General features: G+C 50.5%; 13 protein-coding genes across 14 annotated transcripts; 6 read left to right on the forward strand and 7 right to left on the reverse strand.

Annotated features, from left to right (window-relative positions):
- Positions 1-6,014: 6,014 nt before the first annotated feature.
- On the forward strand, positions 6,015-22,927 carry ABCC10 (ATP binding cassette subfamily C member 10; the record flags this gene model as incomplete). Its single annotated transcript, XM_084261324.1, is given in 23 exon segments — positions 6,015-6,065; positions 6,584-6,780; positions 7,704-9,072; positions 10,284-10,511; positions 10,629-10,656; positions 10,659-10,868; positions 11,564-11,703; positions 12,051-12,130; positions 12,276-12,447; positions 13,378-13,476; positions 13,696-13,885; positions 14,264-14,341; positions 14,731-14,922; positions 15,293-15,428; positions 15,836-16,031; positions 17,442-17,785; positions 17,943-18,112; positions 18,417-18,577; positions 19,001-19,254; positions 19,568-19,713; positions 20,127-20,224; positions 20,395-20,507; positions 22,429-22,927. Coding segments are annotated over 23 exon segments (4,788 nt in total). The 3' UTR covers positions 22,565-22,927.
- Positions 22,928-25,043: 2,116 nt separating this feature from the next.
- DLK2 (delta like non-canonical Notch ligand 2) lies at positions 25,044-36,419 on the reverse strand (the record flags this gene model as incomplete). Its single annotated transcript, XM_084261484.1, has 6 exons — positions 25,044-25,821; positions 26,346-26,490; positions 27,166-27,296; positions 29,602-29,665; positions 31,231-31,332; positions 36,347-36,419. 6 exons carry the CDS (start codon positions 36,417-36,419, stop codon positions 25,044-25,046), a joined length of 1,293 nt encoding a protein of 430 aa, XP_084117610.1.
- A 35,029-nt stretch (positions 36,420-71,448) lies between these two features.
- TJAP1 (tight junction associated protein 1) lies at positions 71,449-85,831 on the forward strand. The gene is made up of 9 exons (XM_084262022.1): positions 71,449-71,479; positions 73,059-73,112; positions 75,000-75,158; positions 78,136-78,164; positions 79,238-79,399; positions 80,023-80,089; positions 81,813-81,920; positions 82,609-82,692; positions 84,397-85,831. Exons 3-9 carry the CDS (start codon positions 75,033-75,035, stop codon positions 85,711-85,713), a joined length of 1,893 nt encoding a protein of 630 aa, XP_084118148.1. The 5' UTR covers positions 71,449-71,479; positions 73,059-73,112; positions 75,000-75,032; the 3' UTR covers positions 85,714-85,831.
- A 4,202-nt stretch (positions 85,832-90,033) lies between these two features.
- Positions 90,034-96,130, reverse strand: LRRC73 (leucine rich repeat containing 73; the record flags this gene model as incomplete). The annotated part of the gene is made up of 6 exons (XM_084262218.1): positions 90,034-90,318; positions 91,893-92,076; positions 92,739-92,839; positions 94,033-94,155; positions 95,191-95,351; positions 95,859-96,130. 6 exons carry the CDS (start codon positions 96,128-96,130, stop codon positions 90,248-90,250), a joined length of 912 nt encoding a protein of 303 aa, XP_084118344.1. The 3' UTR covers positions 90,034-90,247.
- A 4,828-nt stretch (positions 96,131-100,958) lies between these two features.
- Positions 100,959-106,348, reverse strand: YIPF3 (Yip1 domain family member 3). The gene is made up of 9 exons (XM_084261360.1): positions 106,214-106,348; positions 105,925-106,140; positions 105,738-105,844; positions 105,050-105,095; positions 104,534-104,626; positions 103,929-104,060; positions 103,319-103,432; positions 102,765-102,888; positions 100,959-101,457 (listed from the first exon to the last, which is right to left on the reverse strand). Exons 1-9 carry the CDS (start codon positions 106,286-106,288, stop codon positions 101,336-101,338), a joined length of 1,029 nt encoding a protein of 342 aa, XP_084117486.1. The 5' UTR covers positions 106,289-106,348; the 3' UTR covers positions 100,959-101,335.
- Positions 106,349-106,665: 317 nt separating this feature from the next.
- Positions 106,666-109,922, forward strand: POLR1C (RNA polymerase I and III subunit C; the record flags this gene model as incomplete). Its single annotated transcript, XM_084262062.1, has 9 exons — positions 106,666-106,734; positions 106,839-106,910; positions 107,042-107,149; positions 107,589-107,721; positions 107,839-107,958; positions 108,159-108,311; positions 108,480-108,629; positions 109,164-109,280; positions 109,620-109,922. The coding sequence occupies 9 exons, from the start codon at positions 106,666-106,668 to the stop codon at positions 109,736-109,738; spliced, it is 1,041 nt and encodes a 346-aa protein (XP_084118188.1). The 3' UTR covers positions 109,739-109,922.
- A 2,889-nt stretch (positions 109,923-112,811) lies between these two features.
- XPO5 (exportin 5) lies at positions 112,812-141,638 on the reverse strand (the record flags this gene model as incomplete). 2 transcript variants are annotated; one of them, XM_084262060.1, is made up of 32 exons in its annotated part: positions 112,812-113,341; positions 113,878-114,042; positions 114,201-114,338; positions 114,518-114,625; positions 115,888-115,970; positions 116,396-116,458; positions 117,330-117,424; positions 117,632-117,678; positions 118,166-118,263; positions 118,827-118,963; positions 119,432-119,528; positions 120,567-120,667; positions 125,270-125,451; positions 126,342-126,441; positions 127,004-127,203; positions 128,068-128,157; positions 129,049-129,090; positions 129,494-129,649; positions 130,569-130,684; positions 131,448-131,576; positions 132,975-133,065; positions 133,307-133,432; positions 133,851-133,934; positions 135,368-135,467; positions 135,916-135,992; positions 136,511-136,696; positions 136,980-137,006; positions 139,116-139,298; positions 139,614-139,751; positions 140,361-140,433; positions 141,070-141,191; positions 141,534-141,638. In XM_084262060.1, the coding sequence occupies 32 exons, from the start codon at positions 141,636-141,638 to the stop codon at positions 113,201-113,203; spliced, it is 3,600 nt and encodes a 1,199-aa protein (XP_084118186.1). In that variant the 3' UTR covers positions 112,812-113,200. The 2 variants fall into 2 exon arrangements, with proteins under 2 accessions (XP_084118186.1, XP_084118185.1); XM_084262059.1 differs by having other exon boundaries at positions 128,068-128,175.
- Positions 141,639-141,948: 310 nt separating this feature from the next.
- POLH (DNA polymerase eta) lies at positions 141,949-151,168 on the forward strand (the record flags this gene model as incomplete). The annotated part of the gene is made up of 10 exons (XM_084262099.1): positions 141,949-142,085; positions 142,196-142,330; positions 142,420-142,643; positions 142,982-143,151; positions 146,317-146,420; positions 147,064-147,183; positions 147,793-147,916; positions 148,521-148,586; positions 149,250-149,413; positions 150,268-151,168. The coding sequence occupies 10 exons, from the start codon at positions 141,949-141,951 to the stop codon at positions 151,118-151,120; spliced, it is 2,097 nt and encodes a 698-aa protein (XP_084118225.1). The 3' UTR covers positions 151,121-151,168.
- Positions 151,169-153,360: 2,192 nt separating this feature from the next.
- Positions 153,361-164,040, reverse strand: GTPBP2 (GTP binding protein 2; the record flags this gene model as incomplete). Its single annotated transcript, XM_084261256.1, has 12 exons — positions 153,361-155,619; positions 156,033-156,197; positions 156,433-156,604; positions 157,324-157,382; positions 157,721-157,856; positions 158,307-158,526; positions 159,151-159,325; positions 159,580-159,777; positions 160,292-160,400; positions 160,714-160,898; positions 161,495-161,521; positions 163,861-164,040. The coding sequence occupies 12 exons, from the start codon at positions 164,038-164,040 to the stop codon at positions 155,422-155,424; spliced, it is 1,824 nt and encodes a 607-aa protein (XP_084117382.1). The 3' UTR covers positions 153,361-155,421.
- Positions 164,041-165,451: 1,411 nt separating this feature from the next.
- MAD2L1BP (MAD2L1 binding protein) lies at positions 165,452-166,938 on the forward strand (the record flags this gene model as incomplete). Its single annotated transcript, XM_084262223.1, has 2 exons — positions 165,452-165,799; positions 166,408-166,938. 2 exons carry the CDS (start codon positions 165,452-165,454, stop codon positions 166,936-166,938), a joined length of 879 nt encoding a protein of 292 aa, XP_084118349.1.
- A 1,401-nt stretch (positions 166,939-168,339) lies between these two features.
- Positions 168,340-177,828, reverse strand: LOC311190634 (epoxide hydrolase 1-like). Its single transcript, XM_084262620.1, has 10 exons — positions 177,723-177,828; positions 176,361-176,384; positions 175,494-175,707; positions 174,514-174,694; positions 173,529-173,759; positions 173,042-173,171; positions 172,455-172,669; positions 170,431-170,539; positions 169,992-170,117; positions 168,340-169,075 (listed from the first exon to the last, which is right to left on the reverse strand). Exons 1-10 carry the CDS (start codon positions 177,749-177,751, stop codon positions 168,874-168,876), a joined length of 1,461 nt encoding a protein of 486 aa, XP_084118746.1. The 5' UTR covers positions 177,752-177,828; the 3' UTR covers positions 168,340-168,873.
- A 28,618-nt stretch (positions 177,829-206,446) lies between these two features.
- RSPH9 (radial spoke head component 9) lies at positions 206,447-225,263 on the forward strand (the record flags this gene model as incomplete). The annotated part of the gene is made up of 5 exons (XM_084261942.1): positions 206,447-206,673; positions 206,933-207,095; positions 207,668-207,797; positions 208,349-208,495; positions 225,103-225,263. The coding sequence occupies 5 exons, from the start codon at positions 206,447-206,449 to the stop codon at positions 225,261-225,263; spliced, it is 828 nt and encodes a 275-aa protein (XP_084118068.1).
- Positions 225,264-226,563: 1,300 nt separating this feature from the next.
- MRPS18A (mitochondrial ribosomal protein S18A) lies at positions 226,564-248,369 on the reverse strand (the record flags this gene model as incomplete). Its single annotated transcript, XM_084261853.1, has 6 exons — positions 226,564-227,317; positions 236,687-236,753; positions 237,507-237,630; positions 244,624-244,728; positions 248,059-248,090; positions 248,270-248,369. The coding sequence occupies 6 exons, from the start codon at positions 248,367-248,369 to the stop codon at positions 227,173-227,175; spliced, it is 573 nt and encodes a 190-aa protein (XP_084117979.1). The 3' UTR covers positions 226,564-227,172.
- Positions 248,370-280,817: the final 32,448 nt, after the last annotated feature.

Below are 280,817 nucleotides of genomic sequence, written 5' to 3' on the forward strand. Positions count from 1 at the left end.
CTACAGGAGATGTCCTGGTGGTTTCCAGTGACTGGTTTCAGTGGCAGTTGGAAGGTAAAGGAATCCAGATACCAATAACTAATCAGAAAGCTCATTTAAAACTTCTGTCCGCACACCAGTAAGTAAACTGTTTGAGGGATGAATGGTAAAAAAAGCAAACAGCATATGTGTTGTGGTGTTAAAGAGCTCAGTAAAGTCCCATTTGTTGTCAAAAAATACTTGACTGACTAGTGCTTATTAGCATTTTGTCATAGCCTGTCATCTTACTGAGCACTGTTTTACAATGACAATCTATAAACTCATTCTGTGCTAGCTGTAGTGTCATCTTTCCATCACGTACCTTTCTGATTTAAGGGACTGAGCACCTATAGTTGGGTTTAGTTAAATTATTCCTAAAATTACTACTGAAACTTTGAACCAATAACGCAAAGTAAATTCAAAGTGTTCATGTCTTTGCAAGAGGAAGCACTGAGGTTTGTTTCAGGCATCAAATTCAGGCAAGGTTCTTGCCTGTGTTGTAGAAGATTTTGTAATATTCCTGCTACTGGTGCTCCTGACTCTTGGTGGACAAAGGAGGTTTCTGCTACAGTTTCAATTCCCAAAATTCTCTTTGGAATTCCAAAGCTCATCTTTGAACTTGCAATTAGCTGCTGCTTGGAGAGATTTTAGCTAATTAGATGCTGAAGGCAATGTTGGGGTAATAAGGATGTCTCTGAATTCTCATTAGGCCTCAAGAAAGTCACAGGAGCAAATAACACCTGAAAAGAGTAGCAATGAGAGAAGTTAGCACTAGCTCAGTACAAACAAGTAAGCGGAAGTCAGAACTGAAGTTGATTCAGGTTGGACCGTTAGGTAAAAAGCAGTAGAGTAATAGGGGAAAACATGAGACCTTAATTATATTTTACACTCTTACATCTAAGTCCAGGCTAGATCCAAGGGCATAGAATAGAATCATAGAATCACCTGGGTTGGAAGACACCCTTTAGATCAAGTCCAACCATAGGGCATGAGGCAACCATGCAGCACTCCTAATGTTAAATGGCTAGTCTACTAGCAGGAACAGAGTTTGTGTGGGGGTTTTATGACAAAATAAGTGTCCTCATGAGAAAGAGCAGTGGAAGGTACTCTCCTGTGCTCGGAACTTTGCATAATTTTTTCTCCTGGAAGACAGGGCAAAATGCTGTGTCTTCAGGCCCAGGCAAAGCAGCCCATTCATGAAAAATTTTTGACTGAGCTGAGTAATCAACACTTCCTTGGTCATGGCGTCATGGAATTTGAGGATGGTTCAGCTGATAGGAAAGCCCTGGCTGGGATCACAGAAAATGCATCCAGACAGACAATTGCTTCCAGAGACTTCACATTTATAATTGCAAAGTTGGTATTTCTGAATTTAAGGCTTGTCCAGGCCGGCTTCCGCTTCACTCAGTATTTACTTTCAGCTGGGAAGTGGAATGGGAATGCAGCCTACACTCCTTCCCTGACTCAAAGTTCTGGGGGGTATTAAGTAATCTATTACAAAATAACCTCGGAAGAGAAGGGAGTGGTGGCATTCCACATTTGCCTTCCTGGCTGTGGGTGTACCAATCTACAGCCTTAAAAAAACCCTCTGAATAATAGACAGTGACTGAAATCTGGCCTGTGGGAGCAGATTAAATTAAACTTCATGTTGCTTTTTTCCCCATTTTGAATGATGTGATTTTTTTTTTTTTTGATACTGAAGCAGGGAATGTGATAAATATTAGTTGGTCAGCAAGGAACTAAGTAAAGGATGTGAGAAGTTCCACCTAAAGTTAGACTACAATATTAGTATACTGTGTGCACTGTAATACCTCAGGAGAAGCTACTTATCTCTGAGAAGGGAGTGATAAGGAGGAGGAGGGAGAGAGAAGTACAGGAAGGCACCTCAAGTCTGCAGAACCAGCTCCTGGGCTTTGTTAGCAAGACAAATGCTAAAGTTCACCAAAAGGACCTATAAGGAAGAAGAGTAAATGAAGTAAATGACCACCCAGTATCTCTGAAGCCCACCAAACCCACCATAATGCGTGTGGGGGTGGGTGCTAATGGGGAAAAAACCTAAGCACTTCCTGGCAACCCTGTGAGTATGCCTAATGTGAATATGCATGTATGTCTTGTATACAAGCCATGTAACTGACCCTTTCCAGCACACACACTGGGAGGAGCAATCCCCTGTGCTGCCCAGCATGGCAATAAAGAATACCTGCTTCAGAGTCACCAAGGCTACTGAGGTTTGATTTCAGCTTTTTATGGTATCAGTTCATGATGGCTGCACGATTATTTATAGTGCATAAGGTGCTGTGTAAGCAATATAACCACAAGCCTGTACTCCACGTGGTGCACATCTTGAATCAGTCAACTACGTAGCAGTAAACGCCACAGGCAGCAATATTTTGGAAGAAGGGAAATGGCCAAAAGGAAGCTTGACAAGGAGGAGTGTCTGTTTAGAATCTTGCTGTGTTCCTATTTTAAATGTACTTATGCAGGATGGGTACCAGTGATCACTCAGGATGGGTTGATATTCTCCTTAGGGTTTGCTGCAGGTTTGTGAGGCTGTGCTGCTGAGATGGTTTCTTTAAGCAGCAGTTAGAGTTTTCTGCCAGCCTAAACTATAAACAACGAGCAAGTCAAGGCCAAAGTGGCGGCCTGAGAGATAGTCATGGCGCCTCTGAGAATCACATATAGGAGAAAACAACCCAGAAGCTGCTGCGTTTTGCCACTGGAGAAGGGATTGAGAAGATGTAACGAGCTGTGCAGACACCAAGGCTGGGAAAGGGCGGGGGAGGAGGTGCCCCAGGTGCCGGAGAGAAAGATGCCCCTGCAGCCCATGGAGAAACCCATGGAAAAGGCCGAGACCCCACCTGCAGCCCGTGGAGGGGCTCCACGCTGGATGGAGCAGGTGGAGACATAGAGAAGACACAGTGACCATATGTTGGAACAACCCCCTGCCAGCACTTGCAGCCATGAGGAGAAACAGAGACACAGAGATGAGAGAGAGAGAGAGAGAGAGCTTTGCATCGCAACAAGTTTGCTGGGGGAGGCTTATAACCCTGTGGAGGACTGGGACTGAGAGACAGTGTGATAGAGAGAAAGCCCTGTGGGAAAGGACTCATGTTGAAGTTTGTGACAGGACTGTCTCCCGTGGGTGAGACCACACGGTGCAGCAGGGGGAGGGTGTGGAATGAATGCTGCCCCCCCCCCCCCCCCCCAGCTGAGACGGAAGCCAACATGCAAGGGACTGACTGAAGCCACCATCTCTCAGTCCCTGCCCCCCTGTGCTGCGATTGGGGGGAAGAAGGGAGTGAAATCATGACTAGAGTGAAGTCTGCTAAGAAAGGAGGGATGGGGGGGGTTAGAGGTGTGTTAAGATCTGGAAGAGGAAAACAGCTCATGAAGAAGTAACAGAGAACCCCATTTTTACCTAGTCCCTGCCCCCCTGTACTGCAAGCAGGGGGAAGAAGGGAGCAAAATCATGGCTAAAGGGAAGTCTGCTTAGAATGGAGGGGTTGGGGGAAGGTGCTACCAAGAACCCTGTTTTCCCAGTCACTGCACCCCCTGTGCTGTCAACGGGGGGGGGGGGGGGAAGAAGGGAGCAAGAGTCTGCTAAGAAGGGAGTGGGGGGGGAAAGTGTTTTAAGATCTGATCACGTTTGTTTTAAGATCTGGTCGCGCTCCCAACTCCGGTTTTACTGTTCTTTGTAGTGTAGTGTAATAAATTAGGTAGCTTCTCTCTCCTTCACTCTGTGTTGAGTCTGTTTTGCCCATGTTGTTGATGACAGAGTGATCTCTCCCTGTCCTTATTTTGACTCCTGAGCCTCTTAATACATATTTTCTCTCCTGTCCAACTAAGAAGGGGAGTAATAGACTGACTTCGGTGGGCGTCTGGCCTCCAGCCTGGGCTAAACCACCACAGGGTTCCTGCTTGGTGTTTTTTTAATACCCTTCATCTGTTTTCCCATATGGGTGTAGGTAATGCTATTTGGAGCAAAAAGGGATCTGAGGCATCTGAAAGCTGTCTGGCTTTCTGTTGATGTGGAGAAGCCCAGGATTTTGAGCACAAGGAGGCTAGGAGAGATAAGCAAGTGAAATGCAGCACATGAAAAAGGAGAGTGCAAGAACACAAGGTGGCTGGAAAGGAAAAGCTCTGAGAGGAATTAATTCAAGAGAGGGAAGATGGTGTTTGTCCTGGTACCTGAGAACTTCTCTGGTACCTTATTAAATCAAGGGAAGTAGTAATTTGGTTGGGTTCTCATGTTTTGTTGGTTTGTGTTTGTTTTGGGTTTTTTTTTAATGTCATCAGAACCACAAAATCTGACAGCTTCACTCATGTAGAGCTCATGCTCCGGCCTCACACATCCCCTATTTGCTGTCTTGAGAGTTTTCTGCCTTCACAGTGTTTTGTTTTGTGGTTTTCTTTAAGGGAAGCTTCCCAGAACAGAGGGAACAGAGACAGAAAGCACATTATCAAGACCCCTACAGCAAAGTTCATTCTAGAAAACTGGCTGACCTGTGGGAGAGAGAGCAGAGTGGACTGGCCGAATACATGCAGCCTACAGTATCAGTAGCTTGGTCTAGCGAGCAGAGATGTGAGAAATTCAGTCCTCGGAGACAAAATTAAGCAAGGAGATAACATTGTAGGTTTAGAAAAACTGCCTTCTCCCACTCCTTTCAAGGAAACTATTAGAGGATACTGCAGCCTCCAAACTCTTGCACTTATCTCTACAGTATCACACTCCCACAGCCAGATCACTGTTTCCTCATACAGGAATGTTACTGGTATTTTCTTTCCTCAGCACCCTGCTGATAACGTGAAGCTCAGAGAATGCTTTATTGTGTCTCTGATGAGCTGTGTGCTCAAAGTAAAATTTACAACCTGTGATGAATTATTTACAGGGATATGCTAATTTCCCCTGGCAAGGGAAAGTGCTGAGGGAGGGCTTAGGAAAGGGAGGCATCTGGAGCAACTGCTATAAAAATCACCAGTAGCAGCTAAAATTGCTGGACTGTGTGGTGAGGTTTGCTGCCCACTCCTGTTGTTGTGTAACAGTCTGGAAGGGGTGAGGCTGGACGTCCTCTCAGGTTTGGGAAAGCTGTGTATTTGCTTGCCAGCCTCCCAGTGCAATGTGCTCTTGTAATTAAAAGGTGTTGTATTGGGGGATGCTGCTTGCCAGGTGTGTCTGTGCCCCAGACAGATGGTCACTGAGCAGCATACAGGTAAAACAGAGTGGATTAGTTTAGCTGGGCTGCTCAGATGGCTGTATTTGCTTAGCAGTGACGTCACTTGATACGTGTTTTTAACGTGGCTGTGCTAGGAGAGCTCTGCCGCTGTGGCTATACGGCTGTGGCACACGTGTGTACGTGGGGTGTTCTGACCTGCTGTTGGCACCGTGCTCTGCAGCGAGTGCTGTGCCCGTGAAAGCACGCGGGTACCCACAGAAGGGCTACAGCGGTGCCTATGTCGGGCTGTGCCTGTGGGTATGACAATGCTCACAGGGTGCCAGCTGCTGTGGGCCAAACGCGGCAGGAGAAGGAGGGAGGGGCGAGGTAGGAGTCGGGGGAGCAACCCGGCTGGAGGCCGCTGCCAGGGCTGCGGCGCGTCCTCCCGCCCTCCAGGGGGCGCACGCAGCGGCCTCCTTGCGCCCTCTCCCCCTGCGGTGAGCGCGGAGGCGGGGGGACGGGACGAGCCGCGGTACGGCGGGCGGTAGGGGTCAAGCTTTGTTGTGGGGAAGGGGGTGACGGCCGCCGCTGTGCGTCGTTCCGGTGGGAGGGGCCGAGGGGTTGGGGGTGTTCCCGGGGGTCCCGCCCGCTGCAGGACACGTGCCGGCCGCCCCGCCAGCCCCCTTGGCTCAGCGGGGCGGTCGGCGGGCTGGGTCGCAGGCAGCGCTTCCCCACACCGGGGGCTGTACCGGCCGGGAGGGCCGCCGTGAGAGGGCCCCGTCCCCCGGCTCCGGTGCTGCAGTGCCCCGTTCCTGCGTGCTCCGGGCCGGTCCCAGCCTGGAGATGAGCCCAGCTGGCGCGAGCAAGATGACCGTAAGGGCGAGGCCTTGTCAGGCGTGCTTCAGCGCGCGAGGACCCAGCCCCCCTCACGCCCCTGCCCCGTGCGGCACCGAGGGGCCGCCGGCGTCCTCCCCTGCCACCTGGAGTTTAACGTCCCGTGCTGCCCTAAGGCGTACGGTCACGAGGCCTGGTCTGAAGCTGGCTCTGTTAGCTGGTAGAGCCTTGTATAAGCAGCTCAGAATCCACTCCGGGGTGGTTACAGCAGGAAGGCTTCCCCATGTCTTGTTTCAAAGGATGAACCTGGCTGTGGGGGGAAAAATGCCCCCGGGAATAAGCACAAAACATGCCCAGAGCGCTGAGGTCACAGGGTGGCTTAAGGCAACAACCTGATTTAAACTGGAGCTTGATCATTTCTTTGAAATAGATGATAACAAGCACACAATAGCAGGGCCTGGACTGTGTGACCCAGGAAGTTGCTTCTAGCCCCAGGTTCACTTATCACAGTCCACCTTGGACTAGGGCTGTACTTTCTTCACTTTGCGCCTCTTAATGTGTTTTCTTTTCCACCCTAGGAGCTCCCGTCTCTCTCGCTGAACTCCCAGCAGAGGATGGAGAACATCCTGGCTGGTTTGTGTGGGACCAGCCCAGAAGATCCACTCCCTGTGTGGGTTCATGGCAGCATTGGCCACTGCTTTAATCAGCTGACATTAAATGTGATTCCTCACGCGATCCTTGCAGTGGTCAGTGCCTGCTTCCTTGGCACTCCAAGGTATGACAACTAACTGGTCTCGTTCTCGGTTGTTACGTAGGACTAGAGGTGGGGTGGAAAGGCTGGAAATTACAACTCCCTATAATATGCTGAATATATAATTAGAGAAGGTTGCAATATTATTATGCTATTAAATTTGTCAGCATCCGTTCTAATTCAGAGTACTGTGTGCAGCCCTGGTCCTTCCATTGCAGAAAGGAATCCAGAAAGAACAGAGCAGGTAGTCAGCATAAAATCATAGAAAATAGTTCAAAAGAATTTCAGTGAATGGGCATTGGGAAAACTGGGAGAGGATGTAAATCCAAGGTGGCATGGAAGATGTATAAACAAAAAAATGTTTTGCTGTTTACCTTCTTCTCAAGTTCATAAACATGGCAAAGTTGAGCAATATTGTAAGGCCAGAAATCACAATTAATTGAATGATAATGAAATATTTTGTTGGGCAGTAGACTTTACAATCACAGCATCACTGAATCAACAGTGATAAAAAGCGTGTTTCTACGCAGAATATCACAAAGGCAAGAGAAATCAAGGATCAGAGATATGATGCAGTTTGATCCTCCAGATTTTGTGTCACAAAGGTTAAGCACACTTTTTGGTTCTACTTTTTTTGTTTTTTAATCCTCAAGGATTTGATTCTGATTTGACCACAAAATATCACAGTTTGCAAACAAATTTCCATAGAGAAATGCTAAATTTTGGTAGCACCTGAATCTCTGGTATTGGATCAGATATTGGGCTGTAATGACCTGTCATGGTTTAGCAATGCCTACAGTCTGAAGAAGTCACAAGCCTAGGGAGGTGAATCCAGGGGGTTTAAATAAGAGTGAGTGGATGAAGAGGGGAAGAAGAAAGAAGAGAACTGACTGAAGGGGCGCTAGAACTTCAGCTGTAAATTTTGCCTCTGCTGTTTGCTCCTTTAGATCTGGCTCCAGGGTGCCTTGCAGGCCAGGCTGGGCATGCAGAATCTCCGCCTCCTTCATACTTGCTGGCCTGTTCCTTGCTGATACCATCCCAGCCACCGTTTCTCAGCAGGATCTGGGCCCTGTGTACCTGGAAGTGCTGGCAAATGGCACTGCCGCTGTGACGTGGCTCACGCATGGCCTCGTTCTTCTCATGCTCTTCCGGTCCATTCATGGCTCTACCAGAGGCCCCACAGTCCTGGTTCTCCTTGCTCTCTTACCGCTGTCTTCCTTCATCATCACTCTGTTGTGGTACTGCCAGAGTGGGACAGCTTGGTCCCCTGCCCACCCTGCTGCCTCCTCCAGGTTTGCCATTCTCTGTCTGCAGCTGGCCTCTCTGCTTGTGTACGTGATCGGCTACCTCTTACCCACCACTGGCAGGCAAGACCTCGTCTCCATCAATCGCTCCTGGCAACGAGACCAACTCATCTCAGAGCCGGAGACCCCAGTGCCTGATCAGCAGGGAGTGGCAGAAGATGGTGAGAGCTGGCTCTCACGCTTCTTCTATATTTGGATGAACCCCCTCATGAAGCGTGGCTATCAGTGGAAGCTGAGTCAGCCACAGGACGTCTACATGCTTCCTCGCAAGCTCCAGGCTGCCAGGGTCTGTGATCGGTTCAATGCTTGCTGGAGGAAGGAGGCAGCTCTGCACCAAGTAGCAGAGGAGACAGTGTCTCTTACCAGCCCAATCATTGCTGGAGGCGATGGGAACTGCGATGCCCCAGACAGCTCACGCCGTGCCCAGGAGGCCGTGCGACTCTTGTCAGTCCTTCATGCGGCCTTTGGGCTTCGTTTCTACTCCCTTGGACTTCTCAAGCTGGCCGGCAGCCTCCTGGGCTTCTCGGGTCCTCTGCTTCTGAACCTGCTGGTGAACTTCATGGAGTCACGGCAGGAGCCCTTGAGCCACGGGATGCTCTATGCCTTTGGGCTCTTTGCTGGCTCCTTCCTGGGCGCTCTCTTGCGGAACCAGTTCAGCTACGAGGTGAACAAGGTGACACTGATGGTTCGGGCAGCCGTCATCTCTGCCATTTACCGCAAGGCCCTGCGTGTTGGCAGCACCAGCCTTGCCCGCTTCACCGTGGGCGAAATTGTCAACTTCATGAGCACAGACACCAGTAGGTTGGTGAACTTCTGCTTCAGCTTCCATGAGGTGTGGAGCCTACCTTTCCAGTTTTCCATTACCCTCTATCTCCTCTACCAGCAAGTGGGGGTAGCTTTTCTGGGAGGCTTGGCCCTGGCGCTGCTGCTTGTGCCCATCAACAAGGTCATAGCTAACCGCATCATGATGAACAACAAGGAGATGCTGAAACACAAGGACACACGGGTCAAGGTGAGGGGCAGCTGGTGGCTCTCTGAGTTGGCTGCTGTATTTTCTTCCTGTTTGTCTCTAGAACATTGGCTTTTTGGCCACTTCTTGTGAACCAAAGCAGATTAAATCATAGCTGCTGGGAAAATGCTAGAGGGGGGGGCACATGCACACACACTTGGTTCAGAAGTGTTTCAGGGTGATGCCGCTTCACCACCCACAAGAAGCAAATCTTTAATGATTGTCTTGTCCCCTGGGCTAATTCAGGTTCCCTTGCAGAGACTCCTAACTGCTTCCTCTAGAGATGCTTCCATCCTATTGCTCCAGTAATGCATGTGATCAGTGGTGAGGTAGCTTGCAGTCTGGACGAAGGCAGTGATCACTGCCATAGTGATTTTACACCCCTCCAAGCCTGGCACCCACAGTCATTCTTTCCACTGCCGTTTGCATATTTGCAGTGCCCTCTCTCTCCTCACCACATGTCAAACATTTGATTCCCACCTTTTAGCCTTGAATCTCTAATGTGGGGGGACAGCACTTTCATTCACCATTTCCATCATGCTTTGGAAGCATGAAAGGTAAGTTAACTCCAGGTCACAACTGTTGGGAGCTTCAAAAATACTTCTTTTCCTAACAGAAGGTGGATCTAATTGTATGGGGTATGCTGGACTTCCTCCATCTATTGTAAGACTGGTTTGCTGAGTGAACTCTCATTACTTTTATGGGCGCAGACACACCTCAGCTTGCTCTGCATGTTCTGACCTGAGAGCAGGAATGAGAGGACAGCATGCTGCAGGGACATCTGAGCTGCTGGATGTGAACCAGCCAGGCACGCGATACAGACTAGCTGTGTCATGGCAGCACCTGAGGGTCGGGTGTTATTATCTCAAGGCCCTGTCACACCAAAGTAGGTCAGTGACATCCAGGCTGGAGCTAGTAATTGCACACATCCCTTCAGCTGCGATGCACATCCTTCAGTTGGGAATTACTTTAATATTTTGCCTTTTCCTGAGCCATTTGCAGCACAGGTGGCTGAGGAAGCTGGTGGAAGGAGTGAGCGCAAAGTTCCCAGTAGCTGTCACTTAACTTGAGTCCCCCTGTGTGTTAGCAATGAACAGTGCCTGGCCCTTAGCAGGAGGCACCTGCAAACCTGGCCCCAGCCCAGATGCCTAGCTGGCAGTCGGTGCATTAGGCAGTGCTGGCTGCTCTATGTGCTTTTTCCTCTTTGCCTGCAGCTAATGACAGAGTTCCTATGTGGCATTCGAGTGATCAAGTTTTACGCCTGGGAGAAGCACTTCAGCACCCGGGTGAACGCCTGCCGGGCTAGAGAGCTGCAGAAGTTACGAGCCATCAAGTACTTGGATGCTGTCTGTGTGTACCTATGGGCAGCGCTGCCTGTTGTTGTCTCCATTACCATCTTCATCACCTATGTCCTGTTGGGTCACCAGCTCACTGCCACAAAGGTGAGTAGGTAGTAGGGAGAGCTCCAACCTTGTCTCGTGCAGAGGACAATCTACAGTGGGGCTGCAGTTCTGAGGCGGCATCTCTGGGAAATAAACCCAGGCTGTGTCTCCCTGTAGCTCTTCGGGCTCTCATCGGTGAAGCTGTTTTGAGGATACAGGATGCAAGGGTGCTGTTCATAGCTGTTCCCTTACCCATGCAGGTATTCACAGCATTGGCCCTTGTCGGGATGCTTATTCTCCCCCTCAACAGTTTCCCATGGGTGTTGAATGGGACCTTGGAAGCCAAAGTTTCCCTGGATCGAATCCAGCGTTTCCTTGAACTTGCGGACCAGGACCTGGAAGCTTATTACGCCCTAGGTAATGGCAAAGAGTGCTGCTGGGCTTGGGACCTTGGGCAGGGGGCACTTGGAGCAGAGAACTGTGGTGTTAGGGCCAGGGGCAGTATTGGAGGGCAGCTGGCTGTCACCCCATGATTCAAGAGGTTCGCTTGTCAGAGGCAGAGTGAAGGCACTTAATTTCTGTGGAAAACAGGAGACAAGGCTGCAACGTGCCTCTTTACTGACCGTGGGTCATTGCTTGCCTCCACAGAGCCCTGACATCAGTGTCCCTTTAGGAGAAGCTGCTCCGTCCTCTGTCCAAAGCTCCTCTTGACACCAAAGTCATCAACAATCTTGGCTTTGAATGGCAGAAAGACTTGAGCAGGTGCCCCTCTTCTGAGCCATTTCAGCTCCCTTTCTCTCTTTCCTTGCCTTTTGCCAGCTCTCTGCTATTCTTTTACCTTCAAGAATAATAAAACCAGGTTATACTTACAGTGTCTCACTCACCGCCAGCAGGCCACCAAGTGTGTCTGGTGGAAGCTGGAGACAGGAGGGGCAGAGGAAGGGGGGTGTAAGTTTAAGGGCCAGTCAGTAGGCAAGTGTCTCCTGTGGTTGGGTAGAGGGTATCATGGCAGTGCCCTGACTGGTTTTACCCATTTGGGAACAAAGCTGATGCTAATTACCTTTCATTTTCTGGCTTTCTTATATCAATGCTTTGCTGCTTTTCTCTTGCAGATAGCCCTTCAGGTACTGCTAATGCCATGGAGATGCAATGTGCAGCCTTCTCATGGGCACCAGTTGAGGAAGAAAGCACCAGGCAACCTTCATCCACAGGCACTCTGCAACTGTACATTGAGAACCTGTCAGTGAGAAAGGTGAGTGAGGACGCAGGAGGTAACAGAAGAATGTCACTAGAGAAGCCAAATGGAGCAGGGGTGGCATGTTTTCATGTTTTCCTAGTCTTAGCAGCTGTGCATCAAAATGTTCTTTTTGGTCAAGGGGCACAGGACACATATCACACCTCTCAGAGCTGCAGGGTGCTGGAGGAAATCCAGGCAGGGCATACACGCAAAAGATGAACCAGCTCCCTCTGCTTTCTGTCAGTGCTGCAGGAGTTTAAGACAGCAGTCAGCATTCTTACAGGCTACATTTGGCTCAAGAAATCCAGACAGACTGCCCTGTGTTAGCGTATCTGGTTGCTCCTTTTCATTTCCCTTTGCAGGGGATGCTCCTGGGGGTTGTTGGGAAGGTTGGCTCTGGCAAAAGCTCTCTGCTTGCAGCCATCACCGGAGAGCTCATTAAGTAAGTAACCTAAAGACCTCTCCCCTCCTGGTCCCTTGATGCCACAGCAGGCAGGGACTATCCAATCCTATCCCTATTTGCAGGCCATTTTGATCTGCCAACAGTTCTTTGTTGCCCTTTCCACCCACTTCTGGTATGCTTGCAGGCAAGGTGGACGAGTGTATGTTTGTGACCTGGAGCAAGGATTTGGTCTGGCCACCCAGGAACCTTGGATACAGTTTACCACTGTCCGTGAGAACATCCTTTTTGGGCGAAAATACGATGCCAGGCTGTACGAGGAAGTGGTGGAGGCTTGTGCCCTCTCTGAGGACCTGAACGTGAGTTGCCTGAACTGGAAACCTGCCTGGGCCTTCTTGGCCACCTTTTGCATCCAGCCTGAGCCTCGCTGGGAGCCGCTCTAGTTCTCTCAGGCTGCTTTTCCAGTGTCCCAGTCACACAGCATTACGTTGATTGCCGATCCCAGACCTACCTGGCCCCACAGTTCTTTAAAGTGTGCAGTCACTCTGGTAGCTCTTTGGGTGGTTTCTTCTGCTGCTGAGCCAAAAGCTCTTGATCCTGTGGAAAGATGTTCTTGCACAACTGATGATTGACAGGTTTTTCAGGCAGAACCTATCAGCAGCTGATGCTTTTTTGGATGACCAGAATGAACTTTCCTGGGATCTGCAAGGGCTGAGTCTGTAGTCTTCCTGTCAGTAATGCACACATTCTAAGTTTGAGACTTATGACTGTATTAGCCAGTAAATATGGCTGTTACACATGGTAGGAAGCTAGCCTGCTCCCAGTTTATAACCTTACACCTGATTTTCTGAAGTGCTGGGCACTAGGAGCTGTTTGCTTTGGCAGGAGCTACAAATGCACTCTAAAGGCAAGATATTTATTTGAGAAGTAGTAGACTATGCCTACACTCCCAAATCAAGAGGAAAGTGATTCCAGCTACTGAAACTCTAGATTTTACTGCTAAACTGTTTGAATAGGCCCTGACATGGTTTTGGTGCAGGCACAGTTCCTGGTCTCCCAGGAAATTCTCAGGGCAATTTCAGAGTTATCTCAGACAAGAAGTTGGTCACAATGAGTGGGTCAGATATGGCCATTCTGCTTGTCACTTGTCTCCAGAACCAGCATATGGACTTGCATTGTTTAATTATTGGTAAGGTGTCATCCTAAGGAATTACTGCCAGAGGCAGGAGAGGTTTTGGGTCCCCAGTAGTTTCCTGTCCCTTCTAAATGAATTTTCTTGAATGTTTCAGATTTTACCAGCAGGTGACCAGACGGAGGTGGGTGAAAATGGTGTGACACTCAGCGGGGGGCAGAAGGCTCGACTAGCCCTTGCCAGAGCTGTTTACCAGGTAAAAGGAGTCATGCTGTGACAGATTGTGCCCAGCCCCAAATCAGATGTAAAGAAGCTGGAAGCACCCAGCTGCATGGTGTAGCACGTCTTAAACCCCACAGTGCTGGCCTAAAGGTGCTGGCAACGTGCCACACAGAGGCACTCACACTTGTCTCTGCAACACCACGGGCTCCAGCAAGGCCAGCAGCTATATCCCTGTCCTTTGTTTTTCTCTCAGGAGAAAGAGCTTTACCTCCTTGATGATCCTCTGGCTGCTGTTGATGCAGATGTAGCCAACCATCTTATGCGGAAATGCATTCTCGGAGTCCTCAGACACAAGACCAGGATCCTTTGCACCCACAGGACAGAGTTTTTGGAGAAGGCTGATGCCTTGTTGTTGATAGACAATGGCAGGATAGTTAAGACAGGTACACTATCTGTCTTCTCAGGTGTTCATTTGTGCCTGTGTGCTGAACCTGGAATGGGTTGAGCAAAGACAGACATGAGGGAGTAGGATTAACTAGTGGGGAACCCATTGGTAACGAGCTTGAGGACGCTGCAGTGATGGGGTGGAAAGGAACGTGCAGATGCGCAGGTAAACCTGGGCAGTGCTAGAGGGGGAGAGCTGATAAGGCAGAAGACCATAGCAGATTGAATGGATCAGGGTCTTACAGGGTGTGGGTGCTGTGAGAGAAAATGGGGAACGTAAGGAGAGAACAGAACCGGGCCTTTTCATAGCAAGAGGCAGTGAGTAGCTGGCTTTGTTCTTCACAGGCTCTGAAGCATTTACACATCTCTCTTTGCAGGCACACCAGCTGCTATCCTGCCACTTGTGGAAGCCTTCCCCAAGAGCAAAAATATGGACAAGAGGCAGAAGGATAAAGGTCTATACCTGGCAAGCTTGGGAGTGGCTGGGGCAGCACAGCTTAGTTGACCACCCAGGCAGAACCTGTACCTGGTGGCTGCTGGGCTCAGACCAGAGCTCCCACCACCTTGCTTTGCTGTGGCATTGCTGATCTGTGGGTCCTGTGTACTTAGTGGGAGAGGAGACCCACATAATGTTGGGTATTGGTCTGAAGCAGTATTTGGATCTGTTGTTGTACTTGTCCAGCTTTGGATGAAGGTCTGCCAGAATTGGTGCACCGGTCTTGAAAGAGGAGAGAGGAGGGGAGAAAAGTCTCCCTCAGAGTCTAGGTGTACTCTGCTCACAGCAGAGAGCAGCTGTAAGAGGAACTGAGTTGCACTGACTTTTGTTTTGCCTCTATTCCCACAGCCCCTGATGAACAGGGCCAAGAAGAGCCTGTAGAGACAGAAGCAGAAGAATCAACTCAAAACAGTAATCTCATCCACAAGGAGGAAGAGAAGAAAGAAGGGGCTGTGGCTTTTCAGGTGTACAAGGCATATTGGCTGGCAGTGGGCAGCTGCTTGGCATTATCTATCCTCTTCTCGCTGCTCCTGATGCAAGGTGAGGCAGTGGCCCAGCAGAACTTCTCTTTATAGACATTCATCTCCTCTCTGGTTGTGTGTAGCTCAGGGAAGAGGAGAGGACAGGAAGGTAATCGCCCGGGAGGAGGGGACACACGTGGGAACAGAATCCGGCGTCTCACGGCTGCAGTTGCAGGTCTGCGCCTCTGAGCAGTGCCCTGTCTCTGCTGCAGCTCAAGGCTGTTCCGTTGCCCCTGCTCTGCTGCTAGCAGTGGAGAAAGAAGGCAGGGGAAGACTGGGCAGTGGGACAATAACAAAATTGTCCACCAGCTTCCTCTCCAGCTTTTCTGCTTCGTATTTGATGATTGAAAGAGTGAATCCCTCTTAATGTTGTATGTCTTACTCTGCAGCATCCAGAAATGTCTCAGATTGGTGGCTGTCACACTGGATCTCCAGCATATCCCAGACAGAAAATACCTCTGTGATGGTCTGCTCAGCTTCCCCACCTTCCCCTGAGCTGCTTCTCTTCTCTGTTGCTGGGCTTGTGTAAGTGAATGCTGGTCAGGAGGTGCTATAGGAAGCTGGAAACACACATTTTTCCCTTAAGTGCATTTCTGGTGATGATCCATGTTGAGAGCAGGGGTAGACTGACCACCCCTCTGCAGGGGATCTGCTTTGCCAAAGAAAGAAAATCCGAATCTCTGACCTGATGAGATGCCCAAAGTGCTTCTGCCTGGGGCTCCTGGAAGACCCCTAGCTGCACAGTGATCAGAGTGTGTGTCCCAGCTTGCCATAGGGGTGGTCTCTCACAGGAGTAGCAGGTTGAAGTATCCTGGTTTCCCCTTTCTCCTGGGTTCTCATGCCCTGTCTGTGAACTTGCTGTTATGGGATGTCTGTGAGTTTGCTGTCAGTGGCAACCTTGGTGGATTCATAATCTTCCTCCTGTGTTCCAGCTCCCCTGTTCATGCTCTGGACACCACCACAGTCCCTTCCAATGGTTCACTGGATGTGAATTTCTACCTGGTAGTTTATGGGAGCATTGCAGGGGCTAACTCCCTCTTCACCATTTTTCGGGCCTTCCTCTTTGCTTACGGCACTATCCGTGCTGCCACTGTCATTCACCACCGACTGCTCCAGAGGGTTCTGAAGGTAATGGTCAGAAAGTCCAGGGCAGGCTGGGGCTCCTGCAAGTCCCTCTGCCTTGATGGTCTCATAATTGGGAGTAAGGATTTGGGAGGTGGATTAGGGTTTCTGCTGGTATTAGCTGATGAGATCCTTGTAGGACCATCAGAAGTGGGGTGGTTCCATCAGAAGAGGGGTGGCCAGCAGGAGCAGGGAGGTGATTGTCCCTCTCTGTTCAGCCCTTCTGAGGCCCCATCTGGAGTACTGTGTCCAGGTCTGGGGCCCCCAATACAAGAAAGACATGGAACTGTTGGAGAGAGTTCAGAGGAGGCCACAAAGATGATTAGAGGGCTGGAGCACCTCCCCTATGAAGAGAGGCTGAGGGAGCTGGGCTTGTTCAGCCTAGAGAAAAGAAGGCTGCAGGGGGACCTCATTGCAGCCTTCCAGTCCCTGAAGGGAGCTTATAAGCAGGAGGGGATTCAACTTTTTAAAAGGGTAGACAATGGCAGGACAAGGGGGATGGATTAAAACTAAAGGAAGGAAGGTTTAAATTGGATATTAGGGAGAAGTTTTTTACAGAGAGAGTGGTGAGGTGCTGGAACAGGCTGCCCAGAGAGGTGGTGGATGCCCCGTCCCTGGAGGTGTTCAAGGCCATGTTAGATGGGGCCCTGGGCAACCTGGTGTAGATCCAGGCCTGGAGGTTGGTGGTCCTGCCTGTGGCAGGGGCGCTGGAACTCTATGATCCTTGGGGTCCCTTCCAACCCAGACCATTCTATGATTCTATGACTGTGTCCAAAAAGGGCTACAGCACAGCCAGTCCAAGAGGCCAATGAGCTGGGGTTCAAAATGTGTACTCTAAGTCTTGTTCTGTTCCATAGAGAAGGGTTTTACAGCTGCCACCTGCATGTATTACTTTAGATTAGATGTATTGCCAAGATGAGGGCCAGTTGAATCAAAGTAGTTTTTGGAGGGTCAGGAGCTCAGATTCAGATGAGATTTGCAAGAGTCATTGTGCAAGATTTAGGGCTGATGCTGGCATATGCCAGTTACCTTTCTTTAGGATTTGGGCTTCCTTGGGCTAGAGTTAGGCTTAGAGGGTTGGAAGATAGGATTAGAGGCTAGTTTTAGAGGATTGTCTCACTGGCTACTAGGGGGCCAGTATGGAATCTGAGCCACTGCTGTCTCGGTAGCTGACTGTCATTTGCCACAGAAGGGCTCCTTCCTCTTACCACTCAGACAGCATGAGTTGTTCAGCTGCGAGTGGATGCTGGCTTTGGAGCCTGAGATTTCTCCTCCATCTGAGTAAAGGAAGGGGGTTATTGTGGCCACCCTTTTGTGGCCTTGTCTGCTGCTCTTGGTGCTGCTGTCCTGGGCACTGTTCTGTGGCTGGATCTCACTGCAGCTGACTGGCTCTTGCTTTGGTTCCCTTGTTGCCAGGCCACAGTCACCTTCTTTGACACCACACCGACAGGCCGTATCCTGAACCGCTTCTCCTCAGACCTGTACTGCGTGGATGACAGCCTGCCCTTTATCCTCAACATCTTCCTGGCCAACATGTATGGGCTCCTGGGCATGCTGGTGATAATCACCTATGGCCTCCCTTGGATCGGTCTGGTCTTGCTCCCTCTGGCTGCCCTCTACTTCTCCATCCAGCGCTATTACCGGCGCACGTCCCGGGAGCTCAAGCGCCTTTACAGCGTCACCCTGTCTCCAATTTACACTCACTTCTCGGAGACCCTCTCGGGACTGAGCAGCATCAGAGCCATGAGGGCAACACAGAGGTGAGGGGAAAGAGGAGACCTCAGAGAGCCAGAGCTTTGGCTTTATAGACCACGGCCTTCCTGATGTGGGCCTGGGTGTAGGGTGGCAGGAATGACCCTGCTCTGGGGCAGCAGGAACGGAGATTGAGCGGTGCAAACCTCTGTTGTGCACCCCCAGGTTTGAGTTTGAGAACCAGTTGCGCCTGGAGCAGAACCAGCGCTGCCTTTTTGCCAGCAACACAGCCATGCAGTGGCTGGACATCCGCTTGCAGATGATTGGGGTCGCCGTGGTTACTGCTATTGCAGCAATTGCCATCATCCAGCACCAGAAGCAGCTGGGCAATCCAGGTAGGTTGCCAGGGTTTATTCTGTGCCCACCCCTAGGCTGTGGCTCAGGGATTCTTCCTCTTCTCGCCTACAGCTGCACATCTTCTTACACTGGGGTAAGATCCAGAGGTTGCTCCCTGTCCCCTCTACGAGTCATCCATGGTGTAGTGCTTCAGGTCCTGTCCCTCCTCCTCTTTGTGCCCATCCTGGAGTGGGATCCCAGACTTGCAAGTGCTGACTTCTCCCTTGTTTCTTTGTCCTACCACCAAGATCCCAGGAACTTCCCTGCCAGTAACATTCTTGCTTATGCTTTTTGTCCTTGCAGGACTTGTGGGCTTGGCACTCTCGTATGCCCTGTCTGTCACAAACCTGCTCTCAGGCCTCATTTCCAGCTTCACTGTGACAGAGACCATGATGGTGAGTGTGGAGCGGACAGAGGAGTACACCACAGACATCCCAACGGAGCCCCAGGATAAACTGGTCCAGGTAAAAGCTCAGATAACTTTCTCAGGGACTGGCCCATCTTCTGGCTCTGTGCCCTGTCCTTGCCTTCTAGGGAGATCACAGGGTTCCAGTGAATGGGTGGAGGGCCCTCGCCCACAGAAACCACCTTGATCACTCATCCTCTACCAGTACATCCCCCAGGGGGATGGATATCTGGCAGGAGCTGGTGAAGGCTGGAAAAGTGGCAAGGGGTAGGAAAGCTGAACAGCTGCTAGGTCCAAGCTGTGAGAGAAAAACAAACCTAAGAGGGGGTGGAGATGGAGCTCAGCTGGAATGAGCATTGGGTCTGCTCAGAAGCTAGGAAATGCTCTGGAGGGTGGATGTGGCTTGTACTTGTGAGGAGATGAGGCTGAAGATGACAGTGGGTCACAGTCATACTCTGTCTTACCCTGGTATCTCTTTTAGGTTGCTGCTGACTGGCCAAGCCAGGGGCTTGTGGAGTTCCAGCATGTGGTGCTGGCCTATCGAGTGGGCCTGCCTAATGCCCTTGATGGTGTGAACTTCACCATTTACCCTGGAGAGAAGGTGGGGATTGTGGGTCGCACAGGATCTGGAAAATCCACTCTTTTCTTGGCCCTTTTCCGCATGCTGGAGCTGAAATCAGGCCGTATTCTCCTGGATGGTGTTGACAGCAAGCTGGTGGGCTTGGAGGAGCTGAGGTACGGAGGGCTGAGCAGAGTGGAGGGGAGCTGGAGTGGGCTGAGAGCTCTCAGTGGCTGGATGCCAACGGGAAGAGGGAGGAAGGGTAGACTTACTGTCGTGGCACCCTCTTGTCAGATTGTGGCACCTTCTTGTGAGTTCCTCTGTTGTTCTGGACAGCTGTCATAGGGAAACCAGGCTGAATATGTGTCCCATGCCTCCAAGATACATAGCAAGCTAAGACATCCCACCCAGAAAAAACAACTCAAACAACAGGTCTTTGCTTTTCTACAGAACCCACCCCATGAGCCCTAAACTCTTGTTTGCTTGCAGATCTAGGCTGGCTATCATCCCCCAAGATCCATTTTTGTTCAGTGGCTCAATCCGAGAGAACTTGGACCCCCAGGGAAAACGGACAGATGCTGAGCTCCGTGAGGTGCTAGAGCAGTGCCACCTCGGGGATGCCATTACTCAGATGGGTAAGTCCACCAAACCCAGCAAGGAGCAGCTGGGAAGCTCTCCTGGTACTGGTAGAGGGGAGAACATCTCAGCTCTGCCAGGGAGTTAAGGGGCCAGGTGGGTGCAGTAAGGAATTGGTTAGGTGAGGCCATGCTAGGAATAGGGTGGGAACTGGATGGTGGGACCTTATGGTGTTCCCTGAGGATTAGTGGCAAGGTCCCGATGGATGTTAGAGCAGAGCCTGAGAGACAAGTCAGCCCCTAGTTCTGGGGCAGCATGGCATCTCAGTGCCAGATGTTGCTCACATCTGCTTGTAAAGGCTTTGGTTTCCAAGGGCTGGGCCGGAGCAGGATTGGGATTGAGTGCTGCTGGGAAAATCCCAGAGCGGGGGAGCCGAGGCTGCTGGGGTAACCACTGGGCTTAACCCCCACAGGTGGACTGGACAGTGAGCTGGGAGAGAGAGGAAGGAGTCTGTCAGTGGGACAGAGGCAGCTGGTGTGTCTGGCGAGAGCCCTCCTGACGCAGGCCAAGGTGAGTGCCCTGCCTCCATTGGGGGGAGGGGCAGGGCATCGTCTGGGCTCCGGAGTCAGGAGTGCGATGGGGACAGACAACCTGTGCTACCTCCTTGGGCTGTCCCTAGGCAGCATTTGGGGTCTCCCCTGCGGTGCTTGGGTGCTCCCTTCACTCTCTGTCCCTGGCAGGTGCTCTGCATCGATGAGGCCACAGCCAGTGTGGATCAGAAGACAGACCAGCTGCTGCAGCAGACCATCCGCCAGCGCTTTGCTGACAAAACTGTTTTGACAATAGCTCACAGGTATGGGGGAAGCAGCGTTCTGTGCCTAAATTCATCCTGCCCCTCACAGGGAGGGGTGGCTGCGCCTGCTCTGGTGGCTCTTGAGCTTAGCAGGAAGGTTGCTGTGATGATGGACCTTGCCAATTTGCCTTCTCTGCTTTGTTAGCCTCAGGGTGCTGGGAAACTGGGGGACAGCAAAGGGCAAGACCCATCGTCTGGCAGATGGGTCTCCTGGGTACTGCTGCTGGGGCCGGGAGAGTGAATCGGACCTTGTGGTTCTGCCAAATCGGGGCAAGGAGCACTGGAGAATACAGAAAGGAGCAGCGCCGAGGCTGGGGAGGAGCAGGTGTCTGGCTCAGTAGAGGGCACTGCAGGACAGCCGGCGCTGAAGGGCTGCAGCCAGCTCCTGGCCAGGGGAGACAGAGCAGTGCTGTTCTTCCAAAACCCGGGGTTTTGGTCCCGGGGAGCAGTGCTTGCCCCGCAGCTCAGAGATTCCGTGTAAGAGATGGGCAGTAGATGGTTACAAGCAGAGGGAGGAGAGCAAAACCTGAATACCGTGGGTGCTGAGAAGGGGCAGGTTAGTATTAGGCAGTGCTCCCACTCCTGCCAAGGGGAGGAGTATTTGAAGGAGGGTTATGCAGTTGTATGGAGGGTGTTTTCAAAGCACAAAGGTTACCACAAACAAAAAAAACCCCAAACCAAATGAGCAGGTGGCAGGGGCTGCTGTCCTGCTGCACAGAAGTGGGAATGGTGGGTGCAGGCAGGGCTGGGCCTGGCAAGTGAATTGAGTGGGTCTTGTTAAATGCATCAGATAGGAGGGAGGTGGGAGGCGTGTGAAGGGAAGATGGTTCCTACACTGGGTATATTATGCATAAATAGAGTAGAAAGGTAAGAGCAGTGTGGGCTGAGGCATGTGTTTAAGTTGGGTGGGAGGAGGCTGCTTCTGATGGAGTCATTAGAGAGAAGAAGCATCAGGAAGGAGTGGCAGAAAGCAAAGCAGCAAGACTGGGTTGAAGATGGCCCCCAGCCCCTCTTCCACTTTGTTGAAGGGAGAGGGGGGAGACCATTAAGAAGGGAGAGGTGGTGGTGGGATTGTTCTGTACACATGGTTCTTCCATGCCATTCAGCTTCCCATTAACTGCTTGAGTGAAATCTAGGACAGGAAGCGACACGGTACTTGTCCCTTGCCCTTCAGGTCACTGCAGTGCTGCAGCGTGGTGCTCTTCTGAGGGTGAATGTGTAACCAGAGTCCTGAACTCGTTCACCTGCTCAAATCTGGGCAGTGCTTTCCCTGTGACCTGCAGCTTTCTAGGGGCTGTAGTTTCACACGGAGGGGTGCACAACTGTGCAAAGGCATTCCTGTTGTCCTGTCGTATCCCGCTGCCCCAGGGCCAGAGGTTGCTGCCCTGATAGCAGGCTGGGCAGAACTGGGCACAACAGTGTTGTGGGTGCTGTTGTTGCTGAACTGCCAATCACAAATCCACTGATGGTGGCAGCAAAGCAAAGATACCACACTGCTGGGGAATGGCAGCTGATGCACAAGTCCATTTCTCATGCCCTCAGCAGATGGCAGGTGAGAAAATGGAGGGGTAAACAGAAGTGACTCAATAAATCTCCTTGTGAGAACAGAAACATCTTGTGCAACCCCAGGAGCAGGTGTGCCATGAGCTCACTCTCCACAGAGTTTCCCCCTGTGCTGCTGGTGCCCTTCCATGCCCAGCAACTGGAGGGCATCGCTGTGCTCTCCTGAGTGGTGGTGCATTTCAGCAGTGTGCAGAGGCTCTGCGGGGAGCTGCGCTGCAGCGTGTCCCTCAGTGCACTGAAGATGCTCCCTGGATCCTGATGTGCATGTCTTGGCCAACCCCTTGACAGCCAGGGAAGCAGTACCCAGAGTTTCTCCTCAGATCCACTGATGATGTGTCCTTGTGTTTTCTGTCCGCAGGCTGAACACCATCTTGGACTCAGACCGTGTGCTGGTGATGCAAGCTGGAAGAGTGGCAGAGCTGGATTCACCCACCCGCCTAAGCCAGAAAGATGGTTCTTTGTTCCAGCACCTGCTGCACAGCGAGCAGCAGTGACCTCCTGCCTGGGCCCAGCCAGCCCCCTGGCTCTGTGGCTGGCTTTCCTCTCCCCTCAGCGGCCAGCACTGTCCCTGCAGGGCCAGGAGCTGCTGAGCTGAGGGAAGGGGCTGTTGCTGTCTGCAGGCATCAATTGTGTGTCCTCAGGGACTGGAGCATGGCACTGTGTCCTTTCCTTCAGTAGGGGAGATGGGATCTGGTATGTAGGGCCATGCAAGCCTGGCTGGTGGGATACTGCTCTCCTCCAAGGCTCCCCTTTGAGATTACAGAGGGCTTTTCTGTTCACTGAAGAATCAGTGGTTCCCAAGCTGAGACTTAGTCTCACACAGAGAATTTAAAATAAAGTGGCAAGGTTCTTGTGAAGCTCCGTTGTTCAGGTTTCTGTCTCTTTTTCTTCCCAGACACAGGCTTCCTTGTGAGATACAGGAGAGGTGCCCTCTCTGCTACTACAAAGACAACCCTATCTGCTCCCTACTACTTCCAAAGGGCGCTGACCTGTCCCAGCCTAGAAGGTCACACCCAGGGACCTTGCTACCCTTCCTCCAGTTTACAGTGGGATAGGCCCTCCTTCCCCTTAAGGGCCAGAATGTGATTAAATAAAGGTCTGTAAGGCGAGTTTATTTCAAGACTGCTTTTCCAAGGGAAGGTCCCTAACCCCCTGCCCTGCTCCCAACTGCTTTTAGTTCGAGGATCAGATTGATCTTCTAGTCAGCACCCTTGGACTGAGTCTTGGATTCTCTCCTTCTCCCCAGCACCAAGGCAACACCCAGCAGGTACACACCATTGCTACACTGTCCTAAGGCACGTCCCATCCCTTCCCCTGAGGCTACAGGAGCCTTCTCCACCCCTGTAGCCAGAGTGTGGGGCAGGACAAGTCCTGTGTCACAATATGGGGTTTGATTCTTGAGGGAGGTGATAAAGATACTAATCCAGAACAAGTAGCTGAGTGACCTGATCTAATTGGATCTGCTGAGAGCAGGAGGTTGGTGTCCAGAGGTCCCTTCCAACTTAAATTATTTAATGACTCTGTGATACACCATTTCTGGGCATGTATTTGGTTTATTTGATAAAGGTACATCATCCATCCAAGTATTAAAAAAATAGTCTTTCTGATGAAGCCCCAGTTCCCTCTCCCAGGTCTCCCTCCTGGCTGAGCGTTCACTCCTTCCTCTGCCCTCCTCACACCATCTCAAACCCAGCTCTGCAGCCCCACAGGCCAGTAGTAGGGTTTGGGTTGTGGGGTGTTTCACCCATGCCCACGAGGAGGCACAGAAAACCTGACTGGAGCAGGGACACACTGACTACAACACACCAGAGCAGCAGGGGCAGGCCCAGTACAAAGGCTAAGTGGCCTGCCTGCCTACTGCCTCATAGCTGTGCTTTAGCAGTGGCGGAAAAGGCAGCACCGTGTCTGCTTCCTGTGGTCACCCCAGGGTCAGCAGCCTGTCCTCACATCTGCTGTGGGGGCTTGGCCTTTGTTGTATCAAAAAATGATGTAACAGTTGATTTGAGGGTAGTGCCACCTGCCTGCCTTGGAGTGACTGGGAGGGGAAAGGAGGATCTGAACCAGCCTTGCCCAACTCCAGTTTCACCTGGGCGGGCATATGAACAGGCCCAGCTCAGGCCCAGAGGACACGAGAGGGGAGCAGGCCACCTTCCTCCTTGCCAGCAAACAGTGTGGCAGAAGCACATGCTGGAGAGGGGAAGGAGCTTGGTCATTTGTGGCCAGACTAGAAAAGATGGCTTGGTGAGTGGGAGAAGACCCCTGGATCATCAGGAGAAAAGTACAGAATGTATTTGTAACCCCAAGTCTGACAGTGAAAGGAGGGAGCATCAACCAGGGCAGAGGAAGGGCATAAGGAGACCCCAAATGATCGCCAGAGTATCTTTGAACTGGCTTACAGAACCACAAGGCCAGGGAGCAAGGGTGTTTGCTCATTTCCTAGGGGCATGGCATCTGAAATGACAGCCTCCAGCGACAACCAGGAGCCACCTCATCCACTAGGGCAGGGAGGCCTGTGCACCCATGACTGTCCCAAAAGCCCCAGAAGAAACATCCCAATGCCAATAGTCACAGAGAGGAGTTACAAAGGGCCTGGCAGAATTTGGGCTTGCATGAAGGCCATGCCCTCCTCCAGCACTACCCGTCCTGTTTCTGAGAGCTCGCGCCAGACAACCAGCACTGCACGGCATGGGCTCCCGCAAATGGCATGTTGCCACTCTCCTGCAAGGCTGACCCAACACAGCCCTGCTTCCAGGTGCCCGTGGGTGCCGGCTGTGCCAGACAGGCAGGAGACAGCTCAGACTCAGGTGGGGCCATCACACCAATGCTCGACGCCCAAGGGTTTTGCTGATGCGTTTGCTGCCCTGGGAGCCCTTCCCCACTGCCCGGCTTGTGCCAGCACAGCTCCCCAGAGTGCAGTTCGAGGGCTTTGCCAGCACGATGACCTGCCAGGGCCTGGCTCAGAGTCCTCGCAGCTCACAGCTCTGTCGTCTTCCTAGGCTCGATCAGGATGGTGTTGAGCATGCCCACCTGGCACTCCTGGTCTTGGAGTTTCCTCGCAGCCTGGGAAGGGCTTTGGCACCAGTTCGACCTCTGACGGCCCCTCTGCCAGTTCCTCAGCATTAGCAGAACGGTGATGAGGACTAGCACTGCTGTCAGCACCCCGAACACCAGCACTGTCACCAGCTGGGCTCCACTCAGCCCTGAGTCCCTTTGGGTCACCACCTCCTTCACAGAGATTTTCAACAACCCTCCCCCTGGCTCTTTCTCGCTGTGGTTGGCCACACGCCACCCTGTGACCGCAGTCCTGATGTGCTCTGGCTGCGTCACCCCTGGCGTCTCAGTGGTGGTGCTTTTCACCACCCCACCATTCTCATGGTTCACAGGGTAGTAGGGGGGAGCCCAGGTGGGCTCAGGGATGGAGGTCTCGCAGGTTTTGCCAGTAAAACGGTCAGGACACAAGCAGTCGTAATCATTGATGCGGTCATAACACTTCGCCCCATTTTTGCATGGCTGGCTGGCGCAGTCGTTGATGTTGATGGTGCAGAAACGCCCTTCAAAGCCCACCTGGCACTGGCAGGAGAAGCGGTTGATCCCATCGTGGCAGGTGGCACCATTGGCACAGGGACGCATCAGGCAGTCATCCACGTCGTTCTCACAGAAAGCCCCCACAAAGCCAGCGAGGCACCGGCAGGTGAAGTTGCTGGCAAAGCCGTTTTCATCTTGACACTGTCCCCCATTCTTGCACGGAGACCTGCATGGAGAGAGCAAGGATGGGTCACAGCCCTGGAGAGGAAACAGCTTGCCCTGCCCCAAGAGGGAAAACACACACTGTGGATTGAGCGGCCAGAGAGTCCAGCACTGGGTCTCTCCATGAGGGAAGCTCTCTCAAGAAGATCGGGCAGGAGTTTCCATCTCCTCAAGTCAGAGGCTGTGGGACCTCCTCAAAGGCTATGGCTGTGCACAGGCCCACCACTCATTGGAGCGGGGCGTTTAGCCAAATGGTTGGAAGAGGATACATGCCTTCCTGATGCTCGCCAAAGGCCTGACAGGTGTCAGCTCATCACACCCACAGTGGCAAGGAACAGAAATCTGTTCAGATCACAACAAAGAGCTTGCCTCGGTGGGATTGCGAGGTGCACACAGCTAAACCAAAGCCAAAGATGGTTTGGTTTAACTCCATTAGCACAGGGTAATCCACAGGTAATAAGCCAAGCTGGGACACCGCTAACAGCTAACGCTGTCTGTAATCTCGCTGGCCTTGCTGCTGTGTCTCACCCTGCCTTCTCACATGGCCCCGTCTTCATCTCACAGTCCTTCCCATGAAAGCCTTCTGGACACAGGCAGGAATATTCCCCATCTCGATCGTAGATACACTGAGCCCCGTTCTGGCATGGGGACTGGTGTTCGCAGATATGTATGTCTAAGGGGGAAGAAAAAGGTATGAATGACTGAGAAAAGAGAGGTGATGTGGCAAATTCAGTCTGAATACAGCCCATCAAACCCAGTGGGGAAGGAGAAATGGCAGGAGCTGCTCCTGCCTCTCCTCCAACAGGCACCTGCAGCAACAGAAATGCGGTGCCTGTGTGGTGCCTCCCAGCTTCAGACTGCAGAATGCCTGGGCTCAGGGGTGCAGAGAAAGCAAATTGTCCTGCAGGTCTGCGCAACGTGGAGACGCTCTGCATGGCATCTGGCTGGCCGGTGCAGACCCTTGGCACAGAGGAGCCTCTGAGGCCAGAGGAGGGGAGTCCACGAGCCGCCTGCCAAAGGTAGGAAGCCCTGGGGGAAGCAGGAGGTGCGGCCCAGAGCCCAGTCGTGGCGTGGGAAAGGCAATGAGTTCATCTGCTCCATTTCCTGAGGCTGGCCGATGTCGTGGCAGCTCTTGCTGCGCAGCCAGGCAATGGGTGCTGGCAGCCTGACCTCTTTGGCAGGAAGCGGACAGTCACAGCTATGGCATCCAGGCAACATCCCATCTCCCGGGCAGCCCAAGCGGCACCGCCTGGGTGGCTTCTGGCTATGCTGGCTCACCCCTCTGTGCAGGGTGTGCTGGGCTTCTGCCCTCAGCACCAGAAGCTGGGATGTCCAGCCCATGACTCACCTTTGTCACAGAACTTGCCGGCCCAGCCGGTGTGACAGATACACTGCCAAGGCTGGTGGCACGTCCCGTGGAGACACCCCGGCATACGCACACACTCCTCACAGTACTCGCCTTCCCAGCCTGGATCACACCTGCAGGAGAACAGGGCATGGCAGCGTGATAAAACCCAAGCAGGGGCTGCAGAAAAACTCACTGCTCTCCATGCTGGGTTTCTGAAGATACAGTGACACTGAGAAACCCTCCCAAAGCTCCCCATGAACCTGCTGGCTCCCTCCTCCAGAGGAAGATCGGTACTGGCATCTCATCTTTCCAAAGAAGCCAGAGGACAGAGCGGGAGCAGACTCACCCTTGGCTGTCACGGAGGGTGAGGGGCCAGTAACAGACTTCAGCAGCTTCGCTTTCAAGGCCCACATCCTACTGCTGTACTCCAGCTGACTGTTCTGGATACACCACTGCATTAGCTCAGCCATTCCTGTACTTCCCTCATCCTACAGCCAGGTTGTGAGGCAGAGAAGAGCCCTGTTCCTAACCCTGAAGTCCCTGAGGCAGAGAGGCCCTGAGGCCCACATGTTTTAATTGCGGCCCTTTGCGTTACAACGAAGCGCACTGTAATCCAGCTGTGAAACCTCATTTGCCATGCCTGACGTATGGGAGAAACTTAGCCAGCTCACAAGGGCAGTATGGGGGCGGGGGGGTGGGGGGGAGAAAGGGGGGAGAACCCACAGCAATCAAGGAGCCTCCTGGCCCCCAGAGAGCAGGGCACAGGCGGTGGCTAAGTAGGGCCAAGCTGCGTCACTCCCGTGGCTTCCCTCAGACCGGCCAGCTCCAAGGGGGAAAGTAAGTGATAGCAAAGACAAGAGATGAGCGCAGGGGATGGCCCCAGCTGCAATAAAAGCTATACTCAATCCAGCACGGAATTAAACCAAACTAAACCAAATTGGGCTCCAGAGGAAACAAGGAGGTTTGTTTTCATGGCTGGGGCTCATTTCAGAATGATGTGCGGTGACTGCAGCTTTGCCAGGCTGATCTAAGCCTCCCTTTTCACACCTGGACTGGCTATTGTCACTGCAGGTAGGTGTTCCAAAAGAGAAGAGGAAAATTATATTTATTTTAAGTTAATTCGAGACTGGGAATGGAGGTGATACCATGTATCTGATGGTCTGAGGAAACACATTCCTACGTGGACAGCCATGAGATTACAGAGGGCTGTGGCCAGCCCTACCACCCAGTATGCACATGGAGCAGGCACCATCAGCTTCTCCCCTTCTCTAAAAGGGAGGTGGCCAACCTAAAAATTGTTAGGGGGGTGGGAGGTCAGCTAAGCAGCCAAGTCTCCTTGAGTTTGGGCATTTCAATGGGATACTGCCAAGCTGCTGAAGGGTTACAGCTCTGGAGCAGCAATTTATGTGTGCCTCCACTGGACACACCTGAGAGCTCCCCCCACCCAGCCACAGCCACCAGGAAGGCTCAGGGAGGAACAAGCTCTTTGCAGCTTCTACTAGAGGCCCAGCAAAAACAGAGCTGGACACTCCCTGATGCAGCAGTCAGCGCGGTCATGGTCACCACTAGGCCACATCTGCTCCATTAGGCAAGAACAAAGGCCCAGGCGTGGTGTGACACTGGGTAGGGGCTGTGCTGTGAAAGTGGGCTGAGCATGCCCCAGCACGAACGGGGCAGCAGTGGGCAGTCCATTCCCTTGCAGAAGTGTCTGGGCCAGCCTGAAGCAGCCTTCTGCTGGGGCTGCCCTGCAGGACAGGGGCTCCAGGTGGCCCTGTGCTGGGATGAAGTGCAGGGTCAGGCTCTGAGCTTTGCCCCTGTGGGATCTGGGCATCAGCTGGAGTTGGGATGCTGGGGATCACAAATCACTGTGGTAGCCCCCAGCTTGCTGGTGATCCTTTTATGGAAACACCCAGAGATGCCCACCACAACCCAGGATTTTGAGAAGGGACCCGTGATACCCTCAGACATTTATGTGCATGCTGGCAGCTTTTCTCTTCCATGACCTCAGGGCCATGATCATACAGTGAGGAGGCCAAGCAAGCTGGCCAACCCCCAAGCCTGTCCTGCTGCCTGATGACTTCCCCCATTGTATCTGAGCCTGAAGGCTGCCTCCTGTCACCCAGGCATGGCTGGGCTGTCCTAAGCTCCCATCTAGACAAAAAGGGCTCAGCAGAACAATGTTAGTCAGTGCATGGCTGGGGGGGATGACCCTGAAAGCACTGGAGCAAAAGCCTGCCAGAGGTTGAGGGATCAAAATCTCCCACTCCAGGAATGTCAGATAAAAGGAGAGCAGAGCGGTTGAGTCCAGGTATGGGCGAGCAGAGGAAGCACTTCAACTCAGAGCAGGGGTGTAGGCACTAGGGACACAGCATCAGGGGTGGGAGAGCAGTTAACAGTCAGGGGGAGCAGGAGCAGGGACCCAAGGACAAGCCATACCTGCACTTCCCATCCTGGTCACAGCAGCCGTGGGCGAGATTACATCGCTCGCTGCAGTCATCACCTGCAAGGCAGGAGATGGGTGGAATTGAGTTAAGCAGAGACCATAGGTGACTCCAGATCTGTCCATGGCTCTCAGCTGGATTTTCCTTCTGAAGTGCCCAGAACCATAAAGTGGGGAACCTTCCTTTCAGTAGCTGGATGCCAACAAGGGGTGAGGATTTCAGAGTCACCCAAGCAGCAATACTACTGCCTTTACTGAGAAATGGGACCCTGCTACAAAACTACCTGGTTTATAATCATCTTCCCCACCTTCTCTCTGCTGCCTCCCTTAACGTTCAGACCCATCTGGGCAGGAGCTGGGGCTGCCTGTGCGTTAAAGCAACCTGTGTTCATAGGGACTGACCCACCTGGGACTGCAGCAGGTATGGTGGCAAAGCTCAGGGCCAGGTACTGCAAGGGGCACAAAGGAACAGAGGATGGAAATAGAAAGAATGGCTCTTTTCTATCTCCTAGCATGTCCCCATCCCCCAGGACAGCTATTGTCATGGAGCAGTCTGGTCGGGGCTCCTGTCCTCTGCCAGGAACCAGCTGCCAGCACTCCCCCCTCCGTCATGGGGAGACAGGACAGGGCATCGCATGGGGCCAGGTATCCAGTTCTGTTTATTTATTTAAAGGCCACAGAAGCTGTAACTGAGCCATGGCATTGCCATGCCACTTCTCACTGGCCTCCTTTCTCCAGCCAGGTGTCCCCTTTCATCTCCCCCTTCTCTTCTCGCCCATCACCTGCTTGTATCTCAACCCCAGGGGGAAGTGGCTCTTTTTGGCTCCACAGGCAGTAGAGCTAGAGGAAATGTCAGGAGGCTTGGGGTTACTCCAGGAGCCTAGTGTGATCCCAGGCCAGACCCAGGAGTTGAACACCCTTACCTGACTGAACCCCTCCATGGCAGCCTAGGCAGGTTAAAGCCCCCATACTAAGAGGCGCGCTCAGGCCACGTGATGTGCTGCCTAGGGAGCAAACAGGGGCAGCAATCCCCACTTGCATGTATGCACTTTCGCTGCAGAGAGGCAGCAAGTCCCACTGCTCAGGTTAAGGGACTCCCCAGACAAGTCACTGTGGAGCTGAAGCAGCATCCTGGGACTGCTTAGCCCAAGCCTGGATATTGCTGCCTTCCCTGTCTGTAACTCTCTCTCCTGCAAAGTGCTTTGGGAATTCATTGCTTATCCAGAAAGTGGGGAGAGCAAACTAATCTTTGGGAAGGGATTTTGTTTCACGGGATCCAGGATTAGCCATTCACTTCTGGGATCTTCTTTCCCCCCTTGCCCAGCCCCTCCAAACAGACTCATCAGTTCAGGGACCCACTCACCCTAACTGTAAGAGACAGAGCAGCAGGACCTCTCACTGCTGGTCTGCTCAGGCACCGCCAGCCCTGCGGACACCAGAGTGGGGGTCTCTACAGTCGCCACCAGCCACTTCCCAGATGCCAGATGGCTGAGCAGTATTTTCTGGTCTCTCAGGTCAAGCCAACTCCACTTTGCATGGAGAACTGAGGAGGCTTCAGCAATGCCACGGACAGGTTTGGAAAAGACAGGTGTAAGAAAGAAGGCCACATGAGTACAAAGCCTCACCTTGGGCAAGCTGCTGATGGGCCAAGAGGATCCAAACCAAGGACATGAGCTGGAGACAGAAGCCCCTGAGCATGGTCAGTGTGGCCCCACCGAGATGAACACCTACAGAGAGAAAAAGAGCAAGCTCAGAAAAATCCCCTGGCTGACACCACGGCTTCACTTCACGCATCCCTTCCTCTCCGCTACCTGGCAGTTTTGAGTTGAAACATCCAGTTTTGCACGGACTTGTCACCACACTCCTCTCTGTCCTTCCAGGCTCCTTCCTCTAAGGCAACGTTGGAGCACTAAGAATCAAAAAGCCTTTTAAAATGTGTGTACAGGAAATGTGAGTGTGCACACTCGCTCCTGAGCGTGTGACTGCTCAGGCTGTTACTTTGCACCTTGGAGCACCTGCCCCTGCTGTCAAGAGAGCAGAAGCCTCCAGGAATACCAACCCAGCTGTAGGGACCTTCACCTTCCGTCCCTAGGACTGGGGGGGGATCCAGCTTTGTGCTAAGCAAGGTGCCTCCTGTGCATGTTTGAGTGAATAGGTGGGATGAGTCTTTCTACAGCATCCAGGCTGCTTTTCAAGCCCTTCAAGGAGGATGAGGACTTGAGTAGATCTAGCAGAGGAGCAGGGAGGAAATGACAGCCCTAGTTCATTCTCCAAGCAAGGGAGTGAAGCCATAGGCACTAGATCTGGGCTGGAGTCCCTGGGAGGAAAGGCACACATGCACCTCTTGCTAGGTGCTGTCCTTTTCCTCAGCTGTCCTGCAGAGAGCCCTGTCAGCCCAGCGTTCCTGCACCCATCTATTTCCCGACCGCTTTCTGCCCTCTTGAAGTAACATTAAATACTATTCAAAAATGCTTCATTCCCTCCCAGCCTTCTGGGGTTGTCAAGGGCAGGAAATTCGAGGGTGATATCATAAATATATTACTATAATGAGATGGGAGGGGTTAAACTGTTCAGTTAGGAGAGTGGTGAAGGTATGAAGAAGGCTCCATCCAACTGCGTGGGTGTGATGGACAGGGGCCGTTCCACTTTCTCAGCTCTACTCTAGCTCAGGATGGCTGCGTTGGGTTGAGAGTTGCATGAAAGGCTTCCCAGATGGGGAGAGAAGTCCTCCCTCCCACCCTTCACACACGCTTTGCAGGAAGAGGTTTTGAGGTCCCTGTTAAGGGCTTCACCCGTCCAGAACAAAAGAAAAAAATAGTCCCCCAAAAGCAATGATGTTGCTCAAAGCATTTCTCTAGCAAACCAACCATCACCGAGGAAGGAGCCAACATTTTCAAAGGGGCTACAGCCACTGCCCCAGCCAAATCCACACGGACTGCTGCATCCCCCCTCCCCACAGTCCCCTTGTCACCATGCTCACAGGACCCTCCTTTGCCTCCTGCCCAAAAACACTGGGCAGTGGCAAACAGCTGCTGCATTTCAGGGAAGGGCGAAGCAATTCCAATGAAACCCACAAAATAATTTAGGGCTGAAGGGTTGGTATTGTGTTCCTTCAGGGCGGTGAGGACCTCAGCCTCTGTCCACATGTCACTGCAAAGGTCATATCCCCCATGACTCCACACAGCCTCCTCACTCAAGGTGCAGCCTCTTGAGACCTCCTGACCACAGGCACTGCGCCCAGCTCCTACCCAGAGGCCACCCGAGACCCCAGCAAGGCGCCGCGGGCATCCTGGGGACCAACTGGTACTCAAGGGAGGTGCAAGCAGCACCTGGGCAGGCCTGGCTTTGGGTCACAGAGACACGGCAGAGGCAGCACCCTTCGGCCCTCTCCTCTGCTACTCCCTGTCCGGGTTAGGGGCTACCAGCCCTCCAGGGGCTGTGGGTTATTAGGGACGCCCCAGGGGTCTATTAACCTCCCCCTCATGGGTATTAGTGACCTCCATACGGTTGGGGGCTACCAGGGACAGTCCCAGGAGATGGGCTATCAGGCAGTGCTCCTAGGGGGCTAACAGAGACCCCTCCGGGCCGGGGTTCCGGGGGCGAGGATGAGAACCCGTAGGATGCCACGCCGCTGCAGCTCGCCGCTCCTGCCCTGCCCCCGCCGCCCCACGCTCCCAGTGCGCCCCGGAGGGGCACGGCCACCGGGGTGCCCTTTCTACCCCCAACCCCCGGCCGGCTGGAGGGGACGCTCCCCGAAGCTCCGCACCGCCCCGGGCCCAGCGGTCCCCCTGCGGCCGGGGCGGCGACGGCGATGGGGAGTGGGGGGGGGGGGGGGGGCTGGAGGAGTGGAGGTGGGGTCCCCCCCCGCGCGTTGTCCCCCTTCCCCCGCCCCCCTGCTCACCTCGGCGACGCAGCGGGTCGTGGGGCTACCGCGGGGCGCGGCAGCGGGGGGCGGCCATGCCCGGCGCGGCGGCGGCGGGGCTGAGGAGGCGCGGGGCTGCGGAGGGAGCTGCCGCCGCGTGTGCCGCGCCGCTCCGCCCGCCGCCGCCGCCGCCGCCGTGCAGCCCCGGCCGCCTGCCAGCGGCTGCGTGTGCCTGCACATCCCCGCTCCCTCCCCGGGACATCCCGCCTCCCGCCGCCCCAAACCGCAGGCAGCCCCCGGCCCGGCCCGCCCTGCCCGCTCACCCCTGCCCTGCTCCCGCCGCCGGGGGCGGAGGGGGGGGGTGGGGGGCGGCACACGGCCCCACGCGGGCCCGCCCGCTCTCCGGGGGGGCTGCGTCTGCGAGGGGGTACCGGTCCCGTCCCCCAGCAGCGGGCCTTAGAGGATGGAGGGGTGTCCCGGGCTAGGGATGCCCCCACCGCCGGGCGCGGTCGTGCAGGGGAAACCCCCGCCCGGGGCTTGGGGGGGGGGGGGGGGGGGCTGCAGCGCTCGCCCCCCTCTCTCAGTTGCACGCACAGGCTTGGGTGGGGGCTCCTGCCCGCTGCTGCCGGCCTCCCGCGGGGCACCGCCGTCTCGCAGCCCGGTTCCTCTCTCCGAAATAGGCTTGGGATGATCCCAGCCCTCATTTCACTCACATTATCTGATACAAGTGAAAACGCCTCCTGCACCCCCTCCCTGCCAGCCTCAAGCGCCGCTAACACACCTCCACTGGTTAAGAAGCCCCATCCTTAAAGCAGAGGTTCAACAGGGAGTGGTCACCCCACAAGAAGTCACCCCACAAGAAAGAAGCCATCCAGCGAAGCTGTGGTCCCTGACACCTCTCTTGATGCTGCTCACAAGCCGTGGACGCCTGCACCTCAGCAAACCGTAAGACAACCCTGTGAGAGGGGCTGGGCCCTCACATCTTGGGGAGGAACAGCTGCCGGCTGTCCTCCTCACCTTGCATGGCCTTTCTGCTATTTGACAAGATCGTATCTGTCACCTTCAAAGGTCCTAGCAATCCTTAATTAGATTACAAGATCACCTCAGCCAGTCCTCTTCTACTCCTGCGCCCCACGAGTTTCACTATTTTCCACCAGGAAGGAAGAAGAGCCACATCCTACTAATGCCTACATGGATACTTCCACATCCCACCCCATATCACCAAAGTTCACCCCATCCCTGCTGTCACCTTCTCCACTGCTGCTGGCCCTCTGCAGTTCCTTAAAACCCCATCAGCACCACGCACCCTGCGGCAGCCATGGGTGTCACTGTGGTCCCCAGCACCCTGGGACAGGCCAGCAGCCAGCAGCCCCATCAAAGCCCAGCTCTCTGAGAGCTCTGACTGCTCCGTCAGCTCCTTGGATATTTATGGGACAGGTGTGCATCAGCTCTCCTTCCTGTGGTTCTCCATCCATCCATTCTCATTCCTTGATCCTTCACATCCAGCTCAGCCTGCTGAGTCCTGGTTCACACCGTATCTGGGTCTTACAGCAAAAAGGAGAGGGGGAGGCTGAGGGCAAAGCACAGCTCCTGCTACATTCAGTTAAAAACCAGCCTCTCCTTCAGGCAGTGCTGTTCTTAGGACCTGGGAGGATCCACTTTTCTCCTCTGACCCCCGCAACACCCTGCCTTGCACTCTTTGCTCTGCCAGTCGTGGTTGGAGGCCAAGTTTTCACTGGCGGCACCTCCAGCATTGAGTGTAGGCTGCTCAGCCTCACCCTCACCTCCTCCTTGAAATCCTACTGCCTACACTGACTATCTCAGACACGACACCACCTCCTGCACCATCCTCATCTGCTCTTGCACTCCTCTGCTGGGATCTACCTTGGTTCTGACCGTGCTGCATTGCAACGCCATTGCACAATCGTGCCTGGGTGCTCCTAAATGTCACTTGGTTAAACATGCCTAACAAGCCCTGTGGATGCCACATGTGCATTGGAACAGGCAGGTAGGAGGGCGCTTGCGGGGGGGTCCCCGTGCACCTTGGCATTTGTAAGTATCTGTGTCCGCAGCACGAGTGCTGTGGGAGAGGGAGATGAGGTGAGGTTGCAGCCAGTGGAGCAGCACACGTGGCTTTCTCTGCGCTGGTTCTCCTAGAGTTGGGGCAAGGACCATACAGGCTGAGGGGGTAAAGTTGGTTCCTGGAGATCTGAACAGCGAGGCAGGAGAATGGAGAACAGAAACCAGAGTGGGATTTCAGAGGGGAGGAAATGAGCACATTGGAGGAAGCGGGGTTTGAGTTTTGAGGTTTGGTTTTGCGTGTGAGTATCACAGAGGCAGACAGGGATGAATGGGAGTAAAAAATGTGAGTACAGAGGAGGGAGAAGGGACCAGAAGGAAACCCCAAGTAACATGGACCTTGGCTGCAGTCCTTCCTCAGCACTGAAGGGCTCCTGTCCCATCCCTGGACTCAGTCCTGAATCACAGGCTTGTTCTGGCAGCCGCTGGGCTGCCCAGGGTGATTCAAGCAGAGCAGCTCTACATGCAGACCCAGGAAATGGGTGTTGAGGAGGGGATTCCTGTGCTTGGCTTAGACCCTGCTCTACTGGGCTCCGATCCCTGCCATGCCATCCCTAGAGGCGTCACGGAACAGCTGCTAGGTCAGAATTAGGAAGGATTTTTTTTTCCTAGCCATAAGAGTCCCTCCACCGCTTTTCCCTCCAGTGAAGGAAATCCCACAAAGCAGGGACCTGGAGTGGGAACGGAATGAGCCATTGCCATGGTCTTCCCCCTCCACATGTCCCCTGCCTGCTGCATGCTCCCTCCCCTGCTGTCCTTCCAACACAACATCACCGCTCCCAGCCAGAGGGAGGAATTACCTGTCAAAACCAGCTGGAGCTGCTTCCCTTTCTTCCGGCGTCTGGAACCTGTACCTTGGAGGCAGACGGACATCAGGGGTGAGGAGCGGATGCTGGGCTGAGGGAACAGGTGATGTTGCCTCTTCTCCTCCGCTGAGGAGTCTTCCCCAGAGCAAGGAGAGAAAGAAACTCTTCCCTGAGTTGAAGCCCGGAGAAACTCACCCCTTCCTGATGATTCTAATCCTTCAAAGGAGGCAGAGGAGCCGCACAAACCAGCTGGAGAAAGACCGCAAACACCTTCGAGCTGCCAACTCAAATGATCATCCTCTCTCACAGCTCTCACTCCGGGTCACCCTCTCCGCCTTCCACACGGCACCAGCCCCGGGTCTCTGGGTTAAAACAAATGTTCTCCCCCATCCCACCCCCCTTGCTTTTCCCATTCCACCCCAGCCCACAACAAACATCAGCAGCTCGCTGGCCCTGCAGCCATGTAACCCAACCCTGGCCATTGTTCCCCCTTCCCTCAGGTCTATATTTGACTCTGCAGCAGCACTGTGGCTGTGTATGCGTGCGTGCGTGTGTGTGTGTGTGTGTGTGTGTGCTCACTGCACACGCACGCTCCGATATTTGTTCAGAGCCTCATTCCCCAGATGCCCGGGATTGCTTAGAAATAGCTTCCATGGGCAGTAGGTGTTTGTGCCGGCAGTGGGGTGGTGGAGGGGGTGGGCAAAAAAGAAGCAGGGAGAGGGTGAAGGTCGAAGGTGGAAAAACTCCTGGCTCTTCCCTCCCAGTTTGCACCATCTGGACGATCTGCCACCCCGCAGAGCACGGCCGGGTGTACAGTCGGCAATGCACACAGCAGTGGGACTGGCAGCAGATCTGGGGAAGGATGGAGAAAAGGCCAAGCTGCCGTACCTGTGAATCCATCCTGTTGTCACCCTGCCCTAAGTATCGCTTTCCGGTGGCAAAAGTGCAGTTCAGCTTCCTAAAGCCCTTCAAACCTTCCTAGGTTTGTGGTACTGGTGTGTGTGGGGGAAGTACTGAATTCCCTCAGCCTGGTGGCTCAGTACCTCAGTGTACAGGAGCTGCCCCAGGATTCACCCTTCTCTGTTTCAGTACTACATTAAGGGTAGCCACCTTGGGCTACCCCGGGATATATTTTGTGTTTTCCAAAAGCCTCCAGGAATGCTCTGCAAGCCCAGTGTCACATTCCCTGTGACATTGGAGTCCCTGGGAACACTGCCTAGGATCAGCTTGAGCCTCTTTTATTTGCATCCTTTGCAGTCTGCCAGGACACCCAGCAAAATCAGAAGTAAGCGTGGTCAAAACGAACAACAGGAAGGACTGCCTCTACCCTACACAATGATCATCTGGGAAACTTGTTGCCACTGGGTAACACAAAAAGGCATTACTTTCAAAAATAACTAGGCATTTATATAGGTAGCAAGAACAAATAGAAATTAACTCTGGAGAGCTATAAACCCTCCTGCTTCAGGGGACTGAAGTTGAGCTATGGAGCATGGGATAAGGAGCAGCTTTTCACAAATGCAGGTTCTTCAGTAATTTTCCTCAGATAAACTCTTGGACCTTCCCTTGAGCTGTGCAGACCCAACCTTGGGAGAGGAAGAATGCTGAGCATGAGGAGGAACCATCCACACATGCCCACTGGGCAGAGAGCTGGCCCAGCATTCATTTCCCATGATCAAGGCCAAGGGATGGACTCTGGATGCTCTGGAGGTGCCAGTGAGATGTCCTGGGGAGGGGATTCACAGATGTTCAGAGCCAAGTGTCAGTCCAAGCCTCTCACCACCAGTCTGCCACTCCTCTGCTCTGAGCCAGCTGCAGGGAGATCCTCACCATCAGGACTGCTGTTTTGTGACTGGGGGGCTGAGCCTTGCACTGGCCTCCAGGCAGCTGCTCTCTTGGGACTAGCTAATATCCAGCTGTCTGCTGGGCTGCTCCACTAAAACAGTAGGAGAGCACACATGTCATTGTAATGGACTCAGTACCCAGCAGCCTCCAAATCTACTGTGAGGAGCTGGAAAATTCACATGTTATTTTGAGATACAGATTCCCTGAGTCCACCCTCACTACTTTTATCCAAGATAGGACAGAGCCACCTGGAAAAAAACAAACAAACAAACAAACGAAGATTAAATCCTGGAGGCAAACAGAGTTGGACTTGAAGAGGGAGGGAAAGAGATGGATGTATAGGAGGGTGAATAGAGAAAAGATGTCTTATCTTGAGCCCGAGAGCTCAAAAGACTGAGTCACCCCCTTCAAAAAAAACCCCCATGAATTCATTGAGAAGGTGTAGGATCTTGTTTTGCCCTGTGGGTTCTGAATTCCCTCCACATCTGTGTGACAGCTAATGTTGGGGCTGTCCCAAGGGCACAGACTTGAGGGGATATACCTGTTCCCCCTGCTTGCCTCCCATGGCCTGGAGGAGGTGTGGAAGGACCAGAGTGGGAAGGAGATGTCTGCCAGGCTTTCCCTTTTCTGGCACTCACCCGAGGGTGCCTCGAAGTCCATCCATGCCCTTCCCCTTCCCCTCTCCCTTTCCAGCTGGCACCTTTAGCAATGAAACCTCTTAATCTCACCGGCAGCGTGCAAGCATTTAATGGGAGTCTCTTGAAGCAAATGTTTTGACCTTCCTTGGTGCTTGCCTCTGAACTTGCTCCTGGGTATTTAGGGAGGTTGGCATATCTTGGTGTTTGCAGGGAAACCTGGCAGGAGAGCATGTTGCAGTGAATTTCAAGGTCATTTCACAAAACTACAGCCCGTGCGTAGAAAGGCCTGAACCCTGGGTGCAGAGGAGGGGAGTCCATAATTAGTAGCCCCAGGGTATGTGGATGAGTGTTGAGGGGGAGGCTAATTGCAGACTGACTGTCTCCTTGGCCCTCAGCAGCTCCCATGAAGCAGGGAAGCAGTGCGCTCAGCCAAGCACCAAGTGTGTCCTAGGGAAAGGTAATTCCTCCCTGGCCTGCCTGGACCCGTCCCTATAAACAAGGAGAGCTGCACAGGGAGAGCAGTACTGCAGAGCTCACACACACACACACTCACACACACACACACACACACACACGCACACACACAAAGGCCTCTGCGAGCTGGAGGCGCGTGCCAGGCACGCAGCGGCTCCTCAGGAGACAACGCGCAGCCACGTGCCTCCGCCTGAAAAGGCCTGCGAGTTCCCGCGCTGCCCTTGGAGGGGCTTGGGGCATCAGGTCTTTCCCCCCCTCAGCTTGTGCACCCCAGTGAAGAGCCATCCCAAACACTCCAGTGTGCAGCATGGGTGAGTGCTCTGCCCCACACCCGGACAAAGCCCCACCTGCCTGCGCACACTGGGGAGAGCCAGCGTCGCGCCTAACCTCTCCATTGCCTCCCTGTGTGCTCCAGTGAGAGAGACATCCTCCCCCTCCCTCTCCACATACTTTTATCTTGGTTCCTTTCGAACACATTATTAGCATGACAAGCTAAACAAGTTTTGACAAAGGGGAAGGGAGGCAGAGGCCCTGGGTTCTGGGTCTGAGGCTGACACCGGGACTCCGGCCTTACCCTCCCATGGGGTTTTGCCTTGCACTGGGAGCCACGGTCTTGCCCCTTGGACACACATGCTGTTTCCCTCCACTTCTTTGCCAGGCTAAAACGCCGGCGTGTGGAGATGACTGCCCTTCAGCCTCTGCTGCGTGGCAGCACCTGTGGCGATTTAGCACCCACTGGGGCAAAGAAGGCTTTATGGGGACCGCTGGCGGGGCTTGGGCGAGGCTGCGGGAGGAGAAACTGCACTGCTGGGGCAACTCCTGCCGTGGGAAGCTCACCCCAGGCAGCGGTGGTAACCATGGCGTGGGTTCCAGCTGGGAACAGGTTTTTCCCTGGTGGAACACCTTGTATAATGTCACAACCTGGTACCTGATCCCTTGCAGAGCCCTGGTTGAAGGCACCTGTACAGTGCTCAGTGCAAGGGCTGGGACTGGTTCACCAGGCGAACATGGCAGAGGGATGAGGGGGATGCCACAACCAACTACTTGAGGCCAGAAGCCCCCGATTTCTGCTGCCTTCCCCTGGGAGCGATGCAACTGGCACAAAGCGAGTGCAGGGAGTACAAAACCACCAGTGCCAGGCTCTGCACTCCCTGCCTTGCAATGAGGGACTGTGTTAGGGACAGGGCAAGAGGCGAGCACTGGCTGCAGCTGCTCTGTGTGTGTGTATGGCTCATTAGCCATGGCCAGTAGGGGTCACTGATATGTTTTATTTATTTTATTTTTATACACATGCATTTATAAATACATGGAACATGAATAGGCAGCAATTGTAACGGGAAAGTGTTGGTATGCAGTGTGTTCATTGGGTATACGGGTCAGGGGGAAGCGCCCCTGCCTATGTCTGAAATACCAGTGTCTCCACTCAAACTCCATGGTGGCAGGAAACCACTGAGCTGTGCCAAGTGCCAGGGTACTGCACTCTGTCATTCTCCAGTTCTGCCTTTGTCTTCCATCCCATATTTGTAGAGATGCTTTGAGAGAGATTCAAGTCCTGGGGGCAGGATATTGTGTCTGCTTGCCCTTCCGTGCAGTGCCCAGCACAATTACATCCCAACTGCCATGGGTGCCTTCAGGCAGTCCTGCAAGACAAACAGCACTCTGGGTTGGCATGGGTCAACACAGTCCTGTTCTTCAGCTGCTGTTCCCGGGGATACCGATGGCAAAGTGTTTGCTCCTGAAAAATCTCCAGGAGTTTTTTGAGGGTCGTGACTTCATGTTAAAATTGAGCCCCAACCCTCACTCTTATGTAGCAGGATGGACTGAATTACACAAGTGTTGTCAGCAGCTATTTGGGTTGTATTTTTCTGGTAGGTGCTCCAGGCATACTGACGGGATGTGTTTGGCTGGCCAATTCTGCATCCACAGACTTGTTTGGCTGTGCTTCACTGATCTTATTGTTCCCAAGATGCTGATGGGTTTGGGTGCTAAGCTCCTCTTGTACTGGCACATCCCTGAGTGCAAGGTCTGCTCAAAATATGTCTCGGGTTTTTTGGGTTTGGTGGGCTCAGGCCATCTATGAAACCTCTTCGGCCTCTGTGGGTCTCCCAGCTGAGGTCTACCAAGGAATCGAACCCCTGTGCAGCTGAAGCCAGAGAAGTAACAAGGCCAAGTGTTTCCTAAGAGTCCCTTCAGGACCACAATATCCAAGCAGGATGACATGGGAATTCACACAACTTTCAGGAGGGTGACAGCCCCTGAGCCAGCCACCAAAGAGTGGCCTGGCACCCACCATCTTCCCTGCTTGATGCAAGTTGGTGGGGAACTTGAGAGGACCAAGCCTCCACTGCCTTCTTCTGGTGGGGAGACATTATTTCTGGCATCTCCTTCTTCACCAGCCAAGACCGTAGGCACTTCAGAGGGATTTGTCCCTCCACCACGGGGTGGCACCTGCCCCTCCAGGGGTTCCTTTCATACAGTTACAGGGGTCTATATAAAGTGCTGCCAACTGGAAAGTATTTTGAAGAGATTCCTCCCTGCTCTTCACTAAGGGTCATAAATTCAGCTGGTATTTGAGAGAATCTCAAATGTACTTCCAGGACCATTCGCCGAGGGCTTTACATCCGCCAGAGGCCCCTTAAAATAAAAGGGTTATTGGGAGTCAAGTGTTAGATTACCTGGTGCTTGTTAATTGAACTTCAGAGGCTTTAGCAAGCAACTGGCTCTAGCAGGGAGCAGCACTTTGGTATTAATGGTGTTATATAAATGAATATAATGTAACCTCACGTCATGCTTCCGCATCATGTCACATCTCTGGGCTCAGGGCAGCAGTGAGAACAATGCACATGCATACCGGATACAGGAAAAGGCAGGATGGATGTGTGTGGAGAGAGAAGGAGAGGGATTGGGAATCAAGGCCTTTGGGATTTGAGGAAAGTGCTTTTCGGTGCTCAGAGCAGGTCACTGGTGTTCAGGAATCCCGAGTTCAGCTTCTGTCTCCCTTTGGCTGGCTGACCTTGGGATCTGATTTTTAGAAGAGTTAAGTTTAATGGGAGCAGTAAATGCCAAGACCATCTGAAAATCAAGCTCTTCCCTTCCTGCAGGGCTTATTTCACCTAGACTTGCAAAAAGCTTGGAGATCCTACTCTGAAAGGTCACCAAACGAAAGCAAAGGACTCTCATCATTGCTGCCATCAGCGTGCACCCATGGAAACATGAACAGACCACAACTGCGAAGGCTCCGAGGCAGCAAGGCCTGGTGGAAATGAGAAACCTCATCAGCTATGAAAATTTCATCAGCTGGCGCTGTGGAAGCAAGAATCTGGAAGTGCCGAGCAGATGGGCAGCCTGGATTCTTGGAGCCATTGTCCTCTGCTTGTTATCTGACTCCGGCACAGGGAGGATTTGGAGAATTTATGGGGGCACAAGTACTTGTGGGGCTCTCTTGAAATATCCCTGGCTGACGCGTGGCATGGTACAGACAGTGCTTGCTGGGTGCACAGCAGACCTTTTTGCACAATACTCCCAAGGTCATAGAAGTGGGGTCCTGCTGAGCACCTGTCTTTTATTGTGTAAGAGAAAGGACCACTGGGACAGAGTTTGCAGAGCTGCCAGCCCAATACTACCTCAATGCTGATCTGGAAGCTTTGTAAATGTACTGCACTGGGGCACTGGGGAACATCTTCCAGATTTTATCGAGACTTTCCAAGACAAATTTCCTCTGGACTAAGCTCCCTTATTTACCACGTGAATATTGACTCAGGAGATGTTTATAAAAGAAAAGAGGGGAGGGTGGAGTGTGAGTAAGGCACCAGGCACGAGAAGCAATGGACAAAGTACCCGTGTGAGCTCAGAGCAGGATAAATGGGGTGATTTGGTTCAAAATCAAAACATATTGATGTCTTGAGGTCCCAAGGCTAGAACAATAGAACAGATGATTTTGTAAATAAAGACCAAAGCGTGTTATGCAACTTGTGTCCGGGTTTGGCTGTCTCTTGTCCACCTTTGGCACACACTTGTCCTCGGCCACTCTCCTTTAAGAAGCAGGCAGTTGGCCTTGGAGGGTTTAGATGGATTTTTTCGTTCGCTGCTCTTCCCCTCTCCATCCTTCTCCACCTGGCCCCGAGGATGGGGTTACACTTTCCTACTGACGAGATGCCTCAGAGCGTCAGGGTGTTTCTCAGCGCCTGAGGGAGGTAACAGGGGGAAGGAGCTCATCCTGCCTCCCGGTCCTGGCTGGCAAAGACCTGAAGAGGGCAGATCACCTGCAGTGACTGTGAGCCCACTTTGGTTGGGGTCCCGAGCACCCCCGCAGGCTCTAATCGCTGTAACCAACGTGTGCTATCGTTTCCCTGTCACTACCCCGCTCAGCTCAGCGGCTGGGCTGCCTCTTTCCAAGGCCTGCTGTGACAGGGGACGGGGAAGAGCAGCCGTAGGCCGTGGGGAGACCAAGCTGGCGCCTCCAGAAGGAAACGCAGGGGCCGGGTCAGCACCCCGGCCCAGCCGGGGCCGCGGTTCGGCTAAGCAGCCTGCCAGCCCGCCCCGCGTCCCTGCGGACACCTCCCAGCCCTGCCGGGTTCCTGCCCGAGGGCACGTCGGTCCCGGGCTGCCGGAGCAGCATCCCTGTGCCGTGCCCTCGCCGATGCGTTCTGAGCTGGTTCTCCTGACCGGGGGGATTCATTCGTTCACTGCGGAGCCCGGCAAAGATTCCGCAGACGAACGCGGACCCGCCCGAAGCTGCCACCCGCCTCTTGCTCTACCGCGGCCCCGGGCCCCACCAGCCCGAGGGGGCAGGCCGGGGGGGGAAGCAGAGAGGCCCGCCTCGCGTTCCCCGAAGGGCGGGCAGCGGCACAGACCCCCCCCCCCCGCCTTCGCTGGCGCTTGGGTCCGCCCGTCCCGTCGGCCCTGTCCCCCGCCCCCCTCCCCCGGCCCGCCCCTCGCGTTGCCGCGGTGACGGGGGAGACGCGCCGCCCGCCCGCCCGCCCGCCGCCGCGCCCGGCCCCGCCCCCTCCCCTGGCTGCCCGATGACGCAGCTGCGCTGCGGCGTGGGGATTCCGCCGGATTACCCGGCGTGCCCCGCGGCAAAATGGCGGCCTGAGGCGAGAGTGTGGGGCCGAGCCGAGCGGGGGCAAAGTTTGGGGCGGGCCCGAGGCGGGGCCGAACCGGGGCAGAACCGGCCGCAAAGTCACTGGGACCCCGGGCGGAGCCGAGCCCGACCGGGTCAGAGCCGGGTTGGGGCCCCGGGGGCGGGGAGCGGGGAACGCGATGGGCTGGGGGGACAGAGCCCGGGCCCGGGCGGGGCCCCCGCGCCCCCCGGGCCTCGCGGGCCTTCCCGGGCGGGCTTCGGGTCGGCGCCCCGCGAGCGGGGGGCTCTCCCTGTCCCCCTGTGTGGCCCGGGGCCGGGAGGAGATGCCGGGGTTCCTCGAGGACAGCGGGTCCGGGCGGGTGGCACCGTGGGCAGAGGGAGTCATCCGGGCGGGGTGGGCAGCAGGTGGGGGCCGGGTGCGGCGGGATGATTGTCGGGCCTCGGCCCCACGGAAGGGTCCGTCCCCGTGGGGGAAGGTGGAAATGCCTCCGGCCTTGGCCGTCAGGACATTCAGGAGCTCTCCCTCCAGGGGGGAGAGCTGTGGTGGGAAGCAGAGTGGGAGCAGAAGCAGCAGGCTGAACCAGGCCCAGGCAGGGTGTAGCCTCATCTGGGTGATGGAGAGGTTGGTGGTGTGGGGGATGAGAAAGCAGTATCTCTGCAGGGAGCGTTGCTGGAGTAGGAGCTGTGAGGTGGAACAAGCCTGGGCCAGCACCTGTGTGTTAAGGAACCAGGGTATAACTGATAGAGGCAGAGTTGGGAGGGAGCAGCACTACCCTGGTGCCAAACCTGGCAGGGGGGGAATGGAAAATTCTTTACCAGCCTGCAGACCCTCTCTACTACAAGTGATGCTTCCTGCTGTTGAATTAGTGTGCAGCCCCTGGGAACACAGGAAGACTTAAAGAAAAACAGGTGAACGATACAGAACTGCATCTGGCTCTGGGCTGGAGCACGCTGCATGGAGCAGAGTAAAAGACAGAGCGCTAATATTAAATGGATTTGTAGATGGCCAGAGATTGTATTGGTAGGCATCAGTGTATGCCAATGATATGCAAGTCTGGCAAAGCTGAGAATGACCTAGATCTGAGAGATGCCAGGTCGAGGTTGTCCACTGGAATGAATCATCCGTCAAATGCAGGTAGTTCTGTGCCAGAGAAAGTGTTTCAGAAGTGTGCATCTCTGTTTTACAGATTCAGAGAAGGAGCTGGGATAAAGGGTCTGGGTAAGAGGAAGCAATGAATCCTTGTTGAAGTATCAGACAGCAGGTAAGAAAGCCAGAATGAGCTGATGCCGAGTCAAACTGTGTTCTTTTGGTCACACTACTTGAATTTTTCTGAGAGTATTTGAACAAGATACCTGAAAAACTGTGGTGTTCTTTGCATTGTAGCAGCCTCACGTTACCTGAATTGAAAGGCTAGGGGTGCCAATAAAATGGGACAACACACAGAACTGCAACACCTGTCATAATCCAAATCAAATCCTTTCCAATGGTCCTGCTCTTGCAATAATTGCAATGCCAAAGTTAGGTAATTCTAGTGATCCTCTTGTTCTTTTAAGTTATTTCTTCTACCGCAGTGTTGTTGTTTTATTTTCCACCTGTATTTTAAGTGATTCCCTGGTGAGTAGTGCAGTTGCACTGCTGGCTTTTCTGTCTTCCCTTGGCCTCGCTGTTGAGAACCAGTTTAAAAATCCAGCTACTTGGTGCCCAGCATCTTGGGTCCTTTGAGATGTTCATACCTTTTGGTTACTTCTTGGACTGGTTTTGGCTGGGATAAGAGTTATTTTTCTTCTCAGGCTACGTTTTGGATTTATGCTGAGAACGTTTGTTTCTGCTGCACAGTGCTTGTGTGGAGCCAAGGCCTTTTCTGCTGCTCTGCCCTGCCAGAAGGATGGGGGTGCACAGGGAGTTGAGAGGGGATACAGCAGGAACAGCAGACCCCAGCTGACCAAAGGGATATCCCATACCATATGACATCATACTCAGCATATAAGGGGCTTGGGGAAGAGAGGATGGGTTGTTCAGAGTGATGGTGTTTGTCTTCCCAAGTCACCATTACACGTGATGGATCCCTGCTTTCCTGGGGATGGCTGAACACCCGCAGGCCCGTGGGCAGTGGGGAATGAGTTCCTGGGTTTGCTTTGCTTGTGTGTGGCTCTTGCTTTACCTGTTAAACTGTATCTCAACCCACGAGTGTTCTCACTTTCACTCTTCTGATTCTCTCCCCTCATCCTGCTGTGGGGGGAAGCGAGTGAGGGGCTGTGTGGGGCTTGGTTGCCCCTGGGGTTAAACCACAGTGCCTGTCAAGTCACTTTTAGTACAACTCCATTCTCCTTTCTTCTCTTCTTAGTGAGTGACTGTAGGAAGCGTGTGTAGCCCAGTGGTGCTTTGTGTACTGTGTGCTTCAGCTTCTGGGTGTTAAATCAGCATTTAAGCTAGCAGGTCTTAGCTGTGTGTCCTGGTCTCAGCTGAGATGGTTAGCTTTCTTCCTAGCAGCTGGTACAGTGCTGTGTCTTGGACATAGGATGAGAATAATGTTGATAGCACACTGATGGTTTTGGTTGTTGCTAGGTTGTTGCTAGTCCTTGACACTAAGTCAAGGACTTCTCAGCTTTTCATGCCCTGTCAGATGCACAAGAAGCTGGGAGAGCACAACCAGGAGAGATAACCCATACTGCCAAAGGGATATTCCATACCATACAGTGCCATGCTCCATATTTAACTGGGGAAGCTAGCCGGGAAGCAGATTTCCTGACCAGAAGCAGACTGGGAATTGGGTGTTTGGGGTTTTTTGTTGTGGTTTTGGTTTGTTTTTTCCTCCCTGCTGTTGTTGCATTTGTGTATCACTTGTATTATCATCACCATCATCATCTTCCTTCTTGACCCTATTAAACTGTCTTTATCTCAAACCATAAGGTTTGGGTTTTTTTTTAATATTGTCTTCCCCATTTCCTTGGGGGACAGGGGTGAGTAAGCAGCTGCATGGTGCTCAGCTGCTGGCTGGGGCAAATCCATGACACTGGGGTATGAAAAGCTTTTGGCTTTTTACTTCTTCCCAGGGACCCAGTGCTCTTGAAATCATGGGAGTGCATTTCAGCAAGGCCAGCAGAGTCTAAAGTACAGCCCATGGCTATCTTCATCTTTAATATTAACAAGGCATTGGGTCAGGAGGGGATGAGTTACGTGCCAAGACCTGTTGCCTCCTCAAACCAGCTTACTAAACCAAAGATGACCTTGCATTCTTTTCCAATGTGTTTCAAGTGGTTTGCTAGCTGCTGCAAAGTTACTCACTTTGCAGCTTTCAAACCCCAAATTCTTATCTCTGCCATCTGCTCAAAGTACAAGCATGTGGCGTGGTACATAAGGGAAATAGACAGTTTCTTTGAAAGCAGGATAGTCCATTACAGGTCTGTCCCCTTCTTGTCCCAGAGGAAAATAAAGTCAGATGGGACAATGAGTGATTTTTGGTCAATGTGCTTGTGTGAACGGTACCAGAGCTGGCTTGGAGAAAAGATTCGTGGCAGTGGGTGTGGGGTATAAAGTGATTTTTAAAAGGTGAAGAAAGCTGAGCTGTTTGAGCAATAGCAAAATAAGTCTCAGTAAAATGTGACTGTATCTTTCAGTAGCTGTTTGAAGTAGACTTGATGCTTTTAAGTCCTGAAGGCTCATGATTTTTCTGAAGGTGAGCTTCCTAACCTGTTAAAACGTCTGCTGGAAAATCCACTGGAAGCTGAACTCTGAGATTTCCATGTGTCACCATATGCACAGTGTAGTCCTGAGAAATAATTCTGGAGGTTAAATCATAATGAATTAACTGTGTTGTGTCCTTATTAGCAAGTACCTAGATTTTTCCAGCACGGTGTGACAAGAATAATGTAGTGGTGGCTTGTAAGTCTCTGTCTTTTGCGTTGCTGAGAGAAGTGTAACACACAGGGGCCTCAAATGGGTCTGCATGTGATACAGATCGAGGGCAGTATTCCACCAGTAAGAAATGAGGATCTGGCTTGACACCTTTTAGACTCCTTTCTGCTCTTTTGACTGGGGTTGTCGGGAACTGAAATTGTCACAATAGAGCAAGCTTTCCTGTCTGTCTGATTTGGTTGATGCTTTGTGAATAAATTTAAAGTTCTGAAGCTGGATAGGTTCATCTCCTTGCTTGAAGGCTTTGTTTGGGAAGAGAACCCCTTTTTGTGTGACACCTTGAGCTATGGAGAAAATGTTTGTGGCATTTGTTATCTGTGTGCGTTTCAAGTCATTAGTAACTGGGTAAATCTGATCCTCTCTGAAATTCACTTTACAGAAACCTGCAAAGGAACTGTGTGCATAATCTATGCAAACAGGGCCTTAGGCCATGAAATCGTCCATCCTGTTTCTCTGCCAGTTCCCCTACCTGAGGGCTTTTCCTTAAACCTAGATTGGCTGGATCTGTAACTGTAGTAGGAAGAATGTTACTTTTTTAAAAATTAAAGCACTTTTACAGCTGGTTGGAGGAGAAGGGTGACCCTGTGGTTGGAATTCTGAACTGCAATGCAGGATACCAAACTTCTGCCACAGATTTGCCGTGTGAACCTGCTCAGATCATCACTGTCTCTTGTTCTTCATTCTTTGGTTGCAGGATATGATCAATACTCATTGGGAGTTTGGAGAAGGCTCCATGGGTGTTGTCTATAAGATGCTTGGGTAATGTGTAGAATGCTAAAGTAAAGCTTGGAGGAGACAGAAAAAAGGATATTCCAAGCTGTGGCTTCAGAATGAAGCAGACCCCTATGTGATCCACAGGGGTTGTTCTGTAGGATGGTGACATTGCTATAGGGTGAAGTTAGGGCCTGCCTTGTTTAAAGCAACTGGGCACTCTGAGAACCCCTCACCCACTTTCTTCCCCTCCCAGGAGCAGTTTGCTTGTTTCCACAGCTTGTAATGCCTTACCTGGCTGAATCTTTTTGACTTAAACTAATCTTTTCTCCCTTTTGCCCCCTTGTTTGTTCCAGACTTGGAAATTGTTCCCCTCATTGTCAGGATGTTCATGTATGGTCATATTGCTAATAGGCTCAGACAGAGAGGTCCAAGAGTGGCAGCTTGCAGGCTGTCTCATATTTGGAATGACATGAGCCACCCTCTCTGGAGTGTCCTCCTGGGAGCTGTGCTTAGGAAGGAAATGGCGTGGAAGGCCGTGTAGGAGTGTGAGAATAGCACTGCAATGGTTGGAATGCAGGATAAGCATCACTTGGGTGGGCTCGGTTTTCCTCTGCTTTTCACCAATGCTGGGTGCCAAGCCTGAGGAAGACTGCTGTGCAGAGGTGAAGGAGCTGGAATGTATTCTTCAGTTGAGGTGAATGCAATTCAGTGAAACTGATAGGCATCAAACTGAATAATGATTTTAAAGTATTTTCACATGATGTCTAATCTGTGGCAATTCACTACCACGTAATAGCACCCAGGCTAAGAGCTGAGCGGGATTCAGGAAAGATCAAGCACTTAGGAGTGGAAATGTTCAGACTTGCTTCAGCTAAAGAACTTGTTTTAGAAGGTGTATTTTTCAGACATAACCCCATCTCTTTAACAGGTAAAGGTTTGACGAAAGGGCACTTTGTTCCATAATTGTCCACTGGGGCTTCTTGCTATGTCTTCTAAACCACCTTGTACTGGTCTGTGTCAGAGGCAGGGTGTTGAATCACACTTACTTGCTATGTTAGTTTGGCCACTAACCTTTCTTTTTTTGTGATAACCACATTAGGGAGAAAGAAACACTCACCAAGCAAAAAGCACAAATCCACAAAGCACTTCAGCTGCTCTGATTAGTCCTGGTAGTTAAGAATTTAAAGCTGGAGGAGAGTAGGGTCTGTGGAAAGACAGTGCAGTCTGTAGGTGAGGACTGCCTTTCTCATGAATGTGAAGACATGTGAGTATTGCCTCTTCATGCTGAGCGGTCAGGCAAAGTGCTACGTGCTTCTTGGCGTTGCTTCTAAGAGGGAACAGAACGTGTGGAGTTTGGCCTCTCCACGTTGCAGTCTTGTAGTAGACTTTAATCTGGAAGGTGGCTGAAAGGAAGGGCTTTGAGGCTGCTCAAGTGAGGTCTGGTGTGTTGTACGTGAGTCTCAACGTGCTAATGCCTGGGGAGATGCGGTGTGTCCCTGTGCTCATGTCCAATCTGTGTTGAGTGCTGCTCGGTCAAGTAGGCGTGCAGATGGTTTGATGGGTAGGCCAGCAAAGGTAAGTGGCAGTGATATGGAGGGGTGCATAAAAAGGTCTATGTTTGCAGTGTCTGCCCAAGTGCAAGGGGGACTCCTGAAGGAAAGAGTGTCTGTATGAATTTCCTGAGCTAGGAGCAGGTCATGCAAAGCTCAGGGTCTCTGCGTGGACCTCTCCCTATGGGCTGTTCTGAGAACCACGTGTGCTTTAGGGCACAGCATCACACTTTTGGAGCAGATGTTAAGGACTGTGAGTAAAGGGTTACTGACTTTCACAGAAGTTTTGTGATCCTGAGAAAGTGCAAGGTTTCCTGCAAGGGTTTCCTGCAAGGCTTAGCCTGTTTTTTAGGCACAAAGGATCTGACCTGCTGCTGGTGGCAAGAGGGAAGTGGATTAAATTTCTCATTTCCAGGAATCAGCAAATTTAGGACCGAGAGCCCCACAGTGACTGCTGTGGCTTTGGTTCAGTGCTGTATGTGTGTTTTGGCCCTGTGATAAAGCTGGCTTTGACCATGTTGTACAAGTCATAACTGGATTTTCTTCCTCTTGTGTTTCAAGTCGCAGTTGTCCAGCTGCATTAATGTAACACTGGGGTGTGAATCGCTTGGAAACTGAAAGGGACAGATGAGGTAGCTGCTCTTAACTATTGGGGAATTCTACTTTGGCTCATAAAAAAGCCTTAGGCGAGTTTTACTTTACAGCCTTTGTTTCAAAAGGATATAAGTGATTTTCCCGAGATGATAATTAGGTAATTGTTGTGGCAGTAAGGTTTTTGACCATTGTTTTAGCATATGCTACTCCAAGTAACTGCATTTAGACCTGTTTATCTCTGGCTGCACAAGCTCTGTACAATTCCTAAGGATGCCTTGCTCCATTGTCTCCTAAATCAGATTTCACCTTGCAGCTTTGCCACTCATTAGCGAGGACTCTGCTGCTGCCCAACAGGAAGGTTAAAAATAATCTAGGGAGATGATTTGAAATCTGGTTGATCTGACAGAACTGAAAAGCGGTTGCAGTTAATTCTGTTGCTCTGGTTATTCTTGTGTGGTTTTATTTATAGTTTTTCTGCTTATTGAGAACTCTTCCCCTTTCCCTTTTACCTGCGGGAGATCCGTACCCAGTGTTTTGTGTCCACAGCCTTTTCGGATAGGGGGCAGACAATGACAATTATCCTGCTGTTTTCCATTCAAAATTACAGTTGGTTTAAATAACCTTTCTTGAGAATGAACATCAAGTTCACATCCTTCCTTTAAGTGGTTTTGTTTTTCTGACCAGAAAGCGTCTCATGCACTAAAGTATGCAAAATATATGCCTTGAACTTTTAGAATTCGATTTCTGAACATTGCTTGTACTATGGTTATATAAATACCCAAAAATGAAAAGTTTGCTCAGCAGGATTTTTCTAAGGTAACTGCATTTTGCTAGCTGTACAATCTGTTAGTAGATGTCTGTGTGGGCACTTGATCCAATTCCTTCTACGGCTAGTACAAAGTGTTATTTTTGGGAAGCTTCTTGCACAGGTTGGATTGATTCCTGAAAGCAAATCAGCCTTGCTGGGTAGCAGAATTTCTGTAGTCTGCTTAGAAGCGTGTCCATTTTTCCTTGCTCAGATGATGCCTTTGTAAATAGGTCCCAGGTGTATCTGAAGTGGCTATGACAGGATTTGGTGTCGTTGAGGCTCCAGCTGGATGGGGAGAGCCGTATTACTATGCAGCTCCAGGGATGATTTACTACCCAACTGACAACTTGCAATATAAACATTAGTCCAAGCATGATCTTGTCCCAAAACCCCGCCTACGCAGGGAGCCAGGAGTCTTCCTGCCACGCGCCATAAATCGTTTAGGGTCTGCTCATGCCTGTACACTTGAAAAACAGCTGTGTACTGGGGATTAGCAGTTTGCAGAAGGCCCATGTGGGGCTAAATTAGGGTCCCCTGCTCTGGTGGCGAATGCCGGTATCGGAATAGCGGGAGTGCTCTGCGGTGGGAGGCAATTGACTTGGGGAATGGGGGGTGGTACAGCAGCCAGGGGAGAGCGTTGGATTGCAGGGCTCCAGTTTGAGCTCACATGCCTGATTGATAGCTGCCCAGCAGGGTGGGGGATTGGGTGATTCCTTGATAGCTGTGTGGATATGAAGTTTTGTATATTTAGTGTTTTTATCTATTTTATGTGTATGTGTATATAGAGAGACACAAGTGCAGGCAGACTACTTCTGTCTCCTAGGAGCTCAAACATGGTGGAGTTTTTGGGTTGGGTTTTTTGGTTTGTTTTTTTTTTTACAGTGTGAAGAGTAGTTTCTCTTTTGGTAGCCTGTGGTAGCAGAATCAAATTATATACAAGGCCATCTGGGGCTTCACAACCAATTTTCAGCTTTTATAAAAAGTTTCACTGTCACTTGAATTTATTACAGCTTTGCAAATTCATCTCCCAAAGTAAAACTATTTTTGTGCTGGCTGTGATAATTTAAATTACCTCCAGGAGCTTCTAATAACTTAACTTATGTTTATGGTGAAACCTCCCATTTGTCCAAGCCCTGGAAGCATGATCTGTTTGATAACTCTACATATATTGATACTTTTATATCAATACCAAATACATCAGAGCCTAAAGTCAGTTGGTGCCTCGGGTCTTTCTATAATAAAGAGAATATGCAGATTTTGCTGTGTGAATGGAACTGGATAGTGCAGTTCAGATACCTCCTGTGTGCTGGCTGAAGGACCAGCTGCAGGACAAAGCAGATACAAGTAGATCACTTTTAGCTGGGTTGGTGTCTCCATCAACAAATTCTTTCTTGGTGGGTTGGGTAAGACTCTGGTGGGAAATGTGTCAGCAAAGCTGCTCCCTTTCTGGATGCGTCAGCTGAACACAAGTGCTTCCAGATACACTGTGAGCATCCATGGGGCCACAGGCAAAGCCAGCGGACTCTGGGTAAAGCAGGTGACTTGTTCACAAAATGACACTGTTAAAATCACTGAATGGTTTGGTTTGGAAGGGACATTAAAGATCATCTAGTTCCAACTCCCTTGTCATGGGACAGGGACACCCTCCACTAGACTAAGTTGCCTAAAGCCCCACCCAACCAGTACTCGAACAGTTCCAGGAATGGGGCCTCCACAACCTCACTGGGCAACCTGTTTCAGTGTCACAACCCTCATAGTGAAGAATTTCTTTCTAATAGCTCATCTAGATCTTTCAGTTCAAAACCACTACTCCTTGTCCTATCACTCTTTGTCCTATCACTCCATGCCCTTGTAAACAGCAGCCTATAGGTACTGGGAGGCTGTTAGAAGGTCTCCTTGGAGCCTTCTCTTCTCCAGGCTGAACAAGCCTAAGTCTCTCAGCCTGTCTTCATAGGAGAGGTGCTCCATCATCTCTGTGGCCTTCCTCTGGACTTACTCTAATAGGTCCATGTGTTTCTTGTACTGGAGACCCCAGAGCTGGATGCTGTAATCCAGGTAGGGTCTCAGCAGAGTAGAGGGGGAGAATCACCTCCGTTAACCTTCTGGTCATGCTTCTTTTGATGCAGCACAGGACATGGTTGGCTTTCTGGGCTGTGAGCACACATTGCTGGGTCATGGTGAGCTTCGCATCCACCTGCAGCCACAAGTCCTTCTCCTCAGGGCTTCTCTCAATCCTTTTTCCACTCAGTCTGTAATTGTGCTTGGGATTTCCCTGACCCATGTGCAGGACCTTGTACTTAGCTTTGTTGAACTTCAAGAGGTTCACATGGGCCCGTCTCTCCAGCCTGTCAATGTCCCTCTGGATGGCATTCCTTCCTTCCAGCATGTCACCTGCACCACGCAGCTTGGTGGTGTGGGCAAACTTTCTGAGGGCGCGTAGTCTCCATGAGGATCTGTTCCCTGCTCTTGCTGTGTACAGAGGTGAGACTCACTGGCCCGTAGCTCCTCAGGTCTTCCTTCTTTCCCTTTTTAAAAATGGGGGTTGTGTTTCCCCTTTTCCAGTTAGTAGGAACTTCACTGGATTGTCATGATTTCTGGAATATGATGGGTAGTTGCTAGCAACTTCATCTGCCAGTTTCCTCAGGACCTGTGGATATATCTCATCAAGTCTCATGGACTTGTGTACCTTCAGGTTCCTTAGATGGTCTCAAACACATTATTCTCTTTCAGTGGGCAAGGTCCAGTATGGCACCTCTCCTTATTGACTCTTCTGTCACTTGGTGAAGTTGTCATCAATACATTCCAGGAACCTCCTGCCTTGCTGTGTTGTCCCTCCATCGTGTATTGGGGTGGTTGAAATCCCCTGTAAGGATCAGTGCTGTGATCATGAGGCTGCTCCTATCTGTCTGTAGAAGGCCTCATCTGTTTGGTCCTCCTGGTCAGGTGGCCCATAGCAGACCCCCACTGTAATGTCACCTGTCCCTGCCCTGCCTTTAATCCTGACCCATAAGCTCTTGGCTCCCCAGGTGGAGCCCCATGCACTCCAGCTGGTTGTTGACATAGAGAGTGATACCTCTGCCTCATTGTCCCTGCGTGACCTTCCTAAAGGGCCTGTATCCTTCCATCCCAACCATTCAGTCTCAGGAGCCATCCCACTGTGTCTCTCTGTTGCCAGTAAGATCATAGCCTCTCTAACTCTTGTTTGTTCCCCATGCTGTGTTTGCAGAAAGGTGTTTAAATTGAAGCTAGCTAACTGGCTGGAATTCCTTGGTGCTGCACTTCAGGCACAAAAAGGTTCTTGCTGTTTTGTGGAAGCTGCTGCACAGGTGTCCCTCAGAAATAAAACCATTTTTCTGGAGCTTCCCACTCTGTTCTCCTCTCTCATAGGTTTGGGGAGAGTAGAGGGAAGGGCTCATTCCAAGCTTGTTTGAGCCTAGGAGTTGCCTCCATTTTTCTTACTCCTTTTGGTGAAAGGCTGTATGGTCTGATTCTTTGTGCTTTGCTCAGATGGAGGCCAGATACCACCAAATAACATTTGTGGCTGTTTGTGTGGGCATTTGAGATTTTGAAGGCACCTGCTAATGAGTTGTAGGTCATTTCATGTCAGATTGGCTAAGTTTCCATCAGGCTGGTTCTTTGTTGCGGCGATGCACGTGAACTGTGTATGTTTGGGGATCCCTGTTATCTATCTCAGGTGGAGAGGGCTTTCCTCCTGCTTGCTGCCTCCTCTCTCCCCACAAGAAAAAAACCCCACCTGATTCTGGAGAGCTTTTAACCTCCACACTGAATTAGATGCTTTGCTTATAGGCTTATACACAGGCTCACCAGATACCCACACCCCTCTCTAACCTCTGTGTGTATGTGATTGTACTTTGAGCTTTCCTTCCTTCTCCTTGTTTTTGATGCTGCTGTTGCAACTCACCCTTCCCTTTTCCTAGGAACTAGTGTGAAGGAATTGCTGTCACCCAGAGCAAAGCTTAATCTGCTTACCTCAGGGGCTCACCTCTCCCAATTTCTACAGGCAACAGTTTATGAACTTGCTTACGTTACCTGAAGGGAACAGTTCAGGGCAGTGGAAGGCTCAACTCCGAGATGCAGGGATAGGGGAGGGAAGGAAAGAACAGAGCTAGCAGTACAGTTAACTCTTCCCCCCCACACCCCCTCGTTTTTTCCCTGTTTCCTCACCTGCCCAGCTGTGTAGTAGGTTAGCAGTACGTGTCTGTTCTTATTCTTATGAAAGTAGACTTTGTTCTCTGAAGACTGCTAATCATGCCCCATGGGGGTGTAATCAGTTATAAGGTATTTAATACAGTGCAGGCGGGAACAGGCCGCCTGGCCGGGCTGGCAGATTGCAACACTACAATTATAAAGGGCCCCTTTCCCCCACTCACCCGCCCACCCGTGGCAGGATTAGGGCTGTATCTTGAAACAGTGTTAAGTCTATGAAAAATAAAGATGTGGTGGGGGAAGGGAGGGGAGAGGCGAGGCTGAAGAGGCAGCTCCTGCTGTGGGAGGCAGCTCTACCTTTTGTGAGAGCCATGGCCATTGCAGGTTGCACTGTTGAGACTTGTGGGAGAGTAGATGCCATCACATCGAAGTGGATTGCACAGGGATGGCCCTTGGCAGCCTGTAGAGCAGCAGGGGCTTCCATCCTCTCTGAAATTGGTTTTCTTGTGGTGGCTGGGGTTGGAGAGGTATGGAGTGGTTAGAAGCGGAGAAGCCCTTTCTCCTGCATGTGGTGATTTAGACACCTAATCTGTCTGGGTGCTTTTGTAGATCCTGTCAGGCTTCTATTTATAACTTTGGTATAAATCTATTGGTAAATCTGGCCTTTCATGCCTCTTTCAGGAGCTACTGCAGCACCTTACCGTACTGGCTTAGAATAGTTAGCTTCAGGCCTTGAATTTTAACAGGCATGGGAAAGTCTGCTGACTTCATCTGGTCTGTTCTTGTTACCTAATACCAGACCATTGCCCTTGGTGAGGGCCTTGAAATGCACATGTGGGGTGTGGAGCTGCCGGGCCACAGCCTTACAAACCATCCCTGCTCTGGCAGCTTGCTAGATGCATCAACATGTTTCTGGAACTTGTGGCTACCCTGACCTTTCCCCTTCCAGGATCCACAGAGATTAGTGTTTTAACCCTTCATTGGCGTTCTTTGAATTTGCTGGCAGTGGTTTGTGCAATGGCAGCTCGGGGCTCCCTCTGTGTGTGCACCGTTTGCTTATTGGAAATTAGAAAGGAATATATATTCTGGCATATCTGCTTGTCTTAAATAGTTTCTGTCATTTTTGTATAATGAAATCCTGCTCCTTTCTGACATCTCTATGCTTTGTTGAAGTTCAGAACCTACTCTGAGAAGCACAGCAGATAGAAGCTCTTTTTGGCAGCCTTTAGGAAATTGGTGTAGGTTTAAGGGGAACCTGTTCTTGGTACAGCACTCTGGAGAGCCTCAGCTTTCCTGCTCGGCACTGAGAGGGCACTGGCTGTTAAATTCACTGGCCCTGAGCACTGGGCCAGTGTGTCTTTGGGACTGGGTTGTTGTCTAATTGTGTTGCACAAAGTAAGTGTGAATTCAGAACATGGGGGTCAGAATAAAGCCTTCTTATTGTGGGCTTGAGAACACTGCTGACAGTTTCACTGCCTGATGCATCCTTACCTTTTTCCTTTTGGAGTAGCTTGGGTTTTGGGAGCTGTGAAGTCTTTGGAAAGCTTTGGGGTGTGCAGGGATCCAGTGTGAAGGAGTAGTGGGTTTTTTCTGACTAGAGCATAGGGTCTGCTTGTTACTCTAAAATAGTGAGGTCCTGAGACAAGAGGTTGAGTCTCTTTTCTCTTGATCGTGTGAGTGACCAGATGTCTCTGCTTAGGGGGGAATAATGTACAGTGAAGATCAGTTTCTGTGAGCAGTGGGGACAGTGTCTATTAAAGGATTTTTGGGTCATGAGGAAGTACCTGCATCTCAGAGAAGCTGCTTGCCTTAAGGTAGAAAGGTTCCCTGGGGGTAGAAAAAGGTATGGATCCTTTCAAACACCCTTGATCCCAAAGTTAGCTTCCTATTCAGCTCTGCTCCCTTGGCTCAACAAAGCCTAAGCTTTCTTGATATCTTCACCCTGTGTCTTATAGGAAAAATCAGGGAAATTCCCTTCCCAGGCTACAGCACAGTGCCCTCTGAACCTGCCCTGGAACGTGGTTACTTCCCAGCGCCAGTGGTGACTCTTCTCCATGTGGCTTGTGTGCCCAGTTGCTAACTCTTTTGCTGTGCTCTGTTTCTCTTGCCCTGTGGCTCAAGAAGTTGCCTGGAGAGCTTGAGGACTCTCCCACAGAAGAGTTTGAGGCTGAAGCTGTTGTTGGGGTCCTGTCAGTGGCAGGGCTGGCATGCGTGGGGAGCGTGGTGGGTGTCAGTGTGGTGGGTGTGTGGGCTTGCTGCTTGTTTTCCTTCCCTGCCTGGTGAGGAATGCGATGTGTTTGCCTTCCTTGGCCTGTGGTTGCAGCCACATTCCTGCAGTGGGAGTCAGCACGGCAGCGTGCGGCGTGCTGTTCATGCCCCCTGGCTACATGCTTTCAGCTCCACATCAAAGGTGTGTTTAGTGTGTAGCTTGTGCCATTCCTGGCCACACCTGGTGGCCTGCAGGCACGCAGGAGGTGGAGTCTGGCTGTATTTGCAGATGGCATTCAGGGTTCAGACTTCTTGCTTGAGGAAAGGCTGGAGCTGAGTCCATGCTAAACAACCCCAGGAATGCAGCGGGAGAGCTGAGCGGCACAGTCACTCCAGGGGCATGTCCTAGCAGCAATGTTTCCTTTATAGCTGCAGCAAAATAACTCATGCCTGCTCCTCCAAAGGAACTGACTGTTTGCTTGGGTGTGTTGTAGGGTTTAATTTACACCGATAAGGCCAATTAAGGTTGGCTCGTCCCCCCTGCAGCCTCTGTGCTCTTGGCAATCAGTAGATGATTGAGTGGCTTGTGCCATCAGGCTCTGCTCAGTACAAACTGTGCATGAGATGTCTGCCTAGAGATGGAATGGCTCTCAGATTTAACCCAGGCAGGAATGCTTCCCCCAGTTAGTGGATAAATGTTCTTACACACATGTACTGCAGCCAAACTGCTCCAATTTCTTCTGGAAAATATTCCTTTTGTCTGGTTGGTACCTCAAGAGGTGAGGACTGGAAGCTTGGTGAGGGATGGCAGATCAGGATGCAGAAACGTTATTTTGGGATCCTTGACATGATGTCTGCAAAGAACAGTCACTAGTTTTCTATGCCCCTATCATGCAAGCTATGTATGCCCTCTTTGTCTTGTCTTTCATTTGGCACAGGGAAACATTGTCTCTCTTGGCAGTGTAGGTATGGGCAGCCCATGAACAAGGCTTGAGGGGGAGGGGGGGAGGAAGGCAGAGCATCTTCCATGTCCTGGGTAAGCCCTGGGCTATTCACTTCATTACCCAGTTTGTTTTGGTCTTTGGGAGATGCAGCTTCCCTCCTGGCAATTTCAGTAGCCTGAAATTCTGTGACCTGCCAGTCACTTCCATATTAAAGTTAATCTTCTGCAGAAGACCTCCCTACTGCCATCCTTACACAGTAGTAGGCATAAAAGAATTAGCTCTTAGAAATGCTTCAGCTTTATAGCATAGGTTTTGCTTTTTAGCTGTTATCACAATCTTTGGGTCAGTTGCTGCAGAGAGCTATTACCAGACTGGTCCACGCCACCCTCTCTTGAGAAGGATGTATCATTTTTCAAAGCAGGATGTCAATGATAGGCGATTATAGAGAGGCTACTTGTTGCACAAGACTCTTACCACTGTGAAACAGTTGGAAATTGTTCACACTGGGTGCTCTTCTCCCTTGATTTCATGTAAACTCTGCATTTTATTTCAAACTAGTTGCCACTGATTCTGTACCTGACTTTCAGAGCTTGTGTGTTGACAAGAAAGAGCATTGCTTGAATCTTCATTTTTTCTTTCTCTGTTCTGCAGTGCCAAACTGAACAATATGCCTTGTGGCAACGTGAAGTGTAGCAAAAGAGAAGGAAGTCTAAAAATGGGTTATATACAGAATGATAACAGCTTCGGCGTCCAGTCCAAAACACCTTTGCTAGGGAGATGTGCTCCTCTGGCTAGAGCAGTAACCCTCACCAAGTAGCTAGATCTCCCCCTGGTGGGGTAGGGAGCAGAAGGCAGGGCTGTGGCTGGGCAGTAAAATTGGTCTGATCCCGGGGCACCTTGAGCTGAGCTGGCAGCAGATGTGGTATTTCTGCAGTTGAGACATTCCTTAGTCCAGAGTCACACGTTGTAAGGCTGAGCTCGTGTGGCTGCATGAAGCTGAAGGCATGAGCAAACAGCTTGCTGTCGGCACTGGACAAACACCTTATCATAACATCTGCCTGGCAATATGCTGGCATTTGACTGTGGTCTTTGCCCTTAGACAAGTGGTGAGCTAGGAGCTCTTCGAGTGGCTTAGTCTGATTCTTGACCCCCCTCCAAAAAAAAAAGGTACCTGGAAAATGATGGCTTGTGTTCTTCAGGGCATCTAGGGCTGATCTTCCTCTGCTGTCAGTTGAGCCCCTTTGAGGATAGGTGACTTCACTTACAGTTTATCTCTTATTCCCAGACCTCTCCGAAGACCTGCAAGGAGCTTGCTTACAGAGGGTCCATGGGAGGAGCCCTGTGGAGGTGAAGAGATTATCTTCACTGCTAAAAAGATGTTTTTCCTTAACCTCAGAATAATGGGCTTATGCTATCCCAAAGGATAACTGGTAAAGTCCAGGGATTTCAGTTTTAAAAGACCAGTGCTGGGCAGGGGATGTAGTCCTGGACAAACTGACCTTGTGGTAAAACTGAAGTGCTGGGCCTTTGCTGTGTTTGCCTCGTGGGACAATTTATGCTCATTATTAGCTCCAGTCAAAGAACAACACTGATGCTAGCAATGATGACAAATGTGGAAAGAAATGGTTGATGAGGGCTCTGACCCTGCCCTGAGGGAAGAGCTGAAGTAACCCGGCTTGGTCTCTGGTGGGCCATCTGTGGTTGGTTATCCCTTATCTGCAGCAAAGAGAGGAAGGTGAGCCTAGGAGGTACAACACAGCGTATACAGAAGGGCAAGCAGGGCAGCCTGTGACTGCTGGTGACAGGCAGCCTCCTCTCCTACAGCCTGCCAGGCAGGGCATGGGAGGTGTGTGTCCCCTCTGCTGTAGTTAGGATCTTGCTGATAGGAGGACTAACTGGAGCCCAGGTGAATGGGGAGAGAAGAGTCATTGCCAGTTGCGTGCTTTATACAGGTCACCACTGAAAGATGGGTGGGTGGATCTGTTTGTTTTTCCTAAGCTGGATTAAACTGTGCTGTATTTCTTTGAACGCTCAGAATAAAATCTCTCAGCAGCTCAGTGATGCTGAAGACTAAGAGAATTAAAAAAAAAAACCCAAGCAAAACAAAAAACCCACCAAATGAGGCAAACTGAGGCAGATTAACTACAGGGCCACACCACAAAAAAGAGGGATGATGCTTCAGGGTTACATTCTGCTTCAGGAGCCGTGCTGCTCCATTGTTTACAGAGTTGAGACAGGTTTTGTGCCTGTTCCTGCCCTTGGCTCAGGCTCTGAGTCTGCTAGGCCCAAAGCATGTTTTTGAAAGCAGTCTCCTTTCCTTGTTCTGCCATTGTGGCCCGTTGAAACCATTACTGCCAGTGTGTAGGTGTGGGTGCTCTGACACTCCATGTTGTGCCTGGGTGCAGAGGCTGAGCTGAAGTAGAAGGAGAATACTTGATGCGGTCTCCAGAATAAGCAGTGGCTGTGACTTGGGTTAAACAGGAGCTGTCTGTGCCTGGTAGGAATCCTGCTTTGCAAAGAAGTCCATAGCAACATCACTTGTAACCTCTGGGAAGGGGAAGTGGCTGGATGTGATCATCTTTGGGAAAAGGCTGTGAACTCCTTTCTCTTTTCTCCCTTTATCTGGATAGGTTTATTCTTCTAACGCTACTTCTGTTTCTCTCAGTGCTGCACTATTTTTCCTTGCCAGTTCACAGTGAGCTATTCCTTGTAGGTGAAGCAAAGATCAGGCAGCTGGGTTGAGGAATGACCTGCTACTATCCTCACACAATGTCAGAGTCTGTAATTTTACTTCATTATGCTGACTGCTGTCTGTATTCAGTGATGTAGAGATCATAAAATATTTCTGTGCTAGATCTTCTCTGATGAATAGCACAGAGGATGGCTCAAGTTTCCATGGCAATGCTTCTGAATGTGCCTCTGTCGCCAAAGAAAGGGGGACTTTCTGCTGATTAAGGTTTGAGGGTTTTGTCTGAGAAAGGGGATGGTGGCGAGACTGCACGTTAGTAGTTTGCCTGCCCTTGGGTAGCGCCTCTGACTGATGTATGATCTGAAGAAAGAGGAAGCTGACATTTGGCTAATGACAGAGATGGACTGTGTCATGCAAACTACAGCTGGACTCCTGGACATGCTTAACTGTTCAGCAAGAGATGCAGCTGCACAATCACCCAACAGTTAAGCCTCTACCATTCTCTGCCTCTCTCATCTGACCATCTGCTAGGGAAAAGCTAATTAAACCAAAACGATTCTTGCTGGGATTAAGCCCCAGCAGCAGAGAGAATTGAATATAGTACAAATATTGTTCTCCTACTACTCGATCAGGGTTGCTGCTTTATTTGTACTTACAAAGAATTGCAGGCTGCTCAACCCAGTTGCTGTCAGATAGGTGTTTAGCTCATGCACACTTTCCTTCTCTTTTCTATCCCAGATCACTCCTATTTTTAGGTGCAAGAAATAAGGCTGTGTCTCGTTCAGTTTTCCTACAGTTCATTTCTTACGATGGCTGAGGTGATTTTTCTTTCATTTGGAATTTCATGCAAAAATGTTGTAGAGAGCTTTTTTTTTGTCTCATAGTGCCTCAGTTTCTTTACTTTTGGAATGGAAATTGTACCTACCTTTCTCATTGCATGTATGTATAGTGAGTATGAATTCTACAGCTGGTGTGGAGTCACATAACCTTCCCATTGCTAGAAGCTATCAGTGTCAATCTGAGATTCAAGATCAAACAGTTCATTTTGAAAAATGTCTCTGCAGCCCTTTGAGAGTTGAAATTTATATCTCATAAAATAGAAAATGTGGAAATGTAGTTCCCTTAGCAACTGAACTCCTGTGTGTCCCTACAGCCCATGCTGACATGTGATCAGGGCTTCAATATAGTGCTTTCAAAAAATAATAAATTGAAGGGACTTACAACTCGGGTTGATTTCATGGCTGCTGGTGGTGTTCAGCAGAAGTGGCAGCTCACCATGTTGTTCAGAGTTGTGGCATAATTTAGTTTCTGAAGGCCAGTGATGGATTTAGTTCTTTGCAGGGGGCTCAGAGAGGACTCTTGCTATTGTCTTTCCACTGCGACAAGATTTCCATGTTCAGCATGGAAGGTTCTGTATACAGTAGCTCAGAGGCGGCAGTAGAAGGCAGTTGTGATAAGGTGATGGTTGCGTTGCTGGAGTGGTTGTGAGGAAGGTTGGAATGAGCTCAAAGAGACCTGATTAAAGAATCAGGTAGTGACTAAAGTGAGAGTACTGAAAGAATGAATTAATTGAAGTCTTATTCAGAAGGAACTCAAATAGCTTTGAATGAGGAATGGAAAAAATCCCAGTGTTCTTGGAATTGCTGGAATTTAATTTTGATCAATATGTTTCAAGGGGAAATGCTGTGGGAACTGAGGAGATGAGAGGTGATTTTTAGAGTGTGGATTTGTAGCACATCATGTCTGTAATCTCAGACTTGTTCTGTGTATGTGCTTACCCCACAGTCAGCAAGACAACTTTATATTTTGGTGGAGGAAGGGCAGTAGTAAGACCGTGCCTGAGGGGCAGTGACATAACTAACTCCACACTTCAGTTTGCTCAGATAAGCTGTTGGTGAGCCATACCCTTAGGAATGAGAGCAGGGAACATTGCCTTCCCAGTGTCTGAACTGCTACAGGTATGTTGGACATCAGCAAGCAAAAGCTGCATGGGTGTATGGAAAGCAAGGTACAGTACAAGTATCCATGATCACCCTTCCTCTCTTGCTTGGGGAGAGTAGAGAAAATGTGATGCCATGCTGCTCTGAGCATTATGATGATGTTTAGTTGGCATAGGAGTAGTAAAACTTTAAAGGCATAAGTGTCAGTGCATTAATATAACTTTTGTAGTGTGGTGAGTGTATATTGATCCTAAGAGAATTGCTATCCTGGTGTTTTGTTTTGGTTGTGTTTTTTTTTTTTAGAAGAAGAAAAAAAAACCCAACCCAACAAACACAAAACCCAGCAAAACCTCCTTTGGAAGCAGAAAAGGACAAGGAAGGGTTAACTTCAGTATTGGTAAGGATTGTGCCATGCAGGGAAGTTGCACTGATTTAATGTAATCAGATTAGAAGCAGCTGTGATTATATTAGTGCAGCATTCTTGTATAGGCATCCTTAATTTAGTTTGTGTCTTGTATCTATCTATTTAACTTAAGTTGATTCAACATAAAGTGCTTTTAAACTGAATTAAGAACATTTACCCAAGAGGGTTTTACTACTTTACATTATTTTCTAAGTCAATTTAATTTAGTGCAGCATATACATAGACAAGACCTTAGGGGAAAAGCTGATCCTTTTTATTACTGGCTGAACAGTATGTCATGTTTGACTGCAGCCATGTGATGGTGGAATGAAAGAGCCTGTTGTGGTGTATGTTGATGGAGGATGGGCAAAAACTGATCATTGCAAGCCTTTGTACAACTTGGTCATACTTGGCCACAGTGTTCTGCTTAAGTAGACTGCTCCTCCTTATAAATCAGCCTTTTTCTTGTCTAGTACAGGTGTGAGACCCCTGAACTGTTCAGGTTCCTTCTCAGCCTGCAGACCTGGTTAGCGTGCTGTGTGTGCAGCAAAAGCAGCATCTCAAAACCTTTGCAAATGTTTGATGTTTGACAAGATTCAGCTGACTGAGCTGGTTTGAGATGATCGGTTTCTATGCTGTTTTCTGGTCACTGTCTTCCCCCCTAGTACGTGCCCCATACATAGAAAATTCACATCCAAGGAAGAAGTTACTACATAAGTACTGCAGATGTCAGTTCTCTTTATGGTTGAACAGGGTAAATCTAGCCAATACATACTGTGTTTTCTGCTTGTGGGTGAAGGCTCTATGGGAACAAAACTGGCATGTGAATTACTCCGTAAACATAGTTGTAGTGATAGCATTTCAGAATGAAGCTGGCTGCTGTAAACAGCTGTTTCCTTTCTTGAAATTTGCGTTTTTGCCAGCACCTGCAAGGATCAGGGCTGGACTTAATGCCTCCTCAACATTGCAGATGCTCTATAGGCTGGGTCACTGCCATAACTTGCCCATCTGTCCTCTGTAAATAATGCAAATAATATGCTCTGCTCCATTGTCTGACTCTGTAGATACTGCATAGTGTGTTAGCCATCTGTGTGTCACTGCAACTCATAGAGGGGGGGTTTTGGACAGTGTATTGAGGCAAGTATATAGGTTGCAGTGGTGGAGCGTGCTCTAGCATTGCTATGTTCCCTGCTAGAGGCATGGCTCGGTGACATTCAGTCCCTGGCACTGAGGAGCTGGAGACCAGTTTTCCCAGAACTTCTGAAAACAGGCTGAAACAAGAGGACTGCTGAGACTAATTACTTGGGGTTATATGAGACTTAAGGAATATTTACAGGGGCTGAGGGTCTACTCCTCAATGGTTGAATTTAAGATGTTTCTAGCTTGCCCTATTTAAATGTCCTTTGATTTTCTTCTCCTAAAAGGTTGATGTATGATTTTTTTACAAATTTTTCCCCCTTTTTCTGCAGTCTTACGCAGCACAGGAGCTGACAGAGGTTTGGAAAGGAAAGTCCTGCATGTTGATTTTTCGACAGAGATGTTATGCACTCCCTCCTCTGCTCTTCCAGTGTTTACTTGCTACAGCCATTCTATACCGTGTGTTTGGGAAGGTTTAAGGCCATACCTCCCAACTTTCACTGACTTGATCTTCTAACTTTTTGCCAGATACATGTCATTAGTGTATCAAAGATTTGCTTTTTCCAGCAGGGCCCAGACAGTTATTTTCAGGAATTTCTGAGACTTCTCCTAATCTCCTTGAGTTGTTTTCTGATAGCCTGGTATACATCTCTCTAAATATCTGAGAAACATGCTCAAAAAGTCTTCCCATGGAAGATCTTAAAGAGCACACATAAGAAGATAGACTGGGGAAGGACATGAAACCCAAGATGGAAAGACAAAGAGGCTCTGCAAGTTTGTAGCCTAAACCAATGTGTGAGAGTAGAAAGGATCACTGAACAAACTAAAGAGATCAAGCTAATGGGATCAGTGAACGAACTAAACAGGGCTTTATGGTGTGTCAGTGTTTTGGATGAGAAGCTGCTGTGAGCCCCCAGTGCAGCTGTCAGTGGTAAAGGTGACTTGGCAAATGACCTTTTGCCAAGCTGGTTCTCGTGTAGTTTCAGATGTAGACATTAAAGGTGTTTCTTTGCTTCTGTATTCATTAGAAAGCCAGCACTCATTTCCTCATCAAAATCTCCCCTGGGTATTTTTATTCCCCATTAACATTCCTTCTGGGACTTGGATTTGGGTCCTTTGCTTCCTGTCCAGTTCCTGTTCAGATGTCAATCAGCTGTTGGCATTCTGTTCCAGTTGGGTGTTAGCAGTGTTAGTGTTTCTCGGGCAACGACAATCTGATCCATCCTGGCTTTTCTGAATGGGTTATGGAAGCTAAGCTGCTCTTACCACAGCAAAGAAAGTAGATAATAAAATGCATTCTTAAGAGCACGGAGTAGAGCTGAAGTAGGGGGACTGGGACCTTGGTGTAGTGGAAGGAGAGTGCAGGACTGGAAGGAAAGTGCAATTCTGATGGCTTTTAAGAGGCTTCCGCAGGTTGCAGTGGGTATGAGAGACACGTTATGTCCGGTGGCATCTACATTCAACATGAGCTATTTAAGACCATAGAGTTTAGGGATTTAATTTTCTTTGGAAATAAGTTAGGTGCTAAGTAGGGCTTGTTACATAGCCTGTTGTTCAACAGCTAGCCTGATCTCTTTTTCTTGATAGCTCTTGGAATCGTTCCCATGCAGGGAACAGAGGTTGCTGTCTAACAGTCAAGGTTAATTGGTATGGAAAAGCAGGAATGAGCAATAATCCTCCCAAAACTCAATTTTAATCCAAGAGTCACTATAATGCTGTTACTCAGATCTGAATTGTGAGCATTAACCTACACGCAAAATTGAGAGGCAAGCTTCTGCACTGGGAGCTGTTATCCTTGTATTTTAAAATGAGCCTCAAAGTAGCCAGCAGCTGAATGGATCTCAATGTAGTTTTAATTGAGATGCCTAATCTAAATTAAAATACGTCTCTCATTAAATGTTAAAGTGTCCTTTAATAACATTGCTGTCATTTCTTATTGTGCTTGGCACCAGCAGCTTACAGGTGCTGCTTTTAACTTCACACAGCTTGTTCTTCTGTCCTGGACAAGAGCTCTTGATGCAGTTATCGCATCATCCATCTCACTGATTGGTTGTCTTGACCAAGCTTACTGCAGCAGATTCTCACGCAGACTGGCTCGAGACATGTGGAGGCTCAGGTTGTTTCTATCCATAAGCACACAAGGCAACTGGACAAATCTGTCTTGCTTTTGCTTCTTGTGGTGCTAGTGAACCACAGAATGATAGGGGTTGAAAGTCACCTCTGGCGATCATCTAAAGCAGGATCACCTAGAGCAGGTTGCACAGGATTGTATCCAGCTGGGTTTGAGTATCTCCAGAGAAGGAGATTCCACAACCAGTCTGGACAGTCTGTTCCAGTGCTCTGTCACCCTCACAGTGAAGCACTTTTTCCTCATGTTGAGATAGAACTTAGTGTGTTCCAGATTGTGCCCATTGCCTCTTGTCCTGTCACTGGGCACCACTGTAAAGAGTGTGGCCCCATCCCCTTGACATCCACCCTTTAGATATTTATAAGTATTGATGGGATCCCATCTCAGTCTTCTTCAGCCACAAACAAACCCAGCTTTCTGAGCCTTTCCTTAAAGAGATGCTCCATTCCCCTAATCATCTTTGTAAGACTCTACTGGACTCTCTCCACTAGTTCTTTTGTCTTTCTTGAACTGGGGAGCCAAGAGCTGGATGCAGTGCTCCAGATGTGGCCTCAGCAGGGTGGAGTAGAGTTTAACCTCCCTCAGCCTGTTTGCCACATTCCTCTTAATGCACTCCAGGATACCGTTGGAGTTCTTGGCCACAAGGGCGCATTGCTGGCCATGGAGAGCTGCTTGTCCAACTGGACTCCCAGGTCCTTCTCCACAGAGCTGTTTTCCAGCAGGTCAACCCCTAATTTGCACTGGGACTTGGGTTTATTCACCTCTAGATGGAGGACCCTACACTTGCCTTGTTGACCCTCATTAGGTTCCTCTTCTCCCAACTCTCCAGCCTGTCCAGGACTCCTTGAATGGCAGCTCAGCCTTCTGATGTATCAGGGGCCACTCCCAGCTCTGCATCATCAGCAAACTTGCTGAGGGTACGCTCTGTCCCTTCATCCAGGTCATTGATGAGTATGTTGGACAAGAATGGACACAGTACTGACCTCTGGGGCATACCACTAGTTACAGACCTTCAACTAGACTGCACTGCTTACCACAATACTCCTTAGCCCTGCCACACTCAGCCAGTTCTCAATCCCACTTGCTGTCCACTCATCTAATTTGCGCTTCCCAGGCTTACCTATGAGGACGTGATGGGAGACAGCATCAAAAGCCTGTATCAAAGGTACCCACTGCTCTCCCCTAATCCACCATGACAGCCATGCCATCGTAGAAGGCAGTCAGATTGGTTAAGCATGATTTCCCCTTGGGGAGTTCATGTTGACCACTCCCAGTAACCTCCTTTTCCTCCAGCATGCCTAGAGATGACATGCAAAATGTTAGTCATATATGCCAGCTTTCTCAGCGCTTGTGGGTGTATCCCATTGGGGCCCATGGATTTGTGGGCGTCAGGTTTGCCTGAATGATCTCTAACCTGATCCTTCTCAACCAAGGGAGAGTCTCCCTTTCACCAGCCTTTCTCTCATCTCCAGGGTCTGGGTTTCCTGGGGGCTGACCTTAGCAGTAAAGACTGAAGCAAAGAAAGCATTCAGTAAGTTTTTGTATCTCCTCTGTCACCAGGGCACCCACCTCATTCAGCAGCAGGCCCATGTTTGCTCTAGTCTTACTTTTGCTACTGAGGTACTTGAAGAAGCCCTTCTTGTTGTCCTTGACATCCCTTGCCAGATTTAATTCCAAAGGGGCCTTAGCCTTCCTTGTTGCATCCCAAAACAGACCCTGTTGGACCTTACAGCAGGAGTTGCTGATGTCCTCTATTGGGTACCTATTCAGACCATAGCTTGCCCTAAACAGAATGGAAGTTCTCTATTAGCTGTGGTGCCACGTCAGGGATGTGCTGCAGCACCAGCAATTTATTTTGGGTTTGCAGGTGGGTATTGTGTTTGGAGTTTTTTGAGTACTCTGAGTCAGTGATAGCCAGTTAATGTGTCTGCAGTGTTACATTAGGAACAAATGTGGCTGTAATTGTGTTAGGAAATGTATTGTCTTTTGGAATAAAGAACAAGCTTAAAGAAATGCTGTTTTTAAAAGGAAAACCTGGGAAGATGACCAAATAAGAAATAAGAAACTTTCTCTGCAACATAATCACTGTATTTCTTTGAGGAAAGGAGGGGTGGTAAGCTGGCTGTTTTATAGGGTCAAAAAAGGCAAGACAAGAGAAGGTGGTGGTGAGGAAAGCCCTGCAAGTCCTCTGTCCTGTTGCAGGGAGTGTTCAGCAGCAGCAAGCTGGCAGAAACTGTGTGCATCCTAGAACCAAAGCAAAGTACTGGCTGTCTCGGTTACCAAGTGCCAGGAAGATGTAACTTCTTTTCCTTCAGTGCTTTCCCTTTTTAGTCCAAAGGGTTCCTTTTTGGACCTTTTTTTTTGATACGTTATGGACCTGTCTCTTGTTCCTGGAGATAGAGGGATGCTAACAGAAGAGGTGGTGTGGTGGTTTTGCACTCATACCAAGTGGCTGTTAGTAACAGTCTGAGCAATTCTGTGCTAGATCACGTCTGTTCTTGGTGTGTGGTAAATGCTTTGCCTCTCTCAGCTCACCCAGAGAACGCAGCCACTCTGTGAGCAGTGGGGCTGGGTTTTAGACTCAGGGATGCTCTCTGGTAAGAACAGCTAGGCTCATGCTGGTGTTGTAGTGGCTGTGCACCTGCACTAAGTCACTGTCACTGTACTCCCTCGCTGCGAAGAGGAGAGAGGTGGTGTGTTTTGGTTTTGTGGGGTGTGGAGGAATCCTGAGCTTTTTGCATTAACAGAGCAAGTTGTCAGGTTTCGACTGCAGTCTTCTGACCCTTTGTGTGTCTATGTCTGCTGCCTGGAAAAAGTGACTGTTGCTGATGCTGATCATTGTGAGCCCCAGCCTTGTAGCACTCTGAGCCATTCCAGTGAAGCCTGGAGTGTCAGTGAGCGTAGAAATAAGACTGGAATTCCATAGGGCAGTAGCTAGAAAACAGCACTGGAGCTACTGCAGACGAATGCCTGCTAGGAAGAGGACTGTAAATGTTAAGGAACGTTACTGATGAGAGATGGAAACGGCAGATAAAAGAGACCAGGAGGTTAAGTTTCCTCTTGTATTACAGTGCTAATTAGAATAGCTAAAGAGTTGCCTCCTGCTGTAGCTCCAGGCTAAAGCTAAGCTTCTCCAGGGTAGTCAGAACATGGACTTGATAGTAAGCTAAGTTCTTTCAGAGAGGCTTTTGAATAGTGTGGTGAGCAAAACTACTATCTTTTTTATTTCTGTATATTATCTGTATCTGTTTCTGCTTTGGAGTTCAAGGTCTGCCTATTCGGCAGAGAGGATCTGCCCCTCTCTGAACAGAGGTGTGATGAATTTAGCCACCTTGGGATTCTCTGTGGAAGCAAAGGATGCCCGGGTATTGTAGGCAAGGGAGGCTTAACTGTGCTGTTCAATGTAGGGAAGCCTGCAGAACAAATTTAGGTTGGTGTGGCAGGAGCAGAGTGACAAAGACTGGATTCCTGGTGTTGGACAGGGAGGCAGGTGGGGAGCAGTGACCCCTGGAGCTATTTAGAAATAAACCGCTGCCTCTCAGAGGTCAGCTGCTGGTCTGCACAGGCATCTGGCTCAGTGGAGATATGGTTAAAAGATCTTCTTTTTCTGGGGGACAGTGAAGACAAGAAGCTTATTTCAGGGGCTTGGCATTAGATAGTAGCCTGATGGTGCAGCAGTTTGCTGCTGACTCCTGCCCTGGCACCTGGCTGTGGGTTGCTCTGCGCGTGCTTGACTGTTTCCATGTGTTGTGCTGATAGGTGACTGACACCAAGTTTCCTTTCTCATGTTTCAGGAGCTGTTGGCCAGATGCTGCTGGATGCTGACAGGGGAAAGCTGATTCAGAGAGAAGCGGCCAGAAATGTTTGGACACGTCGTCACTTTGGATCTGTAAGTCCTTGTTTAAGGGAAAGTTGCCTGGAGGCACTGTGGGTATCTTCAGTGTCTCTGGAAATTCTCGGATCATGAGGGTAGGTTTCAAATCCTGGTATCTTTTCCAGGTAGGTGGGGATGAGATCACAGGTAGTGTAGTTGCTGGCTGTGGGGTAGGAAGCAGGACAGTGCTGTTTGAGCCTGAGGAACCATGTGCTGAGAGACAGGGAGGCCTCTTGCATGTTCGTTCTGAGCACCTCTGCAATGGAAACGTGCGCAGAGCCATGGGTGCAGCTGTTCCTGGAAGCCTCTGCTTGTCTGCCAGCCTGTGTGGCTGGTGGTTTTGCCTTGATGCGGAACAAGCTCCTTCTGGGAGTCAGTGGAAAAGCAGATTCAAACTATGCTGGTCTGGCCCTTCCTGGAGGGTGCATGTTTTCCCTCTCTCTGTCTCTTTCTTTCCCCATACTTCACAGCTTTGCCCTGCAGAGCAGTTTTGCTGTTGTGAAGCTGTGTTTTCCTGTGCTAGTCGAGACCCGACCGTAGCATTTTAGTAAGGAAAGGGGCCAGACAGCTTGTTGGGGCAGGGCCAGCACTAGGGCACCTCTTCAGTTTGTTTTGGCAGAGCTTGAGTTTGCATAGTCCTGGTTGCCTGCCTGTGCCATTCACCTTCAATCTGGCTCTCCCTGTGTGTGTACGGCTGCTCCACACCCTGCACTCCTGTCCCGCCTCCCAGGGCTTGGTGCCACTGGCAGGGAAAAAGCAGCACAGCAGCAGCAGTGCATCAGGGAAGAGAAGAGAAGGCTCCACTGCATTCTCTCTCCTGCCAGTGTCAGTGATGGCCACATGGGTACACTCTTACAGCTGGCTTCCAGATCAACCCAGTTCTCTTGTCGTGCTGAGTACCCTGGGCTTTGAACAGAGAGTGGGGCTGTTTCTGAAGAGGTTGTATCCCTGGTCGGCCAGACACCATTTTACAGGAGTCTGTAGGAACAACGCAGAGCATGGCATGCTGCTTGCTGGAAGTCAGAGAATAGCTTGCCTGCCTCTCTTCATGGAGGTTGGGGTTATCACAGCTGTAGGCACAAGGACGTAGTATTTTGGCTCAAACAAGAGTCTGATAATTGCCAGCTCATTTGTAGGTAAGGAGCACTGACTTAAAAGGACGACTGAGGTAACTGTTAGCATTACCAAGCTTCTGTATGAAGGCTTCACAATTAGCATCCCTCTGCAGTGGTGAGAAAAATTAGCTGGGAGGGTCCCATTTCACAGGAGGTTAGTTCCTTCCTGGAACCAAGGTTCCCTTGAGGCTATTGCTTCATGGATTTTTGAATTTGTATGGTCCCAGTTGCCTGAATGCCTTGGACGTGTCATTGCCAGGTGCCTTTCCAGCTCTTGCTGTGCTACATGGCCCAAATATCCCAAGCTAATTTAATTTACTTTCAGAAGATGTAATGTGGTTTTGGGGCAGGTACCTGGAGTGAGATGACCAACTGATTGTTCTCGGTATAGGTAAACCCTATTCCTTATGTCTTTTATGAGGTAAGACTTCAAACTGGCTGTTTTGATGGATCATAAGCTATTTGTTTCTCTTCTTCAGGGCATCTGAGTGAGTCTCCCTGCTTCCTGAGGCTTTGCATTTGAGCCCAGGCTGGTAAGTGCTCAGGTCCTTGTGGACTAGAAAAATTACTGTGACTTCACCTTGGGATATCTCCACAGTATCTCCTGTCCTTAGCCTGGCAGGAATTGACAGAAGAGTTCCCTAGATCACTAGTTTGATGGTGGATGTTGACAAACCTGCTTTTCGTTGGGATTTCAGCATTCCTCTTTGAAGAAGAGAAATAGCACGTCAGGCCCATCTGTTTTTCTTGGGGATGCAGTGGAATGTGCTTTTGGTATGCTGAATGTGATTTTTCTAAAGTATTGGAGATCTCTTCCCCTACTTGAACCTTTTTAGGAGAGGGGACCTTGAGAGAGAGGTACTGCAGCAAGGGGAAGTCTCCAGCATTCTGGTGGTGGAGATTTACAGGTTAGTCTTAAAAAGTTGTCAACATCTGTAGAAAGGTGTGAGAAACTTTTGTGAGTTTGTTTTTAGCAGAGTGGAGGACAGCTTGCAAGTGTTCCTGTGAAGTGTAAAGCATGTTGCAGCTTGAAGCTACTCTGTGTTTGGTGTAGAAACCTCATGCTTACTAGTCACTCCCAGGGGACTTGGTCTTAGTATCAGGAAGATCCAGCTAGGTAGGAGTGAGTAAGAATTGGAGAGAGTTCTTGAGGCCCCATTTAGACATGAGCACGTAAAACTCCACTGGCCAAAAGATAAAGCAAGTGAAGTCGTCTAGGTCACTGGCCCAGTCGTATCCATTGCCTACCTGAAGGTATGTGAATGGTCCTGACTGTAGAAGAGGTGAGAGGGTGGTCTGAGTTGAGGCTTGGATGTGCTGCAGGTCAGGCGCTGAGGATTGCAGAGGTGCTTGGCCTGATCAGTGTTAGGACCCAGCAAGGGAAGGGGGAATGAGAAGTGGACACTTACCCCAAATATGGAGGGGTCTATGAATGATGCATATGTTGTCATCAGGGAAAGTCTGGTATTGTGCTCTGCAGGGACTGCTTGACATCTCTGAGACTACTTGTCTTGTACAACAGGCTGGTTGAAATCCTGTCTGCTTAGGGGGAAATCTCCCTGCCTTCCACTGCAGTCCCAAAGTTTTGGAAAGGAAGGAGCTTCTTCCATGTGTACAAGACAGCTCCTTTCCTTCTACCTCAGTTTTTTGCACTTCTGCTACTGCTCCTGCAGCAGGAAGAATCCTAACCAGCACATCTGGGGTAAGGGGATTAATCTGGTCTTTCTGCTAGTACTACTACTGTTGCAAAATCCAGTCATAGGTACCAACATAAGTAGCATTGCTCCCTAATTTGATTTCATCTATGACTTGGGGGTGGTCTTTGTTTTTTTCTTTGTTTTCTTCTGACAGAGTGAGAAGTCATAATGGTGTGGTACCTTCTTGTGACAGACCTCCTGTGGTCTGGCGTGTTGGGGTTCCAGCATAAGCAAAAGCCTTCTGGGTTTGGGCTCTTTAATGACTGGAATCTCCTCCCACATAGTTCCTGCTGACAGTGACAGCACATGATCAATAACTCCTGCTCCAGCTGTCACTGCTGCCTGTAAGGCTTGCAGTTTCCATATTGGAAAAGGCCTTTCCTAAAGAGCCTAATCAATATGCTGCTGTGAGGTCTGTTCTCGTTTGCTATATATAATCTGGACACACACAAACTACGTGAGTGAGCGTGTGTAGAGGGGGGAGAGGATGTGCCAGCCCTCTGCTCTCACTGGCTGGGAGAAGGACACAGCTACCTCTTACTTTGCTCCCTCTCCCACAGCTGCTGCTCAAGGCTTGTGGCCACATCCTTTCCCTGCTCTGTTAGCACTCTGGATGGGGACCTGCTCTGAGACTCCAGGGGAGTTGAATTCCTGCTGGGTCACTTCTAGGGTTCGATGGAGCGCCTGTGACTCTCTCTTCTGTGCACTTTCTGCTGTTGGTAGGTAACCCGCTTTCGGAGCCGCGCAGGTGGGAGGATGTCGAGCACAGCTCCCGCGAAGAAGCCGTACCGCAAGGCGCCCCCGCAGCACCGCGAGATCCGCCACGAGGTGCCCATCATTCGTGACGACCAGGATGGAGTCATCTTGGCTGAGCAGAGTCAGGTAACGGCTTGCCGGGTGGCAAAGGGCTTAACACCACTGCACCAGCAAACAGGGTTTAGTTACGCCGAGGCGGGCCAACTCCAGCAGGCAGAGGGGTTTGAGGTCTGCAACGTGAACTTCTCTTCGTCCTGGTCCCTGGAGTCCAGCAGTGAGAAGGAGGTGGCAGGGTGCAGAGCAGAGTTGAATGTCAAGAGCCAGACGGTCTCACCAGTACTTCCACGTGGTGGGAAGATGGGGCAGCGAAGCGGGAAGAGGTGCCCAAACCGCAGTCGTGGGCACCTCAGCAAATTTGTGAGCCGTAGCATGGAGACAGTTGTGGTGTCTGGAGATGAAAGGCACCATCCCGCTTGTTCTTTCAAGAGCAGAAGCCTGGAACGCTCACTTATGTTTAAGGAACCTCCCGAAGTTCTGACACCGAGGAAGTTCCGGGCCTCCGCTACACACCTGCCTCTCAAAGGGATCCTGAAGCAAACCAGCACCACGGGCCCGTGCCCTGAGAGCTTACGCAAGTCCCGCTCAGTCGAGACACTCTCCCGTGGCCGTGGCTCACACAAGCACAGTGACCCTCAGCTCTGCCTTGGCCCCAGGGAGAAGCGCTCGCTGGAGCACAGCGGCAGCAGCGCCCCTGACTCTGCCAAGCGCAGGGAGAAGATCACAGAGGAAAAGCTGCAGTTCTCCAAATTCCTGGATGAGATTACCCAGCGGGTGCTGAGTCCTATCCGCTTGCGCTCACTGGGAGAGACGAGGGGAGCAGAACAAGACCAGAACTCTCCGCTTTTCCCGAGAAGATCTGTGCCGGAGGGCCAAGGGGAAGGTCACCTACAAGGGGTCAAAGCCAAGCATGCAGCTGAAAGATCCCCCTGCCCAAGCAGAAGAAAAGCAGAAAAGAAATGTGAAGGGTTGGGAATGGCTTCATGCCAGAGAAAGTGTGCTGACGAGGCTGAGAGAGCTTCCAGACTAAGAAAGAAACCCGTCCTCGAGAGGAAGAACAGTAAGGAAAAACTCCTTTCCTTGGAGAGAAGGGTAGTTGATCTGTGTCAGTATGAGCTGCAGCAGCTGGCAGACCTGGGGCTGGCAGGGACGTCCTCTGGGCAGCAGCACCCACTGTCTTCATGGAAAAGCAGTGCAGAGGGCAGAAGGGATGAAAGCAGTCCCTGTTCACAGCTGTTACAGCCACACCATCTGTGTGCTAAACCTGGGCAGAAGCGTGCAGTGGAGCCGAACTACCCAGAGAAAGGATCCTTCTCCACTCCAACACGCTGGAGTCGGGAAGAGGGGCCTACCCCCTCTAGATCCTCCCCTTCCTTCAGCCTGGCACTAAACAAGGTAGGTGCCAGGGCCTCTGGCTCGCAGACAAGGGTCTTGCAAAGGCCAAAGCCCCCATCTGGATGTCATCTAGACTGTGATGCCAGTGGGGAGAGTGAGAGCAGGCTCCCACACCTCATGTTGGGGGGTGCTTAGTCACCAGAAGTTGATCTCTTGTGGGTGCCACTCGTGGCTATGCTCCAGGTTGGATATATCTTCCTAGGAGGAACCAGCTTCTTGTTGGTCCAAGGAGTTAAGGCAGCAGGAGCTGGTGCTGTTCCCCCCCCCCACCACAGACTTCCCAGGTGTTTGCAGGAGGCAGGCAGCACTCTTGTCAGAAAGGTGTCAGGATGCTCCCGGTGCTTCATGTGTGGCCTGTGCCTGGTTGTCTTGGGGTTCTGGAGCTTTGTATGATGGATGTTTCAGGTCTTTGTAAGCCTTCTTCTCTGTTCTCCAGCCTGCTTTGGGGCCGTTGCTCTGCTTGAGTGGGAATTGTGTTATCTCCTTTGCCCAGTCAGTTGTATCTGCTGTGTGTTTGTGGGGTGGGGAAGGCAGTTAGATAATTCTGCATGAGGTAACTGCTTGCTGTGTGGGGTCAGGATGTAAGAAAAGAATGGGTGGATGCTTTGCCTTTAGGGAGAAGAGGATATATGCAGGGGGTAAGGACGTGCTTTTAGAGTATGGATGTCTTAGAGCCAGGACCGCCGTGGTTTGCCTTCTGTAATATTGATAACAGCTCAGTGACCTCATCCACAACTGCCTGTGACACAGCCTCTCAGCCCAGAGCTGGCTGTGACACTTAACAGGCAATCAAAGCATGGCAGAACTTTGGGTTTGTGCTGTGCTGTTGGTGTCCCAAGCACCAAAAATAATAACCTGTGGGCAGCTTGGGCTTTGGGAATGATCACACTCTTGGGCTTTCAGAGAAGGAAGTTGTTTCTAGTGTTAATTAAATCTCTCAGCTGAGGTGGCAGGGAGCAGCCATCTCACAGGTTAATGCAGCGTGCAAAAGGAAGTGAGAATTGCTGAGCTGTGTGCTCTTGCTGCTGTGCTGTGTCACCTCTTTTTGCAGGTCCCTGCTGCAGTCATCTCTGGGGATCTTGCCTGGATCATTAGTTTCTTTCACAGGCTCTTTTGGACCTTTGGTGTTTCTTCTGCTGTCCCAGAATAGTTACAGTGACAGGTTTCAGTCCTGCAGAAAGGAACTCTCTTCACAGCATAAACGGTAGAGATATTTCTCAGCTCCCAGATGATTCCCTGTTACACCTTTTGTGGAGGTTCAAGGGTGTTGTGATTACTGTGGTGACAATTTAATCCTCAGTGTATGCTGGCCCATGAGATTTCTGCTACCCTCTAACTGTGGATGTGTAGGAAGCTGAAACACCAGCTGAAGTGACAATGTTACAATGGACTCTGAGATTGTGCTGTGGGAGAGCAAAGTTACCTAACTCCTGTGGTGGTTCCTAGTGTAGCTTTTCTACCTGGAACCAGACCACATGGTCTGCCTTGGTATCAGACAGCTGAGCAGCATCTTGCCTAGCATGGCCGGTCAGAGCAGGTGAGGAAGAGTCACAGGGTAGGGTCTAGCAACCAAGACTCTGCCCTTTAAGACAATGTGAGAGAACAACTCCTCTTCTGAAAGAATCTGACAGCTGTTTTCTTCCCTGTGCAGGAACCCCTGACGGATGCAGAAAGGATGAAGTGAGTATCCTCCTCCCCCTTTAAGCCTGTCACGTTGCCGCTGTGTGGGTGCTGATTCCTCACGTCCTGCTGTGCCACCTGCACAGTGAAGCTGTCTGGCCCTGCAGGCTCTCCTCAGATCTTCAGCCTTCTGGCCATGTGGGCAGAGCTTCAGTCTGTGCTTTGTCAACCTCTGCCTTGCATATCTCTCCCCTGGTGCAGGTGCAGGCAGAGGAGTTGGTGGGTGTGAAAGAAAAAGGTGAAGCTTTTAATGCAGGTGGAGGGAGGGGTGCCTTTTTAAGCCCTTCTTGATGATGCTGTTTTGGTTTAAGCCATCACAGGCCACATGCAGAGGCCTGCTGCTGACTGAGGGTGAGAGCTGAGCCCTTTGCTGGTGGTGGTGTGGGGCACAGAGAGTTGGTGGCACTGAGCTCCAAGCCACAGTGAGGAGAAAGCTTGCACTGCCAGAGAGGAGCCATGCTTCTGGGTTTCTCCGAGCGAGAAGGAATGACAAACAGGAAATCCTCCTGACCACTGGGCATGTCCTGGCTGGGAGGAATGGAATGGGGTTGACTGGCAGCCATGATCATACCTGTAAACACACCCCACCACCTCTGCTTCTGGAGAAAAGGCTGGATAGAGTCCTTTTTCCCCATGTATTAAAGATGTGAGGGCTTTTGAACTGTCTCAGGGGAGGAGAAGATGATTTTACTCTTTCTGCCTTCACCTCTTCTAACCTGGACTGGGATAAATTATTGAGAGGGTTTCATTCACCAGCAAGGGACACTGGAGCTGTGCAGCTCATCTGGCTATTGGGCTCTATCCAAGCACTGTAACTTGAGAGGGAGCTGGGAGCCATGGCTGGCCAGCTGGCATGTGCTTCTTTGCCCCTTCTCCAAGAGAGTTTGAGTCTCCCCCTCCTAACAGACACACACCTCTTGCTGCGTGTGCTGGAGTCTCCTGCCAGTTCAGTTCTTGACTTCCTGGTTGCCCTGTGTGGAGTCTTGGGCCCTAGAGCAGGGCAGTGGGGTGAGGGTTCTGGCATGAAGTTACCCCCTGTGCACTCAGAGGCACCTTGTTCCTGTGTGCCCCAGGCTCCTGCAGCATGAGAACGAGGAGCTGCGCCGACGGCTGACGTATGTCACCAACAAAATGGAGGCGATGGAGAGGGAGCTGGAGTCAGGTCAGGACTACCTGGAGATGGAGCTGGGCCAGAACCGTGAGGAGCTGGAGAAATTCAAGGACAAATTCCGTAGGTATGAAAAAGAAGACAAGAGGGCAGTTGTGTTAGAGAGACCCCTCCCACCAAGGGCTCCTTCAGCTGGTGTGAGCAGGCTGCATGAGTCAGAGGCCTGCTGCATGCTCAGAAAGGTGCACCCCCAGACTGCAGGGGAGTTAAAAGCTCTGCAGCCATTACTTCCTGCAGGGTACAGCTAGGAATGCTGCCAGTGCGAGGGGCTGACAACAGGGAATTCTTCGTCTATGGGATGTAAGGAAGGATCCAGCCTGGGTAGTTCCCCTACATGTACAAAAGGAGCCCCTGATGGCTGCAAGAAACTACATCGCTGCTGTACCTGAAAAGTACCTCGGTTAAAAATCAAAGCCAGTCACTGGTCACATGACACAGCTCAGTTGTCCTCCAAAGTCTCTGCAACCCTCCCCTGCAACATCCTTTCACTCAGCCAACCACATCTTGCCTCCACCCATAGCTCGGGCTCTGAAGCCTGTTATGTGGCAGAGGTGAGGCAGGGTTAATATGCCTGGTTGCCTTAGTACTGTGAATACCAGTCTTTCTGGAGTTGGTGGTTTGCTTGGCAGCTATGAAGGAGAGATGAGTAGATGCCTGAGATCCATTCCTGTGTATATCTTGTTTCTGTAGGTTGCAGAACAGCTACACTGCTTCCCAGAGAACCAACCAAGACCTGGAGGAGAAGCTGCACGCCCTGGTAAGTGCCCTGTTAAGACACTACAGGGAGGAGGTGGAATGTGTTAGGAGCAGATGGGGGATGGGGCCCTGGCTTGACCCAGCAGATGTGGCAGTGGGTGAGGGGTGAGACTCTGGCCATGACCATCTACTCCCCATTCCAGCTGGTGTCATGAACTGGTCTCTTGATTTATCGAGCACCTATTTGGTCATGCACGTGAGCTTTGGTTCCCTACTACATAACTGCATGGTGTTCCGTCCTGTTGCTTCAGTCCCTCCCAAAATGCCAGGGCTGTGTCAGCAAGCCGTGGGGTGGTCATCCTGGGAGGACGGGGGCAGTCAGAGCAGAGCCAATGTGCGTGTATGTCTCTTGTGTGCATTCATAACACTCATGGCTGTTTCTTTTCTCTCCCTCCCTCTCTCTCTCTCTCTCTCTCCCCTCCCCACGCTGCCGCTGGCACACGCTGGGTGCACTCACCTCTCAGGCCTCTCTCAGCCAAAGCTGGATTTTTGCAGTTGCGTCTTTTCGTTTGTGTGTCTTTTTCCTTTTCCCTCTTGACGTGTCTCAGCCCGTTGGTTTCACTGTCAGCCCCACACACCCCGTCTCCCACAGAGGGGCCCCAGCCCTCGTCCAGCCAAGGGCTCACCTGGTATCCAGCAGCTGCCCGCAGAGGCAGCAGGTCCTGGCTTGCAGCGCTCTGTCTTAAGAGCGTTTGACTCTGAGCCAGCTGGAGTGTGGCGTGCTGGGAAGTGATGCCCATAAGCTGTGGCACTGCACAAGATATGGATGGCTGTGAGCCTTGTTTGCTCCCTTTCCGTCCCCTTCTGGGCTGTGAGCAGGCAAGTCCAACAGCTGAGATGCTGATGGCCTACGTGTAGCCCAGGATGAGATGATCTTGGTTCTAGCACTTGAATTTCTTGGGTTACTACTCGTTGTGCTGGTGCCTGAAGAGACTGCATATGTGGGATGCATCGCCCTCCCCTACATCCTTCTGTGTCACTGTGCTGTACCCCTGACACCCAGCTGGGCCCTGGTGGTCACAGCCTGGGAAAGTATTGGAGGAACTTCTTGAGAAGAGGATGGCTTGGTAGTTCTGAGCTGTTGCCCCTCTCTGCTGTTGCATCTGTGTCTCAATCAGTCCTGTATCTGAACTGTTAGAGAGTGTGAAGAGGCAATGGCTGCCTATTTTAGGGAAGGTAGTAACTGAACTCTAGGTGAAGCTGTGCAGGTCCTTTTTCTTATTGGAGTAATGCTTGAGCTCTTCTAAGATGGTGCCCTCTCCTTGTCAAACAAATCACTTGTCCATTCAGCATTGCCTGCTGGATCTTTATGGGCAGGATTCCCATTCTGTCCTGCCAGAGAAGAGGGCTCATTGTCACAAGCTCAGAGGGCTTTGCTGCCAGTGGCAGCATGGGATTGACTGCTCAAAAGCACTAGCTTTCCACCAGGCACCATGCAAACCAGGGCAGAGAGAACACATTGTTGTGCTACAAGAAGAGACACTGCATTAAGGAAGCTTAAACTCAACCTGTTGTCTCTGGAACTAGCAGAGTGGCTGGCTCCATTTGGCCTTTGGAGTCCCTCCCTTGGTGAAGAGCCAGACTGTGTCCCCCTTGTCTGTCTGTCTGTAAGTTTTTTGTATGCTAGCTGAACATGTCATTGTGCTATGCTTGGGGTGAGGTGGGTGGTGGAGCCAGGTTCTTCTGTGCTGGGGAGATTTACACCTGGTGTTCTTGCATCCCAGATTAAAAAGGCAGAGATGGACCGCAAGACGCTGGACTGGGAGATTGTAGAGCTCACTAATAAATTGCTTGATGCCAAAACCACCATCAACAAGCTGGAGGAACTCAACGTAAGTGTCAGTCTGCAGATGGTTGTGGAAGTGTGTGAGATGTGGACTTCTGTTAGAAGTCATTAGTGTAAATGACTTCAGTGTGTATGAAAGTGTGGGAGCTGCACACGACAGTAGGGATGGGCAAATAGAAAAGGGTCTGAGGGGTCGCACAAGGAAGAGCTGATAATTCAGGTTCAATGGATTTGCTCTTTTCAGTTAGGGTTTGACCTGAGTCCGGGCTGTACCAATGGAGGGGTCATTTACTGTAGCACGGAAAAGGGCACTGATGTCTTTTCTACACTGTTAATATAGAAGTTCCTGGATCCAGTGATTGGTCTTTTTTAACTGGTCTCAACTCCCTCCAGTATGCCAGTCTGCAAGGTGCCTGACATTAGGCAGTGTCTTCAGGCATGGCTGAGAGCGTGGGGATGGGATAACAAATCTGGTGGGACTTTTGGAGATGATTAAAATCCCCAGAGGGAGAGGTGGGGGTTGATACGCTGACAGACTGTATGCCTGGAGGGAGGGCTGGAGTTGAAAGGGAGATGTTGGCTGAGTTGTTGGGGGTGTGGAGGGGAGGGACTGGCAGGTGCCCTCATCAGGTGCCTCCTGCTTCTGTTGAAGCAGCGCCTGGTTAGGTGGCACCTGTTGAAGCAGGAGGTCAGGTGGGTCTGGCGCTGCGTCACACGTGTGCCCTTTCTTGCAGGAACGCTACCGGCAGGACTGCAACCTTGCGGTGCAGCTGCTCAAGTGTAACAAGTCCCACTTCAGGAACCACAAGTTTGCTGATGTGAGTAGCAGTCCTGCTGAGGTGGGGAAGGAGGGGTCGTGGTCTCAACCTGCATCTCTCTTTCTCCAGCTTTCTCTGTAGGGCTGTGGGCCTCTCATCCCTCAGCCTCAAACAGAGGTGTGGGGGGGTTCCTGTTCCCGCTCCCTCTGAGAAGGCAGCACAGAGCCTCTGCCAGCTCCTCTTTCACACCAGCTCCATTTCACAGCTCAGCCATGAGCCGTTATAAAAAGCACAATAACCTTGAATTTGATAGCCTGCTGGGTGCCTGCTGGGAGCTGGCAGGAGGACAGACCTCTTTCTTACCCTGCTCTGTCCTCTTCCTTTCCTCATCTGCCCACATGGAAGGGCCGTGCTACCTGTTAAGGAGTCAAGGAGCAGTAGTCTGGTCCTGCCTCACTACTTTTGAGGAGAAATGTGGGAAGCAGCATTGAGGGTGGTTTTTAGGCCTCCTGAATGAGATAGATTGGTACTGATGCTCCTCTTCCTTGTGGGGTCTGTGCAGCTCATCCTGCCCTCAGGTTGGGCAATGACAGAGTTTAGGGCTTTCATATTAGTAGCCCCACTTCTTTGGTTGGAAGTATCATTCAGGCCCTTACCCCAGCACTCTTTTGTCGTACCCCTAGTCTCTGGCCCTTCTTATGTTCCTCTCAGCAAAGCCACGTGCTTGTCTTTTTTAACTTAGCAGGTGACCAGTATGTCACCCTCCCCCATTGTGTCTCAAATTAGCACTCTTGAGGTCAGTGTATCAGTTACTGCTGGGGTAACCTTGACCTCTCTCCCAGCTGTCTCCCCTCCCTGGAGCTCCGAATTCTGCCCCCCAGAGCACCGTGACACACGTGGCTGCCACTGGAGCGGGGGTTGGCACTGAGCAGCTGGGCAGACAGTCTGCCTCACAGCCAGCTGTAGTCATGCAGTGTGCCCAGCATCCCCAGCTTTGGGCACAGCTTCCTCCTGGCTGTGGTGGGACAGACCTCACTGTGCCACTGAGCGGCTTGTGGAGCTCTGCTCTCCACTTCGTGCTCCACATGGGTAGGGTCACTGAGGTGGGGGCAGCTCAGCAGGGTGATGGGGAGAGCAGTAGCACCCATTTGCTCGAGAAGGAGCAGTGCCCAACCCCTGCTGAGACCTCAGTCCTGCAGCTTTGGTAATAAACCTCGCGTTTGCCTCTGTGAAATGGAGAGGAAGGTGGGATGAGGTGGTGGAGTTGGTGGGAACAAGGGGAGGCATCGATCCTGGTCTGTGGGCAGGCTGCCAAGGTGGCATGGCTGCAATTACCGCATTCGGGGAGCGCTGTGGATCCCAGCACTGGGGGCTGTTGAGTCACTTCAGTGCAACCACTGGCTGATTTTCCACAGATCAATAGACCCCTTCTAGCATGCGCTGGCTGGACCTTGTCTCTGTGCCCACAGGCACGGGGGATGGAGCTCGTGTGCCATATTTTCTTCTTCTCTTTGCAAAATGGGGCCTGTGAACCATGGCCTGGAGACACAACTGGTGTGACAGCTAGAGAGCCTTGTCAGTCCCTCAGATGAGGCAGGTTTGCTTTGAAAGAGATGCCTCCTTCAAGGCAGTGTAACATGAATGTTAGGGTCAAGATAAGATTATACAAAGTACACGCAAAGGTTGGTTGGAAAGGGCAGACTGTTTGGAACTTAATGGCTTGCATGGCAGACCCCCTTCTAATGTCCTTTTCCTTCTCCCTAGCTTCCCTATGAGCTGCAGGACATGGTCAATAAGCATTTGCACAGCACTCAGGAGTCCTCAGGCCCTGCTCAAGAGGCAACCCACACCTTGGCTCCATCTGATGTTGTGCCCACCTCAGTCATTGCCAGAGTCTTGGAGAAACCAGAATCTCTGGTTCTGAATTCAGCCAAGTCTAGCAGTGGCAGCTGTCCAATGGCTGAGGATGTCTTTGTGCATGTGGACATGAGTGGAGCCCCTCCTGATGCTGGCAGTAGCACAGGGCAGATGGGGAAGGAAGGAGGAGATGTGGGGAAACAGCAGAATGGTGGCTGCAAGCCACAGAGCAGTGTGGAGAGCATGCCAGAGGAGGTGCCTGCCTTTGAGAAGCTAAGCCCATACCCTACACCCTCACCCCCTCATCCTATGTACCCTGGACGCAAAGTGATTGAGTTCTCTGAGGACAAGGTACGGATCCCGAAGAACAGTCCCCTGCCCAACTGTACGTACGCTACGCGCCAGGCCATCTCCCTCAGCCTGGTGCAGAGTGAAGATGAGAGCTGCGACAGGCACCGGACGCTCCCCAACAGCCCTGCTTCAGAGGGGTGCCGTTCAGCCTCCAGCTGTTCCTGTCAGCAGTCCCCCAAAGCAGCAAGGGCTCACGGCTCTTCCCAGAGCAGCCCCTTCAGCAGCCCTCCCCAAATCCCGAGCGCCTTCGCCAGCTCTGCCAGCTCCGAGGAAGACCTGCTGGCCAACTGGCAGCGTATGTTTGTGGACAAGGCACCCCCCACCTCAGAGCAGGTGCTGATGAACCGCACGGCCTTCAGCCGTGACATGGCCCCTGAGCTCCAGAAGAGGTTCAGCCGCTCCATGCAGGAGCTGGGTAGGGCGGCCTCGGCTTACTCAGATGGTGAGGAGTCTGCCCAGAGCTGCAGCTGGACCGTGAGCCGGGACTCCAGCGTGGACACAGACAGTACCGAGTCCAGAGCCCGCAGGAGCCATTTCTCTTCAGACTATGGTACAGATTTCTCCCAGGACGAAACCCAGAAGCTGTTGCAGGGAAGCAGTGGAGGCATTGCTGAACCTGGAAGCCCCTCACCAGAGAAGCACAAGGACTATGTGGACCTTGGCTTGCCTGAGAGCCCAGCTGAGGAGAGAGAAATGTTGCTCCAGGGAAGCAAGGAGAGTAACCAAGGAGGTGCCCAAGAGGAAAGTGGAGAAGGCAGGGTCAAGCCTTCCTTCAGTAGGCCTCACCGCAGCCCCAAGAGGATGGGGGTTCACCACTTGCATCGCAAGGACAGCCTGACACAAGCCCAAGAGCAGGGCAACCTCCTCAGCTGAGGCAGGGCGAGAAGCAGCCAGACGCTGCAGAGCTGCGGGCTGCCTCCATCTGTCCACCTTCTGAGGGGGAAACTTCCCTCAGTACCCTCATCCCGAGGGGGCTCTGCTCTGAAATTTTATATTTATTCTCTTCTTTTGCTACCTGGAAGAGCTGAGGTCCCCTGTGCCCAGCACCTCAGACAGTACTAGCACACACAGTGTGCAGAGGCACACCCACTGCCCTGGCACACTTACAGCTCTCTTCACAGCCTCACACTGGTGCCTGTATCGGAGCTTGTTCTTGGTACCCCTCGTCCTGGTGCCTGTGCCTCTTTATGCTCGCATCTTCCTTTCCCCTTCCCACTCAGGTACCTGAGGCCCTGGGTGCTCTCATGCTGGTTGCCCACAGCTGCCCTGCTCTCTTTTAACTTGTGCCAACAGGGCAGAGTGCCTGTGTGGTGGTGTCTGATTCCCCGGGAGCCCGCAGGGGCCCTGAGTGAGCACAAGGACTCTCCCAGCGGATGGCTGTGGGCCTCTGGGGATGTGTTGGGATTGCTGGTGTCTCATTTTCCTGCTGGGTTTTGTCTGTCTCTGCTGCCCTCTGGGTGGTTCTCTGCAGGTCCCCATCGCTTGGCTCCTGCGGCAGGCTCGGCACCCGGCCCCGCTGAGGCAATGCAGAGATGCTGGTGCTGCGGCGTGGGGCACGGGTGCTGTCTGCTGAGGTAGTTTGGGGAGGCACTGCCTGATAGGCACTGGGGTTCGTGTTTGTGTGTCTCCTCCCTCACACCTCTTCCCCCGCTCTCTGTGCTGTTTTGTTTGAACGGTGCTGATGCTTTGCTCTTGGGTGGGCTTCTTTCTTCTTTCCAAGCCTTTGGTTTTGGGGTGTATTGTTTTTTCTTTCTCCCCGCCCTGCATAAACAGACACAGCCGTTGGCAGCCAGTCCGATGCCTGCGTTGAGGGTGTGTTGAGGAGGCTCAGCTCTGAGCTGCGCTTCCCTCTGATCCTGGCCTCCAGCCTGCAGAAACCCCATCAGACTCAAGAACAAGGTCTCGCCCCAGGCAAGCAAGCTGTGAAGGAGGCTACTGGGCTTTTCTGGGCAGAGCTTGGTGCAGGGCCGGCAGGGATGCGAGGGCAGCGTGCTGAGGAGCTGCTCCCTGCAGACACACTACCTCACAGCTCGGCAGCAGCCCTTTGCCAGGGTCTCTCGCACACCCCCTTATCCGGGGGGCTCCGGGCTGGCTCTGGCACCTCTCCAGGGCCTTCCCTTCTGGGTAGGGCCTCTCTGTGTGTTTTTCTTAGTGTAGTCTGATACTGTGTGACTTTTCTTCGCAGTCTTGTGTGCTCGGTGTCTTCTTGAGGGGAAGAGGAGAGGTCTGTAGATGTAGATATTTTTTCGAGGGCTTACAAAGCCCGGGCATCCTGTTTTAATTTTGTCCTGTGCCCTTGTCTGTCTGGTGTTTCTTGGTTCTCCTGGGAGGGCATGAGGCAGAGAATAGCCTTGTTTGTTGGGCTGTGCCTCCCTCACAACCCACTGGCTGCCCTTTAGCCTGCTGTCTAGTTTTTTTCAGTTGGGTTTGTCTTGTCCTCCCACCCTACTCTGTGAGGGCTCTTTGGGCTGTAGGAGAGCAGCCCTCTGTCCAGGAGGGAGGTCTCATTCACGTGCTTACAGCAAGATGTGTGGCCAGGAACTGCCTTGGGGCCTGGCCCTGTCTGTAAAGGGCCTGCAGGTTGCAGCTGGGGACAGCCAGGGCTTCAGCTCGAGCCTGGAGGCTCCAAGGCCTGTGAAAGGGAGCTGCAGGTCTCCCTGGTGGCTTTATAGGCTGGTTTCTGTACCCTGGCTAGGGCTGTTGCCTCCATGCTCGCCTTGTTTCCCACTTCTAAGGGTTGTGGAGCTGGATGCCACCCTCAGGCGGGGAGGTGGGACTCAGTATTTCACTACAGTGTTTCACTTGGTATCTGTGCAAACAGGCTGGTGCTGAGAGTGGGAGCCTTCATCTAGGCCTGCTGGGTGTTAACCTCCCCTGTCCTGAAGGCCACGGTGGGGTCCTTGCATTTTGCTCTCATCAGCTGCTCCACTGCCGCATTTCTTCTGTTCTGCAGGTTGCTGAGGGCTTGCACCTACAGCAGCTGTCAGCTCCTCTCTCGAGGACATCACCTGGGTTGGGTGCTTGCTGAGTGCTCCTCTGGCTCTGAGGCAGCCGGTGGCCTGCCTGTGGGACAGCACAGCCTCCTGAGCAGGCAGTGCCCCTCAGGGCTCAGCCCCATCTCTCCTGAATCCTGGCATGCTGGTCAGGGGAGAAAACCCACTCTTGCTGAAGCAGCTGGTGCTGATGGTGCTGGGCAGAGCTGCCCTCCCTCTGCTTTTGGGCAGTGTAGACTCAGAGCAGTGGAGAAATGGAGGGATGGCAGAAGGGTGCACAGCGACTCACCAGACACTTCTGCTTTGCAGCATTTGGCTGCTGGCAGAGGCTGAGGAGGGAGCAGTGGCCCTAAGAGGAGCAGAACCAGCATGTACGCTGCCTGCCCTCTGCACTCCTGCTCACCTCTAGCAGTATTGGCTCCGAGGCCTCGAGCTGACCCCACTTTCAGTGTCCCAACTCCAGACTGTTAATCTGTAACTAATGTGGGGTTTTTTTCTGAAATTTTCAAACTGATGTATATTTTAAGACCAGAAATAAACTATTTTAAAAGTAGGTGGCGATGGCTATAGTGCTCTCTGCTGGTTAAGACCTGGACTGGACCAATCCTGAGGGTGAGGGTGCAGAGCCTCTTGTGGTGCGGTGTCCTAGGTTTGCTGAGCTCCATGTGCTTTCCCAGGGCGAGTGATCTTGTGAGCCATAAGCTTTCTAGGGGGCTGTGAGTTCACTGGTCACCCTCAGTGCCCACTTTGGCAGCAGCCTGGTTCAGGGTGTACATGCATGTCACATATGCTGGAGAGGAGGTGCAGTCCCAGGCACGGAGTGACGTGGGGTGAGCAGTGTTTTACAGCTGTAGTTGTATTGAAGCTCTGAGAACTGCTCCTGTGTCTGAATGCAGATGGCTAGCTCAAAGATCAGACCATGCCTGCAGACCAGAATCTGCCCTTCACAGCAGCACTCATGTCGCTTTTGACTCGGAAGCTGACAGTGGCTTCAAAAAAGGGCAGATTGGGGTTTTTTTTAATGGTTCCCAAAGTTACCTGGCTGAATTCTGTGGGCAGTTCTCACATTATCTGAAGGCTGTAAAGACTGCTTGTTCTGCAGCGAAGCCTCTTGAGCGTGCTCTATGTTACTCGTAAAACTCCGTCTACCCCATTTAAGTATTTTCCTGGCTGTCCTGTCTGATCTAGGTCTTGGAAAAGACCTCCGTGTGCCTATCTAGGAGGTGTAGCTAGTTCTTCTAGCATGTGTTGGTGTTCATAAAGCCCCAGCTCTCAGTCTTACACAGCTCTATCAGGCCTCCTTTTCCAGAAACTTAAATTCCCCCTCTCTGGAATTTTTAAAAGTTTGACAATTCTAGTGATAGTATTTCTTGTTTTTTCTCTGGGTGGGGAGGGAGGGTTGGGGTTCCCAGAGAGGCAGCCCTCCATAACAGGAGCGCAAGGGCCTTCCTGGGGGAGGTTGAGAGGGCTCTGGGGAAGCGGTTCCTCTGGGTGGAAGTCAGGCTGCTGGGGTGCAATGTCCTGCCTCTCCCTGCCCCTGCTGCGCTAGGTGCACGCCAAGCGTAACGTGGGGAGGGTGTCTTGTTGCTTTGTCCCCGTAATTAATGATTTTATTCTCCGTTCCCCTGAGCAGCAGCTGCTGCTACAATTCCATCTTCCAGCCGAATCTGAGCCTGGAAACACGATCCTCCGTGCCCTGCGCTGCCCCAGGGCACCGGGCCGCGCTGCAACCCGCGGTGCTGCTGCGGGCCGAAGCCTTGGCAAGCGGGTGCGCGGCTGGGGGCCGAGCTCCCTGCGGACGGGCTCCGGCCCAGCCCTTTCCCACCTGGGCAGAGGGAAGGCCCGGCGGCGGGGGGACACGGGCCCGGCCGACCCTGGGGGCTAGGCCGCAGGCAGCGCGCCAGGCGGGCGGCAGCGGGGCGGGGGGCTGCTGCCCTCTGCCGGCGCTCCGGCACCCCGGCGCGGCCCGCGGCAGCTGCCGGGGCCGGTGGGGGCCGCCTGCCCCGCGGGGTGACGGAGGCTCAGGCCGCCGCGAGTGGTGCCGCGCCTGTGACCTGTATAAAACTCTCACGGCGACAGCGGCACAAGCCATAGAAAGAACATCTCTTATACACCTCTGCATAAATACAGCCCGCGGGCTGCGGGCGCGGCGGGGCACGGGGGGTGGTGGGGAGGGGTGGGGGGGTGGCGGGTCAGCGTGAGCTACGCATGCAGCGACTGGACGATCACAAGCGGCGTGTGACAAGACAGAGACACGTGTGGAAATGCGCTCGGACCAGGCGCTGGCGCTCGGGGAGCCGGGGGGGAGGCATCAGGACGACGCGGAAGGCTGGAGCAGACAGCCGGGGCGGCCCACCCGAGGCAGCGGGGCTGGCGCGGCGCTCGTCTCCGCAGAAGCAGGCGGGGTAGCCCAGCTACATCTCCGTTTCTGCTAAGAGGCTGTCGCCCAGGCCCGACGTCATCAGGACCATCTGGGAGCTGGCATCTGTGGAGAGAGAGAGAGGGAGAGGGAGGGAGAACGCCGTGAACCGTTTTGGGCTGCCCGAGTGTGTCGGAGCTGCACTCCAGGCCCAGAGGCGGGGATGAGGAGCTGGCACGCAGATTAAGGAGTAACCAGGTCTGAAATGGCTGCACAGAATCGGTGTCTGGGGAGGAGGGGAAGATGGAGACAGCGGCAAGAGCCCAGGGTGGGGATCTGCACGTGTTATCTTGGCTGTCGAGAGGAACATCAGCTCTGATCCCTCCCCACCTACGCTTGTGGGCAGCGGTGGTTATGCTGACCCAGCCCATGCCCTGACCCAGCCCATGCCCTGACCCAGCCCCACACAGACCTTTAAATCTGCGCTCACCACGCGTCTTTCCAACTGCAGAGACAGACAGTGTCCAGGTGGGCCAGGCTGGCAGGCTGCAAGCCGGTTGCCATGTACTTCCTGAGAGCAGGGAACGCAGTGGGCAAGCGGCCATTTTATGGCAGCAGAGGCCTGGAAATCCCGGCTCTCTGTGCGGCGTGAATGGAGGGTTTGTGCAGGAAGGTGAGGGCAGCTTGCTGGCTCTGCGAGGCACAGAGCTCCAGCCAGGAACACTGGGACTCCCCCCCCCCCCATACCAAGTGAATTGGCTGCAAGATGCAGGCGTAGTAAGAAACAAACCCAGCAGGGTACCCGTTTCCCATCCAGAAGCCTTTTTAAACAGAAAACAAAATTGAGGGTTTTTTTCATGGATATGAAGGGGGAAGATCAAAACTGCTGCATGGGATCTCTGTTTTGGGGATCAGATTCTGGAAACTGGACCAAAAACTTAGCCAGAGCTGTCAGTAAAGGATTTTTGTGGGTTTAGTTAATGAGGATCCAGATGTTTTGAGGCCCAGGGAGTGGTTGTGCTTGTTTGCTGCAGTCTGCTAAGAGAATTGGGACAGGGAGAAGGACAAGTAAAGGTTAAAAAAAAACCCAAACCCACCAAACAGCAGGCAGGGTCACAAGGTAGGCATGCCACTAGACAGTATCATACATGTCAGCAGTACACGCCAGGCTATGGCTATCTCCATAATACACCTATTTTTTTTGTTACAAGCCATGGCACAGAAGACAGGCTGTGGCACCTGGCTAACCCCCCTCACACATTTGGGACAGGGACAGGAATATCTGATGCTGAGCGGATTGCAGGGATGTTCTGGAAGCAGTGAGGAGTGATACGAGTTTTGGCTAGGATGTTTGGCAAAGGCCCCTCAGATCTTTAATGCTCCTGCCCTTGAGTTTTTAAGACTTTGTACAAAGATTTCGTTCCTGCAGCATCAGGGAAAACGCCTCTGAGGCACCACTGGCACTCTGCAGCAGCCGCATTGCCCTTGGAGGCTGGCTGCCTTTCTAAGTGCAGCTCAGCCCAACGCAATCCAACACGAAGGTCGTTCCTGGAGGCTGTCTGTACGCCAGTTCGTGGGGAGGAGGGACAGACCCCATTCACCAGCCCAACCACAAGAAACCAGTGGGACAGGAAACACCCCAGACACCCCTATTCCTGCCTGTCAGCCACTGCCCATAGCCCAGGTCCCACAGCTCTTACTGTTCTGGCAGATCCAGGGGTTCTTCTCCCTGGTTGTGACTTCCCGAGCCTCCGTCTCCTCCTCTTCCTCACCCTCTGAGAGCAGGTCAGAGATCTGCTGCTGCAGCTCGGGACTGATGTTGTTCTCTGCCAGGATGAGTGTCCGTAGAGCTGTGGGGTAATTCTCTACCATGTCCAGCAAGGTCTGTGTGGAGAGCGAGAGAAACAGGCTGACGAGCAGCACAAACAGCAACCAGGCTGAGCAGAACGAGGTGCAAAGTTCTGCCTCCCTGCAAACTCCAGCCCTCATCTTACCTCTGACTTCCCTTGCCTTGGACCTCTCAGGCTTTCTGAGACCCTGAGGACTTCTCATCTTTCTGTGGGAAGAGCTGAGCCTGGATTTCCTGGCTCAACCTGAAGAGGAAGGGACTGCTCTACACCCTATTGCTTTCACATATCCAGGCTATTCCCTCTCACCACTGGGAGCTGGGGCTCTGAGGGCACAGCCTGTGCTACCAAGCCTTGGCCAGTATCTCTGCTCAGAGCTTTAGCTCTGACCCTGACTCATAAATCCAACCCCTTCCTTCTTCCACGAACACCAAACAGAGCTGTGTGTTTCTCCCTGCTGACTTGAGGGGGATCCAGGAGCCCTTCTAAACCTGCAGCTTACAAGCTCCTCCTGTGGCCATATTCAACAGGCCAGGGGAAAGCAACAGCAGCCCTGGGCACAGGGAGGGAAGGGGATGATGTGGGTGGATTCAGGGAGGGGCTCGGAGGCAGGTGTAGGTCCTAGGTCCTCTACAGATGGCCAAGAGCTACGCCCTGGAGACGTCAGTGATGCTGCAGAGTAACTGTAGGCTCGCATACCTGGGCTGACTGGTTGGTAAGTCCTGTTCCCTCCAAGTCCAGAACTTCGAGGGTTCGACTGGAAGCTACGGCGACAGCAAGCATCCCTGCCACCTGGTCACCTGTGGGAGAAGCAAGCCAGGGCTGTCAGCACTGCCTGCCTCCTCACACGTAATATCACGTGCCCTCGAGGGCCTGGGGCTGTCATGGGAACATACTCTGTGTATTTCTGCCATCACACAACATCCAAATCTCAGTTACCTGGGTGGGGGCAGCTGATAATTGAGAAAAGAGACGAGGCAAAGGTGCACCATTTTGTGGTTAGGGGACCAGTCACAGATTAATGGGGGAACATGAAGGAACTCAGTGAAATTGTTTACTCCTCAAGGAACCATGTCTTCCCAAATCATCTTCCTACTTAGGGATGTGAGGGCCTTTGACACCCCCTGTAAAGTGTCCCAGGCTGAATAAGGAGCTGAATACCTCAGTCTAGGGGGAGGTTGGAGCTGGATGGGGGACGCTACACCAACTAACAGACTGTCTCCTTGCAAAGGGGGCAGACCTTGCAGGGTGGACACAGCAGGACCAAGAGCATTCAATTCTGGCAAAGAGACAAGACTCCAGTGTGTTCTGACGTTCCCTGGTGAGTGCCAGGATACTGTGCAGCTGGGACATTTTCTCATAGGGGAAAAACCAGGCTGCTGTCAGGTAACCCCCGGGGCCTTTCCTGCCCTAGAGGAGGTACCTGGTCAGACAGACAGGGCCCGGGGGACACTCCGTTTCCAGACAGGGCAAGGAGGGGAGCGCCCAGCCAATGCTCAGGGAGGCATGGCCTGGTCTCCTCCTCACCACCTTGCAGCAGAGCTGGAGAGAGTTGGTTTCTATGGCAACCAGTGCCAGGCTCTCTTCCTCCTCCTCCCTGCTCTACCAGGAAGATGAAGGGAGGAGCGCGGGGACATACTGCATCTGCCGAGCCAGCACCGGTGCCCAGGGCTTCAGGAACAGGGGAGATGTGGAGGGTCAGAGGTGAAGACAAGGGCGATGGAGCAGGCACGGCACGACCTCATTCTGCACCTCCCCGCAGGGCACCTCACACAGGCAGAGCAGCAAGGCTGGCTTTCCCTGCAGCCGAGGGCGCCTGGCAGGGTGAACTCGCCGCTGGGGAGCAGAAGGGACCTATGCAAGAAACTGCCCCATCCTGCTGGTGAGGCTCTGCTGCCCTTCTAGAGCTTGGTCCCCAGCCTCCCACCAGCACAAACGCTGAGAGGCAGGAGTGCAGGGTCCCCTGCTCCCCCTCCCTGGCACCCCAGCTTACCTAGGGGGTTGTAGTCCAGGTTCAGCACACGGAGCTGTGAGCTGTGAGCCACCGCGATGGCCAGGCGTCCCCAGCCTTTGCTTGTGACGCCTGGGTTGGCGCTCAGCGTTAGCTCTTTGAGGCCTGGAGAAGAGAGAGAAGCCAAACCACAGCCTTAGGGTCACCAAGGCAGCCTCAGGGGAACTAGTTTAGGTAACAAGGACAGCTCTGAGTCACGTCCCCTGCAGCCCAGCGGGCTACATGGTTTGGTTTGGTCTGATGTGACAACCACCATCGCATGTTTCACTGAACAGTGAAATATTTCACTACCTGTCAGCAGTGTCCCTTCACTCACCCATGCTGTGACTGCCCTATTTCTCTGCTCTTCCACGCTGCGTCCCGCTTACCCAAAATAGCAAACAAAATGGAAACAAGAGGTGTGTGAGGTGACTGACCAGGAGCAGGAGGTGTCACGAGGTGCCAGGTTGGAGAGAGGATAACAGGGACAGTAGGCTCTGAAGCCTGCACCTAGCAGGGTTTGCCAGTGGAGATAACAGCATCAGTGGCACTGTGAGCACACAGAGAAGGTGCTGGGGAGAGGTGGTAGAAAGCAGTTTGAAAGTCAGGAGAGGGGGTGGGTGTTATCTCACCACATGCCAGCTCTCAGCTTAACTGGCCCACTGGCCTCTGACCACTGAAGATCAATTCCTGAAAAGATCCGAGTCATGATGCTAAGGCTATGACCACCCATGGAGTGGACCCACAAGGAGGGACGATTCCCACACACTGACAATAAAGGCAAGTGCTCGGGTGAGAGCACACCATGTATTATGTATGGTCCCTAGCAACATGTAAATGCAAAATAATAAATTCAAAGTCCAAGCGGTCACCTCCTCCAGTTTCAACTGCTCCTATCACAAACCTGAAGCAACCTGTTGGTCCCTGAGCTTCAGGGCTGCCAGCAGGACAGATCAATAGCAGAAAGACCATGCCTGGCTGAGGCAACCACTCCTCTATTCCTTGGCTTTTCTGCTTTACTTAAATTGAGGAAAGAAATTCCTCAGCCCAGGCAAACTGTAGAGCCTGCCTCCTCCAGGGCTGAGGGTCTCCTGCTGTATGCATCTGCTATGTGTGAAAGCTCCACCACTCATTGTGCAGCCCACAGCCCCTGGTGCTTACCGGACTTGGCCCCATCAGGCGGCAGGAGCCCACAGATAAGGTTGATGCCTTCATCACCCAGCATGCAGTCTCCTAGATCCAGAGCCACCAGGGAGGGGTGGATGGAGAGAGCAGGGTTGAGGAGGGCCAAGCCTGCATCTGTCAGGGGACTCCCATGGAGGCTGTGCAGGTAAAAGGTAAAATTACAAAGCAGCCTTCTTCCTGGGGGGCCAACTAGCCTGGCAGGGAGGGAGAAGCAGATGAAATGAGAAGGATGACAAATCCTAACCCCAGGTGGGGAAAAAAGTGCCGGGAATCCACTGCTGTGAGGGTCACCTCGACATTACAGTAGCCCTCTTCTCCTGGCAGGGATGAGGGTGTGCAGGGGATGCCAGCAGGACAGGGGCAGCCCTGCTACGGGGGCAACCCGGGTTGGAGGGGCCGGCACGGAAAGCGAGGGCCATGCCCAAGCGGCGGGGGCAGAGGCGGCCCCCTCCCAGCCCGGTGAAGGGCGAGGGACAACGCTCGGTAACTTCAAGGGCATTTTTCTTCCGACAAGACTTACATTCCGGGTCTGGCCGGGAGTTGCAAGCCCCTGGAAGACCCGTCCCCGCCCGGGGGGGGGGGGGGGAACAGGGACACCCCCCGCAGCACACCCCCCCCCCCGCCCCCCGCCTCGCTGTACTCACAAGAGGGACTGGACGGAGCGGTTTGTCTTCAGGGCCTCGGCCAGCTGCTTGACGCGGTTGATGTTGGAGACGATGCCCAGGTTGAGGTTGAGCTGAGCCAGGGAGCGGGATTCGGCCGCCCCCCGGCAGACGTGCCCGAAGTCCCGCTCGGAGAGCTGGCAGCCCCGCAGCGACAGCAGCCGCACCGAGTTCTCCCGCAGGCTCTCACAGATGTCCCGGATCTCCGCCCCCGACAGCGTCTCCCCGGAGATCTGGATGGAGCCCGGCAGCATCTTCCCCCCGCTCGGGGAGCAGCCGCCCGCCGCCGCCCGCCGAGCCCGCCGCGGCGGATGGGCGCCGGGGGGGAGCCGCGCTACGAGCTGCGGGCCGGAGCGGGCGCCAACGCCGCCGCCGCCGCCGCTGCCGGGCAGTCCCAGCCCGGCCCACCGCGGCCCCGGGGGCGTCACCGCGCAGCCTTTACCGGCGGCCGCCGGGCCGCCCCGCTCCACCCGGCAGGGCCGCCGCCCCTCCGCGGGCAGCGAGACCCGGGAGACCCATCGGCGGGGGCTGATCCGGACCGGCCCCGCGCTCTGAGCCCTGCGGGGCCGCACCGCCCCGCTGCGCCAGCATCGCCGGAGGGGGCCGGGCCGCCCCGCGGCTCCCCGCCCCGCTCCGCCCGCACCTGCCGGGCCGCCCCGCCTCCTCCCTGCCGCCGTTCCGGGCCCTCCTACCGCCCGGGGCAGGCCGCCTCCACGCCAAAGGGGGCGGGCGGGACGGGAGCTTACCCCCCCACCCCCCCCACCTCCCCCTTCCCACTCCGGCGACCCCCGCCGCCGTTGGGTTTTGACACCACTCGAAGCCCCTGAGGGGCAGCACTGGCACCTGCCACCTCCTGCCCGCTGCCCTGGGGCAATGGCAGGGCCAAGGCTGGCAGGGGCTGCATCCCGATTGCTGAGGGGGTGTAGATGGGGCAGGAGGGTAGGAGAAGACTCCGGGAAGGGCTCTCCCTGCTGGCCTTGCTCCCCACCTGGGTAAGGGGCCTAAAACCATTGGGCTGTGGCATAGTCTGGTTGCTTCTTGGTCTGGGGAACAGCTGCATCCTGCATGCTTTTTGTGCTTAAACCTGCTGCATGTTGAGTTTTGACCTATGGCCTAACGGCAAGATCAGGATCTCATGCCCCAGGGCTTGCAGATCCAGGGCACGGAGGCAGCTGGAGAAAGGTGGAGGGGTTGGGGAATGCTGCAGGCATCCTTATCTCCGCAGGGGAAACAGCCTTCACCCTCAGCCTGACCTGAAGCATGCAGCATGTACCATCCCCTCTACTAATCTGCAGGCATGGATCAGAGGGATTTGTCCCCTCTCTTCCCCGAGTCAGGTAATCCTTGTGTACTTGGAGAGAAAGAGGAAGCAGGGCCCCTGCGTTTTCGACTTCACTGAGCTGAAAAAGGAAGCCAGTGATGTGGAAATTAGGTTAAACCGCCTAAGTAGGCAGCTTTCTACACATAACTAATCTGGCTGCTGTGAATAGCCATGCTCAAGAGAATTCCAGTCCAGTGGGTAACTCGGGGACAAGCCAGGGTCCTCAGCTTGGTTTGCAGTCCAGGGAGGGGGAAGATATGATGTGGAGGTGCACATGAAACAATTCTCCTCCATGGAAATGGAGGAGCGGGTCACCTGAGCCAAGAGCTGCACGTTAGGTCCTGAACGAGCCAAAGGGAGCACCAGATAAGAAGCTGGACTCAGATGTCAACTTCAAGACTTTTGCTGCAGCATCTAATTTACAGTGCTGGTGTCACCATGCCCTTTGAGTAACAGGTTGCTGCTCTCTAGAGCTACCTACATGCCTCCCTCTGGTTCCCTGTTGCACAGGGGTGCCTGGGCTCAATATTGCACCTGCAAGCTGTGCCAAGAACACACCACTGGCCTGGCGACTCATCTGCACTGGGCTCTATGATCAGCAGCTGCAAGCAGAACAGGTGATGGCTTTCCAAAAAGGAGTGGCTGATCTCCCAGGGTCCAGGTGAGAGCGAGAGCCAATGTATTGCAGGGCTGAGAGGGGCAGAGGCTGGATGTCAGAGCAGTGGGCAGGGGGGTTACCAAGGAAATACCAGCTACTGCTCAGCACAGGTTGACTGGACGACTGCACTCAGCCTCACTTCGCAATTACCTCCAGGCACTAATTAACTCGTGCCTAGTTAAACAGGTTATTATTAGAGAGGTGCTTGGAGGAGAGCCCCTGAGACATGTCCCACTTCAACTGACAGCTGCAGCCCCGAAGGCTTGCTCAGAGAGCATCAGGCTGCTTCTAAAGCCCTAATGCTGGCATCTTCTCTGCCTGGTGTCAGGAGCCAGAGCACATTCAGTAGGCAAGCGTCCTGCCTTGCTTTATGCTCAGATACACGGGGAAGAGCGGCACATCAATGGGTCTAAACCTTGGCTCGCTAAACCTAATTAAGGGCTATGCAGGGGGCAAGTTGGCAGTGGTTTTTTTGTGAGGAAGTAAATATTGCTTCCTTGTTGGGTGCAGTTACCCAGCAGGTTTGGGGAAGGCAGTTTGTTGTTTACCTGTGGGGTTGAGAGGAATGTGAGTTGGCTGTAGACGGATGCCATAAAGACCTAACACATAAACGGAGAAAATCAGTGGGTGAGGAACAGCTGGGGTGAGACTAGACACAGGAAGGAAAACGAATGTGAGAAGAAACAGCCTACCTGTAACCCAAAACACACCTAAGGTGACAGTAAGCACCAATGAGAACAGACTGGGAGAAAGGCTGGACTTCCAGGTACTGCAGAGGAGAGGAGGAGGTCATAGCATGCTTCAGTGTACGTTTTACTTTCCTCTTTTGAATCTGACAGCCTTGTATGTTTATTTCAGCTTTAATAAATGGAGTTTATACAGTTTTCACAGAGCTACACTTCCTCAAAAAAAGGGGGGGGAAATTATTTCAGATATGCTGCAAGAGAGAAGGGACAAAAATAGATGTGCTGCAAGAACCATGGCAGGAAACAAAGGAAGAGATAGTCTTGTATGGCAGGCCTGCAAGGCCTGTGCTTGTAACTGGAGGACTGGAGTAAGGACTGGGATGCCCTCCCAGGAGGGCTTCACTAGGGCTGCGGGCTCGGCACGCTCCCTGGCACCGCAGCTTGCCTGCATCTATTTCCCTGCAGAAGTGTGTCCCTCTGTGTCAGCAAAAGGAGATGCTGAAGCTCTCCTGAAGTGCTGGGTTTCTGGCAGTACTGAACACTTCAGCTTCCAGCTGTTGCTGCACAGATAATTAATTAGGGCTGAAGAAGTGGAGCAGAGCAAAGCCCACAGCTTCTGAGTGGTTCATTGCCACCCCGGTCACCTGTCCCCAGCTGACGTGACGCAGAGGCTGCACAGGGGAAGCACAAATTTGCTGCTCTCTCCCGTGATTTGGGTGAAAACCCAAGGGGGCAGCTTCATCCCTCTGCTGTAGCCAAGTGGCAAGGCGTGGGAGGGGAGCAGGGTGCCTGTATATCAGCACTGATAGCGTTCAGCACAGAATGGTTTTACTTCTGGGCTGGACTCACTGTAGAGTGACAATCATCTCTTCCACCATCCCCTCCACCTGTGCGTGGAGAGTTTGCACCATGAGAAGCAGCCCCTTTCTAGGCTGCTGGGGCAGGACGTGGGGATTAGAAACCAGCCTCCCGTGGAGCTATGAAGAGGGAAATACCAGAGCCAGGCAGCGTTACAAACTAACACTGCCAGTAAGAGGAACTAAGAGAAATTCCAGGAGCTTACAGTGGTTCAGTTGGTACAAAAAACCAGCGGAGGCTACTAGCCCACATAGTGAATTTGGTTCTCCTAAACAACTTGCTCCAAGTGGCGTTTTCAGCCAAAGTAAGTTTCCCAAGGGGCAAGAGGTGGGCAGCAGAGTGAGAGAAGGTATCTATTATGGCTGTTAGCAGGTGAACTCCTTGATCTTGGAAGGGGAACAAATTATGAACTCAGGAATCAGCAAACACTGGCACGCAGGTCTGTGACTGCCAAGTCCCAGCCAGTGACGTTCTTGTTTTGAAGTGAAGCTGATGACCAGCCTGACAACGGTAGCTGGCACTAGCTCCTTCTTTCATTCTACCTTGGCACTAGTCCGAATGCCACTACAGCTGCACCCTCTCCCATCAATATAACCAAGGGGCCAAAGGGTGCAGTTATGACACACCATCTGCCACGTGCACAGCTAACTAACTTGTGGGCACATCAAGAAAGAGAAACATCTTGGGCGTTCTTCCCCAGCCTGAGCGTAAGGGTGAGCTCCTCTGGGGAGGGGTTTCTCTCCCCCAGCCATCCAGAGCTACAGGTAAAGAGAGAAAGAAGGTGAAAGCCAGCGATCAGCTAAGAGCTTTTCAGTCCCGGACCAGTACAAGTTAGAGCAGTGAGGGAAAGCTACAACTGAGCTACACAATCGTGTTACTGCGGTGCAAGTAAGCCTAGGCTGGGCTGCTCTGCTTCCCCACATCAGTATGCTGGAGATAAATGTGCCAGCTCTATTGCCATTGCACCCTCCCCCCATTGCTCCCTTTGTTTACTGGAACGCTGAGGAGAGGTTTGCCAGGGACTCTGCTGAGGCTCCAGGAGCCCTTTCAGAATAAGAACTAAGCTGGAATAACCAGGCAGTACAGGAGCGACGAGGCGACAGCCACAAGAGGGTGGGCCTCTTCACAGGGCAACGCACAGACATGCTGCCCCTGGTGTCAGAACTGCTGTTCCACAGAGCAACACAGGCAGAAGGGTGGCAAGAGCAAAAGGTGCCGTGGAAGCATGGAACGTCTCTGGCGTACACAGGAGAAGGGACGGTGAGGTGAGAGAGCAGCTCAGACCAAGTGGAAAGAGAGGGATCAGTCTGGAACGTGACAAGGAAGAGAATGTGGTTAAACACGGTGCCATTCCTGAAACTCTCCAGAGAAACTACAGTCCCTGTGCCTTTCTGGCTATGGAAAAGGTGTGCAGACAGACCACATAGCTCAGAAGATGTGAAGTAGGACAGCAGAAATTTGCAAAGAATCCTGGTTGGAGACTAGGACAGGACAGATAAAGGCATGGACACCCAACACCATTCTCCCACCACACGAGCAGGCTCAAACCCAAGACATCGTTCAGCACCAACGTCATTTAATTCTTCCCTCTTCAGGACAGGAACAGGGCAGGCTGCCCCGGGGTTACATCAGCAAGCAGAGAGGGGGTAAGGGGCAAACTGCGCTGGGAAATCCCAGCTAAACAGGCAAGCAACAGAACCGCTACACTCAAGACAGCCCAGACCTGTGTGTGGGAAGAACATTGCTCTTCTGAGTCACTGAGGTGCTCTCTCTCCACCCAGCTGCCCCAAACAGCAATCCAAAGGATAGGTCCAGGGAAACAAAACCCGAGTCTTCTTGCTGCTGTTCTGTCCTGTTCCTAAGAGGCAGCCAGCAGGTTACTATGGCCCTACGCAGCCCCAGAAGTAGTGAACGAAGCGAGTCCAAGCCTGTGAAGCTACAGGGTCAATGCAATGGCTTTGGCTGTTGTGTTCAATACAGCATTGGAAACGACTGGAATGTCTCGGGCAACTCTCTGAAAGGGCGGCATGTTGGGTCCTTCCAACGTGTCCAGGATACCTGCAGGGGCCAGAGGAGAGTGGTGAGTAGGCTCAGGCGTGGGCGGTGTGCTCCCCCGTGCTCCTCTGGCTAGGCAGTGGGTGATGGCAGCAGGGCCCAGGGCACGCGATGCGCCTGCCAGCGATGGGAGGAGACATCCAGCCCCACAGACCAAACCACAGGAATAAACACCTCCACCCAGAGACTACAGATCAGAAGTCGTCCTTGGGGCAGGGAAACTGTGTGTTCCCATGAGGAACGCAGATCCTTTCACTCTGAGGGTGCCAGGTGCAGCCCCCAGGCACTGCAGGGATGCTGCTCTGCTGAGGCAGACTGAGAGAATCACCCCCACCTCATCCCAGCACAGGTCCTGCTCATGGGCCAATTCTTTGTTTTCATCCTGACATCCACTCGCACATCAGGAGCTGTGGGTGCAACGTGGAACCCTCATCACTGCGATGCAAACACAGACCATCTTGGCAGGAAACAGGCACACCGGGGCAAGTGTCCTCCAGCCCCTCTCAATTACCCTCTCAAGGCTGACAGTCACCCTCGGAGTGCCCTGGAGCAAACTGCCTGGAGTACATTTTATCCTATTCCATCTGCTGGAAAGATGCAGATCCGGGCCCAGAACCTTCACCATGGGAATGTCTCCAGGAGAGAACAGTATTTACATCTAGAAGGATCTGCAAGGCCAGGCTATACCCCCAAATTATGCAGATTTATCTGAAATACCATGAGCAGGTCCAGCTGCCTGAACTCATAGAGAGGCTTGTAGAATTCCGTATTTAGGGATCTGGAAACTCTCTACCAATGGGGTGGGGGAAGCTTAAGGCTCCTTTTCGAGACACTGGAAGGGGACCTGAACATGTCTAGCCTGGTAAAAAGCACCAACTGGGGAAGATGCAGCTTCTGTTATCAGTGTTGTACAACACCAGATAAAAGAGCTGTTACATAAAGAAGGAAAAAGACTAATGAAACATTTCCTGATCAGATGAAAGCAACCTGGCTTCAGCAAGATTTGGGAAGGGGTCGGACATCTGCATGCAGGAAAAGTCACACTTCACTTGTGGGTAAAAGAATAAGTGTCTTGCCCCACAATTTAGGCTTGAAGTACTAAAATGCAGTGCACAGGTGCCACCCCAACGTCTATTTAGTGCCCTATTTTGACAGCTTCCTCTAATAGAGCTGGTGCTGGTCCATTCTTGGATTGGAAACAGGCACAGATGCCCTCGGGTCAGATCCAAACTGCCTATCCATTCTCTGCAGAAAGCAGTTCCTCTTCCCCCAGACCTACCAGGATATGTCTTGGTATCTCCCTTGCTTACCTTCTACCACCTTGTGATAAGCAAAGTGCAGATAGAGGAGGAAAAGCATATGCAGAGCAGCAAGGGTCCCACACAGGATGAGTCGCTGGGTGTGCCCCACGGTGCGTGACACCAACACAGCCACCTAGGAGAGAGGTGGAGATCAGAGACAGGGCAGCTGCTACCTGAGCCTCTGGCACTGTAGCCAGGAGCACACAGGAGAATGGGCCTGTGTAGCATGACCAGCAGAAACAATGCTCAGAGACTTTTTCACAGTGTGCACCAACAGACTCAGAGTCACCTGGCTTTGTTTTGTGTAGGTGAACCTTGCTCTCTCCACAGGGGCTGCAAGGAACTAAACCTCCTGCAGCTGTTAGAATGGGCAAAGGTACTAATCCGCTTGTTAACCCCTTACACCAGTGGCCAAATGACCCAGAAGCACCAGGCTGTTCCTCACAGCAGCCCAGCTGGCTGTGAAAGGAACTGCCAGGCCCAAGGAACAGAGAGCAAACCACATTTCCCTCCCTTTTTATTTGTCCCTGGAAGAAGAGGGCCCTGGGAGGCCTGTCCCTTACCATTCGTAGTGTAGAGAGTCCACCAACAACCAACCAGAAGATATAGAAGAGGGAGTGGAAGTGGATGTTATAGGTGACAAAGAGAGTAATGCAGTGTCCAAAAAGACCGTAGCCCTGACAAAACAAAACCAGTCCCTGTTACAAGGGCCAGTCCCACACAAAGGGCCACTGATCAAGAGCAGGAGCAACCTACTCCTGGAATGCTTCACAAACCACTCATTCAAGGCCAAAGAATCACCCAGCACAACAATTTTAACAGCAGCTCACACCCAGATAATCTGCCTGAAGCATTCACAGGAACATCTACAATTTGGGAAACAGAGCAAAGAGCCTCCGATTCCAGAGAAACTGGAATCTCCTGGGTTTTTTTACCACCAGGCTCTCAGACAAAGAAGTACAAAGCAAGAGACCTGCACAAAGGAACTGCATCTTTGTGCTATGTGCCTGGGATGGGGCAGGTCACAAGAGCACCATGGAATCCCAGCTATTCCCCCAGGACCAATGATTTACAAGGACTTTTCCCATTCTCTGGGAAGAGCTCACAGACCACCCTGGTGCTGGAACACCATGCAGCCAACCCACACCTTGGGGCATTCCCACTGGTACATACCAACAGTGACAGCATCTGCACCATGGTGATTTGGGCATTGCACAGATATGCCAGGAAATAGATGAAAGAGGAGACGCCCAACCAGTAACCGAAGCAGGTGCCAATGGCTGTGCCCATCAGTGTGCCTTCCCTCTGTGGAGAGAGCATCAGGATGAGGAGGAGTCAAAGAAGGGAGGAAGACAGTCTGGACAATGCTCTTGGTAATATGGCTTAGTTTTAGGTATTCTTGTGAGGGGCAAGGAGTTGATGATCCTTATGGGTCCCTTCCAACTCGACATACATTCTATTCTGTGAGTCCAAGTGACCTGTTAGCACCCAAATTCCACCACAAAGAGTTCCTGCAGCCTTCCAGACACTATCCAATAGCTGACTAGCAGCATCCAGGCTGCCAAGTGAGCAACACTGCAGCTCGCCCAAGCAGCAGGACACCAACATTTTCTGATGCACCCTTCCCCCCATCCCCAGATCATCAGGTTCTTCCTCAAATCAATCTGCTTTTCAGCAAAATGCCATTCAGTCATGGAAGAGGTTTCCTCTCCCTTTCTAGTGCCATTACAGCAATCCAGAGCCCAATGAAACCAGAACATTGCTGAGACTCGCCGTACAATGATGGTGTCCGAGGTCTTCATCCCATGCAAAAGGATGGCCACCAGCGTGAAAACCAGCATGAGAGGTCCATACAACTCGCCTGCAATCTTCTACAAGAGGAGACAGATCAGGGGAGGTTTTGTTAGTGCTCCTGAACACCAGGTCCCCCACCCCAAACGATGTGAGAAGTACCCAAGGGGTGTAGATGTGAGAAGTCACCCCCAAGGGGTGACGTTTATCACCTATCCACCTGAGAACTAACAGCAAGGCCACTGCTGACAGGAGCCAGGCAGGATAGGTTGTGCGATGAGGAGTCCGGGATGTGTGAAGTCTGGAGGTCTAGAACTGTACCAGCACTGAAGGCAGCACACTGGGCTTTGGGGCAACTACAGGAAAGGGTTTGCTAATGTTCTCAGGGAGATGAACACCTAACAAACCCGGGTCCTTAATAACACAGAGTAATTAAGTTTTACAAGGTGTCTGTGGGATGCTCACTTGGGACAAGGAGTCTGATTTAGCAGAAGGGAACTCACCTGTGGGAAGTTAATCATCTTCACAGGAATCATGGACTCCAGCAGTCTGCATCATGGCAAAACAGGGAATGACATCATAAGCAGGGGGGATGATTAACAAAATGCTTCCAAAATAAAGGATCCCATACACCCATCACCAGTGTTTTTCTACTGTGGCCGTAGCCCTTCCAGGACAGAGATTCCTTCTAAATGACCACGCAAGGTAATCAAAGCAAACAAATCTTACTGTCCTCAGGTTAACTCTGCTGGAGAGAGTCAATGAAAACCTCCCAGGACGGGCTGAGGGATGAGAGCTCACTGACAGAGCAGCAGGAAGTAAAAGCACCTTTCATCACCCCGCCTCACAGAACTTTGCTGCCTTTTTTGGCACAGCCACGTTGCAGGCCCAACAGAAGCCACCTAACAGAACTGAGTAGTAAAATGCCCAAGACGCCCCAAAATGCCTGTTTTTCCTTTCCCTGAGCAGCTGGGCTGGGCGACAGGGCTGCCAGCCCTCCCGGGCTGCCTCAGTGAGGAGAGAGGGTGTGCCTCCCCAGATCTGGGCCTCGCTGCAAGGCTGCGGGCAGCCCACCCCAGCTCGCTCCCTCTTCAGGTGGGGTCTGCCAGCCCCTCCTCTCACCGGCGAGAAGCCGCCGCGCCCCGCTTCCCCCGGGGGGGGGGGGGACGGCCCAGGCCGGGCCCTGCCCACCTGCTGCGCACTTGGACGGGCTCCACATCGAAGTAAGGCCGGAGGATGTCGATGTTGGCGTAGAGGCTGAAGGCCCTGGAGGCCTGCCTCTTCCCCACCTGCCACATCTGCGGAGAGAAGGCAGCTGGCAGCGGCCGGGCCGTGCCCGCCGGGGCCAGGCCCGGGGCCGGCAGGGCGCCGCGCTCACCTGGTCCGCAACCTGCCGGCCCAGCTGCCCCCGCAGCCCCTTCATGCCCAGGAACTCGCCGTCCTCCTCCTCGGCGACCCCCGCCTCGCCGTCCGCCGCCTCGTCCTCCTCCTCCTCCTCCTCCTTCATGCGCTGGTGCATCTCCCCCATGTCCTCGAAGCTGGAGCCCGACGTGTCGTCCATGTTTTCCATGTCAATGACGGCGGAGCCGCCACCCTGCGCCGGGGCAGAGAAGCGTCAGCGCCCGCTCGGCTCTGCCCCGCCGCCGCCGCACCGGGCCCGGCCCCACCTGCATGTTGTCCTCGAAGCCGCCCCAGTCGGCGGCGGCGGCGCCGCTCCTGCTGCCGCCGCCCGGCGCGGACATGGTGCCCGGCCCCGGCCCCCGCCGCGCTGGACGCTGCCGCTCGCCAGCGGCGGAGCACCCGGATGTGACGCTGGCGCTGGCGGCTCTCCCGCCTTCTCGCGAGGCCTGCGCGAGCGGCGCCACCGCCTCGTGTGTGGCACAGGGCGGGGGACGGGCGCGGCGGAGCGGAGGGACGGGAAGGCGGCGAAAGGGTGGGGGGGGATTAGCGGGGCGGGCGGCATGGGCCGCCGCCGCCGCACGGACCCCGGGCCGGCCGGCCGGCCCCGGCGGAGCGCCGCGCTCCCCGGGAGCGGCGGGGCCACGCGTGGGCGGGCGGAGGCCCCGTCACGTGCCGGGGAGCGCCACCCTCCCCCCGCCCCCCGCAGGCGGCGGCGGCGATGGCGGCCAGGAGGCGAACCGACGAGATGCGGGACCGCGTGGTGCTGGGGGAGTTCGGCGTCCGCAACGTGAGTGGGACGGGGCGGGACGGGACGGGACGGCGGGGGAGCACCCGGCTCCCGGCTCCCGGCCCCCCCTCCCCTCACGGCCCCGCCTGTCTGCGTCCTCCCAGGTTCACACCACCGACTTCCCCGGCAACTACCCCGGCTACGAGGACGCCTGGGACCAGCGGCGCTTCGAGGAGGTGGGTGAGCGCTGCCCGGCCGTCGGGGCCGTTGGTGGGACAGGCTGGGGGAACGTGGGGGGGGGGGGGAGGGGGCGAAGGGGGCGCCGGGTCCCGAGCCCGGCGTGACGCGCGGCGCGTGGCCTGTGCAGGCGTTCCGCGTGGACGTCATCCGCGAGGAGGAGGGCGCGCTGGAGTTCGACATGGTGGGCATCGACGCCGCCATCGCCAACGCCTTCCGCCGCATCCTGCTCGCTGAGGTACCGCCGCGGCCGGGCGGGCTGCTGGGGGGGCTGCGGGAAAGGCCTGGGGGGTGCCGGCCTAGCGGCGGGGGGGGGGTAGGGGGGTGGGGGGTGGGACAGGCCTGGAGCGGGGAGCGGGGAGACCCCTGCCCCGCTGTCAGCTCTTGGGCTTGGAAGAGAGGTGTGCCGGGAGCCCGAAGGGGCACGGGGCCCGGGCAGTGTGGGCTGTAGTGCTTGTTGCCCCTCAGGGTGCTGTTGGTAGGCCGTGGGTCAGCCTGCCCAAACAGCCTTGGGGCGTAATGGGTGTGAGGGCAGCCAGAGAAGCCAGGTTTGGCAGAGGTAACACTGAAAATAGTCTGCAGGGCAGTAATCTATAGAGAAGGGATGCTCTAGCTGGGTATCACAGCATGTGGTTTGACTGTCATCTCACGCTGACTTGCTCTCTCACCTCCCCGAGGTACCAACGATGGCTGTAGAGAAGGTCTTTGTGTACAACAACACATCCATTGTACAGGATGAAATCCTGGCTCACCGCTTGGGCCTCATCCCTATCCGAGCTGACCCCCGGCTCTTCGAGTATAGAAACCAAGGTGAGAGTCGGATGAAGTAGAAACCTTGAAGGTTCTGCCCACTGTAGGAAGTCGAGAGTCATGTAAACTGGACAGAAGTGTGATTCCACAGGGCCTCACAATGATTCCCCTCCCCAGGAGATGAAGAAGGCACAGAAATTGATACTCTGCAGTTCCAGCTGAAAGTAAAATGCAGCCGAAACCCTCAGGCAGCCAAGGAATCATCTGATCCTAATGAACTATATTTCAATCACAAAGGTGAGAGATCTTTCCTAAAAATAGCTGCTGATTTTTTCTTTTTCAGTCTTGGGAGACAGGGCTTGGTCTGTTCTCTCAGCCTCATGAGCAGAGGGCTGATTCCCTCATCCTGATGAACTTGTTGCCCCCTCCGGTCCCGTACAGGTGAGCAGCCTGTTATGAGACAGCAGCTGGCTGATGATTGTGTCTTCTCTTTGCAGTGTACAGTAAACATATGACGTGGGTGCCCTTGGGAAATCAGAGCGAGCTCTTTCCAGATGCTGACTTCCGACCTGTTCACGATGACATCCTCATTGCACTGTTGCGACCTGGCCAGGAGATAGATGTGCTGATGCACTGTGTCAAAGGCATAGGTGAGCCGTGGGTCCCGTGGCCACAGGAGGAGGAGCGTTGGTGCTGGGGATAGGGTACAGCTGCATGAAGGGGCAGTGGCTTTCCCGCTCGAGCTCTGGGCCCCGGCATCCTTGCGCTCTCCTTCCCCGAGGCCTGCTCTCATCCTCGACTCTTAATTCTTTCTTCAGGCAAAGATCATGCCAAGTTTTCTCCTGTGGCCACAGCCAGTTATCGACTGCTTCCTGACATTACTCTCCTGCAGCCTATTGAGGATGAAGCAGCTGAGATGTTGCAGAAATGCTTTTCCCCTGGAGTCATTGAGATCCAGAACATCAAGGGTACCTTTTTTCTGGTCTAAAGCACGGTTTGCCTTACAAGCCTTAGCAGAGACTGATGAGAGACTAGAGCCAAACCTTGTAGAGACAACAGCACATTGTGATGTTGTCCCGCCAATCAGCAGCCTTTCATGCTATACTGGGGCTGGTTTTATGTATGAGTGGCTGTTGCAGGGAGATGTGTTGGGTGATGAACTGGGGTCTCTCTGAAATGTTAAAGCACTAGGTGTCTGTCTGCAGAGCTCTGCAGCTGCTGACTGCAGCCTCCAGTTGTCTGTAATAGCGGGTAGCAAGCTTCCTTTTTCCAGCAGCTGAACATGAAGGCTTCTTGTGTCCTGCCCAGGGACACAGGCTGTGTGTTTGGGTTGGAACTATTCAAGAAGACCGTCTCTGTCAGGTTGGAGTTTGATGTTTGGGTGGTGGCTTTGCTGCCTTTGCTGATGGGGGAGTGCATGTTTGAGGGGGGGAGCACCTGCCATGACCACAAGGCACCCATCTGCTCTAGGTGCCCATGGTGTTTCATCTTTCCCCCTGTAGGAAAAAAGGTGGCCAGAGTCGCCAACGCTCGGCTGGACACCTTCAGCAGGGAAGTTTTCCGTCACGAGGGTCTGAAGAACCTGGTGCGCCTGGCACGAGTGCGAAACCATTACATCTGTAAGTGCCCTGCAGAGCACAGAGCCCTGCTGTGGCCTGTGCAGACAAGCAGAGACTGGCCAGCATGTACAGCTGGGTTTCTGCTCCCCCTTCCCCCCCCACATCATCAGCGTTCATACAGTCATATTCCAGTGAGTAACTGCTGAGGGTGTGCTTTGGCGTTGCTGTGGGATTGAGTGTGCTTGTGCTCCCAGCTGGCAACTGTAGCCTCTTCTGACAAGCCAGAGCTTCGCAGCTGGAGTAGATGCAGAGTGCAAGGGAAGACAAGGAACAGAAATGCTGGAGCAAGGTGGAGGCTGAAGCTGCCTAGGGGCTGTGCTGACTTGTGTCTCTGTGCAGTTTCAGTGGAGTCGACGGGTATCTTGCCTCCAGACGTGCTGGTGAGCGAAGCCATCAAGATCCTGATGGGAAAGTGTCAGCGCTTCCTGAACGAGTTGGACTCGGTGCCTATGGAGTGACCAGGCTGTGGCTGGGAAGCGCGTCCCTGCCCTGCTCTTCTGAGCTTCCTGCACCTGCCTGCAGGGGTGATACTTCTGCAGGCTGCAAGTTGGAGACGGGCTTGTTAAGAGTCCTGGGACCATCTCTTAGGATTTGTTTTCTGTTGCTATTGAGCCTCAGTGAGGAGATGAGATGCACTAAAATAAAGGCTGTTTTCATTACAGCTGTCTCCTGTGCTGTTCACAAGTGTGAGACCGTAGCAACGCACAGAGAAGAAAGTGGCAGCAGATCTAAAGATGAACAGTAGCATTTATTTTAGAGTGTGTGCAGTACACGAAGAGGATTTGTGTATCAGCCTAGTAAAGTGCTTCACAGCAGGTCAGTGAGATTTAAAAAGTCAGTATCAGTGCAGAACCATTTTGAGGTGTCTCAAACCAGCTCCAGGGTCGTTAATGTGGTGGATTAAAAAAAAGGCTGTAGTGTCAGAGGGCTGGGACACCTCTTCTCTGAGAAAGGCTGGAGTTGTTCAGCCTGAAGAAAAAGCTCCAGGGGAGACTGTATTGTGGTCTTGCAGTACTTAAGAGATTCTTTTAAGAAAGACAGAGAAAGGCTTACCAGGGCCTGTAGTGACAGGACCAGGGGCAGTGGTTTCAAACTGAAGGAGGGTAGATTTATGGACAGAAGATACTTTTTCTTGTACAGCGTGGGTGGTGGTGGGTTGCTGGCACAGGGTGCCCAGAGAAGCTGTGGCTGCCCCTGCCCTGGCAGCATTCAAGGCCAGGCTGGATGCGGCTTTGGGCAACGTGGGCTAGTGGAGGGTGTCTCTGCCCCTGGCAGGGGGTTTGAGGTCTCTTGCCAGCCAAACTAGGCTTCTCCGTGCACAGGTGGGGTTTAGAAACATGCTCTGTAAGGTCTGACTATCCCTCAAATGTCCCAAGGTAAGGAATTTCTTCTCAGGTGTTAGGCTGCTCTGTTCTCTGTACTTTGGGCTGACCCTGAAGCAGAACTGGGTGGTGGAGGGCAAGTGACAGTTAAGAGCCTGTCTCCACCCAGGGAAGCCCAGGAGAAATGCAGGTTAGTCTCAGTAGTGAGTACTGTTAGCACCAGGTACGTCTTGCCTTCTGAAAGTCTCTTGACAAGGAAGGAAGTGGAAGTTCAGGGCTGGGAGCGTGCCAGCTGCCTCACTATTCTGCTGGAATTCAGTGTAGCAAACCAAGAGTTTACCTGTTACACATAAACATCCTCAATCATGTTCAGCCCATTTGAAAAATAGTAATTTCTAGTTGGAGCGTTTCTGTGTAAACAGCCCGAGGCAGCGTCCACGCTGAGCTGGACTGGAGGAAGGTTTTGTAACAAAAACTTGCATTGGCGGTGCTCAGGCCCACCTCTTTGAGGGCTTCTACTTTAGTTGTAACAAAACCTGCCACAGCCTTCACCAGGGGAGGGGCCAGACCAACTGCAACAGCTACACCACTCTCCCCTGTTACTAAGGTCAGCTGAGGGAGTTACAGCTAAGCCATAGTACTGACAGAAGGCACTGCTCCTCCCAGCCAAAGCTTGGATGCTACTTTAGTAGCATGTGTGCCTTCCCATGCTGCTGCTTTACATGTGTCTGATCTTGCTTATGGGCCATACCTTGGAATAGCCACTCCAAAGGGTTTCCCCTTAGCAACCTTTCAGGCTGTAAACCAGGACCTAAACTTGCTGTAGGATTCATACAAACCAGATGTGATGGACGTTTTTAAATGCAATTTCCCCCTTGCTTTCTAAGCTTAATTATGTAGTCTGGGATGGTTTCTCCCCTCCCTGATAATGTATGTTGACTACCAGCAAATGTGCTCCCTGCCTGGTGGCTGGAACAGGGAGTGCTGAACAAGCCCTGGGAAGGCAGCCTGGGCAGGCCAGGGGCCTCAGGCCTTAACTGAGACAGACAAAAGAATAAAAATGAGACAACACCACATGTATGAAACTGGAATAGCTTTACTGACATTCAGAGGTGTAACACAACCAGTTCAGACACAGCTTCAGATTGAAACATTCCTACAAAAAGGGTTCTAAAAACCATTTAAAAAAAACCCCGTGTGTCTAGCATGAAGTCACAGAATGTTAAAAATATCACAACACAATAAATAACACCCAGCCTCTGCTAGAGCCAGGAGCCATGTTAGCTCAGAGGTTAAAAGAGTTTGAGGCCAGGAGGAAAGTTGGAGGCTGCTGTTGGAACAGCAGGGGCAGGAGGGCGAGTGGATTCCCCAGCCCTGCTCTTCCCTTCTGCGCTCCCAACCCCAGCTTTCCTGCTCTGTCTGTCCAAGGGGAGATACAACCATCTCCACCTGCCATGATTTATTATTACTTGTTCTGCCTCCTGGATGGTGAAAGTGCCAGCCAGCTCTGGACAGCCCCTCCCAGCTCCTGTGCCAACACAAGATAGACTGAGTGACCATCTGTCGTGTACGAAGACTGGAGTGGTTTGGTCAGAGTCCCACCTCATCTAAAACCCAGTTCCTGACCTGGCTCCCTCCCAGTAAACTGCAGTGTAAGCCCCACACCTCTTGCCCCACCACACAGTTCTCTGAGAAGTGCCAGACTGGGGAAAACAACAGGCCACTGTCACCTCCGCAGCCACAGGGTGAGGAGATCCCTTTTGGTTTGCAGGTGCTTCAGATATTGGTCCAGATTGTGTGTACCCTGCACTGGCCACATTCTAGTCTACAAGGCATGGTAAAAAGAAAAAAAAAAAAATATTTAAAAAAAAATAAGTCTGTCCTGCTCCCCCTGAGAGATGGCCAAGAAAGGCTGGCACAGAGTGGAAGCCTTCCACGTGGCTCTGGGTAGAACAAGCTGTATGATGGTGTATGTGTGTGTATGTCAGTGTACAGGTCTCCCAGAGAGCAGTTGCAGCTAGGCTGCTCTGGAGGCAGAGCGTGGAGCGCTGCTGGGCTTCCCACACACAGCCTCCCCCACCCCAGCTCAGCGCCTCGGAGGGAAACGCACCCCTCACACCACCAGTCCTGACAGGCGTGGCGGGAGCGTCCGACGTGTTCCCTACCAAGCCTGGCTCCCAGCACCCAGAGGCACGTGAGGGAAGCCCCTTGTCAGCGGTGCACTACTCTGCCTTTTGCATTAATCCCAAACCCCCAGGGATGGAGAAGTGGAGCAAGAGTGACCCAAGGCGACAGGATGACCAGGCTTTACCTAATGGAGTCTATGGGCTCAGCTCCCACCTTGCAGAGAAGCAGAGGTCTGAAGACACTCATCCAACGGAGGGGAGGGGGGAAAAGGAATTGGGGAAAGCTTAATAGACTGGTTTAAATGCCACCACAGGCCCCATCCCAGTGTGGGGAGGAGAACGGGACAGGACCCGTAAGGGGCTTTATTCGGACGAACGCTTGTGGAGGCGATGACGAGGAGAATCTAATGTGCTTACTATGAGGAGAGACAAAATAGAAGGTAGGGGAGGAGATGGTTGCAGCATCCCAGGTTCAGGGCTCAAAGAGCACTGTGAGGCCCTCTCCATCCTCATTTTCTATCACGTCTGACTCCAGGGATGGCTTCACCTTTTTGAAGAGAGATGGGAGGTTCCGGATATGAACCTCCTTGCGGAATTGCTCCCCAAGGGGCTTCTGCAAAGGACAGAGACAGACAGACAGGCATCAATCATTACTGCCTTCACAGGCCCACTCAACTCAGCCTGCCTACAGACCAGAGGCAGACCCCAGATTCTGAGCAATCCCTAGGCCTGGAACCCATGCCTGCATTGAGGAATCTCTGGCTTTCCCAAGTGACAGGATGCTGAGATAACCACCAGCTCCCCAGCTTCTCACTCCATGTCCCAGACTCCAACACCACCATCCTCACAAAAGCCCAGCAACCACCTAGCAGCATCCTTCAAATATTTTAACACCCTGTTCCCCCCTGAGCACCCTTGTGCAAGGCACTCCCTGCCTTTCAGTGCTGGAGGCGCCACTTGCTCTGGGCCACCATCCCTGCTGTACCTCCAGGCTGGAGAGATGGAACAAGCACTAACATTATGCTGCAACAGCTTCCTGGCTGGGAGGGGGGTGGCTGGGGAGAAGCAGGTAGACTGGTTACCCTGTCACTTCTGCAGGGTATGGGCATGAAATGAAACAGCTTAATTCTCCTCCAGAGTAACACCTACCCCAATGCAACCTGTGATGAGGCGCTTGAAATGATCCTTCCGGCGCTTGTCTGCCACCTTCTGCAGTGTTGGGTTGAGAAGCTTTGAATCAAACTGCTCCAAGGAGTCCCTCTGGATGTCTGGGATCTGCTCCATCACTGTCTTTAGCTCAACATAGCGAGGGCGCTGCAAGGAGAAGTACAGTTAACAGCTCTCCTAGAGGAGCAGCCCTGCCCTCCTTGGATGGCTGTTCGCTCCTCTGCCCCATCCCAAACAGGCGTGAGATTAGTTTTCCCCCACTCCCCAGCCAATCTCATATCTGGACAAAGAGCAGAGTTACTCACCAAGGCCTCATAGATCTGGAAAGCCAGGTGGACAAGGGCTGCCATGCAGCCATCGTGCTGCCCGTGTGTCTGTAAGCCCTTCAGCACACTTGTGAAGAACCAGGATACAGCATCGGGCAGGAGGTTTCCTGGAAGCACCTGGGGAAGAGGCACTGTCAGCACGGGAACAGGATACAGATCCACGACTGCCTTTCTGCAGCATTTTGGTCTTCCCGAGGGAGAAGGTGCCCAAGGATGAGGCAGTCACCCTTGTTGTTACATTCAGAGCTTCCTCTTGAAGCCCACCAGACCCAATCCCCTCTTCCTCCCAGAGGTACCTGTTTGAGCAGCGGCCAGCACAGCTGTGTTGTGGTTCTTTGGCAGGACAGGGTGTCCTTCCAGGAGAGGGATGTGTAGGCAGTGATCAGCAGCGCAGTGCAAACATCCTGAAAAGGAGTCAGGGAAACCAGTCAGAGGAACTATGTCCCATCCCCAGGGTTCAAACCTGAAGGGAGCAAAGCAGCAATCCAGGGACTCTGCAGGAGCTCCTTGGAGTTAGCTTCTGAGAATCCTGTGTGCTGCTGCTGCTCCAGCTGAAGGTGCTCAAAGGCCCCCAGTGTGCGCTACTGTAACCACGAGGAACCAATGTCAAGCAAACCTGCTCCCTTCATCTCCCCTGCAAAGGCCCTGCAGCACCCACGGACTCCCCATCAGCTGCTATTCTCAAATCACTGCAAAAGCTGCTGCAAGAGCTTCTGAGGAGCCTACAGGAGCACAGAGGTATTGGGATGAAGGCACTCTGCACAGTACGTTTGTGGTAACACTTTGGTTCCTGTGCCAGTTCTGGCAGATTTCATAGAAAAGAGGAAAAAAGAAGGAAGGGCGGGAAAAGAGAACAAAAAAGAGTTGCTGGGTGAAGTTCTTCCTGATGAGAGCTGGAGCCCAGGGTGGAGGCAGAGCCAGGCAGCACCATGGGTGCTGAATGCCCCAGACCCAGGACCTCTCCCCGATAGAAGGGCTGAAACTCTGTAGCTGCTCATTACACTGGACCCCAACCCTCGTTTGCTTTGTGACTTCTGCAGCCATTAACAAGGCAATTAAAAAGTGTCCTGGTTTTGGCTGGATAGAGTTAATTTTCTTCCTAGCAGCTGGCACTGTGCTGCAATGTGGGTTTAGAATAAGAATCATGTCACCATCACCCTGATGTTTTGGTTCATGCCAAGCAGTCAAAGACCTGCCACCAAGAAAGGGGGGCACATCTGGGACAGCTGACCCAAACTGGCCACAGGCATATTCCATAACATATGATGTCACACTCAGTGACTAACAACATGGCTCAGGAACCAGCTGAGCATTGGCTCTGCGTGGTGAGCAATGTTCCTGTGCATCACTTGTTTTGTATATTCTTTTATCACTGTTGTTATTTTCCTTTCCTGTCCTATTAACCTGTCTTTACCTCAGCCCTCGAGTTCTACCTTTTTCAGTTCTATCCCCCATCCCCCTGTGGGGGCAGGGGATGAGTAAGCAGCGGCTGTGTGCTTGTTTCAGCTGCCAGGCACGTTGAAGCATGACACATGGATGTTCCCCCAGGAGAAGACTGTCACACTGGGCAACGCTGCAGCAGCGCAGATCTCTGTGGCTGCACCACAAACGAGCATGACAAAGAGTACAGAGAGAGGACAGTGGAAGCCAGAGCACCAGCTCTTACCTCCTGCTTCATCAGACACTTGCCAAGCTCGGTGAGCTCTGCGCTGGCAGGGGGAGTCACCTCTGTGGCCATCGCCTCGTCATCTGCAGAGCAAAGACAGCAGCACGGTGAACATGGTGCCCCAAGGACTGAACAGTGAGAGAACTATCCTGGGAGCCAGGAGACAGTTATGCTGACACAGTGTGCCAGAACACCTCTCTGCAAGCAAAAAGCACCTACCCTTTGCAGGGCAGGAAGGGCACCCAACAAGCTACCTCAGCTCTTGGTAAGACTGTGCACATCCCCCTCTTCTCAGTACCTTACCCATGAACCCCCAAGGCACATTGTTCCCAGACTGGGATTTCTGTGGCCCCCAGACACACTGGGCAGGACAGAGCTGGAGGCTCTTTACCAGATCTATGCCACTCATACAGAACTTCCACCCTCACCCTCAAGAAATGCATAAAGACACAGGTAAAGTACTTGCTTACACCCAGGGCAGGGAAGGCAAAGGTAGGCATTTACTCACCGTCCCCATCGACAGCAGCGGTGCTGTTGTGCTCAACGCCTTTCTTAGAAACACAGCAGACAGCTGCAAGAGAGTTGCAGGTCAGAGGATGAGAAAAGGGAAGATGCTACTTCAGAACATGCAGAGATTATCCTACGGACTCTGATGGGCTCACAGATACTTCAAGCTCCCCCAGCTTTTACACTTTATCTGAAGAACCTGAGAGACCAGCGTAAAAGCCAAATACTGCACGACCAGGAAGACTGAAACACCCCACCCACAGCAGCTGCCCACAGTGGAACCTGCTGCAACTTAACCAACTACAGGGAACCAGGAACATGTAAACCATTTGAAGCCTATAACCTGAGAAGAATACCATCTTAAGGCAACAAGGCCAAACAAGAAAGGAGACAGAAGGTTGATGATCTGCAATCTATACATCTGGGAGTGAATTCTCCCAGCCTCTCTGCTCAAAGTCACACTGAGGAAAACACGATGTTTGAGAAAAGGAACACAACAAAGAGAGACTGCTTTGGGGGAGGGACTATTCCCTTCTGTCTGGCTAGAGACGTGGCAGTCGCCAGCCATAAAACTGCCCTGCACTCAGGCTGTCCACAAACTGATGTCTCATATTGGGCTCCAGGGCACGGAAAGGGAGAACACAGATCCCAAAGGAGAACCAGACTCATACAGGGATAGCGACAAAAACATGGAGCCCCACATGCTATAAAACCAGGAGGAGGACACTCTCTTCTGAAGGTTTTTCACTGCTCTCTTACTAGGTGTTTTAGCCCAGATTTTGGCAGGGTTAACTGTCTCACACCCAGCTTCAAAGGATTATGTTAAAGACTACTGGTCAGTGTAGGTAAGCTTTACTGCACACTGGAAATTCCTGTTGTCCTCTCCAGGGCAAACTTCTCAGATATCCCAGGGGACCTAGCTTGGTTTCACTTACTGACGAGATCCATGACTTCTCGGGTCAGCAGCCTGACCAGCTGTTCCTCAAGCATCTCCTGAGACTCAGGGTTGTCATCTGCAGCATCATCCTCACTGAGGAGAACAGGTTTTAGTGTGAAGGGAGCCAATGTCTTAAACTAACCCCTCTGCCCAAGCACAGGGTACGAGTCACCATCAGGGTAAACATGGTGTTTTCCAGCCTTGGCTGGCAGGGCTGTTCCCTGAGCAAAGGGCCAGGTAAAAGACCAAAGATCCATCCCACTCCTTGTTTCTCCCTCACACCAGGGTGTGGAAGCTTACCAGAGCATGCTTCGCTGGTTGATCACCTGCCATTTCTGAGACAACCTCTGTTCAAGACAAAAGGGAAGATTCAAGACCTTCCTAAGGAGCCGTGCCGGACCCAATGCAGAGCCCCAAGCGAGAGCTGCTGATAGAAGCACAAGAGCTTTAAAGGCAGCTCTCATGCCAGGCCCCATTTTGAATGGGACAAGAACTGCTGAAGATGCTGTGGCTGTGCTGGCTGTAGGAATCCAAGCGAGCTGTTGGGAAAATGAGAGGACACAGCCAAAAAAACCCCACAAACCCCACAAAAATTCTCAGGGCTGAAGGCTGAGGAGCTAATATCCACAGGTTTGCATTCACAGCAGAGGGTGCTGTGCAACAGCCAGGGTTCAGTGTACCTCAAAAGCACCCCAGCATCAAAATCATTAAGCATTGAGACTCTGCCCCTGTCTCTGCTGGCTTTGGAGAGTCAGACCTTCTCACATGTTGCTGCCAGCTGCTACAAGGAGCCTGGCTGCCAAGGAACAGGCATCAAACAAGCTGCTCTCTTACCACATGCAGATAGGTAAAGAGTGGTCCCAGCATGGGGCAGACCAGGGTTTCGTAGTATTCTGGAGGGCAGGAGAGAACCAAGGGCTTCACAAACACACCTGCACAGATGGGTCAAGGAAGAGATCCAGGATATGTGGCCAGCTGCTAGGGAGACTGCAAGCACACCACCCAAACCAGCCCACCCCACAACACTGAACCCCATCTCCTCACAGCACTGAATTAGCAAGTGGCATCTCTAGACATCAGGAGCATAAGGTATTCAGCCCCTTCCCTGACAGTCCAAGTGAGCAACCAGTGGGTGCCTAGCACTCATTTCCTAGCTGTGACACGGAACGTTCAGCCCTGGAAAAGCAGGTTGGGAACCCCAAATGGTGTCTCACACAAGCACCAAGTCTAGTCAGACACCCTACTGCCAAGCTCCTACGCTGCCCAAGCCTCCTTACCTCCCAGAAGGCATTACCCACCTCTCACGGTGCCTTCAGGACAACATTTGCATTTATTCTCTCTTGACACCAGGCGCTGCCGTTTCTGCTCGTGCCCTCCTAGGCTCACCCCTCATCCAAGCGCACCCCACAGTTACCCACCCATAACCCTTCTTTGGCTTGGCCAAGCTGGAGCCCTGCATCGTTCTCAGCACGTGCATTCAGAGGCAGAAGGATACGGAGCATGGGGCGCAGCCTGTAGTCAGGAATGTTGTTGAGGTTGATGAAAGCTGAGCTGAGAAGCTGGGTAGCGAGGCCCTCGACAGTGTAGAAATCCTGCTGCATGGAGGGACCTGCATTTCCCAGGATGTGGAAACTTCAACAAAAATGAGAGGAAAAAGAAGAGTTAGGTGCAAGCCTGCCAGATGACAGGCACCATGGCCCTGGCCTGCAAAGGCCACAGGTGCTACCGCTCCGAGATCTGACAGCTGCTGTGTCCTGAAACAAACGGTATAGAGTGGTTTTAGCACAGTATCCTCTCCTTTTTCTGGGATACCTGCAGAGGGACAATGAATTTAGAGTTTAAGCACTGGAATGCACTTTTAAATGCTGATGTATCACAAGATTAAAAGTGGCAAAGAAAGGCCAGGCTATCAGGTAACTGCTCCAACCCCACTAACTGCAGAAGAGCTAAAAGCAGATGTTTCCTTTTCCCAGTAGGTTACAACCACTGAGTACAGCTGTGCTCAGGTGCTACAGGATGTGAAAAGTCTAGAGCCCAGCAACAGCCTCCTGATCCAGGTGTGTGATGTTACACGGCGTGGGGGATACCCAACGCTCTTACCAGTTGTCGTAGAGGGTACAAAAGAACCCCTGCATCCTCTCTAAGACTGTTTTGTAAACGGGAGAATCATAAAGCTCCAGCAGAGGCTGAGGAAGACCTGTGGGAAAGAAGAAGCTTCAGTTACTTTAATGAGAGCACCATGCACCTTCAGAACAGTACCCAGCCACCTTGGCAGCTGCAGGGGGAGCACTCAGTGTGATCAACGTGCAGCCAAATGGAAAGAGGTGCAGGAACCCTGTCCCAGAACCTCCTCCCGTCAGAGGTCAGCAGTACCCAGAGCAGAGGTGTTCCCACTGAGGTTCTTATAGCCCACTCACTTCTCCAAAACAAACCTTACTGGAACTGTCAGAACTCAGAAGCAAAGCTGACAGCTGTGCAGTTCCGTTAGCAGCCCATCCCTTCAGGTTTGTATTCATCTCTCTTAAGGCAGAGATCAGGGCCCCGCTGCCTTACGTGCAGTGGTTCACAGGCAGAGTTTATAGGTCATAGAAAAAAGGTAAAGGAAGAATCTCCTCATTTTACAGGTGGGAAGCTGAGATAAGACAGACAAAGCAACTTCCACAAAGTATTGCACTGTCTGTCAGAACCTGAAATGAAACCCCAATTTCCAGGGCTGTGGTCCACACTTTATCCACAAGGACATTCACTTCTGCTTGGCTGGAAAGGCTTCTGCATTCACAGGTTCACACCTGTTTTAAGATGGTTCTAAAAAGCCTCTTTCTAAAACAGTCCAGAAGCAAACGTCAGGGCCATACAGCAGAACCGGCTCTTGCCCTCCAGGATAGGCCTCAGCATCAGCACCCAGGGATCCCACTGATTCTGCTCAAAGGCAAACAAATACAGCAACCCCAGCCTCTCCAGCCTGGAACACCGTGTTGCAGAGACCACCACCCAGATGGGATAAAGCAGTTTGGTAGGGTACCCTTCATTTCACACTGAATAAACCCATTTGCCCAAGACCGATAACCAACTGATGGTCTTTATCTCAACAGGTTCAAATCACAGCTGAGCTGGAAACACTAAGAAGCAGCTGGCTCCCAAGCCCCTCTTCACTTCCACTGCTATTGATGACCCACTGCCCCAAATGCCCCCGAAGAACCTGCCCACACATTCCTCCCGCAGAGAAGCCCCTTACCTAGGATGGCATTCTTCTCCACCTCCAGCATGTCTAAGGCCTTTGCAAATGTTTCCCCCAGCCTAGCCACCATCTCAGGCATGTAGAGATTGTTGTGAGTCCTGAAACAGAAGAGCATTTGGTTTATACTCATGTGGGTCAACCCTTTCTGCCCTTGACAGTGGGATCCTCTCCTTCAGCTTGTGAACAGCTCCTCTGAAGCAGATGATGAGGAAGGTGAGACCAAGCACGTGTGCATGGGATCCCCCTTCCCCACCTGCAAAAATATTGGGGAAACTGACCCAACAGAGACATGGAGTGACTCCACCTCATGTCCTGAATCTCCTGGCTGCCCCTGTCACTGATTTCAGTTCACCCCACCCCTTGCAAGCACTGGCAGTAAAAACTCCCAGCAATTCTCCAGGTGATGCTGGCAACAGCTTATCAGCTTGGCCAAAGGGACCAGAGAAAGTGTTTTTAAAACTGACAAGAGACAGATTCTGGAATCTCAAGAGACCTTCTGCACCTGAGGCCCCTGCAGAGGGAGGGGCTGTTTCAGCTCCAAAACACACACACTGCCCCCCAGGGCTGGGTCACAGTCCCCAGAATGGCAGGTGGCATTGGAGGGACTCTGGGGAGAACATCAGTCCAGCAGATGTTACTCGTGGCAGACACAGGTGCCCCCTGGACAGCGCACCCAGCTGGGAACAGTTCCGCACCATGAGGAGGCGGCCACGGCGAGCTCTCCACCAGGGACACCAATTCAGCCACGGGTGGCTGGTTCTTGCCATCCAGGCCAAAATGGGTCCCCCTCTTAGCCAGGGTACTGACACTCAGAGCTGGACTTGGCAGGGGGTGTCTCTCTCACCTACCTCTCTCCTTTGAGACCTCAGACCTCCACTCTGGGTGTCGCCAGCTGCACACAGCACAAATCCTGCAGCCTCCTCCAAAACTGCAATGCCATTGTACCTGCTGCTAGAGGTGATCAAGGGCAACTCAGTATCTCCCCCTAGAGCAGCGTTTCCCAAAGCAGGGGGGTACATGGGAATGGCTGGGGGAAGGGAGCGCGGACAGACCTCAGTACGTTCTCCAGAGTCTCAGCTTTCACTTGTGTCTCAATGATTTTTAATTTGATTTTCAATTTTTTTGGTTTTTTTGAATGTCTGTGTTCAGAATCCTGGCAACCCCGATGCAGTGACGTCTGCCTGAGTTTGCAGAGAGCCTGAGTTAGCTCCAAAATGGCAACTACCCCATTTCTCTCTGCAAGTGTTCAATACTTCCCTGCTCACAGCACGTGAGGAAGGCAAGTATGTACGTTTCATAAGAAAGAGCTACACAAATGACTTCTTAACGACTCATACTCTCATTCTGGGCTGGAGGTAACACCATGCAACAGGCCTCAAAGGGGGCACAAGCTGGTTTTACTTTCTCAAGAGGGGCCAGGGAGCAGCCCAGCCTCCACAACACTCTGGATTATGTTGTTCCACTTACTCAAAAAACCTGCATTTCTGCTTGAAGCTACCCTGAACCCTAACTAACCAAATCATCTCCTCTTGCACCACGTCTCCTGCCTGTTCCATGCCAGTGTTGGCTTTGCCTCACGCTGGGCAAAGGGCAGTAGGGTGAAGCCAAGAACTGTGGAACTGGTGGTGATGAACCTTGAAATCCCACTGCTCTAAGTGCAGCAGATTGGGCCAGACACATCCTAAAGCTGTGGTCATGGTTCTTAGTTGTTTCAGAGTTCTCAAAGCATTTTCCCAAGTTTGACAGCTGGGAGGACAGATGTTCCCTCACAGGCTGATCTCCCTTCATTAATACTTTAGCAAGGTTGCAGTGATAATGGAGAGAAAACAGCCACTCATCTGCTCCCTGTGGGAGTTAAATCATACATGATGAAGACGTAGCCCCCAGGCACATCGCAGCTGAGACTCTCAGCAGTGACCAGCACTCCTGGGTGTCCCACACACAGGAGAACATGGAAAAATAAAACTCAAGAGACATTTCTGCTTTAGTGAAGACAAGCAAAGGATATGGCAGGACTTGGGGGATTTTCAGTGATAGTCACAGCACAGCTGGAAAGAGTGTCTGATGCCTAGAGAGATGGGCTTGAAGGCCAGAAGATGAGTCCTTTAAGACAGTCCATGATTGAAGAATCTTAATCCAAAACTGGAGCTGTCTACAATGACAATGCCTACAGAATCCATGACTAGAGCCAACAATTCTTTCACAGCATTAGTGCCTTGGTGATGTCAGTGTCTCAAAGAGGAGTTACAAAAGCCTTCATCCATGCAAAGCATTTGCTGAGCCTGACCAGTCCACCTGTAGTACGTGAGCGGATCCCAGCACGATAAAGGTGCCGTGCCAGTTCATGCACCTGACTCCAGAAATGTGCCTGGACATTAGGATTAGAGTTTAAATTCAGGAGAGAGCAATCCAAGCCAGAAGCTGAAAGCACCTATATGACATGAGGTACCACAGAGGACAAGAGATCCATCGTTCAAAAAAGCTGCAGGTGGCGATTAACAAAGCAACCTCAAAATAATTCAGAAACTACCAAGAGAGACAAATACAGGCACAGGCACAAAACAATGCCACTCAAATCTACCTTAGTTTCCTTTGTTACCTGGACTCCCTCTCATTCCTCTCAGCTCTCTGGTCTCACCCACAACCTACCTTCGAGCTCCTTACCCTGATGGAGACACAATGGCTTAACAGCTTCCAGTGCTTCTGTCTGCAAACGCAGCAGGAGCAAGTCACACTATACCCAGAGATCAGCAGACCCAACTGCTAAGCCTGCAAAACCACCTTTTTTGGGTACTGGTGCCTGACCTGGTCCTCAGTTCAACTCCTCAGCGGGATCTGCACTGCAGCTGGCTGATACGCTCCCACAGACACCAGCACAACCTGTGAGGACTTACACATCTGCTTCCTGCAGGTTCCTGTGAGCAACACACCACCAGACCTCAGTTGCCCCACAGATAGCTGCCTAATGGATGGCACAGACCCAAGAGAAGCATCCATCCCCAAGCAGTAATGGAACGGTGTTCCTGAGGGCATCCTCACCACAGGCAGCTTTCTTGCCTGCCAGCCTCTCATATCCCTGTATGTCCTGCCTGCCGACAGGCTGCTACAGATTCCATATTCTCTTGAGTAATCCACACTAAAGAGAACCTGAGGAACCAGTGCAATGAGAAGATGCCCAAAGCCAGCAAAAACCACAGCAGAAACTCCACAGCACAAGCTCCAACTTCTCCAGAAAGACATAAACAGCATCAACATCTGCAGTAACAACCTTATGAGCTTGCAGTTGTTGCAGAGAGACACCTCTACATCCAGCAGCCGTCAGGAAAGGTATGATGAGGTGGAGGATCTACTGCTCTTAACAGATCATTAATTGGTTCTTGCTGGAGCATAGCCCTAAGAAAAGCCTGGATACCTACGAGTGAAGTACAGGCTGCTCTGTGTATGCTAGTACCACATGCTCAGAATTTGGTCTGCAGGAGAGATGCTTGAATGACAGATGCATTACCTCAAAAACCAGCCAGGAAGCCTCTTCCATCATGCAGATGGAGAAACACTGCCAGCAGAACATAGCTCATGTGTTTTCCTGAAGGTGGCAAACAAGCAGGAGCAGAGTTTCTGCTTCTTTACAGGTAGCAATAGTTTGGTAATAGCTTCCTAAGCTTCTTGTCACAGAGATCACAAGTGTTTTTCAACCCTGCTCACGGGTCCAAGTATCGCCTGCTGTGCCACATGGTGCTCTCCGATGAGAAGCACCGCTGGCGTGGGCCAAGACAGCACACGCCTGCCCTACCAGACCAGCACGCTGCTTCTCACTGGAAGCAGAACAGTCCCAAGTTCAGCAACTACCAAGCATCCCTGGCTAGACAGAGCTGGAGTAATAGGGATCCCTTCCTCATGGGCCTGGAGGCTGAAAAAATCTAAGCAGATCTGGAAATGGTGTCTCCCAACAGGATCCTCCTGCCAAGCCAGAGCCCTGAGTTTTCAAGTCCGTAACATGTAGCCCTCTCACAGAGCTGCCCCATAAGCCTGGCAAAATCCCAGTGCCCACAGTTACCCTGAGACAAATTCCTCTCCTTTATACTTCTGGGAACTGTTTTATTCGGGATTCCCCTTCCCTGCCCTCTCTTGCTCCCTCCTCTGGCTGCCCCAGATGTACACAACACCAGTGACGTGCAGAGAGGCACTGCAAGGTAGCAACAGCCTGAGAGTATGCATCCACTGATTCCAATAGCAGACATTGCTTCAGGAGGCTGGTGTTCATGTTCAGCAAAACCAGCCTAATTTAACCCCCCAGAGAGAACAACGCACACAGGATGCAATGAGAGCTGGGACTGCCCTGGTGGTGACTGGAGAGGTGGCTTTGTAGGGGCTGAGGGCAGAGCAGAGATGTTAGTGGAGAAACGATTAACTGGGTGGCAGATTTATAGCAGTGGAGGTGGGGGAGGCAACCCCAGCCCAAGCTCCCATTGGCTTTCATGGACTCTTGTAGGCCAGGCCAATGAACATTCAGAAGGCTCCAGTTTCCCCAGTGCCATTCCCCACTGTGAACAGTCAGGAACAGTACTTGGGCACCTGCACCAGCCTGTGTTCCTGCTGGCTTCACTGGGAGAACATGCTCTGAGCATTCCATGTATTTATCACAGTTTGGCTTTCAGAGATTCTTAAGTCAACATGAATGATTTCAAGTCAACTTGACCCACCTTATAAGAGCAAGTAAATTGTCGAAAAGCTTCAGGACCTGCTCAGTGCAGGGATTGCGGTAGATTGGGCATCCACTGGGCATGTATCCCAACAGGAATCCTCCAGCTTTCGCCTCCTCAGTAGCAGCAGGCCAGCGAGCTCGTTTCACAACTCCCAGAATGGTGTACACACAGAAGCTGATCTGTGGCAAGAGATGCAGAGTGTTCCTCAGCCAGAGCACAACCTTAATCAACTGGTTATCTGAGAAGCTAGTCATCATCCCATCACAAAGGCAACGTGCTACAGTGAGCCCAGTCTGGTGAGAGGAACAAACTCTGGTGGGTTTGCTGCCAAGAAAGTGCAGGAAACACTGCTGTTACGTTCCACCACCTTCACTGACCCTTGGCCACAGCATGATGGCCTAGGAAGTTGCTGTCAGACAAAGCATCAATACATACAGTCTCACGAGTATGCAAGCTACCAGGTGGGCTGCCCTCTAAAAGGAAGGGTCTATACCATCAGTTCCTCATCTCCTTCGTGGGCTGGGACAGATGGTGAGATCTGTGATGAGACAACATTAGCCTCAAATTGCAAGCACAGCTCTGTGGACTGCATTTCAGGGTCTTCTACAGACCTAAAGACAGCAACTCCATTTCCAAGAAGTGAAGACATTTCATTAACTCAAATCACCATGGACCTCCTTGGATTAATTTTAATTACTTTCAATGCTGCAGCCTCAGCATGACTATTTCCATACTGCCTGGCCCAAAAAGCACACAGAATTCACTGCACTACATTCCCAAGAATGCTGAAAAGCAATGGCTTCTCCAAAGCCAAACTGCTACACAAAGAGTAGGGAATACTGCGCTGCACTGCTGAGTACTGTGGTTTTGCACAGCCTACATTCTCATCACCACAGCTTAAAGATGCAAAAGCCACTCTGTTATTCTGCAATCTGAAAAACCTACTGATCTGCACCCTAAAAGTACATGATCAAGAGAGATCTTGTACATAACTGCAACAGAAATGGGGGATGGAAGTAGGCAAGTCCCATCTCTCTAGGATGACACCTCTCCCGGCAGTGATACTCACTCTAGAGCGGTTCAGCCCACTAGGATCTTCCAAGACTGGATCAGCAATTTTGTTGTCTGCTCCCACGTAGGAGATAAAGGCTTCAGGATCTGAGAGGACTCTGGCAGCAGCAAAAGACAGCAACGGGGATTAGTGTACCAGGGACTTCAAGTACAGCTTTGCACTGGCAACGAACATCTTAACACATAGGGAGAAGCACCAGTGCTCCACACTGTTGTAGAAACATGGTAAAAAGCACCAGAGACATGTGTGCTCTCCAAACATCTCCAGTTCTCCTGGGCCATGGGGACATAAACCCTTTCAATCTCTTTAGAAGATACAGCCCTGCTGCCCAGGGCTGCAGGACACCTCAGCTTTAAGTAAGAAGTCAGCTTCCTGGCTTCTCCTGGAGATGAGCAAAGACAACTTGTATTTCTCATTTTCTGCAAATGAGACATTCCCCTACACCCTTAAGCAATTCTTACCTTGTGATTTTCAGCAGGCAGCATTCAGACTCAGCTGGCAGCTCCTGAACACCAGGAGAGCTGCTACCACAGTGACTGCCCAGAGCACAGGAGGTCAGCTGGCACTCCACCCCCCTCCTCTGGTTTGTTCATTCCCTCACTGGCCCAGCATCACCTCTGCAACACCTCCAGCCCAAAGCTCAGAAAAAGGACCCATACCTCTGCATCTCTGGGGAGAGCCATAAACCAGCAACAGGGGCCATGAGCTCCTCCAGGAAAGCTTTCTGCCGCTCATAGTCCTTGAACTGGTTGCTGATGAGGACGAGGGCCTCCATAAGAGCACACTTCTCCATCTGTGTCAGAAGTAGCTCATTGGAAAGCAGCTGCTTCACATGGTTGTACAACATCTCAAAGTTTGGCTAGAAAACACATCCAAGTGGAAGAACATCACATATTTGGTGTGGAGGAGGGCCACTGGCGGAGCAGAACAGCTGGAGGAGCATGTCCCTAAGCTACCATTTCTCTACATAGCCACCTCCTCATCAGCCTCAAGTTTCTCTGAATGTTCAACCTAAAGGAGCTCTTTTCTTCCCTATACCTCTACTTTCATCCTGCATCCATTTACTTTCATCTCCACAATGACTGAAATAAGCAGAGACAACCTCTCTCCTCTAGGAAGTCTCATCCCTTACAGCAGGGTCACACCTCAAAATAGTTCCAGTGTTTTCATTTGCTTGTAGTTCAGAGCTACACGTGCTGCACACAGGCTGTTTGGTTCAGCCAAACCAACCTGGCTCATGGATTTTAAACTGCTTGGTTTTTTTCTAGTCTTTTCATGCTAATCCACAAAAAAAAAAATACTCTCCTCTTGCTCCTACACTCAGTTAGGTGCAGGAAATGTCTGGAGACTAGTCACTGTTAATGTTTTCAGCTAAGGAATCAGTGGGGACTACCACAAGTGACAAATGGAAATTCAGCAAACATTCCAATAAAGCAAATCTAGTGCTGCTTATATCCTCCTCCTCTTGTACATCACATTTTCATTTAACTCATTACTTTACAACTCAGCTCCCGAAGCAAAAAATGTTTCAGTGGGGGTGGGAGGGCAGGTGGTAGGGGGTGGGAAAGAAGGGAGATGCAGAGAATAAAGCACTTTGCCATTTGCGCAGCAGGAATGTTTCTTGGAGGAAAAAAAAGAGGCTGTAGCCAAGGAAGCTGAAGATCCCACAAAATCCAGCTGGAATTGAGGCAAGACTCTTCATGATAGAGTGGGATATACATACCAGGACAAGCTGAGGGTAATCCCGACACATCTTTATGATTGAGGAGCATGCATGCCTTCTCACATTCTTCACTGCTCGAGTTCTAGGAGCCTGGACAGACACAACAGACTTCAATGCAACAAAACAAAAGTTCAGACAAATGCAGGGTATCTTCAAGAGACAAAAGGCATTACATACAGCTTTCTGCACTGCTGAGTACACATCAAAAAACCCCAAACTAACACCACTATTTCCACAACCCGCAAAGCAAACAATCCCACAACCACCAAATGTCCCCTGGAGCAGTGGCCAACTCAAGAAGCCCATATTCAAATAGGCTGTGCTCCAGGAGAGAGGATGACATGGATCTTATTTGCTATTTCAAGACTCCAAGCACTCCCTAGGCAGCTGGTGGGTTTTCTGCCATCTTTTACAGCCACACGTACCAACTACTGAAGAATACCTGGGGCTGAGGGGATTTTACTCTCGGGAAGGCCAACACAGAATCACAGAATGTTAGGATTTGGAAAGGGCCTCAAAAGATCATCTAGTCCAACTTCCCTGCCAGAGCAGGATCACCCAGACTAAACCACACGGGAATGCATCCAGGTGGGTTCGAATATCTCCAGAGGAGAGTCCACAACCTCTCTGGGCAGCCTGTGCCAGTGCCCCAGCACCCTCACCTCAGTGAAAAAGTTTCTCCTTATAGCACTGGACTCCTTCAAGGAGTTATGTCCTTCCTGAACTGAGGGGCCCAGAACTGGACATGGTGTGGTCTCACACCAGGGGACTAAGGGCACTTAGAAGGCTGTAGCCTTCTGAGTTTGCAAGCCAAAGCTCATTGGGTTACGTTGACCAAGATCAGTTCTACCTAGACTTCTCAGCCCTTTCCAGGAGCAGGACTATACTTCAGAAGCCCACTACAGCTGAGTTTCCAGATTCAGCATGCTTTCAAAGAGGATGACTCCACCCAACTATTAGTAGATAATAATTCAGACATACCTTACTTTCTTCTATAACTTCAAAGGTAACTGAAGAAAAAAGCTGTGAGAAAAGGGAGGAAAAGGTCCAAAATTACACATCACCTGTCAGTATCTGGCACTGACGTCTGTTTTAAGCTCAAGGAATATAACCCAAGACTCTGGTGCAATTTCATTACAGTCAGTGAAGCAGCAAGCTGAAAGATCAACCATCAGCACAGCGAGGATTTGAAATAAAACAGTGTTTACTGGCTCGCGTGCACTTAATGTTAAGATTTAAGGCTAGGAACTGCAAAATTTGTTTTATATGACATTGTTTCTTCTCAAACAAGACTCAAGTCTCTGTTTTCCACCATCTATTACACGAAGAATAGTCCTTCCCTGACATAATGCCAAAGCTCAGGGTGTTTAATACACAGGACACCAAAAAAGCCCACCTGATTTTCGCCTGGTCTGCAAGGACCTACCTTGGACAGGACTTGTGGTAGGTATTCTGGTTGGTATGTGACAAACGGGAAGAGAGCAGAGACATTGGTGAGGACACATGAGAGGATGAGAGGATCCTTTGTTTCAAAATTAAGGACGAGCTGCAGCAAATCTATGCCATCCTTCACCGGGATTTCCTGCAACAGCAGCAACGGCAAAGAATGAGGAGAGACAAAAAAGGACACTCCCTACTTCAGCCTGTAGCACACATCCTACGACTCCTAGAGCTGGGCCATGGAGCTGCTGCTATGTTATCAGCACTCAGAGCTGCCCACAGCTCTTCCCAAGAAGCAGGAAGCGGTGGCAGAAACCTCACTTCATGTGTACGCTACGCGCGCTCGCTGAGGGCAAAAGGACCGCAGCGCAGCCGCTGCTGGTAGGGCAGGCTTGAGATGTCAATCTCAAATCCCCCTACAATTGGCTTGCAACTCTGGGAGAGGCAAATTTCCCCTCCCAGCTTGGCTCCCAATTCTCCTCCTCATTCTGCCCAATGGATTCCATCCTTAACCAGCTGTACCAACCCACGTAATTATGCTACTGTGTGCAGAATGAACAACTGAAGTGCAGGAACAGCCTCATCTAATGCAAAAGAAAACCAAGTCAGTCTATCTCAGCCAGAAAACAAATGCTGTTCTTCCAGCTCACCTGCTGTTGAACTAAAAGTAGAGAGAAACCGCTTCTTACCTCCTACTGCCTGAGCTTGAGCTTCTCTCATTTAGTAAAAAGATTAACAAATAAAATTCTAATCAGGAGATAATTAAAAAGGATAAACTCAGGAAATTTCCACTTCTCCTCTAGCAAGGCACTATGTCAAAGCGTGCCAGCCAAGTGATCTGTGACTTCTCATGGCACAGAGCCCAGAACCAAGGCATGCCTGAGAGTAAGCCAGTATGACTTCGGTCTCACCTAAAGAAGGGTCACTACTTCTCCTGAGAATCACTCAGGAGTGATTTTTTGCATGGAGGTAGCTGGTTACAGCAAACTTGCTGAAAAACAAGTACTCCTGTCAACAGAGCACAAGGCAGGAGAGCAGGCAAAGGTATCTGGTACACATACATCTTTATCCAGGGTTCGAAACATCTGGCTGACGACACTCTCTGAGAAGAAGGTCATGGCGTCCCACTGCACAAAGGACGGAGAGAAGATGGAGCAGAGACCTTCGCCCGTCTTAGCTGAAAGAAAGAGACCACTGGAGCTCTCACCACGCTCCTCCACGCAGGAACAACAGCAGGCTGGCAAGCTCCCACACTGCTGGGCTCACAGGTACCCCGGTCACACAGCTCTCCCTGCCTGTGCCTGGCAGGGATGCTCTGGGAGCGATTAAGCTATTCCCATGTGATTTGCCTCACTCAAGTGAAGGCTCCCGAGATGTAAATCTGACCTTTGAGGTACCAGAGGGAGCAACACCAACAAATCACAGAAAGGAAAAGGGGGGTACACCCCCATGCTCAATGCTGCAGGGCAACACTGCTGTATCTGTGACTTGTGGCCTTCCTTCATAGGAGGAAAGCTGGGTGACTGGCAGGGGAATTTGCCAGACAGGCAGAACTTCCCTGGATAAAAATAACCAATATATTGTAGAGACAACAAGGCCCAAATAATTGTAAAGTTGTATCAGAGGGACAGCTGCATCTGTTTTGCAGAGGGATTTGGGGGAGGGAAAGGAGGAGCCAGGGGCTTTACATCAGCTGTTCCACAGGTAGATTGCAAAGGGTTAAGTTTCAGGTGGGGTGCACACAATTTGATTTTGTTTTTAAACTTTAAAACAACCTTAAACATCTGAAAACCTAGTGCTGAGTCTCAGCCCCCCTTAAAAAACAAAAAAAAGATAAAGAAAAAGAAAAAAGAGACAAAGAAGTTTCTTTCTGACAAATTAAAAAAGAAATCCCATAATGCACCCCCCCACCCCTGTTTTTTCCAGGTCAGTTAACTTACAGTTCATGGGTCCAGTATCAACAGGAGCTGTGAGCTGGTACTTCAGCCATTCGCCAGCCATCTGGAAGCCAGTTCGAGGGTCCAGGCGACACGCCATCCTCATCACCTCTCCTTGCTGGGCTCGGAAAGCTGCAGTGAGAGGTCAGACACTATGCAACAAGCTGATGGTGCAAACACTCCCCCCCCTCCCCAAAGCTCAGCAGCAGCTCTGCAGGCCTGGGAACATTATGGACTGTGGCTCTGGCAAGAGCTGTGCAGTAAGCCCCAGCAGACAGGCAGTAGTAAACTAGGTGTAGCAGCACGGGTGATTTTGGAAGCAATTTAAATGGACTGAAAAATGATGGATTAACGTAAAAAGAAGTGCAATTAAAATGCAGTATGAATTATGAAAATCTGTGCTAGTCCAAGATTTACTACAATTAAGCCTCTATTTTCATTTTAAAAGTTATTCAAACTGTATGTGCTTACAAAGCACCTTGAGATACAGAGACAGAAAACCAGCATTAGGCAACAACGCCTTCCTTCAGCTAGACACGTTTGCTATATTATTCAACTCAACCCTGCTCAGATTCCAGGCTGTCAAACTAATGCTAACTCACAAAATTCAAAGAAGTCTTGTTTCCAATTTCAAAGATATTGAAAGCAAAGCACAGAACAGGAATTGTATTTATTGCCAAAATATTCCAGTACACGACCACACAAAACAAATCAATTCTGCTGATTATAGATGCAACTTGGCTTACTTACAACAGTTGGTTTATATAGTAATTTTGTGTTGCAAATCAGTTTTATTGTCCTATATAACACCTTCAGTGCAAATACTGGCTTTGTGCATTCAGCACAGTAAATCTGTTCCACCCAGAGATTTATTATAATAAGTAAAAAGTAAACTATCCAATAAGCAATAAAAACTTGCAACACTTACAATACTCCAACCTAAGGGTAAATTAGAGTAAGAATTTAAGTAATTTATTGAGTCACCAAGTGAGTACCAAACTACACCAGCCAGTGAGACCCAACTTAGCCTTGGGAAGTAAAATACAAGAAGAAAGAAAGAAAAAAAGTATTAATATCCAGGATTCCCTGTTCGCCAGTTAAAGATCATGATTAAATTTGGCTATTTTAATTGCTCCCCTCTAGTTATTGGTACTGAAGCAGAAGCTTCTTAGCAAGGCCAAGACAGGTTTTTGTTCTGGAATGGCATTTAAAGACTTTCCTAAGGTTCCTTCCTCTCCTAACCTGAGCAAAACTCAGGCTGTCTTGCTTCCTCCTCTAGATTACCACGAGACACTAGGTAGCAAATACTACCAGGCCACCTACCTGGCCAGCAAGCAAGATAATAGCAAAAAGTAAGCAAAATGAAATGCCTGGAAAATCCTAAATCAGTTTAACTTCAAGAAAGGCAGAAAGACCCAGGACACAAGTGGAAGCTGCCAAGCCAAGACGGAGAGCTCCAAGCTCAGCCAGCAAGTCAAAGTAAGAGGAAGGCACCGATGACAGGATCCAGGCAGGGTGACAGCAACTTACAGTTGAAGAAGGCATTGAAGTCCTCATCACTGTCAAAATCAAAGCGGGAGTATTCACAACTGGGGCTGTCTGTTTTAGAGGGAAAGCCCACCTGGGGACAGAGCAGACAAGGTCAGGAAGGAAGAGGAGACATCCAACACAACTAACACCGCTTTCAAGGAGAACGGAGGCAAGGAGCGGCCGGTAGAATGTTGAGACAGAGCTGTTTGCTCCACAGCCCAGAGAGCATGTCTCTGGCAAACGTGGCAAGACTGCAGCTTCTCCCCTGCCATCCACAGGCCATGTTCACCTGGGCACCTTCTCACACCCCTCTGGCTGCAGTTCCCACGTACCTTCACTAGGTTGGTCATTGACGCACGGAGATATTTGGGAATCATGGCCAGCAACAAGGGGTCACGAGACAGAACCTCATGCCGAAAGAGGGCTCCCCACGTGATCTGGGTGGAAGAACGGAGGAACTGGGGGCAGGAAGAGAGAAAGAAGAAAGGAACAGAGAAGGATTTCAGTGCTGGATTCTCCACCACTAACATTAAATGTTGCTCTCAGAAGCCAACAGTAAATTACAGAGACTATCTGGTTGAGGCCAAGGCACCTTGCAGGCACGACCCAAACTTCCAGAATGCCACAAGTCCCCAAGTAAACACTAGGGCTGGCTGCAAGTTGTGCACTTTCTACCTGGCACCTCTGTGTCAGGCACTGTTCCTAAGCCAGTGGTAATGGAGGAGAAACCACTCTGCCTTCCAGAACTTCAGCTGACATAGAGAGCCTGGAGAGCAGTATCAGGCAGCTGAAGTCCCGCAGTCCTCCAAAGGTCAGCACAAGGAGGCATTCACCTGTTCTTACAGACACACACGAGGCTTTCAGCCCTTTACATACCTGGCTGGGATGGGTTGTGAAGGCTAAAAATGATTCAAGGTATTTTCCAAAGTTAGCTGGCGTTTCCACATCAGATTCTGAGCCCTAGTAGGAAAGGAAAGAATTTCAGACCAAATCCTAACTCTGTATATCAAGCTGGGCTCACAAGCAGTGTGTCTCTGGGTAAAGCAGCAGAACTACCTCCAAGGCCATAGGCTGTAAGGGAGCAGAGACAAAACCACTAACTACTGTGATTTTTTCCAAAACCAGTATAGCCTGAGGAGCAGCAAGTTCTGCTGACCAGCCTATGGGTACTGGAAGCAGCACTGCTCTCATTCAAGAGACAAAGGCGACTTCTCGCGTACTGGAGTTCCATTAAAAACAAATTTGTAACTGCTGCTGCTGCCACAAGTCACAATTTCACTTCTACTGGGTCAAACCCACCCAGCAGTATGAAGTGGAACAATCCTCAACTGCAGAATTTCACAAGGAAGGGCACCCAGATGATTTCACTCCCTCCAAACATTTCCTGCATTCAACATACAGACATCTCTTACTGACAACTTTCCAGGAAGTTTGTCAGGAAAGCAAGGCTTGCCCGGAGCCACACACTCAAGGTCTTGCTGCTCCTCACTAACCATAATATAACCTGGTGCCCTTGGGATCCCTGTTCTGGAGCTGTAAAGCTCAGTGCTACCTCTCACGAGCGTATCTGGATGAGAGGACTCAAATCCCCAGCTCATTACTTCATTACAGACTAGCTCCCACTGTTTTAAGAGCCAGTGAAGTCACTGAAAATAATAAAACCCCTTTGTTTGCTGTCCATTCTTTTCAGAGCTAAATTCTCTAAGCATGGTTGTTGGGTTGGATTTTTCCTTCCCTCCCTGTAAGAATTTGCTTTGCTCTGTCCCTTGCACAGCTGGCTGCCTCTTTCTCCCTACAAACAGCACCTCTCAGGAAACCTGCCTTCCTTACTGTGGAAGCACTGTGCTGAATGGAGAGGGAAATCAGCAACCAGCATGGCGTGTGCAGTATCTACGTGCATCTTCACCTCGACATCGAGACAAAGCATCAGGCAGGTGACAAGCACGTGCAAAACCTGTTTCCACCTCCAGCTTGAGCGAATCTCAGAGGAGGAACAAACAGGTACACTCTTTAGTGGTATTGTGAACAGGGAAATTTACTCTTTTGTTGGAAGCCTTTGAATTTCCTGGAGCAGTTTTCCCATAGCAGCAGACAGCAAAAAACTCAACCAATTTTCAATGAAACTTCAGCATTTTCCAGAGATTATAGAAGATGATTCTTGATGATATCAGAGGCCTGGAATCAGTCAGGGTCTCTCCATTCAATATCCCTACAACCTGGCATGACACAGTCATCCCACTTCCAAGCAGACCCATTTCTGCCTTCTCCAAAAGTGAGGAGAGAACCCTACAGCTATCAGGTATGCCAGGAGAACCCTGTTCCTACCTCAGGTCACAGTTGCCTTACCCCCAGCACTAAATACTAGCCTTGCCAGGGCTGCTGCTGAGACTTACCAGCAAGGCGCACAGCTGGCTGCCCAACGCGCACAGAACTTGGCAAAGTCTCTTCAGGAAAACATAGTGCTTCTCCACCAGGCCTTCTGCATCTGCTGTCCTGGGAACGAGGGGAGGGGGGAAAACAGGGTCACAGTTACTCAAAGGCACACTCCTACCTCTCTTGTAGATTAAACAGAGGAACAGAGCAATTTGGTTTCACCACAGTGGGATTTTCTTGACTATGACCGTGAAGTACTGCTTCATTTATTAGCATCTAAAACCTCTGAAATTGCCTCTCTGAAAAGGCTCCCTCCTGATCAGTGTCAGGCTAAAAGAGAAGGAAAGCTGGGAAAAACATGACATTTACACCACTTTGCCCTTCAATGATGGGATTTGAAAAAAACCTTGCAATTTTTCAGGTTCTGCAAAAGAAACGGTGGGGCTTGTTTCCTCCTAACCCAGCCCCAGGTTCCTGCAGTTAAGCAGCAGTTATCTTTCGAAATCCCACCTGCAAAGCCATTGGGATAGGGTTTTGTGTGAAGCTACAGCAGCAGGATGGTACTTACTGGGCAGCAGAGAGAATGTAGTGCATGGCAACATCTCCAAACAAGACCATCAGAGGCTTCCGGTCCTCCAGCTTACCCTACGTGTAGAACACACCAAATATGCCTCAAATTAGAACTTAACTATTTATTCCCATCTACGTTAACTATTTATTCCCACCTACAAGGGAAATGAGGATGTCCACAACTGTCCTTTCATCGGGGGAAGGGCTTAAGAGTCCACAAAATATTTCAGTAAAAACTTGCCAAAAATTCTAAGGGACTCCTGATCCCAAGAGATTTCCCCAAGCAATCCCACCACAAGAACTTTAAACCAAAAGACCTGATCCTGACACATGAACTCTTCTTCTGGGTAGTTACTTAAAGGCAGCTGGTAAACACTCAGCCTTGGCACTAAGTCGCTTGTGAAAGGATGGGTGAAAGCACCTGTTTAGATCCTGTTGACATTTCTCTGAGCAGCCAGATGACACAGCTGGTGACAGTATGTCCCACTTCACAGGTGTGGGAAGGGGGTGGGTGGGAAGTCAATGGGGATCTCCAAAACAGTGAGCACAGAAGTTGGAGAGAGTTACAACAGTACTGAGGAGGAAGAACTCACTTTCCTGCTGACAGCAATCAGGAGACACTCTGCTGCTCCTACTTGGAGCTCAGGCTCATTTAGGAGCAGACACAACATCTCCAAGAGCTTACAGTTGTCTGCTGTGATGTGGCTCAGGGCCACCCAGTCAATGTAGCCGGCCAAGGTGTTGAGTGCTGCTATCCCCACACGGCAGTTTGCCTGGGCCTGGGAACAGAGAGGAGGCAAGAGGTCAGTTAGAGACACCCCAATTCCTCTCTGAAGCTGTCCACTTCCAGTACCAGAAACCACCCTGAGAGTGAGAAACTTGGACCCTTCTGCTCCCCACCCCGCATTTCTCTCTCCTCAAGGAGTCTGTATTATGGGTGAACACACCCATCAGTAAATAACTGCAGCTAATAAGACTCAAAAATCCTGGGAAGATCCCAGTTCTAAGCAATCTTGGTCTTAAGGATGACTAATGCATTAACCCCTGCATAGCTCCACTCACCTTTGGCTCCTGAGCCAGATCAGACTTCTGAAAAAGAAAACAAGAGATGGTAAGTGAGCACCCACAGCACTCTCTTCCCCAGCTTCCAGCCTCCACTGGACAGGCTGCTTCTTGAGAACACAGGCAGAACTGGCTTCACAGTACAGCTCCTTAGTGAAAGGGACTGTCCTGGTTTCTGCAAGGACAGAGATAACTTTCTCACTAGCAGCTGGTACTGGGTTCTGTTTTGGATCCAGCATGAGAACAATGTTGACAACACACTGATGTTTTTAGTTGTTGCCAAGCCATCAAGGACTTTTCAGCTTCTCCTACTGACCTACCAACAGGAAGCGGGGGGCACCCAAGAAGCTGGGAGGGGACACATCCAGGACGGCTGACCCAAACTGGACACAGGGATATCCCAGACCATATGGCATCGTGTTCAGTATATGGCTGGGGGAGCTGGTCAGGAGGCAGGGCAGCTGGGGAACCAGCTGAGCATCAGTTCTGGGTGTGCCATGCATCACTTGTTCTGTGTATTAGGTTTTCTGTCCCATTAAACTGTCGTTATCTCACCCCATGAATTTTACCTTTCCTTTTCCACTCAGATTCTCTCCCTCATCCCACTGTTGGGAGGGGAGCGAGGGAAGCGCTGTATGGTTGTTTAAGCTGCCAACGTGGTTAAACCACAACACATGGTCAGCAGAAGACAGAGCTGGGGCACGACCTTACAGCCTGGCTCCCAGCTCCAAACAGCAGCAACACGCTGCCTGCGCCAACGTTTTGATTAAAACCGGTGAGTCCCTGGGACAGTCAGGTTTGATCTGTTTCTCAGATGCAAAGACACCACAAGCATTTCCTTCTGATGCAAGGTTTTGGTTTGGGAACTCAGCCCATCAATGTATTCAGCACAACAACTTGGAAGTTAATCCCCAACATTTAACAACTGAGCCACCACACCAGAACTGCATACTTACAAGCACTGCAGGTCATTACAGCCTTGGGGAACTGCCCATCATCTCCCCCAGTCTCAGTGTGCAGAGAGGTAACTGAACACCCAACCCTCAGCATTTACCCTGGGTGCAAACATCCCAAAGATCTGCTAACCTGTGGAGTGGTGAGGGCTTCTTGCTCCTGGGGTGCTCCAACCTTGCCAATCAGAAAGATGCCACCGTTAGCAGAAGCAGCCACACTTCAGAGCCTCAAGCACTGCAACTCAAACCTTACCTGGAAATGCATTTCAGCCAAACTACAAAATGCATCAGGGTCTCCCACCCACTGCCACTACCTGCACCGAGAACTGTCTGATCTACAGGTGGGCTTCTTCTGCCTGTCAGCCCATCAGGAAAATGAACAGAAGTCAGGTTGGAGAGGGTTTTTTTTTCATTGCCTCCCAGTTTCACATTTAGTCTAACTATAGATTTTAATTCACAGCCAAAAGAAAGAAAGATACACCTAAACAACTTATTTCTAGATTGGTTTCCAAATGTGCTGCATGCTCAAATCCATTTCCTTCTCACAGGAACAGACTAGGCTAAGGACTTGCCTTCAGTACGCACCTTGACCAACCTGCGTATCTCTGGCTCTAGGTAAGAGCTCAGAAAAGTCTCTTTACACAAAAAGAAAGAGCATTTCTCACTACAACTTGACCAGAAAGAACTTCTTGACCTGAGCTCTCAGAGAGAAGGTCTATAGAGGCCCAAATGCAATGACAAGACAACAAAATGTTATCCATTTTGGTGCATTGCTGCAAAGACACCACTGCAGCATAAGAGAGCAGATGTGAGCCCAGGACGGCATCTCTTCACCACAGCATGTTTCACAAACTACCCCAAACCCACCCATTTCTGCCACAACCACACCTTCACTTTGCTAAGCACCCCCTTTGCTGACCCCCTGTGTCAGCAGAGCATTCCAACAGAGCAGATGAGGCACGCAGCCTCTCCAGACATTTACACTAGCAAATCCAAGCTACCAACACTAACCCTGTCACCCTGGTGCGTTCAGTCTCTCTGATCAGCACCTGCTTCCCAGGCCACAGCAACAGCAACAGATTTCAGGCAGTTTCTGCACTTGCTTCCCCAACCACTAGCGAGTTGTATCCCAACTCCTAAACGGCTCCAGCACTGCCTGAACTCAAGGAAAGGAGGCTCTTACCATGCGCCTGTACTTATTGACGTTCTGCTGCAAAGTAGACAGCAGGAAGTTGAAGATCTTCTCCATGTTCTGGGTGAGGGTTTGCTGGATATCTCGCCGGCGCTGGGTAGGCAGAGTTTGAAATGTCACCACATCCTCTGCCAGGCGTAGGAGGATGAACATCACCAGTTCTGTCTGGGTTTCCTGGTGTCCCAAAATGAAATACACTCCATCAGCACAGCTCAAACATTCAAATTTCTAGCGGCTAGCTCAGAGACGCAGGGAGAAAGCGAGCATGCGTGAGGACACAAGTCCCACCTTGGGAAAACAAGACAGGAGAATGGGCCCTCTCTCTGCTAAAAATCACCTCTGAGAGCAACTTAACCTTACTGAAATTCTTGAGTCCATCATCAGCCTGTCACACCTGACCACAAGGGAGTTAGGCTTCCCTCAGGATGACATAAGACTGAAACCTGTACTATGAGCAAGCAGGAAAGAACAGACAGGCGTGTTTCATACCCCTTGCTTGGAGAGAGTGTCCAGCTCCTTCAGCATATCAGGCCAATGCTGAGGCCATTCACGCTTGATCATCTCCACCACGATGCGAGACAGAACATCCTTAATGTGACTTTCCTCCTCCAGAATACTTTGAGTTCCCTGAGATAGAATTGCAGCAGTTATAGAAAACAGCAAACATCAGGCATTTGTAATCCCGACCTGGGAAGCACAGTGGTTGCAAACAGTCTACACCACACAAAATAAAACAAACAAAACAAACCATGAGGACACTGAGTGGCTCTTCATCCCAGCTACCTTGGATGATACTCCCACCCTCCCGCAAGCACACACAGAAAGTGAAGCCTGGGAACCAAAAGGATTTTCCTCAAAAGAAGGTCCCTTGATCGCAAGAGCACATACAATGATAGAGAAAACACACAGCTAAGATAATGGCTTTACTAAAAACCATCCATGTTTACTGAATTTTCTCTGAATTACCTTATACATGGTGCACATAAATATATACACACACAGAGAGGCCTTACACATGTTATAAAAGCCTCACGACTTCCTGCCACGTGAGGTGCATGGTTACTGACCTGACTACAAGGCAGAGAAAAACCCTCAACAACCAGGGATGCATAGCAACTCAGTAACGAAACACAGGATAGAATTCAGGTTTCTGTGCTAACTGACTTTCTGTCTCTGTGCTAACTGACTTTCTATCTCCCAAGTTTTGGAGAACGGTCCTGGGCAGAAGGCACTTACACTGGATATGAGGCCCATGACATTGTTCTTCAGATACACTTTTTCTAGGCGAGGCATATTGTTCCAGCGGAACCTGTTTGAAAGGGTTTAGAGGAAGAAAAAAAGAAGAGAAAAGGAAGAAGGACACCAAGTCAAAACGCTGATAAAGCCCCCTGAGTCGGCTCCCAACAAGCCACCGCTTCTCTACCTAAACTAGAGTGACCAGGGCTCACCGGCTCGGCCGGTGCCCAATCCCTTAATGAAAAGGCTGAGCTCAAACTGCTGCTGGCAAATGGGCGTGCGCTGCTCAAGCCAACAGACACCAGAAGCAGCAGCCAAAGCACAAAGCACCAGGTCTGTAGAGGCGGCAGAGGGAGGAATCTCAGGACCCAACTCATACAAAGCCCCTTTGTTAGCATGAGGCTGAGGACGGAGAGGAGGCTGCACAGACCGACCCGTAGCCCCACGTGCGTGTTTACGCCCTGCGACACCAACGCGCCTCAGAGCCCGGCCAAACACCTTCCCCAGGTGCCCGAAAGCCCTTTCCCCTCTCCTCCTTGCACAGAGAAAAAGGGCAGAGGGGGACAGCCCCCGTACCCCGCCGCAGGGCAGGCTCCCTGCGCGCTCCAAGTGTCCCCCGGGAAGCGGGAGGCGACGGAGCGGGAGCTGGAGCCCGCGGCAGCAGGGGGGGGGGGGGGGTGGGGGTGGGCGGCGGGCCGAGCTGCCTTACTTGACCACATGCTCCAGGATCTGGAGACCGAAGTGCCGGACGATGGCCGTCTGCGTCTTCTCCGCCAGCTTCAGCCCGCAGGGCACGCAGATGGGACACTTCTCCTTGAATTCCTCGCAGAACTGGGGAGGGAGCGGGGACATGGCACACGCCGTTACGACGCCGCAGCGGGCGCGGGGCGGCCAAGGGGCGCCCGGCAAGCGGCGAGGCTGGGGGAGGGGGAGCGCGGCAGGGGGTGTGCGTGGGGGCTGGGGGGAGCCCGACCCCCTCAGCGCCGCGCAACCGCAGCTCCCGCCGCCTTTCCCCCGCTTGCTGACTGCGCCCAGCGCCCCAAGGGCTGCCCGGGACCCGGCTGCCCGGGGCAGGCCCGCGCCCCCCCGCCACTTCTCGCCCGCCAGCCGGGACCGTGCGGACGGGGCACCCGCGTGGCCGGAGCCCGGCGCCTCCCCGCCCCGGCCGGGTACCTTGAGCGCCTCCAGGCGGTAACGCTGCGTGGAGGCCGGGTCCATGATCACCGTCACCGCTTTCACCAGCTGCTCGCAGAGGCTGCTCACCTGCTCGGCGGACATCGCGGCGGCAGCAGCGGGCCCCACGCCTCCAGCCACCCGACGGGCGAGAGGAGGTGGCGGCCGGCACGCGGCGCACGCGCGGCACTGCAGGGCCCTGCGCATGTGCGGCGGGGGAAGGGGCTGGCGAGGGAGGCGCATGTGCCGTGCCACGTCGCGGCGAGCGGCCCCGAGAACTACGACTCCCAGCGTGCCCCGCGCGAGGAAGGGGCGGGCTGCGGCTCCCGGCGGGCGGGGCGGGGCGGGGCGGGGCCGGGCCATCCCCCGCGCCGGGCCGGCCGTCAGTTGCGCGGGAGGCGGTGGCGGCAGGAGGATGTCGCGGGGCCGGGAGCGGGTGGTGGCCCTGGTGGACATGGACTGCTTCTTCATGCAGGTGGAGCAGCGCCTCGACCCGCAGCTGCGCGGCCGCCCCTGCGCCGTTGTGCAGTACAACGAGTGGCAGGGCGGCGGGTAGGTGCCGGCGGCGGACGCGCCGTGAGCCCCCGGGCCCCTCGCCCCCGCTCCCGGCGGTGCGGTGCCGCGCCCTGCCCGGCCCGGCCCTGCCCTACCGTGTCTTGCAGGATCATCGCGGTGAGCTACGAGGCGCGCGCCTTCGGCGTGTCCCGCGGGATGTGGGCGACGGAGGCGCGGGCTCTGTGCCCCGACCTGGCGCTGGCGCGGGTGCCCCAGGCGCGGGGCAAGGCTGACCTCACCCGGTGAGCGGGGTGCGGGGGTGGCGGCGGCGGCGGGATCACCCCCCGCCTGGCACGGGGCGGCGCCTGAGGCCGTGCCCGTCGCCCGGCAGGTACCGGGATGCCAGCGTGGAGGTGATGCGGGTGCTGTCGCGCTTTGCCGCCATCGAGCGGGCCAGCATCGACGAGGCGTACCTGGACCTGACGGGCAGCGCGCGGGAGCGGCTGCGGGCGCTGAAAGGGCTCCCCCTGGCGGCCGCCCTGCTGCCCACCACCTTCGTGCAGGGGCTGCCCGGCCAGCCCGGCCCCCAGCCCGGCCCCCAGCCCGGCGGGAAGGGTGCGTACCGCGGCGGGGCGGCTCTCAGGGGACGGCTCGGCACGGCTCTGGGGACACGCAGCGCCGCCGAACCCCGGCGCTGCCCGGCTCCCGCTCCACGGGTAACGCTGCCCATGTGTAATCAGCCTGAGGGTGGGCTGCTTTCTCTCCCCCCGAAGCGAGAGCGCGGTAAACGGGATGGGTTTCCCCATGCCAATGACTTCCAGGGTGCCAACTCCTCGTCCTGGCAGTTCTGGGAGCCCGCAGCTGGCTGCCGGAGCCGGCCGATGCTACCGGTCCCTTTGCCTGGGCTCCCCAAGAAATGCCCGCGTTGATCCCCTTTGTGTCCCCTTCGGTAGAGGAGCTGCGGCAGCGCGGCGTGGACGAGTGGCTGGCGTCGCTGTCTTTCGACAACCCCGACTGCCCTGACCTGCAGCTGACCATGGGCGCGGTCATCGTGGAAGAAATGAGGGTGGCGGTGGAAGCAGCCACCGGCTTCAGGTGTTCGGCTGGGATTTCGCACAACAAGGTACGTGCGTAACACACCGGCCCCGTGTCCCCTGGGTCGCAGAGCCGGAGCGCGCGGTTAAGACGCCGTGTGCCCTTCCAGGGTCTCCCACAGGAGATGAGAGCCGCCTTCTGGTAAACCATAGGGCATCTGGGGAGGGGGAGGAGGTTTCTTCCAGAGATGCGGCCTGTGCAGTCAGCATTCGGCTGATTTAGTGCCTGGATTCCTGGTGTACCTTAATGAGGTAGCTCACTAGGAAGAAAAGGGCTTTAAGTCCCTCTGTAGAGTTTTCCTTAGGAAAAAAATAGATGAGCCTAAAGCAGGAAACCTCCACAGCGCATTTTAGGCAACGGTGGCTGTACCAGGGAATGGGTTTTGCTGACACAAATCCCCAGCAACTCAGAGGAAGGAGAGGGGTGATTCTCCTTCCTCCTTCTTGGGGCACTGGGGTGAGTCGAGTTGTTTTTCTGATCAATCAGTCTTTACCCCTGACAGCCACTCTTTGGGTGATGCTCAGCCAGCAGCTGAGAGCAGCCACAGGAGCACTTCGTGCATGACAGCAGCTGCAGAAACAAACAGACTTTGATGCTTGCTTTGTGCTTTGCAGGAAAGGTTTGTACCTACAGAGGTGAGCAGGCAGTGAAAGCACTGTAGTGTGTTCTGCACAGCCATGTGTAGTCTCTGGTGCTTGCTGGTTTAGGCAGACAGGTCTTCAGCACAGTGTGTTGTAACTTCCTTACTCCCTTAAAAAAATAAATAAGGAAAATGCTGGCATAGAAAATGGAAGGTGGGAGACGCTACAAGGGATAGGAGTGATGTTCTCTGTTATACTTGGCTAAAGAGAGCAAAAAGACAAATTGAACATCCCTTTCATTGGAAACTTCTACACCAGTGGTCTTCCCCAGCTAGCTCATTTCTGGGTCATAGTCTGCTCAGCTTCCAAGGTGAGCCAGTGCAGAAGTAGCTCCAGTACTTGTGTACGGCTCATAATAGATCCAGTTGTTTCTGCAGCAGTCCAGGGTGAAATTTCTCTTCCTTAAGTTCCAAAGCATCAATTTAGTCTTCATCCTTTTCTTCTTTTAGTCAGAGCCTGCATTTTTTAAACTCAGAACGGTACAGATAAGCCCCTCTTGCAGTGGTTTGCTGAGAGCCTCTAGGGTTTCACCCAGCAGGAAACCCTCTACAGCAACATCAAAGTCCGTTTGTTTCTGCAGCTGCTGTCATGCACGAAGTGCTCCTGTGGCTGCTCTCAGCAGCTGGCTGAGCATCACCCAAAGAGTGGCTGTCAGGGGTAAAGACTGATTGATCAGAAAAACAACTCGACTCACCCCAGTGCCCCAAACCAGTATTCTTACTCCAAGTCGCTGGGGATTTGTGTCGGCAAAACCCATTCCCTGGTACAGCCACCGTTGCCTAAAACTCGTGGTGGAGGTTTCCTGGTTTAAGCTCATCTCTTTTTTTTCTAAGGAAAAGTCTCCTGAGGGACTTTTCTTCCCAGTGACCTAACTTGGTAAAACACCCCAGGAGCCCAACTGATAAGTGAGACCAAAGTGAGCTATTTGGAAGCACCTGGAGGATTACAGCATGGTGTTATCAATAATCACCCATGCCAGTCATGCCTGCCCTTTTTGACAGCGTAAGTGGTCTAATGTGCAGAGGACACTAGATGTGAGAGGTCTGGTCTTTAAGGTTTCTAATGCACCCCACACTGAGTTGCATAAGCTGACGATAACCTCAGTCACATTTTACTAGGATGTCATCTGAAGGGTGTGCATCTAGCTGAAGAAAATCTTACTGTTTTCCATATGGATTTTGCTCAGTGTGTTGCACTCAAACTGGGATGTTTAGAGGGGGATCTTGGGGGGAACTGTGGTGAGGTCCACCAAGAATCAGTATTTTTACTGAAGCCTGTAGAGAGGGAGCATCTGCAGGAGTATAGGTGCTGCTAAGCACAGGTCAGGCTCAGGGCTTGGGCTGGGAGACTTCTGGGAGCTGAAAAATCTGGACTTTGAAAAGCCCAGGCACGGTCTGAAATCAGTGCTTCTTGTGCTCTGGTTTTTGTGGTTTATGGGGAAAGAAGGCAAACAGCTTTGCTTGCTTTTGGCTAAGTGACAGAAAGTGAGGAATTGGTCTGGAGTTACTGGCTCATCCTACTGCCTGTCCACAGTAACGTCGAGAGCTCTCAGAGAAACAACAGATCCAGCTTCAGCCTGTGCAGATTAGAGAAGGTGTCTGGAAAAGTGAATTATTTCTCTCTGTGAAGTCTCAGTGACTGGTCCAGCTTGCTGCACCTCACTTTATGGAACAGTGTGGGTAAACTTGAAAGTCTCCAATGAAACAGCAACAATGATTGGACATGTGCAAAATTACTAGATGGGAAAAGTTGAAGAAAAGGGATCTGCTTTGTCTAGAAGAGTAAGAATGTATCAAACCTGCCTGTAACAGAGGTTGTTAATAAAGATCATAGCTTAATAGGCAGGGGAAAAAAATGCTTTGTTATAGGTGTGTGTGGCAAAGCAGTGAAAGAGAAAAAAACACATTAATTTGTTCCAAAAAATACCAAACACTCAGCTAAATGCATTTCAGGCTGCTCTGTAGAGTCTTGATTCTGTTGGTAGATTAGGGTGGGAGGGGAAGCTGTATAGCAGGTAAGATTGAGACCGTCCCTCCCAGGCTAGCAATTCTGCATTTTGCAGATTGCCTCCTGCAGCATTATGCTGCTGTGAACCTCACAGAGAGAAGATTAAAATAGGGACACTGAGAGAGAGCAAGAGAGACACAGGAGATAAAGGAGCAAGGCCTAGTGAGAGAAGTCGCCTGGGGAGGATTATGGGGAGGCTCTGGGAGCTCTTGCTTGCTTGCCTGACAGAAAACTAAGCTGAGTGTAACAGGTGATAGACACAGATGCCTCAGCTGCCTGGAGCAGGAGTCCAGCCTTTGCAGAGCTGGAAGTCTGGAAGTAGCAGTGCTTCCAGCATTCCCAGCCAGTGTGTGCCAAGTCCTGAGGTGGGTGCTTACCTGGGAGCAGGCAACGGTGCAACCTGCACATCCTTCCTAGCAGCTGTCCCGAAGGCAGAGCAGTCCAAAGGTTCCAGAGATGATACAGCACAAGCTGTTAGGCAGAGCTGCGATGAAGTCAGCGCAAAGTTTGCAGTAACAGCATTTTTCACCCCTTCTGTGTTACAGACGCTGGCTAAGCTGGCCTGTGGGTTAAACAAGCCCAACCGCCAGACCCTCGTGTCTTCGCGATTTGTCCCGCAGCTCTTCAGCCAGCTGCCCGTCAGCAGCATGTGAGTACTGGGGAGCTGCTGCCCGCTTCTCTGCGGCCTGGGGCTCAGGCTGAGCTGCTCCCTGGCAGGAGCCGGTGTTCCAAGGGCTGGTGCTGCACTTTCAGGCTGTTCTCAGGAGGAAAGCCCTTTTCATCCTCACTGTTGTACTTCCTTGTTGCTTGTGTGGGCAGAACTAAAGTGACCTGAGGGTAGGAAACTCTTCCTGGCCACCTCAACAGAGAGTAATTTGATGCTAATTGATAGCAGCAAGCAAAGGCTTTCAGCTCCTCAGTAACTGCTCACCAATGCTTGTAAAAAACCGGAGGGGAAATCCTGCCAGGAATCCCTCACAGCTGTGAGCGACAGGTCGGGAGGAGCTTGGGAGCTGTAGCCCTGCCAGTGAAGGGTCCACACTCGGAGCCTGCTAGTGTCCTGTGGGCATCCCTTCCCTGGGTAATGCTGCTGGGGTGCATGGGTGTAAGCCAGGAGCACCTGTGGGCAAGGAAGCGTCACGTACTGGGCGTTCCCTTCTGTCCTGCCAGCTCCTGGCTGCCGCTGGCTGTTCTGATGTAGGGGCAGCTGCTGCGGGAAGACTTGGCAGAGTCACCACATGATGTTTCGTTTCTGGGTTTTCTTTCTCTTTTTGCTTCTTCCTCTGCCCTAGCCGTAACCTGGGAGGGAAGCTTGGCACTGCCATCACAGACACCCTGGGAGTAGAGTACATCGGGGAGCTGACGGACTTCAGCGAGACACAGCTCCAGACTCACTTTGGAGACAAAACTGGGTAATGATAAAGCACGTGCCACAGCTTGGCTCTTGGCAGGAGCTGATCCTTTCTTTTGCTCACTGGGTGCTCTGCTGTGATGAGGAAGGCTGGAAGGTAAAACTTCAGTGACCTTTTTGAGAAGCATTGGCCTGGCAGGGCCACAAACAGCTTTCCAGTCTCACTTGCTCCCAGGCACCCTTCCCAGGGTAACGTTTTGCCTGTCAGCCAGCTGCTGTGCTGCCTTCTACAGCGTCTGATGATGGGGCCAAGCTGCAAAGGGCTCCCTGCAGGCTGGGAAACACAAGCTTGACAGCCTCATTACAGGGGAAATTAAAAGGCTAGACTGGAACCTGAAACACCGCTTCTGGGCCCAGAGCAGCAGTTGGGGTGCCCTGCAGACCAGTGAACTGTTGCCACTTCAGGAGAAGAGGCGTGGGAGTTGCACTGTCAGGCAGTTGTGGCCTGAAGGAAGCCTGCCTGTTCAGCTGTGGCTGCAGCTGCGGAGCTGTGAATGAGAGGAAGAGTCACAGCTTGCACAAAACTGAAAGCATGGCTCAGCAGAAGGCCGGCTTGCCCAGCGATGCCTATCTGTGGCTGCCTTCACCTCATGCTTCCTCTGGTTTTCAGGTCCTGGCTCTATGACCTGTGCAGAGGAATTGAAGATGAACCTGTCAAAAACCGGTACCTGCCTCAGTCCATCGGCTGCAGCAAGAACTTCCCTGGGAGGACAGCCCTAGCCACACAGAAGGAGGTAGAGGAAGCTACGTCCAGCAGAAGGCTTGGCCTTTGCACTGGAGAATATGAGAATGCTAAAAGCTGAAACTAGCTCACAAATCTGCTGCTTTTCTGTGTCACTGTGCCCTGAAACTCAAGATTAGGAGCTCAGCGAGAGGTGGTGGTTTGGGCCTCAGAAATTAGAAAAATCCCTGTTTGACAAAAACACACTGACAAGCTCCTGCATTAAGAGATCCAACCTTGCTGCAGTTTCCATGAGCAAAACTGTGGGCCTGTGCTGTTCAAAAAGCATTCACAGTGCCAATCATCAGCGGTTCAGTTGCTAGAAAGAAGGTCACTTAGCCCCAAGGAAGAGGATGCCCCTTAACCTGTTATCTGGGGGCAAGTTCCCACAGAGCTGTAGGGAGACACAAGGAGAGATCCAGGGCAAGGGACTGAGATTACTTGGCAAAGTCTACTAGTGGCGGTGCAGGACTTGTATCTACCATACCTTGTCTCCACCGCTGAGTCCTCACCCATGTTGATTTCTGTGTCCATTCCTGTCTGCCCCCCCTTTCAGCGGCCTGGGTGCAGTACTGTGAGCAGAGGCCCAACCTGTCTGTCACCACTGTTTTATCCAGGTTCAACACTGGCTCCTGCAGCTGGCCTTGGAGCTGGAATCCAGACTGATCAAGGACAGGAGCCAGGTAAGGAGAAGAGGCATGGGGACGGTGTTCTCCCTTCTGGCCTTCAGGAAGGCAGGCAGAGCATTAGCACTGTGAGCTGCTTGCAGGAGGCTGAGGTTGGGGGGGGGGGGGGGTTAGAACCTGCTCCCCCTCAGGTGTGTGCTGAGGTGTCCCAAGCAAGGAGACGTGCAGCAGCCCGGCCAGCAAGGATAGTTTTGCCCCATATGACTGCAGGGCCAAAGATGGTCCCTGTCCCATGCTTTAGGATGCAGGGACCTGAAAGCCACCGCAGCTTCATCCTGCCACGCTGCTGCTCCCTTGCAAGCCCTTTGCTGATTGCAGCTCTGCGCTGTGGGCTCTGAGGGGAAGTGATTACGCTCAGATCCGGATGGCAGGCTGCGGGCCGGGGTGAGATGGATCCGCTAGCTTCATCCCCGCGGGGGACTTTGAAGGAGAGCAGGGGCTGCCCGCTTCCCATCTTGCGCCCTGCAGCCGTGCCAGCTCCTGCTGTCCTGTCTCTAATCCGGACGGGCTGCCGTCGGTCTCGCAGCAGCAGGCGGAGGCGGTAGCTGGTGGTACAAGGCTGGGCAGAGAAGCTCCCTCGGCCATCCCGGCGCTTTCCTGCAGGTGTCGCTGGAAACCGACTCCTCCTTTGTCTGTCTGTCTGTCTGTCTCTTGTCGCAGAACCACCGGGTGGCCAAGCAGCTGATGGTGGTCATCCGCATGCCGGGAGACGCGCGGGTGTCGCGCATCTGCGCGCTGTCCCGCTACGACGCACAGAAGATCTGCAGCGACGCCTTTGCCCTCATCCAAAGCTGCAACGAGGCCGGGGCTCACCAGGCAGCCTGGTGAGTGTGGGCAGAAGTGGTTCCTGTCCCTGTCCTTGTGCTGCGGGAGGTGCAGAGTGAGCCTGGGACCCGGTAGAAAGGAACAAGTGTGTTCTGCCGACTGCTGGGAAGAGCAATCCCCGGCACACGTGAAGTGACCTCTGCTTGTTAGTGGTAGGACAGCTGTAAGAGCCTGGCCTCTTCCTTACCCTGCATCTGGTGAGACACTTGTGACTTTTGGCCTTGGAGCCGATTGCTACTGGCCTGGGGGTGACCAGCTGGGGTGAACACTTGCCCCGCTGGGCTGGAGAAGCTGGCTGGGCCTTGCTTTCCTCCCCTCAGGACAGAAGTGGGAGGAGGCTGTTGAGGCAGGAAGGAACACTAAGGTGTGTAGTGCCTGCATTCAACATTACCTCTTTCCTTCTTCCTGCTCCACAGTGAAGGCTGAGGCATAGGTGAGGCATGAAGGTCCTGCCTGTTAGGTTCCAACAAGGCTGCAGCTCGCTTAAGGCCTTCTCACCTTGCTTGGGAGTCTCACAGCAGCTCTGTGGCCTGTGGTGAGCCTAAAGTCTAGGCTGGCAGCCAGATGCCCCTGTTCCAGCACTCTTCCCTTCCTTTTGGAAATTCTTCTGGGAAGAGGTTTTCTCCTCTACCCAACACCACCTGTTGCGTCCCTGAGACTCTGTACCAGAGGCAGCATAGCAATACTAACATTTTGTCAGAGGAACTGTCTCTCCTACCCCATGCCAGATACCCAGACTGCAGTCCCCCTGTCCCCTCCCTGTGAACGTTTTATGTTGCTTTAAGTCTTACCTCAAAGGACTTCTTGCTTCCCAGGCTGGTGTCTGAGCTGATGTTGGTCTGGCTTTTTGCAGGTCTCCACCGCTCATATCAGTGCTTCTCTCAGCAAGCAAGTTCACAGAGCCCGCCACACTCCTCTCTGCGGGCATTGCCACCTTCCTGGCGAGTGATACTCAGCCTGATGGCACTGCCACAGCCAGCCAAAACTCCACATCTTCTAGGAAGCCCAAGGTCAAGTTCTTCAGGAGCCCAAGCAAAGAGCTCCGGCAGAAGCCGGCTAACGCTATTGAGTCGTTCTTCCAAAAGGCGACAGAAAGGCAGCAGTCACAGGCTGCAGGGGCCACCAACCTGCCCGCTGCTACCACTGCAGTGTCACCTGTGCCCAGCTCCCCAGAGCACCAGGAGAGAGGTGATGTTGGACTTGCCTCTGTGCAGTGTGACCTGGAGCCCCCTGTGAAGCAGCGCCCCAGAAATGCGAGTCCTACGTATAGAAGTTTTCCCTGCGAGAGGTCGCTCTCTGATGCTGCACAAACACCATCAACCCCCCCTAGCTCCAAGACCCTTCTGAAATCAGAGCCAGCTATGGAGGGAAATGAACAGAATTTGCCACCCTCTCCTGAGCTCGCCTTGCTCCGTCCCGCCTCACCAGGGGACCTGCAGCGCTGTGAGAAGTGTGACCAGCTCGTGCTGGTGTGGGAGTTCCCAGAGCACATGGACTACCACTTTGCTCTGGAGCTGCAAAGCTCCTTCTTGGAGCCCAGTGCTCCCACAGTTCCAGCGGCTGCTCCCAGCACAAAGGCTGCAGCTTCCAGGTCTCCTGCCAAGGCAAAGAACAAGCCCAAGGCTGCAGCAGGATCTAGTGCAAAGCGACCCAGAGAAGGTGTGACGAGAACTTTAGATTTTTTCTTTAAGCCCTTACCTCCTTAATGACTGTTTTTAGCTAATCAGTGTTTTTAATGCATCAGTGTTTTTAATACATCAACGTTTTTAAATAGTTACACATTTTTATACTGACGGATATTGATGCAGAAAAATCTAATAAATTATCTCTACCCAAAGAACTCATTAATTGCTGGCCATGCTGGACGTACCCAGCTTAGCTGGTGGCAGCTGGCTCACCTCTGCCTGTTTGGTGCTACCAGAAGGGGCATCTCTAATTCTCACCTACACCTCCTGCACCAGGTATTTCCATAGCAGCACTGCTCAGGCATTGTTCCCACAGCACTCGGTACCTACTGTAAAAGCACGCATGGTAAGCACAGTGGCTCATCCTAGGGGCTCCCCTGCCAAGCCTAGGCTTGAACCCCAATTCTGTCACCTAGTACAAACCCTTCACCCCATGGTGGTTCTCCTCTGGTTGCAGTTGCAGGCTTTGCCCTTAATGTCTAATTTTTATATGGTAGTTTGTCCTGTGCTTCCTTCTCTCTACCTGGAAGACACTTGGTTTTTATTACAGACACACTCAAACACACACACACACACACACACACACACACACACACACACAGAGTCAGGATTTTAGTTAGACAGCTTGGCAATTCCCTCTGTGTAGATGCCCGTTGTGTGGTGCTTATCACCAGCTCTAGAGCAGCCAAGAAAGACTGCTATTGTCAAGTGAGATTTGAGGAAACTGGAGCTGCGTGGGCAAACTTCTTGTTGTGCTTTTTGAAATCTCGGCACCACTTCCTGATAATTGTTACTGACACAAAAGCAGCCTTCTGCTGGAGTCCTCAGGAAAGGGATGGGAGACATACCAGAGTCACACAGCCTCTGTGAAGGCTTTCCTCCATCACAGAAAGCAGGCAGGAACACATTTTCTTCCTCCTTCCTAGACTCTGGGTGATACTGCATGCAACTTGACAACAGGTACCTTTTTTGACTGGGCTCTGCCAAATGACCTGGTAAGCTCTCTGGGCCACAGTGCCCATCAGAGTGGCAGTCCCAGTGCTCCACACAAGACAACTGAGCTAACACAGAGTATCATGGAGGCGACAAGCAGGCACTGAGAGGGTGAGACCAGTTCCAGAGCAGGAGCTGGGGTTGTGCTCAGCTGCCTGGCAGGGCTCAGCTTCCTCTGGCCTCCTCTAGAAGTGCTGCCGCCAATAATTTGAACTCGCCTCTGATGGCTGGGGGAAGGAACCTGCCACGTCAAAGCAGCACTGGGTGGGGTTTGGAAACACACTTTGCAGAGAGTTTCATCAGCTGCAGGCTTTTGTCTCCCTGAGCAGGCAGTGACAGCAGATAATAATGCAAAGTACAACTGCATTTGCATGTGCCATTTCCCCTTTTCTGAACTGCACCATCCTACTTGGAGCTGCTAGGCTGCTCTCCTTCCAGCAGACAGCTTGTGTTGGGAAGCTGCTACACTGCTGTCAGTTTGAGTCTAATACTTGACAAAAGAGTTGCTGCTAGATTTCAGGAAGCAAAAGCAGCTTGTTCTGGTGCGTGCAACTCTGCTGGTAATCATCAGAGGAAGGAATTACAGAGTCACTCCCATTAATGACAGTCCTCACATTGCAAAGTGACACATTTTCCAAAGTCCTCATGCAAAGAGGAACAGCAACCAGTCTGGCAGGGTTGCCTCACACTCCTGTGACAGGGGCATGTCTCGTTTCTTAAGTGTTGGGACTGGACTCTGCAGACAGCACTACCTATCAAAATCAAGTTGAGAACAAGCAGATCCCTTCAGTGACCCGAGTCACTTCCACAGGGAAGCCTTTCTGCCTGTGCTTGACCCAAGGGAACAACCTGTTCTCATGGAGAGAAGGCAGCCACAACCCCCTTGGTAAGGTCAAAGCTATTTTAAAACCAAACCACCAGTTAGATGTGTGCCCTAGAAAGCATCCCTTTAATTAGGCTCCAGGGGAATGTGTGACTGCGAGGAAGCACTCACCACAGCCCGTTCCGCCCACAACAGCCCCAAGTGCTGTGCTCAGGGTGACGTGGCTGCCTGTCACCCCAGGCTGCACACCCAGGCTTGCTCAGATAAGCTGGGAGAGCAGGGTTGTAAACAGCATGTAAACAGCAGCACGCGTGCATTCCTTCCACACCGCAGGAGGGTATTTATGGGGCTGGGCGCGGGAAGCTTAGAAAACGGTGAAGGGCAGCCGTCCCCAGCTGTGACCCAGCTCCACCCTCACACTCATGGCACAATTCAGCACGCAAGCTCAATAAAACATCTTTATTCTGTACATTTATATATAGGTGCCTGGGGAACAGGGACAAACCCCAGCATTAGAAAAATTCAAGACAACAAAACAGCAATTATGAAGCGCATGGCACCAGGAACAGTCATGCCACAGACGGCAGGGGTGGGGCGAGACCACTCATCGGCTGTTTCAGAGGAGGTCACAGCACCCTACGCCTGCTTTGGGGGAGAAAAATACCAGGGCTGCTGCAAGCAAACTGGAGCCCCCCCACCCCCTAGGCAGCTTTCTTTGTGACCTAATAGCACCAAAGGGAAAAGCCTGCTGGAACCTGGGGCCCATCCTTCTGGCAAGCAAACCCATGTCACCGTAACAACCAGACCACTGCTTAAGCAGTGACCCTCAGCCTGTCTCACTGCTGGGCTGATGGGGAAGCAGCAGCTTTTGGGCTGGGTCGGTGCATTGCCGAGGGACAGGTGACTCCTGGCACTACTGAGCTGCCACTGAGTCCGTTCATACATACCACCAGCTCCCCTGTGCCTCAGCACACTTCTTGCAGAGTGCAGCCACCAACTCACCACCCACTGGAGCCCAGTGCAGCGGAGACTCGCCACTTTGTGACATCCACACATCAGCATGGTCTGCTCAGCCCCGCCAGTGCTGCCTGCACCAAGCAGCCCAGCAGCAAAGCCTGCTCTCAGGACAGCAGAAGGGCTGCTTGGCTGTCTAAGTGCTATTGCAGGCCCTTGCCCTTCTCTTCAGTCTGGGCTGGCAGGGCACCATGCCATGCGACAGGGCTGGCTGAAGGCCTCTTGCTCACAGCTGACAAAGTTGGTCTAACAGTCAACAACAAACCCAAAAGCCTATGTACAGCTGTACAGCCCCTGCTGCAGAGCGGCCTGCAGTAGCGGTCACGCAGGGGAGCTGCACGACGGTGAGCGGAGACAAACGCATCCACTCTGTGCCCAGAGTCCTTGCTGGCAACACCAGCTTCCTCTGACAGTAACCACCCCGTGGCAAGGGAAAGGAAGGAAGTCTTTCTCAAGGAAAACCAGAAGTAAAATCACGCCACTGTCAAATCACATCTAAACAACAGAATTCACCTGGTTCTTAGACAACACAGTCTGTCCTCCTCACACATTAAGGCAAGTGTGTGAGGGGCGAGCTGGGCCGGGCCCTGGAATCGCCGCACCAGGGGAGCCCACTGCCAACCACTGCTGCCCACACACAGGTGACACCCGCCTGCGGCTGCACATCCGCAGCAACAACCCGCACACGCCAGCACAGGTGCCTGCTCTGCTCCACAGAACGGCCTCCTGCCCAGCTGCTGCGAGGAACAGATGCAAGGACGGGCTCTGCCTTCGTGACGTTCGGTCGGGAGGCTGTGCCGCTTGGAGCAGCCACAGCTCCCTGGGAGCCAGAAGCAGGACGCTGGAGGAGTGCGTACACGCGAGTGGGGAACCGGACATCTGTCCAACAGTAAGACACTCAGGTTGCAATAACGCAAAACCAACACACAAATGGACACACAGCAGATTAAAGCCAACCAAGATTAAAACGGTTAAAAAGTGTCCTGAATGCCTTCTGAGAGGTTTGACCGAGCCCCCTGGGTAGCAGGGCCTCTGCCATCCCCTGCCCAGAAGGATGTGCTGCAGGATGACTCAAGAGAGGATTGTTATCAACCCAGCGCTCAGAGAGCAGAAATGAAACCAGAGCTTGTGGCAGAGATGGAAAAACATCCCTTCACTGCTAGTCCACAAGGGTTCTGCTCCTCCCAACCAGTAATTTTCAAAGAGTAAACAAAGCCAGAACTTGCCTGCCCAGGTCTGCAGGTGCCTCTGATCTTTTCTGAAGGAGGGCAAGGTAGCAAAAGCTGCAGATGACGTGGAGAACATGCTAACTTGCCCCATGTACAGCACTGAATGCAAGAAGCTCTCCCAAGCTCCATCTTGCAGTGCAAAGGAGGGGCACCCACACTAGAATGGGACAGCAGCAGCTCCAGGCATCACTCAGAGCGCCACGGGAGCTTCCATCCTTCTCCCCAGGTGTTGGTGAGCGGAGATCTCTCTGATCTATTGGTAGTCAGAAGCTCAGCTGTCCAGGCCCCAGGGACTCCTCCAGGCCATTTTCTTTGGTGGTGATGGCTTGGAGGTCAGTGACATGCCCGATGCCTTTGGTGACTCCTTCACGGAAAAGCAGCTTGGCTCCAATCTTCAAGTATTCAGGATGCTTGATGAACCTGAAACGGACGACTGCCTTCTCTCCTGTCCGCAGCTTGTCCTGAAAGTAAAAAGGGAGAGCTTAGACTCAGCTACCATACCAACACATGCAGGAGAAGTGCATACAGATGAGGCAAATGAGCAGGCTGCCTCCCTCAGACTGAGTGGCTTGAGCCCTTCCTATTGTTGTATGCATATGGGGAGACAGGAAGACACAAGCCCTGGAGAAAGGAAAGTTCACCTCCCTTCAGAGTCTTGCTGTAGTCCATCTGCTGCTTGTTTTCCAAGGAGGAAAATCTTTACAATGTTGGGAGGAAAGTCAAATGAGCAGGATAAAGGGATGGAGTGTCATCCTACAAAGGAACCCAGCTGCTCAAGATACCAGTAGCTCCTAGCTTTACTAGAGGGCCTTGTAGAATCCCAAAAAAACCCCACAGAGAGGTCCATCTACCTCCCCTTTCATCCCATACCTACCTTTCCATGGATCTTCTCTACGATAGCAGTCTGTCGCACATTCCCCACGTGCACCGTCACCTGAAACCCCTTCCGGAAAGTTGTGGCATGGAACAACAGCACAATCTCGGCTTCAAACACTGAGCAGATGGTGGGATTCATTTCTGGGCTCACCATGACCATGCCCTGCACAACAACCCAAAAACTCAAGCCAGTTAGGGCCAGTCTTCTTGCTTCTGAACAGCCCCCCAAACCAGAAACACATCTCCGCTCTGTGACGTGCGCTTGCTTTCCTTCTCAGCCTTGTACTCATCACCCTCCATAGTCTGGCCATCTCCTCCCCTTGCAGCAAGCTGCCTGCAAACACCTCTACTTCATCCCCACCCTACCAGTGGAGGATCCTGGCCACTGCAGGGCTCACCTTGCGCAGCAGGGAGCGGTCGAAGGGTCCGAGGGCCAGCGTGGCTGCCTGCCCAGCCCGCAGCACACGGCAGGCGGAGCGGTTGCGCTGGATACTGCACACTTTCAGCCGGAGGAACTTCCCATCGTCCGTGGGACCAACCACCAGGTTCTCCCCTTCTCGGCAGATCCCACTGCCCAGGGCAGAAAAGCAGGACAGTTCATCAGGAGACAGGAAAGAAATTTCACCCTCCAAGATCAACTTGCACAAACTCCCCAGGGCCAAGAAGTTGACTGTCCTTGGGACTCTTACCTAGGACCAACTAACAGGGATGCAAAGCTGGTGGGAACCAAGATTTCCTACAGTAGGAGCCACACTGTCACTCCTAAGAATGCCAAGCACAGACCGGGGCCATCCTGTCCCCAGTGCTCTGCCACACCCTATTGTTTCTGCTGGAGAGATTGCAGTGACACTTGTTCTGTGTGGATGCTTGGGTAGCCAAACCACTTAGATCACTCCGGAATACTGAGGGACAGCCACCTTGTCATGGGGTAGCATGCAGTTAACTGCAGTTGGGATAGGAGGATTTGCCCTTTACAGCTCCCCTGTCTGCTTGAGGAAGGAGGACAGCAATGCCTTGGGATCATGGCTAACCTCTACCAACCCTGGGATCCAGCATGCCTCCCTTCAGCAACTTTAGAGCAGGCTCTCCACTCGCCAACCACGTGAATCGAATGGTCTGCTCCTGGCACCTCCCAGCACCATGTAGGGCTTTACCCTCACTTGGCTCAGTCGTCCAGCAGAGTCAGGACTGAGCCTCGCACTGCTTCCACGTCTGTAGAGGATGACTCTAACCTTGTGGGAACTCTGGCCACCATTCACACCCACACTTGTCTGCTCAGCCTCACTTACCTCGATAGAGTTCCTCCCACAACAGTCCCCACTTCTGGCACAGTATAGATTTCATCCACCTGCAGCAAGGCAACAAGAAAGAGCTCCTCAGACAGGTGAGCTCTCTGCTGGCCATCAGACACCATCTGAGAGCTCTCACCAGTTCCAACTACCTTCCCATTAGAGGAACCTCTGCCTTTTAAGTGGCAAACAGAGAAATCATCTTATTCCTGACATGAGCATCCCTTGGCTAGGACAGAGCCCAGCCTAACAGTCCTTTTTCAAGGATTGAGCCCTTTTTTTAACATCTCCCAATAGTCCAGGAGCTCACCACATCTCTCCCCATGGGGTCCAGATGCCAGAGATGTCACAGCAACGAGTGCAGTACCAGAACTGGAAGCAAGCTAGCCTTACGCACCTGAAACTCTGTGAGTTGCTGCATGAGTTCTTCCTGCTCTTTACTGTTGGTCAGAGGAGGAAGGATGTTGAGGAAGACCTTTAGGAGATCCAGGTTCTCCCCAGAAACACTGGACAGCGTGAAGATTGGGGTGATGCTATCAGACACAAATAGACAAGAAATAAGCAGAAGGCCAGAGCGCAGCTGCAGAAAGCATCTGGGATTCTGATTCTACCAAGCCCAGCAAGAAGACAGAGACTATGGTGGTAAATGGCTAGAGCAGGAGGGCATATGGGCTAGGTACAATTCCGCAGTATCCCTTGCCTCAGTGGCTGGTTGAGACACCAATCCCCTGCCAACCCACACTTCTGTCATGGAGAAGTAACCCTGGTGCAGCCTCAGGCACCTTTGGCTCCCAGAGCTGAGAATAAAGGTTCTGGGAGGGGAAAACGCCTTCTTGGAGAATGCAAAGGCAGGAAACTTCATCAGGAACCAAGATGTTCAAGATGTGGTTGCCCTTCCCCACGAGGTCACCCTTCCCCAGCCTCCACACAGAGTCCCAGTCTGAAAAGCCTGCTCCCAGCAGAAGAAAGGAACGGTCCCTTACTTTGGAGACTGTGCAAACTGCTGTGCTGCTGTGACAGCATCGTCATCTGAGTTCACAAGCAAGGGGAGCTTGTTGCAGCCTGGCTGCTTCAGGATTCGCTCCAGCTGCTTCACTGTCCGTTCCACGGTGGCTTTTGAACACAAGTCAACTTTGCTGATGACAATGAAGAAGGGGACCTTGAGAGCCATGGCCAAGCCCAAGTGCTCTCGCGTTGTGCCTGCTGCAGGAGACAAGCAAGGGTGCAGGTGCAGTAGCAGTCATCACTGGTACTTATTCATGTGATAGCTACATCTCCTGGCTCTCTGACAGGCCCACTCTATAGAGATTTCACCCTAACTGCTTAGTTCATCAGGCAATGAGAAAGCTAAACTGTTCTTTAAAAAAAAACCCAAACATCTGTCCAGAAAAATAAAACCACCAAGAATTTTTGTGGCAGATCTATGTGCTTCAGAAAGGTGGATAAGTTTTCATTCTTGGGGTACAGTTTGACAGAAAACAACCAAAAAAAGGTTGAGGAAAGATATAGAACTCCAGCTGCCCTTTTACAAGGCTTCAGGATTCAGCACCCCTAAGACTATGTCGAAGTTGTTTTTTTATCTGACAAACACAACCTCAAATTCCAAACCCTCTCTGTCCAGGGTACAGTTTAACGTGGTCTACACCTGGTGAAAAGATCCCAGCTCTGCCTCCCTCCTAGGCATGGCCTTTCAAGAAATCAGTAGAGGCTTCCAGACTAATATTTTTTTTCCTGGTATACATTCTCAGCTAACAAGGACCTATTCCCCACCATTCTCCATTTCTCTTCACATGTTGCTGTCAATCCACAGGGCAGGGCAACACTCACCAATGCCAGTATTGGCGCTGACCACCAGCATAGCAAAGTCTGGGCAGTAGCTGGTGAGGCCAAAGATGGTTGTTTTCAGGTACTTGTGGTGGCCAGCCAGGTCAATGAAGGTGATCATTTTGGAAGAACTCTCACAGATCTCTTCTGCTGTTCGGGAGTCACTGTAATTTACCACCTGAGGAACATAATGACCCAGTGAGAGAAGCCCCAGCAGGTGAGTGAAGAAAACCCAGCTCTTATCTATCCACTTTGACCTCAGAATTAGTGAGATCATTCACCGTGCACGCAAATGAACAAGCAGCACTCATGTTCAGCTAAAAGGACACAGATCTGTATCACCTCTCTTCCCTCATGTCCCACTCACAGTTTTTACAGAAGGGTACTTCTATTCTCCTCCAGATTTCCAAGTCCAGCAGCCTACCCCCTCACCTCTCCTTTGCTGTTGAAACCAAGGATCTCAAAGCTGATGCTCGACGTTCTTCCTGACTGGATTTCATGGAGATGCCGGAAGAGGTTGAGGCGTGCTCTGCCCCGCCCGTTGTCCAGCTCTCCTTGTGTTAGGACACCCAACAGGGTAGACTTCCCTGAGTCCACGTTCCCCAGCACAGCTACTCGCAGGTCTAAGAACTATAGGAAGAAGAACAGAGAAACCATGAAACTTAACTGCTGCTGTGCTGGGTGTGCACGAGCACTACCTGGCAGTGGAGATGCACCTCAGAGAGCTTTCCTCCATGATGGGCACAGCACAGTGTAATCTTGCTCATGCTCCCAGAAAAGCCCTGCCCAGGGGTTGTGATATACTCTCTAGAGCTGTAATGTAACCCATCGGGCTTGGGTATCATAACAAAGGCCATCTGGACTTCTAAATCCTTCCTTATTTGCACACTGGTCTGCATCAGAACTGTTGCTGTAGAAATGAAATGAATTCTCACCTCTGATCCAGGCAGTCTTCCCTACTGGTATCTGCCTCAACCACACCCTTGGAGATGAAAACTGTTATCATCAAGCTTCCCTCTGGCAGATCTTTAAGGCCAATTTATCACAAAGTGCCTCTAGGGTTCGGGCTCCCATCCCAAAAGGAAATTGCTTGTGTGAAGGGTCTAAGTCTCCAGCAGAAGATGGCCGAGTTGCAGGTCCCTACCTGCTGGTTGTCAGGCACCTTTCGGACAAGCACCTCCGTTATCTTCCTTGGAACGTCACTGTCGTAATCGACTTCCCTCTCCCGCAGCACCGTGATGTCAGCCCCAACCCTGGGCAAACATGGAAGGAAGGAAGGAAGGAGTGAGACACACTTGCACTCAGCAGCTCTTGCACCTCTAGAATCAACACCTGGCGAAGTGAATGGGATGAAAGCTGGGGATAACAGGGAAAGAGCTCCAAGCTTCCAGAAAAAAAGCCTTATAACTGCTCATCCTATTTCCAGACCCTCACGATGAGGGAATTTCAGTCGTATGGGGGCTTTGTAGAATGGAGCCACTGGCTCCTGGGGGCACTCCTGGGGCTGAGCCTCTCTCTGGAGGCTGTCTACGCCTGCGGGTCCTGCAGATGAGAGGGAACACGTACTTCTCTGCCATGCGGCGCAGCGTCTTGAGGGAGGCTCGCATCTCCTCCTCCGACAGGCCCACCAGCAGCCCGTTGTCCTCCACGCCGATCTGATAGACAGCCTCCCCTCGGCCCTCCTGTAGTCGCCACTTCATCTGCGTCACCAGGTGCTCGAAGCGGTATTGTGAGGGATTCACTAGTTTCAGCTGTGTTAACAGAGGGGGTGATTACAGTCACAGCCCGGAGGCAGAGGGAATCCCACTGCCCAAGCCAGTAACCTCCCAGCCCAACAGCACGAAGCAATGCCCCCAACCCTGACCCACTTCTAGAAAACACAACCCACGTTCGTGTCTGCGCAGAAACCAGAGGACAGGCGAGGAAGGGTTTCGCAAAGGTGTGTACATATGGTGGAACAACACTGCAGGATCTGGCCAAAGGGTCTGTGCCCTGCCTGCTGGGGGGTGGGAGTAAAGACAGCACTGTGGAACCTATCCATCACACAAGAGCCAAGCAACTGCAAATAGCAGAACAGCCTTAAAAAGAGTGATGAATTATTATCAGGGACACCTGCGGCTCTCTTGAAAGGAAGAGGGTTTCAGGAAAAACAGAGTGGGTCTTATCTCCTAAAACAGATTCCTAAGAATGGATACTGAGATCAAGCTCTTCCAGCTCAGCATACTGGGTATTTCCAGGCACAGAGACACAGATGAGTGATTGCTCCTTAATACAGTGTCCACCTTTCTGTCCCTTCCTTGGAAACTTTCCTCAGAAGGAAGATCTTCTGCAGTCTCAAAATGCTCACCTTGTACTCGATGTTTCCATCTTCTGCCTGGTCAGAAAACGAAACAAGACAGGGAGGTTAGACGCTGTGCCAGCAGGGACTTCTTGAGGCATCAGCTGCCCAAATACACTGCAGTTCGTGCTGATGGCTTCACAGGGAGGGAAAGTGGCAGAAATGTACTGTGTTAGGTCACAGTCTCACCTGCCATTCATTCCTACACTGAACTGGAACTTAGTTTAGGCTTGTTTCTGCTGTTTGCATTCCACATCATGAAAACCAGAGGACAAAAATAGAGGGACACAGGGGCTAACAGTGTTTTCTGGGGACTTTTTTACTGCCAATAAAGAATAGGGCTGGTCTAGCACTCACACAGAGAGTTCCAGTTTCAAAAAGGCACCCATCCATGACCCACAATGCCAACCACAGCATCCTGCTCTCACCCTATCCAGCAGCTTCCAGTCACCCAATATGCACAGAAAGAGGGGACTGGGAACGGAAGTTGCCACCTCTCCTGCACACTGATACACCTACCCCCCTCACTCCATTAGCTTTTCATTTACTCCTTTTTATATCCTTGTGTATCTCCTCTCTGCAAGAGAGGAGGGCTGTAGACATAAGAAAGCAAGCTCCTGGCTTCTTTGCAGTACAGCAAGCGGGTCCCTGGCCTGGCAGTTCTAGAGCAGCAGACCTGATCAGGACTGGGCACAACATGCTCAGAACTTTCTGTGGAAGGGCTGGAACCAGACTGGGTTGTCACAGAAAGGCCCAGGTACTCGTCGCGCTCACTCCAACCACAACAGGCTCCAGCTTTCCAGAGAATGTATACTCAATACTGAAGTAATGTTCCCACTGATTTAGTCTAGAGACCACTGAGAAACAGCTGGAGCCTGCAGGAAGCCAAGTACTCTGGCAGACCAAATGGGGCTGCCAATACTAAACTCTTCCTCTGGACATCAGTTTGCATATGAGGAGAGGGAATACCCCTCTCCTTGCCTTCTAGCTCAAGCCCTAACCACAGTGGTGCTTACGATGGCAAAAGGCCAAACACAGGGAAGTTCTGAATCGTGATCTCAGCTCTCAGGCAGCAGAGCTATGCAGTGAGAAAAAGGTACTTGCAGGTTTTCCGTTTACCATCTACCAGCTTTCTAGCGCTAAACCACATTCACATACTACACTGTTGTCTAAATAAGGGGGTGGGTCTTTTTCAAGGCAACCGAGACTAGAAAAGCAACAAGCCTAGACTTGCTTGGTCACATACTGCACAGGGCAGCCAGGGACAGGAAGCTGTGCTGAAACCAAAGGGGGCTGTCCAGCCTCCAGCTGAAAGGAACAAAAAATAAACTGCTGCTTCAGGGGACAATCCGGACAGTAGAGACGATCTAACAGTGGCAAAGTCCTGCTTTCCATCCCTGCCAAGAGTCACAGTGGAAGAATTGCTCACTCCCAGCGTAGGTTCTTATGCATTTTACCGAAAGCTCACTGAGTGGGGCCAACTAATCAACTTCCACGCAAGGTAATGGGTAATGTTCCCCACGGTGGCAGTCCTATCAGTGTGGTGCCAACTGCTTGAACTAACCAACACACCCACTTACTACCAATGACATTTATTCCTGCTGCAAGAGGTTAAGTGCCCCACACTCTTGTCAGTACCATCTGCATCTCCACGTAAGAAAACCGTGCCAAATTAGCTGGGGAGGGAGTCACTAGAACCTGCTGAGCAACGTCTCTGAGTTTGGCAGCTGGAAAGGGACTTACACCCACCAGATAGGCTCTCAGGGAGATGCGAACAGGATGCTCGGGACTCCCGAGTTAAGCAAAGCTTGATTTCCGAAGCTATTTTGTTCCCAGACGGCAGAGCACCCACAGGCAGATGCCAGACAACGAGATACTACTATCTGTCAGGCAAGGGCTTGCTGGACCACACAGGGAGCTCGCTGGCACTGGGAGCACTAGGACTGTGTGCTGCCACGTCAAACCCCGGAGGAGAGACTGGGGCAGGAGGGCACCCCGCGCTCGGGCCGTAGCGGCGAGACCTCCCGCCGAGCTGCCAGCCCAGCCCCGGCGCGACCCCACACCAACACCGCCGGCACTCTGGGCCGAGTCTCTCCAGAAACTGCCTCCAGCCACCGAGCCTGCCAGGGTCCGGAGCCGCCGCGGGGCAGCAAAGCCGCTCCGCACCCAGCCGCCCCGGGGCAGACCAGCCCTCCGCCCCTTCCAGCCCCGCAGCGGCGACGCGACGCCCCCCCCCCCGCCCCCGGGCCCTGCCCCTGCCCCTGCCCTGACAGAAGCGGCGCGGGCCCCCGCGGCGCCAGGCCCCGGGGCAGGGGGCGCGTCCCCTCCGCGACTGACAGAACGCGGCGGCCGCCGGCCCGGCCGGGGGAGCTCACCTCGGGCGGCAGGTACGGTGGGTTGTTGGCCTTCCCCCCCCGGCTCCGCCCGTTCTTCTTCTTCGCCTTCGAGCCGCTGCCACCCGGCGCGGCCCCCCCGCGCCCACGCAGCGCCCCTCCCGCCCCGCCGCCCACCGGCCGGCAGCAGCCCCCGAACAGCTCCGACACCCGCGAGTCCATAGCGGCCGGCGCGCCCCCGCCGCCCCGGTGCGGCACCCGCTCCCCGCCCCGGCCCCGCCGCCCCGGTCCTAGCGTCAGCAACCACCGCGCGGCGCCACGGGAAACTGAGTCCTGCCCCCCTGCCTACAACTCCCAGCGCGCACCGCTCGCTCAGCACTACAGCTCCCGACACGCCCCGCGGCGGGCTCTGCTCGCTCCTTTATGGGCTCCCTCCGCGGGGGCGGATGGGAGTTGGAGTCCGAGAGGCGGGGCGCCGCCTGGCGGCCGCGGCGAACAATGTGCGGGGTGCCGCCGCGCCCCCGGCCCTCACTCTCCGGGACTGCCGGTGCCCGCAGGATTCCCCCCCTTGGCGGTTCGCGGGCTTCGCGACGGGGCTGAGCCTGGGTCTCCTGTTCAGTGACAGCGAACTATCAGCACCCGTCCTCACTGGCGTCGGGAGCTGGAACGGTTCGGGACGCCTTGGGCTCCTGCCGAAAAGGGGCGGGAGGGTAACAGCAGCAGATCGTCCTTCTGTAAGCCGCATCCCCTCACCGAGCGTTCGCCAGCCCCCAACACCAACACCGCCGCCGCCGCCAAAGCTCGTTTGCCGCCGCCGCATCCCCCGCGGAGAGCGACGCTTGATGGTGTTTATAACTTCCACGCTCTCTGGCGCTCTTCACAGGCAGCCGCTGTAAAGCTACCGGCCGCCAACGCCGGGGAGCGGCTCCTCTCGCCACCCACCGGCGGCGCCCGCCCTCCCCTCGCCGTGTTTTGGAGGCTGCACCCAATGGGGCTGCGGCCACGTTGTTTGCAAACACGGCAGCTCCCACTAACCGCTCCCCGCCTCCCAGGTGCGGGAGGAGGAGAGCAGGCCGCGGGGAGAAGGGAGTTCTGCGAGAAGACCGGAGCTGCCAGTCTGAGGCAAAATAAGTTCAGCAGCCCGGCGGCGGCCGGCGGGGCTGTGCCCCTTCGCTGCCGCGGACGTGCCATGGCCGCGCCCCACCACAGAGGGGAAAAAAGTGGGTTGATCTGGTTTCCGAAGATCCCGGGCGGCTCTGCAAGGAGGCAGCCATAGCTCGGCCCACCCAGGGCACAGGAGGGGGCCACCCGGCCCCGCCACAGGCGCCGCGGCGCCTCAGCACGGCGGTCATTCGCTCTACCGTACACCGCCACAATGGCTCCTATCCCTCGCACGCCTGTCGAGCCCGAGAGCAGGACAAGCGATCCGGCCGGGTCAGTCGGCCCGCTCCGCTCCTTTAGGCCGAGCCGAGCCGAGCCGAGCCGAGCCGAGCCGAGCCCCGAGCTCCCCTCCGCTCCGCTCCGCTCCGCTCCGCCCCCCCCCCCCCCCCCCCCCAGGGCAAGCCGCCGGGCGGAAACCCAACTCCATCGCGCCCACTTGGCGCCTGCGCAAAGCACTTACTCCGCTACTCCCATGATGCCCTGCGGCGGCGGCCATTCAAATCCCAGCCGGTCGCAATCCGCCGCCCAGAAAATGGCGGCTCACGGCGTAGCGGTGGCGTCTCCCCGAGCACCTTCTCCCGCATCGCCGCTCCTCATAACTGAGGCGCCGCCGGCCCTAGATCGCGGTGGAATAAGGCCTCGGCAGAGCGGGCCGGCGGCAGCCGCCTCACCGTCGGTGTCCGTGGTGTTCCCGGGCGCTGTGAGCCGAGAGAGCTGCTGCCGCTTCGCCTGCGAGCTCCTCAAGCACGTCCTGCACCAGCGGCACCAGCTCCCGCTGCCGTACGAGCAGCTCGCCTACTTCTGCCGGCGGACGGCGCAGGTGAGGGGGGCTGGGGCGGCGCGGGGAGGCGGCTGCGGGGTCCCCTGGGCCTGGTAGGAGGCCGCGGCATTTGAGGTGCTGCCTGTCAGCGAACTGCTCCAGCCCGGTAGTGCGGGTTTCAACGAGCCGGGTACCTCTAAAGCGAAGGGCTCGGGGTAGCTGTAGCCTTAAATGTTGCTGCGGTTTAACTTTAAAGCAAATAGAGCTTTAGGTTAGGTGGTTAAAGGTCCCAATGAGTTACTGTTTGTTTCTTGTTATCCCAGTTTATGTTTAAAGCATGTTACAGGTTTTTTTGTGGCTTAACTCTAAGAAAAAGGGGGTTTTTTTAATCTCAAGTGGTCTCAAAGTGACAGTTGAGCTTTAAAAGGTGATGCTTCTAATTGTGGAAATTCATCAGCGGTGAGATTCAGACTAGGCAGCTGTAGAGCAACCTTTTGTGTGCCTATCAGATTTCCTGATGTTATGTGTTTTAAAAGGAGCATGAAACCCTCTGAATCTTCCTTGACTTCCAGGGATGGATGGCATGGGCTGTGCTTTCTGAAGAGTGTGTTAGGGCTGGTATGTGCTAATAATTAAATGTACTAAGCTTTTATTGGTTTGTTTTCCAGAATGGAGATGCAATTAAGAAGCCATCCTCTGTGGATCTGGCAGGCAAGAGGTGCCAGCAGGTGCTGATGGAGCTGGAAGGAGTACTCCATCACTTGGAAATAATGTTTAGTCTGACAGTGGTTCCTCGGGTTCTTATTCTACTCGGAGGCAATGTCATGAGCCCCAAGGAGCTCTATGAGCTCAACTTGGAGGGTATCTGTGAGGGCAGTGCTGAGGAGAGCCTGAAAACTGCATCCTGTGTCCGCAAGCTCTTTCACTCGCTCTTCATCGCAGATGTCTTCAGTGAACTTAAGGCTCTGCCTGTCATGGGCACTGTTGTTATGCTCCAGGGACACCGTGATTGTGGTGTCGACTGGTTCCGTCCCAAGCTCAACTACAAAGTGCCGACCCAAGGGAGGAAGCTAACTGTCAACTTGTCCTGTGATGGAGACATCAACGTGAGTGCCTCGCCACCTCAGCCTGTGACTTCTGCCTGGGAGGATTACGTCTGGTTTCAAGCACCGGTGACTCTCAAAGGCTTTCGTGAATGACCTGTGTTCTGCAGAACTCTAATGAAATATTGAATAACCTTTGGTGCTGCTTTAGGCAATAATTATTTTATAAAATATAACTGCATATTCTTGTATTCCTGTAGCTGGACTGTGTTCCTAAGTCTTCATCTCCTGAATAGCAGTTGAAAGCAAACACCTTTTAAAGCACAGTTGCACACAGATGCAGGGATTTTTTTGGGGACCTGACTTGTGGCACAGGAGATGAGTTAGTGTGTCTGGAGGAAAACTTCCCTGCCATGTACTGAATGAACTGGCAAATACTGGATGCAGTCTTCTCTCTCATGAGTTTTAATGCAAATATTTTCCTGCTAATAATTACTGCATTAGCTGATTGTTTGGGAGTCTACATAATGTATGTGACTAGAAAGGCCTTAACCATTCTGATGTACCCTGTTCCTCTGAAAGGAGACCTTTCCCTGCAGTTTCATCAGGCTTGTACTCAAGTGTCTGCCTATCTAGCTGATGAAACTAACTTTCCCCTGGAACTCAGTTTCCATCACTTAATCCCAGGAGTGGGACTTCTCAGTATTTGGGAGATCTTGTACCTAGCACTGTCTTGAACTGAAGATGAAGAGGTTGAGCAGTCCTGTGGAGGCAGGGAAGCATATCCTCCTATTTCCTCCCCCCTGCCCCCAACCTTTAGTCCAACAGCCTTGACAATTGGTTAAACAGTTAGAAGCAGCCTACTTTTAACTTTAACTTTCTCTGTAAAGGGTTCAAGCAGGACTCTTGCCCTGATATGCTAGTTTATTCTCACTTAAGCAAGGAACTAATTTTTGTTACACAAAAGTCTTCAGAGTCTTAGGCTCTAAATGGTGCTGAAACATGAAGAACAGGTGAGGGTGTGATGAAGGTCAGTACTACTTGCCTGTCAAATTCCTATTCCTAACTCAGAATGTATTATCTGGAAGCAGAACTTGAGCCCTTCTTTCTGGCCTAGTACAGGATGGGGCAGGGGGAGAAACGCTCAGAGCACCTGGCATCAGAACTAGGTATCTGCTGGAGTTACCTGCAGGGTGCGTGTTTGTATCAGGTAACGAGCCTAATACCGTTAAATGGCGCTATCCCGATTGAAAAGAAGCTGGAGCTGACTGGTAGTGAGGCCGCTTCTGGTTTCTTGCTAGCGAAAACTGCACGATGGGTTGGGGGAAAGTCCTCTGAAAGGAGGGTAAAGGTTGAAGTAACCCTCTGTACTTCGTGCACATCTTAATTCTGGCCTTTTTGCAATAAAATGAGATTATAGAGCTAGGAGGAAACTAAATTGATAGTTCTGAGCTTGGAGAACACCGGGAGTGCTGTCTCTACCTTACTATCCTTTAACAACTGTTTACAATGCGTAGTAGCTGCTAAATCTAGCTCCAGGGGGAAAACTGCTAGGAGGAAGGAAGCTGCCTGGTGTGTGGCTGCCTGCTTGAGTATGTAATCCCAGGTGTCTCGGATGAAATGTAATTTGAATGTAGGAGTGTTTGTGCTCAGGAGATCAAAGCCTCTTAAACTTGCACCAAAGCCGCCTTGCCATGGGTATTTAAGAATGCGAGCACTCAAGTAGTTAAAGAAGCTTTTAAACAGAAGCCTTAGTTCTGAGGAACAAAGGGCGGGTTCCTTTCTGCTCTCTTCCCCAAATGAGTGCAATGTTACCGCGTTAAACTGTTTACATACACTGTTATACTTGACTCTGAATGCAGCAGTGATACTGTGCCGGGAATAAAAGAAGACAAGATGCGTTGGTTTTTTTTTTTTATGAAGAACTTTAGAGCTTGATTAACAACTTTAGTACTATAACCATTATCAAAATAAAATGCTGGCTTCTGTATGCGATTACACTGGATTTATTTAATCCCTCATAGTAAAGCCTCTGCTGGGGGCAGGACGGTTTGCTTCCATTCTCTGTGTGTGTGTATCTGAACTGAGGGTTCACAGCTGTTCCACCTTCCTGACAAAGTGCATGATGTCTTGTGCCAGGAGCTTGGGTTCCTCAAAGGCAGCAAAATGTCCTCCGCGTGGCATGTACGAGTAAGTGACGATGTTCTTGAAGACATCCTTTGCCCAGACGCGCGGTGTATGTGCAATCTCCTGGGGAAAAGCTGCAATCCCTGTGGGAACGTGCACTCCAACCCTAGAAGACATTAGTTAGCTGCATTTTTGAAAGGAGTCCTAGGGATAATCTATAAAAACCTTCTGACTCTGGTAACTACCGTAGTCAGCTGTAGGAGTTTCACCACAGCAACCTGTTTTTGTGGTCTGACCATTGTTGAAGAGCTTCACGTGTACTTGGATCTCCTTGAGATTAAGAATGTTATACTCAAAGATATGCAAAGCAGAGCCAACTTTGCACAGTTCAGTCTTGAAATGTTTTAGATTTTTAAGCTTATCTCATTTTTTGTAGTGTTGTGATAACATGGCAAGATGCCACATCTCTCTGTGAAAGTCAAAATTGAGGTAGCTCGTGTTTGCTTTAGAGTTTGTAGTACCTCCCTTGAGAGGAAAGGGGAACTGGTTCAGTTTACAAAAAGGAGACTCTCCTATTTGTATGATCAATCACTTGGAGAAGTCTGCCTGGCACTGCTTTCTTGGTCAGCCTCTCTTGCAGTTGTGCAGACAGTGGCTGTTAGCAAGGGCTTGGTTTCAATTACTACTCTCCAAATTGCTTTCCCAAGTTTGCATTAACAGTTGCAGCTGTTAGAAAGGATAGAGCTTCCTGGGAGATAAGCTAATACACTTCAAAGCCCCCTGTTAAAGATGGTCATGGCTTTCAGTTTTGTTTTTACTGAACTGAGCCACAGATGTCATTTGTTTGGCGAGTAAATTTATAGACCTACAGTTTGAACTGCAACCCAGACTGAATATACACATCTAGGCCACAAGCTGCCTCCTGTGCATTGTAGGTTCACAAGGAAAGCAACCCTTAACTATTTATAAAAATAAAATAATGGGGCTGGTGGTGGTATTGAATGAATTAAATTTGCTTAAACCACCAGCTCATGTGGCTAATTCTCCTTTGCAAATCTGTCTTGCACCTGCCATCTCATTACCTGTTATAAAGGCTTGAGTCAGGGTTATTGGAGAAGTTCTCCTTGTAGAATCGCATTGAGGACACAATGGAGGAGGTTGTCCAGTAAATCATCACGTTGGTCAAAAGCTCATCAAGACAGTATTTGCTGTTGAGAGAGAAAGATGAAGAAATTGCACTGGAAGCTGTTTCTCGATGCTCTTTATTGGGCTCATGCCCTGAAGAACAGTTGTTACTCTTGTTCTTCACTTGGTTTTTAGCAGCGAATCAATTGGCACCTGTGTGCCTGGAGCCAAACTGCCTGGTTTGCAGGCACTCTGCTATCAGTTTAAACTATTACTTGTGACATGTAATCTTTAATTATTAAACTTTACTGGCTTGTCTTTTACCTGTGACCTCATTAGTTATCACCACTTATTCCTTCAGAGGGTCTTCTCATGGAAGAGCATCCCCTTTCTTACCTTTCCAAGCCTCCATCATCTTTCTGCAGAAATGATTTGTCTGTCCAGGTGGAGAATTTCTCCAAAATATACGCAGCAAGCCCCACAGGGGAATCATTCAGCCCACAGCCTAAGTCATGAGAAGAACAGGAGAACTGTTGCGATTTTCTGGCATTGCAGTACTTCAGTGGAAGCTCAACTGAACTTCATGGATTTTGGGGGGTCTTCCATGAGAATTCAGAAGAGAGTCTATTTTACTAGCCCTGGTAGTACTTCATTCTTGACAAATCTACCCCCCATGGAATTCCAGCTGTAACTGATGGTGCTACAAACTTATGTAATTCCTATACAAAAGAAGCTAGGAGCTATGGGAGTCCTGTTGGCTTCTTGGTAACGTGTGGCAGAAGGACCAAAATCACATGTAAAGGATTTGCACTCTGTAAAGAAATTTCAGATAAGCTGTTTGGGACCACTGTCCTGCTTAGGATGGATAAACCAGCCCCCAAGTGCTGTTCATCACTTTTAATCTAATTTAAACAGCAGAGTGCTGTGGATTTGTTCCCTGTTCCTGCCTTTGGGGTGGGCTAGCAAGCATTATAAATACAGTGGGTACACAGCATGTTACACCTGTGTTCTTACCTCTAAAACAGGGATGGGGATTGCTTCAGCGGTCACAGGGGTTGGCCTTGGGAAAATTCCTACACCATACTCTAGGCTGCAGTAAGTTTCTAAGATTCTTTTCAACTCTGAGCCGGCTGATGTTTCAAAGCACTGACCGTGACTCATGGATTCTCTCACCAGGCACCAGCCAAACTAGACCCCGTTGTGATTTCCTTCCTCTACTTAAATTGCTTTGGACTTTGTTGACATCGGTTTTTATTGGCCAGTTTAATCAAACAGTCAATTAAATGTTTTTGCAACTGTCTGCAGCTATCTCTAGATTAAACCAAACCTGGATAGATGTAAAATTTTCACTTAACCATTAACTTTAATCTCTAGAGAAATTAGGATCACGTTGAAAGGTACAGGTGCCAGCAGTTTTTTGTGATACTCTCTCTCCCCGGGAACTTGCTTACTTACTCCATGAACCTAATCCTTTTCTTAAAGTAGTTTAATTTCTTTAAGTACATTGGGGGAGGAACCTCAACAGATCTTTTTTGGAAATGAAAGATGTTCCATTACTGGATCTGTAGCTCTGATTCCGCCAGTGCTCTGATTTTGCAAGATAACTTCCCTGTGATACCTGTAAATCCATTCTCTCTAAAATAGTTCTGCTAGTTTTCTGATCAGAGACTCAACTTACCAGTCACCATTTTTCTGGGGCTACCTTCACTGTTTGGCTCTTAAAAAAAACCAAAATCCCCAACCTGGTATCTTGTCTCCTTTTATGTCTCTGGTGTTGTGATCAGTTCAAGCAACAGACTAGGCATTAGTTGATATTTCAGTTTGAGTTTCTTCTTTCTCAGTGAATTGTCAGGATGAGGTGCTATTCATTCTAGGGTCTCCACATCTGACACCAGTCTGAGACAGCTCTGCTGTCTTTCCTGAGGAGGGGCTATTTCAATAAAGGAACATCCCATACTCCTCACTAGTGGGGACTGATGCAAATAATACATTTAACATTACAGAGATGGCCATATCTTTTTTCAGACTCCTCATCTACTGGCCCTACTAACTGTGTCAGGCTTCTGGCTTTTCAGGTGTTAGAGCCGTGTCCACCTTTCTGCAAGTTTCACGTTGCACTTGCTTATGATACTTTTCTTGTTTCCACCTACATTTGTTTCTAGAAGCGTCAATGTCAGGGCCCTGCACTTGCTTCTTGCAAAAAGAAGTGGCATGTAACTTAAAAGTCCTTGAAAAGTGTTACTTGTAGTCTCCATCCTTTGTTAAGCTCTTCTTTCTAACCTTCTTTTACACAGTTCTTGTCCCCATGCCTTGTGTTCAGTCGCCAGAATCCATGGTTGGCCTTTGTTAAACTCTAAGTTTTTATATACCATAAACAGTTACTATACAATGTTCATAGCAACATAGAGAATGTTTGTTACCTGCAGTGTCTGGCTTGGTGGCTTGGATGTGTAAGTAACCAGACTCTCGCAGAAGATCATATATATTCTTCTGGATGAAAGGGTACATACGTTGAACATCTTCCCTAGTGAAGCCTACGAGCCATGGCACGTAAGCCCCAAGCATCACAGATATGATCCTTCCCAAACTTTGTTTGTTGATGAAGACGACATTCAGATGAAGCCCTTTCACAGATCTAAAATTAAGTTAATGAATAGAAGGGTAAATCAAGCAATTTTCTGTCTCCACATTTTCTAGAAAATATGTCTTGACTGGAGCTGCGGTAGGTCTCAGCTAAAAATGCAGCAGAATTTACTTCCACAGCTAGTGAAAGAGAAACCAAATATCCCTGAAATTTAGGAAGCGTGAGAACTGTGCCAATATCAATGCAAAGCATAGGAATACAACTGAATGCACGGGGCGGGGGGGGGGCTGTCTCTGAAGGAAACAACAAAGCAGAAGGGGATGAGAGGCAGGACAAACAGAAGGCAGGACCTGGAACATGGAGCCAGAAGGTAGGGTAAGAACTGGAGGCAGTTTGTCTGCACTGATTCCCTTTGCTACTCACTGTGGCAACATCTGGGCCATGCTTGTGGTAATAAGAGATCCCCAGTCTCCTCCCTGGAGGTAGTATTCCTTGAAGCCCAGTCTGCTCATGAGCTTATGAAATATCCGAGCAGTTGCTATGGCATCAAAACCTGCAGGTAAAGAGAAACACAGGAGAACCATTTGTCCTATCCCCTGGCCAAAGATCGTGGCCTGCTGCTGGGTGAAGGCACAGTGTGCTGTTCTGCCCTGCCTCACTCCTTGGCAACACAGCGAACATAAGATGATAAGAAATTCAGTGGAAACTGGAGAAAGTGGAAAGCGGACCTGGCTTCCAGCTATCGTTGCTTCCCAAATCTCTACAGCCAGCCCCAGCGCCTCAGCCATATGGGTGTTAGTGCAGAGACAAACATCCACATTCAAAAACTGCAGTGCCCAGGGGAGCTGGGGATGGCTGAAGTGTTATTCCAAAAACCTTGTGATTCCAACAGAGCCTCTTCATTGCTTACCTTGCTTGTGTGGTGCCTCTGAGAAGCTGTAGCCTGGGATGGATGGGCAGATGACCTCAAACACTATGTCACCTTCATTGAGACCATGACTGGCTGGCTCCGTGAGCAGCGGGATGATCTTGTAGAATTCATAGAAGGAACCGGGCCAGCCATGGACCAGCAGCAGAGGTTGTACAGCTTGACCATGAGGGATGTAGGAGGGCTTCACGTGGATAAAATGGATATCGATCCCTGCCACACATCCAAGACAGATAAATTAAAGCTCAGGTTCTATCACAATTTCTGCTTTAGGGACTGAAGAAGGAGGGTGGCAAAGTAGTTAGCACTTGTGGCAGTCAACCCATGGCAAGATGTCTAGCTGAAAGGAGATGCCTGACATTGTACCTACGTCTCATCTTTTTCATACAGACAGAGGTATTGATCCCACCCCCTGATATTGGGGTCACAGCAGATTGAACATCCATCTCCTAAGAAACTGGTCTCACAGTATACAAGTAGAGCTGCCCTTAAATGACTAGCACAATGCAGGTGAGAAACATGTAAAAACATGACAAAATTACAAAATATCTGGGTGATAAAAAGAGAAACATGAACAAGTAAGTGCAAGATAGAAGTTTAACCTGCAGATCACCTACCTAAAGTCTGACCAGCTTCACCTAGCTAAACTGGAGGGTGGTGGGGGAAATTCTTGCCTCAGAGTCTGGATAAATTGTGCAATTTTCAAAGATAATAGCAGAAGAAAACCTCACCATTAGTTAACACAGGTTCAGAGCCAGATGAGGCATGCCTTGAAGCAGACCTAATCGTATTGCCACTGTGCCTTAATCTATAGAAGGTTATTAATAATATAGCCTCCACTAGTGATGCTTCACTCATGTCACTAAGCTGTTAGGCAATCTGTTGACTTAAATATTGTAATATCTTAACTCCATTCTCTCCGTGCGTTTCAGAGTGAGGCCTGCTCAAGCCACAGAGACCTTCTCACCTTCAATGGTGGTTTGGAAATGGGGATATTTGTTGAGGACTTCCACTTGCTTGCGCCAGTCAAATTGGTTCCTCCAGTAGGCCACCACCTTCTGCAGGTAGCTGGAGTTGAAGCCGTAGTGGAAGGCAGCCCCTTCCAGTGGTGGTGCATAGCGGGCCTGGTCCAGGCGGTAGTGCAGGTCCTGCGGAGGGAAGCCCTTCTTTGGAGGCTGGCCAGCTGCCCACACATGCTCTGTGCCAAGGCAGGCATGGGCATGCTCTCCTGGCTCTGCTGGCTTTCTTAGTGCTAGCTGGGACACCACAATCCCTCCTGAAGCAGCAGCGTATTCTGCATGATCCCCTGAATCATTTATATGGGGAATATATTTTTCTACAGGTTACCCGTTACGTTAGGACAACCTGGAGCACCGGCTACAACTCTTGCCTTGTGGCTAACTCACTTCAGAGTTTTTGGTACTAGGAGCTTGGCAGCATTGCTGTCTGGGAGAAAAATAACCAGCTCAGCCTGAGCTGCTAGCTGCTACTTGGCTGGGTAATTAGGCACTGGCATGGAGGGACAGAGGTGCTGTGACTCAGTCAAGATTCTGTCCCTTTTCACTCTTACAGCCTTTCCCCCGTGGAAGCCCCTCAGTCCTGCCCCGAACAATGCCACTGCTGTACCAATGCCATCCCACTCTGCTCCACCATTGGCTGACTCGCTGTCAAAGTCTGCTGCTCAAAGCGTGGTCTTTCTGCAGGAGCAGCCCCAGGTTGCATGGACGGTCTATGGTCTCAGAAAGTCCATATGGAACATTACAATGAATCTGAGCTCAAATCCTGTTTGTAAAGGGCAGTGAGCCAGAACAGTGCTAGGCAGCTGCACTGGCATATGCAAGTGCACTGCTGCCATCCCCAAGACATCCCCTCAAAGCAGTAAGGTGGGTGATGGACGGGCTTCACATTGCAGCTTTCTGCCCCTCCCTATGTCCCAGCCACTGGTACCTCAATTTCTTTGTCAGATGTTTCAATCCTGAAGGGACGGATGCTTTCATCTTCTTTCCCTTTCAGGGGTCTTTCACCTGCACCCCACCATCCATCGCCCATTTCGATCATCTTGATCTTGCGTCTAGGCCTCAGCCAGTAAACCAGTATCCCTCCAACCCCCAGGGTGGCCATGGAGACCAGGACTGCATTCTTCTGAGAATATTCAAAAGACCTGGGGAGGCATAAAAATTGTGTTCAACAACAAAAGTGTCACGGGTAAAGGGACTATGCTGAGGTTTGTATTCATATCAGTTGGGCCTGAGCCCAACAAATGCCTACAAATGCCACGGAGTCAGCAGGTACTGGGGGTTTCTGTTGTTCTTGAAGATGACAGACAAGATTTAGGGCAGAGGTACATCTACCCATGCTTCTTATGGACCTCAAGTCTTTGCTGCTCACGGCTTGCTTATCACAAAGCTTCCTTGGCTCTCCGCTTGTGAATCAGAGTACTCTGGGGAGCAAGGGTCGATAGGATATGGGCCAGTCTATTTTAAAGCAGGTACTGGAGTGAATGGGACAGTAGCAGCTGGACTCCTCAAGGTTTCTGACTTTGAAGTGTGGGAGCTAAGTCATCAGAGTTGTTTTTTTACACACAGGCAACGTATTTCGAAACTGTTCAAACTCTTGAGCAATTGGTTCCAAATGTACCTTAATTTCCCTCTGACCTGTGCCTCAAGCTCTCCAGCTTCCCTTGGGGATTAATTGGGGGAGCTGCAAAGGGGACTGTTAATGAAGATTTTGTTGTCAAGAGATAGGGTACGGGTTCCCCCAACCACAGTGCTAATAAAAAGCAGAGGCCTCAGCACAGAGCAGCTGTTCACTCACCTAACTCTGGATAAGAAGGTCTCCCTACAAAAGAGAAAAAGAAATAATTAAGAAGATCCTTTAAGTCCGATAGTGTTGTCTGAATGGCACCGACCCTTGGAGATGGTGCAAAGAATGTCACTTGCAAGCACCATTTACTGCCCAGCCACAGGATCACAAGCTGTTTTAGCCACTCAGCAACATCTGCCCTTATTTTTCCTACTTTTCAGATGGGCCAGAAAGAAAGGGGCTCAGAGCACTGCCTCTGCACACAGAGGCAGAGTTTCTGGGCTGTGTTTTAGCTAGATAGTTCATTGCCATAATATTCCCTCCTTCAGCACAATTTAGATAAAAGGCACTAAACAACCAGGTAGCTGTTCTTGTGGTGGTTCATCCTACCAGTGGCTGTGTTACTGCAGCAAAAATGTAGTTTATTTTGACTGCCATGTAGCAATAGGTATGCAGCCTCTGCAGGAGACTTTTGAGCTCAAGGGTTATTCTGCTGCCGGCCATGTAGCACTCGTCAGCCTGTGGAGCTGGCAGGAGGACTCTTCCATGTTCAGAGTTCAGTGAGCTGCTTCTAACTACTCCTGACTGGATATCAAGCTTTTCTGTCTTGTCTGCCTGCAAGAAAATTAGAAGATCCTCCTTGGATCTTTCTCAGCCTGGTAGATTCTCCTGGAAGAAAAGCAGAGTCTAAAATCTATCAACAATAGGGGTGAGAAGAGAAAGTCTTGTTACTCTGTCTTACGGAAGGCGGTTAGATGAGGGAGCCACTCAGCATCATAGTTATAGCCTGAGAGACAGACAGACACACAAAAGACTTGAAACTCCACAAAAAGCCAAGTCCACTGGGTGGGGTTTTTTTAAACTTAGTATTGTTTCCTGCTGCTGCCTGTGCTGCAAAACCCGGTGTCTGCACTGGGGACCCCAACAGTCCCCAAGGCAATTTCCTAACAATCTCTGAGTCAGCTTGTGTGAGATTTTAAGGAGGTATCTCCTTAAACCCGCTCCAAGACAAGAAAGAACAGGGCTCCGGAAAGCAAACAATGTCAGCCTCCACCTCTCCGGAGGCTGAGCAGCTTATGCAACAGTTACTAATATCCCCCTGCTCTTGCATCCTGGAGTTGAGTGACTCAGAGCCATGACACCAGTTATTATGGCAACATCACAAGCCCGGCTCTGCTCCCAAAGCGCGCACGTCCCAGGAAGCGTCTCTCTGAGCGACACAAACCAGAGCGCGGTGTAACAAACCCTCCTCCCGCTCAGGAGAACTCGGCTCCCACCCTCCGATGGCCTGGTGACCCTGCAGGGGCTCTCTCCCCTCCCAATCCCAGGGAGCTCCGTTCCCAGTCCTTCCTCCCCGAGCCGAGGGGACCTCACCAGGCTTTTGGAAGAAACTCCGGCCACATGTCTGCACCTCCTTGTCTGGCCGCTGCTCCGGGCGAGGCAGCCCAGGTGTCTCCTCCGATGACTTTCTCTTCGGCAGTAACGCTCTCTCGTCACAATTCAAGCTACGTCACCCATTAGTGCCACCTATTGCCTAAGTGTGCAGCTGCAAATTGAGCTCACCAGAGCTAAATACAAAGTCCTGCGTGGGGATGGAACAGCCCGGTGCACCGGCACAGGCTGGGTGCCAAACGCATAGAAAGCAACTCTGCAGAGGTTGGCCTGAGGCCCTCGGCTGAGCCAGCTCGACAGGGTGACCCTGCAGCAAAGTCCAGCTGCGTACGGGGGTTTGTAGGAGGTGTGTTAGCCAGCAGTATGAGCATAGTGATCCTAAATCTCTTTAGCATCCCGTGACACCACACCTGGAGTGCCATGTCCATTTCTGGCCTTGCTGGTAGAGGAAAGACTGAAGCAAGCCCAGCCTTGGGGGGATAAGGCCACCAAACTGCCAGGGCACTGGAGCACGTGGTGTACAAGGTGAGACAGAGAGACCTGGGTTTGTTCAGCCTGCAGAACAGAAGGCAAAGGGTGGGATCTTCTTGCTGCCTACAGCTGTCTAGTAGACAGTGTAGAAGAAATGCACCTGGGCTTGCCTTGGAGGAGAAACAGTTGAAGGACCAAAAATGCAAGTTACAGCAAGGCAAATTCTGGTTAGGTCGAAGAAATGAGTTTACCATGGAGGTATTCAGACACTGGGATAGGGGCCCAGAAAGGATATGAACTCTTCATCCTTGGAGGCATTCAAAATTTGACAGGAACAAGGCCCTGAGAAACCTGACCTACCTGGACCTGCTCTGAGTGGGTGGGATGTGCTGACCTCTGGGTATCCCTTCCAACCCAATAGAGGCATGATGTGCCTCTATTCCACGTGCACCAGTTACTTGCAGCAGCCAAAACTAAACAGATTCAAAAAAAGCGAAAGGGAAGCTTTTTTACTTTGCACAGAAATCAATGTTTGATTTTAGCCCAGGGAGCTAGATTTCATTTCCCTCCTGGTCAGTCAAATCTTGCTGGAGCAGTGTCCTTGCTGTGCTTTCATTTCAGGAATAGCTATATTTTACTGTCAGAGGAAACAAGTCCTATCTGCATGCAATGCTCAAAGTGAAGTACCCTCACTAGTGAGATTTTCAGTGACTGGGTCTCATACTGCTGTGAGTTTCATGTGCAGCCACTGTGCTCTCACAAAGAGAACCATCAGGAAGAAAAGCTTGTAAATCCTTCATTTAATTGAAGCTCAATTTATTGCTCCACCATAGCTATTTCTGGGTATATCCATCTGGGACTATTTAGCTTTAAAGTTCTGTTTCCCAAACACAACCATCTCTCAAGAGGCCTCTTTGGAGATGGTATCCCTGATCGCAGAGGAACTACAGTCAGAAGGCTGGAGAATTATTAGCAACAAGAGGAAAGAATTACAACCCGTGTGGAAGGTAGCTGAGGACCCCTGTAAGGTGCCAGGCCGTGATGTCTCCAGGAGACAAAAGAGACCTCGGGAATATTCCATTTCTTAGCTAGCACTGGGAAAAAGCATAAAGGCTGGTGGAGGAAGGTCTGGCTTAAAGATCTGAGAGTGAATCTAGAGCAGGCATGAGGAAAAAGAGCAAGCAGAGCTAGTTAAAGCTACAGAGAAAAGATACAAACTGCTGCTCCTTGTGGAAAAGATTTAGTAGAGTAAGACTGTCCTTTGCTTAAGATACAAGGGGACACACCAAGGCCATTAAGACCCTGGGGCTAAATGGCAACAAAATCCCGCTGATAAACCTGAGAGAGTTGAGGTGGCAGGATCACATCTACTGGAATGCAGGGTATGTGCAGCAGTTTTGTCTGAGTGCTGGTGGGCAGAGATCAAAGGGTCCCAGAGGAAATCCTGCCCTGGGATGCTGCAGCAGCTTGTCTGTGGGAAACAAGGGTTTCCCCCCTCTTTCTTACAACCTCTAGTGGCTAAAATGCACAAATCCTGGCAGAAACTGCCTGCTGGAGCCAAGAAGGATGCTTCCCACAGGATTTTCCATGCATGTCCAATAAATGCAAAGGGGAATCCCACAGGGAAGGACCTACAAAAGTGTCCCAGAGCATCTCCCTGCGCTGGGGCAGGATCACTTATTCTTAATGAGAGACAGCTTAGCAAACCCGTTTTTAAAAAGCCTCCTCGGAGCACTACTAGGAGGTCTCCTGCTTCTGTCCCAGCGCTGTGATTTTGCTGGTCCAGCTGCTATTCTGGCATGGAGGGGGGCAGGGGGGGGACGGGGGGGCGGGGGTGGGGGTGGGCAGGGAGATGGGGGAACAGGGAGACAGGGAAGAGAAAGAATAACATTTGATATGCTGTATCTTACTATTGCATCTCTGTCCAAACTTCCAATTGCTGCCATCCTGCAGTACCTTTATGAGATCTTATAAAGGGATTTCATACATGTTCATCACACAAATCACATGCTTACAGAGAGCTCCTCTCCTATGGGTTTTTTTTTTAATCTTCCTCTTGTTGCTGATCTACAGGATCACCCCCGCAGCACCGATGGAAAACGCACACATGGAAATGTTGCCGTAATGTATTTTTTCAGCTGGTTTAGCAGCTGGATGCAAGCAGAAGGAGCTCAGCACAACATAACCTGCCAGTTCCCCCAGGCCCATCCGCTAACGCTGGCGTGGTGTGACTTGCTGCTGGAGAAGGCCCCCGGTGGCCTTCACTGCAATCGTTGCGTGCCATCTAGTGGGAAGGGACATCACAGAACACGAAATGCCACTTATTTTTTCTTTTTCTTTGTTTTTCTCTTTAATTCTATTTGGGCTTTTCTTCTATTCTGCACTTTCTGTTTTCCTCGTTGCCAATTGCGTATAATCATAATCCAAGCCTCATAAATGCCATTAACGGTGAAAGCTGAGACCCAGGGAGGAAAACTGGTGATTTCTGGTTATGAAATGAGCTAATGAAGAGAGGGAAGAAAGGAGCACAAAAGATTGGAATATCTCTTTTATAGCGTGAGATGCTGTGGCAACTTGGAAATTATTATTCTGACCTTTAGAGCCATTGGCAAGGCCTTCACTGGGATTTATGGCCCCGGCTGTAACGTGCTGCCCTTCATCTTACAGCAGAGGCTTTGCCACGTAATTTTCCTTTGGCACAAAATGAGGTTCACGGTCTTAAGAATAGTACTAGAGAGAAAATGGTGCTCCACAACAGGGGATCTTTCATCTCCTGATGTATAGTAGGGACCAACTCTCTCCTTTTTTTCTGGTCAGTGGCCACTACTGGTGAGCTGTGGCCAGTGATGTTGCAGGGCAGGGCAGTATCTGGAAGCTTCAGATCTCCCTTGTGCTCCTGGAAGCTCCCACAACCCTGCTTGCTCCATGGTTATCACTCTGTCTTTGAACTTCACCTTCTTCCTTTGCTTTTAAGGAAGGTTCTTAAGGCTATTGAGGCCTTCTTTTGCTTCACTGGATTTCTGCTCCCACAGGCCAAAGATATGGAATGCTGTATTTCCCCATGTGACTTCTGAAGGCGAATGGTCTCACAGTTCAGTAGGTCCAAGCTGTCCATGCCTACACAACTCTCCTCAAGAGGTGTTGTATGAGAAAAGCCCTGTCCAGAAATCAGATCTCATGGGAAGTATCGGAGAGCTTACTACATGTGGCTGTGTCCTGGGGATTAAGGAACAGCCCCAAGCACATCACCCTACCTGTAATGGATAAGCAAAGTTTTCACCTTCCCACTGAGGTCTCAGGACATTCAGGTTTTTGGTGGGAGATTTGTTTTGTATCCAAGTCTACTCCAGCCTTCAATGTTGGGTTCTGTGCTCAGCCTCAGTGATCACATCCCTGTAGGAAACACTGAGCTCCTAAGAACTTCCAATCTGTTAATTCCTGAATCTTATTAACAAGATCCAGCTCAAACATCGGAGAGCAGATTGCAGCCGCACCTTGCTCCTGCCTCTACCGGCAGCCAACCCACAAGGCCTCTGTGCTGCTCCATGGTGTCTCGTGTAGAATTCAGACTGCAGGAGTGATGAGCAGCTTGGAAGGGCCAGGAACAATCTCTCCCACCCCTTCCTTTCCCCTCACAAATGCTCCTTTCTTGCCTAGAGAGGCCACCACCATTTCTGCAAGTACCTTCCCTCCAGCACCCTCTCTTAGTCCTCCGCTCTGCACTGTAGGTTGAATAGGAGTTTTCCCATCTGGAAATGGCCCCTTCTCTTCCTCCCTTATTCTTAGGAGACCTCACAAACGTTTCACTGCTACCTCCAGTAAGGGCTGGCCCCTTCTGTTGCTAATTAGGGAGCTCAGAGGCTCCCCCGGGCACTTCCCAGTGAAACCCATTAAATGAATGGCAGTCAACATCTCTGGGTGGGGGGAAGCAGTTACACAACAGCTGCTTGGAAACAGGCAGTTTGTTATGTGTGCTGGTTTTAGAGACTCAGCAACATTAAAAACAAAAGCAACTTTCAAGTCCAAAGCAGTGTATTTAGGTCACTGATACCCCTGGGATAATCTCGGGGATATCGGTGATGGGAGGCAGGCACCGGGAGCTTGTGCTCAGAGCCTGGATGCACAAAATACAGTGGTTCCTGCATGTGACCCCGGCCATGCACTGAAAGCTGGGGTGTATGGGCCCTTTTTGTGCTCGGGGATAGGGGTCCTGCTATGCTGTGCACTGGGAGTGTTAATCCTGGAGCCTAATGTGAGACAGAGCCCCCTTGGGCTTGCATGCGTTGCTGGCGTTTTGGTGAGTGTGGTGGAGGCTTGCCGGCTTGGCTCAGCTGACCCAGGTGCCCAGCAGCCTGGACACAAGGAATTCCCTATAAAGAAGAAAACTCCTATGCAATCAGTACAGATAAAACTTTAAACCCCGGTCAGTTGGGCTGGTTTTGCCTTTCTTACAGTCTTAGGAGTGTGTTGTGTATCTCCTGCAACCGTTGCTCCAAGCAGCTTTGTAAAATCACTGTCTTGCAAAGAAAGCAAGGATCATTTAAAACATAAGGATGCAACTGACCAAAGGCACTAGAGGGAGGGACTGGTCTTAAGATCTGTAGGACAATATAGATTTAAATAACTTATGAATAAGAATATTCTGGGTGATTTGTCATTACTATGGTGACAGAAGCATTGGTAGCAGAAACAAAGGCCTCATCTTCAACAAAGGGTTGCAGATAAATCAGTGTGCATAGGGGGAGGTCTATACTTCATAATTTATTTAGTTTAACAACAGCAGCAAAAAAATCCAAACAAGCAATTGTCATATTTGGCTGAGACAAAAAGAAGTGGTAGGGAATGGTCCCCATCCTTTTCAGTAACGATGACCACTGATGAGGAAGGATCCCATAATACAAACTTTTATCACAGGCCAGATCCCAAGTTCCTTTTGTGCATCCTCATCTTGGCAGGCTCCTGGTTTTGCTTTTGGCGGGCATCGTGCTCAGCAGCTTCCAGGGCTAGGTGCACTGCAGGAGAGGGGCAGGACATCTCTGTCCCACTGCTCTGCCAAACCAGTCCTCGCAAAGAAGGGCTTCAGAGGGAAAAGGAGAAACCCAATTCTAAGCATGGGTTTTGCAGAGACATCAGCTGAGCATTAGGTACCCGCAGAGCTCCCATGATTAGTGTGGGAGGCAGCTGAGGAGTTGCTGGAGCATGTGAGCAGGCCTGAAGAAACAGGCAAGAGGAGAGGTGGTTTATGAGAAGTTGGTCTCATGATGTGTTCAGTTCACTGGAAATATTGGAAAGTTTTCTGCTCTGATTCTGTGTGTTATTTCCACTCTTTTTGGGAACTGTGCTAGCTGTCTGGAAATTTTTCCGTGGCCTTCTTTCGGAATAATTATTTATTCTCTCTCTGGTTTTTCCTACTGTCCGTTATTAGTTGTTATGCCTACATTGTATAACAACAACAGTAATATGAGGAAACTCTTCAGGTCCAGAGGCATTAATAAAATGAAGACTGAATCAGCTGAATTTCTAACATAAGGATATGATTTTCATTTTTCATTAAAAACAGCTAGCCTGGAAGAACCAGGGATGTTGGGGTATAATGTAATAACAGCACTGCAGACAGCTCATTGAAAGTAAATAGCACTATGGACCTTGGGCCTTTTATGAGGGCCCACAAATACAGAAATATTTGTGGGAAATATTTCTGTATTTGTGGAAAATACAGGAAAATAATTAGGCATTGTATTTTAAGGTACCAGTCAGAATACAGTAAACAAGACTCTATCAATAAGTCTGTAAATATAATTTTTTTCCTCTCCTCCAGCTTTTCAGCATCCTTGAAAAAACTTATCTAAGCAAAATCCCAGCATATGTAACTGGCCCTTCCCAAAGGTACAAGGTACAAGCCCTTTCCAAGTGGCCATTAAGAACACTTGGCAACAACAGCTTGCAGGATGACTCCTTGCCAAGGATTAATAAGCGGTTCCACGAGCAGTGGAACTAATGAAGTCTCATTTCCTACAAGTATTTGCAAAATGGAGCCACTATTTGAATACAAAGAATTTGTCTTTTGTGAGTACAAACACAAAAGCTTTCTCACTGAGTTGGTCTCAGACTTTGCTTTCTCTAGGTATCACAGAGCCACACAATTGTAGGGGTTGGAAGGGACCTCCGGAGATCATCAGGTCCAACCCCCCTGCCAAAGCAGCTCCCTAGCTCATATTGCACAGATAGGCATCCAGACGGGTCTTGAATATCTCCAGAGAAGGAGACTCCACACCCACCCTGGGCAGCCTGTTCAGTGCTCTGTCACCCTCACCATGAAACAGTTCTTCTGCATATTGGTGCGGAACTTCCTATGTTCCAAAATAACATGCTTAATAAAATTCCCCCTGCACTCCCCAAAGAGATGGGTTTTCATGAAACATGTAGAAACACCTTTCGGAACTGTTTTTGAAATCTCTGCTTGGTCAAGTTGCTGAAATCAGCAGGCAGATCAAAAAGTTACAGAGAGGACACCCTGAGTGTTCATACAAGTGTTGGGCTGGCAGGAAGCAAGGCACTAAAGTGAAATTGTGAAAGAAACCAGAAGAGAAAGCATTCATTTCTTAATGGTGTTGCATTGACAGGAACTGCACCGCATCTCCCATGATCAGCGCTGAGACACACAGAAGCCAGCAATGATCCAGTCCAGCTCCTTCGGTTTCGATGGCAAAACCTTCAGTGCCAGACCACAGCTTGGTTTTGTACCACATCCAGAAGGCAAAGCATTCAGTGAGGCAGCCAAATCCGTGTAAGATACAGAGCAATTGGGGAAAACTTCAGAAGGCTCTATCTAGTGAAGGCTGCTCCTTTTAAACCCCAACACATGTTTTGGCATCTCCATTCAGTGGGAGAAGTTAGGTGAAGTTAGTGAACCAAAAGTTAGGGAAGTGGGACAGAGTGAGGGCAGGTGGTGCTCTCTGTATGCCTGTTAGGGGAAACTGGAAAAAATTATTTCACTTACCTAGAATTTAAAAGAAAAATTCTGAACTAGAGCTGATCTGAGGTAAAAGTTCTGGGCAGCCCTGTGGAGAGCACAGTGTTGGCAGAGGAAGCTCAATGCAGAGCAAAGCAAAACCAGAATAAGTTGTCAGGTATGAAATAGGTCAGGAACGTATATATTGCCATAATTATCCCTAAACAGGTCGGTGTTAGGTGTGAGCTGTAAAAAAGGGGCAGAGAGGAATAGAAAAGGTGGCAGGACAGTGGTTGCTGATGGGAGAAGGGAATGAGTGAGCAGGACAGCTTAGCTTTGTAAAGAGTGGAGTAAAAGGAGCGGTAGGCACAATGAATTTGAGTGAGCAGGACAGTTTAGCTTTGTAAGGAGTCAAGTTAGAGGAGAGATAAGCATGATGAATTTCTAATTAGACCTTTAATAAAGGCTCTCATCACTTTCTGAGCACCTTCCTTGACTTTATAGAAGCTCTAACTTAGTAGTTACAGAACACCTGGTGTAATAAAGAAAGTAAAGCTAATTTTATGCTGTGTATAATTCTGAAAAAAAGAAGGAATTGCTGAAAAATGTTACTGAGACAAGTAGCTGTACTAATAAAAATAGTGTTAATAAAGTTGTTGATGGTGAAAGTCTGTCTGCTCTTGTGCCTCCTGTCTCAGGATTCCCATTCAGCTTTGTGTAGCTCTCTAAAGCTGAGATTCTTCCTGCACACTTAAAATAGAGCGAGCTAGAGCAGAGGCTGGACAGCCAGAAACAGCCAGCCTAACCCTGGTTCCTGTCACAAAGGCATCACTTTATCCTTTCTGCAGCTCCCATGCCATTAGAAATCTCTGTCCTGAAGATACTGGAGGGTTTTGGGGATTTTTGTTTTTTTAGAGCTGCGGCTTCTTTCTGGAGTAACCACCTGAGGGCAACATCATACACATAATGGGACATGCAGGGTCCTGTGCCCGGAATATTGCGCTGGCTTCCAGGAACCGCGTTACCGGAAAAATCGTGACAAACGAGAGGCAGCTCAAAGAACAGCAACAAAGATGATTAGGAGGCTGGAGCTACTACGCAGAAAAACATCACAAAAGCAAAATCTAGTTTGCCTAAGGGAAGATTGATTAGGAGCAGGACCCTGGCCTCCAAATATTTGAAGAGTGAAGAGAAATTATTCGGCATAATAAGGGAAGATAGAACTGTGAGTAATTGGTGGAAATGAGGCACGGAAAATGTGCCTGGTCTTCCTGTTTTGTTTTTCCTGCCTGTTAGATACTGGGCTGTGAATTGGAGGTATTCATATTCTGATTCCCCAATTAAAGATCAAGGGTCTATCAGGGCAAGCACAGTATGGGCCAGGAATAGAGACCCTTGGTCAAGAAGAGCAGCTCACAGTCTATGTGACAGTCAGGAGATGACTAATGAGTAGAGCACACGAGTGTTGTGGAGGGGATACCATGAAGAAAGAAATTGCTTTGAAAAGGAGAAGTCATTCCTCCAAGAAAAGTGTCAGAAGTCCCAGGAAATCCCAAGCTGGTTTTCCCCATCCACAGCTTTCAAAATACATATGGTCCCAATGAGGATCTTCTTTGCTGGCATATGACATAGTTTTGGGAGGTACTCTAGAACAATACTGATTTCAAGCCAAGGTTTCTCCTCCGTCTTACCATACCCTTCCAAGGAAGCAGGTGTTTGGGCCCTTGGTCAGGCGTGACCGTGGTTGGAGGCAGACCATGGGACACAGTTACATTTCTCCTGATTCTAGAGAATTATTTTTGTGGTGGGGAGGGAAGGGCAGGCATCCAGCTCTGTGCAGACACTGAGCTGGTTGCAAAAACAAGGCATGGAAGGGAGTGCTGAATTTATTATATTGATGTGAAGTGCTACCTACACGCACAGACAGGTCTGGAGAGGGGACCCAGCAGCACTGCCTATTCTGCAGTCCAGGTTTGGCTTTGTCACCACATGGATTTGTCTGCTGTGGCACAGCAGATCCTCATGGCAGATCCTCGTGACAATGGGTGATGAGGTGCTTGCCATGCTGATGCACCAGTAGTGAGCTGTGGGTGGGGATGATTGTGCCAGAGAGACCCAAGGGGGCTGAGAACCTGGCCCTGTGCAGTGTCGACATAACTGAGCGCCTCTAATGGCCACGACAGAAGAGGGGTGGGCAACCCTCCCCAGCTGCCTGACAAGGTGGGGGAGATGTCTAAGGAATCTTCCAGTAAGGACAGGACAGGGTGAGCTGGATGCACTGGGCTGAGCTGTGGTGCTGCAAGCCCTGGTGCTGCCTGAGCCTCCTCAGGACAAAGAGCGGATTTAGCAGCCTGGGAACGTACATAGTTGGCAGGATCACGCTGTGCCAGTGCCGAAGGCAGAGCTAAGCTGCAGAGCTAAAGCCGTGGCACTCGGGAGTAGGTTGCATCTGTCCTCTGCTCAGGAGGGGGAAAGCTTATGCAGAGCTCGTGGGAAGGATCTCTGGGTGTCCCTGTGAGCACAACAGGAGCCAGTGGTGCTAAGGTGGAGGCACAGCTCGTCATCTGGTCATTGCTGCCAGCTGGCCCGGGCTAGCAGTGCTTGATAAAGCAAGTATTACAGACTAGGACAGTACAGGGGTGGCATCTCCTGCTTGCTGGTCTGAGCCCAGTCTGCACTTCTGCCATATCCAGCTTGTTTGTGGCACTGGGTGGGTATTTTTTTGCAGGCCTTGGAGTTACTAACCCTCACCAACTCAGCCTCCTGCTCCATTCTCTCAGTGTCCCTTGCTGGTAACGTCTGAGGGGCACTGGTGTCACTGAGAGTTATCTCTTTCCCTTCTTTTCCCTCTGCCAACTGTCAGTCAACCAGCAGGCACCCAATTTCAAGCCTCCCCACACCAGGCTCTCCTTTCCCTTCCTTTCCTTCTTTGCCTCCTTGAGACATGTATGGAGCCACACCAGCCCTTGGAACCTGGCAGCATGAAAATCAGCTCTTTGCACAGAGCTCCCCACAACCACAGAAAGCTGTCCAGCGTTTTTATACGTGCCTGGGCTCTAGGTGGAAGTGGAGTGGGCTCAGCTAATCCTGAAGGGAAATTATTAGCAGCTGTAGACTTGCATCTCAGTGGCATGGGAACTGGGATACAGGACTCATTTTCCCAAAAAGCGCAAAGCCAAAAGCTAGCAGGGTGATATGGGGCCACTGGAGAACCCTGGAAAAGAAGTGATTCCGGCCCTGTACAATGTGTGGAGTGCTCCATTACACCAGGACTTTGGAGAAGGATCTGCAAGATATTCCTGGTTTAAAATGCAATTGGAGAAAGGAATGGTGCACAGGCAGACTCATCTAGCTCCATGTAATAAGGACTCAACAGCAGTGAGGTGCAGCAGTGTGGTCTAACCAGCTTGCTCAAGCCCCTGACTAGGCCTGACTGGCCTTCCTGGAAGTCTGTCTTGCTGTTACTTCATCCCTGTTAGAGTTTATATACAGTTGCTATGCTGCAATTAAACACTGATGCTGTGGCAGGAATGCCTTAAGTGTGACGGAGCTTGAAAATTTGAGAAGCAGACCAAGCTCTAGTAACTCAACTGACTCCAAACAGAAAGCAGTAAAACACAGCAACCCCTCCTTCCCTTCTGAGATCCCCTATTTAAGAAATAAATTCCTAATTCTTCTATCAGTTCCATTATAGGACTGAACTGTGCCAATGACAGAAGGTCTGTAAAAAATAATAATCACAGAATCATAGAATCGTTTGGGTTGGAAGGCACCTCAAAGATCATCTAGTCCCAGCCCCCCTGCCACAGGCAGGGTCACCCTCCACTAGCCCAGGCTGCCCAAAGCCACATCCAACCTGGCACTGAACACTGCCAGGGAGGGGGCAGCCACAGCTTCTCTGGGCACCCTGTGCCAGGGCCTTAACACCCTCACAGGGAAGAATTTCTTCCTAATATCTCATCTAAATCTGCCTTCCTTCGGCTTAAGGCCATTACCCCTTGTTTTTTCAGTACATGCCCTTGTAAAAAGACCCTCTACAGCATTCTTGTAGTCCCCCTTTAGATGCTAGAAGGCTTCTCTAAGGTCTTCCTGGATGTATTGCCTCCTCTCAGAGGGCTTATTTGCCAGTATGGCTAACCAGATCCCTTTTCTACAGGATGGAGCAATATTTTGTTCCCTGAGGTCGAGTGATCAACGCTCAAATACAACAGTCTATCTCAGAGCCCGGATGCAGGCTGATGCCTTGTCTCTGCTAGAGTGTTATCCCCACAGCCTGCTGCTCTCAGGTTCCCGTTAAAGATTAATAATCAGAGAGCAAACAGCTTTTGTTTTGGCTCTAGTACCGAGTCAAGCCTGAACCTCTGTTTAAGCAAAAGCAAACCAAGCGAGTCCTTTCTTTTGAGAACCACTGGTTCCCAGGAAGATTTATCTTTCTGTCTTCTGGATAGTTTGTGTGGGCAGTTCTATGCCCAGAGGGCCTTCATGCCTCCATTGCACAGCAGCTGGTGCTCAGAGCACATAAGCCTGTATGACAGGTTCCTGTCCTGAAAACGTAGAAGAATTGTTAGGGAAAAAAAAGGCAAAATGCTTTTCCAATAGAGGGCACTAACCCATGGCTTTTCTGGCAACCTAAAGCCCTAGCTGTTCTTTACCAGCATCCTCTGCAGGTTCCCAAACTGGGTAGCTCTGAGCTGAGGATGAGAAAGGGAAAGAAGGAGACCAGTGCTGAAGTGCCTACTGCTCCTTGTTGGTTTCTAATATCTCCTATCTTTAGGGTCCACTGTTGCAAAGGAACATATGGAGGGTATCTGGCAATGCATCCAAGTACCTGACCTGTGCAGTGACATGAAGAGGAAGATACAAACTGTTCTGTTACAGAAGACATGGCAGAGGTCCCCCTAGCTGGAGGGGGAGTCACAGAGAGGGGACTTTTGTTTTTCCTGGCAGTTCTTTCCTGGCTTTATAGGGTCCATGCCCATAGGCTGTTTTCCTGGGAGAAGCAGTCAGAGAGGTCCGTTTGATTTCATCACATCCTGTTTTCACTGGCTTCTGGAAAATACAACTGTTGTGAGTGTGAAAGGATAAAAAAAGGGGTTGAGACCTAGAACAGCCACCCGTGGAACAGCAGTAGCTTACACAGGTATATGTTCTCCCCAGCCGTGACAGCACCTCCCTGCTGCACGGACCCTGAGGGAGGAGGTGTGAGAAGGTCCATCATACACCCCCTATAACAGAGATGGGGACGGGAAAAGTTGTCAAAATATCTGCTGACGTATCACCAGCAGGTCACAGCCATTGCTGGCACATGCCCCTCAGATGTGTGAGCAGGGCAGCAGCTTGGCTTTCCAGGTGTTTTCTTGCTCTCTTACTTCAGCTGCAGGGTGCTGTTATCCCACCCTTTTGACTTGAATTCAGGAGAACGTGTCCACCAAATGAGAGACACGCAGGTCAGCATGAAACGAGGTTGGTCTGGGATAATTGGAAGCCAGCAGCCCGCTCTGCTTAGGGCCTCATGCTCTCATTCTCCCTTGCTCTGAGTTTTGGGAATATAGATCCAGCCAGCTTTGTTTTACAGCTGGACATGGAGAAAGGTCATTTCACAATCCTTTGGACCTGCTGTGGGTTCACTGGCCTCCAATATCTGTCCCATTGTGTATTCCTGACATCCCTTTTCTGTCTGAACTGGGCTTCTGTGTGCGATACTGCCTTCGTTACTGCTCCCGACGGCAGCGCGCCGTCATGCAAAAGCTGGTGCCTCACTGCGCCGGCAAAGCTCAGTCCCACGTACATTCCTCTTGCTGGTGATTTCTTGGACGACAAACATTTGCGTGGATCCTGGCCATCATGTTTCAAAAGGCCCAGAGGTGGAAAGTGATATTACCCTCCTGTGCTTTTTGACCCAGAGGAGTTACAGGGACACCACCAAATGCCAAGGCAGAAGTTATTTATCTGGAATTTCATACGTTGTTTGGAGAGCAAAGCACCTCCCCTCCTGAAGTCTGCCTAAACCCTCTGTAACACAAGGAGCCCTCACCCTCCAGGCTGCTGCCCTGGCTGCTGTTTTGTGAGTTCCTTCAGCAGGGGGTTAAATGGAGAAAGATGCCACAGAGTGCCTGTGACTGCTTTCCTCAGCGGGAGACCCATCTTTGGCTCTCTTCCCAGGATCACAGTGATCTTCTGGGGGAAGCAGTGGGAGCTGAGAAAGCACAAGGCCTTTGTGGAAGACATTATTCCCCTTTTTGCATTTCTTCCAATGCAACTGAGCATGGTTGGTGGCACAAGGTTAAAAGTGTCGATGGCTCTAGGTGAACAGACCCTAAGGGTGCAGACACTAACCACGGAATGGGCTATGAGGGAAAGGAAGCCTGGAGCTTGTCCTGACATGAATCCTTTGTCGTCAAAGCAACTGGAAGCACTGACATGGAGGGTAACCAACTGGCACAGTTCAGCCTCTACCTGATGGAGTCTTGTGAGCCCTGGGAATCCTGCTGAGTCTGGTGGGGCAGGAAGAGCTGGGCCATCAGAAACACAGCTGAGTCTGTAGCCTACACCGTCTCCCGACACATCCCAGCCTAGAAGAGCTTTTCAGTTGTGGCAGCACTGCCTCCCCTAGGAACTGCCGTCCAGGAGAACAGCTGGGGATGTGCCAGAGCATGCAACTCATTACGCACAAATGTGCTACACCAAAATATAAAGGAACAAGAGATTAAAGGGGAACAGATGTTGGCTGATCTTGTCCACCCTGCTCCTGGGAGGCAGCCCGGTACAGCTGCTGTCTGCCCCAGGCTCTGCTAGCTCAGGGTAGCAGGGCTGGGATCCCTGCAGCCTTGCACTGGCTCTTCAGAGGACAGTACTGGGTATGGCCCTGCAGGTAGCCTCTTCTGCTATGGCAGCTTGTTTCATGGGCTGACAGTTCTATAAAAAAATCATTTAAATGAACCCCCCTGATCACAAGACATGAGCGTTTAGCTGTGGGATGCTGGGCCCCACTGAGGTGAACCATCTGATCCATAATGGGAAAGGAGATCTGAACCACTGTGTCATTAGTCCTAAGCCACATTAAACCATCTGTGATGCAAAGCTTGCCATCAGAGAAGCCAGAACGGGCTACTGACACTGCCTGACTGTATATGCAGCTCAGCTGCCGTTTTTCTCACTTGGCACACAAGCCACAGAATTCCCCAGTTTTGCATCTTTTTCCCTGCCTTCCTTTCATTGTCCATAGCCTTCCTTTCAATCTTCCGTCCCTCCCTCCCTCATTCTGCACTCTGCTCTCACAAGCCACCACTTACACATGTAAGGGCTCATATCCTCCCTGCTAACCCTCTCTTTCTTGTTAAAACCTCAGGGGAATGCTGCCACCCACACTGATGTCTCTGAGGGATTTTTGAAAGTGCTTCATCCCAGTTCTGGAGAACTTATGCTTCTGTGTGACTTTTAGACAGTAAAAAAGGCCCAGTCTTCAGTCATTTAAATGTCTTTCCCTTGAGGGTCCTGATGGAGAGGGATGAAAAAAACCCTAACCCAGAAGAAACAGCCCAAACCAAACGGCTTATCCCTTTTTGAATATTCTCCCTCAGTATCTCTAAGCCCTTTCTGCTGTTTACTGATCCCTCCCTTCTGCCAGTGCCCACCACTGAGAGCTATTGTCTGCCTAATGCAGAGCAGAGCAGCCAGTAAGCTCCGGCCAATTCCAAACCATTAGTTGTAATGTGCCTACCAGGCCGGTGTCTGAAGGAGCTGTGAAATCTCAGAGAATTAAGCCTGAAGACTTAATGGCAGAAACTGGCCCCTCGATTTGTGTTTGCACACAATGGCTCACAAATGGCACACGTTTAGTAATGGGGAACTGCAGCCATAACCCTCCGGTGGAGCTCACAACACTTTCCCCGCAAGCGTATCTTGCGTCCTGCCTTCCCCATCTCCTGTACAGTCAGAAACAGGAGAGGGGGCCAGCCTTCCAAGTGCACCTTTTGGACAGTTCCCCCCACTCTGCTGTATGCTCCAGGCTGTTGTGCTCACAGGGCTCTGCTGAAAGCCCAGTGACACGGCTACATCTCTGTGACCACACCGTGCCTTCCCTGTGAGGCCTAGCAGCTCGCTGCGTACCCCTGCTCACAGCTAGGCCTTGCCCAGCACCCACCACCACCACCGGCACCTTTCCCGCACCTCTCCTGGTACAGCATAATACACTACCTGATCCTTGCAAAAAGAACATCTTTCTCAGCAGGTGTCCTGAGCCCCCCCAGGAAGTGTTTGCTGTTCTCTGTTTGCGGATCTCTTCTCATTTATCAGGCCAGCCTGGTCACTCATCACCTCCTGATGTTAATGCTGGGAGATAGGGCCACTGAGTGCAAGAGTGGCAAAGCTGTCATGCTCCAGCTGGGCAAAAGTGGAGCCTCACTCAGTAAATATTGACACGTCTGCAAGCAAACAGAAGGCAGCTTTCAGCAGGCAGCTCTCTGGCTCCCTGAGCTGATGCTGGACCAGAGACGCTGGGTGCTTTGTGGTTATGAGCTGCTGTTTACAGAGGGCAGGATACAGGAATGGCTCTCCAGCAGCTGTGATGACAGTGGCAAATTGATGGGCTCACAGGAGCCACCAGCTGCATGCCCACTGCCCACCTGTGATACGACAAGTGGCTGCAACCGCTTCAGCCCCTGGAAAAACAAGCTGTCTTTCCCATCTCTCAGCAACTTCCAGACAGGCTTTCTTCAAGTGGATATTCAAGACAGTCTCCATTAAAAAGAAGGTAGCACAAACCAGATTTTTGTTCCAAGCCTTTAATTGCCCTGCTTTCCTGTCCTAAAACATTGCCCTTAGCACTTAGGTGGTTACTACACCTCCTCTAAGTTGTCAGATTCTGGCAAGTCATAGGTGCATGTGAGTATGAACACAGAAATGTTCTGATAGTCTTTCTCATGGGTCCATCAAATTGAGTAGTCAGTCATTAGCAGCACAAGCAAAGTTTATTCTTATACATTATAAAATCTACAACTTAACTTACATCCTAAACCAGGAGTTTTATGACTCCTTTCAGACTGGTTGGTAAAGGACCACATTCCCTGCAGAGGTGGAGCGGGAGTCCTTATGCAGAGAAGAGATGGGAGTGCAAGCGGGGGGCTTGTGATGGATTGGGTTCATTTCCTGGACCACCCTCTCTATGACTCTGGGCAAGTTATTTGATCTCTTAATGCTCTAGTTCCCATCCATGAAAAGGAGGTGATAATGCTTTCTCTCTCCAGCTTCTTTCTTTTAAGTACTTAGACTGAAAGCGACTTTGCTTTTCTCTGTGCTTTCTGTTTGCTTGTATTACTAGAACAATTAGATTCAGAGCCACAGCAGAATTTCCCTGGTACAGCAGTAAATGCAAATAATAATCTATTCTCATTTAGAGCCCGTGGACAACATCAACCGACAGTAAACAAGAGGATGGCTCAGACCCTTCACTGGCACGGTGGGGATCTTAAGATAGAGAACTACAGAGTGGGGTGCTAAGTTTGGAAGTAGATCCCAGGAGTCACCATGCAATTAGTCCCTTTCACCTCCTTTTCTGAGCAAATTCTCTCTTTACATTTGTTTCCCACTCTGGCAACCTTTCTGGTTTGTTTCTGCTACCTGCCTCTCGCTTGCAGAGTAAAGACCACAGTTGGTTAACCTCCAGTTCCTTTCCCCTGCATGAAATAAACACTCTAACTGTGGGGGCTTTGTCGAGAGGGAAGATCCTAGCTATGGAGCACATCTTCTCTCTTCTTCCTTGCTGTCTCTTGACAGCATTTTTGCACTTCTGAACCAGGCTGGCTGTTTCTTAGAGCAGGGATGTTGCCTGTGTCAGGGAGCAAGCACAGTGTGCCTGTAGCACTGAGGCACACATGACAGGCTGTTGGTGTAGACTATACTAGGAAGAGTTTCTTCTTAATTTCCTAGAGTAAACCAGTCACTGAAAGCTTTCTGTCACAGGTCCTTTGCTGAATCGGGTTTTGGGTGATGACAGGTACCAAAAGCCTGAAAGAGGAGGGTGAAAACTGCAGCCTAGGGACAGTGGAAGAGAGCCTGAGGATTTGGTTGATGCAAGACCAAACATCTTGCTGCTACAACAGCTACGGCCCAAGTGCTAAGCAGAGCCAGAAAGCACCTAAGTGCTGCTTCAACAGCACTGGTCTTATCCAAACCTCATCTTCTACAAAGGAACTGTCTGATAGTAAACAATTTCAGCTGTTCCTCTCCTTTGGCCATCCCTGCTCTCTGGGCCCTCTGCAGAGCCTCGTAAAAACCCACAGCTCCAGTCTGGGGGGGTCAGTTCTTTTGCCAAAGATCACTGGAGAATCACATCAAAACCAGTGCCAAAACTGCTGCGTGCCTCCAGCAGTGGTGAGCTTACAGGTACAAGTGAATCGTAGGGAATGAATGTAATAAGGCACATTGCTGGAGATCCAGGGGAAGGAAAGAGAGAGGAAGAGGGAAACACAGCAAAAGATGAAAAAAAAAAAAGAAAGGGACATGGCAGACACAAATAGATCTAAGGGTAAATTACATGGGCAAACTGGTGATTTTTTCATTAAATATTAATTGAATGACAGTTTTTCACAATTACAGCAAGAAGCAACATTCACAGAAGGCACTGAAAATGCTCTGTGGTGGCAAGCTGCATTACTCCTCCAGAAGTCACCCATCCTGGCCACTGCAGCAGCACTGCTGCAGAGCTGTCAGTATATAAGATGCTGAAAATTATTCCAGGCATGTTTATTCTATAGACTGCTTCCAGTATAAGAACATAAAGGTAGAGAAACTACACTGCATGTCACCTATGCATGGAAGGCAAAATAAAGAAACCTGTTACTTGACACAGGAAAAAGCGGGACTGGACTGCGCCTCTGCCTTCTGTGCCTAAAAGATGATGAGTAGTAAATAATTTATTTGGAGGCTTTTTCTGGCACGGACAGATGTGTATAGACACAGAAAGGAAACACTGCTTGTTGAAAGGTCAGCATATATTGGTAATGAGCAGGGGAATGTTCTCACAGGAAACACTGAGGGCTGTGCAGAAGTAAACATACCTCCAGTGCGGAGTGGCGTGGCGATCCAGCTGAGTCCCTCTCTGGGGACTGGCTTCCCAGGGATGATGCACAAGGCCCTTGGGGTATTTACACAGCCTGTTCTCTAAAGACCAGCTGCCACTCAGCACAGTTTATCTTCTTTTCCTGATTATTCAGTTTGTGTTTTCTTTGCTCCTCCTGGCTGCCTCTTCCTCCAGTTCCTGGAACTGCGAGGAGCTGGGGCTTCTATAGCACCTGTGTGCGTGTGCCAGGCACCGCAGCTGCCGCATCCCCCAATGCCGAGTGCAGCCTGTCCACTGCATGCATTTCCACACACACCCCCTCCCCCCCACCCAGCCCCAGGCAATGGGCTACTTCCAGATCCTTCCCATGCAGGTTTGTTTCTCAGTCCATTAGCTCCTGGCACCTCTGTGTTGTGTTTTTCTTTCAGTAGGGAGGGGTCCCTAAAAAGACCCAGCTTTTTGTTGGTACCAAAATTAGGAGAGATGGTTCCAGTTCATGACAAGCCTGGCTGAATTTTAGTAGAGGCACGGGGAAGACACGAGTGAGGATCTCACTGGATCCCTGCATTTGGGTCCTGCAAAGACTCCAAATTCAAATACTGTTTATCAACAAAAACAGCATTTGAAGTGGATGCAGTTATGGTGCTCCTATGGAGGAAGGTCAAAGCCCATCTTTATTTCTGCTGGCAAAGGCTTGCCTGCCCGTGTCTGAAAGATCTCCCTGCAGGGACACAAAAGTCTATGCTCAAATATTTGTTGTGGTCTCCACTTTGGGCAGGAGGATCTCTGACTTGCACAGGATTTCCAAACACACAAAGATTAAGCAGGCCAGGCTGAATGGCTGGCATCTCTTCAACACACTCAGACAGACAGAATCTTGCTTCTTGAAGCAGCCAGGTTCAGAGGGCTGCATTCTTCTTTGTGGAACAAAGAGGGCACTGTCTACCAAGCTTTTGCAGTACAAATTCTGTTCAGTGCCATTCGCATTTACTGCTTGCCTGTTCCCCACTTTCACAAGCCTGTTGTCTCGACCCTCTTCCTCAGACCGATTTATTTTTGACCCAGCTGCTGTAACAATAAAAAAAAAAAAAACAACCCCATGAATTGTCCATATAACGCAACTGATGTCTGTTTATGGAACACAGCACCAAGTTTGCTGATGACACCAAGCTTTGTGGTGTGGTTGACATGGTGGAGGGAAGGGATGCCATCCAGGGGGACCTTGACAAGACTGAGAAGTCGGCCTGCACAAACCTCATCAAGTTCACCAAGGCCAAGTGCAAGGTCTTGCACATGGGCCAGGGCAACCCCAAGCACAACTACAGGCTGGGTGGAGAACAGACTGAGAGCAGCCCTGAGGGAACTTGGATGTGTTGGTGGACAAGAAACTCACCATGACCCGGCAATGTGTGCTCACAGCCCAAAAAGCCAACTGTGCCCTAGGCTGCATCAAAATAAGCGTGACCAGAAGTTGAGGGAGATGATTCTGCCCCCCTGTGCTCATGAGATCCTACCCAGAGTACTGTCTTCAGCTCTGGCTCCCCTAACATAAGGACATAGAACTGTAAGAGTGAGTCCGGAGGCCTTAAACTGAACGAGGATAAATTTAATTGAGATATTAGGAAGAAATTCTTCCCTGTGAGGGTGGTGAGGCCCTGGCACAGGTTGCCCAGAGACGCTATGACTGCCCCCTCCCTGGCAGTGTTCAAGGCCAGTTGGATGGGACTTTGAGCAGCCTGGTCTAGTGGGGGGGTGTCCCAGTCCATGGCAGGGGGGTTGGGACTAGATGGTCTTTGAGGTCTCTTCCAACCCAAACCGCTCTATGATTCTTTGATTCTCCAAGGCAGAGAGAGATTTCTTCATCTACCTCAGGTCTTCTCTAGAGTCATAACCTGCAAAAAAAGAATCCTTATAAAAGATGATTTAAAAAAGAGAAGCCCTTACTGAATGTGCAAACACAAGCTTCTCTTGCTCTGCTGTTAGCAGTAAATCTCTCAGTTTAAAAGAGGAGATAGGATATTGTTACTGTTTGTGAGTTGTTCATAGTGCCCAAGAAGGTGCTGTTAAAACTAAACAGAAATAACATGCACGCTGCCTTCTCCCAGACCAATTCTTATGGAGCAGGAATGAGCACCTTGATATTCTTACTATTGAGGGAGCAGGGGGGCTGCTCTGGTAGGTGTGAAGTCTATGAATGTTTGCAAGGTAGGATTTCCGGAGCATACAAGGGAGCTAGTCATCAGCCAAGGTTACTTCTGGCTTGAGCAATCAGTTCAATGGACTTTAGCATTGTTATATAATTGCAACCAGAAGCCCCCTGGGAGTTTGAACCATGCTGTTGTGCTCTCACAAAAAGTAATTTGGGAGGCATCTCTCCCCTTAGGAGTCCACATCAGTCAGTAATGGGGAGCAGCTGTGAGCTTGCTTTGGGACAGAGGTACTCCCATGCTCAGAGCCCAGGTCATGCTCCAGTCACCCCCCGTGATGTTATCTTAGAGCTTCTCTTCAGAGCGTGTAGCCACCTCGCAATCACTTTAACTTTCTCATCAATCACATACTGTAGGTTTATAATTTTGTTTCTCCATGCAAAACATTGACCATCATACCCCACCTTCCCACAACTGGTTCCCTGCTGTTCCTTCCACTGGCTCCTCATTGGCACTCTACAGATGAGATCCTGATTCAGCAAAGTCAAGGAAAGCTTTGCCACTGCCTTCTGCCAGACCTAGGCTTCAACCAGTAGCCTCAGGCTGTCACTAAACCTGCATTTTGACCCAGATAGAGTTTCTGATTTTGTTGGCTTTCACACTGCAGCTCTTCCACCCGCTCAGCACTACGCACATCTAACAGCCTACCTGAGCTGATCACCACTCACATCAAGCAAATAATGTTTTGAAGTAGACTGCACCTTCCACCTACCCTCAGCCAAGGTCACACAGCTGTGGCCAGTCATTTCAAAGACAAATGATCTCAAGCTGCCAAGATGTGTTTCTGGGTTAACTGGGGCAAAAATGAAGGAAATGCAAAGGAAACATTAAGTTGGTTTGTATTTTGGAACTGATTAGGCATTTACATGGACACCCACTGATGTCCTAGAAGTAGGCATCCAGATCAGTCCGTACTGACCTGAACAGCTCTCTCCCCACACAATTACACTGTAACTCATCCCTGGTGTTGGTGGTAGCTGTGAGACGGTGCCTGAGGCTTGTGATGGTTCTCTGGGAAAGGAAATTAGGTTACAAAGCACCACCGTACTGCACATCTGTGTGCCTCAGGTGCTCAGAAGCTGGCAACAGCCCATCTCAGAGTGATTCTACTGCGCCAGGTTGAGCTTCACAATGCGTTGTCATTAGTCTGAGGTGAACCATAAGAGACACTACGGCTGTCTAAAGCAGAAGTCCACCACAGTACTCACTCTCCTGCCCTCAATCACAGTTTTCTTCCCAATGGAAACCAGGAAGTATTGCAGGGAGGAGAGGGGACAGAGGGCAGACAGTCACACACCCAGACTGCATCCTGAGAAGCAAGCAGGATATGACTGCAGTGCACATCTGGGCCCCCGAGCTGGAAAACAGTCCCAGGCTTCACAGCTCAGATGCACCTCTACGCTTCAAAGGTTGTCATGGGCATAAAATCTCCCCGTGGCTGCCTATAAAGCCCAAACCACTGACTCTGTGAGACCCACCCTGTTTTTTCAATTGTCATAGTGCTGTGCTGCTGCACTGACAAACTCACAGCGGGGGCTTGGGCATGTGGTTTCTCTTATTGTCATTGAGAAAACTTCCTTGGCTTAGATCTGCAATGACCTCCAGACCTTGCTGGACAAGGTCCAGATGGACCAGCTGGACAAGGTTCCCACTTTGCTGTGGGAAATTCTGAGGTAGAGGCTTGTAGAAGCAATGGCAAATATAATTACTGCAATATAGTGCATTGGTGGTCATTGTAATCCTCATTATAAATGATGCTGCTTGTATTCCCATACAGATTAAAGACCACAAGTGAGATGAGGGGGAGGATCAATGATGGTAGGTGCTGAACAAACCTAGAGTGACCCTTCATTTTACAGGTGTAAGCCAGGCTCATGTAAAGGAAAATCTCTGCAGTTGAAGCAGTTACTTGCTTGTTTTCTGTAAATTTCATTAAAGATCAGAGAACTGGAAAAGAGGTCAAACCAAGGAAGGCTGGAGTCTGCAAGGAACTGTATGGCTTGAGCCTACAAATCATGATTTTATAGAGTTAATCAGATTTTAGGAGTGATGCAGAAAATGATAAACAAATCAAGGCAAGGAGAGAGGTAGGAAATAAATTTCAAAGGGTTATGACTCTGGATCAGGCTATTAAGAAGAGTCTTCATGCATGCCCATGAAACCACAGACTGTGTTCTCTCTTCAGATCATGTGGGAATCTCTAAGCAGACAAGAAAGAAAAATTTCTCCTACCGGCCCCCTGTCAATAAGGAAATGTCAGTAAAGGTTCAGTTGATTAAAACCATTTTCCAACACAGAGGATAAAATACATTTTACAGGGTGGTCCATTACTTCTTTCAGTGACAATCCTTCTCCTCTCAGTTACAAGTGATTACTTAGCTTTTCAGTAGCTACGTTGGAGGCACGCATCTATTTAATGTTTTAAATTTTTTCATATAGAATTCCTTCCTGAGCAGGCTATGTGTGCTTAAGATTTCACTGAATGAACAGGAACAAATTTTGCTCTTGGAAAATTTGACATAAATCTGAAGTATCTGCCCTAAGAAAGACTTACACTTGTTAAATCAGAGTAAACGAGAGTACACTTTGGCCTCATGGTATCATGAGCACAAGGGCAGGAATATAGTACAAGAAAGGGTTACTTTCTAACTGCTTGTAAGATATAAGGCAGGAAAATAAATAATAATAATAAGTCTTTGTTTCTGAAAGGAGATATTCACTCTACCCAAAGCACCATCCAAGTCATTAAAGGATTCCCAGGTGCCAGTATTTGGAAAGGGTATTAGCTATTCAAACAGTTTAGGCAGAGGTCTCTGCTGTTCTGTCTCCTGGGTCATCTCAGATTTCCTCAATCTCTGCCCAGAACTGAGCACAGGCGGGAAAGAAAGGCTGGAAACTTCAGAGGACTGACATTTTCTCTGGAACGAGAAAGAATGTACTTTTTTTCAGTCTTGCAGTAAAAACGAGGGAAACCCTCCTTTGTCAGTGCAAGTGGAAGGCTGGCTGGGCAAGGGCTACATGCTGTGCAGGGAGCCTTCTTCTCCTCCTCCTTTCAGATACAATTTACCTGGCTCGACTCTATTACTGGGAAAAGAAACCAGACAAAAGTGTCGGCACCGTGCAGCTGGGTTGTTCAAACAAAGCAGTTCAGCAGCAGGTGGGAAGAGCAAATCCACACAAAGGTAAAAGGTTTGCTGAGGGGCGGTTGAACTGTGCTGACAAGAGGCAGTGCCTCAGGGATGGGGATGTAAAAGTCCTCTCTGGGTGTTTGGATGCTTGGAGGGCACAGGCAGTCATCTGAAGCAGGGCACAGACCACCTGAGTTGGTCTCTGGCTCCTGAACAGGTTTAAAGGTTAATAGGTCTAAGCTGGTGCCTGCAGCCAGGCAGAAATTTCAGATTGGGAAGTATTTTCCTAGGAACAGGCAACAAAAACCACAGACATTGGAAATAGCCATCACTATAGGCAGTGACATGAGGAAAGGCCAGTGGTCTGTCTGGTGGAGGGAGAGACATGGATGTCTCCAACAGGAATAAGCTCTGTCTAGATAAAAACTTACTAGAAGAAGGATGTTTTCTGAAAATGTCATCTTCAGTTAATGAGATCTGTCTTGTCAGTTGTTCTGATTCCACAGTCTCCCTGGATCCACTTCCTCACTTGTGCTCCAGGTTCTCAGGCAGTAGGTAAGAAACTTTGTCCCACTGTCAGCTTGCCACATGCATTTCTTATGCATTGCCCAGGTTGCCAATGGTTAGAGAGGTTCTGCCTGCAGCTACCTGAAAGCTGCAGACTTGTTGGATTATTCTTCCAAGGACAAGCTGATTATACCTTGTCACACCAAGACTGTGCATACTGATGGCTGCTGATTCTTTCCTCTCTGTGATACGTAGTCTTGGTTGTGGATCTGAAAATCTTCGATCATTCAGGTCCCTCCTGCTATAAGACATGCTCTTCCACCGTTTCACTGTAGTGATGGCAGCTTGTAGAAATGAGGCGACTGTCAGTCCTAAAAATCGGACTTGTAGAGCCCAGGGATCATTGCCAGCAAGCAGCTTCCAGAGAATCACCAGAACAATTCAGCAGTCTTTCACATGGTGCCGATCCTCGCTCAAGATGTCAGAACAAAACCCGACTGGTTATCTGTGGATATATAAACTCCTAGCGCCACGGCGTGAGGATGATGCATGGCTTGAAACGTGGATAATGACTTTACCAATGCATTAAATCCTCCTGGAGCCTAACCACTATGCTTACATAGCAGTTTCCCACCATGCTGTTTTTCCCTTCCCAGGGATCCTCAGCAGCATCCTCCCACTCAGACTGTCGGCAGTTTGACTGGCAGCATGGTGGGCGCAAGGTCAGAGGGCTGCATCTCACCCCTCTAGGTACCTGAAAAGCACAAAGAAGGACGTGTGTGTTCAGTTGCCAGCTGGAAGAATCACAGCTACTCATGTGATGCCCAGGCAAGATGATATAATCAGCACATTGGTACTTCTTACCCTAGTAAACTCTTTACCTGTCCCCTGTGCCAAGAGCAGTCAGGAGGATGGATGCCATTAGGGGAGTGATGAAAAGCATGAAATGAACCTTAAAGGCATAGAAAACTTCATGTCACGAAAATCACAAAGCTCTTTGGCTCTCATGCCTGCCTTTTCCCAAGTAGGGCAGGATAACCACTTTTTTGGGCGTACTGCCTGCCCAGGATTATGCCAAAGAGAATCTCCAGGGTAGACTTGTCAGAGTCTTCCTGCAGATTTCCTCTTTATCTCAGCACAGCTGTTCCCACCCTGACCTACTAGCCTGATTTCTTGCTGACTTGTGGCTGGGAATGCTACTGCAGGGATCCCAGATGTGGAGGAGCCCAGCCCACGGCACACACTGCACCTTCACCCCTTCCTCTCTGAGTGTCCCAGTGACTGCGCACAGCTAGCTCACTGTGGCATGGGTCCCAGACAAGCCAACAGACCCACATCCATGAACAATTTGCAGTTGGAGTATTCCTAAAGTGTTGCCATATTTAGTACAGTCTCCAAGTCAGAGGAAAGTCCCTGTATTATACCAGGTAGGGACATCCCCGGTCCTTTCTGTTGCTGTTACACTGGTCCTTGGCTCCAGTTCCTTACTTTATACTCAGCATAGCTCAAGACTTCATGCTGCAGTTCTTGAAGTCTGTTCAACTCTTTGACATCCACAGTCTCCTCCCCTTCTGTCAAGCAGCCATCTGTCATGCCTTCCTTATTGAGAAAACCTCTGTGCTTTCCTGTCTTGTTTGCTGTCTTTTACTATCCTGTTTGCCTTATACAAGACGACACGCAGGAAAATATTTCAAAGCCATAATGTTTCTGAAACCAGAGACAATCTGAACTTTTGAGATAACTAGGAGGAAAAACAGGCTTTATATTCAGCACACCTGGAAGGAATAACCCTTTTCTGTTTCCTGCTGCATCAGAACCAACTGTAGACTGTGCCCACCACGTGTAAAGGTGACCTGGATGATGGATAGTGGTATAACTTGCAAGCAGTGTCAGCCTAATGGATGCTAAGGACAGTGCTACAGTTGTCCCACAAGAGTATCTTGAGGGCAGCTGCCTTAATCTGTACCAGCAGAAATAGTGACGTGGGTTAATAACTATTTTTCTTTCTCTTGAGGTGAGGCGTACTAAAGAATATGAAGGATGATGAGCTCATTTCCTACTACACCACTAGAAGTACTTCCAAAAGTTCTACAAAGCTGTGCAGGCATACAGGAATCACCAGGCACTCAGCAGTGACATACATGCATTTCAAGAGGTCTAACTCTGATGCTGCAAATTGGGACCCCGAGTGTGATTTCTTACGGGAAAGGATGCCAACTCTAACAGGGTGGAGCTGAAACTGTTTTGGTGCACAGGTATGTGTGTGTGCTGGGCAAAGACAGGAGAGCTCAAGTACTCCTGTGGGAGATGCAGTGCCCTGCTGGGGCATGGCACCTCCCTCCCTGAAGCAGGTCTCAGGGAAAAGCCACGGAGCCAGCGGCTGGCTGAGTGATGCCTGGTGCCTCTCTTCCCTCCTGGCTGCCCCACTGCTGAGCGGCTCCTTGTTTCAGCCCGGGATGGCAAAGGATGGGAGAAACTGCTTTCAGGCTGTTTAATAGCAGTGATGGTAACCTTTGACCTTGCTGAATAGAAGCGCTTTTGACCTTTCATTAGTTAAATAATACAACCACTTACTTCCCGATCCTTATCAGTGTTTAGTAATTGGGGTCAAGACAAAGCAAAGCAGGGTACAGTTACCCACCAGACTTTACTGAACCAGGAAGAATTTCCCTAAGCTATAGATTTCCTTTTTGATAATCTTCAGTCAAGACATGCAAAGGCTGGAGACTGGGTGGCTTAGAAGATCCATAACGGGCTAAAGAGCCTCTCAGCTGTTAGCATCTGGTTTGAATCCAGCTGTGGTTGACAGTGGCAGAAATTCATTATGGTCTCAGGTTGCCTCTCTGACTCGTATGAAACAAGTTTGGCTCCCAGGTCTGCTGTTTACTGGCCGGATAACAGCCATAACAGAATAGTCGTAGGGTCACCAGCGACTAAACGAATTTACAAAGCCTGGAAATTGCCATTCCTGCAGAGAAAGATCAGACCGTGGCGCAGCGGTAGGTGACAGTGGGGACAAAAAGTGTGAGGTCACTTCTGTGTGTTCTGCGCAGGGCACATCAAAGGGGAGCGAGCGGTTAGCCTCCAGGGACCTGAGTCACTCTGTAATGGGCCAGGTTGTGTGCGGTGCGGCTCGTTAAACATCTCGCTTGACAGACAAGCAGGTGACGGCTGCTACAGGCAGCGGTCCCAGATCGCTGTTTTCCTTAGAACTGAGCAGGAAATGGATGAAAAAGAAACCCAAGAGTTTACGAGGTGACAATGGATTGAAATGTAAATGCACTCACAGATATTTATTTACATAATGCCCGAATAGAAAAGCTTAAACATCCTGAAGACGTCAAACAGAAATTCTATTTGTCTCAGCAGCTGCACAATCTCATTCCTTATTTATTGGGTTTTGTATTAACTGGATTGCAAGGTTTTTAGGGCAGGAGCTGTTTCGTGAGTGCCTGTACGTGATTCAGCAAAACGAGCCCCCAAAGAGGGCTCCAAATGCTGTCATTTCTAAGCAAGCCATGTATTTATAGATGTGCACGAGCTAGATAAGAGCTGCAAAAATAACACACTGAGAGTCAGAGGGTTCTTTTTTTCTCCTTTATTTTTCGCTGCTGTTCATGGGGCAAAGCGAAGACCTCTCTGGGGTCCCAGCTGCTGTGCAATGCAACTGTATTGAGCCTCCGTTTTGGGACTTACCTTTGGATTTAGGCCTGGTGCAACCCAGGAACACCTACGCAGGACAGCGCCCGCTCCCGTTTCCCCCCGCAGTCCCCAACCGCCTCCTTAACCAGCACCCCTGGGTTTTCGGGACGGGGTTAGCTTTGCACGGGACGGGTCTGCCTGCACCGGCAGCTGCCTGCAGGCTCTCCTGGGCCCCGCTTCCTCCTTCGTTGCTCCAGAAGCAGCCCAGGGCTGACCCCACGGCCTCCTCGCCGTGACCGCCCTGCTCTCCTCGGCTCCCCGCGGAGGGCAGGCCCGGCCCGGCCCTGCCCGGGGAGGCGGCTGAACCGCACGGGAGGAGCCGTCGGCCCCGTGCCTGCCGTTGAGTTACTGAGGGCCCAGTAAGGCCTCACTGGCGGGGGACTGCTCGGCTGGGCACTCGGCCCTCCCGAGATGGGGGCCCGGCCCCACGGCCCAGCGGGGCCGGCGGCCGGTGTCAGCCCACGCCCACCGACGCCGTTTCCATGGCAGCGGAGAGGCGGGACCCGCCGTTGCCGTGTCGGCACCTCTTCCACCCCCCGCCGCCGTTGCCAGGGCGCTCACTGTGACTGACGTTCTGGGCCGTTCCCTCCGGCGGAAGCACGTTGTCACCTTTGACCCCGTCGCCTCGGCAACCGCCTTCCCGGGCGGCGGTTGCCCGGCAACGGCGACGCGGAGCCGCCATGGAGGCGAGGTCGCTGCCCGCCGCGCTGGAGCTGGTGGCCGGCGGCGGCGCGGGGCTGAGCCCGGAGAAGCGGGCGGTGCTGGGGGCCTCGCTGCTGCTCCTCCAGCGCGACTACCGCTTCGAGCGGGTCTGGTTCTGGGGCTGCATCCAGGGCGTGCGCGGCGCCTATTACATCGCTGAGGGGCTGGGCCCCGACCGCGCCGCGCCCCGCAGCCGCCTCTACAGGTGCGGAGGGCCCGGCCGGGCCTCACCTACCCTGCGTGCTGGGGACGGGCACCGTCCTGGGGAGAGGGGGCAGGAGAGGCCTAAACGGCCTCGGGAGGGCGGTCTGGGGAGTGATGGGAGACGAGAGGGGCCTGGGAAGCCGGGGCGGGGGGAGCCTTGACCTGAGGATCCTGACCCTGAGGATCCTGGCCCTGAGGAGCCTGGCAAGGCTGCATCCAGCTTAACTGGCTCGGGCCTGTGTCGTGCTTGTCACTGGCAGCTTGAACTGCGTGGAATGGAGCCTCCTGCCACCGGCGACTGGGGAGGTGGTTGCGCGGGCAGCGCTGCTGCAGGGCCGCTTCCAGGGGGATCCCTCTTTCGAGTACGTGTGCACTGGGATAAGCGCAGAAGACGCTGAGCGGTTGTTTGCAGATGGTAAGCAGGTAAATACAGCGAAACGCTTGCGAGCTCTCTTTGCTACAGCTGTGCCCCTCGTGCTGGACAGGTGGCGGCTCCTTCTTGTGTGCAGTAAGCAGCCTGAGCCCGTGCTAGGGCAGGATACACATGTCTTCCTCTTTTCCATCATAGCACAGCGGTGGCTTCCCGATTGAACTCTAACTGTGGTTACTCCTGGAGTTAGATACAGCTGGGAAACATTCTTCCTGGTTTATGTTTTATTACGCACGGTTGGCACCAGCTGTCATTGCCATCTCTGAAGCTTTACGTAGGAACTGCAGGTACCATTCTTGGTAACTGAATGAACAAGTCATAAGTAGCGTAACTGAGAGGGAGGAAAGGATGGGTGAAGGAAGGGACAGTCAATTCTCTGGTGAGTCTAGACTGTCTGCTCCTAGCCGCATTCTTATGAGAAGAACGTTCCATTTGTCGTCCTCTTAGTGCCATCGGGCTCCAAGCTGATGAGTCTGTTGTGCTTTCTATTGCCACTTCAAGTTTATTTTCAGAAATGTCAACTAGGAAAGCCCTGCCTTTAAAATTTGCCTATTTTCCTTTAAAGCCTGTGATCAAGGAGGAGGCCCGGCTCATAGCTACGATAGAACAGATAGACAGAGCAGTTGGTATCGTCCCCCGGGGGGCATTTGTGAAGACTCCCCTTGGGTCTGTGCACGAAAACAGAAACTTTGAAGGTAAATTCTCATTGGCTTTATCGGGATCAACTGTACTTTGATCACGAAGGCTGCAAAGGAAGATGCTTTTCTCTAGTTGACGTTTTGATTCCAGGTTTATTTTTCTCTTGGGTAAGAGGAACAGGGAGGAGAGAATCCAATATCACTAACGTTAAGGTGCATGATTCAACTCAGGAAGGTGGGAGGAAAGTCAGTAATGGCTCTGAGTCATTAAACCTGGAGTTTCTTTTTTCTCTGTGTATAGTTTATGTCAGTGTTTAGCGATTATAGCTGCAGTGAATTCTCAACCTAGATATAGAATGTAACCAAACGGTCACAGAGAGTTGGTCTCAGCTCAGTGCCTGTTGCTGTTAGCATGGACTGCAACCCACAGCGTGGAGGAGTGCTGCCACCCATGTCTGGCAAGTCTTTGCTCTTCTGGGGGGTCCAGTGAAAAAAAGATTGTGATTCTGTCCCATGCTGTGAGTGTTGAAGAGCCAATATGGCATCCGATGGTGTAGCGGATGTTGGCCCAGCTCACTGTATTAACGGTCACCAACGGCTCTTTGCAGGTCTGTCTTTGACGGAGGCAAAAAAGTTAAGTTCCTATTTCCATTTTACTGAGCCTGTTAACCTGAAGAATAAAACCCTGCTGGAAAAGGCTGATCTGGACCCATCCACTGACTTTCTAGACTCTCTGGAGCATGATATCCCACAAGGTAAAGGTAACAGAATCAAAAGGTGCAGTGAAAGGGAAAGTAGTCTGAGTAGCCTGGGAATTGCTGGGAGACGAGGCGTGGGTCACTGTTGGGTCACTTTGGAGTTGTTATGTTTGGGGAAATCATAGAATCATAGAATGGCCTGGGTTGGAAGGGACCCCAAGGATCATAGAGTTCCAACCCCCCTGCCACAGGCAGGGCCAGCAACCTCCAGGCCTGGATCTACACAAGGCTGCCCAGGGCCCCATCCAACTTGGTCCTGAACACCTCCAGGGATGGGGCATCCACCACCTCTCTGGTCAGCCTGTTCCAGCACCTCACCACTCTCTCTGCAAAAAATTTCCCCCTAACATATAAAACCTTCCTTCCTTTAGCTTTAGTCCCTTCCCCCTTGTCCTGCCATCAGCTAGCCTTTTAAAAAGTTGATTCCTCTCTTGTTTGTATGCTCCCTTCAGGTACTGGAAGGCTGCAATGAGGTTCCCCCGCAGCCTTCTCTTCCTGTTAATCTGTAAATGAACTTTATCCTTTCCTAACTATTGTGCTGAATTAAATTACAGATGCTTACAATGGTACTATGTAAGAGTACCAGGGCTGTAACATCCTCACAACAGGTCTTCTGACCACACCAGCAGTTACCACCTCTGCTTGAGTGGCGTGCTCTCTCCTGACTCCTGTAAAGCCTGTGACAGCTGGTGTCTCTATGGGGAGAGATAACTCTGCCAGCGATAGAGGGAGTTTATGTAGCTTGAAGTATTTCACACCTCTCCTCCCACCCAGTATTGCTCTTCTTTATCTAAATGGGCTCTCATTAACGCTAAACTGATATCTCTAAGGGGCAGAATTCAAACTTTCCCTTTGATAAACTGTGTTAGAAATGCCATAGTGTGAAGTAATCTGTTAATCTAGTGGGATTACACGTGGTAGGAGGAGAAAAGAAAACACTGAAATATCTCTTCAGTTCACATCTCCACTGTTCTGCTGGGCAACTGTTTATTATACTTATAAGCTCTCTTTCAGGAATTCCACTGGCAGGATATTTCTCTAAAGAGATGGGAATGACTTGTGATTTGTTTCTAAACACTTTTTGCTGATTTTCTGCATTTTGCAGATTGGGCCAAGCATTTTCACATCCTGCTGTCTAGGAGGATTCTTGGGATACAACCAGAATTTAGGTTTGCTCTTTTATTCCTATCCTGGAATAGCAGGGTAGGATAGTAGGCATTTTGTGCCAGACGGAATTGGCTAGAAGGACAGTGAATTTCCAGCGCTGTAAATAGCTTTTCAGGCTTTGTCATATAGACATATACATATATATACACACACAAGTATATACTTATATATACATATATATATATATATATATATATAAGTATTGCCCAATTTGCATCACAGAGCTGGTTTTAGCCACTTTCAGCTGTAATGGAGAATGGCACCTTCAAAAGATTACAGATCACATTCTGCAGTGTTTCTCTAGTTCAAGGGACCAGGCAACTGGCAGGTCATTTGTGAAGATGGCAGCTTTTGGAAAGTATTTAAATCAAGCTTGACTTGCAGCTGTATTTACCCAGTGGCAGGCAGAAAGCGGGGCTCAGTTGTGTGGCTGTCACCTTTGTCTCGTGTGGCAGCTGAGGTCTGTGTAAGTGTGCACCTTTACTCCTTTCCTGGGAGGCTGTTGCTGTTAGTGTTGGTCTCAGCCTCCTCGAAAAAAGTTGCTTCTCAAAGTCTTCCTGAGCTCAAGTGCAGCTGAGTGCTTCCTAATGGAAGGGAAGATTCATCACTGCACCCGCGCAGCTCGCTCTGTGTTCACAGAATCACAGACTGCTTTGGGTTGAAAGGGACCTCAGAGATCATCTAGTTCCAACCCCCTGCCATGGGCAGGGATACCCTCCACTAGCCCAGGTTGCCCAAAGCCTCATCCAGCCTGGCCTTGAACACTGCCAGGGAGGGGGCAGCCACAGCTTCTCTGGGCACCCTGTGCCAGGGCCTCACTGCCCTCACAGGGAAGAATTTTTTCCAATATCTCATCTAAATCTGCCCTCTTTCAGTTTAAACCCATGGCCCCTTTTCCTGTCACTGCCCTCCCTGATAAAGAGTCCTCCTCCAGTTTTGTCCTGCTCTTTCTTGGACTGAAGCCGGGGATTGATGGAAAAAGCTTTTCAGGTGAAGGAACTAAGACAGGAACTGGTTACTGGATCAGCAAGACATGTAGCCCCTCTAATTGCACTCTGTCATATGCAGATAGAGGGGCTGACATTAAAGAATGATCAATACACACACACACACCCTTATCAAGCATTCAGGTTGCCCATAGTTGTGGTTGCTTGTGAAAATGTGGTGGAAAAGAAAGAACAGAGGGCAGACACAGGCTTTCTGCTGCTTTCACCAGCATGGCTCTGCCAAAGTCACTCACTCCTGGTTGCAAGGCACTCAGACTGTGGTTCTTGGGGTCACTTTCCTTCCACTCTGCCAGTGCATGTGGGTCCTGACCCAGAGCAGACGGTGCTTTTTCTGTTTCCTGACATGTTCATAGATCTGGCAAATCCCCTCATTTTGACATGAGGCTTTTCTTGCCTCTCCTGGCTAGATTCTCTCTTGGACAGTTACTGTCAGAGCAGAAATAGGAATTCGTGTATCTATTGCACCTAGAATTGTGACTGAAGCCAGAATCATCTCTGGCCTCAAGGAATACACAAAAAATTGACCAAGGGTGAGCGACATCTGGGTGATGCTCCCAGCCTGCACTGGCTAGAATTTCCCAAGCATCTTAAAAGACCTAAAGAACAGGTCTCAGAGATTAAGGGGTGACTTTAACCTAAAAGTAACGACTCTGTTGGAATAGTGTTCTTTATTAATTGGAGACTGAGCATCTGTGAAGGCTGTGAAGGGGGTAACTGTCATAAAATGTATGGTGTGTCATCATAGGAGAGCAGAGGTGTCTTGCAGAATGGAAAGTTGGAGGCAGAGAGAACATTTTATGTGACAGCTGAGAGGTGGGAAGAAAGGAAGTTAAAACCAGGTTGAATAAAGGGAACAAGGGTAAAAGTGCAAGACTGGAAAACCTGGAGTTTTTTAGCAAAACCGTCTGCCAACCTTATCTTTACCAGTGGTATCTGTGGTGATTGCAGGTTCCAGATTCTGTTTCTGTATCTATCTATCAGGTTATCTGTGCACTTTAAGAGTTCAGAATATGTTGCTGCTCCTCCCTTAATCACACTCTGAGTCTTGTCTTTTTTTTTCTTGGAGCCTCAGCTCCCAGAGACAAGTGACAGCCTGACTTAGCTTTTAATAAAAAAAAGTACATTTTCATAAAGTGATGGTAGAGAAAAGTGGGAGAATGTGAACCCTGTCTCAAAAGCTTCATCTCCTTTAAAGTCTCCAGCTCTGAGCCAAACTCCTGCATTGGAGTGGCCTGGCTGATGGTTTCTGAACACGGAGGGGCTGCGATACTGATCTTCTGACACCGCAGTATCAGATCATGCAGTGCCCCACTCTGATCCAAATGGCCAGCTGGCCAGAAGGTTGCATGCTGGGATCTGTAGGCTTTGCTGGCCATATGTCTGCATTAAAGATAAGCTTGTTTGCTCTACTCTGAGCAGACAATCTGCTCAACTTTATGCACAATTAGATGTGGCCTTTCAGCTGCTGGCAGATCGCCAGCACGGTCCTCTCTGCTGCATGGAGTTGGGCACCCGGAGCGATAACGTTGCAGGAACTGGTCCTGGCAGTTTTGCTTGTAGAGAATGGAATGGCAAAGCAAATAGCAATAATTCCTAGCATGCTACAGCATTTTCACTCAGTGACCTAATGTTGGGTAGATATGAAATAACAGTCACTTGACAGGCGTTGGCATGATGGGGAAGGTGAAAATGGAGGGGATAAGGATGAATTTAATGTGACCGTAGTCAGGCAAGGATGAAGGGGATGGGAGAAAGCCTAAGGTACTAGTGTGGAATGGAAAGCTGGACAAGAAGCAAAATAGGGGATAGAGACTTCAGTTCTTTGGTGCCTTCAAATGACATTTCAGAAAAGCAATAACTCCACTCTGAAGGTTTGTTAGAGATTCCTGGCTCAAAGTGATTCCAGATCACTTTGAGATGGAGATAAGGGACACCAACAGGGCACTGTTAAAACCTGATGCCGGAGCAGAGGTATGTCAGAGGCAAAGAAAAATGTAGACAGGAAAAGATGTGAGTGTCAGAAGTCCTGACTCCCAGTCAAGAAATGGCTGCTTTTGGCTATTGCAGGTCACTGGTAAAACTAGGAATTACAATTAAAAAGAAAGTTGGGGACAATTAATGTTTGATATAAACTGGAGTTGATAATGAGTAGAAAATGACAAAGGAAGCTGGGATAACCTGGAATAATCCGTGACAACTTAAGCAGGACTTTTTAAAGTGTATTGAGAGAAAAAGTAAGCATAGTAGTGGTACTGGAAACCATCACTAAAGAGTGATGGTAAAAAGGCTGATAAGAATGTGGAAGGCAGAAATGCTCAATATTTCTTTTTGGGTTTGTTTTTGGAAAGAATATGTACTCATGTAAAATTAATGTAATACCTTTTCAGGCAGTTTTCAGCCTGTTTGCTAAGGGAGGCTAGAGTTGAGCGACCTCTTCTGTTTGACAAAAAATGAAAATGGCAGAGCCAGAGAAGGCACTCCTAAAATCATTATCTCAGGAGACTTGTGATGCTAACCTTTAGCAAATCCCAGCATTGCAGAAATATTCCCCATAACTGTTCTTGATTAGTAGCTGTGATTCAGAAATCACTGAATTTCTGGAAGGGGTCAGAAGGGGATTCAGCTGGAACCAGTACCAGTGCTGATATTCTTCAGCTTACACACAAGTGATCTAGAAGTAAGGGATTCGTGGAGGGACAAAAAATGACAAGACAGTTAAAGAGATCAGGTAAACTGGGTTTATTAAATACAGTACATTTTGATGTAGCTACCTGCAAAATCACATATCTGAGAGCAGGGACTGGAAGCCAGACTTGTACTCTGGAATATGTGGCTCTGAAAAGAAATCCAGGCACAACCACCAAACACCAGCTCCCAGTCTGATCCTGAAGGTGTGTAAACAAGGGCATAGCAAATAGGATCAGGAAGGTGACTTGACTTTTGCATATACTGTCAGTGGAATCAGGACTGGATTACTGCACATTGCAAAACTGGAGAGAAAAGAGCCACGAAATGATTCAAGGGCTGGTGAGAGACATAAACAGTTCAATCTGTTTACCTTACAGAAAAGAGCATGAGAATGGCTGTACTACACTGTGTAAATACTCCATGGAGTTAAGTATTGGGTACTGAAGTTCTATGTACTATAATAGAGAAAGGCATAGCAGGAATCAGTGGCTGAAAATTATCCCCAGAAAAACTAAAATGAAAAATTAGGTACAAATTTTAACAGTGAAATGACTACCAGCTACCAAATGCAATGGATGAGTCTGTGCCTCTTGGTATCTTAGCTTCTTCTTGGGAATTATTTTAGTCAAACACCAATACAAGTGTCCAGTACTCCCAGGCATGAGTAACTGAGTTCAGTTTAATGGGCAGTGGCATGTAGGAGTCCAGAACAGATGATTTCTTGGTATGCTTGGCTGTAAACTTGACGATGGCTGCAGAGGGGGATATTTAGCTCAGGCTTCTTCACTGTCAGTGACTATAAAACAAAGGTGACAATGGCCTCCAAATGCTAATTGCAGGCCTTTCAGTACAGTTGACATTGCTTCCTGAACTATGCTGCATGAGGGGTCAGAAGAGGACTGAGGAGATTCCTGACTTACCACTGTCCATTGTGCAGGGTGAACGGATGAGAACCAACCCCTGAGATGTAGTTGCTGACTCTGTAATGCTGAGAGAGATTTTATAGCATCACTCTGAGTAGGTATACAGTGGCCAGGTGGATCGTGCTGAGTCCTTGCCCACTTACTGTTTCAAGATTCAGCTACAGAAAGAGGAGAAGTGCTTAGACAGACAATCATTTCAGCTCTTATACCATTTCAACAGTGGAGGAGGTGACAGCCACTCAGCCTGTAGCTCCAATTTATTCACCCAAACGCGCAGTGTTTTTGGAGCGTTCCTTCTTGATACAGCATTATAAAGGGATTTGTGACTATTGCCCTGGCTGAATACTTTGGGCAGAAGCCTTTCTGTAAGCTCCCTGAACAGTAGCCTGGGTTAGAACACTAAACTCCTGTTCCTGAGCTCCATGAGCACGCTACTTATGGGTTTGGCAAAAGCTGGTGCTTAACAGTCCCTTGAAGATGGAGAGGTCACATTTTTAAGTGGGAGATAGTTTCCTTCAGCCACTCTCAGGACCCATTTTGGTAGCCCCATCCTGGCTGCCCCAGAAGCCCAGGTGCTGGGAGGAACAGACCTAGGAGACACAAACCTGCTTTATCTCCATGCATTAACGCAGCTAATTAACTTCCTTTTGACCCACCCCTCCAGGCGATTAATCTCCTATCAGCCTCTGTCTCCTGCCATTCGAAGAGCCTGTGTCTGCAGAGAGGTATTTACAACCCGGAGCAGCCAGCAGAGAGCAAGTTGGTGCCTTATCAGGGCTCTGAGACAAATGGCTGCCTATCTTCCCCAGCGGCCTCGCAAACTCCAGCAAAGTGCTGTGCTGGGCTGGCCACCTACTTTCACCCATCCTCCCTTCACCGCTAACATTTCACAGATGTGACCTGAGCCCTCCCCTTGCCTTTCTTAACAATAAGCAGCACCTCCCCAGCTCCGTGAAAGCTGAGAGCAAGAGCACTTTACTCCTTATCCTGCCAAGAGCCACGCGGGGACAAGGCTTTTCAAGCTGTCTCACTGAAATCCAAACTAAAAGACACATAATGAATGAGGGGACGGTGCTTCCCGTTAGCAGGGAGAAAAAGAGGTAGCCAAAATCTAGACCACGATGCCTAGTGTGGCTCAAAGGTGGATAGGAGAGGTGATCCCTAAGCTCGGTGAGTGTGTGAGGCTGAGCTACAGAATCCCTTGGAGCTACCTGACGTTCACACAAGTGGTTTTGACAAACAAGCTTTACAACACAGGGGTACAGGAGGAGCAGAACAGATGAGTGTGCATCAGAGCGGTTGGCTTTCGACGTGGGGATCGAATCGAAGAGCTGGCCCGATGGGTTGTTAGTTAAAGCATCCGTACCTGAGTTTCTCTGCTGAAGCTGGTCAGGCAGCCCCGAGCTGTAATGCCAGGTGGCCGTAGCTGCTGCCTTCCAGCAGGGCGCACTATGGTGTCAGCATTGTCAGTGCCGAGTACGGAAAAGGAAACCAGAGAAAAATAAGACGAGAAAGAAATGCACCAAGAGCAGCATCAAACTGAGGAGAAGGTATGGCCAGAGTTTCCAGACTGTGTGTGGTATACTGACCTCCTGAACTGTAGGTATGGAGAAGAGACTCTGGCCAAGCTTAGGCAATTTCTGTAACAGTCACTGGACTTCTCAGGAGCTTTCTTAGCATCCTTAGTGATCACAGGCATGTGATGGACATACACAAATACATATGTATGTCTCCTGTATCCTTCAAAAATAGAGACATGCTTAATTTTTGCTAATGATGGGTGGACTAGAGAGCCTTTGGAGACTATTAGGGCCACTCCTGCAGTGATCCAAGAGTTGCCTGGGAACAATACGAGATGTTGTCCCTCCTACAAGCTGGGGTGCTGCCAGCTCAGGAGTTCAGGATCAGACTGGAACATCTCACGTGGCAGCACAGCAGGAGGACTCCAGAGCCAGCTAGTATTATAGCTTTTGACTGGCTGTCCACGGTCTGCCTTGATTTCTGGAAGGGAGTCTGCTTTCCTTGGGCTTTGTTTCTATGGGTAATAGAGCTGTGCATTCACTGCTTTGGGGTCTGTATCACCTCAGGGGTCTTGTTTAGTCAGAGGCCTGGGATGAGTTTATACTGGAGCAGGACTACCTATCAACTGAGAGCTGTGGTGGAGTCTTCAGTCCTCCTGACTGCTGCTGGGAAAGAATGAGGACAGAAGCGTAGTCTTGGTAGCCACTTTCCAGGGACTGTGTGTAAAGTTTTTCCTCCTCAGTAAAAGCAGCCACTGCCCACCCTGTCTCCATTTCAGCTCCTGGTTCACTGGACACGAAAAGGAGATGAACTTTTAGTCTGAAGTGATGGGAAATGCTGGTAAAGCCTTTTAGAAACAGAAGTTGTACTACAGTCTTATCGCTGCATCAGTCAGCCTTGGCCTAACTCTTTCTCTAGGGAATGATGAAAAATGACTTGCGAGGGAAAACCTGGAGCAGTCTGTGTGTCACTGAAGTCAGAACGAGCGATCTGTTTCTGAGAAGGCTCCACATAAAGAGTGGCAGCAGCTCCTGCCCGTGCAGCAGTTGGTGTTGGTGCCAGCCCCACACACAGCTTTGCTTTGCCAGTCGCTGCCCTTTTGGCCATAGACCTTTTGCAGGAAGGAAGGAAGTCAGCGGGTGTTGTTGTACTGTACACAGTGACACAGGTTGAAATTCTGCGTGCTGAAGGGGTGTGTGGCTGTGTGTAGAGGGAGAAGGACAAGGGACAGTTGATCTATGGGTGTATTTGTACAGCATTTGTGCCGTGAAGAGACGGCTGGGCTACCCCAAGCATTAGGAGCTGCTTAGGCATCTTTAATATTCAGAATTAGCTTGAGTAGCAACACAACGGCGCTGTGCTGTGTGGAAATGCTCAGTGTGACAGCCTGCTCAGAAACTGGTAAACTCTTTGGGTAATTTGGGCCAGAATTGGTATCTAGTTTGGTATGAAAATACGAAGAATTTATAATCTGAGACATCTGTTCCTTGTCCTAAGCCCTTTTAACTAGTCCTGCTAATTCGGTGATGAAGTAAGAAGTGCAACCAGGGGGACTGGCAGGGTTTGCAGCCTTGCCCCTGCTGCAGGAGAGTGAATTGGAGTGCTCTAAGCATTTGGTGGGTTTTGAATCCCAGCATCGACTGCTTTGTGTTCTCTCAGAATTCAGAGATCAATGTGAGGTTCTTTGCCCCTAATCCAGCCCCTGTTCATCATTATCACCTCCTCAAAGTGGCCACTGCTTTGTTATCAGGAGAGGCAAAATCTTACAAGGTGGCCATAATCTCCTCTGAGAGTCAGATATATTCTCCCGTGGGTAAGAAAGTGACAGTGACCGAAAGCTCTAGGGGGAAGCAGGCTAGAACAAAGCTGTCCATTGCACCCTTTCATCAAACTGTTAATCTTTCTTTCAAAGACATCACATTTGTTTGGTGACAAAAGCCCCAAAGAAGCTGAATTGAGCCTGAAATCCTGTAGCAAGATTTAGAGGAAGCGTCTTTCATTCCGAGCAGGGAGGGGCGAGAGACTCCTTCTTTTTCTGCCCACCAACCAATGGGCGCAGAGAAGCCCACGAAGGTGACGGATTAATGCAGGGGCTCCCCAGGTAGATGCTACGTGACTCCTGGCACGCTCCAAAAACGTTTCCACAGCGACCAGCTGAACAAGAAATATGGAGTGTGACGGGATCCAGCGTAAACCTGGGCTTTGGAAGGAGGGTGCTCTGCCACTCGGAGAGATTTCTAAATTTGCTACAGGAGACCAAGACAGAGTGATCTGTATTGTAGTTGTCAGAATCCAAATAGCAGGGATTTTAATCAGTTTTTCCTATTGCTTTTATGTTTTGATTGCATATTGTCTTGCTGTTTCCTCTAGTGTGCAGCCCCATTCCAAATCTTTGTTCTGGATGCTTTCTGTGCAAAGCCTGCATCTTTTTCTTAACAACCACCACCACAAAAAAAAAAAAAAAAAAAGCAAAAAGCATTCTAGCTCTATTGTAACTATCAGGTGAATTTCAGACTAAAGGGCAAATTAACTGGGCTATAAGGGAGGTCGTAATTGGATGTGTATTACTCGAGTGCTAGCTTTTTCAGTCTTTCCCATCCTTTGCTGTTCATTTATGTCTGTGTATTGTCCCTTCTTTTGTGTTGGCATTGCTGTCTCTGCAGCCAGATTCCAGATGGAAAAAATAACTTTACATTTGGCTAGATTATTTTCCAGCCAGATTGTTTTCCCTGACCTGGTTCACTGAGTTGTAGATACACTTTTGTGGTCTCTATGATGGAAATGATGAAGGGGGCAATAAGGGTTTGAGAGCAGAGGCTGCTTCAATAGGATAAAGCAGCACAGTTGTCAGGTACCTGAGTACAGCCTGAGTACTGGAGGCACCTGAATACTGTGTGTCTGGGACAATACTGCCATTCCCAAGTCTTCCCTGTCAGCAGGAAACAGGTATTCTGTGTGTAAACAAAAGGCCCAGGCCTGTCTTAATCATTTGTGCTGAAGAGGAATCCCCAGTGGGAAAGGATAATGGAGAGAAAAAGCCTCTGAAGTAAGATCGTTCTAATTTGAGGTTTGGGCATGGTTGTATTTGTGTGTCAAAGACGTGGCAGGCATTAGGACCATGCAAGAGCTGCTTGGCAGCATCTGACTGTTTGTAAGCTGTGCTTCCCTGGCTCCTGAGGCTTTTTAAAATAGTACTGAACCTGCAGCCAGTCTGGTTTTATTTGCTTATTATTAAATAGTTATATGGGGAATTGGAAATATTGACAGCAGCGTTAACATATGGGGTGCAGGTGGTGTGTCAAGTAAATGAGAAGAGATTTAGTTTGCAGCCAGTAAGTGGCATGAAGGAGTTTGAGCCCCACGTGAGGGTGTTGGGCTGTGTCCTTACGGCTGTTCGGCTGCGTGTGAAACGCCCGCGTGGTGAGCTCTGCGGAGAGCCAGAGCACAGTGACCTTTCCCTACAGCTGCTCCGCTTTGCAGTTTGTCTTTGCTCCCTGCGGACAGCAAATTAGGAGTAGGAAGCTCTTCCCAGTGTAGGGTTTTCTGTTGGAGGGAAATGGAAGTGAAATCCCAGGGGTGTAGCGTAGCGTTGTCAGAGCCAAGTGCGTAGGGTCAGGCGGTGAAGCCGGGGCTGCTTTTGCGAAGGGAGTCGGTGGTGTTGCCCCTCTCTGGGTGTCAATGTTTGTCCTGTAACTGGGTACCTGACTGCCAGGTGGGCTCTAGCCCGCTCTCGTGGCCGTGTATATTGTGGTAATGGTATGAGCTGCTTTTCCCTCGAGACGTTTCCTCCTTTGAAGAGGAATTGATAATGTCACTTTTACATCCCTCTCTTGAGCTTTTGCAACATGGAACCTCTGTATCAGGCTGTCTGGGTCTTGAAGCTGCTGCTTCTCCAGCTTGCACTGCAACGAGGTGTTTCCGAATCAGCTCTGAAGCAGCAGTGTTAGGAGAGGTCATGCTGAAAGTGGACCAGTTACAGCAGGAAAGTTCTTCTGCAAACAGCCTTCTTAAAAGGCTTTTGTTTAAAAGCTCATGTCTCATGCACCCTATTGCCTCTGTGAATTACAAGATTCATCCCATAGCAGAGACAGGCGTGGGGTGGGGGATGAGACAGGGATTTCTATTGGCGACTGGGAAGGAAGAAGAAGCTGCGAAGGAGGTTGACTTTTGAAATTCAGCCCTGGTGTCCTGGCAGCTGTTGAAGGGCCATAAAAAAAGGCAGCGGTTTAACACTGCGTGAGCATCAGGATCTTCAAAGCACTTTCTTGTTTGGGAAAGATGTAAGGAACTCCTCAGAATTCCTGCTTGTGCTTGGAGGGGTGGAGGCTGCAGCTTGATCCAAAGGGGGAATAGGAAGCTCCAGATCTTCATCCAGCGGATATTTTTCCCATGCTCTTTCCTCCCACACAGCAGCTCCCTCCCTTCCCTTCTGGAGAAGCAACAGGCAATAGTTTCAGCACAGACAGTGCTTGGCTTCCCTAGGTTTGGTGGGTGCAGCTTAAGAACTAACTTGCTCTTTTAAAAAAAAAAGTATTTTGAAGAATGGAAGAGCAGTGTTACTGTGAGAAATCTCTAGTGTGAGAGCAGTGACCTCCAGTTCCCTGCACCTCAGTGAGCTTTGTGTGATGACTGAAGTTAACTCTGCTGCCTGGTTCAGGGACAACACAGACTACAGCTCACATGTAGATGCAAGTTAAAATCAGTATTCAACTCCAGGAAAGCCAGCTTTTGCCTGTTGTTTTGGTTTTAGTTGTATTCCCTCCAATGCAAATAACATTATTTTTTTTTCCTGGCTTTTATCTAAGAGTCTTTTTGTACCCTACAGACCGACACTCTGAGCCTCCCAGCCTCTCAGACTTGTTTGTCTGACACAGGGGCAATGATGAGCACAGGGACTGCCCTGGGATATTCTGAGCCAGTTTTAGGAATGATTGAACCCAGCTTCCTCTGTCTGTGTTTTTATAGTAATAGACACCTACACCTACCTGTGCAATGGCTTGACTCCAGAACCATTTGTTATACCAGGGATGTTTAAAACAAAAGAGAGAGAAAAGCGATTAAAGCAGCATTTAATTTTTGTAATTCTCCTCATTGCTTTTGATACTGTTTCATTAAATGTATTTCTAAGGTTTTCTCTTGAAGGAGGAAAGAAGGCATATTAATTTTAAGCAATTATTTCATACTGATCATTACCTACTGATTAGAGTACTTTCAGTGATTTGTGACATTATTTCAAACTCCCACAAGAAAGATGGACCTGCAAAAGCATCTTCTTGTTTGGAGACTGTGAGGTTTTGAGCTGTGATGGAAAAGAATACAATTGCCTCGGATCTTTCAAAGAGAGCATCTTTCTCCATGTCTTAAGAGTTCAAATATCTATCTACCTACCTACCTATCTCATATATATATATATATCTTCCTGGACCACTTCCTCAAATGCTGCTAATGTATGGAAAAAATACATGTGCCTTAATTTCTTCATTTAAAGAAAAGCAGCAAAGTGAGCAGATAGGTTCCACAACTTTAATGTGTTTAATGCTTCTTAGAAGACAGACACCAGCACTGTGTATCAAATGCAGCTTCTGACTGGGTTTTGCCATGTTGCAAAATCCAGGCTGGGAAAGTATCCTGAATAAATCACCTTCAATATCTGGGCTAGAAAAATATCCCCAGCGATCTGGTTAGTAAAAGGTGGAATGTGGTGCTGCTGCTGTTTGGCTCTGCAGAATGAAGAGCAGTTCTGTGAGTAATCACAATTCTGGCTGAAAGCAGGATCTGAGTGAAAATGAAATGACAGTTGCAGTTTCCTGTATTTTTTCTCGTCCTCAACCTATGTTGTGTCAGTCTGGTGGGGCTGCCCTTTAGTAACCTGTGGCTCTCACTTCACAGGAAGACTTATGCACCATCAGCAAACCTTTATTGTCTGTATTTGCCTAGAACTAGCTGCAGAACCAACAATCAGAGGAAAAATATAACAAGAAAATGTTCCCCAAAGGTCTCACATTTATGAAATGACAAATTTGAGCCCATTGAGAGTCTGCAGCTTTCCCAGGTGGCAGGGAAATGAGGCAGCTGCACATCACAGCCTTCAGAAATGTAGTGTAAAAGTGAAAGGAGCTGCCTTCAGTTACCTCTGTCCATTTCTGCCAGGCGTGAAGGTGCACGGCAAGTTCCTTTGATCAGCACAATTAACTCCTGATGAATCTCCAGAGCTTGATAACCCTGTGTAGCACTGGGTAAATGTTCTGAGATCATGGATCCATGTACTGTATTGCCCCAGAGCATAGATAAGGGGATTTAATCAAAGTTGAGCTTGATTTGCTCTACCTTTCCTATGAATTTGTCCATGAAAAAGAAGTCTGAATCCAGATGTAGTTCCAGAGAACATTAATATCCCTGTTTTCCCTCTCACCTTCCCCACTTGTCACACTTCAGGCATTTATTTTTGTTCTTTTAAAATAGTTTAGAGCAGAGGGTTCATCAGTGTACATGAGCATACACATACAAGCTATCACAGGCTGCTGGATGCTGTCAGTATATTGGGAGGCATTAGCAAACTAGATAATCTCTAAAGGCTTTCAACAGCACGGCAAGGCTCAGTCCTGTCCTTAGAGACTTCTCAGGGGACTGGCCCTAAACAAAACACAATGAGAGCTCTTCATTCCATGATCTTTTTTGTCAGAAACATTGCCAAAAGTTTACAGTCACCCCTGCAAACCATGTGTAAAACTGCAGCAAGAACCACCAGTATTCAGATAACAGGCTCAAGTTCCAACTGCAGGAATCCTGTACCAGAAGCAGTCAGTTCAGTGTTCAGAGAAGAGGAAAAAGTGATTTGTCACAATTACATTCAGAACCCACGTGCTCAGCACCCCTATGCTGAAAACTTGTAGAGGCAAAGTTCAAGAAACTGTTGGAAAGCTTGTCCTTTGACAGCAGATGGCTGTAGTGCTTCAGCCACTAGATATCTGTCCTGTAGTGAAGTGCTCTTCATCTGGGTTTCCATGCTACCCAAGTAGTGAAGCTTCTAAAGAAAATGCAGATTTTTTGTGAGACCCAATCGGTCAGAACTTAAAATCCCAGCGACTGAACCACAATATGTGTATTAATTCCAGGTATGACAAAGATCCAGTCCAGTTTGTCTGGAGAGACTGCATGAGACTGGGGTTGCCTTGTATGTGAAACCACTGCTTGTGAAGACACTAGCTCATGATTTAACTGGGACCTGTGCAAAGAATGTCACAGTGCAAGGAGGAAGACACATGCCTGTACTGATCCTGCCCTTTGCCAAGTAGTGCTTTGTTTTACTGTGATTTCAGCTGTTGGTCTTTAGTGGAAACATGGAGCTCAGTGAGTCAGCAGCAAGCTCTCCTGTGCAGAAATCTCCCATCTCTCAGGACTGTGAAGGTCTCCTGTGTTTTGGTCCTGCAGCCAGTCAGTTGGTTAGGAAGTGGAGGGGCTGTCACAGAAGGCAGCCTGTTCTTGCAGTTGGTTTAGTTCCATGTTTGCACAGAACTGCGGAGAGTACTTTGAAAGATAACAGATCAAAGATGATTCAGGACTTCTGTTGCACTTACTATGGTCTAACAACCCCGTGGAACTTGCTACTGAAGGAGAAGGGCAAACAGTGGTGTCCAAGAAACTTTGAGAAGTACAGAAATACAAAGGCAAAAGATGGGTGACAGGTGAGCAGCACAACTTGTGACACCTGGCTTTCACAGGACTTCGGGGTATTCCTTTCCAATTCTGCAGCCACCATACATATGTTTCCCCTCAACTTCTCTCAAGCCCTCAACTAGTGTGGCTCTCCATTAGCTGCCTAAGACTCCCCATGTGCTGTGGGTGAGCGTGCAGGAGCCCCAAGCTAGGCACACACCCGTTACCCAGCCAGCTGCTGCCTCCTGGCCGCCAGGCAAGCCAAACAGCCCCAAACAAAGGGGCTGCATCCTGTGCAGACCTGCTGTAGGAACTTGGGGTGTTCAAGCCCTTCAGCCCGGTGTCGGAAGTGACTAAAATTGGCCAGGAGTCAGAAGTTAGTGGGAAGGAGAGGGACTGGCAGCTGACAGCAATCACAGAAGCCCTTCCCCAGGCTAACTATGACATGAGTATGCATGAGTCACAGCATAAAATTGATGAGCCTAAAATTATCTACAGGGATGAATACTGTCTAACTGGCCCAGCATATTATGGGCTGATTACTCTGGAACTGGCAGATTTTGGCTTTGGGTGCAGATAGGGTGACCGCTTGACTCTAGGCCAGGAGCAGCCTGACAGCTCCACTGCAATTTTTTCATCTGGGCTTGCTGCTTTTGCTTTTAGCTGAAGATTCACCAGGAACCTTCTTCCCTACATCGTAGCCCCTAGGCATTACTGGTTTGGTGCTGAAGCTGGTATTTTCTTCTCCTGGCAGCTCCTGGCCCTCGGGCATTGAATCCAAGCTGATGCTCCAGCCCTCTCCCCTCCGGCATTGTTCCCAGGCTGTTGTGTCAGACGCAAAACAAATACTCAGTGGCTCAGAGCTCCTTGCATTCAGGAGAAATTGCATTTCCACACTGGCTCTGAACCTCCTCTGCAGAGCCAAAGCAAAATTAATACAGAAACGAATCCCTTTGCCCCTACCACGCACATCCTCTTCAATGGTGGAGCCAAGAATGACTGAAGAGAATTAACCTTTTCTGTAAATCTCTCCGAGATAGGAAAAAACCCGTTTTTCACTTTCTCTTCTTCTTCCCCAGTCACTCCATCAGGGAAACCAGTCTTCCCTGGAGCAGGAAAGCACCACCCTCTTCCCACTACTAATGCTGCAAGTTTATTTTAAGAAGAAATCTCATCCCTCTGCAGGGTTGCTGTAGCTAGACTTGGCTCTCTATAGCTATTAGCTAGACCAAGTAGGTGGCAGAGCTTGTTAGAGTAACTTGCTGCCCACTCAGAAGCAGCCAAGAATAGCTGTAGCCTGGATCAAGTACACAAGTCTGGAGCTCCAAGGGTCCCTTCCTGTGACGCTTATGACATTACCATCATAGCCATGGGAATATGCTACTGTGTGAAACTAGACACACACATCTGGAAACAAGGGTCACCTATAACACTGAACTGACAACAGAAGAAAGGGCATCAAGGTTTCTTATCTCCTTGACTTCCCCCTTTTCAGGTGTCACAAACTCCAGTGCAGCCTTTGCACTGTTAACTGGTCAGGCAGAACCCTCCACAGTCCTACTCCCAGCTTAGGGACAGCTGGCTCCAAGAGCGCTGCCTCTTTCTCCTTTGCAGTGACTCATTAGCACATGTTTTCCCACAGGCTCCTGGAGTGTCCAGCTAGAGAAGGGAAGCACTGTGGTGGTGCTGCGGAGCCTGCTGTGGCTGGGACTGACCTTCTACCATGTCCCAGTGACCAAGCAATATGGCTACGTCTACTTTGGCACCGGCGAGAAGAACTTAGATCTGCCCTTCATGCTGTGATTCTGTCTGGGAGGAGGACTCAAGCACATTTAGATCTTACCCTTAGGAGATACTTGTTTACTGCTTGTTCTAATAAATGTGTGAAACCTCTGCACCTTCAGCAAGGCTCATTTGTGACCGGACTCTGGCCCCAATTCTTTTCCCAGGACTTTGCTGGGTGCAATCCTCCATCAGCTCCAGACTGACTTCCCTGTAATGTGTCACTGGAGATCCTTTAGCTAGTAACAAATGGCATTTTCTTCCATGTCAGGCAGAGCCCTAGGTCAGAAATCAAGCCTAGGCCATCTGTCTGGTTACAGAGGCACCATGCTTACACAGAAACTCCTCTGGAGACAACACAAATGAATGCTTGCTGTCACCCATGAGTGACAAACACAAATAGCTTCTGCCTGGGAGTCAGAGTAGAAAGCTGATGCATGCTGGAAGGCACACGGAAGAGAGGAGACTGATTTTCAGATGTTAGGGTGCACTACAATTAGAGGGGTCTTGTCAGCTCCTGGTGCTAAACTGGAGAAAAAAGTAACTCTGGACATTATCTGGTCTTTTGCAAAACGTGCTCCTTCAGGTCCAGCTCAAGGCAATGGTTCAATCCAGTGACTTTTCCATTAGTGAAGCTCAGGGAGCAGAGCTACCTGGGCTAGATGACACAGTGACTTCAGGCTGCAGCAGAAAGGAAAAGCTTTTCCTTTCCGAAGGGCTGCAGGTTCAAAGCTTCATAAAGCAGACGGTCAGCCAGAGATGTTATCGCAGTGTAATGAAGTCTTGGCTCTGGCTCCCAAAGAAAAAAAGATCTTGGCCAGCTCAAGGAGCTGAACGTTGGGCTTCCATTTCACAAAGTATGGCTAAAAAGAACTGTTATAATCTGATTTCCTGGGTAGTACATGTTTATCCTTACCCTTTGTTCCTCTCCGTGCTGCTAGGTACTAGCAGATGACTCTGATGAAAGCAGGGCAAGGTTAAGTGGCATAGTAATACATAAAAAAAAAAAAATCTCTGTTAATTTGGAGCACCCAGATAAATACTGAAGAAATGGAGCCAAACAATAACAACCCTGATAAATTTAATGAGCCTTTCATATCAGGTCCATAAGCAGCACTTCTCAGGTAGCAGAGGTCAGTAGGTGGAAGGTGCATACGTGTGCTGCACAGGGAGGGAAATGGTGCCACCTTTTAGCTTCAGAAGGGAAAATTATGCACATACATCAGTCCCAAACTATCCCAGGAAGCAGCCACATCACTGAAATGGAAGCCTTGTGGCAAATGTGTTTGAAAGGGGAAAAATCAGGCAAAGTCACCAAGGATGTCAAAATTCTGTATTTATTAGATCCAGGAGTGAAGCACAAGCCAGGAATCCTTACAGGGACATCTAAGAACCACATGTGCCTGTCTGCCACTGCTGTTCTGCAGAGTTATGGATACTACAGATTATAAAAAAAAATATAATTTCAGTTGTCATTAACAATTTCTGTTCCTGCCAAGGAAACATAGTGCTGCAGGGGACTTTTTCTTCCATCAGTGTCACATGTACAAAAGCCCAGATGAGACAAAACTGAGTTTGACACAGTGATAACAGATGTAAATAGGGAATCACCATTCGTTCCTGGGAAAAGAAGGAAACGACCTTTTCAAAACCCAGTCGTGGCCCATAAGGAAACAAAAGCCTTCAGTCCCTTTCTGGCTTTGAGGTAAAAGTCTTCGTGCCCTGCTTTCTCCAAATCATTCTGCACACTGAACTTTGCCAAATCTTGTATTCTCCTAGGGGAGCTGATTGCAGCTCATTCACTGGAGACAATAAAAAGTCCTAATGAGAGTTTTGGAATAAAAAGATTTGAGATGCTGACAAACTTGCAAAAAAAAAAAGCAGAACAGCACAAACTGGCCGTGCTTACTGATGATGCCAGTTCTGACCACTAGTGGTTGAAGTAGAAAGGCTTCTGGGTGTATCTGACATTATCTTTCAGCAAAGGGTGTCCGACTGGCATGGGCTTCTTGCACCACTTAGGGCCCCTGCTCCAGATGGGCTTTACAGATCTGATGGACCAGCGGGTCAGGTACCTGTCAAAACAACACAAAGGCATTTAAGTCTGAGACTGAGCACTGAGAGAATGTTCTGACTGAAGCAGTAGGAGGAGGCACTGTAGCCTCTGGCCTCCCCACATGCCTCTTTATGAAAGGAGGAACCGTGAGCAGAGTTCCCTCAATTTAGAAGGGACCACTGGAAAGGAATTTTTGTTTGTTTTGGAACCTGTAAGCTGCACCTCTGTGCTGAACCCAGTGGCACCTGCTTGACTTCCAGTCTCACAAAACAAATCTGGTGTAGTCTCCAGGCTGCTTGCAAGTTGTCCACCTGCAGCTAAACTGGAGTGCCAAATCCCTTCATCACAACTAAGTCCAAGACTGAATGCATCCAGCCGGTATGGGAGGTGTTATTCCATCAGCTGGCCTCAATAAGGTAAACTAATTATAAAGGCTAAACTCTGTGAGAAATAAAAGTCTCTAAAAGGGATTGGTTTACTTTCAATGGATAATCAGTTATTTCTTCTGCATGAGACAGATTTCTGGCCTAGTTTTGTATTTTCACATGTCCAGATTTGCTACGGTATTCTCTGTACAATGCCACTGCTGCTTGCTGGTGCAGGAAGTCAGAACCTAGGGTGTGAGAGGTACTAGAATGGAATTACCATCACAAATACAAATCTCTGTGAAGAGCAGCGTCTGGCAAATATTCCCTGCTCTTTGCCATTTGAAGTTTTAGACTTGGCTTTGCAAACAGGCAGGGGATTTCAGATCTAGAATCAGTTACTGGAAATCTTACCCTGTGGCTGGGTGGCCTGGAGTTTTGTTAGGCTTTAAATCTTTTGCTACCAGTAGAGAGGGGAATAGAGGTCCTTAGAGAAAGAGGAGTCTTTTCAGACAATAAAGATCCAAAGTAAAACCCTAGCATAATCTTCACAAACAATGCTCCAACAAATTAGAATTTGGAACAGAGTGATAAACTTTGTCCAGCAATGTTTGCATGCCTCTGTTGAGTAATCCCATGGTCTTAATGTAACCTCAATCAGTCATCCTCTCCCCACACAGCTTTGTTACCTTTTATTTGCATCGTGCAAATTTGAGATATTAAGAACTTTGGACAGAGACCATGCAATGCATTTGTCTGAAGGCATGTGGCACATTCCTGGGAACTACAAAGGAAGGCTGCTATGCCAGGCAGCTACAGACTGTGTGTGCAACAGCAGCCTGTTTCCCGAGCACTTTTTTCCTCAGCACTCCTGAACAGCACAAACTGAAAAATGAATCACATTCGGAGGCTCCTGCTGCTGAAATGAAGTCACTAGTTACTTCCAAAATGCTTTGGTTGTGCTTTGAGGAGTTCATGATAGTTAAAACGCCCAGAAGCAACAGCAGGAGAGATTTGGGGTAGGGATGGTGTAGAGCAAGATCCAGCCACTTGTTGCCCTACGCGTGCATTAAATCAGTCCCTCCTGACCTTTAATGTGATGCTAGTGCATTAGTGGAATCCCTTACATAACAACATCAGGGCAGGAAGTAGGGGAGACTCTCCTGTCTCTAATTTCACATGCAAGCAGGGGGCTCAGAGAGTCCGTGCGTAGGTCTCAGTTTGGAATCTGGCAAAGAACCATGGCAAAGGCAGCTCCTTTGGGAGAAGCCGTACGGGTATTTGATGGGCACATGGGGCTAGGTCCTGCTTTTCACATCCCCCTCGCTGCAGGGGGAGGCCTGTAGAGCAAGTTTGGATATCTCAAGACTGCAGTTACAGCAAAGAAGAAAAATAACCCCAAATTATTTGAATACACCAGTGTGCCAAGGGCAGCTCTGGTCACGTGTCCACAGGCTTACGGGAAAGTGCTCCCGTGACAATAAATGATCTCACTGGGAGAGGAGCGAGTGTGTGGATGTGAGATACACATCAATGCTGTCTGCAGGTTCAGGCAGACGGTGGCTTTTTAAGAAATCCCTCTGTTTCTGTGTGGGGGCTGGAAGTGCACACCCCAATTCTGCATAGGAAGGAGGATTTAGTAATGGCCTGATTTTAAAGCTTTTGTTATTTCTCTTTTGAGCAGGTCTAATCCAGCCCTCTGGTCCAGGCTTTTGGCTTCCTTTGGGGACTGCAGGCTGGGGCTTTTCATTGTTAGCTGAAACAGACATTTGGACGCTTTCCCTTCCTGGAGCACATTTGCTTTTAGCGCTTTTAATACTTGCTTTGTCCCAAACTCAAACTTGTCCTGTTTTGTTTGCTGCCTTTTCTGCTTTTTTTTTTACCTTGATTCAGCAGTGGAAAAGCCTGATGCCTGGGAGCAGTCAGTCTAGAGAGCTCCTTTTCCTCTTTGACTAACCCCAGTTCCTACTGTCTCACAGATTTTTTTTTCTTCCCTGAGAGTAAAAACAATCCACAACCCTCAGAGGAGAGCTTCAGAGCCCAGCACACAGGCCTTTCCTGCAGACGCTGCTGTTCATGTAAGGTAGCGTAACGCCTTTTCTAGCCACGCTACCCAACCTGCCCTTGTATCGAGCCACACGGCTTGTCTTGAGGAGTTTTTACACACACACACTGGCAGATGGTCTGAATTTTCTCCATCAGCTGAGGGTTGTCAGGACAGAGGCTCCATGTGGATGCCAAATGCAGCTGGTCTGTAGTATCCTAACCTGTTATCTCAGCATGCAGAGCTCTCACTCTGGACAAAGAGGGACAGAACTGCCAATCTCTGGGACTGGCAACTCACCTCAGGGCCCTGCTTGCCCCCTTGAGAATGCTAGGATCCTGGTTAACAACCAGCATCCCTACAGAGTTCATGTACACAAATGAGTAGTGTGAATAAAGTGTGACAGGGATTCTGGTGGGACTTCCTTGATGGGAAAAGGCAGGATACAAACAGGATGGAAACAAGCATGGTCAGTCACCTGCAGTCACTGCAATCGCCTGAAGTCTGAGTGGCACATGAAAATCCATTTCCATGGATTTTATTTCAGTGAGCAGGAGGGCCCCAAAGCCTTCCCACTCAGGGGCTGATGCTTAACACCAAGGAGCAGGCACACGGCTTCCATGTGCTGGGCAAGGGAAACAACCTACCCACGGGGCATCTGCAGCCCAAGCAAAGGCCATGTTGGTGCAGTTCAAGGCTGAACTTCTGAACCCTCAATGAACTTTTTCAATCCGGCTTTTGTTTGGATTAAGAGCAGAAGGCAGAGGGCTACAGACTGCAGGAAGCACTCGATCAAAGTGCTGGCAAGACTGCCTCCTCCTGCCACATCCCTTCCCATGACACCTCTTGGCTTTGCTCACCTGCAGCCGCTCTGGCTCGTTGCTTTTGAATTCACATGCAGAGTTTCCATGCAGATGAGAGAAACCACATGCTGCTGGAGTGAAATGCTGATAGCAGCGTAACCAGATTCTGCTCCCAGGGACAAGAGGTGTCCGCTGAGCCTGAGAACTTCGTAATTCATGAGGAGTTAATATGGAACCTGCCTCTTTCCCAACACAAAACTTCAAGTGCATGTGATGGAGGAGAGATTCACTTGGATATTAACTGTGCCAAGTTCTGTTCTTCCAGTAGGAAGGTAAAAATGGAGTGGCAGCTAAGCACTCCACAGCACCTCCTGCTGACAGAGCCCAGACTCAGGGAACCTGTGACAGCCCTTAGTCCTTTTGGAAAGGGAGCAACTTGACAGGTTTGTGTTTCAACCAACATTTTGTACTTGCCAGAAGAAAATGAGTGCTATGATCACATTAAGAGAACATCTAGATGCTGGCCTGAACTCAGGGACTGTTCTGGGTAACGTGTTAGTCCACACAATCCATGCGACAACTTCCACGCTGGAAAGAAAATCAATGAGCTATTCAGATTTCCATTCATGAAAGCAGCCATGCAAGTTCCACCTACAGCTGTGCTTGACCGCTTCCCAAACGGTTCTGGTGCGTGGTGGCCTTGCACACAGGGCTCTGGAATATGAGAACAGTCTGTGACTCTGCACGGTGCTGGTGAAATCCCCGGGAACTTCAGCCTCACGGGCTAGGGAAAATATTTTGTTACTGAAGCACTTCACTGGAACATGCCAGGCTGGAGCACAAATGGACACAGAAATGCCAGCAGGAAGTTATGAAAGGGAGAATTCAGGCTGAGTTTGAGGGAACAATCTTTGGCTGCAAAACAAATTTGCTTGTGGAATCATCCCTTGGAAGCAGTGAAAGCCCCAGACTGGGCCAGGCATGAGAAAATGAATTGTAAGGAGTAATTCTGCATTGATGGGGGTCAACTTCATTGGCTTTCCATGTCAAAGTTCTGCAGACAAAGGATATGGAAGAGGGGGGAAGACAGTAAGACTCAAGAATTTATGGATGATGTGGGTACTCCAGAGCCATATTTCTGCACAAGTACCCATAGCAAGTGAAGCAGTGAAGTGATAACATTCACGAGCCATCGCTGTTAAAACCAGATTATGCAAAAAGGCAAAGAAATAAAGTCCAAGAAATGAGACACACCAAGTTTCACCTGGACAGTGTCCCAGCTGCAGGGCATAGAAATGGGAACTTTGAAGCGCTCCACTGGTTGAATTCTGACCACAAGCTGTTCTTACGTGTCTCCTCACACCCTCAGGACCCCACAGCTTGGCTCAAGCTGGCATTCCACTTTCACGTTACACCTGCTTCTGCAGTTCCAATCTCCTCCTCTGTGTTACATTACATCCTGGATGGGTGATCCTCTGCTGTGCTAGACAGCTGGATGACCAAGTACAAGGTGGGATCTGCAGACCACTACATCCCAAGCATTCAGCTCTTCCTCTTGCATTCCAGTAGTAGAAACAGGATCAGGAGATGGGGTGGGTGAGGGGAGGCCAGCTGCCAAGTGACCCAGTGCGAAGCAGGGACATTCCTACCTCTCTGAAGAGTAATCTGGGGCAAGTAGGAGGGAATGTCCAACATTGATACAATGAAGACACTATAAAACGACTTCAGAAAATACAGCAGGGATTCTGATTCTTGGAAAACATCGAGTAAGCCTCAGAAGAGCACCTTCTGGAGGAGCAGAGTAAGCAGAGGGGTTCTGGGTGATAAATCCACACTTCACATCACTAGATCAATGGCAGGGCAGCACCCCTGACCCTTGTTAAAACAGGACAGTTTGCTGATAGTTCCATATGGTGGCATGTTAATCTTGGCTAGGTGATAGCCAGTGCATGCCAGACACTTTGTATTTGAAGCAGGCTCACTTTACAGGGTGACCGTGACATGGGCCAAACATTCTGGCCAAGAATGCCACAAGTGCAGCCAAAGAAAAGCTGAGGAGCAGCTTTTCTGGTGCTCTCAGAAGTATACATTAACACAGCTCCTCTACCCTTCTGTATGTACTTTCTTAGCACCTTTGCCCAGGAGCCATAATGCAGCTGGCCTGTACACTGTCTCAGGGGCAAAGAGCAGAGACAAAGCAGTTTTTCATCAGGCTGGTCTGTCCCTCTTTTGGCAGCAGATGAAGTTGCTTTGAAAAATACTGACACAACCTTGGAAGAAGCCTGGCTGAAGGAAGCATCAACCAGAGTTTTGAAGACTGGAGAGAAATGAAAGGGGTTGCTCATCCAAATGATGTAATCTGCCAGACGCCAGCCAGGCAGGGGTTGCTGCTCTACGTTACAGAACAGCCACGGTGCCTCCATGCAGTGAGTGCTCAGGTCTGTATCACAGTAGAGGTGCTGGGCTCTGACTCCAAGTTACACTCCCCACAATACATCTCCAATCTCAGGTGTCGTGAGTGGAATCCGTCCCTAAAGTTATCTTTGGCTTTCATCTTGGTCTGGTCACTCTAGCAGCTGATGGTTTAGTCTAATGTCAAGAGCTCTTCCATCAGCAAAACATTCTTCAGTCCCAGATGGTAGGACTGCTCACAGAAGTATGTGGGATAACATCTGGATCGGACAGTGACTTCTTAGAAGTCCCTCCTTTAGCAAAGTGAAGGATTTCTCAATTCAGAGTGAAGAGGTAGACAACAGATTCCTTCAAGGGGGACAATGAAAGGCATTTCAGAGCAGAAGGGGTGAGCACATGAAAGTAGAGGTAAGAGTGAGAGAAATGCTGCCCTACATCAGCACAAAGCTTTTTGTCACCGTCTTCAGACAAACTATATGCTTCTATGATGCTCTATTCACCTCATGCCTTCCTGTTTTAGAACAGTGTAGCAGAAACTGTCTTCTGTATGCAAAGCTTTCTTCCACATGCAATGTAAGCTCCTGATGGCAAGAGAGTAACTGCAGGTGACTAAAAGACAGCAGGACCAGAGAACTGTGAGACTGGGCTAAATTCTCTGTACAGCAGATACTACTGAGCCCATCCATCTCAGTTTGTAGTCCTGATACACAATTCTCTCTGTCTCTGTTTGCTGGCTGACTACTTTGGTTTGACCAAGGAGAACCAACCAGTCTGCTGCAGAGCCAAGCAAGTGATGCCTCTTTCACCTTTGCAAGCATCAGTGCACAGCAATGGGCAAGCTGCTGTGCCAGGAACCCCTGGGTCCTTCACAGATCAGGTTAAAGGTCCCTCAAGCAGCTGGTGACAATTCACTGGCTCCAGCATCTACAATATAGCTACTTCAGTCTGCTCCTGGAGTGTGGGGTTATTTTGGAGGGGGTGAGGTGCAGAAGACCGTATTTCAAGACCATACTCAGAGTGTGTGGTGGAGCACAGAGAAAGCTGTCTCTGCAGGCAGAGCTGGGGAGCACAAGGGCTGGTTAACCTGCTGTTAAGGAACGTACATGACCCGTGCTGCTGGCTTGGAAGAGCTTTAGCAAGGGGCCTGAGCATATCACAGGACACCTCAGCCTCTGCCTGTGCATTCCTGGGGCTACAGCAGCCTGCAAAAAGGTGGTTCCCTCTCATTAAGTAGAGAGGTGAAGACGACTACAGCAGCCAATACAGTCATCTCTTAAAAAGAGCTGAAGCTCAAGGGTTTGGAAAATACAGTCACTTAACTGTGCAGTGTGTTGCCTGCTATGATGCACATCCTGTTCATCCCTTCATCAACTGACACTTAAAAACTCAGATGACACATACACAGTAAAGGGACAGGGTAAGCAAGGTGTGCAGCCCTGATACTACATCAGACAGGATTCGAGGATGACCTGCTCATGTTCTCATGGCACCGAACAAGGCAGTTTGTTCCATTCAAAAGTTCCAGCCCAATTCTGCCCCTGTCCTCCCCTGCCAGCTCACTTGCAGCACCACTGGTTGAGTGCTTCCCAGACTACTATTACAGAACAAAGACAAGGTAACCTCGGACAAGTCCTTTATGTGGGAAACTTCTGAAAAGAGCTCCTGCTCCATTCCCACATTAAGTACTGGTTGAATGTCTTTGGGATATGGGGACCCTTCAGTCCCCCCTTTCAGGCTAGAGGAAGGGGGGCAATTTACATCTCCTGCTGTATGTGATGCCAGCTACTGTTCCACAGAGCAGTGTGGGAAGTGCAGGTGGGGGTGCACAGAATCAAAACTCTCAATGGCCAGGATGTCACCAGGTTCCAACAGGCAGAGCTTCCCCCTTCCAGCACGCTGAGATCAGTATCACAAGGGGCCAGGGGAGCACTCCTGAAGCACCTCTGCACTCTATCCTGGCTCTCGGACTCATCATTTAATTCAAGCCCCACCACCAAACATTTCAGTCAGATTTCTTGATCCTATTCTCTTGTCTCCACCAGACCCCAAAGCTTGCCTACTTCAATGCTGTCCCATGGCCTCAGCAACAGCTCTGCTTTCTGCTTCCACCCTGTTTGCTATGTTCCCTTGCTGGGAGGAGAAAAACAAGGGTGGTGTAGGGAGGGACTAGAAATGCAATAGGAAGGGTGTGGATACAGATCTCCAATTTAAATCTCTCAGTTTTAGAGGCGTAGTGCACCTACTTCCATATACAGTGTATCTGGAGGTATCCATTCTTTGTTCTTACTAAAAGTCTATGGAACAATTTATAAATGGGGGCATTAGATCTGGAGTCCTGGTGTGATTCCAGCAAGATAGAGGATTTACCATTTCCTGTCTCAACCTGCTATGCAGAGTTGCTATGCGAATGCTCACTAGATAATGTGCTCCACCCTGCAGCTGCTAGATAGACACAACTGCTAAAGAATCCCAAAGACTTACAAGGCACAGGAAAGAAAACGTTTTCAGAGTGGAAGTATCTGATGGCTACAGGGCTGCATCAAAGGGAGAGCCCTCTAACCTGATCTTCACTGATATCCAGCATGCAACCTGCCACTACCCAAGGGTCATTTCTAAGAGCTTGCCTCAAATCTCCACTGCAGAGTCAGACCTGAAATGCAGGAGCCTCCAGCCGCCCCCAGCTCTGCAGCCTGAGCTCTCCCAGCAACAGCCCCATGGCCTCTGGTAACCCCACAGCTTGCTAATGCAAGGTTCATAAACCGCTCTGACATCCCCATGGAAACAGAGTGTGAGGTCATAAACAGGGGATTAGCACCTCTGATCACCCAACACAGTGCAGGAGGCGGCTGCAGGCTTCCCCTCTGCCCACCAAAGGCCAGGGGCTATTCAGGCAGGGAGGGGGAAGAGACCCTGTTGCACAGGAAGGGCAAAGAGAGGACTGCGGGGAACAGGGACAGGGCAGAAGGGAACAGGCTTGTGATGGGCCCTTGCTGGCTGCTCATACCCCAACTCACTGCTGGTACCCCTCTCCTCGGCACCCTTCTGCTGTTGGGGGCCAGGCACCAAAAGGCTGAGGAGGGGCTGCTTAGCCTGCAGAAAAGGCGGCTCTGGAGGGAGGGGTCTGTGTCTTACCAGTGCTCATAAATACATGTTGGGAGGGAATAAAGAAGATGGAGCCAAGTTCTTCTCAGTGGTGCCTGATGACATGACAAAGGGCAATGGGCACAAACTGAAACACAACAAATTCTGTCTGAATATACGACTGGTCTCACTATGAGGGTGCTTCTCTGGGACAGGCTGCCCAGAGAAACTGTGGAAGGTCCATCCTTGGAGATAATCAAAACCAGACACAGTCTTGAGTAACCTGCTTTAGGTGACGCTGCTTGAGTAGTGGGCTTAGACTCTCCAGGGGCCTCTTCCAGCCTCAGCTGCTCTGTAATGCTGTGACTCCATTTCTGTGGCATCCTCCCATGACTGACCTACTGTTAGTGATGAGGAGGCGAGTGCAGCTTGGGGAGGGAGGGCAGACTCTAACACGTGTGGCAGTTTTACTGCTGTGTGGAGAAATGGTTTGAATGAGATGTAGTTTGTCTTTAAAACACTAACAAGACAATATTGTGACAGACCTTCCTTCTCTGAAGTGCTATGACTACTCTTTATGAGCCCTATTGCCCGTGGCATGTTTTACCCAGTTATAAGGAACTGCTTTTCCTCCTCCAATCTATTCCTGAAGAAGAGAGAGATGGAAAGACAAGTCTGTTCACCTGTTGAGCTTGGGTTTCTTGGGAATACGCCCTTCAGGAAGTGAAGGCCTGTGGTTTGGCAGCAAACCTGAAACAGAAGAAAAGCGTGAGAATATTTTGCAGTGCCCCCTTGCCTCTGCAGCACCCAGCAGTTCGACTGCACCTCATAAGCCCAGCAACCCTGATCCCTGCTGGGGCAGCACAGCAAAAACCTGTGTGAAGTACAGCGGGGTTTTGATCCTTGGTTGCTGCCAAACCTGCACCTCAGCCAAAGAGAAGCAAGGAGGTTCTGCTGGGTATAGAGAGGAGGCACACAGCAAGGACACAGAGAATGGGGCTCATACAAGAGGCTTTTTGAGAGGACACAGGACAGTGGTGTCCAATCAGACTGACTATTAAGATTCTTAGTCTGTTTAACCTGTATGCAACTCAGTTACCAGGCATAAGGATCAGCACAATACTCTGACTGTGTCACCCTGGGTCCCACTCCCAGGGTAAAGCAAGAAATGCCACAGCAGATAGGTGCATGGTGCTAACAGGGCAGGGCAAGCTCACACACAATCAAGTAATTTCAGAATATGGTATTTAATCATTAGTTACTAGAGACTGAGCCCATTCTCAGATTTTTCTGCCACAGTAGACTCATGTACAGGGATAAACGTCTGCTGTCCAGGCAGGAGCCAAGACACACTGAAAGCAGAACAGGTAGTCTCTGGTCCATCATCCTGCCCCAGCCCTTGGACCATTAACAAGTTTGCTGAGAGACTGGACAATGATATCTCACTGAGCTTTCCTAAATCTCAAGGGGTTCTATGGGTTGTCTCAGGAGAAGAATAGGTACCTGCACGGTGAGCCATCTGCACACAGACCCCGATCTTCTTGTGCTCCTCCAAACAGAGGCCTGTGACCCTTCGCGGCAGCATCCCTCCATCAGAACGGATAAACTGACTCAGCAGCAGGACATCCTGGGAGAGCAAGAGAAGGGCAAAGCCATCAGTGCTACAGCTACTTTAACTGCTGTGATCCCTAGGTGTTGTGCTGGCCCTTGGGCTGTGTACAGAACACAGCAAAACAAAACAATGATTCCTTCCTACGCATTTTGGCCACAGCCTGACAAGTGGCTTTTGCTTGCTGTCACTCTGCCTGCCAACTGAGCTCAGTAAGGTCACTCAGATGGTCTGAGTCTTCCCCTGACTTCACTAGTGTAAACACATGATGTCAGCTGCAATCCCTGCTACCTCACTGTCACTTGCTCCAAGATTCAAGCTAAGATAATGAGCCCTAGGTAGTCAGGCACAGTTACACAAGACCTACAGATGGATACTGTTTACACAACTTGAAATGCCATCACAGCTGCTATCCTAAAGGTCAATGATACGTTAGATCACCTCTGGCCCCCCTCCTTGTTCCCTCAGAGCAAGATTGTTCTCTGCTATCTACTCCTCAAACTTTCGTCCAGTTTCCCATGGTGGAACTTCCCTCATGTCTCTCTGAAGGGGTGGAGAGCAGGAAAATGGTCCAAGATCTTGCACTAACGTGTGCTGATGAGAAAGACCTAAGAGGATAAATTGTTGCCTTCAGTCCTTGGTCTGTGCATGTGTGAGGTGGGGCTGTAACAGCCATGCTGGATGGAAAGAGCACTTGGAGCATGCAGAGCGTTTGTCTGGGATTCAAGAATCATTTAGATTACACTGCTGTTGACCTTTCCAATTAAGAGCTCTAGAAATGCAAAGCACTCTTAATAAAAACAAAGTTAAAGGGATCGCTGGGACCAGATAATACCACAGAATTCAGATGACAAATTTTTAAACACAGCAGCAACAGCTCTTGCACAAGTGTCCCATTAGCTGTACTGTGTCCAGCAGCCCAGCATTTAGAGATGTGGTCTCCATCTCCACACACAGCACCACTGCAACTGTGCCTCTCAGGCCAACACAGGCAGGTCCCCATGACACGCTGACGTCAGCGTACGTCGGCCCAAAGGGTCTTTGGAGACTTTGTGCTTGTTCTTCTCCCCATCTGTTGATAGATGATGCTGGTTGAGAGTTTACTTCTCCACCACAGTTGTAAACATGTTCATAGTTGAGGTAGCTGGACCACGTGGAGGGTGCCTGCAGGCTGGAGGGGACCTGCCATCGCACAGCCCAACAGAATGAGGATTCAAACCAGGTACGTCAGCATTTCACACACACACCCCCCCCCCCCCCCGTGCATGGCAACAGGCAAGAACAAAGGGCACTTGTTGCTTTTCATGTTGGGTGACCCTGACTCTGCCCGTTGTTTGCAGATCCACAGACCTACTTCCCACCCTCATCTCTACTCTTGACAAAGAGCTCCCCTGGAGCGTTCCTGGCTTCATTTACTGCCCTTGTAAGCAAAGAATCACAAGTGGATATAAAATGAATATTTAGAAGATCTCGCTATCTAGAAATTATACATCCACCCCCGCTACACAAGATAACTAGGCTCTGAAGGGGGCTGCTGGAATTGACTAGGGTTTTCTAGTAAGGACAGATTCTGACAGATGCTGCCATACAAGTCATACAGCCAAAATTTAATGGATTTTTTTTGTTTGTTTGTTTTGGGTTGTTTGGTTTTGTCCTTCCCTCAATCCCCCTGCAATCCCTCCTGCACTAATATTATCTTGACACACAATTTCTCTCTTATCTGACTTCCCTTCTACCTCTGCTTGCCTACAATGAATGGGTTACACTGGCTTTCAGATCCAGCTCCTTCGAAAACAAGGCCAGCGAGGCAACTTCTCACCGATACAAAATTAACCCCCACGCCCAGTGATGATGTATCTGAAGAACAAGAAAAGCACAGCTGAGTAGCAGCCTGTTCCCGAGAGCCCATCTATGGTTAAAACGGAAGTGAAGTGTCCTCAAGCCCAGCTAACAGACTGTCTTGCCAATGAGAACAGTAACCAGGGGACCAGTTGGTGCCAGCTGCGTTGGTGGAAACTGGATGGAGGCCAGCCAAACGGTCCAAGGGCACTCACTGACTTCTGGCCACTCCTGAAATGCCCTGGATTGGATTAAGGAAACCAGACTGAGACTCCACCCCCTTTCTTCTTCTTTAGCCATCCAGTTCTCCCAACCACTAACAGCTCAATTTGCCATTTAGCACAAACATACCACTTCCCTAAGCAAAAAAGGGCTGTTTAGCTCCAAATGCCTAGAAAGAGAAAAACCACCTAGACTTTTCTACTAGCCTGCTACATTACTCTGTGGGGAAGAGGAAAAAAGGAGCTGACGGTGAGTTTGAGGCTGTTCCAGTCTTTGCAGCCCTGAAAACCTAAGTAGGCCACATGGTCTTGTGAAGGGTGTGTGTGGTCCAAGTGATTTCTCGTATTACCACCACGCCTCATGGAGTCACAGGCTTGTTATCAAGTGTTTCCATGCAAAGGGAGGGGGGGAGGTGGAAAGCAAAGGGAGATAAGCCTTTCTCCCTGTGGGGGGGGAAAAAAAAATAAATCAGGAAAATCCATTTTCTGTTATCATCTCTGACCAACAGTGTCCCCAACAAACCAACACCCCCGTGTGACAGTCCTTTCTTTACAGAAATTGCCTATGTTGCAGCCACAGCGGCTCCAGACTAGCCTCCTGCCACCTGCCTCACCAGGCTGCACGCCTGGCAGGAGGTCTGTCCACTTCTGAAGACCCCCACAGCCAAGAGGCCGGGTGCCTCCCCCAGAGTACCTCCCACAGACGCGCCTCACCACGGGGAGAACGCTGACAGGTACAGCCAACTTTGTGGGGCAGCTGTGGAGAGAAAGGAGCAAGTATGTGGAGCTGGCAGGGTCTCATGGTGCCGTCATGTTCCATGAAATTCACATTCTGTGCTAGTGGACAGCCAAGCCTGTAACCGCGGGGTTGCTTTAATCACTGGACAGCTCCCACGAGGCCGGACCCAGATTCCCACCCCTGTAATCTGCAGCATTTGATGAAAACAACTTGGATTGAATTAATCTGGGGCTAACAGGCAAAGCCTGCAGCTTGGTTTCCCCTAATTGCTGCCAAAGCAAGATGACATATTTACTGCCTAACTCAGGCTAATGATGTTTGAAGTGGATGAGGGGGGAAAGGAAAAACAAGTTTAGCCTTCACCTCTAAAAAGGGCTGGATAAACTTGCTAAACCAAACACTATATACAGCACGTTCTGGTGAATGGATGGCAACGAATATGCAAAGACACCTCTGCATTTTAATATCTGCAGGCACTTTTCCAAGTGCCTGCAGATATTAAAATGCAGAGGTGTCTTTGCATACTGGTTGTATGTGATTCATTAAAACCTTCATTTGCCACAAAAAGACTTCTGTCTGGGTAGCCAAATTACTACTGGGCTGTATCAGACAAGTCCACCAGTCATTATTTCCAGTTACACAAGTCTCTAGTCTTTCCTTTCTCCCTTATTCCCGAGAGCTGTACACCATTCTCCAGGCATTTCCTAACAGGATTGCAGGTTTCGATCCAGTTGCATCCTGACAATGACCACAGTAATTTTTTATCTCCAATGGATATAAAATAAAAAAATTAAAAAAAAAAAAAATTGACTGAGGTCTGTGTCTCAATGGACAGACACACACAGACCACAGACCGTGGGAATTTATACCTTAGGCTCCGTTAACCTGAGCCTCAGCAGAGACTGGGGACTGAACTGGCAAGGCCAGCCACAGCCCTCCAAACCACAGCTGAGGCAGGTTGGAATCATGACCTGCTAGTGCTCACAATGCCTGTTCAGTTGATTAATAACTCTGGAGACATTGGTCCCCCAGTTCTCTGACAGCCAAAGAAACTCATTATGCCACTACTTTAGACTCTGCTAGTTGCACATGACAAAAGGAAAGTCCTATGAGGTCATATTACTCAGCTCCCTCAGGGGCTAATTCAACACTTCCCTTTTCACAGTGCCTCATTCAGCCCAATTACAAGCGTCCCAAGCAAAAAAGCTCACACTTTCCCTTCTGTGCGACTGACTGATCTCAGCTTATCAATCTCAAAGGAACCACTGTGATCCATCTATTCTGATCTCTTACCAAGCACAGATTATAGGTTATGCTGTATGAACTAGTCTGTATCTTTAACAAAAATAGCTGTTCTCAATTTACAGACTTTTAGGACAATTAACCACCAGTGAGTAAATTGTGCCAGTGTTTAATTACCCACACAGTTAAATGCCTGCACTTTATTATTTAAGCATTTCAAGATTCTGCTGCTCATCACTGCTGCAGCAAAGAAAAATAGCAGAGAGCGCTTTTGTGAAGAAAAATGAGATTTTTTTTTTCCACCTTAACATTTAAAAGCCTGAAAATCCATGACTGGTACAAAGCATTCAAACACACAAGGGACTTACTCAAGCAGAAGAGGTGGTCTACTCCAAAACTGAAATTTCTCCTAGTTCTCATCAGCCCCACAGATGAATACTTCTAAACACCGAGGTAAGAACCTTCTACAATTCTCAAATACCAGTTCACACTGCTCTCTTTAGCTTTTTGTCCAGGTTCACCTCTGGTCTAAAGCTGGATTACTGGATATGTATACACCAGATGCATATGCATTACAAAACTACATGACAGTCAGGATGGACGTGTTCCTAGTTTGTCTCTCAGGACCACAATGTCTTAGGAATGATCTCAGCGATGATTCTCCAGACTCTGGCTGCTGGATCTTTCCTCACATTTGTTTTTCTCTTCCCTCCATGCTGAACAGTAGAAAGAATCAGACCCAAGAATCAAAGTGAAGTGTGGAAGAAAACTCAAAAGCTTAGTTCACTCTACACCCATACCTAAGACTCATGCTTTACATTGTTGGGAACATCAGCCTGCTTCTAATCCTGGTGCTGAGGGTCTTCAGCATCAGCTGCTTCTTTGGTTCCCCAGTGGCACTGTTATCTCTACATACAACACAGTCTTCTACTATGGACAGAAGTATAAAGTTAGTCTGTATATTCATTTCCAAGATATAATCTGCTCCCACAGCTCATTTAATCTCTGAGCATCAGTTTATAGTTTCTCTGGAGTTGTTAACGTGTGACTCACGGAGTAGTTTCTGCAACTCTGTAGAACTACCCAGTTTAATGATGTTGTTGATTCCTTGCATTTAAAAGTCACATAAAACTATATTAACCTTAAGAACCTATTTACCAGTGTGATTGGTCTGTTCTGATCACCACACAATACAGCAACCATAAAGAAGAAAAAAGTTGCATAGAAATCACTGTGTTCAAACATAGGCCACACAAAACAAACATGATCTGTTTTTCTAGTACTTTCCAACCTTAATGGGGTTTGCCATTCTCCTAATTTATTGTCACCTGCAAAATACAGTGAATTTTTACCTTTCCCAGATCGTTGAGAAACCAGACCAGAGAACTCTAGTTAATCTCCCACTCCCAATTTATTTCACTGTACAATACTGCATCCAGTCTCAGTCAGGATCACTGACAACACTCAGATCCCAGACAGCCTGATTTCTGCAACACAGGCTTTGAGAGATAGTAAACCGGTATTTCATTTACATCTCACATCTGTTGATTCACCTGCCTGGGGTAACTGCAAATATTTTGTCTGACATTATTTCTGTACTCATGTTCATAATTCATGAGTCATAATTAGTCCTATCCAACAGGTTACTTGCTTCTACTCCTAGTTGATACCATTTTACTTGGAATTTGCAAGATTCGAGTTAGTAAGTGGTAATCTCTCATCTATTTAGTATTTCACTTGCTATTTTCAAAACATTTGGCAATTCCTTAGGATTTTTTTTCCACGATCCTGCAAGTATTTTAATACATTTGTTAGCTAATTCCCTTAAAATCTCGGGGCTACACGCAATCCAGGCCTGCTGGTCTGTACCTAGTTCAATGTTTACTTCTGTACCTGTTTTTTCCTGTGGTTTCACATTTGCAAGGCTGCCACTACTGCCTGGATATGAAAACATAATTTTTATTTTGTGTGTGCACACACTAGGACAGCATGTGAGCAGCTCAGTCATGCTGCAGCCACCGTGGCTTTCAGTCCCCTTCCCCTCTCACTAGCGGTCGTCCTTCTCGCGCAGATTTCCTCCAGATGTGTTTGTATTCCTCCCAGCCTAATCCTACTGACATTAACTTATTCTGAGGCTTCTGTTGCCTATCTTAGGAACAGCCTGTTCTTGTCTGGTTTTCTTCTTTTCTTATGCCAATTCTGAGGTTTCAGCTTGCAAGGGGTGGGGGGAAGCACTCATTCTGTTTGTAAACTCCGTGTTTGGATGACCTCTGGTAAAGTCACACTCTGCATCTTCTATCTCATGCTTCTTATTGCAAAGTGGTTTTGACTGTTGTGCCTTTGTTTTCAAGCATTACAGGATTTCCCTTCCATCTTCCCCATTTAATGTTAGTAATCCTCTCCTTAGTTAATAAGCTTCTCATCAGCTCTTCCTGCAAAAAGCTTGAATCAAACCTATTTTTTCCTGTTGCAAGGGATGTAGACATGTATGATGTCCTCTTACCCACCAAGAGTTCAAACCTTAGTGGACAATGACCCCATGAAAAATTTGCAGTGCTTGAAGACTTACAATTGATCTAGTCAAGTCTTTTGCCTCTTTGGAGTTTGAAGAGGCCTCAATCATTTGACTAAATGCTGCTTTTCGGTTTGATTCTCCTGGAAGCACAATACTGAAAGGCAGCTGGGCAACAAAAGCTGGGCATGGCCTTCTCAGATCAGATGGATGTGTGTGTGTAAGTCTGAACCTCCGACTTCACACGAGCTCATCTTTATTTTTCCCAGGAACACTGTCAGCCAAGGCAAACAGTTACCACGTAGGAAACTCCTGTCACACCCAAGAGAAGCAGCGATAGTTAACTATCTGCACTACACCCAGCTAAAGGCAAGAGGGGCGAGTTGTGCAGTATGCAGATCTAAGAGCAGTATCTATCTGACTATGAGGATGGGGGAACTCTCCTTCATTAAACTTACCACATAATCATACTTATGCTTCAGGTTCCAGCGACAGATGGGACACTGGCCAGAGGGGTTTGGAGGGGTCGGTGCTTCAGCATCCTCTATAATTCTCCCTTCAATCTAGTAAACAATTCAAAGAACAAAATGATCAGGCATACTTTAGACCTCTGTGGATATCTGTGACTAGAGCAATACTCCTCATCATGTTCATACATTGACTACTACCACACAAATGTAAGGGGAACAGTATCTGCATTATCCACCACACTTAAACATAGCTATACCAAGCACTTTGGATATATGCAGATGTGGGGAAAAGAACCAATGCAAAGGGTGTAGAGAACCATTTGGTAAATTCTTGTGTATGCTGTACTAAATGTGAACTAGTTCACAGTCAGCCTGAATTCCATTTGTTGCAGTACCCCTTTGAACCACAGCAGACATATGAATAGAAGCAAGAGCTATCTCAAATTGCAGCTGAATGGACAAAAAAGACAGGAAAACAAACCATATTTTTCTCAAAAATATTTTGGAAGATTTCTCTGGTCAAATTAAGATTAAAACTAGATTCTGAACACCAAATGGCAGCTTCAAATAGTGGAAGTATCAGAGTTTAAAAAGAAACCCTAGGCTGAACCATCAGGTTTTGTGCCTGAAAATCTGGGAAAGGCAGGAGATTTTCCATAAGTGCAAACGAGACCCTCAGAGTGGAACTGCTGGAACTTTTTTATACCCAGGATTTGTGTTTTTCTTGCCTAGTGATGGCAAAATGGAAACAGGTATGTTATTCGTACTTGAAGTATCTGTACCTCAGAGAGAGAGAATATTGCCAATTTTTAAGTAAGATCCCTCCCCACATAAGCAGAACAGCTACTTTTATAAGAAAAAACTCCAAACCAAAAAAATCTATCAATGTAAAATACTGCCCAATACCTAATTTTCAATTTATTGGTAAAAATAGCTTCCGGGAAGCCAGTATATCTGGTCTTGATTATTGCCAGTCTGGCTTCAGACTGTACTTTGACCATAATTTCATCTTGGAACTGAATAAAGATTCAGAATGCCATGTCAACATAAATCTTTTTTGAGATAAATTTCAGTGTATAGTTTTTGACAATTATTTCCCAACTACTTTCATATTGTTAACCCACTCCATTACTCTTCTGTTGGAGAACCTCTGCATTCTCAGTATGCTGGTGGAATCTGGATTTCTCTGGGATTCTTTCACCTGGCTCATGTCAAACACTCCATTCACTACCAATAAAAGCAGGGACACATAGAAAGATGAACACAGAAATATGGATTCACAGAAGACTGATGTAGAGTCGATAGAATAAATGGAATGACAAGAGGATATGCATCAGCCCTTTAGTTGGTCAATTTACACAATTTGTTACAAGATTTTCCTCACAGTGCAGGGGCACTGACAGATCCTAGGTTGATACTGTGATATACAGTAGAAATAGCCAAGTCTCCTGTATGCTTCTAGAGTGGGCCACGAAGAATTATCTTTCTAAAGAGCTCTGCTACTGCAATGCGTATTTTTACTTCAAGCCTAAGGTACTGGGACTTTGTGATTAGAATATACATCCCCTTTGAAACTGACTGAGGGCAAAGTGCAGCAGTGGACTCTGTGTGTTGTGTTGGTGTGCAGCTTCCCCTTGTTTTGGTTAAAACAACTTCAGGGTATGTTTGCAAGGTCTTTTTTTTCAGATCTATGGGCAAAGATTAATAGCCTGGCACTTGAAGAGAAGAAAAAGAGACCCTCCAGCACATCTACTGTCAGATCTTAAACTTATTTTTGTTGGCAGTCTGAGGAGATCTTGCTAACTGCCATGTCCCATTCAGTACTATGTATCCAAATAGCCTGCTCCATCCAGGTTTCAAACATGACAATGTCCACTAATACAAATATGACAAGAAGGAAACTGAGATTTTCAAAAGCATGTACAACCAAGTTTTGTCTGTCTCATTAGCAAGCAATAAAGTCTGTCCCCTCATTATTTAGGGGTATATATATATATTAGCATTTAGTGCAGCCTTCTAGTTATTCCCAAATAATTTCTGTTCCACTCTCCTCACTTCACTAGAATCATAGAATGGTTTGGGCTGGAAGGGACCTTAAAGATCATCAAGTTCCAACCCTCCTGCTATAGGCAGCGACACCTCTCAGTAGACCAGGCTGCTTCAGGCCCCATCCAACCTGGTCTTGAACACTGCCAGGGAAGGGCCATCCACCACTTCCCTGGCCGAACTGTTTCAGTGCCTCACCACCCTCATAATGAAGAATTTTTTCCTAATACCCTATCTAAATCTACCTCCTTCCATTTTAAAACCATCCCCCCTCATCTTATCACTACATGCCCTTCCAAAAAGTCCTTCCCCAGCCTTCTTGTAGGCCCCTTCCAAATACTGAAAGGCTGCTATAAGATCTGCCTGGAGCTTTCTCTTCTCCATATTTTAAAATATCTGTGCTACCTATCTCCAGCCAAGCATAGGTTGCTACTGGCACAAGTAATGTGAGCAGAATAATGCAATCTCTCTGTGCTCCCCCACCCCGGCCCTGCTCCAAGTAATTTTGGTGCTCCAACTAAAAAAAATTGACAATTACCTTGAAATCAAGTACAACAGATCAGACAGTGTTAATTCAGTAAAATTCTAATTCTACTGCTTTGGTCTTTTCCTTCCTGTAGTAAACCATGGCTGAGAAAGTGCTCTTCTTTATCAGTCACTTCAGAGCTTCTGTTTTATTTTCAGGAGTGGTTTTCCTTTAGTATTTACGGTCTTCCTTTGATGATACTCCTTTCACTGAAACTTTTTTCTTACCAAATGGATTACAAGATGCAAGCTTTGCATTACCAACAGTCACTATGGCACACACACAGTGATTAAAAAGCACAACATGGATCAAAGGCAAGTTATGTGTGTGGCACATAGCCAGTACAGAGCTGTCCTGCAACGCCACATCATGTTGCCAGCCCAGTGAAAAGTGACAAAACCACCAAACAAGCCTCCTTTATGCCTGCCCACACTTAAAATGATGCTGAGTATCACTACTTTTAGGAAATAAACCCGTCTGAGGAACTGCCTCTTGCATTTTGGGTCTCTGGTAAAGGCTTCCAATTTTACCAGGCGTGCACAGAGGAACCTGGTGCTCATGGGTCCCTCTGACTGGAGGTACATGCCACCAGCAACCAGGTAATGCTCCTGACCTTGGGCTGCCAAACCCTCCACCTGGCTTACCCGCACTCACAGCACCTTGGTTTTGCCTTCACACCGTGGGCAGAAATGCCCAGGCCGGCGTTCAGGCAGAAAAGCAGCTTTTTCACCTTTCTATTGTTTTTTTTTTCCCTTTAGGGGTGGACAGGGGCACACACAACAGCGGGAGGTGGAAGGAGGGAGACGCTGTGGCAAGGGTAGCTTCTGAGGAAAAGGGCTGCAGCAACTTACCGTAGTGGTGTTGCCTTCAGTCACCTCCACGACTGCAAACAAACAAAAAGAGAGGAGAGAGGACAAAGTGAGATTCGTTCACCCCAAAAGAAGCTGCTGCTTTGAGAGAGAGGGCGTGAAATACAGCGAACGCAACAGTTTCTCCCGACCGCGGTGAGGCCCACCCCCCCGACCTGCGCCGCCCTGCGCCCAGGGCCATCCCCAGACTCACCTTCCCGGAGGGCTCGGACCGGTGGCGATGCCCAGCTGTTCCCGAAAAACCCGGTGAACAACCGCTTCAGCCCCCCGCGCAGCAAGCTGGGCGCCGCCATCTTGCCGTCGCCGGCGCTGCCGTCACTCCCGCTTCCGCTGGCGGGAAGGCGGGCTCTGCCGGCGCCATTTTGATGCGCGGCCCTTGTCACCTGAGGGGAGGGAGGGGACTAGAAGCTCTTAATTCCCTGCTTAGCATCTTCCCCCGGGCTGGTTTTATTTATGTTTTTAGTTTTGTAGGTTGTTGGGGTTTTTTTTTTTTAAGGTTTTGTGTTTGTGGGTTTTGGGGTTGTTGAGCTCGTATCAGCTTGGGGTGGAGGTAAATCTAGAGGTAGTGCTGGCTTTGTGTTACAGAAGCGTAAGCTGCTGCTACAGATTCTGAGTCTCTCCTGGTTCTCCGGTAGGAGGAGGAGCAAGGAGTGGCTTAATTTAAACCTGTGTGGTGGAAAAGCTTCTCTGTTTGGATGGGCTCTGGGGTGACTCCCGCAGGGAAGGGGCTTGTTTCAAATTGGCCCATTGCACATCTCTATCTGCAAGGGATGATGATGAGCTCAGTATGTGTTCCTGCACTGGGTCATGCAATTTGACAGGTGAATGTTTGGAGTAGTGTGTTGCCAGGCTATAAAGTTACTCCTGTTAACCAGTTGGTCCAGTTTAGACGCTTTCCATTTTTGTTTTAATATCACTTGCCTTTGTTAGGTCTCGAGCAGTTTGTAGGCGGCTGGGACATCACTTTTCCCATCATCTTTCTTAGCATACCTCATCTTTTAGCATCTTTCACCTGCCTTTGGTGGAAGGTAGTCTAGAGGTGCTAGTTGAGGGGGTGTGCATTTACCTGGGATTTTAGATACTAGCCATTTGTTTTAGATGGTAATGCTGTATCCTGACGAGGACAGTACTTAAGGTTGACTTGGACTGTGGTCAATAAAAAGGGTCATTTATGGGATTTCCCCAAGTGTTTATTTGCTTTCTTTTTGTCATTTCATCTCTTTAATAAAAAAACAGTGAGAAAAACTATTAATAGAGTGATATAAAATCCCTTGGAATTGATGGACTTTTGTGTTATTCTATCAGTAGTCAGCAGTGCTCTTGCAAGATGTTCTGAATGTTTTTTCTGAGTTTCTGCCTAAAATATGGCATAAAATATAAATTGTGACATAAATGTAAAATTAGATATAAAATAGAATTTGATTTCATGTCTCAGGAGGTCTTCCACCTACTTCCTCTTGTGTGTTACACTTGCTTCTTGTTACAGTCCAGTTTGCAAATCTCTTTGTGACAGATCTAAGCACTCAGCTCCGGGACTTTCCAAAGAAGTGGGAATGAAGGCAGGGCTCCTGTCCAGGCTCTCGCGCTCTATGCCAAGCAATGAGAAAGGCCATCCCAGTTACTCAGAGAACAAATTGAGTAAGAGCGCTTGCTGGAAGAGATCTCTTCCTCTCTCATCACCTTATGCTATATAATAATTTCTAGAAGCAGGGTGATCTTCAGCTTGTCCAAAAAGCTTAAACATCAGCGCCAAACAAAACACTTGCTGCCCTCCAGCCTCGGGATAACTTCCTAATGATAGAAGGAGCATTGCTAGGCACAGTGGTGTAGTGATGTCACATTGTTACAAGGTGGTTGGGTTTGGTATGGGTTTTTTCCTTTCTTTCATTTTTTTTTCTTCTTTATATAGAGAGAGTTTTATCCCAGTGGAAGAAGCTTGGCTGCCAGAACCTGACAGGAGAGTTTATTCAGTGTCTTAAGTTAGACGCAGTTTCTGCTGGCTTCCTTGCCTCTTGTGAAGGGGAAAGCTCAAGGGCTGGCTCTCTTCATGGGATAGAAGCCAGCAGTTGGTACACTCGCTGCTGATGCGCCGTGGTAAAGATAAGCAGACGGTGGGTAAGGAGCTGTTGGAGTGTTTCTCCATGTCATGGGACTTTTGATGAAGATGGTAACTTAAGCAGCGCTGTGGCTCTTGGTGGGACACAGAGCCCAACAATGTGGTGATAGTGATGCCTTGGAAATTTCACTGAATCAATAGTTCAGATACAGTATACTCTGCTCGCTCACCTCACCTTCAAACAAATGATGTCTCTAACAGAATTCAAGTGACACATAATTTAATGCAAAGAAGGGAAACAGTTGCTTAAAAACATGCAGTCTCCGGCTTGAGCGAATCGTCTCTTCTCCCGAGATGTTTTCTTCGTCTTCAGAGTATTTTCTACAACTGTTAGCACTGCAGACCATCGGGTCCCAGGGAGACAAACAAAGCATGTGCCAATTTGAGTTGAAGCCCATCATCTCTTTCCAAGTTTGGAAATTTGACATAGTTCTGATTTCTTGCAGATAGTTTTTGAATGTGTTTATTTCATCAGCCCCTTGTGTCCAGGGGAGAGGAGAAATAACCCTAAATACTGTGGTCCATCTGTACAAGGGAGAAAAGAAGGCGATTTTCTCTCTGTAAGTCAGCTCAGCTACGGTCTGTGATTTGTCAGCACTCTGGAGGGGATGTCCAGTTTGGATAGAACCGGACATTTCCAAGGAACGGAATGGGATGTCACCAGCCATTGGGGAATGATTCCTTTTAGTTTCGAACTGAAGTTAAACCAGCGCTCCCCAGTGTCTGGCCAGGAGCAAGGATGTACCGTAATTTAGAGGAGAAATTTATGTCATCATTGCTCATGGCCTCTGGAGATTTTACGGGACTGTTCTCCAAGTAACGGTGCTCCTTTGTTTGAACTGCTCTGGGGCTAGATGCCGTAGATCTTCTGTGAGGCTCTGTTTTTTTATACTGATTTGTGTTCTTATCTGAAATATGGAGTATCTTTTGCTATTTTTCTTACTTCCTATAACATGTTACTATTTTCTGCTTCCAACTACAAAGAAACTTCTCTGGTCCTTTGGGCCTTTTTCTGGTCCGTTGGATGCTAATGGATGACACGTAAGTCTGCTCCAGAGCCTTACCCGTGCAAATAGCTTATGAAGGTTGAGGCTGTTCCAACCAAACATGATTAAAAGTCGCAGAAATTGAGTTGGAAAAAGCTATTAGGTCATGTAGTTCCCACACGCGCCACCCCCGGACCGGCACAGGTTTGTTTCCAATGGTACATTTTTGGTGTTTTCCAGAAGGGGTCAGTGCAGGTCAGCATTCACTTTGCCTCCAACGGCCTGCCTCCCTTCCCCCTGCTTGAAAAATTAGGAAACCTTCCGAATCGGATGACAGGTATGTTGCAAAACGTCTAGAGTTTTTATTAGAGCTTGTAATTCGATGTTGGGTGTTCAGCAGCAGAAGAAATGTTTTTCAGAGCTGATCATCAAAGATTTTAAAAGAGGAAATTTGATAAGCTCCTCAGAATGACTTGTTAGGGATATATGTATATTTAATGCTAAAAATCCAGAGAACTGTTCTGGGGACTCTAGGTTGTGAAGAGAAAGATGCAGACTTGCAGCTTTACCCTGTTGGATGGTCCATACTTAGAGCACGTTACAGGAATATTTTATAGTTATGTTAAAAAAAAAAAGTCTGGATAATTCATATAGAATTTCTGATTGTAAAAATCAAACCAGAACAAAACCTTCCTAAACCTGGATAAGTGGAAAAAAACCAAAACAGCTGCATTGCACCAGAATTGTGGCTCATCCTACTTAACCGCTGCGATAGAGAAACCTTTCTGAAGGTGTTCCAATGCCACGGGCCCGTTTGGGCTGGGAGGGTCCTGCAGGCTCGTCAACGAGGTGTCCTGCTCAAGAGTGGCCCCGTGCCCCTCAGCAGGGAAAGGCTGGCCCCCTCCACACAACGCCTTACCCCCAACGCCTCTGTCTGTGAAGAAGCGACAGCCAGATTTTGGAGGGTGGAGGAGAGTGGTATCGGGACACAAATGAATAATGCATAGTGTGGAGGGAGAGGGAAAGGTGGCTGGAGATGGTCAGAAGGAAATGCTGCAGAGGGAGCGGGGGGAGATGGCACTCTGGGAGGAGAATGAGCGACTCACTTGAAAATAACTTGTTTATATTTTTAAGGTTTTCTTGTTTTCCCACTGGATATGGTTATTTCTCAAAGTAAAATAACCAAGTAATAATTTCATTACTTTTCCTTCCAAGATTTCAAGCTAAGTGTAAACAAGGAAAATCCAGTGGGACGATTAATCCGACTTCCTTTTTCAAGAGCACTTCAGTTCTGTTTCTCCCCCCGCCCTACTCCGTATGTATTTTCACTGCTACTGCTCATGTACTCGGTATTGGTGGCGTTGGTGACACCAGCTGTAACGCCTCAGTGGTGGCGTTTTGTTAGACGGAGAAACTCTTTGGATCACTGAAAATCACTTCTGGTACAGAAACAATAAGTTCTGAGATTTTCAGTGTTTAAAAAATCCTAATGACTTTTGACATTTTGGGAGTGTTCCATATGGGCAAGTCAAAATGATGGAAAACAACTGAACCACTTGCACCGAGATCTGATCTCTGGTAATTAATATTTGTGCTGCATGGGAGAACCGTAAGGAACAAGAACTCTGTAACAACACCATGGCAATCAGACCAGCAGACTTCCAAAGCTTTAATTTTTCCAGATGTTCAGTGCCCCTTTTTTTTTTTTTTTTTTTTTCCCTTTTCCTCCCCAAGCCAGGTGACAGAGGGACTTCTGGAAAAACAGACAATGAAAAACACCTACTTTGCAAGGGATGGTTGGCACGAAGGCCACCACATCGTTGGGTGTTCGGGTACCAGTATGCTGGCACGCAAGCAGCGTTGATTTGCATTAACCAGAGTCAGAGGGTTTATCTGGGCCATAAAAATAAAATACGTTTCATACGTTTTAAAACATGTTTAGATGTTTTTCCAATAAAAATGTCGTGTCTTCAGATGGTTCCGGGCTGGATTGTAACGAATGCTGAGTTTGCTTTCAACAAGAGGCGTGCTTGTAAATGGCGATGGTGAGCAGGAGGAGACCTGGAATCCTCTGTTCATTCACATGGCGAGAGGAGCCCTGGGGTGGTCTTTCACGGGGGAGTCAGCAAAGCCTGAAGGCAGCTGCCTATATCGCTGTTTCATGCTCTTGGCTGCAGCAGCTACAGCCTCCACTGCGTTCCTTGCTTGTTGCTACCAAAGCCCGAGGTTTACCAGAGATGCCTTGGGACAGCATAGGCAAAACCAGGGATGCCCAATCCTTCCTGCTGGCAATCCGATGCGTCCCTGTAGAAGCTGCTTCACTGAGTATTCGGTGTGGACATCCACAGGTTTCCCAGCCCTGTCTCTGAGTGCAGGGGGATCCACACACTCAGCCTCTGATCGCTCTGGTCGAGAGGCTGTGAGGCTGCTTGAGCGCGGAGCCGGCTCTGCAGCCTGTTCCAGCCAGGAACCAAACACCTAGACTTTAAGTCAAGTGGGATTTTTGTAACATACAGGCATACAGTCAAGACTGAAATAGTTTGGAGGAGAGAGTGACAGCTGGGTTTATACTTTGCAAGAAGAGTAGAGGCTCTGACATAACAATGAACTTTGCAGTCCTCCCCTTGCTCTTCTTCCCATATTTAGCTCCATGAGATTGTAAAGGGGGAAGCCCGTGCTGTGCTCTGATGTTGGACCATGATGGGACGTGATGGAGAGATCTCCAGCAGGGTTTTCCTCTTATGGCTCCTCCAGCCAGATGGCTTCAATCTACTGACCAATTCTCTGTGCTTTGTGTGAGGTCTGTATGCAATTTAAATGGAGCCTGTTCTCAGCTAGTTTTGCCTTTTCTTTGCCCCCCTCCCCCACACGCACATATATTCCCATCTGACCCTTTTCATGCTTCCCCTTTTCTCTAGCCATTCGGGGAAATTATGCTGGCACCATATAACAAATATATCAGCTGGATTCGTCTCAAAGCCCTTCACTTCTGGAGGCTTTCAGTCATCTAACTCCTCTGAGTATTTCTGAGAAGAGCGCTCGCTTAGGCAACTGTGCTGCTGATGTAGCTCTCAGAGTGGCATTTCTTTGTGATGCTGCTGTTTTCCAGCTGGTTAGAAGTTTAGAACGTGGCACTTCTTGTACACACCTATGTTTGCTACCACCCAGAGCCCTGGCAGATTTCTCTAATCAACAGAGCACAGTTGCCTGAACCTCGATTTATCTTTGCATTTTGCAGATCTGGAAATAACGTATTTGCTCTCTAGGGTTTTGTTTTTCTTCCACCCCCCCCCACCCCCCCACCCCCGATATTGTTCAGCATGAAAAGCCTCAAATACCATGACAAATAAGAGCAGGGACTGCCCTGCTCACTGCATTTTTATCACTTAGCACCCAAAATTACATGGAGTAGGAGACAGTCTTATTAGACAGTGTTGTAAATAGAAGACAGTAGAAGACAATTAGGAGAGTGATAACAGTACGAGACAGTAGGATATCTCCATATTGTTTCAGCCATCATCAAGCTTGCTTCCTGGATTGGCATGTTGGAAAAAAGATCAGATGGAGCGATGGTCGTTGGTCTATTCAAATCAGTTTAACTTCATCTCTGACAGTGTGTGCTTTTTGCTTTCCAATCTGTGGCATCGTGTTTTTTAGTGAATTCTTTACTTTCATTAATCAGTGGCCTGGAAGAGACTTGGAGGCTGGAGAAAATAATAGTAGTGTTGTCCCCCTTGCCAGCCAGGTGAAAACACAATATGCTCTTGCATTTCTTATGGCTTCCTAACATGAGTCACAGCCGGCTGGATACCTTATCAACTTAGAGACAGATAAGGGAAAAGGGAATTTCCCTTGGGGAGAGAAGGGCACCGGAGTACTCGTACGATACTTTGCAATTCTCCCCATACACTGGAGTGTAGAGTCTACATGAGTCTCTGCCACGTTGTGCAGCTCAAAGAGCCATTCCACTGATGAGGATTTCCAAAGTGCATTGCAGCACGCAGCTCCTTTTCATTCAGTATCTGCCAGTGTCTGTTTGTGTGAGTGGTAATGGCAGGTAATTCCCATTTTGATACCTGAGACATGGAAATAAGCTCCCCTCCAGACCCCAAGGATACTTGTTTCTGGTACCCTGCAGATCTACTATATAAACAAGAAGGACTCTGCCTTCATCCTCCCCCAAAACAGCAAGACAGAACTGTTAACTGTAATCTCACCCAGTGAATCAGAGAAGAATATGAGCTTGGTATGCGACAAGAAAGCTGAGGCGGTGCTCGGCAGAGATGAAAGTGAGATACTGATGGCCAGAGTTTAATTGAGTTTTCATAAAACATGCTGTTCTTCACAATTTGGCTAGCGCTTGATAGTTTCTTTTTATGACTCTGGCAAGACAATGAAACTTCAAACCATTTGCTTTACAAATGGAAAAATGAACCAGAGCGATGTTCAGAAGAGCACTAGGACTCTTTTGTCTCTTGCATTGAGAAGAAGAAATTCAGCAGTAAGGGAGCAAGAGCCTCCTGCAGCCATACAAGCACAGTTTAGCAGTAAATCAGCTCAGCTGCAGTCCTCACCACATGATATTCTTTAGTTGCCACTGGGGAGAATTCTGCTCATCTCTAGACAAGATTTTGACTTGAGTTAGTATTTATTTCCGTTTTTACAGATGTGCTGTCCAGTGATGGATGGGGTGTGTTAACCTTCTACTTTTTCACACCTGGTCCACACCTGTTTGGGATCTCATTCCTGCCCTACTGGGCAGCAGCTCTTGAACTTTGTTGGATCCTAGATCTCAAGCCAACCAAGGGTGGTGAACAACTTTGAAACTCTTGGCCAGAGGGCTTTTAGTTTGTAAAGTCAGAGAGGTTGATAGGTTTTGTTTTGTTCTTGAGTGAATATTCATTCTCATGACAGAAACATTTCACAATAAGCTGTTTCCATTTGACAGTTCTTTGGCAGCACATGTGTGAAATACATTGGTTTTTTGTAGTCCAGTTGCTAGTGGGTGAGAATATTCCTGTCTTAAAAAGGCATCGGCTTTTTATTGCACTCATTGATAGTTTAATCAAAGCAGTTGTGGGCTAAATATTCCTCAGAGTCTAAACTCACCAGGGAATGTAGAAGTTGATCCTCCAGCACACTGTGAAGAAACTTGCTCTTGTCTTGCCTGTGCAGCTCCCTTTGGGTAGGAAGGGGACTTTGGTCGTCAGGGCTGTGGATTCAAGAGCATGAAATTCAATACAAAATTTTTAAAACAAAACCCAAATGACATTGTTTAGAATCCTGTTATAGCATGTTTTTCTCATTTGCTCTGTGGGAGCTTTAGATATTAGTATGCGAGCGCTAGCCAAATTTAGGTTGGTCAAGACTAGAGTGGAACCGCAAGGAAGCTCAAAGAGACCCAGCTAAGCCTACTGAAAAGGCAGCTCAATGGCAAATTAAGTTCCTTGTCAAATGCCAGAAGATAATGCATGACTGGGAGAAAATTCAGACATCTCAGACATCTTGAAAGTGCTCTAATTGAATTCTTTTAGTTTAGGAAAAGACCTACGCAGCACTACTCAATGTGCTCATCAATATTAATGACAACAACGTGACTGGGCAGCGTGTGAATGGCAAGTATGTGGAGAGTTGCTGTAATTATTAATAACATGATTGAGAGCCAGAATAAACATCGTGTTTCGGGCTTTTAAACTGGTATCAGTTCAAATTTGGATGATGGACAGGTTACTAAGCAGATTTTACATCCTCCCCTGACTTGGCTGGTAGCTTTTTCCAGAGATGAAATACTGAACTATAGAGACCACGGGACTGACAGAGCAGAATGACTCACATATTCATGTCTGCTGCTTTCTGTCTGCATGGGCTAATGGAGGCATCATTCTGGACTGAGGTACATGGAAGGAGGTGGAACAAGAACAGCTGGGGTGTCATAAGCAACGGCCAAGGCATGCCAGCAGACATGGGTTATGGAATCATAGACCTGAGTTGTGATTAACTTGTGAGTAGGACCCGCATGTCACTGTGGCACTGGGGGCTATCAAGGTTCAACTACTGGGTGATACATTGTGATCCCAGGGCTGGAATAGCAGGAGGGATGCAGGTCGGTATGAGGAGTGTCCATAGAGTTTGTAGTGGTGACACCAGGGAACAACAGAGAAAGGAGAGGAGTTGCTGGTCGAAACAGCAATGAGCTCAGTGCTTGGAATGACTGGTTAGTGCTAAGGTGCTTTCTTCCTCCTCAGATGCTGCTACATGTCCATCTTTCCTGGGGGTTTTTTTGCAGTTTTCCTTTAAGAATCTAAGTCCCCCTGAGCAGCAGGTGATCTCGACTATAACATAGAGGAATAAGCTTGGGAAAGTTTTGTTAAAAGCGAGCGGGTTATAAAAACAACAACCCTCTCTGCACGGTTTGAACCTGTCAGCATGACGCTGCCGACGATGCAGCTGGAGAGGAGCACGGCAGGCTCCTCAGCCCTGAAGCAGAGCAGCCCACACAGCCTGCAAACCTTACGGGCCCGGCGTGGGTTTGGGGGAGGTGTGCCTGTCTTGCCAGGTGGGCCATGCATGGACATGGACGTCAGATGCTTAAGTGGCCGTAAGCCTCTAATCAAAGCCATCATTCTGAATCACAGTTCTGCCAAGGGCTTGAAAGGGAAAGTCCATGAAAGTCCTCCTGGGCTCATCTCCAAAGTACAGGGTGCTCCTGAGTGTCCTCTTTGGGACTCAATTATTGGGCCCTTGCAAGATGAAATAACTTTTTGTAGGGATAGCTCTCTCTGCAAGTGGCTGCAGCGTGAAGTTCTGCTGGTGTCCAGGCAGGGAGCAGTTGGAAAAAAAGATACAAAGAAAGCGGCTGAGGGGCTGGGGAGGTGTGGGTCACTGAGGCCCAGGATGCTGGTCTGCCCAGGCTGCCCTGCTCAGGGTCAGGAGCCCTAGAGCAGAGGTTGCTGCAAACATTTCCATCCAGACAAATTGACTCTATTTGTTCCTGTTGGCTTTGCTCCTGCCTCCTTTGTGTTCCAGAAAGGGAGAATTTACCCTCTGCAAATTCAGGGCTTACATGCAAATTTCCTGGAGCTTGGACAGTCAGCCAAATCAGCAGGAACTTTTTGGAAATGACAGGAGCCAGCTGAGGTCAGTTTTGATCCGGTAGGAACTTTACTAAACCAGTCTTGATTAGGAGTCACTTTCATTAGGCCAAGTCAGTAGGAACTGCAGAGCGCTGGCTGAAAAGGTGTGATTCCTGGTGAGGACCTCTTGGATGAAAGTCACCTTCTAGATGAAAGAGCCAGGGCCATGCTGAGTTATTTGCTGCTAGAAGGGACTTTGTTCTCAACTAGCTGAACTAGACTATGCTCTTTAAGTTTTTCTTAACTTTCCTCACTGTATACTAAAATCCTTTCCAAACAGGCAGCAATGGACCTATAGGCTTTGCATAAGGAGTAGCAGAATGTACAATGCCCTTTGTGGGTGCCCTGAGGCCAGGATGGAACCTTCTGTACTCACAGCTGCTGACTAATTCCACTGTGTAGTCCTCACTCCAGTTGTATGGAGGCTTCTCTCGATCATCAGAGGTTCTGCAGGAAACTATTTCCTCTCCTTTTCCTCAGAGCTGTCTGCTTTGGGGTGTCCTGTTGCAGCATGACACGCAGGTGCATGCAGTGCTATGCTGTGGGATATTCGGCGGGCCGTGTCTCTTGGCGTGCAGGAGCACATGTGTCTGTCAAGGCAGCTTACCCTTTCTCCCAGGATTATTTTGCCTCCTGTTTTCTGGGTTGTTACATCCTGCTGATGGCATACATTTTCTCAGGGTGCTTCCAGGCTGTCCTGCTTCTAATGCAGGATCTGATCCCCGCCCTTAGGTGACTAGCTGAGGATGCAGGGTTCAGTTCTCTGCTTTGTCACAGACTTCATGCAAGGCCTTGGCAAAGGCATGAAGTGGTTTTTCCAAAACGTTTTTCTTGTGACCAAGCAAACGACACATTTTTAGAGGCAAAAGTCCCAACTCCAAGAGAACAGCAAGACTTGCTTTTGCATGCTGGCCTTTCATGAAGTATGGAGTACCTACATGTGGTCTGTGTGGTTGTGCTTGAGAAATAATTGCTTAATTACTGAATGATCAAGATCACAGATACATTGGCAGAGCCACCTAGTGGGAACATGGTCTACACGTCTGGAAGTCTTTCTGCTGGACTGGGCATCATTCTCTGCCTCCTCTCTTCCCAGCCTAGGGCTGTTCCCTTGTTTACCCAGTGACAAACATGACAGTATAGGGTTACATCAGTTTAAGTGAGGGCTTTTGCTGGCACAGTTACGTCAGCAGCCCTCTTTGGCTGGATGAGCTTTGCAGTGTGGGACAAGCCTTAGTTTTTGAGTTCCTCAGGGTCTTAACAATAACTGGGACATAATAATTGTGTCTCTTTTCCCTGTAGGCCTTTGTGAAGATCAACATACTAAAACTAAGAGTTGCACAAGCTGTAGCTGAAGGGACCATTGAAAACCTGTGATAGATACAGTATCATTGAACCAAGATTTCATAAGATGTTCAGTTTATAACATGACTTGAAACGTGGACTTGACGAGTGGAAGTGAAAACATGCACAAGGTGGAGAGGTACATACCCTTTGAGATGCTAGAAAAGATACCCATGTTTATATACAAAGGAGGAAAATGTAAAACTGGAGAGCATTAAGGTGTTCTGTTTACTTCTAGCTGCTCACATGGCTTGCAGAGTGTTTTGGTCTTTGGTTCTCAGTCTTGCCTCTCAAATGGAGTAAACTCATTGAACTGGGGCAAGCATGGATAATGGCACTTCACTATAAATTCAAGGCCTTTCAACTGATCTTTGTTGTCCCTGCTACAGGACTGGTAGTTCTGAGACTTAGTGTGCAATTAGGTCTCTTTGAAAACAAAATTGTGAAATGGCTTCAACTCTACCCTTGAAAGCTTCTGCTAGTGGAAGCTCTGTGACCCGATCCAATCCTCCACAAATCAGACTCAGATTTTTCCGGTGTGGCCTGTAAAAGCAGCTCCTTCTCTTGGCCTGAAAACTGATGGTCCAGTTGACCTACTGCTTTTGGCTTCAGGAAGAGGCCCTGATTCCACTGGTTTCAGAAACAAACATTCCTTATGGCTGCTTCTCTAAAGTCAGCATTTCACATCAGTGCGTACTTGGCCTTTATACTTTAAAAGCAGCTTTCCCCTCCCTTTTTTTTCCCCTTCTTTTTTCTTTTTTTTTTTTCCCCAGATACTAGGGAACAGGAGGTTCAGAATGTCTGATAATGCAAGGGCAGTGTGATGCCAGGGGCTGTGTTGCTTGAAGCATAGCCCAAACATTCTTGTTTTATAAGCTGGTGGCAAAGGAAGTTCTCAGAAAGCTATGGAAAGACTACTGGGAAAATCAACAAGGGTGTTACATGGGAACAAGCCACTTCCCTTTTTGCAGCTCTCAAAATGTATACTCCTCCTGCAAGGTGGCTTGGGCATTTCAGGGAGTGGTAAGTGAACCACACCTTTTCTTCCAAATTCTTCTCACTGACCCACCACTGGGCCTTAAATCTGCCAAGGAAAATTCTTTTAAAGTTCAGTGTCAACGGGCAAGTGCTGTCTGTTCTCTGTAAGGACAACATGTATCTGAAGGATCTAAAAATACCATTCTGTGTTGAGAACTAGAGGATCTGTGTCCTCTGTAAGGACCCGAGAGTAACCAGGATTCAAAATTTATTAACTTTGGCCAGTAATTAATTGCAGGTAGCACGTGAGGACAGAGAAGACTAATTTTCGTTCTCAGTTTCCTGAATGGATGTATCTCTCTGTCCACTTACCCACCTACCTCTCCTGGGCATGCGCGAGGTGCTGGTGAAGAATACTGACCCTGAGTGAGATGCTGAGCTAGATTCTTTGCATATGAGCTGTTCCCAGCACAGACAGCTGGAAGCCAAATGTAACTTTCCTAGCCATACGGGACAGTCACGGTGTGAGTTACAGTATGCTAAGGGCAGTTTTCTCTTATGCTACAGATGGATAAACCTCACGGACCATTAATCTGATGAAGAATCAGATAATAAACCAGAAATCTGTCGGGAGCCCTGCCCCTGTTAAGACATCTTTCCCACTGGGAAAACTCTCCACTGTCCCTTTGCACTCACAGTCCTGACAATATGCGCTGAGTTATGCAAAACGGCAGGGCTGGAAAAGAAACTGATGAGTGGGTTCTAGTTTCCAGGCCATTTCTTCCAGCCCAGGAGCCTTTCCATCCCATCTCGCTCCCGGTGTTTTTATAAATGGCAGAGAGGAGCTGGACTGTAGCATGCAAGCCGTGTTGCCTTTGTTTGTTTTTCTTTTAGTAGCGTACAGTGCACACTGGATCGTGACGTGAACTGCAAATGCTCTGTAAAGGGCTTTTTGCCCTTCAATAGAAAGATTTTGGTCTGTGCCCCAGTACAGCCCTGCCTCTGCCTTCTAACGGGAGGCCTCAGCACGGGGAAACACGTCCTAGGAAGGCAAAGCGGCAGAGTGGGAATTAGTGGGATGCAGAGGAGGGCGGCTCAGTACTAATGGCCAGATAGGCTCTGACAGCCTCACACCAATGGGCCACTCTGCTCTACAGGGAGTTTACGAGGCCTTGGCTTGTGTGGCCACCTCCACTTACGAATGAAAATCAAAACCAGATTGATGTCCCCCCTCCCAACAGCAGCTGCCTGGTTTTTTGCATAAAGCGTGCTCCCCTGCCCCTCTCCAGGGGAGCTCCATAAAATAAATGGATTCATTACATGCGGATTTCCTTTTCCTTCTTCTCTGGAGAAACAAAGAGCCTATTAGACACGATATGGAAATGCACATACAGATGCACACACGTGCAGACAACATGAAAACGCGCACGTGCACATGCAGCACATAAGGTCCCTCCCATCCCTGCACCCAGACAGTGCCATAAAATACGTGCAGAAAACCCCTTCTCCTCCACACGCCGGCTCTGGGAACACACAGGCCTGTATTCATTCGCGCAGATCCACGGCTTACATTCTGAACTAACGAGGACAGGAAAGCCCAGGGCAAACTGCCTCCTCCCAGAAGGTGCAGCACTGAGAGTGCGCTGAGCAGGGTGGGGGGGTTGCTTTCTTTCACCGAAACCTCCCTCCCCTGGTGCCCGAGAGCTGTTTCCACCAAGGGTGTAAGGGCCCTGTCCTTCCCAGAGCAGGGATCACAACAGGCTGTGGGTGTAGGAGGTGGTAACCACAGGAGCTGGGAGGCTGCCAGCTCTCCCTCCAGCTGAAGGAGGAGAAGGAGGGTGCTTTGTGGCTGAGTAGAGGCAGAGGGATGAAGGTAGGGAACTGGCTGGGAGCCCTTCATTCCTCTCATCTCCAGGTGGCGGCAATACTGGCACAGGAAAGGGCTGGAAAACACACCTTCCCTGGAAAGCTCTGCCTCTGTGCAGCAGCCACAGATGCACACCTCGCACACCTGCATGCCGGGGTGAGGGACACACTGGAAACCTTCAAGATGCTGCCAGAAGGTGCATGCCCCAGGACCAAGCTGTGGTACGTGGGTATGTTCGCACCGTATGCTAAACTTGGGTCAAAGCCTGGGTTTGAGCACCAACTTGCTTCCCATACAGACTGTGAATGCCCTCACCCTTGGGTCTGATTCCCTCTGACTTCAGTCAGAAAGCCTTCGGGGCTCTGAAGCCCCAGCCTCAACAGGGTGCTGTGCTGCAGAAACAAGAGCGAAATTACAACAGCACTGGGACACTGGTCGTAAGCTTTACGAGCAACTTGTTACTGCTGCTCACCTGACTGGGGACCCAGGAAGGGAGTGGAGGCAGAAGAGGAGAGCTGCTTTCTCTCCCTGGCACTAGAAGATGATGTGCCTTGGGACAAGGGAGGGGGACACAGAGCTCAGCCAGAGGGCGGGAGGGAGGCAGACAGCGCAGTGACATTTGCTGGGTAAAAGCCCAGGGCCGTGCTAAGGTCTTGCCACTAGTGCCTGGGCTGGACTGCACTCTGCCAAAGCTCTGGTATTCAAGGGAAGGGACTGAACATCAATCTCCTTTTTCATCCAGAATTCATACTACTGTGGAGCCTTTTTTAGCCTTTTTAGGAAGCAGTGGTGTAAATCTAGGAGGACATGGCAGCAGGCTGGAGGCAAAAGAGACCCATTCAAAATCGAGGGGTGGAGAGAGCAACATTGCCAGCAAAAGGAGTTCAGACACATGATCCAAAACCCAAATCTCTCAAATCATTAATGTCTCAGCAGTGTAAGAAGATACTGGTGTTTTTCTCAGGCCTGCAATATTGGGCTTTCGGGTTACAGTCAGGCTCCGTTGCTAGCTTTTCCTGGCAGCTATGAGAAGTAGGAACTTTCCCTTATAAGATGTATGTTTTCACATAATTGAGTGAGTCTTGAGAACTGGAGCTTTAAGAAAAACACTGACTCGAAAGGGATGTCTGATGAAATCTAGAAAGTCAGCAGCACAGGAGGGGGAGACGGACCCTGCAGAGGAGGGCTTCTGAAGAACTGCCGAGCAGGAGCCCTTCAACTGAGAGGAGACAGCAAGACCTGAGACATGTGGGAGCTTAAAACGGTTTAAATTCAGTATCCTAAATCCTAAGGCTTCAGACATTTCAAGCTGGGCACAAAACTCATGATAACTTTAAAATAATGAGCTTTTACAAAACAATAAATGCTGCATTTTCTCTTTTTGTCTCTTGGTTTCTAAAGGCCTTAGAGTTGCCTTCAAATCATATTTTGTAGTTCTCCCCACAGTGAAGAGTACTGGAAACTTCTCTCATGTAGAAAACGTTGCATTAGGATCACAATTTTCAGTTTTCCCCACAATCAAAAAGACCAGAAATTTGTCTTATGTAGAAAATGTGTTTCTCACCTAATCACCTGTCATTGGGATCTGGAGCTTTACAGAAAAAAACAGGAACAGTGTAATGAGATCCACAACCCATCACAGGCACTGGCAATGCTACTTCAAATGACTTCAGTTCACTTGTGTCTGCAAGGACTTCATATACGCAAGTACGGAGATTGCAGTCTTGACCCCTGAAACGCTGGAGCCTTGAAATGGCCAAACTGGGTGAGCCCCAAAATCTGTTTATTCCTGGATCCTGTCTCTGATGCTCTGATGCTTTCTCTGATGCCTTTGCCAGATGCTTCAGGGGAAGGTGCAAGAATTTTGCAATAGGCAGATGTAACATAATCTGTTTCACACTTAACATTGCTTTCTGGTTCCTATCCATTTCAGATGGGACTGGAACCAGGGTCACTAAATTTAGCACCTTTTCCAAAAAGCATTGTTAGCTATCATTGTGCTCTTTTTTTCCCCCTTTCCCCTCATCCATATCATTGCTCAAGCTTTTTATAAGGTTTTCTAAATTCCTGGCTTCCCTGGTTTCTTGTGTTAGGGATGGCTTAGTCCAATTACAGAATCACAGAATCACAGAATTGTAGAATTGTAGAATTACAGAGGATGTGAAATAAATTATTTATTTTGATGAAGTTTGGATTGGTTGCTGCTTCACCTTATTGAATATCTGTTCACCCTTGTGTGTCCAAGAACAACAGCAACACCCAACTGTCTTTCTTCTGCGAATATTTTCTATGCTTTCATCAGGATGCCTTCTAGTTGCAAGAATAAATGGTCCTGGGGATTTGTACCAGCGAATCTCTTTGCTCGAGCCTCCCATAGATACTGGGTACTTCACCTTCTTTCTTTTCCAGACCCTGCTTCCCTTCAGTGTTTTTCCCTCCCTATGTGCATTACCTGACAGATGAGGCTTGGACTGAGACAGCTGCTGGTCTGTTTCCTGCTGTGACCTTTTGCATCAGCATCTGCTCCTCTTTAGATGTGAGCTCTGTGGCTGGGATGAGCTTCAACGTATGTATGTTTGTGCCTGCAAACAGAGCATGATTTCAGCTGGAACCTCTATGCTCTGCTGTAGTGCCTGCAGCGACTAGTAATAATTCACACTTAAATAAACCCTGCTCTGCCATTCACAGGGTTGTGCTGAGAGCTTCTTCTTGGTGACCCGGTGCCCAGGTGTGGTGGTGAGGCTCATCCTCAGAGCATGAGGCCAGTGGCTTGGAAAGGATGCAGTGCTCCTGATTCTCCATGGGAAAGCAGAGGGCACATCATTCTCTCTAGAAACAGTCCTGTTCCTGTCTCCCTCCTTTGTGCCTTATCTCTGAAGACATTGGTATGTAGATAGGATCAAAGGCTAGAGATAGACTGCCTGAATATTCAGTGGCAGGCAGTGACTGGCTGTGCACTTCAGGGCAACCCATCCCCAACTCACCAGTGAGTAAGGAGAAAAGGGATGGGAGCAGGGGATCAAGCCCTGACCCTTCTCTGACAGTCACCCCTCTTTCTTACACTTGGGAGGCACTTGTTGCTGTTTGTTGAACCAATACCTCTCCTCTGAATGGAAAATCCAGCTGGAGATGTGCCTGTGATATCTGACACTCACAATTCACGGTATGTTGGCCTGTTCTGCAAATTGGAGCAGGAGCACAAACAGCCCCTCATGACTTGCCAGCCACGTGTGGGGCTCAGTAGTCACACCGTGTGTGGGCTCCTTGGAGAGGAGAAACCTTTCTAAGCAGCAATGGGACTGTGATGGGGGTGAGAAATGGGACTGGGGAGGGGTGACTCTTCCTGGTTTGGAGCTGAGCAGAGACAGGTGAGATTTGATAACTTGTGGATCTATTCAGGACTAGGAGCTGGTGGGGATTTGGAGGTGAGGAGCTCAGCAGCTGGTAAGGGAACTGGTGTGCCAGAAGGAGGAAAGAAGATTTTTGCCTGTGCTTGTGTGGGGCTTTTTTTGCTTCTTCCTCATTGCAGTCTGCCTGCAAGGACTGGGGCTGCAGCTCCCACCGCAGAGTTCAGCCTGGGCTTCCTCCTGGTGAATAGCTTGTGGCTTTGATCAACAATAGCCATGTGCCTGTATCCCAGTCTGCTCCTTCTGGGTGCGGAATTCAGCTCTTCAGAGAAGTGGAGGCTCACCTGGGGTGGGACACAAACCCTGCTGCTGTGTCAGCCCTGCTGGGGCCATGGCTTACTCTCAGAGCAAGGAGGAAGATCCTGCAAGGCTCAATTGGTGTGCGATGTGTGTTCAGTTTTAGTTTATCAACTCTGCTGCCCAGACCACCCCGCAAGTCCCTGCATGGGAAGAAAGGGCCAAAGGAGCTTTCTCACTCTTAGGAGAGACAGGCAGGTTCTCAGGGGCAGACAGATGCCAAAGGCAGTGGGAAGGGAGCAATGCTGCATCTGCCAGCCTCTGTCCTCTCTCTGTGCCTGACCCACTGAAGGAAGCAGAAGGCTCCTCTTGTGTATTTGTCATGCCCTGGCAAATTACCTGTGTCTAGTCAGTCCTTCCTCAGCAGCTGGGGCACACAGCAGCAAAATTTGCGTTTCAGGCAGCAATGTTTTTAGGTCCATCTTCTCCCTCTCCCAGCTGGGGATCCCCTGGAGAAAGAGGATATAGTAATGACGAGGGGGTAATATCCAGGCTGATTACAGTCAATGAAGATTTATCCTGCCCTTCACATACACTACACCACAGGTTAGCAGATCTCAGGAGTGCGTGTTAGAAAACACCCCCATGTTGTCTTCCCTGGGCTTCAGTACCCATCACTGTGAAACTTGGGCACTACCCAAATTGCTGAAGGTCTGAAGCCTCAAAGTTTAGAGCTCTTACAGGCCTCTGGATAGGCCCACTGGCTCTGCCTGCACCCAGACACAAAGGCATGGCTACCCTCTGGTTTGCAGACAGGATATTTTCTCCCAATAATAGAAATGTGAAGGTAGACTCAGGTCTGGCAGCCTGCACGGCCTATTAAAAAGCAGCCTTATAAAATATGAGCTAGGAAGCAAAACTCAGCGACATAAGAGAAAGAGGAGGAAACCACCAATTAGGAACAGCCCCCGAGGGGATGCTTTCTCAGGAGCCAGGAGGCACTCTGCCAACAGGGCTTTTGGAGTGGGATGGGGCTGGCTGGGGAGGGCAGAGCCAGGGGTAGCTGCCTTCCACAAAGCCTTTCTGCAGTCAGGACAGGCTGGTCCTGCCACCTGGAAGCTGCTGCCCCCAAAGCAGGGCAGCAAGGGATTGCTCCCCAGCTGGGACAGGGTTAGCACCCCGGAGTGGGGAGGAAGAGCAGGAGAAGTGCCAGGAAAGTACAGCCCTCCTTAGCCTATGGCAACCAGCTAGTGATGGGGAATTCCTTTCTCCAGAAGGCATCTTTGCAGGAGCTCTCCTGATAGCCAAGTTTCCCACAGAATGGCAAACATGTGGCCAACCGCAGGGCTGCTGCAGGCAGGCAGAGGTTTTGGGTCCCTGAAGCAAGCAGAGGGAGGCGTCCCCCCCATGCAAAACGAACCCACAGCGGGTGCCCAGCTCCAGAGGTGGTCTCTTACACCATCAGGTATAGGTTGGTAGAGGAAAAGGATGAACGGTCTGAGCTTTGCTGTCAGTGTGTCCTTCCGACAGTTTGGTAAAAGCTCGAGGACTACTGGTTAGTTCTTGGCCCGTTGGGCTGTTGTGGCTGGCTGGGTGTCAGGGTCCTGTGGTGGTGGCAGTGTGGTTTGTGATGGGGGCCACAGTTCTGATAAAGAGCACTGAGATGCTGGGGGCTGAACCACCAGGATTTGGCTTGTGGACCAATACCACATGCTTTCTGCTGGAGAAGAGTGGGTGTGCAGCGTGGCTTTTATTTGCTCTAGTTTTGTCACTTCCTGGAGATGTCAACTTCTTACCAGCTTAGGGACCTGCTTAGACAATGTAGCCTTGGGGGAGGACAAGGTAGAATACTTACCTTACTCTGAGATGCAGAGCCACTTTTGTTGTCTATTTGTGGACAACACCTTTGTTTGGTGAGTGCATTTTGCCCCAGATAAAGTCAAATCTGTGCTCTTCCAAATTCCTTTTGGAAAGAAATGTTACTGGGAGGAAGCTTCTTGTGACCTCTAGTCTGCTTTATGGATGTGTGGACCTCAACTGTTGGTATGTAATGATGTTAATTAACAATGGCTACTGTTATTTTTTTTCTCTGCTGATCATTTCTGGAGCACTGCTCTGGCTGTCCCTCCTTCTTTCCCCCTCTGCCCATCCCTCGGCATGTGCTGGTATGTCCCACTTCCCACTGTCCAGGTACCTTTGGGGAAGCACAGACCAAAATCCTGCTGTGACTTGTTGAAAATGTTACAGCGGTGGCGAAAATCTTACATTTTATAGCCAACTCAACAAAAAGGAAGGGCTTTGTGTGGATGACTCATTTAATTTCCCTTTGCCTGTAGCAGAAGCAGCTAAAGGATTTCCAGTTGGTTGCCCCATTAGCCGGGGTGTCTCACTGCAGATCTGTGGAACTGCATACATGGCAGCAGTCACGGTTGTTGCATCGGTGAGCTAAAGAGGGTACTTGAGGCTTTTGAGCAGCAAAGATTGAGTCCCAAGGAAAGAACTAACATATGGAAACCATGCAGACCATCCTGGTCCTGCTTGCTGTTGTGGGCCTCATCCCCACCGCCTCTGCCAAGCCCAGCCATAGGAATGATGTCAGTGAGCTGCTCTACAGGGTTCTGGAGAGCAGTGAAATGCACCCAGTGAAGTCAATGATGACATTTCCAGCCCTGGGGGGTTACACAACCATGGATTGCCCCCACGCCTATTCTGTTGGATGCAGATCTGGCAGCAGGACCCTTCAGCTCCTTGAGTACAACTCATTATATCTGGGAACACAGCCAAGGGGGAATGAAGGAGACTTCAACTGGTGTGAATCCCAGCTGCATGTCTGCTTAGCAACACAGGTTTTCATAAATACATTGTCCATGGCTCTGCGATCTCTGCTGGGTTTTTTGTTGTGGTGAGTAGACGCCTGTGTGGGAGCTGGGGCCGCCCCTAGGACCACTGACCCACTGTGGCCAAGAAAGTTGTGGAAATGCTGGATCTATCAGCCACTGGGGTCTATGAGCCACCTTCCAGGTGCTATTCCTCACAACTGAGCAGTGGGAACAGTGGTTGCCCTAGGTCCTACAGCAGGGAAGGGAATAAGCCTCTGCTCATCTCCCTAAGCATCTTCCCAGTGTCTGATGCACTCTGCATTTGCTGGGGAACTGTGTGGCAACACATTGTAAATGCCAAAAGGGTGAAGACCTTAAGATGAGACAAAGCTTTAAGGAGAAAAATCCTTACGTTAGAGACAATGTTATTGTAGATTTAGTTTGGGTCAACATATTTTCCTTCATCTTTCTGATGATCTCAAATCCACCTGGCATTGAGCAAGGCACGAACTGAAGATCCTACGTCCATGTTTTGAAGGGGGTGTGTGTACGGATGAAACCAGTCCTGCATTTTGCTTTATCCCTATGCGCCTCCAGAGCCCCTGCTGGGTTGGGGTGGAAAAAGAGTGCTTCCACACACTGATGCAAAACGTCTGGAGCAGGAATCCAGGGGTCTCCTTACAGCTCTAGGATGGGAATTGACCTAACGGATGAAGACCCCCAGGAGACAGGGCTGCTGAAGTCATGCCCTAGCAGCGGGACAGGATGAGGTAGGGTGGGTAGGAGAAGGACCTGTCACCCTATCCATGATGGAGAGTCTTTTTCTGATTGTGGCGGTGGAGAACGTGGGTGAGGACTCACCAGTGTTACGGACAAGCCACCCGCAAGCTTTGTTTGCCTTTGATTCCAGTCTGGGTTCATTCGACTTTTGTCTGAGGCCGGATCCAAACCCACTCCTTTCCCTTTGAAATGGTTTTCTGCCACTGGCATAAACGAGAAAAAAATGACTTCCTTGTGTAAACAAATCCCACTCCATCCTTACAAAAACGAAAGCAGAGGACCCACAGCAGATGAATCAGAAAGCTGGACTTTCCCTGTGCATGGGGCTGGGCTGGGCTGGGCTGACAAAAGCAAGCGGGCCGGATGGGGAAGGAGGAAGTGGTGTCAGAAGCTGCCACCTCCACGTGCTGGGAAAGCGGCAGCGCTGGACACGGATGTGTCTGAGGAGGAGGAAGACCTCCAGCTCTGGGCCTCTGGATACTTCATCTGTTGAGTCAGCTGGGTCTGGGGCTTTGCAAAACAGCGAGGGGGCAAGGGTGAGCAAGAAGCCAAGAGCGTGCGTGTGCGAGGAAGACGTTTCACTTCTGGCAGCGGGCCAGAGGAGCGGCTGCGTTACGGCGGCCCTTGGAGACGCGCTCGCAAACACGCATGCTGGCTTGCGCACGCACGCTCTCGCTCACACACACACACACGTACACCTCTAGCAGCACATGGAGACTGCTCCCAAGGGCCAGCCCTGCTTCATGCTGGCCCCTGTTAATGGCCAACATCTGGCGAGGTGGCTGGGGTGGAGAGACAGCTGGGGCTGGTGAGCCTTTTCCCTGGCTATGAGTGAAGGGGAGGGCTGAGGGCTGGGCTGGGGTGGGCTAGAGCAGGCTCGTCTTCTCTAGAAGCAGCCTGCAAACACTCCTCTTTCCTCTGTGGAGAGCAGAGGTTGAGTAGCTCTCTGCTGTTATGTTTTCTGTGTTAAAGAGCTGCTGAAAGACAATAGAGTGAAACCCCCAAACCAAAGGTCCCTGGCTATGCCTGACCATAATAGCCAAGCAGGTTTTGCCGTGCCTGACTGGCTTTGACAAGAGGCCTTAACTTTGAGACAGAGCATGGGAGCACAGATATATCCTCTGTGTATGCTGCTAGGAAGGATTCATTACAGTGATAAAGAGATTTTTTGAGATGGGTGTGGGCTGGTTACAGATTGGGGTTTGTAGCATCCATCCCATGGCCTTACAGCAGACCTCCCTGCAGAAAATCGGTGGTGTTCTGGACGCCTGGGATGAGCATTCACTAGTGTGAACCGGTGGGTGATGGTGACCCTGATAGAGGGTGTGTGGGTTCACCCCACGGCTGCCTGTGGCGGTCCAGCTCCTTGAGCATTCCCCAAGGTCTGATGTTAAGTGAAGTGGGGTAGAAAATGCACTGGTAGGGAAATACGGGGAAACTCTGCATTTCTTAAGCTACACTGGTTCTTCATCTGGGAGGACTCCCCTGAGGATCTGGGTTGCTGTACCCCCTGCTTCCCAGCAGCTGCACCCCGTCTCACCCCTGGAGTTTATCTGCAGGGTCCTGGGGTGGCGATGCTCACACCTTGCCCAGCCTCCAGAATCCCCATCCTCCCCAGTGGAGCTCTGGGCAGCGGAAAACCTCCCCTGTATCTCAATCTGCCTGAGCCCGGGGTGCAGCTATGCTGAGACAGCTCTTAGCAGACATACTGAAGGCTTTCTGAGCATCAGAGAAGTGATATTATCCATGTCTTCTGTTACCATAGGCGCCTCCTTGGGAATACAGGTAGGAGGGCTGTCAGAAGTGAGGAGAGAGATGAGGGGTATATGGAAAAGGAAAGGGTCTTTTCCAAATAATGACATCCATTTTGTGGATGTCATCTCTACCAGTCTGGCACAGGACTCCTGAGGAATGGGGGCTTGTTTCCACTAGCTGAGCATGTCTGTGCTTCCTGCTGGCTGCACCTGCTGGGAGACACCCTGCCTATCATGCTGCTGGTTGAGGGTCCAGGAGTAGTGATGGGGCAGTCGGGGGTAGGAATGAAGCATCCTGGGGGCACATACCACAGGGTGTGGTTGCTGGACCTTGGGAACTGAGAGCCTCACCACTGTCCTTCCCTCTCTCATCGTTCACTGCCATTCATCCTGCCTACAAGACCTTGGGTAGTGAGGGTGGATGTGAACTCCGGTATATCTCTCACCCCAGTGATGTCCTCAAACCAGAGCTCTCCCCTTACTTTGGGTCAGCAAGGCCAGACTCTGCCCTGGGTCTCTGGCTTCTGGGTCGTGTGTGGGACCAGAGAGGAAGGTTGAGGTTAGAGTGTAGCCACGCACCTAATTACTCCCCCAGATGTGTGTACGCATGGTATGCCACCCCCAGACACTGTCCACACATACTCACTTGCTCATCACTGACTCACAAAAGGCTGGAAAAACACAACCCCACTCTGATGGTGTGATAAAGAAAGATGTAAGTGCTCTCTAGTAATCCATGAGTAGCGTACGTGAGCAGCCATCCGGGACATTCAGCATCTGACCTTGCTGAGTTGAAGACTGGGTTGTTTACTCTATGACTGTGTTGAGTTCAACAGCAGATGACTTGGGACAGGCCTTCACGATGTGCTCAAGGCTGTTCTGGGATGATACTCATCAGTTCTGAGCACACCAGCTGGATGTCCCTCCCCCTCCCTGAAAGCCTGGCAGATGAGTGTTGTGCAATCAAAACCCTAAATCTCAGGTACTGAGGAAACAAGGGAAGTCTTGTTGCGTTGTGAGACATTTCTGTTAAGAGGGAAAGAATTCATCCTGGTGGGTGTTCAGTAGGGAGCACTCACTGGAGGTCAACCTGTCTGGGGCATCATGACAAGGCAGTGAGTGAGCTGGTGGTGGCCAGGGAACAGGCACGGCCTTGCCACCATCTTCCTTCCTCACTGGATGCTCCAGTGTGGCGGCATCCAGACACAAAGCCCTGCTGAGGAGGAACCTCCACAGGGGACCAGCCAGCTCCCTCCTCAAAAGCTGGGGGCCGGGGTGGGGGGGAGTGCTGGGTCCTCACTCAGAGCTGGAGGACTAGCCTGTGCAGCACACATGGGCGGGTGATTCCTTTTCGCTTGGGATAATCCGGATGCTGCCAGTGCTGCCAGCTGTGTGCAGCTGTGTCGCAGATGTGCAGCTGCTGGGCACACTCACAGCGTGCCCACATCTTTGATGGTGGGCTCTGGAAAGAGCCCACAGAGATCTGAAGCGCAGGCAAGAAACTGAATACTCCTGGGCTGTGTGGCCCTTGCTTTGAAGGCTCTGCTGTTGAAAGAGCCGGCGTTGGCCCAGCCGTGGGATGAGCAGGGGTGTCCTTTATGCCTTCACACCTCACCCCTTCACACTTACACACATAGGAGCTTAAGGGCCAGACAGCAAGGGGGAAATAGCTGGTCTCCTGATGTGTCAGACTGGGAGGACTGGAGAGGCAGAGTCTCTACCTGGTGAAGAGATGGATCCCAGCCATGATCCCCCCCGGGCACTGGTGCAGACCTGTTTTATAGCCTGTGGCAATTAGATGGAGTAGTTTGGAGGCTGGAGGCTGTTGCTGGGGTACCCAGTGCCCCTAGGCCTTTCATAAGCTGAGGGGAGGAGGAAAGACCACAGTGAAGAGACAGGGCAAGGAGTTATGCGGACATCCTGGCACAGGGGTGAACTTCTCTCCTTCCTGGGGCTGGAGCTCTACACATTTGCTGTCACCTAAGTGTTCCTGTCCATGGGTGATCCCAGGTTGCCAACACCTCCTCTCTGCCATGTAAATGTGCTCCCTACTATTCACACAAACAGGAGTCTCAACCACAACGGTGATTTGTTCTGACATGGTGTTTGTGCAGCCAGAGCTACCATAGACATTCACAATACAGCTGCCAGGCCTTGCTTCATGTTTGCCTACCAACCTGGCTTTCAGACTCTTGGTGGCACTGGGCTGCCATGAAGCTAGCGCAGTGAGGAGGAGTTTGGGGCTGCACTGTGCCCCTTTGAGATGGACCATGCAACTCCTCTGGCTCTGCACTTCTGACAAGCTTATCCATAGGTGCCAACAGTTTGCCTTCAACCAGCAGCTCCCAGCATCCGCTGCTTCTTCCGTGCCACTGACTCTCATTACTTATTGTTTGGATTCATCCTCTGCCAAATGTAGATCCCCATATGCTAAGTCTCTGTGAGCTCCAAGAAGCTCCAGGGTGGCTGAGAGCCTGAATATCAGGTCTAGAGCAGACCTCCAGCTGAGGAACACTGCAAGCCATGCCCACAGGGGACCTTGGTGTCTAACCTGCTGTTGAAACTAACTTAGTTGTCTCTGAGGTGGAGCACTGGTCTGCTCCGGTCTGCTGCCAGAGAACAAGACCAGCTGGGACTGGGACTATTTTGGGGGAAATGGTGGAAGAAAAAATAGTGTAGGAGAGACACTGAAGTCTACAGAGATTGAGGGAAACTTAGATGCACCTGGGTCTAAAAAGTTGGCACCCAAACTCAGAAAACCTTTGTGAGAGGATATCGAGACACTTGTTCTCAGGGCAGCTCCTGACCCTCCTGTTTTGGGTAAGGGTGACAAGCTGAGGGATGCTGTCTCAGAGGTGAATTTTACTCTATTCTCAAAGTAGTGTAAAAATGCCCCTCTTCCTCTGGATCATGATACCTCATCTTGCAAGGCTGCAGTCACAGATCTGAGGGTTTGGTATGACCCACCAGCAATAATAGGGACTTGAGTGAGACACAAGTAGCTGCTGATGGGATCCAGGGCTTAACCTGACCTGTTTTGTCCTTTGGTATCCAGGTCTGTCCTGAGCATCTGGACCCTGGCAGTGGCTAGTGACAAAAGAGGAACCTGGGAAACAGGAGAAGGAAGAACAGGGTGGGAGAAGGAGCGATGGCTCAGCCTGGGGTTGGGGTGAACTGACAGCAGCATTTCTCCCCACTGGATTATTACTTAGCAAAAGGGACAGGAGCTCGCAACACTGAGTTTTCTTCCTCCCAGCATGGCCTCTCAGGCTCAGGGCCAGAGGATGTGCTAGGGCTGTTTGCAGCCTGAAAACCTTGGTGAAAACGTCTGTCTGCACCATGGATGGGTGTCCAGGTGCGTGACTGAGTAGGGGTAGACCTGGCTGCTGAGCTGGAGCAGTTGATTTAATGCTCTCTCCACTGGTTATTAGCTTGTTGCAGAGTCAAGCCGGCATGTCAGGCTCTGGGTGCTTTGGTGAGAGCACTTGTGAGGGCAGGGGGGGGGCTCCGTTTAACCTTGCGGGCAGCAAGAGCGTGCTGGTCAGGCTGAGATCTGTGGAGACAGCCCCATTCCCAACCCCAAAACCGAGTGTGGTTTTCTGCCAGCACGGATGGCTCTGCGTCTGCACGGGGAGGGAGGAGGGGACAGCGTGATGCTATTCCTTATGCCTCTTAAGGAAAGGAGGAGACAGGCAGAGGTTTCCCCCGCGTTCGTTCGTGATGCTGGCGTGCTCCCCAGCTGCAGCCCGAGCCTGACGCCGGACTGTCGAGGCTGTTGTGAGTCACGGGGCGTCTGCACGCCGTGCAGCTCCAGGCACGCAGCGGAGCTAGCGGTGCGCCGTCGTCACTGCCTGCACGTAAACTGTCCCTCCGGCCACCCGGCCTCTGAATCACAGGGGTCGGGCTCTGGCTGTGGGCAGGGGGATTTCCCAGCACCCAGCGCAAGGGTTTGCGTGTGGAGAAGGCTCCTTGCTGGCGGCTGGAAGTTGTCTCCAGTGACAAGCCAGGGCTGAGAATGTCCCTGAGTGGGCAAAAGACCCTGAGGGGCTTTGCTCTGTTTTGTGGGGTCTGTCACGGCAGCAAACACAGGGACAGAGTGTGCCAGCTGTCCTGCAGCCCCCAATCTGGTGTCTTTTGCCCAAAGTGGGTTTTTATTTCTTCCTGCAGTTCAGGGTGTCACCAAAGCCATCTCCTCCATGGGGTGGATGAGCCTTGGCGCTAATCCCTTGCCGAGCGGGTGCGTGTAAAACCTCCTGGGTGGTCGGGGCTGTGACACGCCGGTGGGAGCCACCGCAGCTCCTTTGATAGAGGGTCTGCTTCTCTGGGTGCTGCTGGTGTGGACTGGGTGCAGGGCTACAGGATGAGCAGAGCGAGTGGTGCTTGCTGCATGTAGCCTCACAGTCCTGTGGGAGGGGTTTGCTTGTTGCCCTGTCCCCACTGTGGAGGGGGGGGACACTCCTCCCCTGGCCTCCTGCCCATGCCACCGGACCCTTTTGCCCTGCATTTCTAAGGGGAGAAACTCCTTTTGCATTTCCTGTGCTTCCACAGCTGGTGTGGGAGATGCTGGGGTTGCAGAAGAGAGATGGTGGCAGCGCGGACCCAGCTGGATCTGACGCTCTGGGTATGTAAATGGAGGGTGCCCACCGCACCCCCTGAGCTGCTGCTCACTCACTGCGGGTGGGAGGGAAGAATATTTTAGCATCAGCCAGGCATGGATGCCAAACAAGCAGCCAGTAGAAAGGCAAATATTTTGGCTACCCCAACACATCTGTTTAGAAGCAGCTCAACCCCAATTTTAAACAAAATGGGGAAGAAAAGACATTAATTGAAGACATGTCCTTAGGAACGCGATCCCTTGGCGGGGGCCCAACATTGGCAGCCTCTTTGGGAGATCATGTGTCACACAGACGAGATGGTTGCCCAGGCTCTGTTGCGAGCGCCTCGGGCTGCTTTTGGTCAGGTCACACTTGCCCTGAGGAAGCTGAGGCAGGCTGCGTGTGGCTATATGAATGGCACTCTCACAGGGGTACATACCCTCTCAGCATCACACCTTCCCACCACCCTTCCCACCTCCCTGCGTAGCAGCATCCTTTTTCTTGGGAAGAACTTCATGGCAGTGGTTGGCCACTTCTGTCTTGCTTCATCTTTCATAGGAAAGATCCAACTCCGGGGGGTTCCTAAAGCAGATCAGCTGTTTTCCCGGCAGCCCCTGGCTGCATGTGTGGGACTTGGATTCTAAGATTGGAAACAGACGATCCCAAGTCTGTTGACAAACCCGTGAAGATTCAGTGAAGCTTAGACACTGCTCTCCTGACACTCTCCTTTGGTTGACCCCAGACCTTGTTAATCTCTTCTGCACCCAGAGGCAAGACTGTGCAAATAGCTTTGGATGGGAAACTGGTGTGCAGTGTCAAAAGGGGGTCCCCAAGCTCTTCATCTGCTTCTCCAGTGATCTCTGCAGCCCTTCCTGAGCTCAGGAGTATTGCAGGTATCTGTGATATTTAGGCTGAATTCACAGGTGTCTGAGCAGGATGCTCATCCCCACTGATACACTGCTGCCAGCATGCTTGCTGCTGTGTTACCCTGTGCCTGGCGTGCCCCACAGCACCAGTGCCCCCCTCCCTATCTTCTTCCTTGGAGTAGAGGCAGTGTAACTTGCCCAGTCATCCCAGTATGGCATGTGGAGGTCTGAGGGAAGGGCTGGAGGAAGGCCAGGCCCTGCGGCCACTACAGCAGGGGGGGCTCTCCTCCCTCTCCCTCCACCAGCAGAACAAAACACATGAACCCAGGGGGTTTCTGGGGCCTGGGAAGGGGGCCGATGGAGCTCCTTGTACAGAAACGGGTATGGGGAAGGAACTGGCTGCCCTGCCCCAGAGCCCAAGGGGACCCCCCGGTGCTGCAGCACTCAGAATGGGGTGAAGTATCTGAGGGACTGGCCCTGGCTTCCTGTGCTGAAGCCCCACTGGGTGCCCCTTGGGTGGTGTCACTGGGGCTGTCCCAGTGTCAGCTGGAGGTGACATTCCCGTGGGCTGCCTGTCCCTTGCTGGAGCTGGCCATGCTCTGGCAGGAAGAAAGGCGATGGTTAACTGCTGTGCTGTTTGTATTCTTACACAGCCTCCTCTGTTGTGTGCAGCCGGCCTGGGGGATGTAATAAGCACTGATGCTGGCGTCCCAGGCCGAGGCGATGGGGGCAGGGAGCGCCTCGGAGGAAACCCTCGGCTCGTGTCAATCAGTGCAGCTTTTTATTTTACAGATCACACTGCAGAGTGCTTCCAAGTATGAACAAACCTAAACGAAGACAGCTGGCAGAGCCTCTCGTCATCTAACTTCTTCCAGATGTGTGGTCATATGCCGCAGTTCTGACTAATGACATCCCCGAGGAAACCCTGGGGATGCGGCAGCGACGGGGCGGGAGAGGGGCACGCCAGGAACCTGTTGGTGGGCCGACAGCACTGACTCCCTGGGGGCTGCTGCCTGGAGACCATGGCTGGGGAGGGACCCTCTGCCTTCCCCCTCTTCCTCTGGCGATCAGCAGGGCTCATGGGGTGGCACAGGACCGCCTCCACCACGCCAGGCACCCAGGCAGCTCTCCACGGGCGGGTAAAGCTACTTAATCCAAGAGCGGTGTCCTGTGGAGATAGCTACTTTACAGCCTGGAAGCCAGAAAACCGCACTTAGTAGGATTGTGCTGGAGCAAATTAGTGATGTTTTCTGATAATGAATTGAGGTTGAAGCGTTTACGCTGCTTCCCACTTGGGATCCCATTCAGGTCTCCCTGTGTGATGCCTTTCTCTGCCGCAGAGACGTCTGAGAAATGAGTCTGGGTGGGAAGATTTGTAAATCCTGCTGCACCCCCCCACCCCCTTCCCCCCCAAAGTATCTGTCCTGCACATCCACATTTTATGTTCCTGCACGGCCTGGCTTGGATTAGAGCTGTGCAGAGTCTCCAGTGGGTTTAGTTTCCTCACCCTCCCGTGGGTAGGGCCATACTGATTTTATAAACTGGAGCCTGAAGAACACCCGCTGGCTCAGAGATGGATCAGGAATTGGGGGTGACAAGCCCCTCTGACCCAAGATGGGAGATCATGTCCTCCTGGAGTATTGCCTCCTTCAGGCTTGCTGCTTAGGCAGAGGAGTTGTTTTGGGTCTTCCCATGGTCCCTGTTCTCCCCCTCTTCCTCTCCACACCTTTGTAATTAACCTCTGAACTCTGGCTAATCCCAGGATTAGCACACCATGGGCTATCGGTTAGGGCTCCCACCACCCCTGTGTGTACTGGCATCCTTGACAAACTTTCAGGGGGGTCTGGAAAGCCAGGTTGCCACTGAGGACAGCAGAGGCTTATAATGGATGGGGGATGGCAGGGGCCTGGTGGGTGGTGAGAGCAAATCCAGGGGTCACCTGTGGCTGATAATGATCTCCCAGAGCCCAGGAGCAGGGTGGAGAGACTCAAAGAGCCTGAGGAGATTGCAGCAGCCACTTTAGCATCCCTACCTTGGCCCCTTCTGCCAGGCAGAGTGGGCTGCAGAGGGAAGGAGAAACCTTGTGGGCTTCCTGTGGAAAGGTGTAAATCTCTCCTCTGCTTGCAGATGAAGGCAAAGGATTAGCTCATGGCTTTTGGTGCAGTGTCTCCTCCAGGACCTAGCTATGCACCCTTGGGAGGGTGTCCTTGGTCAAAAGGAGAACTTCTTCATGTGTTTTATTCGATCTCAGTGCTTGAGATGCCCTCCAAGTGTGTGGGTGAGCTCTCTGCTCCCCTCTCAGCCTTCCTTCACCATGTCCAGACCTCCTCGGAGGCACTTCACAGCTCTCAGGTGACTAATTTTTCAGGAGAGCCCCAGACAAATTCTCATTTAACCGAACAGAGGCAGAGCAGTGACCTCTGTCACTTCACTTCTCCCTCATGATCAAAAACTTTCAGCTCTGATGAAGCATGTAGCAATACGGTCAATTTAGCCACAAGAGCTGCTTTTTTACTTTGAAGACATCTAGCTGTGTAATGGACGGCACGCTGGAAATTACAGAAGCAATGGACTTGTGCTGGGATTGTGACTTTAAAAATGTCCAAAGGGAAGCAAAGACTGCGAGGGAAAACCTCACAGATAGTGGTCAAGGCATGCAGAATGGACCCCAGTACCAATTTCCCCCATCTGAGCTGTTTCTCTGTGGCCTTGAGGGGCTGTTAACACCTTGGTGTAAATATCTGTGCCTTCTTTTTCTGGTGTAATTCCATGGGCTGCTCCGGGACACCCCTGGGTCTTGGGAGAAGGATTAGCCTAGAGGCTGGGGCAGTTTTTCAAGGTGCTGGGGGCTGATCCCAGCGGTTGCTGCCTGGAACACATCCCTGGGAAGGCACCTGGGTTGGGAGTACCAGGGGCTGCAGCTTTCCTTCCTCCCCCGGGGTAGAGGAGAGCACTTTCTCCTGCTTTCACTGTGTCCCAAGGAGGGAGGGGTAAGGGAGGAGAGCTGCTCTTGGGAGGCCACCTGGGGAGCGAAGAGGTCGGCATGAGCTGGCCGTTTGTTTGCACCTCTCATTACGCGGAGCTGGGAGCGGGGCTGAGCAGGTACAGGCAGACTCGCAGAGGAAGTGGGCGATAAGCTCCCGTCCCTGACGTGCGATACGCTCTGTGTGTACAGGATGTTTGGTTTCCTATTGATCCCGTCCAGAGGTGGTGGGGACAGGGAGACGCAGAGACAGGCTCCGTCGTTGCTTTAATCTGGTGGTTTCCCCGCCTCTTTCTTCTGCCTGTCGGCAAGTTCACCTGTGAGGCACTCGAGGTGAGAAGCTGGTGTGCTCTGCCCCAGCATCAGCTGTGTTTGCAGGCTGACAGTGGTGTGTCTCAGGAGTGACTCGGGCTGACGAACCCCATCCCAGCGAGGCCCAGGAGGACCTCGCTGCATGGCAGGGTGAATCTACATGAGGATAGGACCGTGCTGGGGGCTAATGCTGAAGGTACTGTCCCTGCACTGGGGCATGCTGAATTGCCTTTTCTTGCCTGGAGCATTCCACTCTTGGGGTGATGTACTCCAGGTGTGACAGAAGATGGAGCATCATGCTTTGCCAGAACAACACAGATCTTGTGAGAGATGCAAACTGTGAGTGTCAGAAGAATGGACTGCGGCGTGAAGACACGTGAGGGATGTGCTCCTTCCACTGTGACCCAAAGTGTGAAGGATAAATCAGGGGAGCCCTTCCCTTCAAATTCAGCAAGCTCACCTGAGCAGAAAGGTGCCAGAAAGATGCCAGGAAACTGCCAGAGAGAAGCTCAAGTCAGAGATAGGTGGAAACTAGTAACTAGTGCAGGAGAGCTGTGCTATCCA

Source organism: Gallinula chloropus (genome assembly GCF_964237585.1).
Source record: "Gallinula chloropus genome assembly, chromosome: 3".
NCBI lineage: Eukaryota > Metazoa > Chordata > Aves > Gruiformes > Rallidae > Gallinula > Gallinula chloropus.

Excerpts from the sequence above, each read along its gene's own strand:
- TJAP1 (XM_084262022.1), top strand. The coding sequence starts at position 75,033 with ATGTCGAGCACAGCTCCCGCGAAGAAGCCGTACCGCAAGGCGCCCCCG. Across the intron at positions 79,400-80,022 it reads TTCAAGGACAAATTCCGTAG|GTTGCAGAACAGCTACACTG; the intron begins GTATGAAAAAGA and ends TTGTTTCTGTAG. Across the intron at positions 80,090-81,812 it reads AGGAGAAGCTGCACGCCCTG|ATTAAAAAGGCAGAGATGGA; the intron begins GTAAGTGCCCTG and ends CTTGCATCCCAG.
- YIPF3 (XM_084261360.1), bottom strand. The coding sequence starts at position 106,288 with ATGTCCGCGCCGGGCGGCGGCAGCAGGAGCGGCGCCGCCGCCGCCGAC. Across the intron at positions 105,845-105,924 it reads GCCGGCAGGTTGCGGACCAG|ATGTGGCAGGTGGGGAAGAG; the intron begins GTGAGCGCGGCG and ends TTCTCTCCGCAG. Across the intron at positions 102,889-103,318 it reads GACTCTCTACACTACGAATG|GTGGCTGTGTTGGTGTCACG; the intron begins GTAAGGGACAGG and ends CCTCTCTCCTAG.
- LOC311190634 (XM_084262620.1), bottom strand. The coding sequence starts at position 177,751 with ATGTGGCCGGAGTTTCTTCCAAAAGCCTG. Across the intron at positions 175,708-176,360 it reads ACCTTCTTATCCAGAGTTAG|GTCTTTTGAATATTCTCAGA; the intron begins GTGAGTGAACAG and ends ATGCCTCCCCAG. Across the intron at positions 173,760-174,513 it reads TTTCCAAACCACCATTGAAG|GGATCGATATCCATTTTATC; the intron begins GTGAGAAGGTCT and ends GATGTGTGGCAG.